At 44.2% G+C, this 288358-nt stretch overlaps 1 protein-coding gene across 1 annotated transcript; it reads right to left on the minus strand.

Annotated features, from left to right (window-relative positions):
- Positions 1-20665: 20665 nt before the first annotated feature.
- Positions 20666-133850, minus strand: LOC138657822 (protein FAM240B-like). Its single transcript, XM_069745462.1, has 3 exons — positions 133734-133850; positions 36418-36566; positions 20666-21080 (listed from the first exon to the last, which is right to left on the minus strand). The coding sequence occupies exons 2-3, from the start codon at positions 36561-36563 to the stop codon at positions 20957-20959; spliced, it is 270 nt and encodes an 89-aa protein (XP_069601563.1). The 5' UTR covers positions 36564-36566; positions 133734-133850; the 3' UTR covers positions 20666-20956.
- Between the last annotated feature and the right edge of the window lie 154508 nt (positions 133851-288358).

The raw sequence follows: 288358 nt of genomic DNA on the forward strand, positions 1-288358 counted from the left end.
TGAATATGAGTATATCCCACTGCTAACTCAACAATAACCCTACAATCCTTGCTGCCAACAATAATCCTGTTTTTAACCAAATAAATACAGGCCGATTGGACGTCATTCTTCTTTTGAGGTTCACACCATCAGGGTGTTCCATTCCCTCTCTCTCCCCTTTCCCTCAGAGTAGCAGTCATATAACATCCTCAGGCTCATCCACCCACTTTGTTGACCACTTTTATGCATTGCTGTCACATTTCATGTCCTCAGAATTGCCAAATCTTTTCCTGGAAGGCTTCAACAATCTCCTACCTAGATAACTCACCTCAACCTAAGGTATTCCCAGCCTATAGCTGAGGGACACTTACTATTTAAGGCTTCTCTCCCAATATGGAGGTGCCTGGGCTACATTGTTAGTTTGCCTTGCATGCTTGCCAGTTGTCAGTTCCCCAGGTCTGCCCTTCTGCTAGTCTACCCTGTTCCCATCTGTCCATACCTGTCTGTGCCCTTCTGCTCGCACTTGACTCTTCTGACCATCAGCCGGTCCAGATAGCACCTGCCAGTGCCCACCTGTCTAACACCTAGTCCAACCTGCACCTGCCAATGCTTTTCTGTTCCTCAGCCAATCCTATCTGCACCTATGGCTCCAGTGTCCCTACAGTGCCTGCCTGAATTCTGAATCCCTCATTCGGGCCGTAACAGCCTACCTGCTGTAAGGGGTCATCTGCCACCTTCTTTAGGTCAGCCCTGGAGTAGTACCTGGTGCCCCCCCTAGTCCCTCCATGCAGGGCCGGCTCCAGGTTTTCGAGGGCCCCGGGCGAAAGAATCTCAGTGGCCCCCCCCCCCCTTTAACACATACCCCGATTTATGATGCACAGATACGGCAGAGAAATGTATAGTACAATGCCAGATTTCACTTCTTACATGAGTGACAGCTATTGTAGATTCTGCAGTGTATATATACAGGAGGAAAGGTGCTGTGCAGTGTATATATACAGGAAAGGTGCTGTGCAGTGTATATATACAGGAGGAAAGGTGCTGTGCAGTGTATATATACAGGAGAGGTGCTGTGCAGTGTATATATACAGGAGAGGTGCTTTTCTGTTTTGAGTTTTTCTATGAAACAAAGACTTTTCTACATAAACAACGTTGTTTGGTTTTGCGGCCCCAACAGATCTGTGCTACAAAGTAACATCGCTCGGGCTCGGGCATTAATGAGGGACCTGATGCTGAATCCTTTCCACAAACCCTAATGACCCAATTAGTGCCCCGTCATTAGAAGCTCATTAAACGCCTCCCTGTCCTGAGTAGTCATGTACAGTATGGGGGGATCCTGCAGCCCACCCCCTGACTGCTCCATACCATACACTGCCCTCTGTCACGCTCACTATTATCCTGTGCATTTCTCCGTCATCGTTACCCCATGTTACACTTGTCACCCCCCACTACAGAATAGCAGGGCAGCCAATGTCACAGGTCACCCCCTCCCGGACCCTAATGGCAGCAGGAAATGTCTTCTCCTCTTTTGGGTTGGAACCTGATTTAATCAAGGAATAATGTGGATTTGTTGCCGGTGGCTGCAGGGGAAGGATTAAGTGATGCCATGTCCTTGGTGGGAGCAGTGGCAGCTGCTGGGACCTGGACAGAGACAACCAATGTTGCTGTGACTGCACAGTGTGATGTGGAGGAGAGAAGCTGAGACTCCGGAGCAGAAATCACCTACATGCCAGCACTGGGCAGAGTCCCTCCAGTCACCAGCCTGGGGCCACGGGGCCCCAACGTACAGCCCACAGCTCAGTTTTATCCATGGCAGCAGCTCCCCTTCCTCCTGGTATCTGGTTAACCCCATTTATGCGGCTCGGATTGTTATCTTTAAGGTTCAGCAATAACCTTCATACAGATGGGAAGGGGTTAAGCTTCTTCCTACCCCATGGGTGCAGGTTTGGTGCAGCATGCATGTATTCTGGGAGAGCTGGACGGCTGCAGGTTGCAGGCTGCACCCCACCAGCTTCTCCTCCAGACATCACCCACATTTTTAGGCAGCGGAGACAGCAGCAGACTGAGCCATAAGACCAACTGCAACCACTGCTGGATACCATAGCACTCACTCAGGCACTGGTAGGACGGAGCTCCTCCGGAATCTGCCTGATAAACTTCAGCACTGTCTGCAGCCAGCCAGGGGCTGAGAGCAGAGAATGTGCTCTCTCCACCCACAAACAGTCACACTGGCTGCCTTCTCTTAACCCCTATGTGTGCCTGCCTGGCTGCACTGACATAGTGAGAAGATGCTTGTGTCAGAGCTGGCACATAGGGATTAAGAGAACGCAGCCAGCAGTGACTTTGTGGGCGGAGAGAGCATGTTCTCCTGCTCTGCTCTCCCAGCTGTATCTATGACAGCTTGAGTGGGCCCCCCTCTCTCCCCAGGGCCCCGGCATTTGCCCAGTGTGCCGGGTGCTGACGCCAGCCCTGCCTCCATGGGTCGCAGTTTTCGCCAGCTGCCACTTATCTGAGTTGGGATTTGGCAGGCCACCTATTTAAGCCCCTCCAGGTTTTCCGAGAGATATGGCACAGTGGGTCCGCCACCTTGCCTGTCACAGTCTACATCGGCTGGGTTGGCTGTAGTGGAAGAGATGTCGGTCCCAGCTTTTCTAGTTCAACTCTATTGCAATTGATGCCACTTTGTTAGTGTCTGTCACAAATTTTTGAAAACGTGTAGACTCCTGGTTGGGTCTCCTTCATGTGTGTTGCCTGTAGCAGCAGGCCTCAGAGACCGTCAGGCCTCCACTTCCTTGGAGTCATCCAACAGTGTTACTATCCTTACATTTTTCTGACAATACTAGTCTATCAAACTTGATATTGATATTTCTGCCACCTGAGTGTGGCTGAGCACGTAAGCAGGTTGTGCTGTTGCAGGTGGTATCAGGGCTCCCAGCAGGAGGCCTACACCGATCTCTCACCCACCTCGTCTAACTTTAATGTTCATTTGAAAGCTGTAAGACTATGTGCACACGCTGTGGATTTTGCTGCTGATCCACAGCGGATTGGCTGCTGCGGATTTGCAGCAGTTTTCCATGAGTTTACAGTACCATCTAAACCTATGGAAAACAAAATCTGCAGTGCACATGCTGTGGGAAAAATGAGCGGAAAAGCTGAATTGTTTATTCCGCAGCATGTCAGCTCTTTGTGCGGATTCCGCAGTGGTTTACACCTGCTCCTCAATAGGAATCCGCAGGTGTAAAACCGCAGGTGGAATTGCAGTAAATTCGCAGTGTGGATTTCCTGTGGATTTACCGAAATCAGTGCAGAAAAATCCACACACCTTTCCACAACGTGTGCACATACCCTAAATGCTGGCCCAGACCCTTATACCTCATGCATGGCTGATTGCCATTTGTAGTGTGGGTGAATTGAGGCCACTTTTCTGGTGTCTGTCAGTCATTTGATGTTTTTTGGCAGCTTTTGTGGCCGTTTGAAGGTGTTGTGCATGGGTTTCTTTTTTCCTCCCATTGACTGTAATGGCATTCGGTTATGTTCAGCGAATATTCGATGAATAAATTGGTGATTGTTGCGAATTCGGTGATCGTATTCCGTATCGAACATTGAAATATTCACTCATTTCTATTCACAATCTTATAAGCATTTACTTCTATTCTCCCAGCCAAATATCCTTCTCCCGTCCCGTGAACTCAATGAATTCAGAGGAATAGTCCGTCCTCAAATATATTGGGACATTATATCTTTAATGCGACACAGCCACTGCAGTCGCGGTGATCGCATTAAGGTATCTGCCAAATCTTACAACAGGGCAACTGGAGCCTCAACTATGATGGTTGAACAGCCAATCACAGCATTTCCATTGGCTGGAGACTAGCAACCACGGTGTCACCTGGTCCAACCAGGCAGAATCTTTTGCATGGTTTTGAGCAACAATGTAGTAATTACAGGACATGTCCCAGAGAGTGTCGAGATCTGTGGAGTGTATTACTCAGGTGACAAGCAGTGCTACAGAGCTCAAGTAAAGGTATTACCATGGCAATGACCATGTTCCAATATGTGTCAGGCTGCGGCCTGAATGAGTCTGTGGAGCGTATTAACCCAGTCTCTTAGACTTGCTTAAAATGTACAGAAACTCTCCTATACTAACCACCATTTTTTTGTAATGACCCAAATTTAGAAAATGTAAGGGAAGCGACAGTTAAATAAAGATACACAAGTTTCATTTAAGAACCTGGAAAAGTCAGTAATGGTCTTCGTCCAGCACCGGACAATGTAAAGTGCTAATGAATATGCATGCCCTATTAAACTAACAATTTGTGACCAAACATATATGCTGACAAGGGACAACTGAACGCTGCACCGGGACAATGAACTGGACGTGGTTGCTAACTGTTGTGTCTGTGCAACTACAGGTTGTGGACAGGAGGCCTCAGCGCCTCCTTCCTGGACAGCATATTGGGAAGGACGTAACACAGGGGAAGGGCCAGTGATTTCACCGTCAGATTTTGAAACCAGGCATTCCGCCCACTTACTGGGGTGTTGCGTATATGAGCAGTATATAGTGTATACTAACAGAGTTATTATGTTGAATTTCCCTTTATAAAGGGATGTGTGGGTAAGATTTTCGAACTAGCAGCATATATATACAGCATGTTTCATTACTCATATTATTATTCTGTGTAAGGCTGAAACCTGAAGAATTGTGTGGAGCATATTAATGCATTGATGTTCCAAAATGTCCAAGTGCAGACCCAAAAGTACACATCAGGCTACCAGATGCACGCTTAAAGAGACAAAATAAAAAAATTATAATAATAGGATATATAGAGCTTGAGAGTAGAACTATGACCACTGCACAATGTACAAAGGTTTCCAAAAATTACCCTAAGGGGTGTCTATCAGACCAGCTGAAAAATGCCATAATGGGGACATCACAATAATCTTAGCAGTTATTACAAGAGGTAAAGATAGGGAGTACAAGTTTCACAATTGCACAATGTGCAATGTTTTAAAAAAATAACCAAGGGGTCTCTATCAGATCAGATGAAAGACTCCCTGATGGGGACATCACAATGCACTTTGCAGTTATAGAGGTAGAGATAGGGAGTACAAGTTTCACCATTGCTCAATGTGCACAGTTTCCAAAAATTTACCCCACGGGGTCTGTATCATACATGCTGAAAGAGGCCATGATTGGGACCTTATAATACCTATTGTAGTTATTACAAGAGGTATAGTTTGGGAGTACAAGTTTCACCATTGCACAATGTGCAATGGTTTCCAAAAATTAACTAAGGGGTCTCTATCAGATCAGCTGAAGGACTCCATGATGGGTACATCACAATACACTTTGCAGTTATTACAAGAGGAAGAGGTAGGGACTACAAGTTTCACCATTGCACAATGTCCAAAGGTTTCAAAAATTACAAAACAATACACATTTGAGGTATACATAGATTACCATTAAGTATTTGTTGCAGAAGCAGAAGGAGGAGGTGATTTTCTGAACAAAATGGATTTGGACGGTAAGGGATGGACATTAAGACTACTTGCAAAAAAACATTTGGGTTGCATTTACCTTACGCTGCTGTCATCCGTAGGGCTTACAAAATGTGAGGAATTTCAGCCCTTGTTAAATTTTAGAAGAGTCAGCCTATCTGCATTTTCCTTTGACAGCTGCGTGCACCTATCCATTATGATTTCACCAGTTGAACTAAAAACCCACTCAGACAGCACACTTGTGGCAAAGTATGGCAGCACCATCAAGGCGTACAAGGAGAGGTCGGGCCAAGTGTGCAGCTTAGACAACCAATAGTTAGAGTGCACTGAAAAATCAGTTCGCTGGTATGGTCACTTATGTAACCCTTCACCATCTTGGTCAACTTCTCCCTCCTGGTCTTAGTTACACCCTCTGTTAGCCATTGCTGATGTGACAGTTTCATGAAAATGTCCCAGTTGGTGAACATTTCCCCCCCTGAGTTGCACCTGGTGTGCTTGGCCATCCCCTGTAATCCTTGTGTGTGAAAAGAGCCAGTACCTCTGCCAGCAGTGTTGTATGAGGGTAATCTTTTTAGCAAGTCTTCCACAACGGCCATCTGGCATGCATGTATTGAAAATGGCACGTTTGCCTCCGACATGAGAGAAGCAAATTTCTCCTTGTACCATGGGTGAAGAAAGGTGCACAGCTACTATTTCATGTTGGACAAAATGTGATTCACGTAGGAGTCTTGGGAAAGGCATCTGGACATGAACTCTGCCATGTGTAGCAGACTACAAAGAGTCAAATGTTCAGATTCCTCATCAGGGAGAACACTAACCATCCTCTCCTCCTCACAATGTATAGCCTCCTCCTCCTCTTCAGGCCATTCATGCTAGATAGGCATGAAGCTGGGATTGGGAGTCCCCTCTGTAGCACAGAGCAAAACTGCTGTTCCTCCTCCTCCTCCTCCTGTTCCACGTCATCATCCAATGTGGCCTGAGAATATTGTGTGAGGCTGAGCTGTGTGATATCAGCCACTGTAAAATCTTGCTCCATAGCCACCAGTTAGGCATGCAAAGTTTCCATTTTTGGAATTCTGCAGCAAATGTTTTAATAGACAGAGCAGTGGAATTGTCACGCTTATAATAGTGTCATCAGTGCTTACCATCTTGGTGTAGTACTCAAAATTTTGAAGAACCTCACATATCTCAGCAATCCACACCCACTCACCAGTTGTTATGTGTGGGGGCTAAGTGTTACTCTGATGGACATTGAGAAGCTGGAATTCAGACACTGCCCTCTGCTAATAATAGCCTAATGGAGATGCACTAATAATGCACTAATAGAAATGGGCAAACCCAAACAGTAAAGGTCAGCATCCGTACCAAACACCTACTGTTCGGGCACGGACACCGAACTCAGGCTTCACCATGAAATCCATGTTAGGCCAGTGCCACATTTGCAACTGCAATGCGAGAAACTCAAGAAGAAGAAGAGCAAGTCTATCATCTCAATACCCGGCAGTGCCGGATATTGAGTGAGAGACTCACGCAAGTTTCTTGCATTGCAGTTACAAGTATGACACCGGCCTTACTGTTCGGGTTCGACTGCCAGAATGCCGGGTGTTTGTTGCGCTGTTATGAGCATTACAGTGAGGCAAATATTGCTTCTGATAGGCGGTGAAACCATCCCTGCAGGTTAGAGAGCGTGAGCGCTCAGCTGTGATCGGAGGTAAAAAGTTTACCTCTGGTCACTGGTGTCAGCTGATGGGACAACTGCTCCCATCATCTGACACCTGCTGCTGCTAATAACAGCGAGAGCAGGAGCAGCAGATGGGAGTATTCATCAGCAGCTTCCGTGCTGTGAATAAATAATTTAAAGAAAAACCCAGCATGGGTTCCCCTGTGATTTTGATAACCAGCCAGGCATAACTCACAGCTGGGGGCTGCTGCCCTCAGCTGTCAGCTTCAGCAAGGCTAGTTATCAAGAATAGAGGGGTCCCCAAGCCAAATTTTTTAATTAATTAAAAAAATAATTAAAAAAACTGGTGGGGTCCCCCCATTTTTGACACCCAGCCTTGCTAAAGCAGACAGCTGGTGGCTGGTATTCTCAGGCTGGTAATGGGCCATGGATATTGCCCCCAGCCTAAAAATAGCAGCCTGCTGCTGCCCAGAGAAGACACAGAGAAAACTCTCACGGTGCTAGCGAGGATGTCACCGAATACTCGTATCAGATGCTCCTGCTCTTGCTGTTGCATGTGGGCAGGTCACAAATCAGTCGGTGACTAGGCAAATTAAAGTGCTGCTGCAGCTAAGCTGGACCGACGAAAGCCTGAGAAATGTACGCTGACACACTGTACCTTGGCAAGTAGGTCAGGCAAGTCAGGTTTTTAAAAAAAAAAAAACGCTGTACAACTAAGTTCAGCATGTGGGCATGCATGGAACGTGTACTAGCTTACCGAGCTTTAACGCCGCTACCAAGTTACGCAAATTAGCGCACACAACCAGACCTGGTTGGAGGTTTAGCGAGGAGAGCCACTGATCTGTCTGGTCTTTTATCCCTTTCAACAGCTCGACTGCATTTTGAGCTTTATCACCTAAACAGATGAGCTTTAGCTAATCATGCTGCTGCTTTTCTAAGGCAATGCTGCAGACTTCCCAGCTGGGGAGTGATGGGGAGGCTAGTTCCGCTGAGGAGTAGGAGGAGGAGGAGGTAGAAAGACAGGAACTGGAAAACAAGAAGACAGAAACCCTAATGGAAGTTGGGCCCGCTATTCTTGGTGTGGGTAAGATGTGTGATGTCCCAGCGTCTGACTCTGTCCCAGACTCCACCAGGTTAACCCAGTGTGCTGTCAGGGAAATGTAGCGTCCTTGTGCATAAGAACTTGTCAATGTCTCTGTAGTTAGGTGGACCTTCCTTGTGACTGCATTGGCCAGAGCATGGCTGATATTGTGTAGCACGTGCATATGTAAAGTGGGACGGCACACCGAAAAAATAGTGGAGGCTGGGAATCGAGTATCATGGAGCTGCCACCGCCAAGAGGTCATGGAAAGATTCAGTTCCAACAATTGAAAACACCAACATTTCCAGAGCTAGCAGTCTGGCAATGTGGGTGGTTAGCGTTTGGGCCTGTGGATATTTCTGCTTTCTGTTGAACGTCTATGGCAGGCACAATTGAACTCTACGCTGGGACAAAAAACTGGATGTGGTTTCTGACTGTTGTGTTTGTGCAACTGCAGGTTGTGGGCAGGAGGCATCACCATCTGCTTCATAGACAGCAGATTGGAAAGGTGGTAACACGGGGAAGTGGCAGTGGTTGCACCCTGAGACACAGATTTTGTACCTATGCCCACCTACTATAGTGCTTGACTGCCGGGTGCTTTTGCATGCTGATGGTGCGCATGTTGGCAGTGTTCTTGCCTCTTCTTAGCTTGGTTTGGCAGATTCTGCAAATTACAGTTGGTTTGTCTGAAGGAATTTCAGTAAAAAACTGCCATACAGAGGAACAATGCACCCTTGGCCTGTTATCTAGTAGGGGGGCTCTGTGGAACAGTTGACAGAGTTCTCCCTCTGGTCAAATCACTACCATTAATTGCCTGTTTTCATGTTGTGGATCCATCCCACTCTGCAGTGCTGTGCTCGCTAGGTGTGCCACTGTGCCAGGTTGGATCAGTGGCCTTATCATTGACCATGTCATCTTCCAATTCATCAATCTGATCCTTCTTCATGATTATCATCCACCTCTTCAGACATGAATTGACCTTTCCCAAACGTGGCTTTCTCCTGGCAGTGGGTGCTCAAATGTTTGGTCATCACTGCACTCCACCTCCTCATGACCCTCTGTAATAGTGCACGTTGAGAGGCCTGACAAATTACAAGGGAACATAAACAGTTCCTCAAAATGGCAAGGCGTTGGGGTCATATGTCTCCTAGGACTCTTGCTGGTGATTAGAAGGACTGAGGATTCAAAGGCTCTGCCTCTTGGCTACTGAGACTGGGCATCTTGAAGACTTTATGATGCTGCTTGTCAACACACTGGAGCCTTTGTCTGCCATCAAACCCACAAGATCCTCGCACTCGTCTTGGTTTGTCAGTTTTGTAGCACAGTGACCAAATTTTGACATGTAGCTAGAACACTTCCTGATCTGTAACACGGCCTTGGCGGGCACCACCATATCCATGTCCCTTAACGTCACCCTTTCTCATATTGAATGCGTTATGTTTATGGAAAAATTCCTGGCTTTATTTTTCACAAGTACCCTAACAGAGGTGTTATGTTTAAATTCACTGTATCTAGTAATGTGTGTACATTTTTTTAATATATCAGCTTTATTACACATGGCAACAGCAGACTCATGAAAATGAGAGATAAATAGTCATGTTTCACGTATCTCAGAAGGCTTTCCACCAGTTGCATAACTGCTATATTAAGATACGCTATTTATTAAACCAATAGAAATTTATTGTTATTTTTAGATAGCCTTGCTGACACACTGCAACAGCGGACTAATGAAAATTATTGCAACTGCTAAATTGGGACATTTGTTTATCTCTGCCCAGATTGCGCCACTCTCACAATTGCTAGATAAAGATACGCTATTTATTAAACCAATAAATTTTTTTTATATCACCATGTTGATACACTGCAACAGCGAACTAATGAAAATTATTGCCACTACTAATTTGTGGCGTTTGCTTATCTCTGCACATATTGCACCAGTCGCACAACTGCTAGATACAAATACGCTATTTATTTTACCAATAGAAACTTTTGGGGATTTTTTTAGATCGCCTCTATGAGACATGCCAGAAGCAGACTCAGGAAAGTTACTAGTAAACAGTGACGTATCCGTAGCTCAACAGGTTTTGCACCACTCGCACAACTGCTAGATATATATTAGCTATTTAAGCAATAGACGAGGAATTTTATTTAGTAGTTAACTTTTAAAATGGATGTTACTATACATGTATGCTGGCACTGAGGAATATTATTCAGCTAAAAAAAATGTATAGTCTGTGTAACGTGGCTAAAGGTTGGATAGTCGACGGGAGGTATGTATCACAGAGAAGGCTTGTCACTGTGATGTGACCCGGAGTGTTTTCTGTAATGCACATAAAGCAATAAGAAATTGTTTAGGATATTTGGGTCCGGGTTACGGGTAGCTATGAGAGATGGGAGGGTCTGGCTACCCATATACCTCACCCCTGGGTAAGGGGCATAACCGTGCCTATCTATGTTTGTTTCAGGACCTGTGGTGATGTCAGAACCACATGTCTAATCATGTGATGGGTTCCTGGGTGTGGTTACACCTATGTAAAGAGGTGTGTGTAGCACATGGAGAGAGTGTTTGGAAGTCTGTCAGAGTGGACAGACTTCCATGTGTCCTGGCTGGACACTGCAGAGTGGCCTGTGTGTTGGACGGTTCCACATGGGGACAGACGTCCTGAACAGCACACAGAGACCATATTTAGGCTGGAGAGCCTACGTGCTGGACATAGCACAGTCTGTGTGCCCACAGATCTGAGAGAGCGGAGCTCTACTATGGACACTGAGGATTCAACTGTCTGATGCAAGACTGTTTACCTGTTGTTCCTGTTGCTATGTGGTTTATGGAGTGAATAAACCTACATGAACGCTGAAGAGAATGTGCCTCCTGTTTCCTCCTATGCACCTGAGCGAGTACAAACCTTACATCTGCTACACAGGACAATTATGTAGCTCCAAAAATATTGATTTTGTTTATGCTGTTACTACCTAATCTTATTTGCCTCTAAAAAGAGCTGATTTGCATATTATGGTAGTGGATGAATCCCTCCCTATTTCCCCCTAATTCCACAGTCTGCTCCTAATACTAAACTATCTAAACTATACAACACAATGGAAAATAGCAGAGATCTGTGCATGTACTTGCAATGACGATAGCACCCAGGAGCTTGCCCTTACTCTCCCTCCCATTAAATCTTTCAATACGCTATCTCCACCTAACAAATAACTAATCTTCACAATGTTAAGCTCTTAAAAGAGCTTTTTGGAATGAATAACTCTCCCTATACTCTTCTATCACTCTCCCTACACAAACACTACGCTCTCCCTACGCTTTTCGGGCTGCAATGTGCTTAAGATGGCTCTGGCAGCCATTTAATATCTCCTATGGTGCTGTAAGCACAGCCAATCACAGTAATGCCACACCAAAGATGGCACCTGCATTACTGTGATTGGCAAACCAGTCCAGCATGTTCATTGGCTGAAAATAAAGCACCAAACATGCTGGGCGGGTCACTCGAATATACCGAGGCGAATACCAAATTACTCACCTAGTAACGAATCGCCCGAATAGCGTACTATTCGTGCAAGTAGCGAATAGTGCCGAATGTAATCGCTCATCACTACTTATATTTCTTTTGAAAGAATTTAGCATACTTTATACATTAACAGATAAAAATCTGATACTCACAATATCCATAACAGTAATAACCAAAATAATTAGGAGACTTGCCTTTTTATCACATTTAATATAATACAGAAAAATCTGGGATTTGCATGAATACGTGTTTTGAAGCTTTCTACATTTATAAGTTAAATTTGTTGCATTACATTATGATATAACAGAACAATACATTTATAATTTGCAGATTTCTTGTACTAATGATTAGATCCCAACACTCACAAATACTGCATAACTGCAGCAAAATATACCTTTATGTGTACATTATCATTCAAAAATTGGAAAATTGTTCAGTGCCTGTTCTGGTTTATTCTTATATATCTTATAATTTACCAGAAAAAGGCTTCTTTTTACAAAAAAAAATTGCATTGTTCCTGCAAAACTAGGACTTTCTGTAAATGTAATTGTATTTGGTATATATATTATACAGCCTTGTCTGAAATCCTATCAACCTTTTATCAATCAGCTTTTGCTGTGGGTGCATGATGTGTCTCCCTAGGCTGAAATTTGTAGTATTTCACAACTTATGGTCTTAATGAATAGTAGCCCAGTATAATTACACACTATTATCCAAAGACATACTGATAGGGAATTTAGATTGTGAGCCCCATCGGGGACAGCGTGTGGAATATGTTAGCGCTATAAAAAAATAAAGATTATTATTAATAAAGATTATTATTATTAAACTAACTCGATGGTGGCCCGATTCTATAACGCATCGGGTATTCTAGAATATGTATGTTTGTATGTACGTCGTGCTGTGAGTGGGGGTTAAATTCCACGCCAATATAGCTGATTGCTGATTTCTCAGCACAACCATGAAGTATATAGCAGCCAGGTAGTATATAGCACAGCCCGTAGTATATAGCACAGCCACGTAGTATATAGCAGCCAAGTAGTATATAGCACAGCCACATAGTATATAGCACATCCACGTAGTATATAACACAGCCCACATACTATATAATACAGACAGCCACGTAGTATATAGCAGAGCCGCGTAGTATATAGCACAGCCATGTAGTATATAGCACAGCCACGTAGTATATAGCAGCCACATAGTATGTAGCAGCCACATAGTATATTGCAGCCATGTAGTATATAGCACAGCCACGTGGTATATAGCAGCCACGTAGTATATAGCAGCCATGTAGTATATAACACAGCTCACGCAGTAAATAACACAGCCCATGCAGTATATAACACTGCCCACATAGTATATATCACTCACGCAGTATATAACACAGCTCATGTAGTATACAGCAGTGTGGGCACCATATCTCTGTTAAAAAAATAATTAAAATAAAAAATAGTTATATACTCACCCTCCAGCATCCACCGAAGTTGTCCCGATGTGTGCGAGGCTGCCACCAGCTTCCATTCCCAGAGATGCATTTTGAAATTACCCTGATGACTTAGCACTCTCGCGAGACCGCTAAGTCATCTGGGTAATTTCGCAATGCATCTCTGGGAACGGATGCTGGCGGCAGCCTCGCCACTCGCGCGCATCGGTGGATGGCGGAAGGTGAGAATTGCACCATTTTTTTTAAAATTATTTTTAATATTATATCTTTTTACTATTGATGCTGCATAGGCAGCCTCAATAGTAAAAAGTTCATCACAAAGTGTTAATAGCAGCGTTAACAGACTGCGTTACACCGTGTAACGCAATCGGTTTTATGGACTGCTAAAACGCTATGTGGGCGGTGGGCGCTGACTGGGAGGGGCGTATGGAGGGGGCACTGACTGCAGAGGAGTAGGGAGCGGCCATTTCGCGGCCGGACTGTGCCCGTCACTGATTGGTCGCGGCCGGCTGGCCGCGACCAATCTGCAACTTGGGATTTCCGTGACAGACAGACAAACAGACGGAAGTGCCCCTTAGATGATTGTATATATAGATATAACACACAAAGCCTTTGAAGCAATGCCAGTAATGAGCTACTAATATGCGCAAAACAACTAATATCCCTTATCTGCATTTCAGTATTAAAACCGGGGCATTCAAACCTCACCATGGGACTGCCTTAAAGTGCATGGTTTAATAGATGTCTACCTCTTTAAAGGATTAATTTGGAGGATTGTTCCAGCTGAAATAGGACTGTTGTCAAGTATGCATTTTTCACATATACAGCAATATATACCTGTTAACTGTAGCTATTACTTTTCTTGATTTTCCCAACAAACACATCCATGTTACAACAGCAATCTACTAATACATTTATTTCCGAATGGGAGAGTAAATCTGATGTTATTTTGTAAGACTACGAGGCAAGCAACTACTGTATCATGATGCTTTACAAAGTCAATATAAACTGTGTACTTTTAAAAGCCACATTTCAACATCCATTTGTTCAGCTTTTTCCAACCTAACATAAAAACATACTGATATATACACATCACAAGAAAAACTGAAATCAGTTGGTCTACGGTTTCCATTCTACGTTCCTTTTTATTGATGTATAGCTACAACCATGAGAAAAACTAAGTACACAAACTTTGAATTCTATTGTTTTATAGACAGTTCCTGCAAATTTATTTGCCGGTCCTATTCCAGTGGCTGCGACCATGGTCTGCAGCGGTGGCATGGGGGCAGGAAAGCCAAGTTAGAGAAGCAGTTGTTGCTGCCTAATAATTTTCAAAGTAGTATAAGGCCATTTTTAAACAATTTAAATTCCGTCATTCTACAATGAGCAATATACTGGTAAACAATCAAGACAGCTAACAATCTCTCTGGAAATGGATATCCCAGCAAATTCATCCTAAGGTCAAACTTTGCAATGCTTTAAAGAAATTGAAAAAGAGCTACAGTTCAGACACTAAAGGCTTAAGTTTACTGTACAAATGAATAAGACTGACAAATTATGACTTGTTTGGAAAGTTTACAAGAGAAAGCCTGTCTTTTTCTAAAAAGAGCATATCAGCATGGAAAAAGACTTCTGCAACAGTGCCCTTTGGACAAGCAAGAACAAAGTGGAGATGTTTGGTTACAATGTCCTTTGCTTATACCAATTATCAAGCATCTAGGTGGAGGGAAGATGATTTGGGCTTGTTTTGCAGCCACATGTGAGGCCACCTATCCTAAAATTAAAGCTCTGCTGAAACCTGGTCATGTAAGAGAACAATGGTTCCAAGCACACCAAGAATCTACATCAGAATGGCCAAAAAAAAATGAAGTTAAGGTGTTGCATTGGCCCAGATCTCAAATACTAAGGTAGAGTTTAAGAATGCTGAGCATAAACGTATGTTCAGAAACCTAAATTAATGTACCCAATACTGTAAAGAAGAGAGTGTCAAAATTTCTCCAGAACAATGTGAGAGACTGATAAAGTCACATAGAAAACTAGTACTTTAAAGGTACCTTCACACTGAGCGACGCTGCAGCGATCCAGACAACGATCCCGATCGCTGCAGCGTCGCTGTTTGGTCGCTGGAGAGCTGTCACACAGACAGCTCTCCAGCGACCAACGATGCCGGTCCCCTGGTAACCAGGGTAAACATCGGGTTACTAAGCGCAGGGCTGCGCTTAGTAACCCGATGTTTACCCTGGTTACCAGCGTAAAAGTAAAAAAAAACAAACACTACATACTAACCTTCCGCTGTCTGTTCCCCGGCGCTGTGCTTCTCTGCACTGTGTAAGCACAACCGAACCACCAAACCACCACAAGATAGGAAATCACCAGAGATTACCACAACACTAGGATCAATAACATGCCTTTATTAAATATTTTGGCAATACATATATCAAAGAATACGTTTTTAAAAAAAAATTTATATACAACTATATATATAAAAAAATATAGATAACAAAACCGCAGGAATAATAATATATGGTACCCAGGGATCCCCAAATATACAGGTAGCAGCCCCCTAAGGGAAATAATGCCTTAACTCGCTGTGTTTCACAAAAGATCTTTAAAAGGATATACCCAAGATTATATATCCTGGGATTATATATATTACAAAAGTGTGAAGAAAAAAAGTGTAAAAAAGTGTAACCAGACACATCAAAAACTATATATATGGTTTTAAAAAACAGTGCCAAAACCACATAGAAAATATCAAATCCTCAATAGACAACTGTGGTGCTATAAAAATTAATACAAAAATGTAAAAAAATATATATAAAAAATATAAAACATATATATAACAACAGAGTGATAGCAGCGTACTTTATACAAAGTGTCTAAGTGCATAAAGTGATAATAGCACAGCGAGGTAGATTGGGGTTATATTAGCTTACTGAATACAAAGTGTCCTGAGTGCATAAAGTGATGATATCATAGCAACGTAGATAAGGGTTGTATCCCTGCATATATATGTGCCCAATAGCAGTGGTGAACCGTAGGTTAATAACCAGAGTTCACCATATATATATATGCCTATTTGTTTAGTTAGTGGCTAGATAGTAAAACCATTACCGCAAAATAAACTTTCCATAGGCCAGCTAATTAATAATTGGGCAGACAGAGCATTACCGCAAATGAGCTATAGACTACCTGTGCGCAGGTCCCGGACCCAGCCCCCCACTACAGGTAGTCTATAGCTGTTTTATATTTTTTATATATATTTTTTTACATTTTTGTATTAATTTTTATAGCACCACAGTTGTCTATTGAGGATTTGATATTTTCTATGTGGTTTTGGCACTGTTTTTTAAAACCATATATATAGTTTTTGATGTGTCTGGTTACACTTTTTTACACTTTTTTTCTTCACACTTTTGTAATATATATAATCCCAGGATATATAATCTTGGGTATATCCTTTTAAAGATCTTTTGTGAAACACAGCGAGTAAAGGCATTATTTCCCTTAGGGGGCTGCTACCTGTATATTTGGGGATCCATGGGTACCATATATTATTATTCCTGCGGTTTTGTTATCTATATTTTTTTATATATGTAGTTGTATATAAATTTAAAAAAAAAAACCTATTCTTTGATATATGTATTGCCAATATATTTAATAAAGGCATGTTATTGATCCTAGTGTTGTGGTAATCTCTGGTGATTTCCTATCTTGTGGTGGTTTGGTGGTTCGGTTCCCCTTTATCAGTGGTTTACACTGAAGCTCTCACAGTGCACCTTGACCATATAAGACACATTACGTTATATTTTCTCCTATCTAGGTTTGATCTATGGTTTTTATAGGTGCCTATTGTGTGTTTCTTAACTGTGTAAGCACAGCGGCCGGAAAGCAAAGCGGTGACGTCACCCCTGTGCTCTGCTTTCTGGCTGGCCGGCGCTCACAGTGCAGAGAAGCACAGCGCCGGAGGACAGACAGTGGAAGGTAAGTATGTAGTGTTTTTTTTTTTTACTTTTACGCTGGTAACCAGGGTAAACATCGGGTTACTAAGCGCGGCCCTGTGCTTAGTAACCCGATGTTTACCCTGGTTACCAGTGAAGACATCGCTGAATCGGCGTCACACACACCGATTCAGCGATGTCTACGGGAGATCCAACGACGAAATAAAGTTCTGGCCTTTTAGCTCCGACCAACGATGGCACAGCAGGATCCTGATCGCTGCTGCCTGTCAAACTGAACGATATCGCTAGCCAGGACACTGCAACGTCACGGATTGCTAGCGATATCGTTCAGTGTGAAGGTACCTTTAGTTATTGTTGCTAACGGTGGTTTAACAAGCTATTGATTCAAGTGATAAGTCATGTGTCGCTCATCTCAGGGTGTATTTACCCAAAGTTAAGACTTTCTACTATTCAGTTGTTTTTTGTTTGTTTCATCCTGATATGCAGATCCACAGAATTCAAAGAGAGTTCACTTAGATTTTATCATGACTGTTTTTAGTCGCTTTTTTTTTGCATTTTATCGCGGTAAAAACGCTATAAAAACTCATTAAAAATGCATACATTATGCATCCTATCATTTAGAATGCATGCTGCATGTTTTGTGCACATGATGCGTTTTTTTCGGCGAAAAAAACGCATTGCGGTAAAAAAAAGCAGCATGTTCATTAATTTTGCGGATTTTCTGCATTTTTCCCACTATTCTATGCATTTGGGAAAAAACACATAAATAACGCACCAAAAACGCATCAAAAACGCATCATAAACGCGTGAAAAATGCGGCAAAATTGCGGTAAAAACGCATGCAGATTTCTGGCAGAAATGTCCATTTTTTTGTCAGGAAAATTTCTGCAAGAAATCCTGACGTGTGCACATACCCTACATGTGAAAGTGTCCTATCAATGTACCAAACCAAATTAGATGCATTAATCTAAATATACCATTAAAAAGGACTGATCAGCCCTCTTAAAACATCTGCTTTAGCAAACACTTGCATTTCCCCAAATAAAACATCCTTGAACACCTTTTCTTTAAGGCTGGAGTTTAGTTTCCTTCCTTTTACATTACCCAGTAAATGTCGAAATGAATTGGCAAATTGACTTTTCAATTCTCCTGGTCAAAAGGATGTGTCTGACACTGACCCTGGCAGGACTAAATAGACAGTATGAGAACTAAGTAGAAATGAGCCGAACTATTGAAATATGAATTCTCCGCCTTCGTCAAATTTTCCCACAAAATTTGATTTGTGCAGGTTTCTACACTGGAAAGCTTGTAATAACTCATAAAAGACATGGGGGAAGAGATAACCTCTCTTACCATAAGATCTAAAAGATCTAACACTTTAAAAGTGATAGAGAACCCACATGACCATAAGATCTTACGCACTACGGAAGAGAGAGAGGCTCTAGCGATGTGTCTGCCTTACAAACTGTGCTCGGCTAGGAACTGCTGATCTGTGATGTCCCAGGTGCTGACCACCATTGTACAATGCAGAATAATCCATAAGAGGTCATAGCTGTGGGGCATTTTGGGGAAGCCCATGCTGTGATGCAAAGTGACATTTGCCTGCTTCCGCAGTGTGAGAAATATTTTTTTTTTTACAAACTACAAATCGAATCTTAAAATTTGTTTAAACTGCAAATTTCAGAAAATTAGACTCAAATTCAATTCTCCGCAAATTGTTCCACTCATCTCTAGAACTAAGTATACATTAGGCTGGTTTCACATTTGCGTTTTTTGCCACTGCGTTTTAGCGCAAAAAAACGCATGCGATTTTTTTCCTATATTTAACATTAAAAACGCATGCGTTTTTTTGTATGCGTTTTGCCGCGTTTGACGACACATGCGTCGTTTCTATGCTTGCGTTTTGTTGCGGAAATGCAACATGTAGTAATTTCTAGAGGCGTTTTTTTGCCGCAAAAAACCGTATTGCTGTCTATGTAAACGCATGCGTTTTTAAGCACATGCGTTTCAATAGAAAAAAAAAAGTCTACACACTTATAAGCCACCCCCCACCATCAAGGTGATAAAGGGATCCAAAGCCTAACCCTAACCCTAGGGATCCAAACCCTAACCCTAGGGATCCAAACCCTAACCCTAACCCTAACCCTAGGGATCCAAACCCTAACCCTAACCCTAGGGATCCAAACCCTAACCCTAACCTTAGGGACCCAAACCCTAACTGTAACCCTAGGGATCCAAACCCTAACCCTAACCCTAGGGATCCAAACCCTAACCCTAGGGATCCAAACCCTAACCCTAACCCTAGGGATCCAAACCCTAACCCTAACCCTAACCCTAGGGATCCAAACCCTAACCCTAACCCTAGGGATCCAAACCCTAACCCTAACCCTAACCCTAGGGATCCAAACCCTAACCCTAACCCTAACCCTAGGGATCCAAACCGTAACCGTAACCCTAACCCTAGCTATTTCTATTCATAGTGGGTTTTCTAGTTGATTTTTATGATTGGCAGCTGTCACACACTTCTCATCATGCGTTTCAAAAACGCAAATGCAGGAAAAAGTGCATGTAAACGCGTTAAAACGCTGCGTTTTTTACCACATGCAAAAACGCATGCGTCTAAAAAACATAGCGTTTGAACGCGTTTACATGCGTTTTTTTCACCACCTGCATTTGTGTTTTAAACGCTGCGTTTTTAAACGCAAATGTGAAACTAGCCTTATTCTAATAGAAGTAACTGTGAAAATCATCATGTGAAATATAAGGAAAACATTTATCAGCCCTTTAAAATGTATTGCTTCTGCAAATATTAAAGTATAATGACTATTAATTTAAGATAAAGTATTCCTAAGTAGGAAAACAATACAAACAAACATAATATCCTAGAAGGCTTCACGTTCACATATTCCAAGCATGTGTAATTTTTAATTTTTGCTGGACAATCCACACACCACCAAAGGGAGCAACATGCTTACATTTTGATACAAATCCCATTGCATACCATAACATCTATATTGAGATTCCGAAAGCTGATTGCACCCTACGTTGCATGCAGCATAGTAAATTTTCTGCAAATCGGGATGGTAGTGATCACATTTATCATTAATTCTATTGTTTTGTTTTAATGTAATATATTAATCTCAGTAAACCCCTGATCTTTTCATAGGGATTGCGGTCTTATTTTCATGTAGTTTATGTATATTGATTTACTTTGTGTAGAGCGTTTTAACAATAGAAAGGTATGTGTTACAGGGCATGCTGTGCCTGTTTGTAGTTCAGTATAATAATACCCCCGTAGCATTTCTGTGCCAGAGGCAACGGCATTACAAAGATAGAACAAAGAGTAGCAGGGCACACGGGCACAACAGGACCCAAGGCATCACTCATCATTTCTCACACCTGGAAGCAAAACTAATTCATAGCTGAAAATTCATCTATCGCGCATGCAAGGGTTACTTAATTTGGTTGTTAATGACAAAAGGACATTGCACACCTAATAAATATGCATGTTGAAGGAGCTTTGGTTTATAATTTATTCAGTCCTATAAACTGGGTCTATTTGCAATAGACTTCTATGTGAAATATCTGATTAATTCTGATAATAACAATGTCAAAATAATTTTAAAAAGTTAACTTTTCTATATTTAGATACTATGCTCAAGGCCGTTTTACACCGTCAGCATTTGTGATATCAGCATATCAATTATCCAAGTCTGGATGTGATTTGTCAGCGCCGCTTGAAAAATACATTTTGTGGCGACTTATTAGAATTTGTCTTCGATGAGTTTAAGCTGCTGTATTTGCCTTATCACCAGGGTCATTGCCATAAAATTGCTTCTTCTGTTCTTCTTGAAGAGACTGTAACATATTAAGTCTGAACTCCAACCTCTGTCTCCATTCTTCTCGTAATCTGAAATAAACCAAGACGTAAATCATTTGCATTGCAACATTGTACTTTGAAGGTTTCAGAATTGGTTACTGATGTTTTAAGACACTTTACTTGAATTAATTGTATAAGGCTACTTTCACACTGGCGTTTTTTGCCAGACGTCGCAATGCGTCGTTTATGGCAAAAAACGCATCCTGCAAAGTAGTTTGCAGGATGCGTTTTTGCCCCATAGATTAACATTAGCGACGCATTGCGACGCTTTGCCACACGTCGCAACTGTCGTGCGACAGTTGCGCCGTGTTGTGGCGGACCGCAGGGAGCAAAAAATGTTACATGTAACGTTTTTTGCTCCTGACGGACCACTTTTTCCGACCGCGCATGCGCGGCCGGAACTCCGCCCCCACCTCCCCGCACCTCACAATGGGGCAGCGGATGCGCCGGAGAAATGCATCCGCTGCACCCATTGTGCAGTGCATCAAACGCTAGCGTCGGAATCTCTGCCCGACGCATTGCGACGGGGAGATTCCGATGCTAGTGTGAAAGTAGCCTAAGCCAATATAAAGAAACTTAGTAATATATCTGGTCAGAGAAAGATGATTTTTTTAGCCACTTAGTCACTTTTTTTTTGCTCGCCCAGCCTCCTGAATGCATCATTCGCTCAAAAACCTGAGGGAATGTCCAGTCTTAAACTAGAATTTTGCAGTCACTATTTGTGATGGTAGACTTGTGAATCCTCACATGCCATGCACTGGATGCTGTGTGGATAAACTGGTGCTGGCACTGGAAACAATGGGCATGTTACTGGAAGTAGTCAATATTCATACTACCACCCACATTCTGACTAGACTGTGTCCACTGTAATACACTTGCATTGAGAGAGACCATGCCCATCTAGTCGGAATGTGGCACATCGCATTCTTAACGATCACATAACCGTCATTCCTGGCAACGGAGAATTCTCACAGGATTCAGATTCACAAGTCTGCAGAATTATAGTATAAGACAAGACAACTCCTTAAAGGCAAGATGGACTGCTAGTTGACTGAGGCAATGGCCAGTTAGAGTCTATGAGTAATAGAGTGAGAGAGAGAGAAGCAGAGATCTATGCTGCTGCTTTCTGGTGTTTACCCCACCCCAGAGCTGGATTCAAAGCTACCCTGCTCATTATTGGTGATATTGCTTCTGAGCTTGTAATACAAAAATGTAGGTGAGCATGAATCCTTCATGTCTTTGAGATCTGTGTATGGGAGACATCATGGAAGCCAGTCTCCATGGACTGACTGGTGGAAAATGCAGGATACAAGGTATATAATGGATTGTAGTGTATTCGTTTTACACACACACATGCCATCTAACTCCAAAAAGCCACCTGAATTAACATATACACAAATTGTAAATATGAAAAAAATACTGTAGCAAGATTACCTCTCAGTAGGCTGGATTAAAAAAAACAAAAAAACCTTTTTCTTAGATTTTAGATTAGCAGGTTTTAGTAGACAAATTTGCTCACCACAAACTAATAACCTTAAAAATATTATCTTTAATAAAGTCATTTAAAACAAACAAAATTCAGACTAACGCATAAAATGCCAAACCAGGCAAACGAGTTACTGACCAATCTGATAAAAAAAACTAGGGTAAACCACCAAAGGTGTGTCTAAGTCACCCTAAAGCACCCTGATCCACCCCTGCCTTGCTGCCGAGGTTAGTAGAGAAAGGTAGGAGACAAAAGTGCAAATAGTGTCTTATCCCCAGGATTGTTTCCAATTATTTGTAAGAGAACTGCTCACCTGGTGGTGCTGAGTAAAAGCGTGTAGATGTCAGCTGCTGCAGATCCACAGGTCGATGCTGCGACCTTTCAGAACCGTTATCTACTATGTAATTGTCTAAAGGTCACTTCCGTTTTTCTGTCTGTCACAGATATTCATTGGTCGCGGCCTCTGTCTGTCATGGAAATCCAAGTCGCTGATTGGTCGTGGCAAAACACCCACGACCATTGCCATGACCAATCAGCGACGGGCACAGTCCGGCGGCAACATGGCCGCTCCTTCCTCCACGCAGTCAGCCCTCACACAGGGTTAATGCCAGCGTTACCGGACCGTGGTGTAACGCACTCTGGTAACGCAGCTATTAACCCTGTGTGACCAACTTTTTACTATTGATGCTGCATATGTCCTCGGCAGTGCAAGCGGCAAGTTCCGGTGCCAAGCATGCTATGCGAGAAGGACCTGCCATGACGTCACGGTCATGTGACCGCAACGTCATCACAGGTCCTGCACTCATACCAACCCTTGGACTGGAAGCTGCCGCATGCACCATACACAGGCGCCAGGACTGCCTTTGAAAGGTGAGTATATGTTTATTTTTTATTTTACGTCACTGGGCAATATACTACGTTACTGGGCAATATACTGCATGACTGTGCAATATACTATGTGGCTGACCAATATACTACATACTACGTGGCTGGGCAATATACCACGTGGCAGGGCAATATACTACGTACATGACTGTGCTATATACTACATGCTAAGTGACTGGGCAATATATTACATGGCTGGGCAATATACTACATATTACGTGGCTGGGCAATATACTACGTGACTGGGCAATATACTATGTGGCTGGGCAATATACTACATACTACATGGCTGGGCAATATACTACATCACTGGGCAATATACTACGTTACTGGGCAATATACTACGTGGCTGGGCAATATACTACGTGACTGGGAAATATACTACGTGGCTGGGCAATATACTACGTGGCTGGGCAATATACTACGTGGCTGTGCTATATACTACGTGGAAATGCATATTCTAGAATACCCGATGCGTTAGAATCGGGCCACCATCTAGTAATAGATAAATGTGGATGAAATCCCCACTGCTGTGACAAATGATGGATCCAGATATAGTAATAAAATACTCTGGTGGTTTATGCAACGCGTTTCAAAGCTCAAGGCTTCTTCTTCAGGAAATTACCACAGAAAGATACCATACCATTCTGGATCCATCATTTGTCACAGCAGCTCGGATTTCATCCACATTTATCTATTATAACTGTTGCTGCAGATTTTGGCATCCTGACTTAAATGCAAATTGGTGCCCCGCTCAATGATGGCTAGCCCTGATCACTTTCCTAGGATTCCCTATCTCCCACCAAAAATACCAATCAACAAGCCATTCAAATGGATAACAAAACCACAAATCCTTTAAATTTCGATCGGGAAAGGTGGTGGACAACTCCTTTAAAGAAGCACTTTGAAGAATTTGCTAAACCTATCTAAGTACATGTGTTGTGCAGTGTAAGTGAAATAAAATACTTACAGATTGTCGACTTCCCCGATTTCCAGCGCTGCTCTAATCCTTTTCTTGCTCATATTATTGAAATTCTGAATCACTGGCTCACCCTGAGGTCTATGTTAGACTCGGAAGTGGCTTTTACTAGGGTTGAGCGAAACAGGTCGGCCAGATTCAGAAGTCGCCGACTTTTGGCAAAGTCGGGTTTCATGAAACCCGACCCCTTTGTGGGGTCGGCCATGAGGTCGGCGATCTTCTGAATCTGGAATCGGAATTCCGATACCGAGTTCCGATATGTTTAAGATATCGGGAATCGGTATCGGAATTCATATTTAAGTGTAAAATAAAGAATAAAAAAAAAAAAATATTGATATACTCACCCTCGGACGCGCCCTGGTTCTCACCGGCAGCCTTCCTTCCTAAGAATGAGCGCCTGAAGGGCCTTCGATGACATTGCGGCTTGTGATTGGTCGCGTGAGCGGTCACATGGGCGGTCTCGCGACCAATCACAAGCCGCGACGTCATCTACGGTCCTTCAGGCGCTAATTCTTTGTAAGGAAGCGTCCGAGGGCGCATCCGAGGGTGAGTATATTCCTAATAGGTATATACTCACCCTCGGACGCGCCCTGGTTCTAACCCGCAGCCTTCCTTCCTAAGAATCAGCGCCTGAAGGACCTCAGATGACATCGCGGCTTGTGATTGGTTGCGTGACGCCCATGTGACGGCTCACGCGACCAATCACAAGCCGCGACGTCATCGAAGGTCCTTCAGGCGCTCATTCTTAGGAAGGAAGTCTGCCGGTGAGAACCAGGGCGCGTCCGAGGGTAAGTTTATCAATATTTTTTATTTTGATTCTTTATTTTCCTCTCCTTCAGACCCTGGGAACCATTAGAAACCCAATGCACTGCATTGGGTTTCGTGTTTCGGCCAACCCCGACCCTGAATTTTCTATAGGATCGGCCGATTTCACTCGACCCGACTTTTGAAAAAGTCGGGTTTCGTGAAACCCGACCCGATCCTATAAAAAGAAAAGTCGCTCAACCCTAGCTTTTACAATATAGGTCTCTGGAACATCAGAACAAGTCTCCACAGACTTACAATGCTCAAATGTAAATTCTGGGTGAACCAGCGAGTTAGAATTTCAATCAGGTGCGTAATAAGAGAGGATTCGAGCTGCACTGGAAATCAGAGAAAATGGCAATCGATAAGTATTTTATTCCACTTACACTACACAGCACAGCACATGTATTTATGTAGAAAGGTTTAGCAAATTAACATTTTTTGGATTGCTTCTTTAACTGCAACTTTAATAGCTGCTCTTTCTTATATACTGTATGCTGTATTTATTTGTAGCATCTACCAGATTAGTACTCTTCAGGTGACAGCATGACATTGAATTACTGTGGACACAACAAAGCTTCGAGAGAATGGCTGAAATGACTCGCTGCATGAGTCTGGTTGATTGAAAAGAAATTCTTGTCATCAAGCTTTGCATTTAAATAAATTAGGTAACAGGATCCTATGTGTGAAAGTTGGCTGTAGCTTGAAGTGTATCATAACACTAATGCATATTGCCTATTACAAGAGGAGCTGTCAGCAGAATCATCCGTATGTGAAGCTTGCAAAAGGCTCGCACAAATGGATATCATGTATCATCAGCTAACTATGTTTCCCTTGTTTGCTAACGATGGTAAGATGTGAAAACACAAGAGGTCAAAATTGTGACCAAGTGATCACAAGTCACAACCATGAGTCAACCAGTCACATTAGTACAGGCGTAAGATGTATATTCTGTACGCAAGGCATTTACACTTACATATTTTATGTATCCTTCAAGTAAAACTCCTTTTCATTTTTCTTTATCAACCACAAACCGTCTACCATCATGTGTGGCCTCCAGTGCCGCTATAAATAATATCACACATGTGTACTATATAAAACCGTACCGACAGATGCTTTTCTTTCACGCATGGTAGAGTTGTTCTGATAGAAATGTGCTATATTTAGGGGATAAAAACATAGAAAGATGCAATGTAATGAGGGACGTGAGAATGCCTTACTTAAAAGAACACTGACTAATATATAGAAGGTAAATGGAGGAATCAAAATGGTAGAGTCCTTCATTGGGGATACAGTCATCCTACAAATGTTTATTAGTTATCCATTAGATCAAATTTAAGACCCAAGTTACATTCTTTATGGTTATACCCCTTAGCTTGAGGAGAGATTATTATTATTTATATAGCACCATTAATTCCAAAATTATAGATATCGTTTTCAGTAAACAAATTTACAATATGACTGGCACAGAAGGGGAGCGTACCCTGTCCTTGAGGAATAGCATTCTATGGGATAATGGGGAATAGACAGAAGGTTGGAGGTGAGGCAGCTCTGGTGGTAGTGAGGCGGCAGCTCTGGTGGTGGTGAGGCAGCAGCTCCGGTGCTGGTGCGGTGGCAGCTCAGGTGGTGGTGAGGCGGCGGAATGGTTATTGCGGGTTTTAGGCTGTCCTGAAGAGATGGGTTTTCAGGTTCCATCTGAAGGATCCGAGGGTGGTGGATAATCGGATGTGTTGAGGCGTGGAATTCCAGAGGATGGGGAATATTCGGGAGAAATCTTGGAGGTTGTGTGAGGAACGAATAAGTGTGGAGCTTGATAATATCACTTTTATAATATGTGAACATTACTGTTAAATTAATTTTAGAGAATTATTTTATGAGAATCAAACAGAACCCAGGGCAACCATATTTAGGTTCTGGCATCTGCCATTTTGGAACTTAAAGGGGTTCTCTTTTTTGGATAATCTCTCCTTGATAGAATGGTTTCCCCCTACTGTGACCCCCCAGAGATTGGCTATAATCTATAGGGAAGTCTGGCAACAAGTGTTTCATTTCCAGACAGCTCCACCAAAGGGAAAAGTAAGCATTAAAAAAGTTTTCTAAATTGAAAAACTTCTTTAATGTGATGAAGACATAATGAAACAATGCAGGGTCCTCATTTATAAGACAAACCAGAAATATGATAAAGAGAGTGTTTATTACTCTACAATTTGCATACTTAATTTTCCAGAGGAGCATTGTATTGCCTATAAGCCTCCTCACCCCAGCCCAGTGGTCCCCAACTCCAGGCCTCGAGGGCCGCCAACAGTGCAGGTTTTCAGGATTTCCTTAGTATTGCACAGGGGTTGGAATCATCACCTGTGCAGATGATCACATTACCACCGATGCAATACTAAAGAAATCCTGAAAACCTGCACTGTTGGCGGCCCTCGAGGCCTGGAGTTGGGGACCCCTGCCCCAGCCTGTCAAGTATGCCACTCTCTATAAGGAGAAATATTAACCCTTAGATCCCAGTCCCAAATCAGATCTCATGCTTTGCACTGAGGAGAGAACCACCCCCTTCCCCCCGAAACATGTGTCTGCATATTAAGATTCTGGCTCAAAAAGAGTCTAACTCTGTACGTAGTCCCTTTCTCATGTACAGCATCATGGAATTAATGGTGATATATAAATAATAATACTAAAAAGGAGTTGATATTGGCTTTATAAATGCTACTAGTTGGCACTAGAGGTTAAGTTCAATTCCTCTCTGAAGAGACAGTTGGACGTCATCCTTCTGTAGGGAATGTGTAAAAAATAATTTTCCTATGGTGGCCTTGCAGGAAATGTGAACTGATTCCTGGAGGTCCCAGCAATGTAACACTATGGGATCAGTTCTTTGAGGACCCTTCAAACAAACATAATTTGCAAATGTGGAAAAATCCTTTATTAAATTCACGAGAATCTCTCAAGATATAGTTAAACAGTGTGAAGAATCAAACAGAATGGAATTAAAGAGGATCTGTTACCAGGTTATAAGTGGCTAGTTTCTTCTCTTAGTTTATTCCGGCTACTCCTGAGTATGCCTTTTTGTTGTGTTATTTTTAAAAATGTACCATATCAGTCCAAAGATATGGGCCTTTTTATTTAGTGCTAATTTTTATGGTATCTATTAAAGGGGCAGAGCTTGCAGGAAAACAATACAGGGCAGCCAAACAAGACACGCCCCAGAGAATCCTGTATACCACACTCCCTTGGAAAAGTCAGTAAGGCTGTGTGCACATGGCGCATTTTTGATGCATTTTTGTGGCGTTTTTTCCATGCGGAAATGGGCCAAAACCGCTATGGAATCCTTATGCAAACTAATTCAATGACAATCCTGAAGTGTTGTGCACATGATCAAAACATTTCCATTGAGCATTTGCTGTGTGTTTCTTTTCTGCAGCATGTCAATTCTTTGTGCGTTTCTGCAGCGTTTTTCACCCATAGACTTCAATTAAGTCAGTCAAATTAGCAGCAAAACGCAGGTATAAAAATGTTTGCGGATTGCTGAGTTTTGTCTGCAATTTTACCTATGACTTCCTATGGTGTTTCACATGCTGCCGTGAGAGTTCACCGGAGTTCCTCAGCTGATCAGCTCCAATGCTTTCACTTACAGCACAGCTGCGTGAGAACATTCTCACGGCAGCTCAGTGATACACTGCGGGAGCCATTACCTCCTATCAGTGTATCGCCGGCTGTCTTTTAGAGCAGTCACATCAGTGACTGCTCACAAAGTTATCAGGATCATTGTGGGACATTATGGATTATTATCTTCTCTGCGGACAGGTGAGGAATATTGTGGTTCATTATTTTATTTTTGTGGCTGAAGATATTGGTGTTAGTGGATTTGGTGTTCGGTGAGCATGGTTTAATTAAGATTCAATAAAGGAGTCTGTGTCATTATTTAAAGGGAACCTGTCACCTCCAAAATCGAAGGTGAGTTAAGCCCACCGGCATCAGGGGCTTATCTACAGCATTCTGCAATGCTGTAGATAAGCCCCAGATGTATCCTGAAAGATGAAAGATGAGAAAAAGAGGTTAGATTATACTCACCCAGGGGCGGTCTCGGTTCTGTTCTGGTCCGATGGGCATCGCGGTCCTGTCCAGGGCCTCCCATCTTCTTACGATGACGTCCTCTTCTTGTCTTGTCTTGTCTCCTCTTCATGCTGTGGCTCCAACGCAGGCATACATTGTCTGCCCTGTTGAGGGCAGAGCAATGTACTGCAGTGCGCAGGCACCGGGCGTCTCTGACCTTTCCTGGCACCTGCGCACTACAGTACTTTGCTCTGCCCTCAACAGGGCAGACAAAGTACGCCTGCGCCAGAACCGCAGCCTGAAGACAAGAAGAGGACATCATCGTAAGAAGATGGGAGGCCCCGGACCAGACCGCAAAGCCCATCGGACTAGAACAGAATCGGGACCGCCAATGGGTGAGTATAATCTAACCTCTTTTTCTCATCTTTCAGGATGCATTGGGGGCTTATCTACAGCATAAAAGAATGCTGTAGATAAGCCCCTGATTCCGGTGGACTTAGCTCACCTTCGATTTTGGGAGTGACAGGTTCCCTTTAAAATAAAGGACTTTATTCTGGGTGTGTGTTGTTTATACAATATCACTATAGAATTAGTAATGGATAGATGTCTTATAGACGCATCACCACTACTAACCTATCACCTGACAATACAATGGTGACAACAACCCCACAAATATGAACTCTACTTGCCACCGCTACAGGGCAAGTGGGAAGAGTGAGGCTAAGCACCAGATTTGGTGCATCTTATAGATGCCCCTTTCTGGGGCAGCTGAGAGCTGATGTTTTTAGTCTGAGATGGGCCAATCTCGATGGCCCCTTCCTAGGCTATTTATATATTTATATCAGCTTGCAGCTGTCCGTCTAGCCTTTGCTGGTTAAATTTTATAGGGGGACCTTATGTCAATTTTTTCCGGGGTCCCCCTGTAAACTAGCCAGTAAAGGCTAAGTCAGCAGCTGTGAGCTGATATTAATAGCCTGGGAACCTTGGCTATTAGCTCCTTTCCAGAATATTAAAATCAGCCCTCAGCCATCTGCTTTCCATCTTCTGCAGTTGCTGTTTGGTTACAACCTATGTATATTCTTTCTGTTAACACTCCTACATGGGCTGATGACAAAATGTGTGTTTGTGTTTACTTATCAGCTGAGTAATGAGGGTGTCGGGATGACACCTTCTCATTACTAAGCCTAGGGCTTGGTGTCAATGACAGCTTCTGACAACAAGCCCTAATCCCATTGCCCTGATGCCACTAGTTCAGCATAAAAAAGATGGTGTTGAACCAAGAAATTGCGTCACAAAAGTTTTTTTAAATATCTTTATTCTTTTCCTGCCAAAAGATGCAGAAACCTTGCAGAAATTTCTGCAAGCAAATACTCAACATGCGCACATAGCCTAATAATTAGCACTAAATAAAAAGGCTGATATTTTTCAAACTATATGGCACATTAAAAAAAAAAATCGGAATACTCAACGGAAGACCAAGAATAAAATAAAAGCAGAAAGTGGTTACCCTTCACCTGGCAATAGGTATTCATTAAAAAGGGTTTTCCAGTTTCTGAAAACTAATATCCCCATCTTTACTCATCTTCCCCAGGTCCATCACTGAGTTGTGTGCAGTGCTGACATCAAGCCAACAGTGCTGCAGTGGCTTGTGGCTGCAGGGCTGTTGATGTGACATCTATGCTGCAGAAAATAACAGATGTTTGGGCAGCAGCTGAGAAACAGTGTTGGACCCAGGGAGGGTGAGTAAGGAACTTTGTTATTTAAAGCTAACTGAATCTGGAGGGTTTTCTGAAAATGACAAGCCCTTTCAATAGACTAGCATGTGTAAGATATTATTTCTTGCAAAAGCATGTATGTGAAACACAAGGACATAAACCTTTGCTAATTTCAAGGGATAACTTTGTAACTCATTTTTGCATTAATATAAAAATATGAACCGAATTTGAAAGTAAAAATGTTCCTGAGCTGAGCAGGCACTTTTACTTCTATTTGTCATAAATGTATCATAATAATTTTGATTTGTCAGATGGAGCACATTTAATTGCCATCATCAATATGTATGTAGGAAAAAATGTCTTTCAGCCTTGAAGACGGGGCAGAAGGTTCACTCATCAGTCAAGGAAATCAATTTTCTTTATCAATGTTATTTCATTTCATAAATCTTGTCGTCTGGGCAATTTCTGTTTGGCTGACGTGGTTGGAGCACATACCTTCAGGGGGTATGCATCTGAACATTTTTTAACTGCAACATAAGCTCATTTTCAATATCTTGCAAAGCAATCTTATTTTGTGACATAGCTAGCAATAAACTTAAGCATAATTTTTACTGATGGTTAATAGTAAATAAAATATATTCATGTTTATAAGAATCTTAGCTAAAACATAAAATTACATTTAAAACTCATCACAATAGTTTACATAGAAATACCAAATACTACACAACCCAAATGAAATAAACCATTTCTCAAATGCACCCCAAAAAGGATTAATAATGTATCCTGATTAGTGTTGAGCGAATATACTCGTTACTCGAGATTTCTCGAGCACGCTCGGGGGTCCTTCGAGTATTTTGTAGTGCTCGGAGATTTAGTTTTCCTTGCAGCAGCTGAATGATTTACATCTGTTAGACAGCTTGATTACATGTGGGGATTCCCTAGCAACCAGGCAACCCCCACATGTACTTATGCTGGCTAACAGATGTAAATCATTCAGCTGCGGCGATGAAAACTAAATCTCTGAGCGCTAAAAAATACTCAAAGGACCCCCGAGCGTGCTCGAGAAATCTCGAGTAACGAGTATATTCGCTCATCACGAATCCTGACTCTTGGGTGGCACTTATTTGCTGGCAGTGTTATGCCAAATAAGCTTTAAATGTTTCCTGTCATTAGGTGGCTTTTCAGAACAAGCTGTCATGCACATAAAGGATAATAACATTTCTGGAAATTACTTGAATTTTATCCTGAATATTCACCAGTTTTCAGAGGTCTCTGAGCTAGTGGGTGGAGACAAGTGGCTTAGCTATTAAGTCTCCCCTGTACTGTACACAGAGATATAAGATATTCCAGCTCTTATGTGTCTATGCAGCACATGTTCCAAAGAAACTGCTCGGAGGACATTATATAGCAGTACTGAGCTGCATAGCTGTGAAGCCAGCATATGTGTAAAATAAAAGCTTACTAGGAAGCAGTAGCACATGTCTTTGCTTTTCTCACTGTACTACCCTCTTCTTTCCTCTCTATATAGACTTTAATAGGCAGCTGTGATCCTTCAGTGAGTTTGCAGTCATTTGTTTAATTGGCAGATTGAATTTAGATGTATTTTCATAGAATCATAGAATGTTAGAGTTGGAAGGGACTTCCAGGGTCATCGTGTCCATTCACTAAATCATCCCAGACAGATGTCTGTCCAGCCTGTGTTTGAAGACTTGCATTGAAGGCGAACTCACCACCTCTCGTGGCAGCCTGTTCCACTCATTGACCACCCTCCCTGTTAAAAAGATTTTTCTACTATCTCTTCTGTATCTTCTCCCTTCCAGTTTAATTCCTTTGCTACTCGTGATTCCATTTGTGAATAAAGATGTTCCCTCTACAATGTGATATCCTTTCAGATATTTGTAGACAGCTATTAAGTCTCCTCTTAACCTTCTTTTTTGCAAGCTAAACATTCCAAGATCCTTTAACTGTTCCTCATAGGACATTGTTTGCAAACCACTCACCATCCTGGTAGCTCTTCTCCGAACCTGCTTAAGTGAGGGGGGTGCATTATACTCTGAGGGGGCTGCATTATACTTTGTGAGGGGGGGCTGCATTATACTCTGAGAGGGGGCTACATTATACTCTATGAGGAGTGCTGCAATATACTCTGAGGGGGCTGCATTATGCTCTGAGGGGACTACATTATACTCTGAGGGGTTGCATTATACTCTGTGAGGGGCCTGCATTATACTCTGTGAGGGGGCTTCATTATACTCTATGAAGGGTGCTGTATTATACTATATGTGTTATATGGCACCTGCATTATACTGTATTGAGGACTGTCCCTATCATTCTCCCTCAGCTGGTGTAAAGAGGCCGGGAAACAAGCGTCGAACGATTCCAATATTGTCGATCATGCTCGTTTAGCGGCCTGAATTCAGCGGATATAAATACAACAGAAATGTTTCTGTCTGATGGTGTAATATGTGAGCATTTGGGGCCCCACTTTGTCTAAAACTGGCCCTGAGCAGAGGATGATAATTACTGTATTTTCTGGTGTATAAGATTATACGCCCAGTCATCTTATACAGTGTGTGGAACCATCCAGGATCACTCCGTGCACCCGTACCCGGCGTATAAGACGACCCCCGACTTTTGGGACAATTTTTAGGGATTAAAAAGTCATCTTATGCGCCGGAAAATACGGTACTTCACGTGATCTAAACTCTATGCTTCCCTTAACACTCCCTAGAACTTTATTTGCCTTTTTTGCTGCTGCATCTCACTGGTTACTCATGTGCAGTTTGAGATCTACTAGTATACCCAGTATAATAGTATATAATTTTAACTGAATGACGGATTCTTATATATAGTTTCTTATATTTCATACTTAACCCTTTTCTGACCTCGGATGGGATAGTACATCCGAAGTCAGATCTCCTGCTTTGATGCGGGCTCTGGCGGTGAGCCCGCATCAAAGCCGGGACATGGCAGCTGTTTTGAACAGCTGACATGTGCCCGTAATAGGCGCGAGCAGAATCGCGATCTGCCTGCGCCTATTAACTAGTTAAATGCCACTGTCAAACGCAGACATTTAACTACCGCATCCGGCCGGGCGGCCGGAAATGATGGCATCGCCGACCCCCGTCACATGATCGGAGGTCGGCGATGCTTCTCCATTGTAACCATAGAGGTCCTTGAGACCTCTATGGTTACTGATCGCCGGTAGCTGTGAGCGCCACCCTGTGGTCGGCGCTCACAGCACACCTGATTTTCTGCTACATAGCAGCGAACAGCAGATCGCTGCTATGTAGCAGAGGCGATCGTGCTGTGCCTGCTTTTAGCCTCCCATGGAGGCTATTGAAGCATGACAAAAGTAAAAAAAAAAGTTAAAAAAAATGTGAAAAAAATAAAAGTTTATATCACCCCCCTTTCGCCCCAATCAAAACAAATCAATAAAAAAAAAAATCAAATCTACACATATTTGGTATCGCCGCGTTCAGAATCGCCTGATCTATCAATTTAAAAAAAGTGTTAACCTGATCGCTAAACAGCGTAGCGAGAAAAAAATTTGAAACGCCAGAATTACGTTTTTTTGGTCACCACGACATTGCATTAAAGTGCAATAACGGGCGATCAAAAGAACGTATCTGCACCAAAATGCTATCATTAAAAACGTCAACTGGGCACGCAAAAAATAAGCCCTCAACCGACCCCAGATCATGAAAAATGTAGACGCTACGAGTATCGGAAAATGGCGCAATTTTTTTTTTTTTTAGCAAAGTTTGGAATTTTTTTTCACCACTTAGATAAAAAATAACCTAGTCATGTTAGGTGTCTATGAACTCGTACTGACCTGGAAAATCATAATGTCAGGTCAGTTTTAGCATTTGGTGAACCTAGCAAAAAATCCAAGCAAAAAACTAGTGTGGGATTGCACTTTTTTGCAATTATACCGCACTTGGAATTTTTTTTCCTGTTTTCTAGTACACGATATGCTAAAAACAATGATGTCGTTCAAAAGTACAACTCGTCCCGCAAAAAATAAGCCTTCACATGGCCAAATTGACGGAAAAATAAAAAAGTTATGGCTCTGGGAAGGACAGGAGCGAAAAACGAACACGGAAAAACGAAAAATCCCAAGGTCATGAAGGGGTTAAGAACTTTCCAGTTGCAATATCAGCAAATCATCATCTATAGCCAAGGACTATTTGCACAGCACCTTTTTAAATGCCACAGTCTCCTGAATAAAATATGAAAAGCTTATAACAATGTTACACAAGCACCTGGAGGTGTGGTACCAGCATTGATGGAACCTCACCCGTGTGGGAGGTATTAGCTTTTCCCATTTTACTTGAGGGAATCAGGTATTTAAGAGATTGTCTGTGGACAACCCCCTTAATCAAAAACCCTCAAAATTCATTTTCTTGCCTCTTCATATGTTAGTAACTGTTTCTATCACCTATTTCATGCCTCACTGAGTGAAGAAGTCTCAGAATAGCTGTTTTTTGGAACTTCTAAAGGGAATCTGTTACCAAGTTTTTGCCACCTTATCTGAGAGCAACATAATGTAGAAACAGAGACCCTGATTTCAGGGATGTATCACTTACTGAGCTGCTTAGTGTAGTTTTGATAAAGTCACTATTTTATCATCAGGAAATTATCACTAGAGAAATAGTAAGCCAGCTGCCATGTAGTCCTCTATATTTATGAGCTGTGTATAACCCTGCCCCCACCAATGATTGGCAGCTTTCTGTGTACACTGTACATGGGTAGACAGCTGCCAATCAGTGATGTGGGCAGGGTTGTGAGCTCAGCATTCAGAGAACTGCTAGATCTGCAGCAAATAAGACAGTGATTTTAGCAAAATGACAGCAAGCGGCCTAGTAAGTGACACATTGCTGGAATCAAGGTGTCTGACCCTACATGATTCCTCTTTGAGATTGGGTAGTAAAAACCTGGTGACAATGTTTAGCTCAAGCAGAAAACACAGAAATACTGTACATCTCATTGGGAAATATTTTGTAAAAATAACGGAGACTGTGACTGAAGTCATCCGCAGGCCACTGGGCTGATCGTAGCAGTTCCAAGTAATGAGCTGACTTGGAGTGGAAGGGAGGCAGCACTGTTAAACTGCTCTATAGAAATAAATGGGCTGGTGAGAAGTGGCTGGGATCTTAAGAGCTTGTTCCTCAGACATCAACTTTGAATGTTCCTACTGCACATGTTTGGCCACCATGTGGTGGTCTGTCTCCTTAGCAATGAGCTTTAACTACTTAAGACAAAAGCTCTCCTAGCAGGAGAATAACAGCAGATAGAAAAAGTAAGTGTATTGCAAACTTGTTTTCCTATTAACTAGCAATACCAATATAGTAACATGAGAATAACCCTTTAAGATGACTAAATTGATTTTATTAGAATAGGCAATCATAAGCATAATGAAATAAAATATTAATGAACTCTTACTTGGAAAGTGCACTCTTATGTCTTCTTGCATCCTCAACTTGATGCTCCACTGTCTGTTTTTCAATTTTCTTCTCCCAGAGGTTTTTCAAACCATCAGTGTCATGGGCCAAAATCTGTCTGCGTCTTGAAATAGTTTTTGAATCCATTTTCTAAAATGAAAAACAATTGATGTAATTTTCTAGTCCAGAATCACTATATATTATAAATCCAGTATCATACAGTATCAGATAATTTTCTGCTATGGCTCACACATGGTAGACATGCTGTAGAATTTTATGTGACTATTAGGCTATGTGCACACGTTGCGGATTAGCCTTAGGAATTTCTGGTGCGGATTCTGCCTCTTCTGGCAGAAAACGCACCTGCAGATTTGTTGCGTTTTTTGGGCGGTTCCGCAGCATTTTTTGTGCATTTTTGCTGCGGTTTTCTTGCGGATTTTCTGCAGTTTTTACCCCTGCGGTTTTCTATAATGGAATGGGTACAAAAATGCTGCAGATTCACAAAAAAGAAGTGACATACTACTTCTTTTAAACCGCAGCCTTTTCGCAGCGGATTTTCCGCAAAGTGTGCACAGCATTTTTTTTCTCATTGATTTACATTGTACTGTAAATCAATTGCGAATCTGCAGCGTTTCTGCACCTCATAAAACACTGCGGATCCGCAGAGAATCCGCAACGTGTGCACATAGCCTTATACTAAATACACCTAAGGTTATATGGGGTATAATCTGTGTACATAAAAATTTTACTTTTTCCCACAAAAATAGTGCTTTAGCGCCAAATTTTTCATTTTCACAAAGGGAAACAGGTGAAAATGGAGCATAGAATTTATTGTTCAGCTTCTCTTCAGTACACCTATATCCCATATGTTTTGAAAGATTACTGTTTGGGTACATGGCAGGACTCGGCAGAGAAGAAGCATTTGAAGTGCAAAATTGGCTGGAATAAATAGTGGACACCATGTTGACTTTCCAGAGCCCTTGATGTGTTCATAAACAATAGAAACTCCTCACAAGTGACCCCATTTGAAACTTTACTTTCCAACTTCCACCGTCATTGGAAAAATTACTATTTTTTCACTAAAATGTGGCTTTGGCCAAAAGTTTTAAATTTTCAAGAGTAACAATTGGAGAAAATGGACCTTTCAATTTGTTATGCAATTTCTCCTCAGTACATCAATACCCCATATATGGGGGAATACTACTTTGAGGCACAGTGCAAAGCTCAGAAGGGAAGAGGCACCATATTGAAGTTCAGATTTTGCTGGAATCCTTTGAGGGTGCCATGTCACATTGGCAGAGTCGCTGAGGTACCAGAAAACCAGTCCCTCCATAAGTGACCCCATTTTACAAAATACATTTCTCAAATAAGTCTAAGGGTGCAGTGATCACATTGGCAAGATGTGTTTCACAGAATTCTATTCTATTGGGCAGTGAAGAAAAAATATTTACAATTTAACCACAAAAATTAAGTTTTAGCCCCAGATTATACATTTTCACACAGGGAAATGAGTAAAAATGACATTAAAATTTTGTCACACAACTTCTTCTGAATGTGGAAATACCCAATATGTGGCTGTACAGTACTGCTTAACCACTTGGCGAGTCTCGGGTGGGAAGGAACACTATTTGACTCTTGGAGAACAAATTATCATAGAATAGCTTGTAAACCCCATATACAAAGCCCCTAAGTGCCAGAAGAGCAGAGTCCCCCCCTTAAGTGAGCCCATTTTCAAAATGTAGTGACGATTTTGACTCCATGGTGTTTTCAGGAAACAAGCAGCAGTGAATGTTGCAGAGTGAAAATTGCAAATCTGCCATTGTGGTGCTCATATTTTGTAGCGCCCAAACATTGAAGCACTCACCATATTATTCCCAGCTTGAGCTTCTGGAGACACACACCCTGTAAACTAAGCGAGCTCTCATAGCTACACAAATGCCAAATATGTGGATGCTAAATGTGGTATAGGGACAATGGGGCTCAGAAGGGAAGGGGGTATTTGGATTTGGGAGTGCAGAATTATCTAGATATATTTTAGGATGGCAAAGAGCCATAATGCTTTTCCAGAGCCTTTGTGCTACCAGTAATGTGGAAGTCCCCTGTATTTTCATTGACAGATGATGTACCTGAGGGGAGTTTTTTTTTTTATTGAGTTGAAGCTTTTATTGGGAACATTTTTCAGAACATTTGGGATCTCATTTATCTTGCGCTCTATGCTGAGCACTTACAGCACATCGGGGTTTCCATGTAAATCTCCACACGACGTGATTCAGATGAAACCCCCAAGGGATCCATTTACTATAGTGATGCAGCAGAGTTATTCTGGACTCCGACTGGCCTCTGATCAGTGGTGTAATTCTTTCAGGGGTGCACAAACCACGCTTTTATGCATGCTTGAAAAGATGGACACCACAGGATCACAGACTAAACAGCGTCCACATTTTCTCCATTTGCCTCATTATAGGGAATCTTCCATCTGGGGTTCTGTCTGAATTCATATTTCAGAGATTTACACAGAATCACCATTGTAAGCGCTCAGTGCAGGAGCACGATAAATGTCAGCCGAGCCTTACTGCGATCTTTGGGAGGCAGAATGAACAAATCAACAGCAGGTGAAGAATTAGTTTTATTTTCTTTTTATGCCATTTCTCATGCAGTATAAGTGATTAGACAACTTTATTCTTCAGCTGGGTGCAATTACGGTAATACCGGATTTTTATAATTTTTTTTTATGTTTGGCTGCTGTAACACAAAAAATAGCTTCTTTTTGGTTTTTGCATCGCCATACTTTAGGAGCTGTAATTTTTCTATACTTCTTCTGACAGAGTCATGTTATGGCTTCTTTTTTAAAGAATGCATTGATCTTTTTATTGGTACCATTTTGGGGCACAAAAGCATTTTTTGATCGCTTTCTATTATGATTATGATTTTTATGATTACAGTGATGCCCCATTTATAATTTTTTTTATTTTTTGCCACTTTTACACAATAAAAATAATTTTTATAGAAAATAGAATTGCTTTTGCATCTCTGTATTCTGAGAGCTATAGCTTTTTTATTTCTCCACTGATGAGCTGTATGGTTACTTATTTTTTGCGGGACAAGATAACCTTTTGCAGCTATACAATTTTTATTTCCATTCGACTATTTGATCTTTTGTTTTTTTTACGCCATTCACTGAAGGGGTTAACCTTCTTGACAGTTTTATAGGTTCTGTTTTTTCTGACGTAGTGATACCAAATAACCTACATTTGCAGTTTCCAATACTGCCATAACTGGCCCCATTTTGACACACTTGAAATGCCTGCAAATGCTCCTCAGAAAATCATAAGCTGTTAAAGGGGTTGTCTACTAATTGGACAATCCCTTCTTAAATGCTATAGTTTTCTATGTGAAATAAAAACTTTATATTCAATTTCCACACTGGCACAGTTTCAGTAATGTCAATGCTGGGGCTCCTGGCACTCGAGTGACATTATTATGCAATATCAGAGGCTGGGGGTTATAAGTTTTTTTTTTAAATTTTACATGGGGACTACAACGTTTAAAAAGGGGTTGTCCAAGTAGTGGACAACTCTTGTAATATCCTTCCTGTGTGTTGAAACAGAACTAGAAACTGGAGACTTGTAGGAACCAGGTGAGTATTGGATTGGAAGCTGGGTGGATTGGTGGGAGAGGATCTTGTTCTGTTAAATTTTTTATTTAAACCGATTAAAATAATTTTTATCCACTAGACATATCCTTTAAACTCATGTAAAAAAAAGAGAGAGTTCCTTTGGGTCTCTTGTGCTGTACCAAGTTCCTTTAATTTATTTCCAGCTCCAGTGATCCAGTCCCTTTACATTTTGAGCCAATGCTACAGGCGGGTGTCAGTTTTGCCTGTAGCATTTAGAAGGTATAACTAGCAGCTCAGATTGCAGCCATTATGATGAACTTGGTCTTTTTTTTATTGTAACTGAGTGCTCAGAATATTACAAGAGGATATTTATGGAGTCGTTGCAAAATTTTCGGTATGTTTGAGAGGAGCACGTAAAACAGTAACAAGGTACTGCATGTGTAAAGTTTCGCAGAAGACCCAGTAAAAACTTTAACTAGCTGATGGAGCTAAATTTACAAGCTAGAGGTAGTAAAATAAAATGCAGCATTTTTTTTTAACTAGCCTAGGGAAGATGTATTTCAAGGGTGTCACATTAAGGTCAGGGTGTCTTGTAACTGTCAAAAAAGGCATGTAGAATTACAGCATTTTCTATTGCTAATCTTTGAAAAGTGCATGTTTACTTTCCTGGACTGACCTTTAAAAATGCAGAAGGGTCTAATTAAAAAGAGTCGTTGTAGCTGTACATAACTTAATTGGACTAACTGGATGATTAATCTGTTTTATATGATGAAGCTCATGGTGACCTGCAGGAAAATGTCATTGTTAATAATTGTGATAGTTTACACTTAATTATTAGCTGTTGTAATTCTGTACAGATTATGAGTAGACATAAACTATTGCCAATCCCATGGAAATAATGAGATCTTGCTACATGTAACCTCCTCCCTGCTATTCACTGTCGAAAACAAACATGAAAATCAATTGTTTTAGGGATAACAATGAATTTGTAAAGTATTTCTCAGAGAGAAAATATTTACTAAAGTTCCAGACAAATGTTTTGCGCACCTTATATGATGATATATATGTTAATAATGATATGTCCTACATCCCTTCCATTAATGCTCAGCTCATCTTTGGCAATCCCAAAACCAATGGATTAAGAGGAGGAGATGCCACGTAATGCATCGCTTACCATCCACTGGAACACACACTTTTTCTGGCCCTTATCTACAAGGCATACCGCTGTATGGCTGCCAAAGAAAGGGAGTCGAGTAGCCCGTCCACTAACAGATGTTGTCAGTGATCATTGAATAGGACGAGATGGTGTTTGTTCAGTTGAGCTTTCATTAACATTAACACCTAAAGGTACCGTCACACTGAACGATATCGTTAGCGATCCATGACGTTGCAGCATCCTGGCTAGCGATATCGTTCAGTTTGACAGGCAGCAGCGATCATGATCCTGCTGTGCCATCGTTGGTCGGTGCAGAAAGTCCAGAACTTTATTTCGTCGCTGGACTCCCGCAGACATCGCTGAATCGGTGTGTGTGACGCCGATTCAGTGATGTCTTCACTGGTAACCAGGGTAAACATCGGGTTATTAAGCGCAGGGCCGCGCTTAGTAACCTGATGTTTACCCTGGTTACCAGCGTAAATGTAAAAAAAAAAAACCACTACATACTTACATTCCGGTGTCGGTCCCCCGGCGCTGTGCTTCTCTGCACTGTGTAAGCGCTGGCCGGAAAGCACAGCGGTGACGTCACTGCTGTGCTTTCCGGCCGGCGCTTAGTGCAGAGAAGCACAGCGCCGGAGAGGACAGACGCCGGAATGTAAGTATGTACTTTTTTTTTTTTTACGTTTACGCTGGTAACCAGGGTAAACATCGGGTTACTAAGCGCAGCCCTTCGCTTAGTAACCCGATGTTTACCCTGGTTACCAGGGGACCGGCATCGTTGGTCGCTGGAGAGCTGTCTGTGTGACAGCTCTCCAGCGACAACACAGCGACGCTGCAGCGATCAGGATCGTTGTCTAGATCGCTGCAGCATCGCCTAATGTGACAGTACCTTAACCCACGTACACCAAGTCTATTCCCCCTTCCACCACAACCTCGCTTTTTCCCAACTCGCATTGTAAGTAGCCATCCCCTCTTTCCGGAGACTGCCACAGAGTTTTGCACAATCTGCTTTGATGCTGGAAGATTGATTTCACACAGGAGAGAATCCTATCTATTAAAATATTGTAAACAAAACGTAGAAAAAAGCTGACCGCACCACCAAAATTGCACGCTGTGAACACTCCAGCTAATCGGCTCCAGCTGGCCCGCTGGTCTCGGGTGCTTGAACCAGTGAAGAAATGCTAGTGACAATCAGACTAAGAAAGAAAAGTGGCAGCACTCACCAATCTTCAGTGCAGATACCCGTTGAAGCGTCAGACCGGCGCGAAACGGCCGTCGTTCAAGCTATCACATTCCTCTGTACATACACCCCTGTGCCGTGAAGATTTATGTAATAAAGAAATACCTGCACTGAAGATTGGTGAGTGCTGCCGCTTTTCTTTCTTGGTCTGATTCTATCTATTAAAATGACAAGTTCACTTTCAGAACCAGCACTAGCACAGGAGCGGCCTCTCTGCACTGTGTCACTAAGCAAATGCCGCAGCAAAACAAGATGTCCGCTTTTTATAAGACCAGGGACATGTGACTTTGGCAGCCATTCACAGAAGACCTTGTGGCATGACGTTGTGGATGGTTTCTGTGCCCTGATTGGCTGCTGGAATCAACAAAAATAAAGTTAAGGGAAAATTCGCATGTATTCTAACCTCTCCACCATCAAACACATCCCTCCGTCTCCTCTGCTCATCATACAGAACCACTATCCTAGCCAAAGTCATAACAAAAGCATTAGTGGAAGCGCTATGGTTTACAAAACTGTGACCATATTTTGCCGACTGAGTAAAAATGGTGAGGTGAGGATGTTATCTTTAGTAGCCATTCAAATCCATTTGTGTCAACCTCTGTGCATGTTATCAGGCCAAAATCACCAGGGTATGTGAACTTTTGATCAGGGTCATTTGGATGTTTTGGGTTGTCATTATGATTTAAAAAGAGAAAGCACAGTAGTATGACAATAAATGGCTTCACCCAACCACTAACCATGAGTGGAGAAAAAGTTTTGGTGTTATCATTCATATGCTCTGAAAAAAGGCCAAGAAAGTTTTGAGCACAACTGTATAATTAGTGTGCACAGACCTATAGGAAGTAAAATTGTGTGCACTCGGAGGTATATTTAAATAGTGTATGTGCTAAATAAAGACATTTCAACAGAGATGACAGTGAGATCTTAAGTCCATATTTAACAACACCTGGAATGTATCTGGAATGTATCAAGTTAGATAAATTTGACCACTTTGTATGGGGTTTACAGTACATGACCTCATCATTTTTTGGACCGAGAATGCACAAGCTATCCCAGACAATTTCTTCAAATTCTGGACAGTCCTGGTAAATTTGGCAACTATGCTAGCCTAGTTCATTTTAAATACCAATTTTCAGCCAAGCTATATATGTCAACCATTTAAAGCAGATACTCCACATGAATTTTAGAATTAATCATAGTTACAATGTATAATACTTAGAGGTAAGCAAAAAGATTTCCACTACTCTGATCCGGCATACACTTCTATCATGGTCATAAAGCCGTGGAGGTCTAGAGGTTTGCAAAAGGCACCCAGGATGCCTGATGTGACAGCCAAGGAGTAACAAAGTGGACTTGGACCAGGGTATTAATATTGCATGTGTTTGAATGCAGTGAGTATTCTCTCTTACTTATAATTGATAGCAATACAATTATCTTTAAAGAATTAATTAAAACCCTTAGAACAGCTAAAGTACATACAGCTCTGGCAAAAATTGAGAGACCACCACATCAAAACCCTGTCATGGGCAGCCCAATCTCCAGACCTGAACCCCACTGAGAACCTCTGGGGTGTAATCAAGAGGATGATGGATAGTCACAAGCCATCAAACAAAGAAGAACTGTTAAATTTGTGCGCCAGGAGCAGTGTGAAAGACTGGTGGAAAGCATGCCAAGACGCATGAAAGCTGTGATTAAAAATCATGGTTATTCCACAAAATATTGATTTCTGATCTCTTCCTGAATGATTATGAACTTATTGTTTTTGCATTATTTGAGGTCTGAAAGCACTGCTTTTTTTATTTTTGACAATTTTGCTTTGACGGAAAAAAAATACAAAATTTATTGCTTGGAAATTCGGAGACATGTTGTCAGAAGTTTATAGAATAAAAGAACAATTTACATTTTACTCAAAAATATACCTAGAAAGAGAATAATCAGACAAACTGAACATTTTGCAGTGGTCTCTTAATTTTTGCCAGAGCTGTATGTTACTAGAACCAATGCATCTGTATTCTCAAATCAAACAACCACTTGTAATCTTTTCAGTCTTTAGGAAAATGAACTGGATACATTTCATATTTTTATCCGTCATTTGTCACTGAGTCATTGAGTAAGCATGAAATCCATTTGACATTCTGACAAGCTGTGAATGATGTACCGTATCAGAGTTAATTCACAGTACCGGGTGTTAACATGAAGTGTTTGGATATCCTGTAGATGATTGTATAAGATCATTTGCATGGCTCTGATTGATCAGCATGTTTATGGGACATCTTGAAAAGATCATATGCTGATCAATCAAACATCAGATTTCATGATGAATGATACATTCTTAAATTATACAAAATGGTGCAACACTACCGGCCTTTTGTCAGACATTTATAGAAAAATGGAGATAAAAAGTCTCTTAGCACTAGGACTACTGGTATAGTCATTTTGACTACTTGCACTTTTTATTTCTCTTCTGTGACTACATTTTTCGGAATTCCGGCTTGAGACTCGTTGATTTTTCCTCAAATAGGATGTGAAAAAAGATTTTGTGACAATAAATAATTTTGGTGAAAAAATTGTGCGTTTTTTTCAAAATTTACCTTTAACTACTAAAGGTAGTCATTTTGACTACCTACTATATTTTGCTGTCCTTTTGTCACTAAATGTTGCTGTAAAGTTTTGTGCATAATTTTTTCACTGTATCTTATTTACCCTGATGTTTATATAGATGTAATTCAATTCAGATGTCAAATTTTCACATTTTCCTTGCGTTACCTGGTTCTATTACTGTGTAATGCTGAAAGTCCAGTCAAAAATGAACGAACATTACATTTGTATAGTGGTAGCGAACAGAACAGCAGGGATATATTACTGGTGATTCTCATTGTATGCTGTGTTATATGAATATATACTGTATATATGTCCAGTACTGCTATTTTCTGTTGTAGTTTTACAATGATCCTAGCAATATAACTTGTAAAGGACCCCCTCTAAACTCTAAAAATAAACAAAAACAAGTCAGTAGTCAGAATGACTACATTCAGTAGTTCTAGTCGGGGTCACGAGTCCAGTAGTCCTAGTGTTAAAGTGTTGTTAACGTATAATTTATTATAACACAATATATGAAGAAAGTGGCAAAAATATATTGACACAGATACAACATAAATATAGCATTAAAAATTATAATAATAACACAATAAAATAATATAACCTATATCTGGTCCAAAGGAAAAAATAATAATAAAAATGGTGACTATATAAAAACATATTAAAAAATATGTATATACAGCTCTGGCAAAAATTAAGAGACCACTGCAAAATGTTCAGTTTGTCTGATTTTTCTCTTTATAGGTATATTTTTAAGTGAAATTTAAATAGTTCTGTTATTCTATAAACTACCGACATGTCTCCGAAGTTACAAGCAATAAAGCAATGAATTTTGTATTTATTTTCTGAAAATGAAAAATGGTCAGAAAAACAAAAAAATGCATTGCTTGCAGACCTCAAATAATGCAAAGAAAACCAAGTTCATAATTTAATCATTTAGAAACAGCAATACTAATGTTTTAACTCTGGAAGAGTTCAGAAATCAATATTTTGTGGAATAACCATGATTTTTAATCACAGCTTTCATGCATCTTGGCATGCTTTCCATCAGTCTTTCACACTGCTCCTGGCGCACAAATTTAACAGTTCTTCTTTGTTTGATGGCTTGTGACTATCCATCTTCCTCTTGATTACATTCCAGAGGTTTTCAGTGGGGTTCAGGTCTGGAGATTGTGCTGCCCATGACAGGGATTTGATGTGGTGGTCCTTCATCCACACCTTGATTGACCTAGCTGTGTGGCAAGGCTCATTGTCCTGCTGGAAAAAAACAGTCCTCAGAGTTGGGAACATGTCCTGAGCAGAAGGAATCAACTGTTTTTCCAGGATAATCTTGTATGCGGCTTGATTCGTAAGTCCTTCGCAAAGATTAATCTGCCCAATTCCAGTCTTGCTGAAGCATCCCCAGATTATCATCGATTCTCCACCAAATTTCACAGTGGGTGCAAGACACTGTGGCTTGTATGCCTCTCCAGGTCTACATCTACTGATTAGATGACCAGGTGTTGGGTAAAGCTGAAAATTAGACTCATCAGAGAAGATTACCTTACTCCAGTCCTGTATGGTCCAATGCTTATGGTCTTTTGGCAAACTTCAACCTGGCTCTCCATTGCTGCTCATTAATGAAAGGCTTTTTTCTAGCTTTACATGACTTGAGTCCTGCCTCTAGGAACCTGTTACGAACTCTTCTTGCTGTGCACTTCACCTCAGCTGCCATTTACCATTCCTTTTGTAGGTCAATTGATGTCATCCTGCGGTTGCTGAGTGACATTCAAATAAGATGACTGTCATCCCGGTCAATAGAGAGTCATTTTTGCCCTCTGTGTGTCTGTAGCTTTGTTGTCCCCAATGTCTTGCTACTTGATCTTGTTGTAATGGACAGCCATTTTAGAAATTTTAAGGATGGAGGCAACATTACGCTCACTGTGTCCCTCTGCTAGTAAGGCCAAATTGATCCCTTCTTTTTCTCACTCAAGAGTTTTCTTTTCAACTCCTTTGGCATGGTTAAAAGTTATTTTTTCATTCCTATTACTTTTGGGATATTACTAGCACTTGTTTGGCCATCCAGCTTGTCCTGTTGCAGAGGATTGTGAACACCACAGCAGAGTTTTTTATACTTTGCTTCATTAAATAAGATTTGGTTCAGGTGTTCTCCTAATCAGAAGCACATTAAGTAGAATGAGGTGTACTCTGGTTGGAATTCAATTGACACTTGAATGGAATGGCTGTCAGACGTGTAGAGAAGATGATTTTTATAAAACTTTGCAGTGGTCTCTCAATTTTTGCCAGAGCTGTATAACTTTTTGGGGAGCCCTTGAAAATAAATGGTTTGATATTGCAGCCAATTAATCACAATTTGATTCAAGAAAAGCATGCATAAATATTGTTAAATGCTATTGCCATAGTAGATACTGTATCACAGTAGTGGAGTGAAGTATAGATTCTGAATGATTACTTTACAGTAAGTAAACATTATTATTGCTACAATCCGCGTAATGCAATAGTGTGATAAATTGTAGAATATGGTTTCCATGTGGATCATTTTGTGCAACCCTTGTTCACGGTCCAGGTCAGTGATCTTTGGCCCTGGACAGGAGGTACGCAAGTTTCCTGAGCTTCCAGGTTCCTCATCGTGGTATTTGATTTGCCGGCCTGAGGTGATGTCATCTGTCTGGTGTGTGGCAGACAAGTGATGTCTCTACAGCCTTGTTAATATAAGCAAACCCTGGTATCCCGAAGAGTAAGGTAATTCTGTTAACAGCAAGAGAGCACTGACCTGGACCGCGGACAGGGGGTTGTGGGAAGCAATCCGCTCATCTTTACATGGAATGATGGAAAAATCAATTGTAATATAACATGAAATCCACCGCACTCCCTATGTGGAATATCTTAGAACAGAAATGTAATTTTTTGAAATTTGCTAATTTATTCAAACAAAGAAATAACATCGGATCAAAACACAAGGCAATTGATACAAATTGTGTATGCGACTCAGAATGGTGACGTTTCGACCCTCCCGGGTCTTACTCTAGGGTCGCACTAAATCCAGGTTTAAGTAGAAAATAATAGAAAGGGCGTTGTCCCTGTGGTATCCAGGGGCAGGTATTACTTCCTAATGAATGTAGCCTAGTGAATGGTATGTCTTTAGGTGCAACCTTAAAGAAAAAAGACAGCGGCACGACAGCGTCTTGTTGATAAACTGATGGTGAATACGGCCCACAAGATAAATTGTTTATGGATATAGCCTTAATATGAAATACTAACGGCGCATCTGCGTCTTGTTGGTGGTGGGACCATAAAGATAGCCTAGAGAGGGATCCGTATATGGAAATAGCCTTAGTTGTGAAAAACGGCAGTGCGTCTGCGTCTTGTAGGTGTTTGGGTAGGAAATACGGCCAAAAGGGAAATCCGTTATAGGGTAAAGCCTTAATGGGGAAAAACAGCGGCGCACCTGCGTCTTGCTGATGAGAAAGGCGTGAAGCCCTGGGAGGAGAGAGCGGCGCTCCTACGTCCTGTGTACAAAAAAAAGAAAGGTCTGGCCCTCTAGCCCCGACCAACGACATCACAGCAGGATTCTGATCGCTGCTGCATGTCAAACTAAACGATATCGCTAGCGAGGACGCTGCAACGTCACGGATTGCTAGCGATATCGTTTAGTGTGAAGGTACCTTTAAGGGAAACATTTCTTCTTGTGGAGAGTGCAAAGCTGGTGTAATGCGACTTATAGGCCATGCAATGCTTCTCTGAGAATTTAAATATGTAAATAGCTTCTTGAATTGGTGGCACAAGCCCTCCTCCTCTCTGAAGAAGCTATTTGTATGTTCAAACATGCTGGGCTCGAATAATAGAGGGTAGCTATAATTGAAACTTACTAGAAAACATTTCTTTTATTCTTTTATGCTCATGAAATCTTATCTATGTCTGGAGAGTAAAACTGGGAAAAAGAAAAGAATAACAAATTCCCTTTAAATTAATATCAAGCGTCAACAACTTTTTAGCTAAGCAAGTTTTAGAAATGTCACTTGTACGACACTTTAGAGACGCCGAATAATACTAATCATCTATCTAACTTTGGTAATGTCAGCATTTATGTCTCATGGCTCTTTGCAGCTAATTCATATTTCCTTACAGTAATCATACACTACGCAGCTAACTTTAATAGTAACTCTGATAATATAAATCACGGAATGTAAGTAGGAAATTCCTAATCATGGATGGTCTATCTGCATACTTGCTCCAGTTTTGAGGTCTCTGAAAACAGAAATATAATAGCGGAGTATAAAGATTACATTGTGTGATTTAATTTGCTTTCCTGACTCTACGATATAAAAGTCTGTGTACTGCAAAACAAAAGGGCTGTGAAATTGATTGGGTATCCGTCAGAGCTGTGAATATAAAGCAATATGCCCTTTCTCCTAACAGCCTCTACTGCAACATTACCCAGTACTAATAGGGCCGCCAGTGCTTTTAATGACCTGGCAAGCAAACGCTGAGCCAAGGTTGTTGAGAATGTTTCCATAAAAGATCACATCCTCGAGCCTAACTGCATGCAACCTACAATGTAGAGTATAGAATATAACGTCTGGAAATGTGCCTTCTGTGACATGGTAGCTGGGGAGTCGTGCATCCTCAGCTCATTAAATGGTCCCATGTAAATCATTTCCATGCTTGTCGCCAGTTGTCTGGTCAGTTAACTGTAAATATACAGGACATTTTTATAGTCGCTGACTTGGCCTAAACAAGAACGATTCTAGCATTTACTCCTATTTTGTTTTATTCCTTAAGTAATGATTTTTTTCTTTACTTCTTGCACTCAAGTCCTTCAAGCTGAAATATTAACATTAAATAAGACCCACATATTCTTGATGAGAGTGCAATCTGTGTGTAAATTAATATGTCTTGTTTAATGCTACTTTATTCAGTTTTTGATTTATTTCTGTAATACTTGCCTTTCATAAGGTTATGGTCATTTAGATTGTTTCTATAAAAACTAATAAAATAAACACGCGTTCTTAAATTCGTTACATCCAGCTTCAATAGTGGATATAGTACATCATTTTGGACATGATGTATATGTTTTACAATTGATCATCCGATAGAATATAAATATTGTATCCTAATGCAAAATAAAATAATGGCCAGTCACAGTCTAAAAAATCAGTATACAGCAAATCAAGTAATTTACTGGAGATATCCCAGGACTTATTTTCCTTATGGGGTAAGCACTTATCAGTATGTAATTGCTAACTACCCGAATGTGCTGCCCTGCAAAGATCTTTCCTAGATCAGAATAGTCATGTACTGCTCCTGCTGGCGACATGGGGCGTCACTGCCAATGTCATGTTAAAGGGACACTGTCACCTGAATTTGGAGGGAACAATCTTCAGCCATGGATGCGGGGTTTTTGTGTTTTTGATTCACCCTTTCCTTACCCGCTGGCTGCATGCTGGCTGCAATATTGGATTGAAGTTCATTCTCTGTCCTCCGTAGTACATGCCTGCGGAAGGCAAGATTACCTTGTGCTGGCATGTACTACGGAGGACAGAGAATGAACTTCAATCCAATATTGCAGCCAGCATGCAGCCAGCGGGTAAGGAAATGGTGAATCAAACACCCCAAAACCCCGCCTCCATGGCTGAAGATTGTTCCCTCCAAATTCAGGTGACAGTGTCCCTTTAAATGACAGCCTGCTCAGCCTATCACAGCAGGGAGCTGGCTGTCAATCAATAAGACTTCCTTGTGGGAAAAAATATATATAGAAAAAAAACAAAGTCCCAGAATATCCCCTTTACGTCGAGTGATCTGCAAGGTCAAGTTCAAATGTGGAAAACTGGAAACTTATGTTAGTTAAATTTTTTTCATTCCAACTAACTTACTGTAGAAAAATGAAAATTTTAGGACATGGTGGAGCTTTAGGGATGCTAACTCTCATTGCTGACACAACGCCACTGTACATATGGAGTCCTACTAGCACTAGTTCTCTACTGGTAGTAAATTAGCGTTTTATGCTTTTGTTTTTTGCCTCATTGCATTCCAGTAGTCATATTTCCATTTTATTTGTCTAAGTAGCAGTACAAAAACCTATTTTTTGCAGGATGCGTTTATTGTTTATTTGTCCATTGAACCATTTTGCAGTATACATAACTTATTACCTAACTTTTATTAACTTTTTATGAGAAAAAAATATTAATTCTGCTCATTTTAACCCCATTCTGACATGTAGCGTAATAATTGGACGCATCCTGGGGACTCTGCAGTGTGCTTTAAGGTAACCATTTTTTGGAGAGTCTTATTTAGAGACTGTATTTGGGCAGCATACATTTATACATATATTATCATCTGGTATTGTATCATCCAGCGATTGTGCTGGTTTTTCTCCATCCCTCTCCACAGTATGCATTTGCACTTTAATAGTACTACCTTACCTATGCCACCTTTTGTATGCACTTTTATTGCACTTTTTCTGGAATGGCAGCATATTTGATAGTTTCTCTGGTCAATTAATTGTTGCACATGTTCACTGCCGTTTCCTATTTTATGTATTCATGTATTTATTCTATGCTACTCAATACTCTGCAGTTTGTCAGTCCCTTTGGTGTGCCTCTCTAGTTCTGGTATTGTCCCCACCTATTTTTTCCTCCTTTTTATTATTTTGACATTTATCATGTAGCGTATTAGTATGCCCATGTCGGACTCCGCCTGTTTGGTGCGGGCTCCGGCGCTGAGACCGCACCTTTCCGGGCACATGATAGCTGATATACAGTATATAGTTGACATGTGCCCCCAATAGCCGTGGGTGGAATCGTGATCCACCCATGGTTGTTAATTAGTTAAATGAGGCTGTCAATCCCTGACAATGGAGTTTAGTTTGCACTTACAGGAAATACCGCCCATTGTTGACTCCATCACATAATTGTGGGTTAGTATGACATCCAGAGGTCTGCAGCAGACCTCAATGGTTGTCATTGCCAGATTGCTATGAGCGTCACCCTTTTGTCGGCACTTATAGCAAGATAGGATTTCTGTTACACACAGGCAATCTGATCATCAAAGGCGATTAAAGTACTGCAGCTTCTAGTCCCCCATAGAGACTACTGAAGCATGCAAAAAGTAAAAAAAAGTCATTAAAAAATAAAAAATATAAAAGTTCAAATCACCCCCCTTTTTGCCCTATTCAAAATAAAACAATAAAAAAATCAAATATACACATATTTGGTATAGCTGAGTTTAGAATCACCCGATCTATTGATATAGAAAAGAATTAACCTGATTGCTAAACAGAGTAATGAGAAAAAAAATAAAAATTCCTGAATTACGATTTTTTTTGGTCGCCGCTACATCTCAATAGAATGCAACAAGAGATGATCAAAAGATCGTATCTGCACCAAAATCATATCAATTAAAACGTCAGCTTGGCATACAAACAATAAGCCCTCACCCATCCCGAGATCACAAAAAATGGAGACACTACAGGTCTTGAAAAATGGAACTTTTTTAACAAAATTTGGATTTTTTTTCACCACGTAAATAAAAAAGAACATATACATGTTTGATGTCTCAATGAGCTGGAGAATCATAATGGCAGGTCAGATTTAGCATTTAGTGAACATGGTAAAAAAAATTAAGTGTGGAATTGCACTTTTTTTCGCAATTTCACCGCACTTGGAATTTTTTTCATGTTTTCCAGTACATGATATGTGAAAACCAATGGTGTCGTTCAAAAGTACAACTTGTCCCGCAAAAAACAAGCCGTCACATTGCCATATTGACCGAAAAATATAAAGTTATGGCTCTGGGAGGAAAAGGAGCAAAAAATAGAAATTCAAAAACTAAAATACCCCTGGTCGTTAAGGGGTTAATTGGTGTTTTAAATTTTATGTTAGTCACGTCCTGCACGAATTTTCACCTGTGGGTCAGTTCAATTATATAGTTATCTCATATTAGTTTTGTACAATAAATATGCTGTTTAGAAAAAAATAATTTGCTTTGTGCAGCCATGCATAAGGATATACATGTCATAGAGCAACAATGGGCTAAAGGGTTGAACAACCTTTACAAGTTGGCACTAACTAAATAGTTTTCTTTCTATTCAGGAGAGCCTAATTTTGCATGTTTTTCTCATGGAGCATTGCTAATAAAACTCTATGGGCATCAGGTCTCCTTATAGAGGTTGTCCTAACCTATGATATTGTTCAATAGCAGATAAGTGGGGTTCCGACATCCGGCACTCTTACAGTTCACCCACCCAAATCTGTTCTCCACATATGGCACCCTCACAGTTCAAAGGAGCCAATAAAGTCATTTCTTCAACCGTTGAACATACCGCCTGTTCAACCGATGCTGCTGCACTGGGGCCCGGAGACTCCAGGGGGCCCCTGCAGGGCGGCTAATAATGAGGGCAATCTGGCCAGTTTATCCGGCTCCGAGGCTCCAGGGGCCCCTGGCCAGATTGCCCTCATGTGCAGAGGGCAGGGATTGGGTTGACGGAGAGATGGGGTGATGGGGCAGAAGGCAATGATTGGGTTGATTGACAGGGCAATGATGGGGGTGATGGGGCAGAAGGCAATGATTGGGTTGATTGAGAGGGCAATGATGGGGTGATGGGGCAGAAGGAAATGATTGGGTTGACAGAGAGGGCAATGATAGGGGTGGTGGTGGAAAAAGCAATCATGGAGTGGTGGAAAGGGCAATAATGGGGGTGTTGGGGAAGGAGGAAATGATGGATGTGGTGAATGGGCAATGATGGGGATGGTGGGGGAGGAGGAAATGATGGAAGTTGTGAAATGGTAATGATGGGGGTGGTAAGGGAGAAGACAATAATGATGGCAGTGGAAAGGACAATGATGAGGTGGTAGGGAGGAGGCAGTGATAAAGGTGGTGGAATGGGTAATGATGGTGGTGGTGGGGGAAAAGACAATGATGGTGGTGGTGGAAAAGGCAATGATGGAGATGGTAGGGAGAAGTAAATGTTGGAGGTCGTCGAATGGGTAATGATGGGGGTGGTGGGGAGAAGGCAATGATGATGGCAGTGGAAAGGACAATGATGGGGGTGGTGGCGGAGGAAGAAATGATGGTGGTGGTGGAATGGGCAATAATGGGGTGGTGGGGAGAAAGAAATGATGGAGGTGGTGAAGAGGGCAATCATGGGAGTGGGTGAGAGGGCAATAATGAGATGCAGGGGAGGAGGACGGAAAACGTTATTATCGATTATTATGTCTAACACAGTCCCTTAGTATTAAGTGTACTCACTTATTATGTATAGCACAGTCCGTTAGTGTATAGTGTACTCACTTATTATGTATAACACCATCCTTAGTTACATAGTTTCCTCTTTTGTTATGCATAACACCATCCCTTATTACGTACCATCCCCTCTAGTTATATATGGTGCCGTCCCTTATTATATAGCTTCCTCTGCTGTTATGTACAGCACTGTCTCTTACATAGTGTATTCTTGTTATTTTATTATTTACAGCACCCTCTTTTATTACATTGTCCCCTCTCTTGTTAGATATAAAATGACTACTGATGGAGGAGCCAGTGACCAGACTACCAGTCCATCAGCTCCTCTTTTAGAAAAGAAGCTTTTCCATGCTCCATCAGCCATCATTGAATTATACAACTAACAAGACAGGACAGTATGTAATAAAAAACTGGGCTCTATAAAATCCAATATGTAAGGGATGGTACTGTACATAACAAGAGAGGGCACTGTATAATAAGGGATGGCAATATACATAATCAACGAGACTATGCAATATATACAAGTATGTGCGTGTGGCTATATATATATATATACAGTATATGTAGCTTTGTCGCCTTAAAAGGAGGGGGGCCCAGACACATTTCCTGCACAGGGGCCCAAGTTGTCTGTGTCTTAATATATTACAAAATCCTGTACAAAGTCATAAAGAAATTGAATTCTTCACTGCTGCCCTTCTATATTAACTATATGGCAAAGGGAAGGGACAAATTCCGGGTGAACAATGTATATTGGAGAACTGCTGATAATTCAATTCCCTAATTCATAAAAGTGTTTCCAAATTCAGATCTTCACTTTAATAGGTTCCAAAAAAAAAAAACTGAGAGCAGATACTGCTGTCTACCATGGATACAGTATAGGGTTAAATACCTAACAACCATCCAGTCCCATTATGTAATCTTTGGCTTCATTCTCTCTTGGGTGGTAATGAGCAGGAATTCCAGACTCTGGTCCTTGGTGGTTTGAATTATGTGATACCCTTACAGTAGTCCAAAGTGTTAATTACCAGCTCAGGGATATTTCTAGACTCGGGAGTAAGATTTAACATCTGATCCATTTGCATCTGCCACTGGGAAGCTATAATTCTTATAAAACTAGCAGCCACTAATGAATACAATACATATTTTTACCAAGATTTATCACTCAGCAATTCTGCACTGAGCAAATCTTTTTTACTGGATCATCTATATAAACATGCATGTCCTGACCTTTCATTATTTTATAGCGAGCATTTAGAAATCTACTAATAGTAATAAATATGCAGAATTCCATTTAGACATAGTGTTTAGCACACACAGCTGGAAGGAAAATCAGGGAAAAGGAGGTTTTATATTGCTGCAGATTCCAGATTTCGTTGAAACCCCCCCCCCCCAAAAAAAAAACAACAAAACAGCAGTTAGACATTGTGGGAGAACGGACTGTCTTTCTTGTGCTGCAATTATTGTCTTCATCATCGCAACACAGAGGATTATAGGAAAGAACCGAAGCAGAACATAACTAAGAGGCATACCGCACAACTTTTGAAGACCAGACAGAGGGGCAAATGTTGGGGCACGCAGAGCACTCTGCAGCAAATTATGGCAACGTTCCTAATGCCTATCTATCATTTCTTTCTACCTTGACAAGAAGAGGGGCGGTGGCAATGAGGAACATTCAGCAGATGCCCGAGACTGCAGGATGTAGACCCAAATCTAGGCCTGTCCTCTGTATCCAGGACATTTGGGACTAAAGATGAGCGGTGGATTCACAGGACTCCAGAGCAGTGTCTAGATCAAGGCTATCTGGAGGCTGGATGGGAGGCCACAAATATTTTACCTTCTTTTGATTAGCCAGAGCTGGTGGGAGGTCATCTGTGTGTCCTGCCCATCTCTAGTTGGGACTTTTGGAATTATTTATTGTTCCTTCATTCACAGTCAGAGCAGCCAGAACTTTGTCATCTTTATGTAGCTTCACTATATGATATCGGGCTTTTTGTCTGTAAAGCCGTGTTTTCTGCAAATGTTTGCACAAAATACACAATAACAATCTTTTCTTTTTATTTTGCTGCAATTTAATGCCTTTACCCCTTATTTGATGTATTTTTAGTGCAGATGTGAAGCCGCGTTTTTGATGTGTATTTTATAGTACAGAAAAACTTTGATTCTCCACATAAAATAGTATCTGCAGTTTCTTACAAAGGCAAGATAGAAAAAAAAAGCACCAAAACCGCACAGTTCAGCGACGTCTTTCAGAGGGCAGCAGAAAATACACAGCATTTACACTATATGTGAACATGGTCTCAATGTCCAATCAAAGTGGATGGGATTCCATGAACTCTTCGACCTCATTGCATCTAAAGATGCTGTTGAAATCTTGATTGTTGCATTTTTCTTCTCTATAGGCTTCTAAAAAAACACATGCAAAATAAACGCTGTTGCTTCTTTAAGATCTGAATCAGAGTTTTCTGTACTATTGAAAAAGCATTAAAAAGTCTGCTTCACATCTGCACCAAAAACACATCAATTAAGTGGGAAAACGCAGAAAAGAAACGCAGAAAATACACAATAATCAGAGAAGATTGTTATTGCATTATGTGGTGTGCGGATACCTGCAGGAAAAAAGCATTAGAAAGAAAGTAGCATTTATGCTACATTTGAACATGGCTTCGGTATTACATTTTTATTAGATTTTTTTATGGGTTTAATAGCAAAAATTTATCACTGATGCCACTTTTTATATGACATTTAGCTATCCACATAAATATTCAGATCGCTGTGTTGTGCGGGTTGTTAAGATTACAGGGAAAAGCTTTAAACATTACATTATTTTTTTCATTATCAAATGTTTTTATTATCTTTAACCCCTTACCAACATCAGGTGCACATTTACGCCTATGTCAGACTCCCTCCCTTTGATGTGGGCTCCGCCGGTGAACCCACATCTTTCCAAGGACATGTTAGTTGTTTTGAGCAGCTGACATGTGCCCGCAATAGCTGCGAGTGGAATCGAGATCCACCTACAACTATTAATAAGTTAATTGCCGCTGTCAAACTCTGAAAACGGCATTTAAATTACGTTTCCGGCAATCGCGCCGGAAATACGCACACCGGTGACCCATTACATGATCATGTGTCACCGGTGTGTTGGCATGACAACCTTAGGTCTCCTGGAGACCTGTATAGTTGTCAGTGCCGAATTGCTATGAGCACCACCCAGTGGTCGGCTCTCATAGCAAGTGAGCAATTCTGCTACATACAGGCAATCTGAACATCGCCTCTATGTATCAGAGCCGATCGGGTTGTGGCAGCTTCTAGTCTCCTATGGAGACTATTGAAGCATGCCAAAAGTAAAAAAAAATGTTTTTAAAAATATTTAAAAAAAAATAAAAGTTCAAATCACTCCCCTTTCACTCCATTCAAAATAAAACAATAAAAATAAAATCAAACATACACATATTTATATATCACTATCAAACATACACTATATACAGTGGGGCAAAAAAGTATTTAGTCAGTCAGCAATAGTGCAAGTTCCACCACTTAAAAAGATGAGAGGCGTCTGTAATTTACATCATAGGTAGACCTCAACTATGGGAGACAAACTGAGAAAAAAAAATCCAGAAAATCACATTGTCTGTTTTTTTATCATTTTTTTTGCATATTATGGTGGAAAATAAGTATTTGGTCAGAAACAAACAATCAAGATTTCTGGCTCTCACAGACCTATAACTTCTTCTTTAAGAGTCTCCTCTTTCCTCCACTCATTACCTGTAGTAATGGCACCTGTTTAAACTTGTTATCAGTATAAAAAGACACCTGTGCACACCCTCAAACAGTCTGACTCCAAACTCCACTATGGTGAAGACCAAAGAGCTGTCAAAGGACACCAGAAACAAAATTGTAGCCCTGCACCAGGCTGGGAAGACTGAATCTGCAATAGCCAACCAGCTTGGAGTGAAGAAATCAACAGTGGGAGCAATAATTAGAAAATGGAAGACATACAAGACCACTGATAATCTCCCTCGATCTGGGGCTCCACGCAAAATCCCACCCCGTGGGGTCAGAATGATCACAAGAACGGTGAGCAAAAATCCCAGAACCGCGCGGGGGGACCTAGTGAATGAACTGCAGATAGCTGGGACCAATGTAACAAGGCCTACCATAAGTAACACACTACGCCACCATGGACTCAGATCCTGCAGTGCCAGACGTGTCCCACTGCTTAAGCCAGTACATGTCCGAGCCCATCTGAAGTTTGCTAGAGAGCATTTGGATGATCCAGAGGAGTTTTGGGAGAATGTCCTATGGTCTGATGAAACCAAACTGGAACTGTTTGGTAGAAACACAACTTGTCGTGTTTGGAGGAAAAAGAATACTGAGTTGCATCCATCAAACACCATACCTACTGTAAAGCATGGTGGTGGAAACATCATGCTTTGGGGCTGTTTCTCTGCAAAGGGGCCAGGACGACTGATCCGGGTACATGAAAGAATGAATGGGGCCATGTATCGTGAGATTTTGAGTGCAAACCTCCTTCCATCAGCAAGGGCATTGAAGATGAAACGTGGCTGGGTCTTTCAACATGACAATGATCCAAAGCACACCGCCAGGGCAACAAAGGAGTGGCTTCGTAAGAAGCATTTCAAGGTCCTGGAGTGGCCTAGCCAGTCTCCAGATCTCAACCCTATAGAAAACCTTTGGAGGGAGTTGAAAGTCCGTGTTGCCAAGCGAAAAGCCAAAAACATCACTGCTCTAGAGGAGATCTGCATGGAGGAATGGGCCAACATACCAACAACAGTGTGTGGCAACCTTGTGAAGACTTACAGAAAACGTTTGACCTCTGTCATTGCCAACAAAGGATATATTACAAAGTATTGAGATGAAATTTTGTTTCTGACCAAATACTTATTTTCCACCATAATATGCAAATAAAATGTTAAAAAAACAGACAATGTGATTTTCTGGATTTTTTTTTCTCAGTTTGTCTCCGATAGTTGAGGTCTACCTATGATGTAAATTACAGACGCCTCTCATCTTTTTAAGTGGTGGAACTTGCACTATTGCTGACTGACTAAATACTTTTTTGCCCCACTGTATATATATATATAAAGTGTATGGCAATTATGAACAATAATGCACATCCACTATATGAGCTATTCATGAGACAGAAGAGCACCTTCAGTAACCGGCTAATACTTCTGAGGTGTAAGAAGGAAAAATATAGGAAATCGTTTGTGCCAACTGCCATGGGAATGTACAACAATAACATTAGGGTTAAACCACCACGGTGAATGTCTACTTATTTCTCTACATTTCAGTTCATTTGTTGTGTATGTCCTATTCTAATGTATAATGTTCTTCTGTCAACAAACTGTCATGTCAACTATGTAATTCCTTTATGATTTTTATGATTTAAGTCGTGCTGCTGTGATACCATAATTTCCCACGGGATCAATAAAGTGTATCGTATCGTATCGTATCGTATTTGGTATCGCCGCTTTCAGAATCGCCCGATCTATCAATAATAAAAAGGATTAACCTGATTGCTAAACGGCGTAGCGAAAAAAAAAGTCAAAATGCCAGAATCACGTTTTTTTGGCTACCGCACATTGAATTAAAATGCAATAACGGGTGATCAAAAGATCTTACCTTAACCAAAATGGTATCATTAAAAACATCAGCTTGGCGCGCAAAAGAAAAGCCCTCACCCAGCCCCAGATCATGAAAAATGGACACTCTATGAGTATCGGAAAAAAGTGCAATTTTTTTTTCTTAACAAAGTTTGGAATTTTTTTCACCACTTAGGTAAAAAAGAACCTAGATATATTTGGTGTCTATGAACTGTAATCACCTGGAGAATCATAATGGCAGGTCAGATTTAGCATTTAGTGAGCCTAGTAAAAAAAAAAATACAAATGTGGGATTGCACTTATTTTTCCAATTTCACCCCACTTGGAATTTTTTCCCATCTTTTGGTGCATGACATGGTAAAATAAATGGTGTCATTCAAAAGTACAACTCGTCCCGCAAAAAATAAGTCCTCACATGGCCATATTGTTGGAAAAATAAAAAAGTTATGGCTCTTGGAACAAGAGGAGCGAAAAACGAAATGCAAAACCAAAAATAGCTCCAGGGGTTAAGGGGTTAAGTAGTTTTTTAAAATGACGAAATCTCTTTTATTCTCCCTCTAGAATACAAATACATAGAAATACACTTCTGTGCACAATTTATCAGTGCACTCTGCATGTGGAGTGTTGTGAGTTCTGTTTTTGGGCTCCCTCTGGTGGTTACTGATGGTACTGGGTGATTTGTGTTCTGCTGTCTCTGGTGTCCACCTGTTCTATTAGCATTTGGGAGTTTCCTATTTAACCGGGCTTTCTTGTCATTTCCCCGCCGGCTATCAAGGTTATCAGAGTGTTTTGTTACCTCAGCTTCTGGCTTCAGTAATCTTCAGGACAAGCTAAGTTTTTGATTTTCTTGTTCCACGTTTTGCTTTATTTTTGTCTAGTCCAGCTTGCATATAATTGTTTCTTTGCTGCTGGTTGCTCTGGTGGGCTGTAATTGCTCCTCATGTTCCATGAGTTGGAACATGAGTTCAAGTAATTACAGGATGGTTTTTTGAAGGGTTTTTTGCTGACCGCGCAGTTTACTTTTGTATCCTCTGCTATCTAGTTTTAGCGGGCCTCATTTTGCTGAATCTGTTTTCATACTGTGTATGTGCCTTCCTCTCATTTCACCGTCATTATATGTGGGGGGCTGCTATTTCTGTGGGGTATTTCTCTGGAGGCAAGAGAGGTCTGTGTTTCTTCTAATAGGGGAAGTTAGATCTTCGGCTGGTGCGAGACGTCTAGGACCAACGTAGGCACGTTCCCCGGCTATTGTTATTTGTGTGTTCAGGTTTAGGGTCGCGGTCAGCTCAGGTTCCATCACCCTAGAGCTCGTTGGTGCTTGTCCTTTTGTGATTCCCTGCCATTGGAATCATGACAGTATAGCCGGCCCAAAATGTTTGGGCTGAAGTAGGAGGAAAAGTAGTCTGAGGAAGTTTTTTTTTTTTTTTCTCTCCTCTGAGGTTGCTGCCTAGCCTTAATTGCAGCCTGGCTGATTTTTTTTTTTCCTCCTCTTAATCCTTGAATGGCTCTGACCTTAGCTGTTTATCATGGACGTCCAGAGTTTAGCTTCCAGCTTGAATAATCTTGCTGCTAAGGTTCAAAATATACAAGATTTTGTTGTACATGCTCCTATGTCTGAACCTAGAATTCCTATTCCAGAGTTCTTTGCTGGAGATAGATCTAGTTTTCTGAATTTTAGAAACAATTGCAAGCTGTTCCTTTCTTTGAAATCTCACTCTTCTGGAGACCCTGCTCAGCAGGTTAAGATTATTATATCTTTCCTGCGGGGTGACCCTCAAAATTGGGCATTTGCATTGGCACCAGGGGATCCTGTGTTGCTTAATGTGGATGCGTTTTTTCTGGCATTGGGTTTGCTCTATGAGGAACCTAACCAGGAGATTCAGGCTGAAAAAGCTTTATTAGCTCTCTCTCAGGGGCAAGATGAAGCAGAAATATATTGTCAAAAATTTCGGAAATGGTCAGTGCTTACTCAGTGGAATGAGTGCGCCCTGGCTGCAAAGTTCAGAGATGGCCTTTCTGAGGCCATTAAAGATGTTATGGTGGGGTTCCCTGCGCCTACGGGTCTGAATGAGTCTATGACTATGGCTATTCAGATTGATCGGCGTTTGCGGGAGCGCAAACCTGTGCACCATTTGGCGGTGTCTTCTGAACAGGCACTTGAGACAATGCAATGTGATAGAGTTCAGTCTAGAAGTGAACGGCAAAACTATAGGCGGAAAAATGGGTTGTGTTTTATTGTGGTGATTCAGCTCATGTTATATCAGCATGCTCTAAACGCACAAAAAAGGTTGATAAGTCTGTTGCCATTAGTACGTTACAGTCTAAGTTCATTCTGTCTGTGACTCTGATTTGCTCATTATCATCCATTTCCGTCGATGCCTATGTAGATTCAGGCGCTGCCCTGAGTCTTATGGATTGGTCATTTGCCAAGCGATGTGGGTTTAGTCTTGAGCCTCTGGAAGTCCCTATTCCTTTGAAGGGAATTGACTCTACACCTTTGGCTATGAATAAACCTCAGTACTGGACACAAGTGACCATGCGTATGACTCCCGTTCATCAGGAGGTGATTCGCTTCCTGGTATTGTATAATTTACATGATGTTCTAGTACTTGGTCTGCCATGGTTACAAATTCATAATCCAGTCCTTAACTGGAAAACAATGTCTGTGTTAAGCTGGGGATGTCAGGGGGTTCATGATGATGCACCTCCGATTTCTATCGCTTCATCTACTCCTTCTGAGGTTCCTGTATTTTTGTCTGATTATCGGGATGTTTTTGAGGAGCCTAAGCTCAGTTCGCTTCCTCCTCACAGGAATTGCGATTGTGCTATAGATTTAATTCCTGGTAGTAAATTTCCTAAAGGTCGTTTGTTCAATCTGTCAGTGCCAGAGCATACTGCTATGCGGGATTATGTTAAGAAGTCCTTGGAAAAGGGACATATCCGTCCATCTTCGTCCCCTTTGGGAGCAGGTTTTTTTTTCGTGGCCAAAAAAGATGGGTCCTTGAGGCCTTGTATAGATTATCGTCTTTTGAATAAGATTACCGTAAAATATCAGTATCCTTTGCCTTTGTTGACTGATTTGTTTGCTCGCATTAAGGGGGCTAAATGGTTCACTAAGATTGATCTTCGGGGTGCGTATAATCTTATACGAATAAAGCAAGGTGATGAGTGGAAAACCGCATTTAATACGCCTGAGGGCCATTTTGAGTATTTGGTAATGCCTTTCGGACTTTCTAATGCTCCTTCAGTCTTTCAGTCCTTTATGCACAATATTTTCCGTGAATATCTGGATAAATTTATGATTGTGTATTTGGATGATATTTTGGTTTTTTCTGATGACTGGGAGTCTCATGTTCAGCAGGTCAGGAAGGTGTTTCAGGTCCTGCGGGCTAATTCCTTGTTTGAAAAGGGCTCAAAGTGTCTCTTTGGAGTCCAGAAGATTTCTTTCTTGGGGTATATTTTTTCCCCTTCTACTATTGAGATGGATCCCGTCAAGGTTCGGGCTATTTGTGACTGGACGCAGCCTGCATCTCTTAAGAGTCTGCAGAAGTTCTTGGGCTTTGCTAATTTCTATCATCGTTTTATAACTAATTTTTCTAGTGTTGTTAAGCCTTTGACGGATTTGACTAAGAAGGGTGCTGATGTTGCTGATTGGTCTCCTGCGGCTGTGGAGGCCTTTCAGGAACTTAAACGCCGGTTTTCTTCTGCTCCTGTGTTGCGTCAGCCTGATGTTTCGCTTCCTTTCCAGGTTGAGGTTGATGCTTCCGAGATTGGAGCGGGGACGGTTTTGTCGCAGAGAGGCTCCGATTGCTCGGTGATGAAGCCATGTGCGTTCTTTTCTAGGAAGTTTTCGCCCGCTGAGCGGAATTATGATGTGGGTAATCGGGAACTTTTGGCCATGAAGTGGGCATTTGAGGAGTGGCGTCATTGGCTGGAGGGTGCTAGACATCGTGTTGTGGTCTTGACTGATCACAAAAATCTGATTTACCTTGAGTCTGCCAGGCGTCTGAATCCTAGACAGGCTCGTTGGTCACTGTTTTTCTCTCGTTTCAATTTTGTGGTTTCATACCTGCCAGGTTCAAAGAATGTGAAGGCGGATGCTCTTTCTAGGAGTTTTGTGCCTGACTCCCCTGGAAATTCTGAGCCCACTGGTATCCTTAGGGATGGGGTGATTTTGTCGGCCGTCTTCCCAGACTTGCGACGTGCTTTGCAGGAGTTTCTGGCGGGTAAACCTGATCGTTGTCCGCCTGAGAGACTGTTTGTTCCGGATAGTTGGACCAGTAGAGTCATCTCCGAGGTCCATTCTTCTGCGTTGGCAGGTCATCCTGGAATATTTGGTACTAGAGACTTGGTGGCCAGGTCTTTTTGGTGGCCTTCCTTGTCGAGGGATGTGCGTTCTTTTGTGCAGTCTTGTGAGGTTTGTGCTCGGGCTAAGCCTTGCTGTTCTCGAGCCAGTGGATTGTTGTCACCTTTGCCTATCCCGAAGAGGCCTTGGACGCACATTTCCATGGACTTTATTTCGGATCTCCCTGTCTCTCAAAAAATGTCCGTCATCTGGGTTGTGTGTGACCGCTTTTCTAAAATGGTTCATCTTGTACCCTTGCCTAAGTTGCCTTCCTCCTCTGAGTTGGTCCCTCTGTTTTTCCAGAACGTGGTTCGTTTGCATGGGATTCCGGAGAACATCGTTTCTGACAGGGGATCCCAGTTTGTGTCTAGATTTTGGCGGATGTTCTGTGCTAAGATGGGCATTGATTTGTCCTTTTCGTCTGCATTCCACCCTCAGACGAATGGCCAGACGGAGCGAACTAATCAGACCTTGGAAACTTATTTGAGGTGTTTTGTTTCTGCTGATCAGGATGACTGGGTTACCTTTTTGCCGCTGGCCGAGTTTGCCCTTAATAATCGGGCTAGTTCTGCTACCTTGGTTTCTCCTTTCTTTTGTAATTCGGGGTTTCATCCTCGTTTTTCCTCTGGTCAGGTGGAGCCTTCTGATTGTCCTGGAGTGGACATGGTGGTGGATGGGTTGCATCGGATTTGGAGTCATGTGGTGGACAATTTGAAGTTGTCCCAGGAGAAGGCTCAGCAGTTTGCTAATCGCCGTCGCCGCGTGGGTCCTCGACTTCGTGTTGGGGACTTGGTGTGGTTGTCTTCTCGTTTTGTTCCTATGAAGGTCTCTTCTCCTAAGTTCAAGCCTCGGTTCATCGGTCCTTATAGGATCTTGGAAATTCTTAACCCTGTGTCGTTTCGTTTGGATCTCCCGGCATCGTTTGCTATTCATAATGTGTTCCATCGGTCGTTGTTGCGGAGGTATGAGGTACCTGTTGTTCCTTCGCTTGAGCCTCCTGCTCCGGTGCTGGTGGAGGGAGAATTGGAGTATGTTGTGGAGAAGATCTTGGATTCTCGTGTTTCAAGACGGAAACTCCAATATTTGGTCAAGTGGAAGGGTTATGGTCAGGAGGATAATTCTTGGGTGGTTGCCTCTGATGTTCATGCTGATGATTTGGTCCGCGCTTTTCATAGGGCTCATCCTGGTCGCCCTGGTGGTTCTCGTGAGGGTTCGGTGCCCCCTCCTCAAAGGGGGGGTACTGTTGTGAGTTCTGTTTTTGGGCTCCCTCTGGTGGTTACTGATGGTACTGGGTGATTTGTGTTCTGCTGTCTCTGGTGTCCACCTGTTCTATTAGCATTTGGGAGTTTCCTATTTAACCGGGCTTTCTTGTCATTTCCCCGCCGGCTATCAAGGTTATCAGAGTGTTTTGTTACCTCAGCTTCTGGCTTCAGTAATCTTCAGGACAAGCTAAGTTTTTGATTTTCTTGTTCCACGTTTTGCTTTATTTTTGTCTAGTCCAGCTTGCATATAATTGTTTCTTTGCTGCTGGTTGCTCTGGTGGGCTGTAATTGCTCCTCATGTTCCATGAGTTGGAACATGAGTTCAAGTAATTACAGGATGGTTTTTTGAAGGGTTTTTTGCTGACCGCGCAGTTTACTTTTGTATCCTCTGCTATCTAGTTTTAGCGGGCCTCATTTTGCTGAATCTGTTTTCATACTGTGTATGTGCCTTCCTCTCATTTCACCGTCATTATATGTGGGGGGCTGCTATTTCTGTGGGGTATTTCTCTGGAGGCAAGAGAGGTCTGTGTTTCTTCTAATAGGGGAAGTTAGATCTTCGGCTGGTGCGAGACGTCTAGGACCAACGTAGGCACGTTCCCCGGCTATTGTTATTTGTGTGTTCAGGTTTAGGGTCGCGGTCAGCTCAGGTTCCATCACCCTAGAGCTCGTTGGTGCTTGTCCTTTTGTGATTCCCTGCCATTGGAATCATGACAGTGGAGTCAGAGCCTGCAATACAGATCAAGTACACAGAATTCTCTTTGTTACATCACCAAAGGCTTTAGCGCAATTCGCAATTGCTTTAGCTCCTGCCTGTAATGTTGAAGGTTGTGGGTTCAAATACCAGGGATACTCACAATATGTAAAAAATGCCATTTTTGAAGTTGCTTATTAACCCCTTTGAGACGAAGACTGTTTTCACCTAAATGACAGGGCCAATTTTTACAGTTCTGACCACTGTCACTTTATGAGGTTATATCTCTGGAACTCTTCAACTGATCCGGTGATTCTGAGATTGTTTTCTCATGACATATTGACTTTATCATAGTGGTAAAATTTCTTCGATATGACTTGCATTTATTTGTGAAAAAACGGAAATTTTGCAAAAATTTTGAAACTTTTGGTTTTTATACCCTTAAATCAGAGAGTCATACACACAAAATAGTTAGTAACATTTCCCAAATGTCTGCTTTACATCAGCACAATTTTGGAAACTATTTTTTTTGTTAGGAAGTTATAAGGGTTAAAAGTTGACCAGCGATTTCTAATTTTTACAACATAATTTGCAAAACCATTTTTTTAGGGACCACCTCACACTTGAAGTGACTTTGAGGGGCCTATATGACAGAAAATGCCCAAAAGTGACACCACTCTAAAAATGGCACCCCTCAAGGTACTCAAAATCCCATTCAAGAAGTTTATTAACCATTCAAGTGCTTCACAGGAATTTTTGGAATGTTTAAAAAAATGAACATTTAACTTTTTTCACAAAAAAATTATTGAGATCCCATTTGTTTTATTTTATCAAGGGTAACAGGAGAAATTGGACACCAAAAGTTGTTGTGCATATGTGTCACGTAAACCACTGTTTGGGCGCATGGCAGAGGCCAGCAGGGAAGGAACGTTGTTTGACTTTTCAATGGAAAATTGGCTGGAATTGAGATCGGATGCCATGTTGCGTTTGGAGAGCCCCTGATGTGCCTAAACAGTGGAAAAACCCCTTAAGTGACACCATTTTGGAAAGTAGACTCATTAAGGAACTTATCTAGATGTGTGGTGAGCACTTTGAACCCCAAGTGCTTCACAGAAGTTTTATAATGTAGAGCCGTAAAAATAAAAAATCATATTAATTTTCACAAAAAATGATATTTTTGCCCCAATTTTTTATTTTCCCAAGGGTAACAGGAGACATTTGACCCCAAATAGTTGTTGTGCAATTTGTCCTGAGTATGGTGATACCCCATATGTGGGTTTAAACCACTGTTGGGTGCATGGAAGAGCTCAGAAGGGAATGCAAAAATGGCTGAAATTGAGATCAGGCGCCATGTCACGTTTGGAGAGCCCCTGATAAGCCTAAACAGTTGAAACTCCCCAATTCTAACTCCAACCCTAAACCCACCACATCTCTATCCCTAACCCCAACCCTGCCCCTAATCCCAATCCTAACCCTAATTTCAACCATAATCCTAATCCCAACCCTAACCCTAATCCCAATCCTAACTTTAGCCCCAACCCTAACCCCAACATTAGCCCCAACTCTAACCCTAATTTTAGCCCTAACCCTAACTTTAGCCCCAACCCTAACCGTAACCCTAATGGGAAAATGGAAATAAATAATTTTTTGTAATTTTACTATGTTTCCCTAACTAAGGGGGTGATAATGGGGGTTTGATTTACTTTTTTTAGCTGGTTTTATAGTGGATTTTTATGTTTGGCAGCTGTCACACACTAAAAAGATGCTTTTTATTGCAAAAAATAGTTTTTGCATCACCACATTTTGAGAGCTATAATTTTTCCATATTTTGGCCCACTGAGTCATGTGAGGTCTTGTTTTTTGCTGGACGAGTTGACGTTTTTATTGGTATCATTTTTGGTCACATGACATTTTTTGATTGCTTTTTATTCTGATTTTTGGGAGGCAGAATTAGCAAAAGACAGCAATTCCTAAATTTCTTTTGGAGGGGGAGCGTTTACACCGTTCCATGTTTGGTAAACTTGATAAAGCAGTTTTATTCTTCAGGTCAGTATGACTACAGAGATACCTCATTTATATCATTTTTTATGTTTTGGAGCGTTTACACAATAAAAACTATTTTACAGAAAAAATAATTATTTTTACATCGCTTTATTCTGAGAGCTATATATTTATTTTTCTGCTCATGGAGCTGTAGGGCAGCTTTTTTTGCGGGACAAGATGAAGTTTTCAGCGGTATAATTTTTATTTAAATCCGCTTTTTTATCGCATTTTATTGCGCTTTTTTTTCAGTGGTATGATGATAAAGCATTGTTTTATGCCATTTTTATGGTGTTCACTCAAGGGGTTAACTAGTGGGACAGTTTTATAGAGGGGGTCGTTATGGATGCGGCAATACCAAATATGTGTACTTTTTTTTTTTATTTACATAAATAAATGGATTTATTGGAAAAATATATTTTCTTTTTCTATATTTGTGGCTTCTCTTTCACTATGTTCTGTTGAAGGGCATCATTGCCGACTAGGGTTGAGCGACTTTTAGTTTTTTTAGGGTCGAGTCGGGTTTCGCGAAACCCGACTATCTCAAAAGTCGAGTCGAGTGAAATCGGCCGATTATCGCGAAAAGTCGTGGATCGACCGAAACACGAAACCCAATGCAAGTCAATGGGGAAGCATAGTCGGCTGTGAGTGGAGGCCAGGAAAACATGTACAGTGCCCATTTTAATGGCAAAAACATACATTCTTGTTACTGAAGCTTGTCAATCTTAATTTACCTTATAATAATAGTAAGGCATTGGAAATTGGGGGTCATTTGGCTAAAGTTGTGGGGGGTAGGGCTGGTTCAAGTATTTAGTGGGCCCAGGAAATCTGGACCACGTCACGGCAGTGGAGCAGGGAGAGGTAAGTATTTCAACTTTGCTAGTGCTGTGATCCTGAGCAAGCAGGGGGGGGGCCCACTCGTTGGGCATTGGCACTGGCACAGGGCCCCTCAAAGTACGGCGGTGTGTTTGCATGGCGGGGGCGCCTCCCACCGGCAGCTACACTTTTGCGTACTATGAAGGGCCCTGTGCCAGTGACGTCGCCAACGAGTTTCCCCCCCACCTGATGAAGGAACCTGCACTTTCATCTGCACCTTCCTCTTTGTCCCCGTGTAAGGTGGTATGGTATGTGGGAAGGGGAACCTGACTTTCAGCAGGGTCACAATCTTGCTGTGTAGCGTGCACGGGGAATGTTGCGTTATGGGTCAATGTACCAGCAGACTCACCTATCACTGGCTGGGCAATGGGCAGGATGAGGAGGAAACACAGATATAGGCCCAAAGAATAAAGTGGGCTAAATGCAGTTCAAAATTGTTAACAGGACTAACCAGGGGGCATTGCTTTGTTCAGTGGAGTACAACTGTAATGAGAGGCTGACACAGTGAGTAGGCCCAAATCAGTAAGTAGGCTAAATGCAGTTCAAAATTGTTAACAGAAGTAAACAGGCGGCACTGGTTTGTTCAGTGTAGGAGAACATCAAGGAGCGGCAGACACCGTTAATAGGGCCAACAAAACAAGTAGGCCAAATGCAGTGTTATATTAAAAACAATTTAACGAGAGCCTGAAGATAGAAGCTAGGGAAAGGCAACCTGGAGAACACCTTGGAGCGGAAGACACCGTTTGTAGAACCCAGACCCAACTTGTAGGCCTAATGCAGTGTTGTTTCAACAACTACTTAACGAGAGCTTCAAGATAGAAGCTAGGGAGAGGCAACCTGGAGAACATCTTGGAGCGGCAGACACCATCTCTACAACCCAGACCCAAATTGTAGGCCTAATGCAGTGTTGATTCAACAACTACTTAACGAGAGCCAGACGATAGAAGCTAGGGAGAGGCAACCTGGAGAACACCTTGGAGCGGCAGACACCGTCTCTACAACCCATACCCAACTTGTAGGCCTAATGCAGTGTTGTTTCAACAACTACTTAATGAGAGCTTAAAGATAGAAGCTAGGGAGAGGCAACCTGGAGAACATCTTGGAGCGGCAGACACCATCTCTACAACCCAGACCCAACTTGTAGGCCTAATGCAGTGTTGTTTCAACAACTGCTTAATGAGAGCTTCAAGATAGAAGCTAGGGAGAGGCAACCTGGAGAATACCTTGGAGCGGCAGACACCGTCTCTACAACCCAGACCCAACTTGTAGGCCTAATGCAGTGTTGTTTCAACAACTACTTAACGAGAGCCTGAAAATGGAATTTCAGGACAGGAAATCATGAGAACAGCACGGAGTGGCATACACCGTTAGTATGCCCCAACCACACTAGTAGGCCAAATTCAGTGTAATATTAACAACTACTTAACGAGAGCCTGAAAATGGAATTTCAGGACAGGAAACCAGGAGAACAGCAAGGAGCGGCAGACACCGTTAGTAGGCCCCAACCAAACTAATAGGCCAAATGCAGTTGTTCCATTTAACAACTATTTAACAAGAGCCTGAAGATAGAAGCTCAGGAAAGACAACCAGGAGAACACCTTGGAGCGGCAGACACCGTTAGTAGGCCCCAACCAAACTAATAGGCCAAATGCAGTTGTTCCATTTAACAACTATTTAACAAGAGCCTGAAGATAGAAGCTCAGGAAAGACAACCTGGAGAACACCTTGGAGCGGCAGACACCGTCTCTACAACCCATACCCAACTTGTAGGCCTAATGCAGTGTTGTTTCAACAACTACTTAAAGAGAGCTTAAAGATAGAAGCTAGGGAGAGGCAACCTGGAGAACATCTTGGAGCGGCAGACACCATCTCTACAACCCAGACCCAACTTGTAGGCCTAATGCAGTGTTGTTTCAACAACTGCTTAATGAGAGCTTCAAGATAGAAGCTAGGGAGAGGCAACCTGGAGAATACCTTGGAGCGGCAGACACCGTCTCTACAACCCAGACCCAACTTGTAGGCCTAATGCAGTGTTGTTTCAACAACTACTTAACGAGAGCCTGAAAATGGAATTTCAGGACAGGAAATCATGAGAACAGCACGGAGTGGCATACACCGTTAGTATGCCCCAACCACACTAGTAGGCCAAATTCAGTGTAATATTAACAACTACTTAACGAGAGCCTGAAAATGGAATTTCAGGACAGGAAACCAGGAGAACAGCAAGGAGCGGCAGACACCGTTAGTAGGCCCCAACCAAACTAATAGACCAAATGCAGTTGTTCCATTTAACAACTATTTAACAAGAGCCTGAAGATAGAAGCTCAGGAAAGACAACCAGGAGAACACCTTGGAGTGGCAGACACCGTTAGTAGGCCCCAACCAAACTAGTAGCCCCACTGCAGTTGTTCGATTAAAAAACTATTTAACGAGAGCCTGAAGATTGAAGCTCAGGAAAGGCAACCAGGAGAACACCTTGGAGTGGCAGACACTGTTAGTAGGCCCCAACCAAACTAGTAGCCCCACTGCAGTTGTTCGATTAAAAAACTATTTAACGAGAGCCTGAAGATTGAAGCTCAGTAAAGGCAATCAGGAGAACACCTTGGAGTGGAAGACTCAGTTTGTAGACCACAACGAAACTTGTAGCCCAAATGCAGTTTTATAATTTTGACAGGCTGAAAACCAGCCTTTTTTTTTTTAAGAGGAGGACAGCTGTATTAAGTGGAGCAGACAGACACTGCTTGTAGGCCTTACACCACAAAGTAGGCTCACTGCAGGTTGAAAAAAAGTTACATGGGTACACGGTCGGCATTGGTGTGCTCAGCGGAGGACAAATGGAAGGAGGGACTGCAGACACACTTAGTAGGGCTAAAATGAAAAAAAAATAGGCTCAAAGCACCTTCGATTATGTGGCAGGGGTACACAGGCAGCATTGGTGTGGTCAGTGGAGGACGATTGGAAGGAATGTCTGACACAGTTAGTACTCCCAAAAAATGTTAATGTCTTGCAAAACAACAAAACCAAAAAAAATAGGGTGGCATACTTAGGTACAGGGGTGGGCTCCTCTGCTGAGTTTCAGACATAGTAATTTGGCGCTAAGTATTTACTGGTGTCAATATAGGACACTGACCCTGACTATTTTAACTAGCATCATACATGTCAACAAATTGGTATTGTCAGTGCCAGGCATTGAAGGATGTCAGCGCATAGACTAAACATTGTTGGAGCTGTGAGAGATAATTTTTCAAGTGGTAGAGCACTGTTTAAGCTGGGGGGGGGATTCTCTTGTGGCCGGCGGTACAGGCCCAGGGCCCCTCATGTTACAACGGTATGTCTGACGTTGGGTGCGCGCCACCACCGCCAGAGACACTTTATTGTAGTATGAGGGACCCAGTGGCAGTGCCGTCGACCAAAAGCGGGCACACCCACCTCTTCAGACAAACGGCACTCTCACGTGTGCTTGCGCCAAGTGGCGAGACCACGGCCCCGTGGGGGGAGTTAGCCCATTTAGGGAGGTGTAAACATGTCGTATGCTGGACAAACAGCTGCTGCAAATTAAGAGATTGGAACAGTCAGTAAGACCAGTCCACAAGCAAAACCTTTTTATAGGAAAGCTAGGTGTCAGCCGGGAAAGGTGGGGCAAAATAATTAGAAATCCATGAGTGGTTCATTTTAATGAAGGTTAGATCATCAACATTTTGGGTAGCCAGACGAGTCCTTTTTTCGGGCAATATTGAACCAGCAGCACTGAATACTCTTTCTGATAACACACTAGCTGCTGGGCAAGCAAGCTCCTGCAATGCATATTCTGCCAATTCAGGCCAGGTGTCTATTTTGGATGCCCAGTAATCAAATGGGAATGACGGTTAAGGGAGAACATTGATAAGGGATGAAAAATAGTTAGTAACCATACTGGACAAATGTTGTCTCCTGTCACTTTGAATTGATGCTGCAGTACCTGTCCTGTCTGCGGTCATTGCGAAATCACTCCACAACCTGGTCAGAAAACCCCTCTGTCCAAAGCCACTTCTGATTTGTGCACCTCTAACACCTCTGCCCTGTTGCCCCCTGCAGCTCGTGTGAGAACCATCACCGGCGCTGTGTGCTGGGAATGCCTGAATCAAACGGTCTACAAGAGTTGCTTGTTTGGTTGCTAATATTTGTTCGAGGTTCTCATGTGGCATGATATTTTGCAATTTGCCTTTATAGCGAGGATCAAGGAGGCAGGCCAACCAGTAATCGTCATCGGTCATCATTTTAATAATGCGTGGGTCCCTTTTGAGGATACGTAAGGCATAATCCACCATGTGGGCCTAACTTCCAGTTGTCAAATCTGCGTGGTTTTGCTGGGTTGAGGGGCAGTTTCAGGCAAATCTACGTCACTTGTCTCCCTCAAAAAACCTGAACCCGGCCTTGCAACGCCACCAGTTGCTATTGGCCCCGGAGAAGCTTCCTCATTCAAAAAATACTCATCCCCATCATCCTCCTCATCCTCCTCCTCTTGGCCCGCTACCTTGTCCTGTAGACTGCCCTGAGCAGACAATGGCTGACTGTCATCAAGGCTTCCCTCTTCCTCGGCTGCAGATGCCTGCTCCTTTATGTGCGTCAAACTTTGCATCAGCAGACGCATTAGGGGGATGCTCATGCTTATTATGGCGTTGTCTGCACTAACCAGCCATGTGCATTCCTCAAAACACTGAAGGACTTAACACAGGTCTTGTACCTTCGACCACTGCACACCTGACAACTCCATGTCTGCCATCCAACTGCCTGCCCGTGTATGTTTATCCTCCCACAAATACATAACAGCACGCCTCTGTTCGCACAGTCTCTGAAGCATGTGCAGTGTGGAGTTCCACCTTGTTGCAACGTCGATGATTAGGCAATGCTGTGGAAGGTTCAAAGACCGCTGATGGTTCTGCATACGGCTGGAGTGTATGGGTGAACGGTGGATATGCGAGCAAAGTCTGCGCACTTTGAGGAGCAGGTCGGGTAACCCCGGATAACTTTTCAGGAAGCACTGCACAACCAGGTTTAAGGTGTGAGCCAGGCAAGGAATGTGTTTCAGTTGTGAAAGGGCTATGGCAGCCATAAAATTCCTTCCATTATCACTCACTACCTTGCCTGCCTCAAGATGTACACTGCCCAGCCATGACTGCGTTTCTTGCTGCAAGAACTCGGACAGAACTTCCGCGGTGTGTCTGTTGTCGCCCAAACACTTCATTGCCAATACAGCCTGCTGACGCTTGCCACTAGCTGTCCCATAATGGGACACCTCGGGTGCAACAGTGGCAACTGCGGATGGAGTGGTCGTGCGACTGCGGTCTGTGGACGAGTATCACTTCTGCAGGAGGACAAGGAGGAGGAGGAGGGGGGGCAAACGCCTACAGCCAACTGTTTCCTAGACCGTGGGCTAGGCAGAACTGTCCCAATATTGCTGTTCCCTGTGGACCCTGCATCCACCACATTAACCCAGTGTGCTGTGATGGACACGTAACATCCCTGGCCATGCCTACTGGTCCATGCATCTGTTGTCAGGTGCACCTTTGTATTCAGAGATTGCCTGAGTGCATGGATGATGTGGTCTTTTACATGCTGGTGGAGGGCTGGGATGGCTTTTCTCAAAAAGAAGTGTCGACTGGGTAGCTCGTAGCGTGGTACAGCATAGTCCATCAGGGCTTTAAAAGCTTCGCTTTCAACTAACCGGTAGGGCATCATCTCTAGCGACATTAGTCTAGCAATGTGGGCGTTCAAACCCTGTGTACGCGGATGCGAGGATGAGTACTTCCTTTTCCTAACGAGAGTCTCATGTAAGGTGAGCTGGACTGGAGAGCTGCAGATCGTGGAACTAGCGGGGGTGCCGGTGGACATGGCAGACTGAGAGAGGGTTGGAGATGGTATTCTTGCTGGTGCCCTACATGCAGTATTTCCTACCACAAACCTGGTGATTCCCTGACTGCTTTGGCCTGGCGACGAAACCTGCACATTTACTGCAGGTGGTGCGGGAAATGGTGGGCTTACAGTGAGGGAAGGGATGTAGCGTTGCTGACTAGCTTCATTGGCCGAGGGTGCTACAACCTTAAGGGACGTTTGGTAGTTAGTCCAGGCTTGCAAATGCATGGTGGTTAAATGTCTACGCATGCAACTTGTATTTAGACTTTTAAGATTCTGACCTCTGCTTAAGATAGTTGAACATTTTTGACAGATGACTTTGCGCTGATCATTTGGATGTTGTTTAAAAAAATGCCAGACTGCACTCTTTCTACTATCGGATACCTTTTCAGGCATTGCAGACTGAGCTTCTTTAACCGGATGGCCACGCTGTCCTACAACTGGTTTTGGTTTTGCCACGCGTTTTTGGCCAGATACGGGCCTGGCAGATGGAACCTATTGCGAGGTTGATGCCTGCTGCGGCTCCTCCTCTTCCACTTCAGAGCTATTGCCGCCTGCACCCTGTTCCCCCAATGGCTGCCAATCGGGGTCAACAACTGGGTCATCTATGACCTCCTCTTCTATCTCGTGTGCAACTTCGTCTGTGTCACCGTGTAAGCCAGTGGTATAGCGTTCGTGACGGGGCACCATAGTCTCATCAGGGTCTGATTCTGGATCAGTACACTGCGAGGACAATGTTCTGGTCTGAGTCAAAGGAACAGCATAGTAATCTGGCTGTGGCTGTACATCTGTGCACTCCTGTTGTGAATTCTGTGGCTGAATTCACTCCTGTGGTCACAAGTGGTACTGCAGCTTCTGAGCTTCCTCCCTCAGGTGTTCTGGTGAGCTCGTTAACTGCTTCATTACTTAACTCCGCCTGATGCTGCTATCCTTGCTCCTTGTCAATGTTTCAGTGTTGGATCTGAGCTTCTCCTGATTGTTCCTGTGACCTGCTGCTCTGTATAGCTAAGTGCTTTTTGCTTTTTTGTTGCTTTTTTTCTGTCCAGCTTGTTTTTTGTTTTGCTGGAAGCTCTGAGACGCAAAGGGTGTACCGCCGTGCCGTTAGTTCGGCACGGTGGGTTTTTTTTGCCCCCTTTGCGTGGTTTTGCTTTAGGGTTTTTTGTAGACTGCAAAGTTCGCTTTACTGTCCTCGCTCTGTCCTAGAATATCGGGCCCCACTTTGCTGAATCTATTTCATCCCTACGTTTTGTCTTTTCATCTTACTCACAGTCATTATATGTGGGGGGCTGCCTTTTCCTTTGGGGAATTTCTCTGGGGCAAGTCAGGCCTATTTTTCTATCTTCAGGCTAGCTAGTTTCTTAGGCTGTGCCGAGTTGCCTAGGTAGTTGTTAGGCGCAATCCACAGCCGCTTTTAGTTGTGTTTAGGATAGGATCAGGTGTGCAGTCTACAGAGTTTCCACGTCTCAGAGCTCGTTCTTGTATTTTTGGGTATTTGTCAGATCACTGTGTACGCTCTGATCGCTAAGCACACTGTGTTTCTGGATTGCCTTCATAACACCTGTCATTAGCAAACATAACAGTACAAGGAGCCAAACTAATGATTCTCAATAGAGGGAAAGAAAAAGTTCTGACTTTTTTTTTTTTTTTTTTTCTTTCTGCTCTGTCTTCACTTTTTTTTTTCCCCTAGACATTTGGGTGATTCTGGACACAGGTGTGGACATGGATATTCAGGGTCTGTGCTCTTCAATGGATAATCTCGTTATAAATGTACAAAAAATTCAAGATACTATTGATCAGAAATCTATGTTAGAACCAAGAATTCCTATTCCTGATTTGTTTTTTGGAGATAGAACTAAGTTTCTAAGTTTCAAAAATAATTGTAAGCTATTTCTGGCCTTGAAACCTCATTCTTCTGGTAATCCTATTCAACAGGTTTTGATTATTATTTCTTTTTTGCGCGGCGACCCTCAAGACTGGGCATTTTCTCTTGCGCCAGGAGACCCTGCATTGAGTAGTATCGATGCGTTTTTCCTGGCGCTCGGATTGCTGTACGATGAGCCTAATTCAGTGGATCAGGCTGAGAAAAATTTGCTGGCTTTGTGCCAGGGTCAGGATGATATAGAAGTATATTGTCAGAAATTTAGGAAATGGTCAGTACTCACTCAGTGGAATGAATCTGCGCTGGCAGCTTTGTTCAGAAAGGGTCTCTCTGAGGCTCTTAAGGATGTCATGGTGGGATTTCCTATGCCTGCTGGTTTGAATGAGTCTTTGTCTTTGGCCATTCAGATCGGTCGACGCTTGCGCGAGCGTAAATCTGTGCACCATTTAGCGGTACTGCCTGAGGTTAAACCTGAGCCTATGCAGTGCGATAGGACTATGACTAGAGTTGAACGGCAGGAATACAGACGTCTGAATGGTCTGTGTTTCTACTGTGGTGATTCAACTCATGCTATTTCTGATTGTCCTAAGCGCACTAAGCGGTCCGCTAGGTCTGCCGTCATTGGTACTGTACAGTCCAAATTCCTTCTGTCCATTACCTTGATATGCTCTTTGTCGTCGTTTTCTGTTATGGCGTTTGTGGATTCGGGCGCTGCCCTGAATCTGATGGATTTGGATTATGCTAAACGTTGTGGGTTTTTCTTGGAGCCTTTGCGGTGTCCTATTCCATTGAGAGGAATTGATGCTACACCTTTGACCAAGAATAAACCTCAATACTGGGCCCAGCTGACCATGTGCATGGCTCCTGCACATCAGGAAGTTATTCGCTTTCTGGTGTTGCATAATCTGCATGATGTGGTCGTGTTGGGGTTGCCATGGCTACAAACCCATAATCCAGTATTGGATTGGAATTCCATGTCGGTATCCAGCTGGGGTTGTCAGGGGGTACATGGTGATGTTCCATTTTTGTCGATTTCGTCATCCACCCCTTCTGAGGTCCCAGAGTTCTTGTCTGATTATCAGGATGTATTTGAAGAGCCCAAGTCCGATGCTCTACCTCCGCATAGGGATTGTGATTGTGCTATCAATTTGATTCCTGGTAGTAAATTCCCTAAAGGTCGATTATTTAATTTATCCGTGCCCGAACACGCCGCTATGCGCAGTTATGTGAAGGAATCCCTGGAGAAGGAACATATTCGCCCATCGTCATCACCACTGGGAGCAGGGTTCTTCTTTGTAGCCAAGAAGGATGGTTCGCTGAGACCGTGTATTGATTACCGCCTTCTTAATAAGATCACTGTTAAATTTCAGTATCCCTTGCCATTGTTATCTGACTTGTTTGCTCGGATTAAGGGGGCTAGTTGGTTCACTAAGATAGATCTTCGTGGTGCGTATAATCTGGTGAGAATCAGGCAAGGAGATGAATGGAAAACTGCATTCAATACGCCCGAGGGTCATTTTGAGTATCTAGTGATGCCGTTCGGACTTGCCAATGCTCCATCTGTGTTTCAGTCTTTTATGCATGACATCTTCCGTGAGTATCTGGATAAATTCCTGATTGTTTACTTGGATGACATTTTGATCTTTTCAGATGATTGGGAGTCTCATGTGAAGCAGGTCAGAATGGTTTTTCAGGTCCTGCGTGCTAACTCTTTGTTTGTGAAGGGATCAAAGTGTCTCTTCGGTGTGCAGAAAGTTTCCCTTGTCGAGGGATGTGCGTTCTTTTGTGCAGTCTTGTGAGGTTTGTGCTCGGGCTAAGCCTTGCTGTTCTCGAGCCAGTGGATTGTTGTCACCTTTGCCTATCCCGAAGAGGCCTTGGACGCACATTTCCATGGACTTTATTTCGGATCTCCCTGTCTCTCAAAAAATGTCCGTCATCTGGGTTGTGTGTGACCGCTTTTCTAAAATGGTTCATCTTGTACCCTTGCCTAAGTTGCCTTCCTCCTCTGAGTTGGTCCCTCTGTTTTTCCAGAACGTGGTTCGTTTGCATGGGATTCCGGAGAACATCGTTTCTGACAGGGGATCCCAGTTTGTGTCTAGATTTTGGCGGATGTTCTGTGCTAAGATGGGCATTGATTTGTCCTTTTCGTCTGCATTCCACCCTCAGACGAATGGCCAGACGGAGCGAACTAATCAGACCTTGGAAACTTATTTGAGGTGTTTTGTTTCTGCTGATCAGGATGACTGGGTTACCTTTTTGCCGCTGGCCGAGTTTGCCCTTAATAATCGGGCTAGTTCTGCTACCTTGGTTTCTCCTTTCTTTTGTAATTCGGGGTTTCATCCTCGTTTTTCCTCTGGTCAGGTGGAGCCTTCTGATTGTCCTGGAGTGGACATGGTGGTGGATGGGTTGCATCGGATTTGGAGTCATGTGGTGGACAATTTGAAGTTGTCCCAGGAGAAGGCTCAGCAGTTTGCTAATCGCCGTCGCCGCGTGGGTCCTCGACTTCGTGTTGGGGACTTGGTGTGGTTGTCTTCTCGTTTTGTTCCTATGAAGGTCTCTTCTCCTAAGTTCAAGCCTCGGTTCATCGGTCCTTATAGGATCTTGGAAATTCTTAACCCTGTGTCGTTTCGTTTGGATCTCCCGGCATCGTTTGCTATTCATAATGTGTTCCATCGGTCGTTGTTGCGGAGGTATGAGGTACCTGTTGTTCCTTCGCTTGAGCCTCCTGCTCCGGTGCTGGTGGAGGGAGAATTGGAGTATGTTGTGGAGAAGATCTTGGATTCTCGTGTTTCCAGACGGAAACTCCAATATTTGGTCAAGTGGAAGGGTTATGGTCAGGAGGATAATTCTTGGGTGGTTGCCTCTGATGTTCATGCTGATGATTTGGTCCGCGCTTTTCATAGGGCTCATCCTGGTCGCCCTGGTGGTTCTCGTGAGGGTTCGGTGACCCCTCCTCAAAGGGGGGGTACTGTTGTGAGTTCTGTTTTTGGGCTCCCTCTGGTGGTTACTGATGGTACTGGGTGATTTGTGTTCTGCTGTCTCTGGTGTCCACCTGTTCTATTAGCATTTGGGAGTTTCCTATTTAACCGGGCTTTCTTGTCATTTCCCCGCCGGCTATCAAGGTTATCAGAGTGTTTTGTTACCTCAGCTTCTGGCTTCAGTAATCTTCAGGACAAGCTAAGTTTTTGATTTTCTTGTTCCACGTTTTGCTTTATTTTTGTCTAGTCCAGCTTGCATATAATTGTTTCTTTGCTGCTGGTTGCTCTGGTGGGCTGTAATTGCTCCTCATGTTCCATGAGTTGGAACATGAGTTCAAGTAATTACAGGATGGTTTTTTGAAGGGTTTTTTGCTGACCGCGCAGTTTACTTTTGTATCCTCTGCTATCTAGTTTTAGCGGGCCTCATTTTGCTGAATCTGTTTTCATACTGTGTATGTGCCTTCCTCTCATTTCACCGTCATTATATGTGGGGGGCTGCTATTTCTGTGGGGTATTTCTCTGGAGGCAAGAGAGGTCTGTGTTTCTTCTAATAGGGGAAGTTAGATCTTCGGCTGGTGCGAGACGTCTAGGACCAACGTAGGCACGTTCCCCGGCTATTGTTATTTGTGTGTTCAGGTTTAGGGTCGCGGTCAGCTCAGGTTCCATCACCCTAGAGCTCGTTGGTGCTTGTCCTTTTGTGATTCCCTGCCATTGGAATCATGACAGTGGAGTCAGAGCCTGCAATACAGATCAAGTACACAGAATTCTCTTTGTTACATCACCAAAGGCTTTAGCGCAATTCGCAATTGCTTTAGCTCCTGCCTGTAATGTTGAAGGTTGTGGGTTCAAATACCAGGGATACTCACAATATGTAAAAAATGCCATTTTTGTAGTTGCTTATTAACCCCTTTGAGACGAAGACTGTTTTCACCTAAATGACAGGGCCAATTTTTACAGTTCTGACCACTGTCACTTTATGAGGTTATATCTCTGGAACTCTTCAACTGATCCGGTGATTCTGAGATTGTTTTCTCATGACATATTGACTTTATCATAGTGGTAAAATTTCTTCGATATGACTTGCATTTATTTGTGAAAAAACGGAAATTTTGCAAAAATTTTGAAACTTTTGGTTTTTATACCCTTAAATCAGAGAGTCATACACACAAAATAGTTAGTAACATTTCCCAAATGTCTGCTTTACATCAGCACAATTTTGGAAACTATTTTTTTTGTTAGGAAGTTATAAGGGTTAAAAGTTGACCAGCGATTTCTAATTTTTACAACATAATTTGCAAAACCATTTTTTTAGGGACCACCTCACACTTGAAGTGACTTTGAGGGGCCTATATGACAGAAAATGCCCAAAAGTGACACCACTCTAAAAATGGCACCCCTCAAGGTACTCAAAATCCCATTCAAGAAGTTTATTAACCATTCAAGTGCTTCACAGGAATTTTTGGAATGTTTAAAAAAATGAACATTTAACTTTTTTCACAAAAAAATTATTGAGATCCCATTTGTTTTATTTTATCAAGGGTAACAGGAGAAATTGGACACCAAAAGTTGTTGTGCATATGTGTCACGTAAACCACTGTTTGGGCGCACGGCAGAGGCCAGCAGGGAAGGAACGTTGTTTGACTTTTCAATGGAAAATTGGCTGGAATTGAGATCGGATGCCATGTTGCGTTTGGAGAGCCCCTGATGTGCCTAAACAGTGGAAAAACCCCTTAAGTGACACCATTTTGGAAAGTAGACTCATTAAGGAACTTATCTAGATGTGTGGTGAGCACTTTGAACCCCAAGTGCTTCACAGAAGTTTTATAATGTAGAGCCGTAAAAATAAAAAATCATATTAATTTTCACAAAAAATTATATTTTTGCCCCAATTTTTTATTTTCCCAAGGGTAACAGGAGACATTTGACCCCAAATAGTTGTTGTGCAATTTGTCCTGAGTATGGTGATACCCCATATGTGGGTTTAAACCACTGTTTGGGTGCATGGAAGAGCTCAGAAGGGAATGCAAAAATGGCTGAAATTGAGATCAGGCGCCATGTCACGTTTGGAGAGCCCCTGATAAGCCTAAACAGTTGAAACTCCCCAATTCTAACTCCAACCCTAAACCCACCACATCTCTATCCCTAACCCCAACCCTGCCCCTAATCCCAATCCTAACCCTAATTTGAACCATAATCCTAATCCCAACCCTAACCCTAATCCCAATCCTAACTTTAGCCCCAACCCTAACCCCAACATTAGCCCCAACTCTAACCCTAATTTTAGCCCTAACCCTAACTTTAGCCCCAACCCTAACCGTAACCCTAATGGGAAAATGGAAATAAATAATTTTTTGTAATTTTACTATGTTTCCCTAACTAAGGGGGTGATAATGGGGGTTTGATTTACTTTTTTTAGCTGGTTTTATAGTGGATTTTTATGTTTGGCAGCTGTCACACACTAAAAAGATGCTTTTTATTGCAAAAAATAGTTTTTGCATCACCACATTTTGAGAGCTATAATTTTTCCATATTTTGGCCCACTGAGTCATGTGAGGTCTTGTTTTTTGCTGGACGAGTTGACGTTTTTATTGGTATCATTTTTGGTCACATGACATTTTTTGATTGCTTTTTATTCTGATTTTTGGGAGGCAGAATTAGCAAAAGACAGCAATTCCTAAATTTCTTTTGGAGGGGGAGCGTTTACACCGTTCCATGTTTGGTAAACTTGATAAAGCAGTTTTATTCTTCAGGTCAGTATGACTACAGAGATACCTCATTTATATCATTTTTTATGTTTTGGAGCGTTTACACAATAAAAACTATTTTACAGAAAAAATAATTATTTTTACATCGCTTTATTCTGAGAGCTATATATTTATTTTTCTGCTCATGGAGCTGTAGGGCAGCTTTTTTTGCGGGACAAGATGAAGTTTTCAGCGGTATAATTTTTATTTAAATCCGCTTTTTTATCGCATTTTATTGCGCTTTTTTTTCAGTGGTATGATGATAAAGCATTGTTTTATGCCATTTTTATGGTGTTCACTCAAGGGGTTAACTAGTGGGACAGTTTTATAGAGGGGGTCGTTATGGATGCGGCAATACCAAATATGTGTACTTTTTTTTTTATTTACATAAATAAATGGATTTATTGGAAAAATATATTTTCTTTTTCTATATTTGTGGCTTCTCTTTCACTATGTTCTGTTGAAGGGCATCATTGCCGACTAGGGTTCAGCGACTTTTAGTTTTTTTAGGGTCGAGTCGGGTTTCGCGAAACCCGACTATCTCAAAAGTCGAGTCGAGTGAAATCGGCCGATTATCGCGAAAAGTCGTGGATCGACCGAAACACGAAACCCAATGCAAGTCAATGGGGAAGCATAGTCGGCTGTGAGTGGAGGCCAGGAAAACATGTACAGTGCCCATTTTAATGGCAAAAACATACATTCTTGTTACTGAAGCTTGTCAATCTTAATTTACCTTATAATAATAGTAAGGCATTGGAAATTGGGGGTCATTTGGCTAAAGTTGTGGGGGGTAGGGCTGGTTCAAGTATTTAGTGGGCCCAGGAAATCTGGACCACGTCACGGCAGTGGAGCAGGGAGAGGTAAGTATTTCAACTTTGCTAGTGCTGTGATCCTGAGCAAGCAGGGGGGGGGCCCACTCGTTGGGCATTGGCACTGGCACAGGGCCCCTCAAAGTACGGCGGTGTGTTTGCATGGCGGGGGCGCCTCCCACCGGCAGCTACACTTTTGCGTACTATGAAGGGCCCTGTGCCAGTGACGTCGCCAACGAGTTTCCCCCCCACCTGATGAAGGAACCTGCACTTTCATCTGCACCTTCCTCTTTGTCCCCGTGTAAGGTGGTATGGTATGTGGGAAGGGGAACCTGACTTTCAGCAGGGTCACAATCTTGCTGTGTAGCGTGCACGGGGAATGTTGCGTTATGGGTCAATGTACCAGCAGACTCACCTATCACTGGCTGGGCAATGGGCAGGATGAGGAGGAAACACAGATATAGGCCCAAAGAATAAAGTGGGCTAAATGCAGTTCAAAATTGTTAACAGGACTAACCAGGGGGCATTGCTTTGTTCAGTGGAGTACAACTGTAATGAGAGGCTGACACAGTGAGTAGGCCCAAATCAGTAAGTAGGCTAAATGCAGTTCAAAATTGTTAACAGAAGTAAACAGGCGGCACTGGTTTGTTCAGTGTAGGAGAACATCAAGGAGCGGCAGACACCGTTAATAGGGCCAACAAAACAAGTAGGCCAAATGCAGTGTTATATTAAAAACAATTTAACGAGAGCCTGAAGATAGAAGCTAGGGAAAGGCAACCTGGAGAACACCTTGGAGCGGAAGACACCGTTTGTAGAACCCAGACCCAACTTGTAGGCCTAATGCAGTGTTGTTTCAACAACTACTTAACGAGAGCTTCAAGATAGAAGCTAGGGAGAGGCAACCTGGAGAACATCTTGGAGCGGCAGACACCATCTCTACAACCCAGACCCAAATTGTAGGCCTAATGCAGTGTTGATTCAACAACTACTTAACGAGAGCCAGACGATAGAAGCTAGGGAGAGGCAACCTGGAGAACACCTTGGAGCGGCAGACACCGTCTCTACAACCCATACCCAACTTGTAGGCCTAATGCAGTGTTGTTTCAACAACTACTTAAAGAGAGCTTAAAGATAGAAGCTAGGGAGAGGCAACCTGGAGAACATCTTGGAGCGGCAGACACCATCTCTACAACCCAGACCCAACTTGTAGGCCTAATGCAGTGTTGTTTCAACAACTGCTTAATGAGAGCTTCAAGATAGAAGCTAGGGAGAGGCAACCTGGAGAATACCTTGGAGCGGCAGACACCGTCTCTACAACCCAGACCCAACTTGTAGGCCTAATGCAGTGTTGTTTCAACAACTACTTAACGAGAGCCTGAAAATGGAATTTCAGGACAGGAAATCATGAGAACAGCACGGAGTGGCATACACCGTTAGTATGCCCCAACCACACTAGTAGGCCAAATTCAGTGTAATATTAACAACTACTTAACGAGAGCCTGAAAATGGAATTTCAGGACAGGAAACCAGGAGAACAGCAAGGAGCGGCAGACACCGTTAGTAGGCCCCAACCAAACTAATAGGCCAAATGCAGTTGTTCCATTTAACAACTATTTAACAAGAGCCTGAAGATAGAAGCTCAGGAAAGACAACCAGGAGAACACCTTGGAGCGGCAGACACCGTTAGTAGGCCCCAACCAAACTAATAGGCCAAATGCAGTTGTTCCATTTAACAACTATTTAACAAGAGCCTGAAGATAGAAGCTCAGGAAAGACAACCTGGAGAACACCTTGGAGCGGCAGACACCGTCTCTACAACCCATACCCAACTTGTAGGCCTAATGCAGTGTTGTTTCAACAACTACTTAAAGAGAGCTTAAAGATAGAAGCTAGGGAGAGGCAACCTGGAGAACATCTTGGAGCGGCAGACACCATCTCTACAACCCAGACCCAACTTGTAGGCCTAATGCAGTGTTGTTTCAACAACTGCTTAATGAGAGCTTCAAGATAGAAGCTAGGGAGAGGCAACCTGGAGAATACCTTGGAGCGGCAGACACCGTCTCTACAACCCAGACCCAACTTGTAGGCCTAATGCAGTGTTGTTTCAACAACTACTTAACGAGAGCCTGAAAATGGAATTTCAGGACAGGAAATCATGAGAACAGCACGGAGTGGCATACACCGTTAGTATGCCCCAACCACACTAGTAGGCCAAATTCAGTGTAATATTAACAACTACTTAACGAGAGCCTGAAAATGGAATTTCAGGACAGGAAACCAGGAGAACAGCAAGGAGCGGCAGACACCGTTAGTAGGCCCCAACCAAACTAATAGACCAAATGCAGTTGTTCCATTTAACAACTATTTAACAAGAGCCTGAAGATAGAAGCTCAGGAAAGACAACCAGGAGAACACCTTGGAGCGGCAGACACCGTTAGTAGGCCCCAACCAAACTAGTAGCCCCACTGCAGTTGTTCGATTAAAAAACTATTTAACGAGAGCCTGAAGATTGAAGCTCAGTAAAGGCAATCAGGAGAACACCTTGGAGTGGAAGACTCAGTTTGTAGACCACAACGAAACTTGTAGCCCAAATGCAGTTTTATAATTTTGACAGGCTGAAAACCAGCCTTTTTTTTTTTAAGAGGAGGACAGCTGTATTAAGTGGAGCAGACAGACACTGCTTGTAGGCCTTACACCACAAAGTAGGCTCACTGCAGGTTGAAAAAAAGTTACATGGGTACACGGTCGGCATTGGTGTGCTCAGCGGAGGACAAATGGAAGGAGGGACTGCAGACACACTTAGTAGGGCTAAAATGAAAAAAAAATAGGCTCAAAGCACCTTCGATTATGTGGCAGGGGTACACAGGCAGCATTGGTGTGGTCAGTGGAGGACGATTGGAAGGAATGTCTGACACAGTTAGTACTCCCAAAAAATGTTAATGTCTTGCAAAACAACAAAACCAAAAAAAATAGGGTGGCATACTTAGGTACAGGGGTGGGCTCCTCTGCTGAGTTTCAGACATAGTAATTTGGCGCTAAGTATTTACTGGTGTCAATATAGGACACTGACCCTGACTATTTTAACTAGCATCATACATGTCAACAAATTGGTATTGTCAGTGCCAGGCATTGAAGGATGTCAGCACATAGACTAAACATTGTTGGAGCTGTGAGAGATAATTTTTCAAGTGGTAGAGCACTGTTTAAGCTGGGGGGGGGATTCTCTTGTGGCCGGCGGTACAGGCCCAGGGCCCCTCATGTTACAACGGTATGTCTGACGTTGGGTGCGCGCCACCACCGCCAGAGACACTTTATTGTAGTATGAGGGACCCAGTGGCAGTGCCGTCGACCAAAAGCGGGCACACCCACCTCTTCAGACAAACGGCACTCTCACGTGTGCTTGCGCCAAGTGGCGAGACCACGGCCCCGTGGGGGGAGTTAGCCCATTTAGGGAGGTGTAAACATGTCGTATGCTGGACAAACAGCTGCTGCAAATTAAGAGATTGGAACAGTCAGTAAGACCAGTCCACAAGCAAGACCTTTTTATAGGAAAGCTAGGTGTCAGCCGGGAAAGGTGGGGCAAAATAATTAGAAATCCATGAGTGGTTCATTTTAATGAAGGTTAGATCATCAACATTTTGGGTAGCCAGACGAGTCCTTTTTTCGGGCAATATTGAACCAGCAGCACTGAATACTCTTTCTGATAACACACTAGCTGCTGGGCAAGCAAGCTCCTGCAATGCATATTCTGCCAATTCAGGCCAGGTGTCTATTTTGGATGCCCAGTAATCAAATGGGAATGACGGTTAAGGGAGAACATTGATAAGGGATGAAAAATAGTTAGTAACCATACTGGACAAATGTTGTCTCCTGTCACTTTGAATTGATGCTGCAGTACCTGTCCTGTCTGCGGTCATTGCGAAATCACTCCACAACCTGGTCAGAAAACCCCTCTGTCCAAAGCCACTTCTGATTTGTGCACCTCTAACACCTCTGCCCTGTTGCCCCCTGCAGCTCGTGTGAGAACCATCACCGGCGCTGTGTGCTGGGAATGCCTGAATCAAACGGTCTACAAGAGTTGCTTGTTTGGTTGCTAATATTTGTTCGAGGTTCTCATGTGGCATGATATTTTGCAATTTGCCTTTATAGCGAGGATCAAGGAGGCAGGCCAACCAGTAATCGTCATCGGTCATCATTTTAATAATGCGTGGGTCCCTTTTGAGGATACGTAAGGCATAATCCACCATGTGGGCCTAACTTCCAGTTGTCAAATCTGCGTGGCTTTGCTGGGTTGAGGGGCAGTTTCAGGCAAATCTACGTCACTTGTCTCCCTCAAAAAACCTGAACCCGGCCTTGCAACGCCACCAGTTGCTATTGGCCCCGGAGAAGCTTCCTCATTCAAAAAATACTCATCCCCATCATCCTCCTCATCCTCCTCCTCTTGGCCCGCTACCTTGTCCTGTAGACTGCCCTGAGCAGACAATGGCTGACTGTCATCAAGGCTTCCCTCTTCCTCGGCTGCAGATGCCTGCTCCTTTATGTGCGTCAAACTTTGCATCAGCAGACGCATTAGGGGGATGCTCATGCTTATTATGGCGTTGTCTGCACTAACCAGCCATGTGCATTCCTCAAAACACTGAAGGACTTAACACAGGTCTTGTACCTTCGACCACTGCACACCTGACAACTCCATGTCTGCCATCCAACTGCCTGCCCGTGTATGTTTATCCTCCCACAAATACATAACAGCACGCCTCTGTTCGTACAGTCTCTGAAGCATGTGCAGTGTGGAGTTCCACCTTGTTGCAACGTCGATGATTAGGCAATGCTGTGGAAGGTTCAAAGACCGCTGATGGTTCTGCATACGGCTGGAGTGTATGGGTGAACGGTGGATATGCGAGCAAAGTCTGCGCACTTTGAGGAGCAGGTCGGGTAACCCCGGATAACTTTTCAGGAAGCACTGCACAACCAGGTTTAAGGTGTGAGCCAGGCAAGGAATGTGTTTCAGTTGTGAAAGGGCTATGGCAGCCATAAAATTCCTTCCATTATCACTCACTACCTTGCCTGCCTCAAGATGTACACTGCCCAGCCATGACTGCGTTTCTTGCTGCAAGAACTCGGACAGAACTTCCGCGGTGTGTCTGTTGTCGCCCAAACACTTCATTGCCAATACAGCCTGCTGACGCTTGCCACTAGCTGTCCCATAATGGGACACCTCGGGTGCAACAGTGGCAACTGCGGATGGAGTGGTCGTGCGACTGCGGTCTGTGGACGAGTTCTCACTTCTGCAGGAGGACAAGGAGGAGGAGGAGGGGGGGCAAACGCCTACAGCCAACTGTTTCCTAGACCGTGGGCTAGGCAGAACTGTCCCAATATTGCTGTTCCCTGTGGACCCTGCATCCACCACATTAACCCAGTGTGCTGTGATGGACACGTAACATCCCTGGCCATGCCTACTGGTCCATGCATCTGTTGTCAGGTGCACCTTTGTATTCAGAGATTGCCTGAGTGCATGGATGATGTGGTCTTTTACATGCTGGTGGAGGGCTGGGATGGCTTTTCTCAAAAAGAAGTGTCGACTGGGTAGCTCGTAGCGTGGTACAGCATAGTCCATCAGGGCTTTAAAAGCTTCGCTTTCAACTAACCGGTAGGGCATCATCTCTAGCGACATTAGTCTAGCAATGTGGGCGTTCAAACCCTGTGTACGCGGATGCGAGGATGAGTACTTCCTTTTCCTAACGAGAGTCTCATGTAAGGTGAGCTGGACTGGAGAGCTGCAGATCGTGGAACTAGCGGGGGTGCCGGTGGACATGGCAGACTGAGAGAGGGTTGGAGATGGTATTCTTGCTGGTGCCCTACATGCAGTATTTCCTACCACGAACCTGGTGATTCCCTGACTGCTTTGGCCTGGCGACGAAACCTGCACATTTACTGCAAGTGGTGCGGGAAATGGTGGGCTTACAGTGAGGGAAGGGATGTAGCGTTGCTGACTAGCTTCATTGGCCGAGGGTGCTACAACCTTAAGGGACGTTTGGTAGTTAGTCCAGGCTTGCAAATGCATGGTGGTTAAATGTCTACGCATGCAACTTGTATTTAGACTTTTAAGATTCTGACCTCTGCTTAAGATAGTTGAACATTTTTGACAGATGACTTTGCGCTGATCATTTGGATGTTGTTTAAAAAAATGCCAGACTGCACTCTTTCTACTATCGGATACCTTTTCAGGCATTGCAGACTGAGCTTCTTTAACCGGATGGCCACGCTGTCCTACAACTGGTTTTGGTTTTGCCACGCGTTTTTGGCCAGATACGGGCCTGGCAGATGGAACCTATTGCGAGGTTGATGCCTGCTGCGGCTCCTCCTCTTCCGCTTCAGAGCTATTGCCGCCTGCACCCTGTTCCCCCAATGGCTGCCAATCGGGGTCAACAACTGGGTCATCTATGACCTCCTCTTCTATCTCGTGTGCAACTTCGTCTGTGTCACCGTGTAAGCCGGTGGTATAGCGTTCGTGACGGGGCACCATAGTCTCATCAGGGTCTGATTCTGGATCAGTACACTGCGAGGACAATGTTCTGGTCTGAGTCAAAGGAACAGCATAGTAATCTGGCTGTGGCTGTACATCTGTGCACTCCTGTTGTGAATTCTGTGACTGAATTCACTCCTGTGGTCACAAGTGGTACTGCAGCTTCTGAGCTTCCTCCCTCAGGTGTTCTGGTGAGCTCGTTAACTGCTTCATTACTTAACTCCGCCTGATGCTGCTATCCTTGCTCCTTGTCAATGTTTCAGTGTTGGATCTGAGCTTCTCCTGATTGTTCCTGTGACCTGCTGCTCTGTATAGCTAAGTGCTTTTTGCTTTTTTGTTGCTTTTTTTCTGTCCAGCTTGTTTTTTGTTTTGCTGGAAGCTCTGAGACGCAAAGGGTGTACCGCCGTGCCGTTAGTTCGGCACGGTGGGTTTTTTTTGCCCCCTTTGCGTGGTTTTGCTTTAGGGTTTTTTGTAGACTGCAAAGTTCGCTTTACTGTCCTCGCTCTGTCCTAGAATATCGGGCCCCACTTTGCTGAATCTATTTCATCCCTACGTTTTGTCTTTTCATCTTACTCACAGTCATTATATGTGGGGGGCTGCCTTTTCCTTTGGGGAATTTCTCTGGGGCAAGTCAGGCCTATTTTTCTATCTTCAGGCTAGCTAGTTTCTTAGGCTGTGCCGAGTTGCCTAGGTAGTTGTTAGGCGCAATCCACAGCCGCTTTTAGTTGTGTTTAGGATAGGATCAGGTGTGCAGTCTACAGAGTTTCCACGTCTCAGAGCTCGTTCTTGTATTTTTGGGTATTTGTCAGATCACTGTGTACGCTCTGATCGCTAAGCACACTGTGTTTCTGGATTGCCTTCATAACACCTGTCATTAGCAAACATAACAGTACAAGGAGCCAAACTAATGATTCTCAATAGAGGGAAAGAAAAAGTTCTGACTTTTTTTTTTTTTTTTTTTCTTTCTGCTCTGTCTTCACTTTTTTTTTTCCCCTAGACATTTGGGTGATTCTGGACACAGGTGTGGACATGGATATTCAGGGTCTGTGCTCTTCAATGGATAATCTCGTTATAAATGTACAAAAAATTCAAGATACTATTGATCAGAAATCTATGTTAGAACCAAGAATTCCTATTCCTGATTTGTTTTTTGGAGATAGAACTAAGTTTCTAAGTTTCAAAAATAATTGTAAGCTATTTCTGGCCTTGAAACCTCATTCTTCTGGTAATCCTATTCAACAGGTTTTGATTATTATTTCTTTTTTGCGCGGCGACCCTCAAGACTGGGCATTTTCTCTTGCGCCAGGAGACCCTGCATTGAGTAGTATCGATGCGTTTTTCCTGGCGCTCGGATTGCTGTACGATGAGCCTAATTCAGTGGATCAGGCTGAGAAAAATTTGCTGGCTTTGTGCCAGGGTCAGGATGATATAGAAGTATATTGTCAGAAATTTAGGAAATGGTCAGTACTCACTCAGTGGAATGAATCTGCGCTGGCAGCTTTGTTCAGAAAGGGTCTCTCTGAGGCTCTTAAGGATGTCATGGTGGGATTTCCTATGCCTGCTGGTTTGAATGAGTCTTTGTCTTTGGCCATTCAGATCGGTCGACGCTTGCGCGAGCGTAAATCTGTGCACCATTTAGCGGTACTGCCTGAGGTTAAACCTGAGCCTATGCAGTGCGATAGGACTATGACTAGAGTTGAACGGCAGGAATACAGACGTCTGAATGGTCTGTGTTTCTACTGTGGTGATTCCACTCATGCTATTTCTGATTGTCCTAAGCGCACTAAGCGGTCCGCTAGGTCTGCCGTCATTGGTACTGTACAGTCCAAATTCCTTCTGTCCATTACCTTGATATGCTCTTTGTCGTCGTTTTCTGTTATGGCGTTTGTGGATTCGGGCGCTGCCCTGAATCTGATGGATTTGGATTATGCTAAACGTTGTGGGTTTTTCTTGGAGCCTTTGCGGTGTCCTATTCCATTGAGAGGAATTGATGCTACACCTTTGACCAAGAATAAACCTCAATACTGGGCCCAGCTGACCATGTGCATGGCTCCTGCACATCAGGAAGTTATTCGCTTTCTGGTGTTGCATAATCTGCATGATGTGGTCGTGTTGGGGTTGCCATGGCTACAAACCCATAATCCAGTATTGGATTGGAATTCCATGTCGGTATCCAGCTGGGGTTGTCAGGGGGTACATGGTGATGTTCCATTTTTGTCGATTTCGTCATCCACCCCTTCTGAGGTCCCAGAGTTCTTGTCTGATTATCAGGATGTATTTGAAGAGCCCAAGTCCGATGCTCTACCTCCGCATAGGGATTGTGATTGTGCTATCAATTTGATTCCTGGTAGTAAATTCCCTAAAGGTCGATTATTTAATTTATCCGTGCCCGAACACGCCGCTATGCGCAGTTATGTGAAGGAATCCCTGGAGAAGGAACATATTCGCCCATCGTCATCACCACTGGGAGCAGGGTTCTTCTTTGTAGCCAAGAAGGATGGTTCGCTGAGACCGTGTATTGATTACCGCCTTCTTAATAAGATCACTGTTAAATTTCAGTATCCCTTGCCATTGTTATCTGACTTGTTTGCTCGGATTAAGGGGGCTAGTTGGTTCACTAAGATAGATCTTCGTGGTGCGTATAATCTGGTGAGAATCAGGCAAGGAGATGAATGGAAAACTGCATTCAATACGCCCGAGGGTCATTTTGAGTATCTAGTGATGCCGTTCGGACTTGCCAATGCTCCATCTGTGTTTCAGTCTTTTATGCATGACATCTTCCGTGAGTATCTGGATAAATTCCTGATTGTTTACTTGGATGACATTTTGATCTTTTCAGATGATTGGGAGTCTCATGTGAAGCAGGTCAGAATGGTTTTTCAGGTCCTGCGTGCTAACTCTTTGTTTGTGAAGGGATCAAAGTGTCTCTTCGGTGTGCAGAAAGTTTCATTTTTGGGGTTCATCTTTACCCCTTCTACTATCGAGATGGATCCAGTTAAGGTCCAAGCCATCCAGGATTGGATTCAGCCGACATCTCTGAAAAGTCTGCAAAAGTTCCTGGGCTTTGCTAATTTTTATCGTCGCTTCATCTGTAATTTTTCTAGCATTGCCAAACCATTGACCGATTTGACCAAGAAGGGTGCTGATTTGGTTAATTGGTCTTCTGCTGCTGTGGAAGCTTTTCAGGAGTTGAAGCGTCGTTTTTGTTCTGCCCCTGTGTTGTGTCAGCCAGATGTTTCTCTTCCGTTCCAGGTCGAGGTTGATGCTTCTGAGATTGGAGCAGGGGCGGTTTTGTCACAGAGAGGTTCTGATTGCTCAGTGATGAAACCATGTGCTTTCTTTTCCAGGAAGTTTTCGCCCGCTGAGCGTAATTATGATGTGGGCAATCGAGAGTTGCTGGCCATGAAGTGGGCATTCGAGGAGTGGCGTCATTGGCTTGAAGGAGCTAAGCATCGCGTGGTGGTATTGACTGATCATAAGAACTTGACTTATCTCGAGTCTGCCAAGCGCTTGAATCCTAGACAGGCCCGTTGGTCGTTATTTTTTGCCCGCTTCGACTTTGTGATTTCGTACCTTCCGGGCTCTAAAAATGTGAAGGCGGATGCTCTGTCTAGGAGTTTTGTGCCCGACTCTCCGGGTTTATCTGAGCCAGCGGGTATCCTCAAGGAAGGAGTCATTGTGTCTGCCATCTCCCCTGATTTGCGGCGGGTGCTGCAAAAATTTCAGGCGAATAAACCTGATCGTTGTCCAGCAGAGAAACTGTTCGTCCCTGATAGGTGGACTAATAAACTTATCTCTGAACTTCATTGTTCGGTGTTGGCTGGTCATCCTGGAATCTTTGGTACCAGAGAGTTAGTGGCTAGATCCTTCTGGTGGCCATCTCTGTCACGGGATGTACGTACTTTTGTGCAGTCCTGTGGGATTTGTGCTAGGGCTAAGCCCTGCTGTTCTCGTGCCAGTGGGTTGCTTTTGCCCTTGCCGGTCCCAAAGAGGCCTTGGACACATATTTCGATGGATTTCATTTCTGACCTTCCCGTTTCACAAAAGATGTCAGTCATTTGGGTGGTCTGTGATCGCTTTTCTAAAATGGTCCATCTGGTGCCCTTGGCTAAATTGCCTTCCTCCTCTGATTTGGTACCTTTGTTCTTTCAGCATGTGGTTCGGTTGCATGGCATTCCTGAGAATATTGTTTCTGACAGAGGTTCCCAGTTTGTTTCAAGGTTTTGGCGAGCCTTTTGTGGTAGGATGGGCATTGACCTATCCTTTTCCTCGGCTTTCCATCCTCAGACTAATGGCCAGACCGAACGAACCAATCAGACCTTGGAAACATATCTGAGATGCTTTGTTTCTGCAGACCAGGATGATTGGGTGTCCTTTTTGCCGTTGGCTGAGTTCGCCCTTAATAATCGGGTCAGCTCGGCTACCTTGGTTTCTCCATTTTTTTGCAATTCTGGGTTCCATCCTCGTTTCTCTTCAGGACAGGTTGAGTCTTCGGACTGTCCTGGTGTGGATTCTGTGGTGGATAGGTTGCAGCAGATCTGGACTCAGGTAGTGGACAATTTGATCTTGTCCCAGGAGAAAGCTCAACTTTTCGCTAATCGCAGACGCCGTGTGGGTCCCCGACTTCGTGTTGGGGATCTGGTTTGGTTATCTTCTCGTCATATTCCTATGAAGGTTTCCTCTCCTAAATTTAAACCTCGTTTTATTGGTCCGTATAGGATTTCTGAGGTTCTCAATCCTGTGTCTTTTCGTTTGACCCTCCCAGACTCCTTTTCCATACATAATGTATTCCATAGGTCGTTGTTGCGGAGATACGTGGCACCTATGGTTCCATCTGTTGAGCCTCCTGCCCCGGTTTTGGTGGAGGGGGAATTGGAGTATATTGTGGAGAAGATTTTGGATTCTCGTGTTTCTAGACGGAAACTCCAGTATCTGGTTAAATGGAAGGGTTATGCTCAGGAAGATAATTCCTGGGTTTTTGCCTCTGATGTTCATGCTTCCGATCTTGTTCGTGCCTTTCATGCGGCTCATCCTGGTCGGCCTGGGGGCTCTGGTGAGGGTTCGGTGACGCCTCCTCAAGGGGGGGGTACTGTTGTGAATTCTGTGGCTGAATTCACTCCTGTGGTCACAAGTGGTACTGCAGCTTCTGAGCTTCCTCCCTCAGGTGTTCTGGTGAGCTCGTTAACTGCTTCATTACTTAACTCCGCCTGATGCTGCTATCCTTGCTCCTTGTCAATGTTTCAGTGTTGGATCTGAGCTTCTCCTGATTGTTCCTGTGACCTGCTGCTCTGTATAGCTAAGTGCTTTTTGCTTTTTTGTTGCTTTTTTTCTGTCCAGCTTGTTTTTTGTTTTGCTGGAAGCTCTGAGACGCAAAGGGTGTACCGCCGTGCCGTTAGTTCGGCACGGTGGGTTTTTTTTTGCCCCCTTTGCGTGGTTTTGCTTTAGGGTTTTTTGTAGACTGCAAAGTTCGCTTTACTGTCCTCGCTCTGTCCTAGAATATCGGGCCCCACTTTGCTGAATCTATTTCATCCCTACGTTTTGTCTTTTCATCTTACTCACAGTCATTATATGTGGGGGGCTGCCTTTTCCTTTGGGGAATTTCTCTGGGGCAAGTCAGGCCTATTTTTCTATCTTCAGGCTAGCTAGTTTCTTAGGCTGTGCCGAGTTGCCTAGGTAGTTGTTAGGCGCAATCCACAGCCGCTTTTAGTTGTGTTTAGGATAGGATCAGGTGTGCAGTCTACAGAGTTTCCACGTCTCAGAGCTCGTTCTTGTATTTTTGGGTATTTGTCAGATCACTGTGTGCGCTCTGATCGCTAAGCACACTGTGTTTCTGGATTGCCTTCATAACACCTGTCATTAGCAAACATAACACACTCCATGTCCGATTCAACTTGTAATGGGCATGGCCTGTTAACTTTTTCACTTTCTAACCCAGGAACGGTATGTGTAAAGAGCTCCATGGAGTAACCCGTTGTGTTGCCTGACACATCCTTCTCTGTTGTTCTTGGTGAAAACAACAAGGAAGCGACTTGTCCCTGACCGTGAACATCCACTAACGACGTGCTGCTTTTACATTTAGCAGTTTCAGAAGAGGAGGCGAAAGAGCTAGAGGCTGAGTCAGCAAGGAAAGCCAAAACTTGTTCTTGCTGCTCTGGCTTTAAAAGTGGTTTTCCTACTCCCAGAAAAGGGAGCGTTCGGGGCCTTGTGTAGCCAGACGACGAACCTGGCTCAATAACTCGAGACTTAGGTGCTATATTGCTTTTCCTACGACCACCTAATGCTCCATCACCACTACCATCATTACCAGCTGGCAATGACCGCCCACGGCCACGACCTCTTCCACCAGACTTCCTCATTGTTTGAAAAACATAACCAAACTAACGGTATTTGTTACTGTAAAACCAGTTACAAGGTGAACTCAAACTTCTGTTGGATTTATATATCCCTTTATAGGTGTGTGAGACTGCAGGGAAAATCAGGCCCAATGTATAACAGTACACAGCTTCTGTGGCAGACAGATATGCCACTAACAGGACTGACGCAGATGCAGACACTACCAATAAAAATCACCCCCTTTTTATTTTTTCTGGGAGAATATTGAAGAAATGTGGCCCACTCTGTTGTGAATTCTGTGGCCAAGCTCCCTCCTGTGGTCGTGAGTGGTACTTCGGCTGGTTCTGTCTATGAGCTTCCTTTGGTGGATGAGAGTGGTACTGCGGCTTCTGAGTTTCCTTCCTCAGGTGATGAGGTTAAGTCGTTAGGTGCTGCTCTATTTAACTCCACCTGGTGCTTTGATCCTGGCCTCCAGTTAATGTTCTAGTATTGGTCTTGCTTCCTCCTGGATCGTTCCTGTGGCCTGTCTATCCTGCATAACATAGGTTTTTGTGTTGACCGCAAAGCTATCTTTGCTATCCTCGGTCTATTCAGTAAGTCGGGCCTCACTTTGCTAAATCTATTTCATCTCTGTGTTTGTATTTCATCTTTACTCACAGTCATTATATGTGGGGGGCTGCCTTTTCCTTTGGGGAATTTCTCTGAGGCAAGGTAGGCTTATTTTTCTATCTTCAATGCTAGTTAGTTTCTCAGGCTGTGCCGAGTTGCATAGGGAGCGTTAGGCGCAATCCACGGCTACCTCTAGTGTGGTGTGATAGGATTAGGGATTGCGGTCAGCAGAGTTTCCACGTCTCAGAGCTCGTCCTATGTTTTTGGTAAATGTCAGGTCACTTTGTATGCTCTGAACTTCAAGGACCATTGTGGTTCTGAATTACCTGTTCAGAACACCACTCTTATACAGTATATGTTCTGTGGCATAAAATGAAAGACAGATGCCACACTCACGACTGGCACTGAGGCAAAATTGCCAATCTTAATCTCCCACTATTTTTTTTTTATTTATAGGAGAATTGGCAAGAAATCAGGCCCACTGTTAGACTGTATGTTTTCTGTGGCACAAAATTAGAGACAGATGTCACACACAGCACTGGCACTGAGGCAGAAATGCCAATCTTAATCTCCCACTATTTTTTTTTCTGGGTGAATTTAAAAAAAATCTGGCCAGTATTACACACTAGGTTTTCTGTGGCACAAAATTAAAGACAGATGTCACACACAGCACTGGCACTGAGGCAGAAATGCCAATCTTAATCTCCCACTATTTTTTTTTTCCTGGGAGAATTGTCAAAAAATCTGGCACCATGTTACACACTAGGTTTAATGTGGCACAAAATGAGAGACAGATGGCACACACTGGACTGGCACTGAGGCAGAAATGCCAATCTTAATCTCCCACTATTTTTTTTTCTGGGAGAATTTAAAAAAAAATCTGGCCCAGTATTACACACTAGGTTTTCTGTGGCACAAAATTAAAGACAGATGCCACACACACGACTGGCACTGAGGCAGAATTGCCAATCTTAATCTCCCACTATTTTTTTTTATTTATGGGAGAATTGGCAAGAAATCAGGCCCACTGTTAGACTGTATGTTTTCTGTGCCAGAAAATGAGACACAGATGCCACACACAGGACTGCCACTGATGCAGATTTGCCAATTTTAATCTGCACCTTTTTTTTTCTTCAGGGAGACTAGTGAATAAATCTGGGCCACTGTATTAGAGTATATTTTCTGTGGCAGAAAGTGGCTTGAAGAGATATAATGAAAAAAAAAAAAAAGGGACTGTCCTACAATTACTATCTCCCTGCAGTAATCTCAGCAAAGTAAGGCAGGCAGCAATAACAAGGAGTGGACTGCTGCACAAAAAAGTCAAAAGTGTAGACAAACAAACAAGATAGCTGTGCAGAAAGGAAGGAGCAACAGGATTTGTGCTTTGAAAAAAGCAGTTGGTTTGCACAGCGGCTATCAGGGAGCCTTCTAGGGCAGCCCAATGAGCTACAGCGCTGAGGAAAAAAAAATGTAGCCTCCACTGTCCCTGCAAACAAAAGGTGGTGTTGGACAGTGGAAATCGCTACAGCACAAGTGGTTTGGGGGTTAATGGACCCTGCCTAACGCTATCCCTGCTTCTGGTAAAGCGGCAGCAACCTCTCCCTATGCTCAGATCAGCAGCAGTAAGATGGCGGTCGGCGGGAACGCCCTTTTATAGCCCCTGTGACGCCGCAGAAAGCAAGCCAATCACTGCAATGCCCTTCTCTAAGATGGTGGGGACTGAGACCTATGTTATCACGCTACCCACACTCTGCGTCCACCTTCATTGGCTGAGAAATAGTGCTTTTCGCGTCATTGAAACGCGACTTTGGCGCGAACGTCGCGTACCGCGTGGCCGACCCCACACAGGGATTGGGTCGGGTTTCATGAAACCCGACTTTGCCAAAAGTCGGTGACTTATGAAAATGACCGATACATAGTAACATAGTAACATAGTAACATAGTTAGTAAGGCCGAAAAAAGACATTTGTCCATCCAGTTCAGCCTATATTCCATCATAATAAATACCCAGATCTACGTCCTTCTACAGAACCTAATAATTGTATGATACAATATTGTTCTGCTCCAGGAAGACATCCAGGCCTCTCTTGAACCCCTCGACTGAGTTCGCCATCACCACCTCCTCAGGCAAGCAATTCCAGATTCTCACTGCCCTAACAGTAAAGAATCCTCTTCTATGTTGGTGGAAAAACCTTCTCTCTTCCAGACGCAAAGAATGCCCCCTTGTGCCCGTCACCTTCCTTGGTATAAACAGATCCTCAGCGAGATATTTGTATTGTCCCCTTATATACTTATACATGGTTATTAGATCGCCCCTCAGTCGTCTTTTTTCTAGACTAAATAATCCTAATTTCGCTAATCTATCTGGGTATTGTAGTTCTCCCATCCCCTTTATTAATTTTGTTGCCCTCCTTTGTACTCTCTCTAGTTCCATTATATCCTTCCTGAGCACCGGTGCCCAAAACTGGACACAGTACTCCATGTGCGGTCTAACTAGGGATTTGTACAGAGGCAGTATAATGCTCTCATCATGTGTATCCAGACCTCTTTTAATGCACCCCATGATCCTGTTTGCCTTGGCAGCTGCTGCCTGGCACTGGCTGCTCCAGGTAAGTTTATCCAGGTAAGATACGTTTCGCTCAACCCTATTGCCGACATCATGCTGATGGACAGACAGCTCACTGCTGCCTAACAGCAGGGTGCTGGCTGTTAAAAGCCAGCTGTCAATCAGCATGATGTCTGAAGTCAAGCCCTGTTGACAGAGCAGCCTTGAAGAAGAGCTGCTCTGTTGATATGGAGCAGCTGAATTGCTGGCATGAGCGGTGGGTGACCGCTCTGGGTCGGCACCTTTTAGAACACGTAGGTAATTACCTTTGTTATCAACCAAGTGCCTGTTAGATTTTAGGCCCATATTAAAAAAAAATAAACCCCTTTAACATCACCATCTATTGTGTGCTAAAGAGAGTCCTGCAACATGTCTGCAGTTGGAAATGTAAAAAGGTGACCGATTGCAACGCACAGAAGGTATGAGGGGGAACAGACAATTTAATACATATGAGAAAAGAAAAAAGGAAATCCACCGGCACGTCCAACAGGAGAATAAAATTTACTATTTGTTAGAAAAAACTTTAAAACATAATAAAAAATGAAACCTCACCAGAAACACGTCAGGTTTCTGTATACAACACCCTTATTCATAGGACAACTGAGATAACATGTAACAAAACAAATTTTATACTCAGCTTGCAGTGAATGAGCAAAAACAATAGGTGGAGCTCAAATCAATGCTGCAGAGGAAGTTGTAAACAATACAGGTGTCAACCATAAGACAATGAATGTGGTGCAATAGTTAACTCATAAACATGCACAAAAAAAATTTTAAATTTTTTTTGCAACATTTTTTTCACAAACAATTCAAATAATGCCACCATATGACTACAACCAAATAATCCTTGAAACAAATTAAATTACCGTACAAGAATACTTCACAAAATACCAACCCCTGCACATATCAGAATATTCTTTTTGAAACATAATTACTAATAGATGAAAAATAAATCATTTTTAAAATTCATACCTCGGGGATATTTGGTATCCAAGGTCAATATCCAGTGGGCTTCACTTATAGCTAATTGTTTCTGCCAATTACCCCCTCCGATGGAATGATCAACGTTTTCAATCCCCAAAAAAAGACAAACAAGACAAATCCCCTCTGTGCAATGTGCTGAAATGTTTGGCTGCCCCAGAGTAACCAGAATTGCCACTGCTAATATTACCAATATGTTCAGCTATTCTCTTTTTTGAGTTTACGTGTAGTATAGCCTACATATTGTAGATTGCAGGTTTTGCAATATATGCAGTAAATCACGTGACTGGTCTCACAATTTATAAATGTTTTAATGGGATATGATGCCCTCAGAAGAACTGAAAGTGCATTTCTTATTATCCACATACTGACACACATTGCATCTGCTTAAAGCACATTTATAAAAGCCCGTGACTGAAAGCCAAGATGAAGGAGATTCCGTGTTATGTACCAAACTAGGCAATAGCATATCGCCACCTGGCAACCACCATCTAAAATCGTACGAAGGCGATCATCTTGATTTACCACTGGTAGATATTTCTGAATAATGCCCTTGATGATAGGAAACTGATTGCTAAAGGCAGTGGAAAAAATAATATTAGAGGGAAAAACTGACTTTGGTGTTTTCCCTATGCCATACAAAAAATTATCACGTGGAGTATTGTGCACTTCCTCAAATGCTCGGTTGACCCTGGATCTATTATATCCTCTGTGTTTCAATCCATTTTGGTAACAATACTTTCCCTGACAAAAAAAATCCTCATTAGAACAAATCCTTCTGGCTCTGATAAATTCCCCTTTGGGGATAGAAAAATAGGGAAAGAGGAAAAAAATGGGAAGAAAATAAGTCAGCTCACCAATCCCTCAACAGTGCAATGATGTCCATGCACGGAGCCGCCTTGGTCAAGGGCGTAGTCCAGAGCCAGCAATGAAAAAGAAAAAATAATCTCCAGCATGGATCTTCTAAAAAGTCTATTTATTGAAAACACTTTAAAATGCAAACATTTGCAAAAAAAAAAAAAAGATGGGGGTCCCAGGTGGTCAACGCCGACGCGTTTCGACCATCAGGTCTTAGTCATGGCCCTTTGGGGATAGCATTCGTCACGTGTCTAGGGTGTGAACTAGAGGCTAGAAGGATAGCATTACCAGCAGTATCTTTCCTATATAGGGATGACTCCACCCTATTGGTAATAGGGTTACCATGTAACACAATATCCAAAAAAGGAATATCAATAGTTAAATTGCTGCATGTGAACCGAACATTGCAATTGTTGGTATTCAAATACAAAACAAAATCAGATTATGTGGAAGCATTTAAGAGTGGTGTTATTGGTCAATAGTTTACACATTGCACTAATATGGCGGTGGATTCACGTATGGCCAAACAGGCTGCAATGTTTGATGGTATGGATAGTTCTTGCAGCCCACATTCAGACACTAAGGATTCTTTTTAACAAATTGGAGAAATTATCTAAGCAAGAATTACGGATATGGTGGGATCATAATACCATCAAAAAATATATTGAGAAGAATATGATCCCTAGGGGACTACGTATAAAAAAATCTCCTACATATATTTTTTCAGATCAATTCTTGACTGAATGGAATGCTATACTTTCTGAATATTCTTTGAAACTAATGGGTCTAATTACTTCCCATGAAGAAACTAGACTACAAACTGTTAGGGGTCGAGTTCCCGCTTCTGCACAGGGGGAATCTCGAGCCACCTCCGCTGCAGTCTCCCATTCTTGTCCAGCCGCAGTGGAGTCTGCTCAGCAAGGACGTCGGTCCCAGCGTCTTGCTCATTCTCACTCTGTTCTGAGAGTTACTGCTGCTTCTCCAGTCTCTGCTATTAAAGTCTGTGCTGGTCAGCAGCGAGCGGACTTCTCTGGGACTAAGTCCTTGTCTGCACGTACTGAGCATGCCCAGCGTAAGGTCTCCCGTTGGAGATCGAGGGTCATGTGCTCAGGCTCTGCAGCACATTCCATTGGTCCTCTAGGCAGGTCCTAGAAGGGCAAAAGTGCTGTGGCCACTTCCTGTGCTGCTGCTATATAAACTGCGCATGACCGCACGGCCATGCGCTAGTATTGTCAAACAATTGCTAATGTGTGTATGTTGTGAGTGCAAGTCGTCCTTGGATACCCCTACCCTATAGTATGACTGTTCGCGGAAGGTGTATGGCTGCTACCTAGCGCCCGACTTATCCTACAGCACTAGTCACACATTATAGCGTCCAGTTGCTGTGACCGCCAGTACGGCGCCGTGCACTTCCTCTGTGCTTTCCTTACCCAAGCCTGGGTGGTTAGTGGCGTTCGTCAGTGCGGCACTGCATGCTCTTCTGTTTCATTTCACACCCAGTTGCGGTGTTGCGCCAGCGAGGGTCTAATCGGACTTCAATCCCAGTTGGGGTTGAGTTCGCTGACTACTTGCTCGTGCTTTAGGTGCGGTACCGCGGTCCTGTGCCTTAACAGGATTGCTTCTTTCATGCTGGGTGAGGTTAACCCATGTGTGTATACTCTAGTGTACCACCATATAGTCTGCTAATTGCTAGCAGCAGGTTTTCACCTGCACGGTGGACCCCGGACTGCGAACGCATCTATACCATCTGTCTTCGTGCGTTCCGCCAGTCCTAACACAAACCTTGAAACTGGATATAGACTCTATCAATGTTGAGCTCAATAAAGTCTCAGAAACCGCAGAATATCATCAGTTAAAGGAAAAGATGTCTGACAATCTTAATATCTTGAAAGATAACATTATTAAAATAAAACAATCCAAGTTTAACAGGGATATATCAGATTATAGTAATGATAAGGTCTATACATGGAATAAAGATCCCTCCAAGAGGCCATTTAGGTCTATTTTTAAAAAACGTTTTGATCATAATTCACACCAGGAGCCAAATGGGAGGTCCGTTTCTTTTTTATCGTCGGACTTCAGTTCATGTGATAGTGGTTCATGTATTAGACATGAGCGTGGCTATCACGCCGCAGGAGGAGGGGAGGTAGGAGAGCTAAGAGCAGAATATTGGAGACAATACCCCATGAGGGAGCAGAAACGCTGACATTATCGCCAGATAAAAATCTTCAGAGCGTTATTGTTTTATCTCTGGCTGTTTTGTCATCTGCACAAATTGATGTTCTAGCCAAAGGATTACACTTTGTTCCCTCACAAAACTTCAACTTACTACAGACTATTAGGGATGTCAATCATTTCACACGTTTGCTTACGGTTAAGAGACTTTTTTTGATGAGCAACATTATTTTTCACCTTCTAGTGAGACTGATACTGTTCATGAACAAACTCATGATGCACCTTTTACAGTTGCTGAACAAGTTGCTTTATTAACCTTGTCTTCATTACAGGACATTGAGCAGTCTTCTGATAAACCAGCAGATAAAGATATTCGTGTTACTTCTTCTAATCCATCATATTATCCTGTACAATCAAGGGTTCCCTCCTTGGATCTTTTTCAGTCTTTGGTTGAGAGAGATCTTAGGAAGTTACATGCTGATTAGTGTTGAGCCACCTCCCTAGTGTTCAGGTTCGGTTTGTCGAACAGGGACGTGTTCGACGAAATGTTCGTCGAATGTTCGACGAACACCGTCGAACCCCATTGAAACCAATGGCAGGCAAACACAAACACATACAAACACATGAAAAACACATAGAAAACACCTTAAAAGGTGTCCAAAAGACAAACTGCTCAGAAGACACAACAAACACATGGAAAAGTCACAACTACATATAGTCATGCGAAAAGAAAAGAGGTGGAGGAGTAAAAGGAGGAGGAGACACAGATATAGACATGTCATGCCCTTCTAAAATCAAGAAAGGCTGGAGTAAAAATGTAAACTCACTCTACCAACACCCAGACGTCTTGACAAAAAAAATAAAAAAAGAAATATCTTTAGGTAGAATGGCGGTGGGTCCATTCAGAACACTTTCCTTAGAAGACTCCCGTTGGGAGTTGTGCCAAAAAATGAACCCAATACATTCAGACTAATCCACCATTTGTCATATCCAAGGGGCAGGTCAGTAAATGAGAACATCGACGCGGAACCAAATACAGTACTATTTACTGTAGCTCCTTTGACAAGACAATTAGGCGGGTCAAGAAGTTGGTAAGGGGCACCCTAATGGCCAAAACAGACATTGAGGGGGCACTCCGATTACTACCTGTGCCTCCGAATAGTGTCCTCCCATTGGGCTGCTTCTGTGAAGGAGCATACTACATAGATCGCTGTTTGCCCATGGGTGCTCCATATCCTGCTCACTATTTGAGGCGTTTAGTTGCTTCCTTGAATGTGTCGTCATGGACGTTTGTAAGGCGGCACATATTATCCATTAGCTCGACGACTTCTTATGCCTGGGCCCAAAAGATTCGCCACATTGTGAAAACACGCGGTAGTCCACCTGTGAGAAGGAGAGAGCTGGAGGGAGAGTGGACACCCCAGAGCCGAGGGGTTAGATGGAGAAAGAAAGAAGGCGTGTAGCTTGCTTCATGGGTGGGGTACTCTGCTGAGTAGCAGAAATTGCTACTAGGCCCAAAAGGATTTCCTGGGCCAAATGCCGTTAAAAAATAGTACTTAACTAAACAGGCGGTGTAGCTTGCTTCATGGGTGGGGTACGCTGCTGAGTTGCCCCAAATTCTATTAGGCCCAAAAGGATTTCCTGGGCTAGATGCCATTAAAAAATAGTACTTAGGTAAACAGGCGGTGTAGCTTGCTTCATGGGTGAAGTACGCTGCTGAGTAGCACCAAATTCTACTAGGCCCAAAAGGATTTCCTGTGCCAGATGCCATTAAAAATAGTACCTACATAAACAGGCGGTGGGTGGCTGGGCTACTCTGCTGACGTGCAGACACTGCTCCTAGGCCCAAAACTAATAACTGGATTAGATGCAGTGAAAATTGAGATACACAGCCGGTGTAGTTAGATTCACAGGCGGGCTACTCTGCTGATGTGCAGACACTGCTCCTAGGCCCTAAACTATTAACTGGATTAGATGCAGTGAAAATAGAGATACACAGGTGGTGTAGTTAGTTTCACAGGCGGGCTACTCTGCTGACATGCAGACACTGCTCCTAGGCCCAAAACTATTAACTGGATTTTATGCAGTGAAAATAGAGATACACAGGCGGTGTAGTTAGATTCACAGGCGGGCTACTCAGATGACTATCAGACAATGCTACTAGCCCAAAAGGATTGGCTGAGCTAGATTACACCAAATGCTGTGGCAAACACTTGCACAGCACTGGCACAGACCTGCCTGGCAAACAGTGCTATGAACTGCTGTAACCTACCCTGAAAAGGGCTGATATTACAACTAGTCCCGACTCCTCCCGACTCCCTAAACCTATCTCTCTGACAATTCGCTCCAAAAAACACTCTTAGTCTGTATAGCGCCCACAGCAGCAGTGGTGCCATCTAACACTAAGCTGCAGCAGTGAGGAAATGGTGGTGACGGGGCAAATGGCTGGTTCTTATAGGGCAAGGAGGACATGTGATATACACAGCCAATGACACATGCCCTTGCCTGTGTGCATCACATGCACATTGCTGTGTGTGTGCGCACTGCTGATAGGCTGAGAGACTGCACCGCCCCACTGTAAGTGCGGGAAAGAAAAAAAAATGGAGTTATTTCAGCACAGATCCATCCCCTGCCCCCCCGCCCATTAAACACTGAAACAGTCTATTTACAATGATAAACAGTTTTAATATGCAATTCAAGCTAGGCTTTTGGTGAACGAACAGTTATCGAACAGAAACTCGAACAGCCGAATTTTAAGCAAATTGTTCGGGTTCAATGAACGACTCAAACACCACCCAAAACATAAAAACTGCTTTTTGGAAGGAGTATGTCCCATTACATCTGGTGCAGAAGTAACGCAGCATTTCAGAAAATGAACATCATACCAACAGTAAAATATGGTGGTGGTATTGTGATGGTCTGGGACTTTTTGCTGCTTCAGGACCTGGAAGACTTTCTATGGTAAATGGAACCATGAATTCTGCTGTATACTGAAAAATCCTGAAGGAGAATGTGCGTCCATCTGTTCATGACCTAAAGCTGAAGAACACTTGGGTTATGCAGCAGGACAATGATTCAAAACACACCAGCAAGCCCATCTCTGAATGGCTTAAGAAAATGTAGACTTTTGAGTGTCCTAGTCAAAGTCCTGACCTTAATCCGATTGAGATGCTGTGGCATTACCTTAAAAAGGCGGTTCATGCTCAGAAACCTTCCTATGGCTGAATTACAACTATTCTGCAAAGATGAGTGAGCTGTGTCACATGTAGTCCCTTAAAACAATAGCTTTATTATAAATATCATAAAAATACCAAATCCCGGTGAAACACAAAAAATATGAAAAAAAGATCTAATTGTGCACCTATCCTGACAAATAGCCCTACACTTAGCTGCTATCCCTTCCTAACAGTGGAGGTTGGCACCCTGATAGAACGATTTGGCGCCCCCACTCGGTGGCGGCTGACCCCGACTCACTCTGTTAAATTTCTAAATTTGTAGGGCTATTTGTCAGTCGATAATTTTCCCTAAATTTTCATATTTATTCTTTTGACGTAAAGATGAGTGAGCCACAATTCCTTCAGAGAATTGTTAAAGATTCATTGCCAGTTATTGCTTGATTGCACTTGTTGCTGCTAAGGGTGGCCCAACCAGTTATTAGGTTTAGGGGGCAATCATTGTTTCACACAGGTCCCTGTAGGTTTGGATTTCTTTTTCCCTACATAATAAAGACCTACATTTAAAAACTGCATTTTGTGTTTCCTTGTTTATCTTTGTCTAATATTTAAATTTGTTTGGTGATCTTAAATATTTAAATGTGACAAACACGCTAAATAATAAAAAATCAGCAAGGGGGCAAACACTCTTTCACACAACTGCACACTCCAACATATATCAGATAGGCAAAAGGTATCAAATTGGTGAGCCTAGCTGCTGGTACGCACCCTAGAAAGAATGTAGAATGTATGAAAGAAGGCAGGTCTTAAAAAAAGCAAATTAAATTTTGAAAATCTGAGTACATCTGCCAAAAGAAAAAATATCTAATGAGCCAAATTCAATGTTATTCTATTTGCTCATTTTTTTCTCATCTTTGTAGAGTTTTGTCCATTTTTTGCTTGTTATATATATATATATATATATATATATATATATATATACTAGATGGTGGCCCGATTCTAACGCATCGGGTATTCTAGAATATGCATGTCCACGTAGTATATTGCCCAGCCACGCAGTATATTGCCCAGCCACGTAGTATATTGCCCAGCCACGTAGTATATTGCACAGCCTACGTAGTATATTGCCCAGCCACGTAGTATATTACACAGCCTACGTAGTATATTGCCCAGCCACGTAGTATATTGCACAGCCTACGTAGTATATTGCCCAGCCACGTAGTATATTACACAGTCACGTAGTATATTGCCCAACCACGTAGTATATTGCCCAGCCACGTAGTATATTGCCCAGTGACGTAGTATATTGCCCAGCCACGTAGTATATTGCCCAACCATGTAGTATATTGCCCAGCCACATAGTATATTGCACAGTCATGTAGTATATTGCCCAGCCATATAGTATATTGCCCAACCACGTAGTATATTGCCCAGTGACGTAGTATATTGCCCAGTGACGTAGTATATTGCCTAGTGACGTAGTATATTGCGCAGCCACGTAGTATATTGCCCAGTGACGTAGTATATTGCCCAGTGACGTAGTATATTGCCTAGTGACATAGTATATTGCGCAGCCACGTAGTATATTGCCCAGTGACGTAGTATATTGCCCAGTGACTTAGTATACAGCACAGAATCATGTATTATATTGCCCAGTTACGTAGTATATTGCACAGCGATGTAGTATACAGCACAGAGCCACGTAGTATATTGCACAGCGCTGTAGTATACAGCACAGAGCCATGTAGTATATTGGCCAGCCACATAGTATATTGCCCAGTGACGTAGTTTACAGCACAGAGCCACGTGGTATATTGTACAGCGAAGTAGTATACAGCACAGAGCCACGTAGTATATTGCTCAGCTACGTAGTATATTGACCAGCCAGGTTTGTCACAGTTTAAAAAATAAAAAAAAAACATATACTCACCTTTCCGAGGGCCCCTTGTAGTCCACGGCAGCTTCCGGTCCCAGGGTTGGTATGAGCGCAGGACCTGTGATGACGTCGCAGTCACATGACCATGACATCATGGCAGGTCTTTCTAGCGCAGGCGCGCAGGGCCTGTGATGACGTCGCGGTCACATGACGTGACATCATGGCAGGTCCTTCTCCCATACCATCTTTGCCACCGAAACCTGCAACGGAAGATGGCGGCTGGTGCGAGCGACTATGGAGGGTGAGTATAGCAGGTTTTTTTTTAAATAATTTTTAACATTACATTTTTTACTATTGATGCTGCATAGGCAGCGTCAATAGTAAAAAGTTGGGGACACACAGGGTTAATAGCGGCAAAAACGGAGTGTGTTACCCACGACATAACGCGGTCCGTTACCGTCGGCATTAACCCTGTGTTAGCGGTGACCAGAGATGAGTATGCGGGCGACAGGCACTGACTGCGGGGAGTAAGGAGCGGCCATTTTCTTCCGGACTGTGCCCGTCGCTGATTGGTCGTGGCAGCCATGACAGGCAGCTGGCGAGACCAATCAGCGAATGAATAACCGTGACAGACAGACAGACAGACGGAAGTGACCCTTTGACAATTATATAGTAGTTATATATATCTTAAATGTTCACCTTTTTTTGAAGTGTATTTTATGTGTACTTGCTATTTTTAATGTTCACCATTGTGGTTGAAGTTTAGGATGTCGTACTGTTTCTGCTTTATTCATCATTTGCACCTTTTCAAAGACTTAAATAAATTGTGCATGCTGGCTCAGCTCAGTGTCTCATGGTGAACTCCTTTCACCTCACTGACATCACCACGAGCGTGAGAAAGTTCACATACTCACGGCGCTGTCAAAAAGGTCCTGGGAGTTCCGAGCCAATGAACTCAGTTCAACTCACTAATGTAAGTATAAGCAATAACTAGGCCTAGAATACTAGTACCTCCAAAATAAGTTAGACCCTGCAAACAACAGAAGCATATGCCAATTTAAAAAAAACAAAACACATTATTATTATTATTTATTCATATAGCACCATTGAATCCACTTAGTTAAATTCTATTAAACATTAGTAATACAACACACATTAAAACATGGAGATACAGATACAGATGTCCAGGTTTTTCTAAGGATTTGACAACTTTTTAATTAAATAACCACTAGCCAATTTATTTTCCTTAGAATATCCTGACCATATTTGATCTATGTGTAATATGCAACTTATCTATTAACCTTTGGATCTACTTCTAATTCATACACTTATTTTTGATTATATAGCAATACTCTGTGTGTTTTGTACCTGTATCTCTATATTTTAATGTGTATTGTATTGTATTACTAATGTTTAATAAAATTTAATTAAGTGTTTTTTTGAAAATTGGCTTCCGGTGTTGTAGGGTCTCACAAAGTGCGAGCGCTCTTAGAACTGTTCACAACGCGCTCGCGCTGACGTCAGCGAGTTGAACTGAGTTCATTAGCTGTAAACTTGCAGGACCTTTCTGGCGGCATCACAAGCATGAAAACTTTCTCACTCTTGCGGTGACATCAATGAGGTAAATGGAGTTCACCACAAGACAGCTCAGCATGCACAGCTCGGTGTCTCTACTGAATGGCAAGCTGTGTAGTCACATCATGCGACAATGCTGCCTGCCATCTAGATGTAGCAGAGCTAGACTCGTTGAGGGACAAATGGATTATTATCTTCTCAGCGGACAGGTGAGGAATATGGTTGTTTATTATTTAATTCTGTTACAGGGGACATTGTCTTCAGTGGACTTGGTGATGATGTGAGTATGGTTTAATTTAGATTCATTAAATGAGTCTGTATCATTATTTCAATTAAAGGACTTTTTTCTGTGTGTGTGTTTTTTTTATATAAAATCACTATGTGGTTAGTAATTGAGGCAGCTTATAGGCACCTTTCCATTATTAACCTCTGGGCTTGAAGTCACCTGACAATACAAAGGTGACATCAACACCCAACTATCACTCTACTTGCCACCATACTAGGGCAAGAGCAAGACTAAGTGCCAGATTTGGTGCATCTTACAGATTCTCCATTTCTGGGGTGGCTCAGAGCTGGTCTTTTTAGTCTGGAAAGGGTCCAAGATTCATGGCCTCTTCCTAGGCTATTAATTTCAGCCAACAGCTGTCTGCCTAGCCTTTGCTGGCTAATATAATATAAGGTGACATACGTAATTTATTGTGGGGTACCCCATTTTAATAACCAGGAAGAGCTAAGTATACAGCTGTGAGTTGATATTAATAGCCTGGAAAGCTCCATGGGTGTTACCCACTTCCCAGGCTATAAACATCTTCCCCCAGCTGTCCACTTTTCCTTTGCTGGTTAATAAAATGTCAGGGGATTCCATGCCGTTTTTTTTTTAGAAAATAATTTAGTATGTAAAAAAATACATTTTCAGTAAGTTGTAGAAGCACTTTACTATTTATATGTGTGACTGACATCTTTTTATCTATCTATTCGATATGTATATACATATTCTATCTATTCTATTTTGTCAGGTCAAGCTGTGATATTACTGTACATAACAGGAAAAAAATAACAGCTGCACTCAAAAGGATTTTTTGTTTTTGCAAAACAGTGCTCAAATTTATTTGCAGCACACCATAGAGAAGGATAAGTAACACGAAAATGCGATAACGTTTCGACCCTGATCTGGGTCTTTATCAAACCTGACTTGTGCAATAGAGAAAAACGGTCAAGAGGCTGCAGCAGAGGCATAGAAATTTGATCCAGATCAGGGTCGAAACGTTACCGCATTTTCATATTACTTATCCTTCTCTGTGGTGTACTGCAAATAAATTTGAGCACTGTTTTGCAAAAACCAAGAATCCTTTTGAGTGCGGCTGTTACTTTTTTCCTGTTATATTATCTGGACTTTGTCCAGGGTCAGCCTGCACCTAATATCCAAACAGAGTGCGCATCATTAATTTTTTCATTTTACTGGACATGGCAGAGGAACTGCTGACCATCAGTGTGTAAAAATCGGATGGCACTCGCATGGTCCGAGTGCTGTGCAATTTTTTTCTTGCACCCATTGACTTGTATTGGCAAGTCTCGACCGAGTTATAAGGACAATCGCAACATGCTGCGATTTTTTTCTCAGTCCGATTTCAGCTGAGAAATAAAACACAGATGAGCTGTAAATCATAGTACAGCATTGGTCAGAGTACAATCCTATTTTTTATCGGATTGCACTTATCCGTTTTCCTCGCAGATGTGTATGAGCCCTCAGTGTTCATCTCACAAATATCCATAAATTAAAAACTCTGTTCGATATCTCAGTAAATATTTCAATATATTTTATGGAAATTAATGTGACAGGATGACAGTATCTGGACTCTGCGCAGATTGGTCACTGATGGCATTTTCTAGCTCTGTACCAGCGACGTCTATCCTGAGATAACCCTTTTAAAGCAATCTTGTTTTTACATGCTTTTTATGCTAGAGTTAATGGTAATAAGAAGAACCTGCACATTTACACGGAATGGTTTAATTGTGTTCTAATCACCTTCTTAAACTTATGTAAGGAAGTAACATTTCTGAGGTCTATTAAGCTCAGATCACACATCACACAGTGTCTGGATAAATAGCACAGTCTATAGATAATGAAGTTAAGGCTATAGATTAGTTGTACTTCTATAGCTTTCATTTTAATAAGTCTGGTACAAAAAGGTACAGAAGCCATAGTGTAAAGCTGGAGAAAATGTTATACATAAATTAACAAAGACTATAAAGCATGCACAGGTTTATATGTCCTCTTCAATGTTTACCAGGCACAGCACCCTACTTTTAGCAGCAGCTGTGCCTGGTATTACAGTTCAGTCCCAATTACTTGAATGGGATTAATCAGCAATGTAATACCGGGCATAACTGCTACTAAAAGAGCTGTGCTTAGCAAACAAAGGGGCGATTGCTGGGGTGGCACACAACCTTCAAACAGCTGATTGGCAAGTATGTTCAGAGCTGGACCCCAACCAATTTGATAGGTCATATTCAAAGGTCATTTTAACACCTTTAAATGTTTTTTTCACAGCATTGCAATGTCAGGTTTCTCACTTGGTTTATAAGATTTATGAAAGGATGTGACAAAGGAAAAGCAGGACCCCTTGCTATGAGCCCCTATTACCCTCAATTGGTACGTCCTCAATTGTGGTATTAAATGGCACCCACTGAAGTCAACAGCAGGTCTTCTGCATCATAATATATAGACAACCAGAGCCCTCTTGAGAAATTCCAGAAATGGATAATAAGGGGTATCCAAAGCAGGAATCTCCCCTATATTACATCCACATGCCCTAATAAACAAATAAACAATTTTAGGATGTAAGCAGATTACTTGGACACAGACAATGAATATGCAGTGATAGTTAACCGACACTATTTGTCTAATGCAAAAACTAAATCTAGTTATAGTCAGGGCCAGCGTTTGGCACAGGCAGACTCCTGGGACCCTCACCTACAAAGGGGGCCCCCTGCGTCTGCAGCCCCTGTATGAAGTACCCAGAGGGTGTTTAGCAGTGAAGAATGCTGTGCATTGCTCTGTAGTCCCAGAGCGTCTCTCCCAAACCCCCCTTGAGACCCCCCTCAGTGCAGTGATTTACTCACTGTGGTCCCTGAGCTCTCTGCTGATTGCTGTAGGATCGGGTTTCACAGTCACATACAGCAGCCATCAGCATGGGTTCTGACCACAGTCACTAAATCACTGCTTTTAATCTGACAGGGCGACCTCCTTTCACTACTGTCTGGATGACACAAGACAGGAATATTGTCTGCTGAATCAGGGCATTTGTTATATAGAAATGAATAAATTCCCACGTGAAATAATAAGGGTAAACCATACACATATATAGTACAGGTGTGCATAGGAATCAGCGTTTTTGGTGCATTTTTTTTGCAGCCAAAAACTGCTCTCTTGGCAGTAAAAACACTGCTTTCAAAGCACCCATTTTTTAGGGTATGTGCAGAGGATCCGGAAATGGCAGCCCTTTGGACGCAGTGGACATGTGCTGCGTCCAAAGTGCTGCCATCTTTTGAACACAGGTGATTCCGCGGTTTATACCTTGTGGGAATAAAAGGACTAGAAATAGGAAAAACCCAATGTGGCTAAACAAAGAAGTAAGACAGGCAATTAACAGTAAAAAGAAAGCATTTGCACTACTAAAGCAGGATGGCACCATTGAAGCTCTAAAAAACTATAGGGAGAAAAATACTTTATCTAAAAAACTAATTAAAGCTGCCAAAAAGGAAACAGAGAAGCACATTGCTAAGGAGAGTAAAACTAATCCCAAACTGTTCTTCAACTATATCAATAGTAAAAGAATAAAAACTGAAAATGTAGGCCCCTTAAAAAATAGTGAGGAAAGAATGGTTGTAGATGACGAGGAAAAAGCTAACATATTAAACACCTTCTTCTCCACGGTATTCACGGTGGAAAATGAAATGCTAGGTGAAATCCCAAGAAACAATGAAAACCCTATATTAAGGGTCACCAATCTAACCCAAGAAGAGGTGCGAAACCGGCTAAATAAGATTAAAATAGATAAATCTCCGGGTCCGGATGGCATACACCCACGAGTACTAAGAGAACTAAGTAATGTAATAGATAAACCATTATTTCTTATTTTTAGTGACTCTATAGCGACAGGGTCTGTTCCGCAGGACTGGCGCATAGCAAATGTGGTGCCAATATTCAAAAAGGGCTCTAAAAGTGAACCTGGAAATTATAGGCCAGTAAGTCTAACCTCTATTGTTGGTAAAATATTTGAAGGGTTTCTGAGGGATGTTATTCTGGATTATCTCAATGAGAATAACTGTTTAACTCCATATCAGCATGGGTTTATGAGAAATCGCTCCTGTCAAACCAATCTAATCAGTTTTTATGAAGAGGTAAGCTATAGACTGGACCACGGTGAGTCATTGGACGTGGTATATCTCGATTTTTCCAAAGCGTTTGATACCGTGCCGCACAAGAGGTTGGTACACAAAATGAGAATGCTTGGTCTGGGGGAAAATGTGTGTAAATGGGTTAGTAACTGGCTTAGTGATAGAAAGCAGAGGGTGGTTATAAATGGTATAGTCTCTAACTGGGTCGCTGTGACCAGTGGGGTACCGCAGGGGTCAGTATTGGGACCTGTTCTCTTCAACATATTCATTAATGATCTGGTAGAAGGTTTACACAGTAAAATATCAATATTTGCAGATGATACAAAACTATGTAAAGCAGTTAATACAAGAGAAGATAGTATTCTGCTACAGATGGATCTGGATAAGTTGGAAACTTGGGCTGAAAGGTGGCAGATGAGGTTTAACAATGATAAATGTAAGGTTATACACATGGGAAGAGGGAATCAATATCACCATTACACACTGAACGGGAAACCACTGGGTAAATCTGACAGGGAGAAGGACTTGGGGATCCTAGTTAATGATAAACTTACCTGGAGCAGCCAGTGCCAGGCAGCAGCTGCCAAGGCAAACAGGATCATGGGGTGCATTAAAAGAGGTCTGGATACACATGATGAGAGCATTATACTGCCTCTGTACAAATCCCTAGTTAGACCGCACATGGAGTACTGTGTCCAGTTTTGGGCACCAGTGCTCAGGAAGGATATAATGGAACTAGAGAGAGTACAAAGGAGGGCAACAAAATTAATAAAGGGGATGGGAGAACTACAATACCCAGATAGATTAGCGAAATTAGGATTATTTAGTCTAGAAAAAAGACGACTGAGGGGCGATCTAATAACCATGTATAAGTATATAAGGGGACAATACAAATATCTCGCTGAGGATCTGTTTATACCAAGGAAGGTGACGGGCACAAGGGGGCATTCTTTGCGTCTGGAGGAGAGAAGGTTTTTCCACCAACATAGAAGAGGATTCTTTACTGTTAGGGCAGTGAGAATCTGGAATTGCTTGCCTGAGGAGGTGGTGATGGCGAACTCAGTCGAGGGGTTCAAGAGAGGCCTGGATGTCTTCCTGGAGCAGAACAATATTGTATCATACAATTATTAGGTTCTGTAGAAGGACGTAGATCTGGATATTTATTATGATGGAATATAGGCTGAACTGGATGGACAAATGTCTTTTTTCGGCCTTACTAACTATGTTACTATGTTACTATGTTACTATGTTACTATGTGTTCATTGAACCGTGTGGAATCACCGCATCCTATACATTGCACGGGTGAGATTTCTCTTGTGGAGACTCGCGTCTACCCCAGATAAATTGGCATGCTGGGGTCTGGAGAGACTCGCCGCATGTCCGTCTCCGCAGGTGAGGTGCGGGTGTCAGTGCATGCATAGTAGAGATGGAATTTCTTGAATACCCATCCACTATATTGTAACATCTGGCCGCTGTGGGTTGGACGCTGCAAAAGTACACAGCAGCCGATCCGCAGCGTTTACTGATTGTGAGCACACACCCTTAGAGCTTTTGCTGATTGTTTTTTACAGTATGCATTTTGTCTACAGTACATTTACTATATAATTGTTTAAGGGTCACTTCCGTCTTTCTGTCTTTCCTTCTTTCTGTCACGGTTATTCATTGGTCGCGGCCTCTGTCTGTCATGGAAATCCAAGTCGCTGATTGGTCGCGGCAAAACAGCCACGACCAATCAGCGACGGACACAGTCCGGAAGAAAATGACCGCTCCTTACTCCTCGCAGTCAGTGCCTGGCGCCCGCACACTCCCCTCCAGTCACCACTCACACAGGGTTAATACCGGCGGTAACGGATCGCATTATGCCGTGGGTAACGCACTCCGTAACCGCTGCTATTAACCCTGTGTAAACAACTTTTTTACTATTGATGCTGCCTATGCAGCATCAATAGTAAAAAGAATGTAATGTTAAAAATAATAAAAAAACAAAAAACCTGCTATTCTCACCCTCCGTAGTCCGCCGAGCCGCACACGCCTGCCGACATCTTCTGTTCCTAGTGATGCGTTGCGAAATTACCCAGAAGACTTAGCGGTCTCGCGAGACCGGTAAGTCATCTGGGTAATTTCACAATGCATCCTTGGAACGGAAGATGGCGGCAGCCGCGCTGGTTTCACCGGAGCTTCGCTGGATCCCAGGGGTGAGTATATAACTATTTTTTATTTTAATTATTTTTTTAACAGGGATATGGTGCCCACACTGCTGTATACTACGTGGGCTGTGTTACATACCGCGTGGCTGCTATATACTACATAGGCAGTGTTATATACTATGTGGGCTGTGTGATATACTCCGTGGGCTGTGCTATATACTGCGTGGGCTGTGTTATATACTACGTGGCCACTGTTACAGTTAGGGCCAGAAATATTTGGACAGTGACACAAGTTTTGTTATTTTAGCTGTTTACAAAAACATGTTCAGAAATACAATTATATATATAATATGGGCTGAAAGTGCACACTCCCAGCTGCAATATGATAGTTTCCACATCCAAATCGGAGAAAGGGTTTAGGAATCATAGCTCTGTAATGCATAGCGTCCTCTTTTTCAAGGGACCAAAAGTAATTGGACAATGGACTCTAAGGGCTGCAATTAACTCTGAAGGCGTCTCCCTCGTTAACCTGTAATCAATGAAGTAGTTAAAAGGTCAGGGGTGGATTCCAGGTGTGTGGTTTTGCATTTGGAAGCTGTTGCTGTGAGCAGACAACATGCGGTCAAAGGAACTCTCAATTGAGGTGAAGCAGAACATCCTGAGGCTGAAAAAAAAAGAAAAAATCCATCAGAGAGATAGCAGACATGCTTGGAGTAGCAAAATCAACAGTTGGGTACATTCTGAGAAAAAAGGAATTGACTGGTGAGCTTGGGAACTCAAAAAGGCCTGGGCGTCCACGGATGACAACAGTGGTGGATGATCGCCGCATACTTAATTTGGTGAAGAAGAACCCGTTCACAACATCAACTGAAGTCCAGAACACTCTCAGTGAAGTAGGTGTATCTGTCTCTAAGTCAACAGTAAAGAGAAAACTCCATGACAGTAAATACAAAGGGTTCACATCTAGATGCAAACCATTCATCAATAACAAAAATAGACAGGCCAGAGTTAAATTTGCAGAAAAACACCTCAAGAAGCCAGCTCAGTTCTGGAAAAGTATTCTATGGACAGATGAGACAAAGATCAACCTGTACCAGAATGATGGGAAGAAAAAAGTTTGGAGAAGAAAGGGAACGGCACATGATCCAAGGCACACCACATCCTCTGTAAAACATGGTGGAGGCAACGTGATGGCATGGGCATGCATGGCTTTCAATGGCACTGGGTCACTTGTGTTTATTGATGACATAAGAGCAGACAAGAGTAGCCGGATGAATTCTGAAGTGTACCGGGATATACTTTCAGCCCAGATTCAGCCAAATGCTGCAAAGTTGATTGGACGGCGCTTCATAGTACAGATGGACAATGACCCCAAGCATACAGCCAAAGCTACCCAGGAGTTCATGCCAAAAAGTGGAACATTCTGCAATGGCCAAGTAAATCTCCATATCTAAACCCAATTGAGCATGCATTTCACTTGCTCAAATCCAGACTTAAGACGGAAAGACCCACAAACAAGCAAGACCTGAAGGCTGCGGCTGTAAAGGCCTGGCAAAGCATTAAGAAGGAGGAAACCCAGCGTTTGGTGATGTCCATGGGTTCCAGACTTAAGGCAGTGATTGCCTCCAAAGGATTTGCAACAAAATATTGAAAATAAAAATATTTTGTTTGGGTTATGTTTATTTGTCCAATTACTTTTGACCTCCTAAAATGTGGAGTGTTTGTAAAGAAATGTGTACAATTCCTACATTTTCTATCAGATATTTTTGTTCAACCCTTCAAATTAAACGTTACAATCTGCACTTGAATTCTGTTGTAGAGGTTTCATTTCAAATCCAATGTGGTGGCATGCAGAGCCCAACTCGCGAAAATTGTGTCACTGTCCAAATATTTCTGGCCCTAACTGTATATACTGTGTGGGCAGTGTTATACAGTATACTACGTGGCTGCTATATACTGCATGGGCAGTGTTATATACTACGTGGCTGCTATATACTGCGTGGGCTGTGCTATATATTACGTGGCCAGTGTTATATACTGTGTGGCCTGTGTTATATACTACTATACTACGTCACCTGTGTTATATACTGCGTGGCTGCTATATACTGCGTGGGCTGTGTTATATAGTACGTGGCTGTGTTATATACTGCGTGGCCACTGTTATATATTGCGTGGCCTGTATTAATGCATTGGGTATTCTACAATATGTATGTATATAGCAGCTACATAGTATATAGCACAGGCCACGTAGTATTTGCCTGCTATATACTACATGGCTCCTATATACTGCGTGGCCTGTGCAATATACTATGTGGCTGCTATATACATACATACATAAATACATATTCTAGAATACCCGATGCATTAGAATCGGGCCACCATCTAGTCTACTATGTAATTGTCTAAGGCCGGCGTCACACTAGCGAGTTTTACGGACGTATGAGCGCATAAAATACGTCCGTAAAACACGCATTACACACGGCCCAATTATTCTCTATGCCCCTGCTCCTATCTGCCGTATTTTACTGATCTGTATTATACGGCTTTCTACGGCCATAGAAAATCGCAGTATGCTGCGTTTGTCACCGTATTGCGCAAAAAAAAATCGCCATTGAAAGTCTATGGAAGCCAGAAAAATACGGATTACACACGGACCAGCAGTGTGACTTGCGAGAAATACGCAGCAGTGTTAGAGAGAAAAGCCGGTAATTCAGTGCGGTGCACAGTAAAATCGCACTGACAGCTTAGAGTAGAATAGGTAGAATAAATGTGTACACATAGAATAGGTATATATATATATATATATATATATATATATATCAGTGAGACACATATATGTATATATATTATTATTTCATACAGCGCTAGATAGCTTTAAAGCCGGTAATTCAATTGCCGGCTTTTGCTATCTTCTTCCTAAACCCGACATGATATGAGACATGGTGTACATACAGTAAACCATCTCATATCCCCATTTGTTTTGCATATTCCACACTACTAATGTTAGTAGTGTGTATATGCAAAATTTGGCCGTTCTAGCTATTAAATTAAAGGGTTAAATGGCGGAAAAAATTGGCGTGGGCTCCCGCGCAATTTTCTCCGCCAGAGTAGTAAAGCCAGTGACTGAGGGCAGATATTAATAGCCTAGAGAGGGTCCATGGTTATTGGCCCCCCCCCTGGCTAAAAACATCTGCCCCCAGCCACCCCAGTAAAGGCACATCTGGAAGATGCGCCTATTCTGGCACTTGGCCACTCTCTTCCCATTCCCGTGTAGCGGTGGGATATGGGGTAATGAAGGGTTAATGCCACCTTGCTATTGTAAGGTGATATTAAGCCAAATTAATAATGGAGAGGCATCAATTATGACACCTATCCATTATTAATCCAATAATAGTAAAGGGTTAAAAAAAACACAAACACATTATTAAAAAGTATTTTAATGAAATAAACACAAAGGTTGTTGTAATATTTTATTCTACGCTCAATCCATCTGAAGACCCTCGCTCTGTAACAAAGAAAAAATAATAAACCAACAATATACATACCTTCTGAAGATCTGTAACGTCCCACGATGTAAATCCATCTGAAGGGGTTAAAATATTTTACAGCCAGGAGCTCTGCTAATGCAGCGGTGCTCGTGGCTGCAAAACCCCGGGGAATTAAGGTAAAGTAGGTCAATGACCTATATTTACCTTCATTCGCGGTGAGGTGCCCTCTGCTGGTTGTCCCTCGAGCGTGGGAACTTTCCTAGAAAGCTCCCAGGCTCGAGTTCATATGAGGACAACCAGCAGAGGGCGCCTCACCGCAAATGAAGGTAAATATAGGTCATGTAATATAACCTAAATGTTTGTGTGATTTTATAATGTTAGCATTTGGGGCCCCACTTTAAATTTTTGCCTAGGGCCCCACTTTGTCTAAAACCGGCCCTGGTTGTAGTTATATATGAATAAGCAAGTACAGAAGATATGGAAGGTAAATACAACAAGAGTAACACAGTAGGTTATGACTTTTACTACATTAAATGCAATACCTTATTCAACACTCTAATTATATACACTATCCTTAACATCTAGCAGTTGAAAGCTTAATAGGGCCTGTATATCTCAGCTTAACAGATGTCACTTCCAGTGCAAGGCCCATCACCGTCATACACTCTTGTAGACACCTCTGATTGTTACACTTGCCCTAACAGGGGTCACCGGTAATTCTTGTTAGGCTGAAAGTCCCAATATATGAGTCGCTTGATACCCAGTGTGTACATCACACTGACCGCCTTCATTCCTTGAAGCACAGCCCTCACTCTTTACCATAAGTATTCGCTGGATGTAATGGCCTGATATACCCAGGACCTTTCCTCAGCACAAAAGACTTTCTGTCCTATCCAAGGATTAGAGTCCCACTTTCGATACTTGACTGGTGGAGAACGGACATTGGATCTTGACTGGCGAAGTCTGGATGTCTGGTCTCGACTGGCAACGTGTGGACTTCAGTGCTTGACCAATGAAGTCTTGCCTGCTTTGGTATCCAGTCTCTTGTAGGTAACTCTACTCCGGGGATTTCACAAGCTGTTTGCATGGATAATGCTTCTCCCTCTCCTCACATCTTGGCGCTAAATGAGTTCCCGCTTTGACATCCCAGCCTTTTTTATTTAGCAACTGCACTACAGCTGTCATCTGACTCCGGTCCCCTTCAAACTCTTTCCTCCGGGATTATTCTTCCCATCTCCGTTCCCTTCTGTTTAGCTCAACCAGTGGGTGGTGGCATTTGGTTGTGAGTGCTGTGGAGCATTGGCTAATTTCATATTCCCCTCTCCACTCCCTTACAATGACATAGCAATTTTGTTTGTTTTTCCTCCACTTCTTCCAAGAGACATCACTTTTTTTGTGGGACTTTAGAATGACACTATTCACTGTACATAGTGTACTGGAAAAAAGGAAAAAAAATTCCAAGTGCCTTGAAATCATAAAAAAGTGCAATTCCACAATAGTTTTTATGTTTTCTTTATTTACCATATTCACTGTATCGTAAAACTAACCTGTCAGTATGATTATCCAGGTCAGTACACATATGCAAAAGACAAACATGAATAGTTTTTTTCTTTAATTTAAGTGGTGACAATGAATTTGGAAAATTGTTAAAAATATATATATATTTTTTTCATTTTTTGGTATCTGTGGCTCATTTTTTGTGCCCTGACCTGATGTTTTCACTAATGCAAGTTTGGGGTAGGTACAGTGTTTTGATCGCCTCTTATTTCATTTTATTGCAATGTTGTGGTGGCTAATCGGAGCTTAGCTCTTGCCAGTGCTGTTAGACGCAAAGGCACCTACTTGTATATACCGTAATATAGCTGAGAATCTCTGCAATCCGGTACATCTATGTTATTTTTGGTTAAGGAGTCAAATGTGTTATTATCAATGTGTTCTAGTATGATAGCTATTACTATAATGACTATATAACAATTGTAATCTAAGAAAAATATTAAAATACGTTGCTGAAATGTAAAATAAAACAATGAATTTTAACCATGTAGGTTATGTAAATTTTTACAGATGCTCTATATACCCCAAAGTATTGATAAAGATGGCTTATGCATTTACACTGATCTTATACTGTATAATACTTTGGGTCTGATTCATTAAGACTGGCATTGCACACACTGCTCTTAATGAAGGGCTCGCCGGAGTATGATGCACCAAATTCATTAAGCCTGAAGAGTAACTGAATTTGGCGCATCCTCACTGTGACATGTGCTTCCGTGTGCATAGCCAGAAATTGTACTACAGTCAGTTTTATTGAACTTGATGGATGGGCGACGCCACGCCCCATCCCACCACAGTTCCTCCTCAGACCATTTTGACAGCTGGCTAAATCTGGCATGGAAATGCAAAATACCGCAAAAATTTCAAGACAAGTGTTTTTTTTTTTTACACCAGAAAGCATTTTGAAGAAATAGACCCTATGTTAATTTTTGCCATTCTTGCTTGGTAAAATTTGCAGTTTGTGGGTGCAGCAGAAAATGGCACCGATGTGTCTTTTGTGTAAATGTTGTACAATATTCTAACTGCAAAAGATTCCCAGGCAGCTAATGTCAGGTCAGACATGGCAGACAACGCAAAAGGTTTTTCTGCGGGATGATATGTCACTCGCTGACATTGTAAGTTGACATTTTACTTATTTTTCAGTTTCAATATTATCTATACCACAAACCTGTCACACTTGTAGGAACATTGATTGAATAAGCTGTTACGAACTTTATTGCAGCACTCTACAGTACGCTTAATACCGGAATATTTCTGGGTGACTGTACAGTGACATATAGATCTTGTGCCAAACGTATACGTGAACCAGTTCTGTGCACCAATTGCACAACACCATATGAAAAATGACAAAGTGCCCAATTTTTGTGACATGATTTATTAATATATATGGAAGAATTTTGTTTTTCTTTTTCTAATTTTATTTTTAAATGTTTTCTTCTTCTGCCCTTAACTTAACCCATTGAGTTGATCACTAAAACAAAAGCCCTGATTCATTAAGACCAACATTTTGTATGCCAATCTTAGTGAAGGGAGCAGTGGAATACGATATGATAAATTCATTAAGAGGTGTACATTTTTTAATGAATTTAGTGCATCTTACAAATTCTGACTAGTGTAAAAAAAATCAAAAAATGCCAAAATTTGTGGCGTTTCAAGCAATTCTACACCAGAATTGTGTTGAAAACTGTCTGCTACTCGAATGCCACATGAACACATTGAATATTTTGTGAGTTTTTTACTTCAGTATTTGTAAGCCAAAACCAGGAGGGGGTGAAAAATGCAGAAGTGGTGCTTGTTTCTGCTATACTTTTTGTCTGATTGCTCTGCTCCTGATTTTGGCTTACAAATACTGGAGGTAAAAAACTCACAAAATACTCAATGCATACATGTAAAGCAGGTGACCGGATGCAACACAGAAATTGACACCAGGCAGGAACAGCCAATGAACTATTTACAGTATTTCCTCCGATATGGTGGGAACTTGCAGTAGTTATGGAACATTAGGGAAGTCTCTAAGGGATTATGCTTGTGTCCTTCTAACAGGGGTGATACACCTGTTCCCGTGGAAGCTGCTGTGTTGGCTTCTCCTGAACAATTGCACTAGTGGGGGTTGCTTGTTCTTCTCTCTAGGCCTCAAGTCCTCCTGACAAAGTCTACCAAAGCACATTGGGCCTCCATCACGTGACCCCACCCTGTATGCTATGCTAGCCCAGGCCAACTCCTGTGCCATACATGAGTTCTGGAAGAGACAGCCTGGCTCACTTGCGTTGTCTGTTCACCAACGCTTACGTTCTCTCTTGGGCGACAGCTCTTCACAGATCTTTGGTGCTTGACCATCATTGGATGTCTCTCATGTCCGAAGGGATGAGGGCTGGGCTTCAGTACCCAGCTGGTGTCATCTGAGTTCTGGGTCATGACTGGCGCAGGTCTGAAAGTAGGGTCTTGAGTGGCATAGTCGGAACTCCGGTTCTGGTCTGGCGTCGCTCATGTCTTGTCTGTGACCCACTGGCATACACGCCTTACTGTGGTCTGTCACCACGGTGGCAGCATCTTCCCCTGTGCACGTCTGGTCCTCTTTGCTTCCTAGCGCACAGATTTTTCATATATTCATGAATCTCATCATCACTGGCATCTGACTAGGTGTTAAATCCAAACTCATTCTCCCTGCAACTCATTCTATTCCAGTTGCTATGCATGGTCCCTTTTGGATGCTAGGTGGCAGTCTTCTCTCACCAATGAAGCACAGCGCTAAGGTTTTTTAGGATTATTGACAACTTCTCTTACATGCATGTAGCCTACGACAGATAGATTGGTTCTAAACTCAATTCTCAAAAAAGGAATATCACCATCTCCATTTAAGAACAAACTTACAGGCTCAGCTATTTGGGCCAAAACCCCAGTGCAGCACAGTGGCTCAGTGTTTAGCACTGTTGCTTTGCAGCGCTGTGGTCCTTGGTTCAAATCCCACAAAGGACAATATTTGCAAGCAGTTTGTATGTTCTTCCTGTGATTGTGTGGGTTTCCTCTGGGTGCTCTGGTTTCTTTCCAAACTCCAAAAAGATGCTGATAAGGAATTCAGATTGTGGACAGTGATGATAATGTCTGTAAAGTACACTGTAATATGATGGTGCTATAAAAGCAAAGAATAATAATAATTTATAACATATACAAGTTGATTGTTGCTTAGCCAACTAAAACTGAATTTGGAAGAACAATTGCTAATAAGAACATTTTGCCCCATACAGCTTCCTGTTCTTGTCACCACAACCCCCTTTTACAGGGGGCAATATGCTGCTGACAATGATTTTTATGCCAGCATGAAAGATTTGATCACCCAGCTAAAGAGCATTTTCCACGTTGATCAGGTAATTGGCGGCATATTTAGCCACCAGTGATTTATATTGCTCCTCCTGCACAGTACTTCACCACAGCCCTCATATGTATTCTTAAAGGCAATCTGCTGGATGCAGGTCTAGTGTAGGCTGAAACTTCAGGTTTTTACTTTGTATTGCAAAATAAATGAAGTTCCACTTTCAAGATATATAAGAGAGCTGATTTTTCAATATTTGATTTTTACACTAGCTTTGGAATCAGGAATGAGCAATGTTATGAACACAGATAATAGATTCATCAAAATGGGTCTTGATTGAAGAGTCATTAAACTTTTTTTTTTATCTTTAATTGAGAATGTCATTAAAATATATTTTGTAATAGCGTACCCTATTTTGCAACCTTCATGGAGAAAATAGTGCTAAGTGTGCTTTGGCAAGTGCATTGATCCGTACTCTATATCTGGTGTATGGATAGGCTAAATATGAGTGCAGTGTGTTGGCAAGAATAAACCAAAGAGCTAGCACTCGACAAGTAGGTGGAGTTTGATGGTGCAAGTGAACGGGATCCGGAGACCCCCCAAATACTAGAAGAAAGTCAAAACACTGCACTCATCCAGTTCAGGTTTGCTAAAGTGAGTATATTTATTGGAGATGTGGAGGCAGAGACGAAACAGTAAGGCAACAAATTTAACGTTTCGGCCACTCAGTGGCCTTGATCACAAATGGTACCTTAGTAACTGTTCGTGATGTGTCATGTGAAAATAGGGATTTTAATATATTCAAAGGTAGAGGTAGTCCAGTTATCCCCCAGATAATGGATATACTGTCTTAGTTTTCATAAGTAACTGTCAAGGACAGTCTACCAGTGGTTTTGAGACATCTGTCAAGGGTTAAATTGGCTTAATTATTCCTATCTTTTATACGGTCCTGTGAACCCGGAAGTCCCAAATGGAGAAAGGTAATGAATGCAAGAATTTCAGCGCCGTGTCTGTCACCTTGGTATAAGGTACATATGCCTGGTAAGGAACAAATTGGTGGCGCAGTGGGAGCGCTACCACTCCCGCTCTCCCCGCCAAGACACTGGCTATGTCGGCGCTCCCCTCTGGACCACCAATGCGGACTCCATGAGCCCTGATCGTGCTCCCACTGTGCCACCAATTTGTTCCTTACCAGGCATATGTACCTTATACCAAGGTGACAGACACGGCGCTGAAATTCTTGCATTCATTACCTTTCCCCTTTTGGGACTTCCGGGTTCACAGGACCGTATGAAAGATAGGAATAATTAAGCCAATTTAACCCTTGACAGATGTCTCAAAACCACTGGTAGACTGTCCTTGACAGTTACTTATGAAAACTAAGACAGTATATCCATTATCTGGGGGATAACTGGACTACCTCTACCTTTGAATATATTAAAATCCCTATTTTCACATGACGCATCATGAACAGTTACTAAGGCACCATTTGTGATCAAGGCCACTGAGTGGCCGAAACGTTAAATTTGTTGCCTTACTGTTTCGTCTCTGCCTCCACATCTCCAATAAATATACTCACTTTAGCAAATCAGAACTGGATGAGTGCAGTGTTTTGACTTTCTTCTAGTGTGTTGGCAAGAGGCAGAGTCTTCATAGTGAGTGTGTAGTAGAGAAAAACTTACTACCTGGATGACATTGTGATCTTCAGCCTGGATTGGGGGAGCCATCTGAGCAAAGAGCAGGTGGTAGTGGATGCTCTATGGAAGGCGGGAGTTTCTATAAACCCGAAAAAATGTGCCTTGGGAATGGAGGAAGTGAGATACTTGGGCTGTGTTGTAGGCAGGGGCAATGTAAAGCCCCAGATAAATAATGCTGAGGAGATCCAGGGCTGGCCACAACCCCTATCAAAGAAGCAAGTCAGGGCATTCCTGGGGATTGTTGGATATTACCGTTGGTTTACTCCAAACTTCGCCATCGTATCTGCCTCTCTGACAGACCTCCTGAAAGGGACAAAGTCAGCTATGGCTAAGTGGTCTCCAGAAGCTGAGACAGCCTTCCAGGAACTGAAGCTGGCCCTGTACAAACAGTCAGTGCTGGTTGCACTGGATTTCTTCAAGGAGTTTGTGATCCAAATGGATGTGTCGGATGTCAGGCTGAGCGCTGTCTTATCTCAAGAGGTGAACAGGGAAGAGCACCTCATCATGTATCTTAGCCAGAAGTTTTCATCGAGTGAGAAAAACTATTCCATAGTGGAGAAGGAATGTTTAGCCATCAAGTGGGCATTGGACTCTCTAAGGTACTACTTCTTGGGCAGGAAGTTCAGACTGGTGTCAGACCATGCCCTTCTGAAGTGGACAAGGGACTAAAAAGGCCCTAAAAAGGGAACAATGCCCGATTGGCCAGGTGGTTCCTAGCACTTCAGGATTTTAACTTCCATGTGGAATATAGGTCATGGAAAATGTATGAAAATGCTGACGCTCTGTCGAGAGTCCACTGTTTATTGGCAGAAGGTGACAAGCCCCCCGACTTTGGGCAGAGGGAGAGGGTATGTAAGTTGGCTGCCAGACAAGTCCTTGAGGGGAGATATGTGTCACCACGGCTGTGATGATTTGAGCTCGGAAGTATGCTCCAGTACCTATAGTGCTGAGAGAGTTATTTGGGCCATTCCAGGGCTGAGTTTTATGAGTGGTCATAAGAGATGGGTATGAATGACCGCACACATATCCCAACCCCAGGGGTGTGGTTTGGCAGAGAAAATGGAGGCCGAGTCTCTCATTCAGTGTCTGTGGCTGGAGGTGAGGAGACCTCCAGTGTGTGTTGTGAAGGACCCTGACCTGAACGGGCAGGCCTGCAGGGCTATATGGACTATTTTCCTGCAGTTCGAGTTTACCTTCAGTGTGTTGCTAAAGGCACTGACCTGAGTGTGTGGACCTGCAATACCACATGGACTATTTGTTTTCAGTTTTGTTTTCACTTTGTGCCAGAAAAGGGTCTGTTTTGTTTTGTCTCCCGGAGCAATTTATGAAGTGAAATAAACTTGCCTGGACTATTGCATGAAAACCGGCTCCTGTGCCTACCTCCATAGCTGCTGAGCGAGAACATATCCCTACAGGATTCACATGCCTACAGTTCTATAGAGTGACTCCAGACTTGTACTACAAGCCTGGACAATCCCTTTTACCCTATTACAGAATGTATTCAAATGACATTTCAAGCTTAAAATTGTTCACTTCTGTCCATTGTACGTCCTGGAAACAGCTAACTGGAAGGGGCGACAAGCATGGCATGAAAAAAAGCCAAGCATTCTGTTTTCTCCCCCCATCTTCACACAGTGATAGACGGCTTTTCTAGTATGAGCATACCGAGCAAGCTGTCAGTCGTTCTGTGTGTGAGGGGGAAGCAGGACTCACAGACTTTCTCTATGAGCTCTCACAGTTTTGAAACAGAATTTTTCCTCTTTAGCTCAGTATCTCCCTTATTTGCTGTTGTGGACAGAGATACATTAGCATAGGAGACGGGACCCAGATGCTTAATTTGTGGCTCCAAAGATACCAAATTCATATCATGATATTAGCTAATGAATTTGCTTATTATCTCAGGTTTGAGGTAGTAAACTAGTGCTTTGCATGTTATCTCAAAATTACAAAAAGTATCAAATCAAAAAGTGTTTTAGCCCTAAATAAAAATCTGTTAAATTCAGAAAGTAAACTTTTTACAACTTTTGAAATTTGACTTTGCTTATTTCTACCAAATATTCATTTTGTGTCAAAAAATGTGGGCAAATCTCAATACTGAGATCAAATCTAATTGCTCATAAAATGCATGTGCGAAGGGGGAGGGAGGGAACCCTGCTGACCATAAAAGCTTACAGAACCTGGTAATCATAAGAGTTTACATGCTACAGAAGAGACAGAAAGGACCTTGCATAAAGGCTTATACTCTATAGGAGAAAGAAAGAGAGAACCTCGCTGACCGTAAGGGCTTACACGCTACAAGAAAGAGAGAAAGAACCTCAATGACTAGCTTAATATATACTTACCTTGTAATGTCTTCACATCCTGTTCCGTCCAGATGTATCAGGATCCTAGATTTCCAAGCAGCAGAAGTTCACTGACCGTCATATTGGGACACCCAAGTGATGGGTGTCTCAATATGGAAACTGCTGGTGGCACCAGTCTCTTGCATGGTACCACCAGCGGAACACCGTCACACCACACCCACATGGCTTTAAGTCTCCTCATCTCGGCATGCTTAGCATGTCAATCTCCGCAAGGAGAAATTATACTTCTTGGATAACACACACACACACACACTGTATATGCCATACGCACCACACACACACACACACACACACACAAACACACACTGTATATGCCGTACACACCACACACACACACACACACACACTGTATACGCCATATGCACCACGCACACACAAACACTGTATATGCCATATGCACCACACACACACACACACACACTGTCTATGCCGTACGCACAACACACTGTATACACCATATACACCACACACACAGTATATGCCATACGCAGCCTCTTGCGCGGTGCCATCAGCGGAACACAGTCGCGATTATGCCGCACCATAATCACCCAAATGTTTCACCAACTGCCGCCATCTTTGTACAGGAGTTTCTTCTTTTTATACCCAAGTGATGGGTGTCTCAATATGGAAACTGCTGGTGGCACCAGTCTCTTGCATGGTACCACCAGCGGAACACCGTCACACCACACCCACATGGCTTTAAGTCTCCTCATCTCGGCATGCTTAGCATGTCAATCTCCGCAAGGAGAAATTATACTTCTTGGATAACACACACACACTGTATATGCCATACGCACCACACACACACACAAACACACACTGTATATGCCGTACACACCACACACACACACACTGTATACGCCATATGCACCACGCACACACAAGCACTGTATATGCCATATGCACCACACACACACACACACACACACACAAACACACTGTCTATGCCGTACGCACAACACACTGTATACACCATATACACCACACACACAGTATATGCCATACGCAGCCTCTTGCGCGGTGCCATCAGCGGAACACAGTCGCGATTATGCCGCACCATCATCACCCAAATGTTTCACCAACTGCCGCCATCTTTGTACAGGAGTAGCGCATGCACAGTTTAAATGTGACCGCCGCTATCTGTCTGCATAAAGATGGCGGCGGTCTGATTTACTGCGCCTGCACAAATTCCGCGCAGGCACAGTGAATCATTCAGCTGATCCCGGTGGCAAATGCATGACGTCTCTACAGGCAGAGGAAGCCGGTCACATTAAAGGGGTTTGCCCATGAATGGAAGTACATTTTAAAAATTGTCTATGTCTGACCGTTTACAAGAGCACATGGGGTACACAGGTCAAAGAAGAGATGACATGAGAGGAGAAGACAGCAGATGGGGAGAGAGAAAGCGTACTGGGGGGAAAGATACAGAGCACAGGGGTGAGACAGCTCATACGCGACAGCACATGAGGGGAGAACACAGCACAGGAAGGAGAGAGACAGGAGACAATGGGGATAGCACATGAGGTAGACAGGTCAAAGAAGAGAGCACCGAAGGGAGAAGTCAGCAGGTGGGGAAAGAGAGAGTGGATAGGTGAATGAGCACATGGGGGGAGGGATTCTCAACGCTGCAAAGCCTGCCCCCATCGTGACATTACCGCCCTCCCGATGCTATTGCAATAGCATGGGCCTCCATCTAGTAATAGATAACACTCTACTGTAGAGAGGACCCTGCTGATAATAAGAGTTTATACTCTACATGTGAGAGAAAGAGATGACCCCACTGACCATAAGGAGAGTGAGAAAAAGAACCTTGCTGATAGTAAAAGCTTACACTCTACAGGGGAGAGAAAGAGAAAGGTGACTCCAATGACCATAAGAGCTTACACTTTACAGGACAGTGAGAGAGAAGACCCCATTTACCACAAGAGATAACACTCTACAGGAGAGTGAGAGAGAGGACCCCACTGACCACAGGAGACAACACTCTACAGGAGAGTGAGAGAGAGGACCCCACACACCACAAGAGATAACACTCTTACAGTAGAAAGAGCGAGAGAGAGGACCCCACTGACCACAAGAGATAACACTCTACAGGAGAGTGAGAGAGAGGACCCTACACACCACAAGAGATAACACTCTACAGGAGAGTGAGAGAGAGGACCCTACACACCACAAGAGATAACACTCTACAGGAAAGTGAGAGAGAGGACCCCACAGACCACAGGAGACAACACTCTACAGGAAAGTGAGAGAGAGGACCCCACTGACCACAGGAGACAACACTCTAAAGGTACCTTCACACTGATCAACTTTCCAACGATCACGACCAGCGATACGACCTGGCCGTGATCATTGGAAAGTCCTTGTGTGGTCGCTGGGGAGCTGTCACACAGACAGCTCTCCAGCGACCAACGATGCCGAAGTCCCTGGGTAACCAGGGTAAACATCGGGTTACTAAGCGCAGGGCTGCGCTTAGTAACCCGATGTTTACCCTGGTTACCATTGTAAAAGTAAAAAAAAAACACTACATACTTACATTCCGATGTCTGTCACGTCCCTCGCCTTCAGCTTCCCTGCACTGACTGTGTGAGCGCCGGCCGTAAAGCAGAGCACAGCAGTGACGTCACAGCGGCCCTGCGCTTAGTAACCCGATGTTTACCCTTGTTACCCGGGGACTCATCGCTGGATCGGCATCACACATGCCGATTCAGCGATGTCAGCGGGTGATCCAGCAACGAAATAAAGTTCTGGCCTTCTAGCTCCGACCAGCGATGTCACAGCAGTATCCTGATCGCTGCTGCGTGTCAAACACAATGAGATCGTTATCCAGGACGCTGCAACGTCACGTATCGCTATCGTTATCGTTCAAAAGTTGCTCAGTGTGACGGTACCTTTACAGTAGAAAGAGCGAGAGAGTGGACCCCACTGACCACAATAGACAACACTCTACAGGAGAGTGAGAGAGAGGACCCTACACACCACAAGAGATAACACTCTACAGGAGAGTGAGAGAGAGGACCCTACACACCACAAGAGATAACACTCTACAGGAGAGTGAGAGAGAGGACCCCACTGACCACAGGAGACAACACTCTACAGGAAAGTGAGAGAGAGGACCCTACACACCACAAGAGATAACACTCTTACAGTAGAAAGAGCGAGAGAGGGGAAACCAATGACCACAATAGACAACACTCTACAGGAGAGTAAGAGAGAGGACCCTACACACCACAAGAGATAACACTCTTACAGTAGAAAGAGCGAGAGAGAGGACCCCACTGACCACAGGAGACAACACTCTACAGGAAAGTGAGAAAGAGGACCCTACACACCACAAGAGATAACACTCTTACAGTAGAAAGAGCGAGAGAGGGGACCCCATTGACCACAATAGACAACACTCTACAGGAGAGTGAGAGAGAGGACCCTACACACCACAAGAGATAACACTCTTACAGTAGAAAGAGCGAGAGAGTGGACCCCACTGATCACAAAAGATAACACTCTACAGGAGAGTGAGAGAGAGGACCCTACACACCACAAGAGATAACATCTACAGGAGAGTGAGAGAGAGGACCACACTGACTACAATAGATAACACTCTTACAGTAGAAAGAGCGAGAGAGGACCCTGATGATAATAAGAGAATACATTCTACAGGTGAGAGAGAGAACCACACTGACCATAAGGAAAGTGAGAGAGAGAAAGAACCTTGCTGACCGCAAGAGCTTACACTTTATAGAGGAGAGAAAGAGAGAGAGGAGCCCACTGACCATAAGAACTTGCACTCTACAGAAGAGAGGGGACTTTGCTGGTTATAACAGTTTACACTTGCCAAAGAAGAGAGAGAGACTTGCCTAGTGACTCTGAAGATGGAAAACAACTCTGCCATACAAACTGTGCTCGGCTGGGAGCCGCTGATCTGTGATGGCCCCAATACTGACCATCATTGTACAAGGTATAATGAACTGCTAGATGTCACAGCGGCAGGGCTTTATGTAGAAGATCATGCAGCAACCAACAATGACATTGGTCCGATGCTTCAGCAGTGTGAGAAATGGTAGTTTTGCACTGAATCGCAAAGTGTTCAAATTCGTGTGAAACTGCAAATTTCAGGAAAATCTAGATCCTCCATGGATCGATCAGCTCATCTCTAATAATAAACACTATCATATACTTATGATACTCATGCTTAATAAAAAGTTTTAGAAAATTAACGAAGTCTAAGAACATTCTATGATAATTAACTATGTCTTTACGCAACAGCTATATTAAGACAACCATGTAAAATAGCGTCACGTTCATTAATTTAATTGCCACTTCATTTGTCCTCATCGAAGTATTGGACGCTACCTAATTAAAGCAACATGTAAACATAAAGATCATAGGAGACTGCATGACGGATGTTGGCTGAGAAGGTAAATTACATCTTAAGTAATTATAGGTTTATTGCTTTTACAGTAGAAAGTGCAGTATAGAAGTACAAGACATTTATTATAATATGGAGAGAATGTCATTTCATGGAGAAGGGGTGAACAACAACATGTGCACCAATATATCAATATTAATATACACTAGATACAGAAACGATAGACTGAAAGGGTAAGAGAAAATAAATAATAGTTATAATCTTGTAACTAATGCATTGTTCTTACTGTTGTGCTGATTGTCCTGTGGACGGACTCTGAAATAGATGTGGATGGATGTGAGCCCGCGCCTCCTGTGTCCTAGCTATATGTCTTAGCAGGGATCATGTGGGGAGTGAACTCATGTGTCACCTCTGTCGGCACTGCTTGAGTGACAGACACTATTTTAAAAGGCACAGACAAGTCCAATTTCATTGAGGACAGGAGCAGCTAGCACCTCCTATGGCTGTTACAGGACTGGCAGCATTTTTGAACGGAGAGTTAAGTGGCTGTACAAGATGACAAACTGCACAGTCATTTGCTCTTATATGAAGGACGTAAATCACCCAGTGATTAAGCTGCTACTGATACAGTATCTAAGTCAATATTTTTTATTACGCCGGGATCACACACAGCGAGATACGGCTGAGTCTCGCTGGTTAAAACCAAGCTGTGGCACCGACACTCCAGAGTGGAGCATGCGGCCGCACAGCAATACATGGAGCTGCACGCTCCACCACGGAGTACCGGTGCCAGAGCTTGGTTTTAACCAGCGAGACTCGGCCGAATCTCGCTGTAGTGTGACTCCAGCTTTAAAGTGAATATTAGGAAAAAGAATAGATATACCCGTAGAATGTAAGTCTGCAAGGACAGGGTCCTCTCCCCTCTGTACCAGTCTGTCATCATAAATTTGTGTACTGTAAAGGTACCTTCACACTAAACAACTTCACAACGATAACGATAGCGATCCGTGACGTTGCAGCGTCCTCGCTAGCGATATCGTTCAGTTTGACATGCAGCAGCGATCAGGATCCTGCTGTGATGTCGTTGGTTGGAGCTAGAAGTCCAGAACTTTATTTCGTCGCTGGACTGCCTGCAGACATCGCTGAATCGGCGTGTGTGACACCGATTCAGCGATGTCTTCACTGGTAACCAGGGTAAACATCGGGTTACTAAGCGCAGGGCCGCGCTTAGTAACCCGATGTTTACCCTGGTTACCATTGTAAAAGTAAAAAAAAAAACACTACATACTTACTTTCCGCTCTCTGTCCCCGGCGCTCTGCTTCTCTGCACTCCTCCTGCATCCTGTGTCAGCGCCGGTCAGCCGGAAAGCAGAGCGGTGACGTCACCGCTCTGCTTTCCGGCCGCTGTGCTCACAGTCAGTGCGGGAAGCAGAGCGCCGGGGACAGACAGCTGAAGGTAAGTATGTAGTGTTTACTTTTTTTACTTTTACGATGGTAACCAGGGTAAACATCGGATTACTAAGCGCGGCCCTGCGCTTAGTAACCCGATGTTTACCCTGGTTACCGGGGACCTCGGCATCGTTGGTCGCTGGAGAGCTGTCTGTGTGACAGCTCTCCAGCGACCAAACAGCGACGCTGCAGCGATCGACATCGTTGTCGGTATCGCTGCAGCGTCGCTTAGTGTGAAGGTACCTTAAATCATATCTATGACCAGGGTCGGACTGGGGTGTCTGGGGCCCACCAGGGGAATTGATTCTAGTGGCCCACCTTACAACTATATGCAAATATCTGTCATTATAGCTGAGCATCACCTGTAAACCACAGGCAGCTGTTGCACATACGTACACTGTGTGCCCCCATAACTGGGATGTATAATCACGATAGTTTACATTAATGGTTAAAACAATTTATCACTTATCACCCATCCATGGGCTCCACAGGATAGGTGATCGCTTAGGTCCGACCATAAGAAACTGCACCGGTCGGAAGAATGGGGAAGTTTTATCCCTGACAGGACACCTTTATGCCTATTTTAAAATGCAGCGGCAGGTAACATAGTAACATAACATAGTTAGTAAGGCCGAAAAAAGACATTTGTCCATCCAGTTCAGCCTATATTCCATCATAATAAATCCCCAGATCTACGTCCTTCTACAGAACCTAATTGTATGATACAATATTGTTCTGCTCCAGGAAGACATCCAGGCCTCTCTTGAACCCCTCGACTGAGTTCGCCATCACCACCTCCTCAGGCAAGCAATTCCAGATTCTCACTGCCCTAACAGTAAAGAATCCTCTTCTATGTTGGTGGAAAAACCTTATAGTAACATATAGGTGGGATGTCTGATCACAGTTCCATTCATTCTCTTTGGGGCTTCCAGAAAAAAACAAGTGCAGCCGCTGAGGGAATCAATGGATCAGTGATCTAGTCAGACATGCCACTCCTATCTAATGGGGATAAAAAGTTCCACATTTTGCTGCATGGGTCCAAGCAGTCAGACCCACACCAATCAATACCTTATCACTTATCCTGTGGAGAGGTGATTACTTTTTTCCACAGGAAACCCCCTGTAAGTGCATCTCCGATGCTGTATACAAAGCATTAAAACTCTAATGGAAATAAAGAATCTTCTCCTAATTAATATCAGAGAGAACAAATGACCATACACAACACAATCCACTATACCAAGACCAATATTACCACATGCAGGGAAGAAATATCACTACACCATGACCAGACCACATAGTGACCGAATAATACTACATACAAGGGACAAATACCACCACACCATGACCAGATCACATATTACCACCGAATAATATGACATATTAGGGCAGCACAGTTCAGAGGTTAGCACTGCAGCATTGCAGCGCTGGGGTCCTGGGTCCAAATCCCACCAAGGACATCATCTGCAATGTATTTTCTCTCCGTGATTGCGTGGGTTTCCTCCAGGTACTCTGGTTTCTTCCCACATTTACAAAGACATACTGTTAGGGAATCTAGATTGTGAACCGCATCGGGGACAGTGGCAATAATGTCTTTAAAGCACTGTGAAATTAATAGCGCTATATAAATGAGTAAAAATAAATAAAAATAAATATTACCAGCATATAGGGACCAAATGATACCACAAATAAGGAGAAATACTGCCGCACCGTGACCAGACCACAAATTACCAACGCATAGTGTCCGAATACTACAATATTGATTATGAAAGCAAACCACAATACTAACAACACTGTTATTACCACCAGTGACAATATACACAGTGCCTCTGTATATATTGTCAGTGTACAGGTAATACAGTGATCACAGGTGACATTATACACAGGAGATCTGTATATAGTGTCAGTGTACAGGTAATACAGTGACCACCAGTGACATTATACACAGGAGCTCTGTATATGGTGTATCGTGTACAGGTAATATAGGGATCACCGGTGGCATTATACACAGGAGCTCTGTATATAGTGTCAGTGTACACATAATACAGTGATCACCAGTGATATTATACACAGGAACTATGTATATAGTGTCAGTGTACACATAATACAGTGATCAACAGTGACATTATACAATGAAGCTCTGTACACAGTATACAGTATATAGTGTAAGTGTACAAGCAACACACTGACTCACCGGTGACATCTGTAGTTGAAGTCTTTTTTCTTCATCCAGTGCAGACCGCCATTACTTCTTCCAGCAAAGACTCATCTCTGCATAAAATAACACTATTAGCTATAGCTGATTGCTTCCACAGGACATTACCCACTATTTTCCTCCACTTCTATACTATGTCAGATGAAGAAAAAAAGACATAGTGCCACACTGCACAGTAGCAAGACCCCCTTTTGTTCTCCTCTTGGAAGACAGTAAGCTCAAAAGTAAATTACAGCAGTAATAATGTCCCCTGATTGGCCCCTACAGTAATTATGTCCCCACTTGCCACCATAAACCAATAATGTATGTTCCTCATCCTGACCTCAATACAGTAATTATGTCACCCTTTTATTTAATAGGGTGCCAGATCCTTGGCCCCTTTATTTAATTTCTCCATCTTGGACCCCAATGTCCACCTTAATAAGGTCCCTATCCTGTGCCCCTTCAAGTAATAATGTCCTCATCCTGGGCACCTTTATTTAATGTACCCTCCCTGGGCCCCTATGTCCGTCCCTATGGCCACTACCTTGCCCAACTACAGAGGGGGATTCTTCTTGCGCTCCCCGGCATCCTCTTGTGGCTTCATATTCGTTGTGGTTGTTACAATGGCTGCCGACTGCAGCTGTGACAGGGCGCTCTGCTCTGTGACAGGCCGCAAGCTGACGTCACATAGCAGTAACATTGAAAGGCCGCCGGCCTATCAAAGGCTGCAGGAGTCATTTAACAAAACTGCTATGTGACATCAACACATGGCCTGTAACAGAGCAGAGCGCCCTGTCACATCTGCAGCCGGCATTCATCTTGATGTGCATTGTTGCCAGGGTCAGCTCCAGGTTTTCATGGGCCTTGGGCAAAAGAGTATCAGTGGGCCCCTTTAACACATGCTACGATTCCTGATGTACAGATAAAAAAACGTATATAGTACAATATATAGGCACCACACAGTGCGCCATACAGTATTATGGTCAACACATAGTGCTTCATACAGTATTACGCGCACCTCAGAGTCCTCCATACAGTATTATGGGCAACCACATAGTGTGCCATACAGTATTATGAGCAACCACATATTCCTCCGTACAGCATTATTGGCCACATATAATGCTCCTCCATACAGTATTATTGGCCCCATATAATGCTCCTCCATACAGTATTATGGGCACCTCATACTCCTCCATACAGTATTATGGAAAACCACATAGTCCACCATACAGTATTACTTGGCCCGTATAACGCTCCTCCATACAGTATTATTGGCCCCATATAATGCTCCTCCATACAGTATTATTGGCCCCATATAATGCTCCTCCATACAGTATTATGGGCACCTCATAGTCCTCCATACAGTATTATGACCAACCACATAGTCCACCATACAGTATTACTGCCCCATATAATGCTCCTCCATACAGTATTATGGGCACCTCATAGTCCTCTGTTATGAAAGGCAATTCAGTATCACAATGGACATGGAGGTCAGAGCACATACAGTGATCTGACAATAACCCAAAATAATAGAACGAGCTCTGAGACGTGGGAACTCTGCAGACCGCAATCCCTAATCCTCTCCAAACAACACTAGAGGCACCCGTGGATTGCGCCTAACTCTGCCTATGCAACTCGGCACAGCCTGAGAAACTAACTAGCCTGAAGATAGAAAATAAGCCTACCTTGCCTCAGAGAAATACCCCAAAGGAAAAGGCAGCCCCCCACATATAATGACTGTGAGTTAAGATGAAAAGACAAACGTAGGGATGAAATAGATTCAGCAAAGTGAGGCCCGACTTTCTTAACAGAGCGAGGATAGGAAAGATAACTTTGCGGTCTACACAAAACCCTAAAGAAAACCACGCAAAGGGGGCAAAAAGACCCTCCGTACCAAACTAACGGCACGGAGGTACACCCTTTGCGTCCCAGAGCTACCAGCAAAACAATTAGACAAGCTGGACAGAAAAAATAGCAAACAAATAGCAAAGAAGAACTTAGCTATGCAGAGCAGCAGGCCACAGGAATGATCCAGGGAAAAACAAGTCCAACACTGGAACATTGACAGGAAGCATGGATCAAAGCATTAGGTGGAGTTAAGTAGAGAAGCACCTAACGACCTCACCAGATCACCTGAGGGAGGAAACTCAGAAGCCGCAGTACCACTTTCCTCCACAAACGGAAGCTCCCAGAGAGAATCAGCCGAAGTACCATTTGTGACCACAGGAGGGAGCTCTGCCACAGAATTCACAACAGTCCTCCATACAGTATTTTGACCAAACACATAGTCCACCATACAGTATTACTGCCCCATATAATGCTCCTCCATACAGTATTATTGGCCCCATATAATGCTCCTCCATACAGTATTATTGGCCCCATATAATGCTCCTCCATACAGTATTATGGGCACCTCATAGTCCTCCATACAGTATTATGACCAACCACATAGTCCACCATACAGTATTACTGCCCCATATAATGCTCCTCCATACAGTATTATTGGCCCCATATAATGCTCCTTCATACAGTAATATGGGCATCTCATAGTCCTCCATACAGTATTATAGGCCAACCACATAGTCCCCCATAAAGTATTATGGCCCCTATAAAATGCTCCTCCATACAGCACATCATGGGCCCCCTGCTCCTACATACAGTATTGTGGGCCCCATGTTCCTCCACAGAATATTATGGGACCCCGCTCCTCCATACAGTATTATGCATCCCTGCTCCTCCATGCAGTATTATGGGACCCCGTTCCTCCACACAGTATTATGCCTCTCCAGCTCCTCCATACAGTATTATGGGACCCGCTCTTCCATACAGTATTATGCATCCCCGCTCCTCCATACATTACTATGCAACCCCGTTCGTACAGTAATATGGGCATCTCATAGTCCTCCATACAGTATTATAGGCCAACCACATAGTCCCCCATAAAGTATTATGGCCCCTATAAAATGCTCCTCCATACAGCACATCATGGGCCCCCTGCTCCTACATACAGTATTGTGGGCCCCATGTTCCTCCGCAGAATATTATGGGACCCCGCTCCTCCATACAGTATTATGCATCCCTGCTCCTCCATACACTATTATGGGACCCTGCTCCTCCATACAGTATTATGGGCCCCCCTGCTCCTTCACACAGAATTATGCCCCTCCGCTCCTCCATACAGTATAATGGGAGCCCACTCCTCCACACAGTATTATGCCCCTCTGATCCTCCATACAGTATTATGCCCCCCACTCCTGCACATAGTATTATGCCCCCCGCTCCTCCATACAGTATTATGGCCCCCCTGCTCCTTCACACGGTATTATGCCCCTTCGCTCATCCATACAGTAACATGGGAGCCCGCTCCCCCACACAGTATCATGAGACCCCGCTCCCCCATACAGTATTATGCCCCCATGCTCCTCCACACAGTATCATGGGCCCCCCGCTCCTCCACACAGTATTATGGGACGCCGCTCCTCCCCACAGTATTAGGCCCCCTGCTCTCAACACAGTGTTATGACCCCCAGCTCCTCCACACAGTATTATGGGCCCTCGCTCCTCCACACAGTATTATGCCCCCCAGCTCCTAAACACAGTATTGTGCCCCCCAGCTCCTCCACACAGTATTATAGGCCCCCCTCCTCTACACAGTATTATGGGCCCCTGCGCCTCCACACAGTATTATGGGACACCGCTCCTCCATAAAGTATTATGCCCTGCTCCTCCATACAGTATTATGGGTCCCCCGCTCCTCCACACAGTATTATGGGTCCCCCGCTCCTCCACACAGTATTATGGGCCCCCGCTCCTCCACACAGTATTACGCCCCCAGCTCCTCCACACAGTATTATGCCCCCAGCTCCTCCATACAGTATTATGGGCCCCCCGCTCCTCCACACACTATTATGCCCCCCAACTCCTCCACACAGTATTATGCCCCTTGCGCAGTATTATGCCCCTGCACAGTATTAGGCCCCCCACAGTATTATGCCCCCCTGCACAGTATTATGCCTCCCCCCGCTCCTCGATACATTACTATGGGCCTTATACATAAAGAAAAAAAAAGTAAAATCCTCACCTCTCCCATTCCCACCGCAGGTCCCGTACACTCAGTGTGTCTCCGGCTCTGCAATGCTCAGGACAGAGAGGCTGAGAGCGCTTTGATGATGTCATCGCACCCTCTGCCCTGAGATGTCGCAGAGTCAGAGGGCGCTGAAGACACTGCCGCCCGGAACGAGGAGAGGTGAGTATTAGAAGGGGCCCGATGCCAGCGCTGGCACCGGGGGGGGCCCGATGCCAGCACTGGCACCGGACTCCCCCAACTCACAGACCCCATACTCAATGTTCCACCCCCGTTTGCCCAGGGCCCCCCAGCTCTTACCTTGGTTCGCCAGGTGGTGTCGCCGGCCCTGGTCATGGCGGCGGTCGGCGCCGCCTGAAGATTTAAAAGGCCTGTGTACTTTATTTCCTTCCTCCTCTTCCTGTCTGGGGCGGGGCCCACCTGGCATTTTACCGGTGTCCCGGTGGGCCAGTCCGACTCTTTCTATAACCCTGTATGTAACCCCTTTCTCATGTACAGCACCATGGAATTAATAGTGCTATGTAAATAACTAATAATAATAATAATTTTGTATAAATGTCTTGGCAGGATCGTATAACTAGAATCCATCCATTTCCAAGTAGAAGTAGTCCGATAAAGGTAGAGATTCCTCTGAGGCAATTCCTCCAACTGTGCCGATACTTAAGAAAAATTACTAATGTTATATATGAGTACTGACAAGCGACCAAAATGTGCCATCTGGAAGAGAAGAATGGTGCATGAGAATAGAGTAAGGGTTCTGGTGTTTGAGGCACAGAAAGTGTACGTGCATAAAGAGTTTTATGAGGTTTTTCTTTAGCTGGTCCACTTCCGAAAATGCCTGCAAAAATCACCTCAAAAATACTCGAAAGGCACTTCCCACTCCTATCTTTGTCCATCTTTGTACATATGTTCAGTGTTTTGAATATTTTTGTTAAATTTCTGATCTTGAAAAAAAGTGCCTGGTGGAAAATAAAAGGAAGTGACTCGAAGTGATTCCTAAGCTCTGTTCAATCAAAAGGTTGCACAAACCACTTATTGACAAGAAATCTTAAAAAAACTCTTCAGAAACCCTGTAGGTAATGACCTTAATAACCAGGCCAAATTTTTGAAATCTGACCAGTGTCACTTTATGTGGTAATAACTCTGGAACAATTCAACGCATCCCACTGATTGTTTTCTCGTGACATATTGTGCTTCATAATACTTGTAACATTTGTTTGACATGTCTTGCAATTGTTTGTGAAAATATCAGAAATTTGCTGAAAATTTTGCAATTTTCTAATTTTAATTCTTATGCTGTTAAATCAAAAATTTAGGTCACACAAAATAGTTAATAAATAACATTTCTCACATATCTACTTTACAAAACCATTTTTTTAGGGACCACATCACATTTAAAGTGACTTTAGGGGGCCTATATGACATAAAATACCCAAAAGTGACACCATTCTAAAAACTGATGTGCATAAACAGTGAAAACTCCCCACAAGTAATTCCATTTTGGAAGCTAGACCCCCTTAAGGAATGTATCTAGATGTGAGTTGAGCACTTTGAAATCCCAGTTACTTCACAGAAATTTATAATGGAGAGGTGTCAAAATAAGAAATAACTTTTTATGCACAAAAAAATGTTTTTAGCCCCAATTCTTTTATTCTCACAATGGTAGCAGGAGAAAATGGAACCCGAGTACGCTAATACCCCATATGTGGGGGAATACTACTATTTGGGTGCACGGCAGGTTTCGGAAGGAAAGGAGCACTGTTTGACTTTTTGAACTCAAAAATGGCAGGAATTGAAAGGAAATGCCATGTCGCATTTGGAGAGCCCCTGTTGTGGGGGAAAACTACTGATTGGGGGCATGGCAGGGCTCAGAAAATAAGTGATTCTTTGAGCGCATACTTTGATGGAATGGTCTGTGAGCGTCATGTCGCCTTTGGAGAGCCCCTGAAAATCCTAAACAGTGAAAATCACATTTTACAAACTACACCCCTCAAGGATTTTATCCAGGGGTATAGTGAGCCATTGGAACTAACAGGTAGTACACAGCATTTGATAACATTAGGTTGTCATATTGAAAAAGTTCTTTTTTTCTACGAAAATGTCATTTTTGCCCCAAATTTGTAATTTTCACAATGGATAATATGAGAAAACGGACCCTGTAATTTGTTGTGCAATTTGTTCCGCATGAGGCTATACCTCATATGTGGTCAAAAGCTTCTGGTTGGACACATGGCAAGGCTAGGAAAGGAAAGAGTGCTATTTGCCTGGGATAGCTCTTGAATGCCATGTCACATTTGAAGAGCCCCTGACATGTGAAAACAGCAGAAACCCCCCACACGTGACTCCATTTTGAAAACTAAGCCCTCAAGGAATTCACGTAGGGGTGTAGTAAGTATTTTGAACCTATAGGTGCCTCACAGAATTTTATAACATTGAGACATGGAAATATGAAATTTTAGTGTTAAAAATGTAATTTTTATTTTTGCCGCAAATTTGTCATGTACAGTACACAAGGGTTAATAGGTGAAGCCAGACCCTACAATTTATTGTGCAATTTCTCTCAAACGTGGTGCTGCCCCATATGTTGGCATAAATTACTGTTAGGCCACAGGTCTGAGAAGGAAGGAGCGCTATTTGGCTTTTGGAGCACAGATTTTGCTAGAATAGCAGAATAACCTCAAAACTGACCCTATTGTAGAAACCTCTCAATGAATTCATCTACAGCTGCAATGAATAGTAAAATCCATGCCATGCTTTTTTTCTGGAGAATTGCAAATCTGCCAGTCTAGTACCTATACATTGTGTCCCCATAAAGCGCAGAGCCCCCATATATTGCAGCACTCAAAACATTGTGCCCAGCTTGTGCTTCTAGCGATACACACCTGTAAATTAAGTGCCATCTCTTCATTACAATAATACCAAACATCTGGCCACTTACAGTGGCTTAGGCACAGTGGGGCTCAGAAGGAGAGGGGCATTTGGATTTGGGTGCACGGAATTCACTACATTTTATTTGAAGGGGGGCCATGTTGCTTTTCCAGAGTCTTTGTTCTACTAATAACGTTGGAACCCCCTTTAGTTTCAGTGACAGATGAAGGACCTGAGTGGGGGATGGTTTTGTGTAGGATAAATTAGGGTTTTATTAGTAACATTTTGGGCTACATTATATTTTTTGATCGCTTCCAGTAAATGGCTGGTATCATATTCTTGTGTTCTACGCTAAGCACTTACCTCGGGCTTTCCATGTAAATCCCACAAAAATGCAATTCAGATGAAACCCCCAGCAGAACCACCCACCATGAGGCAAATGGGGACACTTTGTACTCCATCTGTTGTCTGCTCCAGTGGTAGCCATATTTTTAGACATGCTCAAATCTTTGGTCGCCCACGATTGTGCACTAAAAAGACACCTAAAATGATGGGACACCACTGTAACACAGACCAGTCCAAAGTGGCTCCATCTGCCTCATAAGTGAGTGGTTCCATCAAGGTTTTTGTCTGAATCACGGTTTTGGAAAATTTACATGGAAAGCGCTCAGCGGAGAGCGCAAGATAAATGTGAGTCGAGCCTTTTACCGATTTGTGGGAGGTAGAATGTAGAATGAACAAATAGACAGCAGTACAAGAATAGTTCTTATATTTATTTTTGCGCGGTTCCCTGTGCACTATAAGTGATTAGGTAAATTTATTATTTGGGACGGTCAGAATAAAGCGACACCAGATTTACATCGTTTTTTTTTTTAGGCTTTGCTGTCATACAGTAAAAATGTTTTTTTTATAAAATTAGTTTTTTTTTTGTTTGAATAGTCTGAGGGCTGCAACTTTTTATTTTTTGGTGAACAGAGTTGTATGAACGCTTATTTTTTGCTGGATGAGCTACAGATTTTTTTGGTAACATTTTGGGGTACATAATATTTTTGATAGCTTTTTATTCAGATTTTAAGACTCAGAATGAACAAAAACAGCAATTCAGTTATTGCTTTTATTTTTAATGCGCTGTTCGCCGTGCTGTAAAAGTGATAAGACCCTATTTGGGTCGGTGCAATTACAGCGATACCAGATTTATATTGATTTTTTAAGCTTTGCTCTTTTTACAGACTATAATTTAGGCTGCCGTCACACCATCAGTAATTGGTCAGTATTAGTATTTGTAAGCCAAAACCAGGAGTGGAAAAATTAGAGGAAAAGTATAATAGAAACATATGCACCACTTCTGTATTTATCGCCCACTCCTGGTTTTGGCTTACAAATACTGATGTAAAATACAGACCAAATACTGCTAGTGTGACGGCAGCCTAAGGGCTCATACTCACTTGCGAGAAACTTGGATGAGTCTCGCACGGCAATGCCAGGCACTGCACCTGGCACAGAGAAGCGGAGCATACGGCTCCATGTATTCCTATGCGGCAGCACACTCCGATCTGAGTGCTGGCAGCAGCGCCGAGTGTTAACATGCGAGACTCATCCGAGTTTCGCACAAGTGAGTATGAGCCCTAAAAGCAATATTTTACAAAAATTAATTTGTATTACATTGTCATATTCTGAGAGCTGTACAATTTTTATTTTTTTGCCAAATGAGCCATATTAGGGCTTCTTTTTGAGGGACAGTTTGGCGTTTTCATTTATACCATTTTTTTTACATATGACTTTTTGATCGCATTTTATTCACTTTTTTGTGAGTCAGTATGATGAAATTTTTGGTGTGTTTTTATTTTTTTGTTTTGTGTTAAAGCCAAATAGAGTAAATAATGTGCCAATATTAAAGAGCAGGTAGTTCAGGAAGCGGCGACACCAATTACTGTATGTGTGCTTTTTTTGCTTATTTTTTTAAAATCACAAACTCTGCGTTTTGAGTGGTGAAAAGGATTTGCGTGCACTTTTATGTGTTTTTTTAAACTTTTTTACGTTTTATTGTACTTTTTTTCACTTTTTTACTTTGTCTTACTGTGTGACATGTATTATTTTTATTTTGATCCCTTATCTCATACACTGTAGTACTCATGTACAGTCATGGCCAAAAGTTTTGAGAATGAGACAAATATTAATTTTTCCAAAGTCTACTGCTTCATTTTTTCTAATGGCAATTTGCATATACTCCTGAATGTCAGAGTGATCAGCTTAACAGCAATTACTGTACTTGCAAAGTCAATATTTGCCCAGAAAATGAACTTTAACCCCCAAAACACATTTCAACATCATTGCAGACCTGCCTTAAAAGGAGCAGCTAACATCGTTTTAGTGATTGATCCATTAACACAGGTGTGGGTGTTGATGAGGACAGGCCTGGCGATCAATCAGTCATGATTAAGTAACAATGACATCACTGGACACTTTAAAAGGAGGCTGGTGCTTGGTATCATTGTTTCTCTTCAGTTAACCATGGTTATCTCTAAAAAAATACGTGCAGCCATCATTGCACTGCACAAAAATGGCCTAACAGGGAAGAGTATCGCAGCTACAAAGATTGCACCTCAGCCAACAATCTATCGCATCATCAAGAACTTCAAGGAGAGAGCTTCCATTGTTGTCAAAAAGGCTCCAGAGCGCCCAAGAAAGACCAGCAAGCGCCAGGACCGTATCTTAAAACTGTTTCAGCTGCGAGATCGGACTACCAGCAGTGCCGAGCTTGCTCAGGAATGGCAGCAGGCTGGTGTGAGTGCTTCTGCACGCACTGTGAGGCGGAGACTCTTTGAGCAAGGCTTGGTTTCAAGGAGGGCAGCAAAGAAGCCACTTCTTTCCAGAAAAAACATCAGGGACCGACTGATATTCTGCAAAAGGTACAGGGAGTGGACTGCTGAGGACTGGGGCAAAGTCATTTTCTCTGATGAATCCCCTTTTCGATTGTTTGGGACATCTGGAAAACAGCTTATTCGGAGAAGAAGAGGTGAGCGCTCCCACCAGTCTTGTCTCATGCCAACTGTAAAGCATCCTGAAACCATTCATGTGTGGGGTTGCTTCTCAGCCAAGGGAATCTGCTCACTCACAGTCTTGCCTAAAAACACAGCCATGAATAAAGAATGGTACCAGAATGTCCTCCAAGAGCAACTTCTCCCAACCGTCCAAGAGCAGTTTGGCGCCCAACAATGCCTTTTCCAGCATGATGGAGCACCTTGCCATAAAGCAAAGGTGATAACTAAATGGCTCATGGAACAAAACATAAGAGATTTTGGGTCCATGGCCTGCAAACTCCCCAGATCTTAATCCCATTGAGAACTTGTGCTCAATCATCAAGAGACGGGTGGACAAACAAAAACCAACAAATTCTGGCAAAATGCAAGCATTGATTATGCAAGAATGGACTGCTATCAGTCAGGATTTGGTCCAGAAGTTGATTGAGAGCATGCCAGGGAGAATTGCAGAGGTCTTGAAGAAGAAGGGTCAACACTGCAAATATTGACTTGCTGCATTAACTCATTCTAACTGTCAATATAACCTATTGGTACTCATAATACGATTGCAATTATATTTCTGTATGTGATATAAACATCAGACAAACACTAATAATAACCAGAGGGCAGCAGATCATGTGAAAATATAATTTTGGTGTCATTCTCAAAACTTCTGGCCATGACTGTACAGTGTTTGAGACTGTCAGTGTCTCAGTGACACAGCCTGTGAGACCCAGCTTATAACTGGATTTCACAGGCTACTGTACCATAGGGTCATCACATGACCTCAAGGTACATTGGTATCCAACAGGACCAGGGATTCTCATCACGTGGGTCTGATGGTTACTAAGGGGGCCTTGAGACCAACTTGCAACAAATTAAATAATAATAATAATAATTTTTATTTATGTAGCGCCAACATATTCCGCAGCGCTTTACAAATTATATCATGATTGACAGCAGTATTTCTGGGTTTAATCGGCCATGATCAGTCGCAAAACTGGCCAGATCCGATACAGCTGACACCTGTGGGAATCACCACCGCTCGGTGGTGCTATTCCTTTATTCCCCATCTACGTTTTATAACAGCAATGAGGGAATAAGTACCCTTAATGACTGCCATTTAAATGCATATCGGCGCTCATTAATGGGTTAAACTCAGGCAAACCCAATGTGCTTTACAAGCAGGAGAAACATCAGGAAACTTTTTTTTTCTGAGGCTTTTTTTGTGTCATTTCCTGAGCGTTCTTTTCAGACAATGTTTTTCATGCATCTTTTTTGGGAGGGTTTTCCCATGGTATTTGAGAAGTCTTTTTAACTGTAAGGGTACCGTCACACTATACGATTTACCAACGATCACGACCAGCGATACGACCTGGCCGTGATCGTTGGTAAGTCGTAGTGTGGTCGCTGGAGAGCTGTCACACAGACAGCTCTCCAGCAACCAACGATGCCGAGGTCCCCGGGTAACCAGGGTAAACATCGGGTTACTAAGCGCAGGACCGCGCTTAGTAACCCGATGTTTACCCTGGTTACCAGCGTAAAAAAAAACCAAACAGTACATACTTACATTCCGGTGTCTGTCCCTTGCCGTCTGCTTCCCGCACTCACTGACTGCCGGCCGTAAAGTGAAAGCACAGCGGTGATGTCACCGCTGTGCTCTGCTTTCCCTTTACGGCCGGCAGTCAGTGAGTGCGGGAAGCAGAGGGCAAGGGACCTGATGGACATCGGAATCTAAGTATGTAGTGTTTGTTTTTTTTTACATTTACGCTGGTAACCAGGGTAAGCATCGGGTTACTAAGCGCGGTCCTGCGCTTAGTAACCCGATGTTTACCCTGGTTACAAGCGAACGCATCACTAGATCGGTGTCACACACACCGATCTAGCGATGACAGCGGGAGATCCAGCGATGAAAGAATGTTCCAAACGATCTGCTACGACGTACGATTCTCAGCAGGATCCCTGATCGCTGCTGCGTGTCAGACACAGCGATATCGTAACGATATCGCTGGAACGTCACGAATTGTACCGTCATAGCGATCAAAATGGCACTGTGAGACGGTACCCTAAGTTTCCAGTTGCTTTTTTTTTTTTACTCCATTAAAAATGGAAAAATTACGGTTAACGGATAACCAGATATCAGTTCTTCAGCCAAATGATAGGAAGCTACAAAAAAAAATCCGGTTTTCTCACTGGCATATTTTGAGCTTTCCCATTGTCTTTTATTGTAAAGTGTAGAGCATATTCCGAGCTGAAACCACCAATGCCAAAAGATTAGACCCGTCACTTCTTTTAATCATTTGGCCTTTTTAGAAACCTAGAGAAAGCAACCACAGCCAATATAGAACAGTCATAAGGATAAAAATGCCTTTATTATATATACACTTGGCAAAAAAATAAAAATTACAGATAAAAAACACTTGTGTGCACAATGGGATAATTTTTATATACTAAAATCAGTATCAACAATGGTACAAGCTGACCCCAATATTATATTTTATTTTTTATTTCTCAATAACAGGTTCAAGTATCACCCCAAGATGACATATATTATTAGCTGGATTTATATGCAACCAAATAGACCATTCTGCATATATTCCAAATAGACTTATATGTGCAAAATTATAGCAAATAAAAACTTATATGTGCAATATAGCAATATAAAGTGCAAAAAAAAAAGGGAGAGGGAAGGGTTAAATATAACCATATAGTGTACTGGATGTGTCAATATACACACCTAGATGCAACACGTGCACACTTATAGCAAAAACCAACTTATTAGTGCAAAAAAAGGGGGTTTAATGTAACCGTGAAATATACTGGATTATACCAAAAAGTGCTGTGTGCAATTAATAATATGTGAAAACTATAAAAACCACAAAGCGCAAAAAAACATGCAGGTTACACTATTATGGATGGATGGCAATACACATATATGTGCCAATAATAATATTCAGATCCATCCAATTATATGCCAATAGTAATTAATCAGACCTAGCACTATAATGGCCAAATAAAAACCAGCTAAATCCACACCATATAGTCACTCACTAGTCCTAAATACTCTCTTAATAAAAGAGACCAGAGGACCGGATACTAATCCTGTCCATATGGTGCAATGCAGGGGGATGTACTCTATCCAAAATGTACCTGTGAAAGTGGGGTCAGCCGAATCCCAAAGAAACGCACCCCGACGCGCATTTCGGATTACTCTCCTTCGTCAGGGGGTGACCACTCTCTTCAATGTGCGGCCTTTTATGCGCCTCCAAATCCGAGCGCTGCGGCCCGGATGTAGTTGGCGCATGCGTAGTTACACCGATCAGGAACTCCTGCCGTCCGCGTCATGCCGCCGGACGTACGGGATCAGAGTACCCGACGTCACCCAGCAACAGGAACGCTAAACAGCGGAGCTACATCCCGGCAAACAGGCATGCGCTCCACCAGGAACTGAGTCTCAGGCAGGTGGGCGTATCAGATAAAAATATATATACCGCAATGTCCAGCATTATGTGAGACTTAGAATATCTATTGCACCACAAAAATATATAAATAAATGCGTGCATGAATGTGTAAAGAAAAGGGTGAAAATCAATAATAAAAAAGAAGAAATAAAGAAGAAAATATATGAAAAAATATTCTGGAACCCATGGACATCACCAAACGCTGGGTTTCTTCCTTCTTAATGCTTTGCCAGGCCTTTACAGCCGCAGCCTTCAGGTCTTGCTTGTTTGTGGGTCTTTCCGTCTTAAGTCTGGATTTGAGCAAGTGAAATGCATGCTCAATTGGGTTTAGATCTGGAGATTGACTTGGCCATTGCAGAATGTTCCACTTTTTGGCACTCATGAACTCCTGGGTAGCTTTGGCTGTATGCTTGGGGTCATTGTCCATCTGTACTATGAAGCGCCGTCCAATCAACTTTGCAGCATTTGGCTGAATCTGGGCTGAAAGTATATCCCGGTACACTTCAGAATTCATCTGGCTACTCTTGTCTGCTCTTATGTCATCAATAAACACAAGTGACCCAGTGCCATTGAAAGCCATGCATGCCCATGCCATCACGTTGCCTCCACCATGTTTTACAGAGGATGTGGTGTGCCTTGGATCATGTGCCGTTCCCTTTCTTCTCCAAACTTTTTTCTTCCCATCATTCTGGTACAGGTTGATCTTTGTCTCATCTGTCCATAGAATACTTTTCCAGAACTGAGCTGGCTTCTTGAGGTGTTTTTCTGCAAATTTAACTCTGGCCTGTCTATTTTTGGTATTGATGAATGGTTTGCATCTAGATGTGAACCCTTTGTATTTACTGTCATGGAGTCTTCTCTTTACTGTTGACTTAGAGACAGATACACCTACTTCACTGAGAGTGTTCTGGACTTCAGTTGATGTTGTGAACGGGTTCTTCTTCACCAAATTAAGTATGCGGCGATCATCCACCACTGTTGTCATCCGTGGACGCCCAGGCCTTTTTGAGTTCCCAAGCTCACCAGTCAATTCCTTTTTTCTCAGAATGTACCCAACTGTTGATTTTGCTACTCCAAGCATGTCTGCTATCTCTCTGATGGATTTTTTCTTTTTTTTCAGCCTCAGGATGTTCTGCTTCACCTCAATTGAGAGTTCCTTTGACCGCATGTTGTCTGCTCACAGCAACAGCTTCCAAATGCAAAACCACACACCTGGAATCCACCCCTGACCTTTTAACTACTTCATTGATTACAGGTTAACGAGGGAGACGCCTTCAGAGTTAATTGCAGCCCTTAGAGTCCATTGTCCAATTACTTTTGGTCCCTTGAAAAAGAGGACGCTATGCATTACAGAGCTATGATTCCTAAACCCTTTCTCCGATTTGGATGTGGAAACTATCATATTGCAGCTGGGAGTGTGCACTTTCAGCCCATATTATATATATAATTGTATTTCTGAACATGTTTTTGTAAACAGCTAAAATAACAAAACTTGTGTCACTGTCCAAATATTTCTGGCCCTAACTGTATGTGACGTTCCTTTGTATAGCAATATATCCAGCCATATGTCTGATGCACATACCCCGTTCCACATATATTATCAAAAATCCTGTATTATTTCTTATTATTATTGTATATGATATTTTACACAGGACATTTTACTAAGATCTGGAAACGTATCAAGCTTGAGACGTTTCCAGATCTTAGTAAAATGTCCTGTGTAAAATATCATATACAATTATGTATAAATACAGATGTGTAAAATGGACAAATGTGTGATACGCTATATAATATGTTATTTTGCATTGACACATGTATGCATTATGGTATATGTGACGTTCCTTTGTATAGCAATATATCCAGCCATATGTCTGATGCACATACCCCGTTCCACATATATTATCAAAAATCCTGTATTATTTCTTTCACCACATATTTTTAAATAGCAGGTTGCATTTATATATACAAATCTTACATGGGTGATACACAGAGGGACGGAGTATCATCTCTTGTGGCTATGTGCCTGATCTGTCCTAGTTATTATTTTTTCATATATTTTCTTCTTTATTTCTTCTTTTTTATTATTGATTTTCACCCTTTTCTTTACACATTCATGCCTGCATTTATTTATATATTTTTGTGGTGCAATAGATATTCTAAGTCTCACATAATGCTGGACATTGCGGTATATATATTTTTATCTGATACGCCCACCTGTCTGAGACTCAGTTCCTGGTGGAGCGCATGCCTGTTTGCCGGGATGTAGCTCCGCTGTTTAGCGTTCCTGTTGCTGGGTGACGTCGGGTACTCTGATCCCGTACGTCCGGCGGCATGACGCGGACGGCAGGAGTTCCTGATCGGTGTAACTACGCATGCGCCAACTACATCCGGGCCACAGCGCTCGGATTTGGAGGCGCATAAAAGGCCGCACATTGGAGAGAGTGGTCACCCCCTGACGAAGGAGAGTAATCCGAAACGCGCGTCGGGGTGCGTTTCTTTGGGATTCGGCTGACCCCACTTTCACAGGTACATTTTGGATAGAGTACATCCCCCTGCATTGCACCATATGGACAGGATTAGTATCCGGTCCTCTGGTCTCTTTTATTAAGAGAGTATTTAGGACTAGTGAGTGACTATATGGTGTGGATTTAGCTGGTTTTTATTTGGCCATTATAGTGATAGGTCTGATTAATTACTATTGGCATATAATTGGATGGATCTGAATATTATTATTGGCACATATATGTGTATTGCCATCCATCCATAATAGTGTAACCTGCATGTTTTTTTGCGCTTTGTGGTTTTTATAGTTTTCACATATTATTAATTGCACACAGCACTTTTTGGTATAATCCAGTATATTTCAGGGTTATATTAAACCCCCTTTTTTTGCACTAATAAGTTGGTTTTTGCTATAAGTGTGCACGTGTTGCATCTAGGTGTGTATATTGACACATCCAGTACACTATATGGTTATATTTAACCCTTCCCTCTCCCTTTTTTTTTTTGCACTTTATATTGCTATATTGCACATATAAGTTTTTATTTGCTATAATTTTGCACATATAAGTCTGTATTTGGAATATATGCAGAATGGTCTATTTGGTTGCATATAAATCCAGCTAATAATATATGTCATCTTGGGGTGATACTTGAACCTGTTATTGAGAAATAAAAAATAAAATATAATATTGGGGTCAGCTTGTACCATTGTTGATACTGATTTTAGTATATAAAAATTATCCCATTGTGCACACAAGTGTTTTTTATCTGTAATTTTTATTTTTTTGCCAAGTGTATATATAATAAAGGCATTTTTATCCTTATTCCTGCTTGTGAGATCTTCTTTGACTGTTCTATATTGGCTGTGGTTGCTTTCTCTTGGTACGGTGGTGGTTTCCACAATCTCTCCACAGGACACTAGTTGCTGGCACGTGTAATTAAGATTTTATTATTTTTATCGATGTTATTATTTGGCATATAGCAATTAGTGTACCTGTGGTTGTTACTTAATCTTTTTAGAAACCTGAAGTGGTTAAAAGACGTTTAACCCCTTAATCCCATATGACGTACTATCCCGTCAAGGTGACTTGGGACTTAATTCCCAGTGACGGGATTGTGCGTCATATGCGGTGGGAGCGCAGCCGATCACCGCCGGATGTCAGTTGACTATCGCAGCTGACATCTGGCACTATATGCCAGGAGCGGCCCTTGCACATTAACCCCGGCACACTGCGATCAAACATGATCGCAGTGTTCCGGCGGTATAGGGAAGCATCACGCAGGGATTATTTTTTATTTTCACGGCTCTGCGTTATAAACTGTAGTGAAGCACTTGGGGGTTCAAAGTTCTCACAACACATCTAGATAAGTTCCTTGGAGGGTCTAGGTTACAATATGGGGTCACTTGTGGGGGGGTTTCTACTGTTTAGGTACATTAGGGGCTCTGAAAATGCAATGCGATGCCTGCAGACCAATCCATCTAAGTCTACATTCCAAACGGCGCTCCTTCCCTTCCGAGCTATACCATGCGCCCAAACGGTGGTTCTCCCCCACATATGGGATAGCGGCGTACTCAGGACAAATGGGACAACAACTTTTGGGGTCCAATTTCTCCTGTTACCCTTGGGAAAATACAAAACTGAGGGCTAAAAAATAATTTTTGTGGAAAAAAAGAATTTTTATTTTCATGGCCCTGCGTTATAAACTGTAGTGAAACACTTGGGGGTTCACATCTCTCACATCACATCTAGATAAGTTCCTTAGGGGGTCTACTTTCCAAAATGGTGTCACTTGTGGGGGGTTTCAATGTTTAGGCACATCAGTGGCTCTCCAAACGCAACATGGCGTCCCATCTCAATTCCAGTCAATTTTGCATTGAAAAGTCAAACAGAGCTCCTTCCCTTCCGAGCTCTGCCATGCTCCCAAACAGTGGTTTACACCCACATGTGGGATATCGGCATACTCAGGACAAATTGTAAAACAACATTTGAGGTCCATTTTCTCCTGTTACCCTTAAAATAAAACACATTGGAGCTGAAATAAAGTTTTTGTGAAAAAAGTTAAATGTTCATTTCTTTTAAGCATTCCAAAAATTCCTGTGAAACACCTGAAGGGTTAATAAACTTCTTGAATGTGGTTTCGAGCACATTGAGGGGTGCAGTTTTTAGAATGGTGTCACACTTGGTTATTTTCTATCATATAGACCCCTCAAAATGACTTCAAATGCGATGTGCTCCCTTAAAAAAATTGTGGTGTAAAAATGAGAAATTGCTGGTCAAATTTTAACCCTTATAACTCCCTAACAAAAAAAAATTTTGGTTTCAAAATTGTGCTGATGTAAAGTAGACATGTGGGAAATGTTACTTATTAAGTATTTTGTGTGACATATCTCTGTGATTTAAGGGCATAAAAATTCAAATAGTTGGAAAATTGGGAAATTTTCAAAATTTTCACCAAATTTAAGTTTTTTCACAAATAATTGCAGGTAATATCTAAGAAATTTTACCAAATGCATGAAGAACAATATGTCTCGAGAAAACATTGTCAGAATCATGAGGATCCATTGAAGCATTCCAGAGTTATAACCTCCTAAAGGGACAGTGGTCAGAATTGTAAAAATTGGTCTGGTCATTAACGTGCAAACCACCCTTGGGGCTTAAGGGGTTAAAGACTGAACACAGCAAGTCATTTTTACATATAAATACATATGTTCATTATTTAGAGTGTTTTCTGATTCTATGGGAATCCATGAGAAAAAGTCAGGGTGTGCACATAGCCCAAATACTTCAAAAGAAGTGTTTTCTGAAGCAGTCTGTATTAGAAAACTAATGCTACTTTTAGTGAAAAAAGGCTCAGTGTGTGGAGTGCCCCCATGGGGCCGTGGGGAACTCGGTACCGGGTTCGGTCGGCTCAAAAGGGGATGTCATGGCGGTGACCCGATCCATGGCCCTGGGACATCCGTATAAAAGGAAAATGTCTTTAAAGGGATAAAGTTTATGTTCGTGACGCCACCTGTGATATTCGGTCAGGGTGACCGACGCTGCTTTAAGGGGTCCACTGGGGTGATGTTATGGCAGCTAGATGGTATACCTTCCCACAGGTGAAGTATGTCCCCAGGGCTTCCCAGTGTATAGGTGGTGGTATGATGATAGGCGCAGAGAAGAACAAGGACACAAGGTTGCAGTCTCTTTACCTTTACTGAAGACTTCAGCATCCACAGTCCAGGGCACCAGATCACAGGGCAGGCAGAGTCCGGCCGGTTTGGAGGCAAGTCCAGAGTTCCCATGTCCAGGTGGAAATCAGTAGCCTTCCCTTGCGCTGCGGTGGTGTAGTCCCTTTCTGCCTATGGCTTCACATAAGGGTCTCACAGATATGGTGTCTTTTTCTCTGTCCCCCATATAGGATAGGACAAACCCGTATCACTGATGGCTTGAGGCTGTTTATAGGGACTCTAGCATGCCCCGGCCTCCGAGGGTTGCCACCGTGCCTCCCGGGTATAGGCCGGACAGGTAACTTGCAATTAGCTGTCCTGCTGGTCTCTGGAGCAAATCATAAATGCCCTTACTCCCTCGGTGTTCCGGCTACCGGGATTCTGCACCTCAGAAGGAGGCAGCCTGTGCAGGGCTGGTCCCCTTCTGATATCCTCTCCTTTGCTCTGACTTCCTTCACGCTCACTGCAATACAGTTCTGCCTTCTGAATGTCCCATTCTGGGAGCTGCAGCTCTGAGGGCATTCACAGCTCCTTTAACCTTCCATCCTCCTCAGACTCTGGTCTGGAAAGTTCTACCTCTCCTTACAGACTACCAGTTATATATATATTAGTGACCTAATAAATAGGAGCAGAAGCTCCCCCTGGTGGTCTGGAGTGTGAAATGTATTGCATGTTTGTGGTACCTGGATGCAGTAATTCTTCTTTGCCTCCAAACGCAGCATCACTCTCCCCGAGAGGAAAGAGACACTACTGCGACGACCAGGACCCTGGGGCACCGCATGTGCACATACACTTATTGACTCAGTTTTGCTGGCAAGATTAGGCTCTGTGCACATGGAGTTTTTTTGAAGAATTTTTGGAGCACAAACTCTCCAAATTCTTGGAGTTTCTGGTTTGAAACCTCAACAAAAAGACTCCATTTGCACATTACTTTTGCCAACTGGCGTTTTTTTCTCATGGCGATTCAGTATGAAAAAAAAATCACTTCATGATGCGATTGGAAGCATATATCAGATGGTGGGAACCTATAGAAGTCTATGAGTGCATGCAAAACATCAGACTGCACTCGAATGGAATGTCATCCGAGTGCAGACTGATATACGTACAGTGGAGAAGATGGAGAAATTAAGTTCTTCATCTAATCAACACCTGTGATCTGATTCTCTCATGCAAGAGAATTGGATCACAGTAAAATGACATTAGGATCATGGCCGCAGCCGAGTTTTATTTGCATATGGCATTTGCATTTGTCTGTGGCTCAGTTTCATAGGAGAATGTTATTTTTTCTATGTAAATTATTATTGCAGAAAATGAAGACACGACAATTTTTTTTAAATTCATTATTTTTTCCACTACTTATTTAACCCCTTACTGCCATCGGACGTACTATTACACCAATGGTAGTATCCCCCACTATAATGTGAGCTCTGGCTGTGAACCCACCTCAAAGCCAGGACATGCTAGGTGTTTTGAACCGCCTGTGGCTATTAACTAGTTACTGTAAATGCCACTATCAAAATGACAGCGGCATTAAACAAGCGCTTCCAGCCATCGGGGAGAAATGCGCACACCGGTGACCTGCGTCACTTGATCACGGGTCACTGGTGTGTCGACATGACAACCAGAGGTCTCCTTGACACCTCTATGGTTGTTGATGCTGGATTGCTGTGAGCCACCCTGTGGTCGGCGCTCATAGTAAGGCCGGGGTCACACTAGCGAGTTTTACGGATGTATGAGCGCAGAAAATACGTCCAGAAATACGCATTGCACACGGCCCAATGATTCTCTATTGGGCAGATCCTATCTGCCGTATATTACGCATCCGTAATATATGGCATGTTAAAGGCGTAGAAAATCGCAGCATGCTGCGTTTGCCAGCGTATTGCGCAAAAAATACGCCAATGAAAGTCTATGAGGGCGAGAAAATTACGGACTACACATGGACCAACAGTGTGACTTGCGAGAATTACGCAGCGGTGTTCTATAGAAAAACCAGCAATTCAGCACGGTGTACAGTAAAATCACACTGACAGAATAGAATAGAATAAAATAGGTAGAATAAATGTGTACACATAGAATAGGTATATGTATACAGTATATATACATATATATATCAGTGAGACACATATATATATATATATATATATATATATATATACACACACACACATATATTTATATTTAGTTCAGCGCTAGATAGCAGAAAAGCCGGTAATTCAATTGCCGGCTTTTCCTATCTCCTTCACAAACCCGACAGGATATGAGACATGGTTTACATACAGTAAACCATCTCATATCCCTTATTTTATTACATATTCCTCTTTAGTAATGTAAGAAGTGTCTTTGTGTCAAATTTGGGGTCTCTAGCTATTAACTTAAAGGGTTAAATCCCGGGAAAAAATTGGCATGGGCTCCCGTGCAATTTTCTCCGCTAGAGTGGGAAAGCCAGTGACTGAGGGCAGATATTAATAGCCTAGAGAAGGACCATGGTTATTGGCCCCCCTGGCTAAAAACATCTGCCCCCAGCCACCCTAGAAAAGGCACATCTGTAAGATGCGCCTATTCTGGCACTTGGCCACTCTCTTCCCACTCCTGTGTTGTGGTGGGATATGGGGTAATAAAGGGTTAATGTCACCTTGCTATTGTAAGGTGACATTAAACCAGGTTAATAATGGAGAGGCGTCAATTGTGACACCTATCCATTATTAATCCAATAATACGAAATGGTTAATAAAACACACACACATTATTAGAAAGTATTTTAATGAAATAAAGACACAGGGTGTTTTAATATTTTATTATACTCTTAATCCACCTGAAGACCCTTGTCACCTGAAACAAAGTTAAAAAAACAAACAACAATATTCCATACCTTCCGTCATTACAGTCTTGTCTCACGCTGTAAATCCATCTGAAGAGGTTAAATCATTTTACACCCAGGAGCTCTGCTAATGCAGCTGTGCTTCTGACTGTAAAACTTGGTGAATGAATGGAATGCAGGGGAATGTACTGCAGTTACCTCGAGTCGCGGTGATGCGCCCTCTGCTGGATGAACTCATATGAACTCAAGCCTGGGAACTTTTCAGAATATTTTCCCATGAGTTCATCCAGCAGAGGGCGCATCACCACAACTCGAGGTAACTACAGTACATTCCCCTGCATTCCATTCATTTCACCAAGTGTAATATGCTGTTACAAATACTGTGATGTACTGTGTAAGCAAAGGGCATTTCTTTGGATATCTCATGAATCCAAATACACTTTTCCATTATTAATTAAAAATAACAAGCACAGTTATGTGGCACCCCAGGAGTTGGGGTACCACAATGGTACTGCCTTCCTCTCGGGGAGGGTGATGCCATGCCTGGAAACGAGGAGGATCCCTTTGACAAGTAACCTGTACATGCAACATGTTCTGACTCCAGGCCAGAAAGGGGAGCTCTAGACCCGGGTTCAGGGGAGCTTCCCTATATATATATATATATATATATATACTAGATTGTGGCCCGATTCTAACGCATCGGGTATTCTAGAATATGCATGTCCCCGTAGTATATGGACAATGATGATTCCAGAATTCGCGGCAGACTGTGCCCGTCGCTGATTGGTCGAGGCAACCTTTATGACATCATCGTCGCCATGGCAACCATTATGACATCTACATCGATACTGTGCCCGTCGCTGATTGGTCGAGGCGAATTCGTGGCAGACTGTGCCCGCTGCTGATTGGTCGAGGCAACCTTTATGACATCATCGTCGCCATGCTGTGCCCGTCGCTGATTGGTCGAGGCCTGGCGGCCTCGACCAATCAGAGACGCGGGATTTCCAGGACAGACAGACAGAAAGACAGACAGACAGACAGACAGACAGACGGAAAAACCCTTAGACAATGATATATATAGATATATATATATATATATATACATATATATACACATATATATATATATATATATATATATATATTCTAGCTTTAAGGAGGAGTTAGGGAGTTCAGTTTGGAGTTTCAGTGAGACAGAGAAGGAAGAAGGAGCACAGGAGGAGTGAGGAGCTGGAGGAGGGTGGCGACAGGGCTCCCTCCACGCTGAAACGCAGGAACAGGACACTGGCAGTAGGAGACTGTGTGGGACTGTATGCCCCACAGCAGAAACCGGAGGGCAGGAGATTGAAAGTAACTTGCCCACATCTACACCCCGAGGTACAGAAACATACAGAGCCCAGAGTCACCGTGAATAGAGACCCCTATAAAATGGCTTACTTTGCCTACCATGCAGGAACGGTCTCAGGACAGAGAGTGAGAGAGGACCTTGAAAGAAGCCATAGACAGCGCGTAGTGGGAGGCTCCCAATCTGACCTGGCAAAGAGAATTCAACTCATTTTCAGGTTGCCTGGACTCCACCATCACCTGTTGCTCTTACTCTGGACTGTGGCTGCAAACCACCAGTAAAACAAGTAAAGAGACTGCAACCTTGTGTCCTCTGATTATTCCTGGCATCACACTATCTTTGCCAAATACACCAGGAGCCCTATGGACTCAACTTCACCTGTGGGAAGCCATACCATCCGTGCTGCAGTGCCATCACTCCCCAGAGGACCCCTTTAAGCAGCCTCGGTCACCCCTGACCGAATACCACAGGTGGCGTCATGAACATTCTTATTTCTAATAACCCCTTTAAAGACCTTCCCTTTAATTTGGACTCCCAGGGCCATGGACTGGGTCACTGCCACCATGACCACCCCTTTAATGATGACCGGACCCAGTACCGAGCACCCCTAGGCCTGGTGGCTGCTCCAACTTGGCATCACGAACAGGATACATGCCCCAGCATCGTCGGGTACTGTGTGCCATAGACTACGTTAAGCTTGTGTTTAAGCCACCATTGCCACGCTGCGTGGAGCGTGAGGAGAAGAAGGGGGTGCGCCTTCATGGGCGGAGCCTGGAAAAAGAGCGCGGAAGAAAGCGGCGCTCCATGCTGAGGGATACGTGAGCGAAGAAGCAGGAAGACCCGGATGGAGAACCAGAAGGAGCACTGTACTGAGTGCCGATGGAACCCCTGCAGACTCTGGTGACAGGACATCAGGCCTTCTTGAGGTTAGCACGGGGGAAGGGATATGTCCAACCCGAGAGGAGATCCAGCGGCTGCCGCAGCCGCAGGCCCCATGATGCCACCAAGCCCCGCGGTGGCCGCAGCCCCTATAAACCGACTGGACCCCGCTGCAGCTGCGGCCCCCATAATGCCATTTTCCATGCCCTATATACCGGGAGCGGCCTGGCTGCTGCAATATTCAGGGGAGTCCTACATGCTTAGTGACCTTAAAGAAAGACTCTGCAGCCAAATTGAAGTATACCCCCTGACGGAACATCAAAAGGTCAGCATTCTAACTGGTCAATTAATTGGAGCAGCGCAAAGGGAAATAAAATCCTGGCTGGATATAGAAAAAAGAACTGTGGAGCAGATATTAGCGAAATTGAAAAACACTTTTGACACCCGCACTGCATAGGATAGGATAGCATACGGGACTATGCCCTTAATCTCCAGGAGGTACTGCAGGCCATAAAGCAGGTTGACCTGAACAGCATGCAGGATGGGGACAAATTATTAAAGGAGCAGTTTATGGAGGGACTCCTATCTGGCACCCACAGGAGACAGCTGCACATCCTGGCCTTGCAAAATCCTGACCTGGAGTTTGCACATTTTAAACACAGGGCCATCCTGGTACTACATGAACCACTTCCCAGCAGCACAGCGCCCCCTAGGCACCCAGCAATTACGTACCACCAGGAAGTGGCATCCTTTCAACAGGCCCCCGTTGAGGCTGATGCGCAGACCCTGGATGATGACCCCTTTGCAGGATTGCGCCACCAGGTCCCGGAACTGACCAAAAGCGTAGCTGCACTAGCCAAAACCGTGCAGTCCCTGCAGGAGTCTCCGAAGTAAAAGATCCAGCTGGCTTCCAGTCCAGATGACATTCCCTGGCAATGACAGAAGAGGATCCCACCGATCAGAGAAAGAGATAACGACCGCTATCCATCAGGACGGATGACCCATTTGTCGCCAGTGCAACCAGGTGGGACACATTTCAAGGTTCTGCCATTTAAACGAGTGACCCCCTGGGGCAGGAGGCCTACCCCCAGGAGTAGGATGACCAAGCCCACAAGGCTGGCGAGCCAAGTACGTTGGAGGACGACCAGTCCTTCCAATTGTGATTGATGGCATCCCTATTAAAGCTTTGCTGGACACCAGTTCTTAGGTGACGACTATGCTATCTATACTTTACAAAAGGTACTGGGCTGAAGGGCTGACTCTGATATTACCTGTGGCCCAGATAGTGACCTGACAATAGTAGCCAGCAATGGTCAGCCTTGGCCACAAGTGGGGTATAAGGTGGGGTGGGTAGAATTGAAGGCCCAAGGACTGGTGATTGTCAATATTGACCTGTGAGAATGTAATCCAATGATGACTTTAGATCAGGGGTGGGCAATTAATTTTGCCATGGGGCCGCATGAGAAATTTGGATGGTTTAGAGGGCCGGACTAATATAATATGGGGGCACAAGTGACAAATCAGGACAGTATGGGGGAACAAGTGACAAATCAAGACAGTATGGGGGCACAAGTGACAAATCAGGACAGTATGATGGGGGCACATGTGACAAATCAGGACAGTATGGGAGCACAAGTGACAAATCAGGACAGTATGGGGCCCATACTGTCCTGATTTGTCACTTGTGCCCCCATAGTGACAAATCAGGACAGTATGGGGCCCATACTGTCCTGATTTGTCACATGTGCCCCCATCATACTGTCCTTACTCCTGATAATTGTGCCCCAAAGCCCCATACTGTCCTGTTTGTGCTGCCCCCATCCGCATTCCCCCCAGGGCTGGCCGCTGCTCCCTCCCCCTCCTATCATGCATGCAGGCAGACAGGCAGGTGCCAGGCAGCTCCATCACCCGGTCCCCGCAGCATGGAGCACTTACCACCGACCACCGGTGACCTCAGTACAGCCGCAGTGCCACACAGAACACCGGCGTCCGGCGGAACGGAGCAGCGCCGCAGCCTGTGTCACGCTGAGTGACGTCACCCGCTGCTGGCGCTTCCCTGATGCGGAAGTGCCAGCGGCGGTCAGCGCCTCTCAGCGGACAGGGGCATTGAATGCAGGGCGCAGAGGCGCAGGCGCTGGAGTGGCTGAAGGGAAGGGGAACCAGCGACGCGCAGCAGCTGCACTGTCTCTGGCAGCTGGCCGAGCGGTGCCGGGATCGGCGGGCCGTTCACAATCGTCAGGCGGGCCGGATGTGGCCCGCGGGCCGCATCTTGCCCAGGTCTGCTTTAGATACTAATGTCATAGAAAACTGTCTTGCCAGGTTATTGTCTTGCTACTGCTGGTTCCAGTGAGCAGAGTGTCCTGCAAAATAGAAATCAGAGCCCTGAGACAACAGATAGAACTGTCTGGTGGAGAACTTGGCAGCATCACAGTGAGTGATCCGATCCCCATTGCAATACCCCCACGAGTGAATTGTTAATCTGGTGTCGGGCAGCAATAGACCTCAGAGGTAAAGACTACCAGGCCATGGAAGAACCTGAGTATTCAGATAGTAGGCCCTCCATCCTGAAAGCCAGAGGAGTGGTTGATGTCCACAAGGGGAGGGTACCAGTACGCATCCTTAATTGTGGGGAGAAAGAGGTTCATTTACCCAGATGTGCCACACTTGCTAAACTGTTCACTGTTAGTGACAATGCAATACAAGCAACAGAACCCTTCGTCCCATCCGACCAGGTGGAGGACAATGGCTCTGCAGGACAGTTGGAGGATTGATGCCAGAAGTTACACGTAGGTTTGATTCAACCCTTTCACACCAAAAGCATGGGGCTTACCGGGTGGTCCATGAGTATGAGCGGGTATTCAGCAAACACCCACTAGACTTTGGGGTTCAACATCATATCCGCACTGGAGACCATCTGCCCATTAAAGAGAGGTACCGGCCTGTACCTCCAGCTCACTACCAATGTGCCAAGAGAATGTTATGGGAGATGAAGGAGGCTGGGGTAATCAGAGACAGTTGTAACCCCTGGGCAGCCCCATTAGTCCTCATTAGAAAGAAAGATGGTACAATGAGGATGATGGAGGGCTGTCTTGTTCACAAGAACTTTGAAACTATTCTGTTGTACCTGGATGATGTCATCATCTTCTCCAAGACCTATGAAGACCACTTGAAGCAACTGGCCGAGGTGTTTGAAGCTCTCTCTAACTTTGGTCTGAAAGTAAAGCCATCCAAGTGCCACCTATTGAAGTCCAAAGTGCAGTGCCTGGGCCATGTGGTAAGTGCCGAAGGTGTGGCACCAGACCCTGACCAAAGTCACAGTGATCAGGGACTGGCCAAAACCCAGCAACATTCATGAAGTATGGCAGTTCCTCGGGTTGGTAGGCTACTGCCGAAGATTCATCAAGGATTTCACTAAGATAGCTGCACTCTTACAAGACCTGTTAGTGGGCCAATCCAAGAAGACCAAGAACAAGGGTCCTCCGTTTGAATGGAATGACAGGCTGGAAGGATCCTTCAAATGGTTGAAGTTGGCTCTCAAGGGAGATGAGGTACTGGCCTACCCTGACTATGACCAACCTTTTGTACTCTACAGAGACGCCAGCAACGTGGGATTGGGAGCAGTGCTGTCCCAGGTACAAAAAGGCAGAGAAAGGGTGATTTCCTATGTCAGCAGGAAGCTTCGTCCCACCAAAAGGAACCCCGACAACTACAGTTCCTTTAAGGTGGAGTTACTCGCCATAGTCTGGGCGATAACAGAGCGATTCAAGCACTACCTGGATTCTGCAAAGTTCACAGTTTACACGGAAAACAATCCGCTGACTTACCTGGAGATGGCAAAACTAGGTGCATTGGAGCAGTGATGGATGGCTTGGTTGTCCAACTACAAGTTTACCATCAAGTACCGAGCGGGGAACAAGAATGCAAATTCCGATGCCACAGCCCAGGATGCAACATTTACCAGAAGTGGGAGAAGATCCAGAAGCACTCGAAGAGATTGAGTCACCTGCCTTTCACCACCCCGAGGTAACCAAGTACTCCCATTATGTGAAGAACAAGCAGAATGACAGGCAAGAAGCCACACTGACAGAAGCAGGAGAGAAATTATAACCAGCATGCCCCTGCAATTCCCTTGTCACCAGGATCTAAAGAGTAAAAGTAGAATGCACACACTTGAAGAACAGTGGGAGGCAGAACCATACACCATCTTACCGACAAAATTGATAACACCAAGGTGTGTCTCATAAGCAAAGATGGAGGAGAAACCTCAACAGCAGTATCAAGAGATCATCTGAAGGTATGCCCTGACCAACTGAGAGACAAGAAGAAAGACCAAAAAGCCCTCAACCCACAGAAAAGGAGGAAGAGAGAATCTATACCGCTCTTGGAGATTTTCCCCAGTCATGGACTCAAGTAAATCAGGCCATAGTGGTGCCCGCTTTGACATTTCCCCAGTTCGAAATACCAGAAGATGATGTGACTGGAAATCAATCTGAACCAGAAGAGACTCTACACCAGCGGGCTCAAGCAGCAGATGTCACACCAGCAGAGGAGCAAGAGAATCATGCCCACAGTGAGCAGAAGTACTGTGGTCGGCGCTCATCGCAATGCAAGAATTCTACTACATAAGAGCTATTGAAGTATGGCAAAAGTAAAAAAAAATATTTTTTAAAAATATGAAAAAAAATAAAAGTTTAAATCACCCCTCTTTCACCCCATTGAAAATAAAACAATAAAAAAAATCAAGTATACACATATTTGGTATCGCCGCGTTCAGAATCGCCAGATCTATCAATAAAAAAAGGATTAAACTGATTGCTAAACGGCGTAGCATGAAAAAAAATTGAAATGCCAGAATTATGTTTTTTGGTTGCTGCGACATTGCATTGAAATGCAATAACGGGCGATTAAAAGACCTTACCTGTAGAAATCTGGTATCATTAAAAATGTCAGCTCAGCACACAAAAAATAAGCCCTCACCTGACCCCAGGTCATTAAAAATGGAGGCGCTACGTTATCGTTTTTTTTTACAAAGTTTGGAATTTTTTTCACCACTTAGATAAAAAATAACCTAGACATGTTTGGTGTCTTTGTACTTGTAATGACCTGGAGCTAAAACCAATGATGTCATTCAAAAGTACAACTCGTCCCGCAAAAAATAAGCCATCACATGGCCATATCGGCGGAAAAATTTAAAAAAGTTATGGCTCTGGGAAGGAGGGGAGCGAAAAACGAAAACGAAAAAACGATAATACCCCTGGTCATGAAGGGGTTAAAACTGATGTAATCCGCACATGACTAGATCAATAAAATTTTATTAAAGCAGTTCACCAGGAAGTATCAAAAACAGGACATATCAAAAAGAGGCAAAAACTCGATAAAAACGCATACAAAAAATGCAGTGAAAAACGCAATTTAAAAAACACTTAATTTAAATGCCACCAATTTTATGCAGTGTTTTTTCCTGCAGAAGTAGTGCAGAAATGTCTGCACCTGGTTACGATGCTTATTGTCCTGTGGCCCAAGCACCCTATGAACCCTCAGAGGTCATGCTGGCTCAAGGAACTAAATATCTTCTCCGAAAGCTGTAACATATCATCGATGAGGAACACTGGTTGTGATTGTCCGCAGAGTAAACTTCGTGCTGTATTTTGCAGCGACTGACGCTACTTACAATTCTACGGGTGAGTGGGAGAAGCAGACTGATAGAAATATCATTTCATTCTCTCCAGCATTTGCTGTGGCAGGACATAGTGAACTGCTGAAAGAGCTGATGAAGCCGGCCAGGTGAAAATGCTTCTCCAAGTTGTTTTCTGAATGCAGCCTATTACATGAATTTTTTCGCTCACCGTCAATGTCAAAGTTGGCAGAAAAATCAAAATTTCATTTCAAGCTTTTTTTTTTGTGTTGCATTATGATTTCCAGAAGAAACAATATAGCCAGTAACGTAATTGCTCAAAAATACCGAGCGCATTATTTGTCTGGTAAAATGAGCTAAACCGTTAACTATTATGCTGGAAAGAAAAGTGGAATAAAGCCCAACAGCACTGGTTACAGGACATTTATGCTTCTAAACAAGCTCCATGCCCTATAGCTATTGGGAGCGCAGAGGCAGCAGTCACATCACATCTGGTGATTCAGGGGGGCAAGGGGTCCAAAAAGAACACAGTACAATATTATGCAATATAGAGGACAGAGTCGCTGTCACCAGATATCACAATAAAAACTGCATGCATCATTATTGATTTTTTTTTAACCTAATGAGGCTGGTGTACTTACTTTGAAAACTCAATGCTAGAATAGCTGTATAATTCCTAGTAAAAGTTTCCCTGACTAATATTAACAAGAAAATTTCATATGGCTGGAGTAATAAAATGTTTACTTTGACATGAGTATTATACTTTGATTTTCAAAGTAAGTACACCATCCTCCTCAGGTCTAAGCGATCTATTTCCTACCATATGCAGTTTGTGTTTTAAAATCTGGTGACAGGTACAGTTTAGGCGTGTGGCTCCAATCACTTTTATAATCTGACATGGCAGCACGCACTGCATTCCTGTGAAGGTCAACAGTGGACGATATTGGACACATGCTCAACACTGACACCAATGAAACCTGTGTGACCTTTGCTAATTACAACAGCCCCAGTCGGCCCCTCTACGGCTGCCTGGTCAGAGCTCCTTTTTAATGCTCTTTTTATTAGTAGGATATATTTCTATATTGCATTCCGTTTTATTTTTCACAAGCGCCATGTAGATAATGTAGTTTTTCATGTTATTTTTATACATGCTGAATATATAATCTCTGCAACAAGACCATTTGTCTTCGTTATCGTTTCCCGTTTTCATGTGACATTTCTGTTCATCTTTATGATATCATCATTTTATATTGTGCCGAAGACATTTATTACGCTTTCATTTAGAAATGAGGGTTATCTAGTATATAATGTCATCTTAAAGCCTGCCTCCAATTTTAAAAGAAAAACCATCATCATGCAGGGCAGTAAAATCATTTTTCTCAATCTCTCTATGAGGCTAAGTTCCCACAATCAATATTTGATGTTACAAATGTTCTAATTTTCTGCACTAATGAGGTAAATTGGGTTACTTGAGTTTTGTTTGTTTTTTTTTATTTCACTTTTTAGAAGTTAGCCCACTGACATTTGAATAACCCCCCAATTCAGATTAAGAGACCCAAACAAATTTTCAATACCAAAAATATCATCACAAATATCATGTGCTGTTATCACACATAGCTACGCAGCTAAATATTGCTGGAACGTCATATATGAAGGATGCCACCGAATATTAGACTGTAATCGCAATGAATATATCTTAATGAGGATAATCCTTCAGCAGACCTCTTGAATACAGCGCTCATAAATGATCATAATGAGAAATCATTTATAGCTCCAGGAAGTAGGAGTCATACTAAAATCAAGCCGTTCATGTGTACTACTTATAGACGAATTAAGAGCTTGTCACTTTGTTTTCTACAATTTCATAGATGGATTTCTTGTCTTTAAAGGGCCATATGAATTAGTTGCCATGGTCATGATAACGTTAATCACATAACTTGTCATAAAATGTAGTTGTGTAATACTGATAATAGTAACAATAATGTTAATAATGCAATAGTAGAGCATTAGATGCTTCAATATCAGATATAAAGAGGACAATAACATTACTGTACTAATAGTTTCCCTATGGCATAGTGTGTTTTCTGTGATGCATCGACCCCTGCTGGCTAGTTGATTGACTGTGTGCAAGTGTTTCTGTTTTTAACATTGGTGGCTCGGGACTTTAATAAATTGCGTAGTGCACAGATTTGGTGAGAAACTGAGTTGTCAGAGGTGAAGCTTGCAAATCATACCTTATCCACTGAGTAATAAATACAATAATCGATAAGCACACAAAATAAGTGGCATATTCCCTTCTCCGCTAGTATGACACTTATCCACTGAGTATAGAGTTACAGAGTTCTCATGTACTGACCAATGCATGAAATTCCACGTCAAAAGTCCAGGACAGTAGTAGCTAAATGTTTAATTATTTAGTAATTATTGTTATTCACTATTTATTTCTTTAGTAAACATTTAGTGCACTACTGCTAAAATCTGTATGATAATTAATACACTGTTTGTTCAGAGGTGCACTATAAAATTAAAGGGGTTTTCCAGGCGTGGCAAAATATCTCTAGTCACTATGTGACTACAGATTGGCAAATCCTGACAGCATGCATTGCATTTGCATGCTAACTAGACTGTCACCTGCTTTTCTCAATGTTTTATTGAAAGAATCTCATCGGCACTTGACAGCCAGTTTACAAATCCCTTCTGGCAATGATGTAACCATCCGTTCGATCAGGCAATTGAGGGGAATACTGATAGTGTGCGTAAGGTCAGTTTCACACGTCCTGATATTTCCTGTTTTCCGGTACCGGAAAAACCGGTACCAGAGATATCCATGTCCGTGTGTGTGTACTGCGTGTGGCACACATGTGGCAACCATGTGCCACCCGTGTGCAACATCAGTACCACCCGGACAGCTGCCGGGGAAGAAGCGCTACAGTAAGCACTGTTCACTGGCGGCTGGTGCTGAAGCCGGCTGTCCTCATTCTCCCCGCTCTGCCGGCGTGCAGAGGAGAATGATGAGCATTATATTAAAGTCTCAACAACAGCAGGTGGTGGCTTTTGGAACTGTTACCCCCATCATCCGACACTTGCTGTCGCTAATAACAGTGACAGTAGGTGTGGATGATTGGGGTGTTCCACAGCCGCCAGCTGCGATCTTTCAGAAATAAATTAATGAAAAACCTGATGCGGTTCCCCATATTTTATTAGCCAACCAGACAAAACTCACAGCTGTGGGCTGCAACCCTCAGCTGTCAGCTTATGCAAGGTTGGTTATCAAGAATAGAGGGGTCCCCAAGCTGTTTTTTTAACAGCGTGGGCTCCCCCCATTTTTCCTATTCTTAAGCTGGTAAGGGGCCATTGATATAGGCCCCTCAGCCTAAAAACAGCAGCTCGCCGCTGCCCAGAAAATGCACATCTATTAAATGCACCTTTTCTGGCACTTTGCCTGGCTCTTCCCACTTGCCCTATAGTGGTGGCATGTGGGGTAATATTTGTGGGCTTGATGTCACCTTTCTGACATCAAGCCCATGACTTAGGCTGGTTTCACACTTGCGTTTTTGTCTGCTGCGTTTTTTTTCAAAAAAACGCATGCGTTTTTTTTCCTATATTTAACATTGAAAACGCATGCGTTTTTTTGTGTATACGCTTGGTCGCGTTTTGCAACGCATGCGTTTTTTTACTGCATGCGTTTTTTTTCTAAAATGCTACTTGTAGTATTTTTAGAAGCGTTTTTTGGACCAAAAAAACCGCATGCGTTTTCATGCGTTTTTTGTGTGTAAAAAAATGCATTGGAGTCAATGGGGACGCATGCGTTTTTTGGTGCATGCATTTTTTGCGTTAAAAAACGCATGCGTTTTTTATTAAAAACACTGAAAACACACTAATATGCCACCACCCAACGTAAAGGTGATAAAGGGATCCTAACCCTACCCCTAACCCTAACCCTACCCCTAACCCTAACGGATCCTAACCCTACCCCTAACCCTAACCCTACCCCTACCCCTAACCCTAAGGGATCCTAACCCTACCCCTAACCCTAACCCTACCCCTAACCCTAACCCTAAGGGATCCTAACCCTACCCCTAACCCTAACCCTACCCCTAACCCCAACCCTACCCCTAACCCTAACCCCTTTATGGTTAGGGGTAGGGTTAGGGTTAGGGGTAGGGTTAGGATCCATTAGGGTTAGGGGTAGGGTTAGGGTTAGGGGTAGGGTTAGGGTTAGGGGTAGGGTTAGGATCCCTTAGGGTTAGGGTTAGGGGTAGGGTTAGGGTTAGGGGTAGGGTTAGGATCCCTTAGGGTTAGGGTTAGGGGTAGGGTTAGGGTTAGGGGTAGGGTTAGGATCCCTTAGGGTTAGGGGTAGGGTTAGGGTTAGGGGTAGGGTTAGGGTTAGGATCCCTTTAGGGTTAGGGTTATGATCCCTACCCCTAACCCTACCCCTACCCCTAACCCTAACTATTTCTGTTTATAGTGGGTTTTTTACTTTTTTTTAATGATTGGCAGCTGTCACACATTTCTCAGCATGCGTTTAAAAAACGCAAACGCATGGAAAAACGCATGTAAACGCGGTAAAACGCCGCGTTTTTTACACCACATGCAAAAACGCATGCGTCAAAAAAACGCAGCGTTTGCATGCGTTTACATGCGTTTTTTACCGCAAAAACGCACCCAAAAAAACGCAAATGTGAAACCAGCCTTAGTAATGGAGAGTCATCTATAAGATACCTCTCTATTACTAATCCTTTAGTTGTAATGTTAAACAAAGACAAGGCCAGAATAAAATCTTTTATTTGAAAAAATTACACAGGCACTTTTAATGTTCTAAATTAAACCATACTTACTGCCATACCTAATTCCCCGATGCCCTTGATCTCCTGTAATAAAAGTAAAATAATAACTCAACAATATACCATACCTGTCCGTCGTTGTGTCCCACACCGTAATCCAAGTCTGGGGGCTAAATAGTTTTCAACCAGGACGGTGCCAAGATGTGACCGTCCCGGCTGAAAACCAATAGTGAATGAGCTGCAGAGAGCACAGCATCATTCACCAGCGGTGACATCATCACCAACTTTTTCCCATGGTCCAAAGGTCAGCTCTGTTCAGGCCGGCCGTGATAATGTCCTATTCACTCAGCTAGAAGAAATCTATTCATGCTGTACATGAAACTCATCCTTATTTTTGTATGCCCTCTTATGTCAGAAGAAGCTGAATGTATCCAATTTCAATATGGTCATCCATCGTCACATCCAAAAATAATAGCTTAAACACCATCATATTTTATTACATAGTATTAAACACATAGTAAACAAATGTTGCTGGGAATTGTTTTACTATGTTTTTAATATTTTATAAAAAAAAATATGGGGTTTTAAACAAAATATATTTTTGGATGTGATGCTCAATAAAATGTGATGCTGAATAAAAAAGAGCTTGTAAACACGGCTCATGTTCTACAGTCTAGCAATAGTACTCAGTCTCTAAAACAAGGATCTGTAAAGAAAAATGTTAATGTTTTAAGAACAGCTTAAAATGTTGCTATTATTTAGTCATATACAGTGCCTTGTGAAAGTATTTGGCTCCCTGGAACTTTTCAAACTTTTCCTACATATCATGCTTCAAACATAAAGATACCAAATGTAAATTTTTGGTGAAGAATCAAAAACAAGTGGAACACAATTGTGAAGTTGAACAAAATTTATTGGTTATTTTATATATTTTTTTGAAATTCAAAAACTGAAAAGTGAGGCCTGCAATATTATTCGGCCTCTTTAACATAATACTTTGTTGTGCCACCTTTTGCTGCGGTTACAGCTGCAAGTAGCTTGGAGTGTGTCTCTATCAGTTTTGTACATCGAGAGACTGAAATTCTTGCCCATTCTTCCTTGGCAAACAGCTCGAGCACAGTGAGGTTTGATGGAGATCGTTTGTGAACAGCCACCATTAGTACATGAAAAACATCACCAAAACTACCATCACTACACAAATGCATCACCAAAACCAACATCAGAACCATCATCAGTACATTACAACAGCAGCAGAACAACCTTCAGTACATGAATACATCACCAGAACCACCATCAGTACATGAATACTAGTGATGAGCGAATGTGCTCGCCACTACTCGGTACTCACCCGAGTATCACCATGCTCTGTGTACTCCGCAAGCACCGAGTATTTCCGGGATTATTCAGTGGAGCTCTGGTCTCCGCCCTGCAAATCTGGCACTCTTTAGAGCGCCAATGACAATGCATGGATTGTCAGCCATGCACTGTAATGTCGCAGCCATCTTTGTTGTGGTATTACATTGATTGGCTGGCCGCACAGAGTCATCAGGTCTATAAGAGACCTGGTGCCACCCTGCTCACCACATTCTGCTCCGGACTTAGCTAGTGTAGGGAAAGCTGCTGCTGAGATAGGGTCGGAATCATCCTTTTAATAGTTGGTGTAGGTCTGTAACTGTTCAGTCAACAACTCCTGAAAAATCAACAGTCCTTTTTAGCGCTAATTCGGGGGTCCAGAGATTGCAGCGCTAGGTAGGCAGAGGAGTCTATTTGCTCATATCTTCGCAGGCATACGTTTCATAGTTCTGTCTACTAGCCTTATTCTACTCTTTTTTTTCAAAAATTCTCCAAAAAACAAAAAAAATGTATACAGTCTGTTATGTCAGGCTGAGGCCTGGTGCATCTGTGGTGGAAAAATCATAGCTTCGCAGGCATACACAGCATAGTTCTGTGTGTTAGCCTTGTTCTACTCATTTTTTTTTTCCAAATTTCACATACAGCAGAAAAAATAATTATACAGTCTGTTACCTGTGGCTGCGGCCTGTTGTATATGTGGTGGAAAAATCGTAGCTTTGAAGGCATACTGATTGAATATAATTTTGCTCCAAATAAATACATTTGTGTTGAGCTTTTGAAATAGTTCAGAAGTCCATTTAAAATGGGCAAGGTAAGGGGCAAGGTTCAGGGAAGTGGAAGTGATGCTGATGGTACATGCAGAGGACGAGGCCATGGCCAAGCTGAAAATGGGCCACAACAAAGACCCACATCTTCTCGCTCGACCTTCCTGTTACAGTTGCTAGGGGACCGCAGCACACCACTAGTGAAGCCAGAGCAGTGTGAAACGGTTGTTGCTTGAATAGCGGATAATGCTTCCAGTCGCTTAGCCACCACCACCATCAAGTCTTCCATATGGTCAAGTCTGAGTAGCCGTGAGTGTGGCCTGGATATTCCTCACCCTGATCCTCCTTCCTCCCACCATGCCGAGTGCCCTGAGACGACTGATCCCACACTTGGACACTCCGAAGAGCTGTTCAGTTTTCCCTTTCAAGATTCTGGACTCTCGGCTGGTCAATTTTTTTTATTTTTTTTAGCAAAGTTTGAAATTTTTTTTCACCACTTAGATAAAAAATAACCTAGACATGTTTGGAGTCTATGAACCTGGATAATCAAAATGACAGGTCAATTTTAGCATTTAGTGAACCGAGAAAACAGGCAAACAAAAAACAAGAGTCGGGTTTCCCTTTTTTTGCAATTTCACCGCACTTGGAATTTTTTTCCCATTTTCTAGTACATGACTTGCTAAAACCAATGATGTCATTCAAAAGTACAACTCATCTTGCAAAAAATAAGCCCTCACATGACCATATGGCTCTGGGAAGGAGAGGTGCGAAAAACAAAAACGAAAAAAAAAAATACCCAGGGTCATGAATGGGTTAAACACTTTGCCGATAACCCCAAACACACCATTTGCAGCACCCGCCATGCCCGCATCAGCAGGGGTAGCAAAACTACCAGCCTGACCACCACCAGCATGATCAGCAGGGCCGGCATCAGCACCCGGCGTACCCGGGCAAGTGCTGGGGCCCTGGCGATACAAGGGGGCCCATTCAAGGCCGGCGTTAGGGGCAGGCAGCTGCCAGGGCCCCCAGGGGCCCTCAGCTAGCGGCACATCACGGAGCTGACTCGGCAGGGGAGGGGGAGCAGCCGGGGGCTGTCTAATTATACTCACCTACCTCTGGCAGCTGCCGCGGTCCCTGCAGGTCCCCGGCTCCCCAGCTTCTTCCTGTACTGAGCGGTCACATGGTACCGCTCATTACAGTAATGAATATGCGGCTCCACCTCCCATAACGGTGGAGACGCATACTCATTACTGTAATGAGTGGTAACGGTGACCGCTCAATACAGGAAGAAGCTGCCGGCACCGGGAAGCAAGGACTGCACAGCGCCAGGAGCAGGTGAGTATAACGGGGAGGGGAGCGCTGCGCGATATTCACCTGCTCCCCATTCCGGGCACCGCTCTGTCTTCAGCGTCTTCTGCAGTGACGCTCAGGTCAGAGGGCGCGGTGGTTAGTGCGCCCCCTCTGCCTGAGTGTCAGTGCAGAAGACGCTGAAGAAGATGGAGCGGCGGCTAGAACGAGGACAGGTGAATATTGAAAGTGCCAGGGGCCTGAGCGATGGAGAGGTGAGTATGTGATTTTTTTTCATCGCAGCAACAGCAGATGGGGCAAGTGTCTGTATGGAGCATCTTATGGGGCCATAATTAACGCTTGTGCAGCACTCTATGGGGCAAGTGTCTGTATGGAGCATCTTATGGGGCCATAACGTTTGTGCAGCACTATATGGGGCAAATGTCTGTATGGGGCCATAACATTTGTGCAGCACTATATGGGGCAAGTGTCTCTATATACTACATGGCTGTTCTATATACTACGTGGGCTGTGATATATACTAGATGGCTGTTCTATAAACTACGTGGGCCGTGTTATATACTATGTGGCTGTGCTATATACTATATGGGCTGTGCTATATACTACGTGGCTGTGTTATATGCTACGTGGGCTGTTATATACTACATGGCTGTGTTATATGCTACGTGGCTGTGCTATATACTATGTGGGCTGTGTTATATTCTACATGGCTGTGTTTATATGCTATGTGGCTGTGCTATATACTACGTGGGCTGTTATATACTACATGGCTGTGTTATATGCTACGTGCCTGTGCTATATACTACGTGGGCTGTGTTATATACTACATGGCTGTGTTTATATGCGATCATGAATCATGGTATGTGTTAAAAGAGGGGCCCACTCTGACACTTTCGGCCGGGGCCCTCAAAAACCTGGAGCCGACCCTGAGCGCAAGTGCCGATGTTTGCATCGCGCTACCGCAGATAGAGCATCTGCTAGCTCTATCTGCACTAGCAGTGATGGACCCGGAAACACTGCAGCCCGCGTCTCCGGGTCCGTCACTCAATGACGGCACATTACTAGCGTACGCCCATTGTGGGCTCCAGTACAACTCCCCCTGTCCCAGGTCGGAGTGGCACAGGTTTTCATGATGCATATGGTGCGTCAAAGGTCGGGAAAGGGTTAATTGTGAGCAGAGAGATTTTCAGAATGCTGATAATTGGGATGGTGATGCTAATTATGGCACTATTGCCACTCACCATCTTGGTGGAGTCCACAAAGTTTTGTAGGATGGTGCATGCTGTGTGTCTGACATAAATGTCCACTCCTGAGGTCTTACAGTGCCTACAAGTAGTATTCAACCCCCTGCAGATTTAGCAGTTTTAATAAGATGCAAATAAGTTAGAGCCTTCAAACTTCAAACAAGAGCAGGATTTATTAACAGATGCATAAATCTTACAAACCAAAAAGTTTTGTTGCTCGGTTAAATTTTTATAAATTTTAAATATAAAAGTGTGGGTCAATTATTATTCAACCCCTAGGTTTAATATTTTGTGGAATAACCTTTGTTTGCAATTACAGCTAATAATCGTCTTTTATAAGACCTGATCAGGCCAGCACAGGTCTCAGGAGTTATCTTGGCCCACTCCTCCATGCAGATCTTCTCCAAGTTATCTAGGTTCTTTGGGTGTCTCATGTGGACTTTAATCTTGAGCTCCTTCCACAAGTTTTCAATTGGGTTAAGGTCAGGAGACTGACTAGGCCACTGCAACACCTTGATTTTTTCCCTCTTGAACCAGGCCTTGGTTTTCTTGGCTGTGTGCTTTGGGTCGTTGTCTTGTTGGAAGATGAAATGACGACCCATCTTAAGATCCTTGATGAGGAGCGGAGGTTCTTGGCCAAAATCTCCAGGTAGGCCGTGCTATCCATCTTCCCATGGATGCGGACCAGATGGCCAGGCCCCTTGGCTGAGAAACAGCCCCACAGCATGATGCTGCCACCACCATGCTTGACTGTAGGGATGGTATTCTTGGGGTCGTATGCAGTGCCATCTGTTATGAACAGGTAATTCAGAACCACAATGGACCTTGAAGTTCAGAGCACACAAAGTGACCTGACATTGACCAAAAACATAGGACGAGCTCTGAGACGTGGAAACTCTGCTGACCGCAATCCCTAATCCTATCACACCACACTAGAGGTAGCCGTGGATTGCGCCTAACGCTCCCTATGCAACTCGGCACAGCCTGAGAAACTAACTAGCCCTGAAGATAGAAAAATAAGCCTACCTTGCCTCAGAGAAATTCCCCAAAGGAAAAGGCAGCCCCCCACATATAATGACTGTGAGTAAAGATGAAATACAAACACAGAGATGAAATAGATTTAGCAAAGTGAGGCCCGACTTACTGAATAGACCGAGGATAGGAAAGATAGCTTTGCGGTCAACACAAAAACCTACAAACAACCACGCAGAGGGGCAAAAAGACCCTCCGCACCGACTAACGGTACGGAGGTGCTCCCTCTGCGTCTCAGAGCTTCCAGCAAGCAAGAAAAACCAAAATAGCAAGCTGGACAGAAAAAATAGCAAACAAAAGTAACACAAGCAGAACTTAGCTTATGCAGGATAGACAGGCCACAGGAACGATCCAGGAGGAAGCAAGACCAATACTAGAACATTGACTGGAGGCCAGGATCAAAGCACAAGGTGGAGTTAAATAGAGCAGCACCTAACGACTTAACCTCTCACCTGAGGAAGGAAACTCAGAAGCCGCAGTACCACTCTCATCCACCAAAGGAAGCTCATAGACAGAACCAGCCGAAGTACCACTCACGACCACAGGAGGGAGCTTGGCCACAGAATTCACAACAGTACCCCCCCCCTTGAGGAGGGGTCACCGAACCCTCACCAGAGCCCCCAGGCCGACCAGGATGAGCCACATGAAAGGCACGAACCAGATCGGCAGCATGGACATCAGAGGCAAAGACCCAGGAATTATCTTCCTGACCATAACCTTTCCACTTAACCAGATACTGGAGTTTCCGTCTCGAAACACGAGAATCCAAAATCTTCTCCACTATATACTCCAATTCCCCTTCAGCCAAAACCAGAGCAGGAGGATCAATAGATGGAACCACAGGTGCCACCTATCTGCGCAACAATGACCTATGGAACACGTTATGGATGGAAAAAGAAGCCGGAAGAGTCAAACGAAAAGACACAGGATTAAGAACCTCAGAAATCCTATATGGACCAATGAAACGAGGCTTAAATTTAGGAGAGGAAACCTTCATAGGAATATAACGAGATGACAACCAAACCAAATCCCCAATATGAAGTCGGGGACCCACACAGCGCCTGCGGTTAGCGAAACGTTGAGCCTTCTCCTGGGACAAAGTCAAATTGTCCACTACAGGAGTCCAAATCTGCTGCAACCTATCCACCACAGTATCCACACCAGGACAGTCCGAAGACTCAACCTGCCCTGAAGAGAAACGAGGGTGGAACCCAGAATTGCAGAAAAACGCCGAAACCAAAGTAGCCGAGCTGGCCCGATTATTAAGGGCGAACTCGGCCAAAGGCAAAAAGGACACCCAATCATCCTGATCAGCAGAAACAAAACATCTCAGATATGTTTCCAAGGTCTGATTGGTTTGTTCAGTCTGGCCATTTGTCTGAGGATGGAAAGCTGAGGAAAAAGACAAATCAATGCCCATCCTAGCACAAAAGGCTTGCCAAAACCTCGAAACAAACTGGGAACCTCTGTCAGAAACGATGTTCTCTGGAATGCCATGTAAACGAACCACATGCTGGAAAAACAATGGCACCAAATCAGAGGAGGAAGGCAATTTAGACAAGGGCACCAAATGGACCATCTTAGAGAAGCGATCATAAACCACCCAAATGTCCGACATTCTTTGAGAGACGGGGAGATCCGAAATAAAATCCATAGAGATATGTGTCCAAGGCCTCTTCGGGACCGGCAAGGGCAAAAGCAACCCACTGGCACGAGAACAGCAGGGCTTAGCCCGAGCACAAATCCCACAGGACTGCACAAAAGAACGCACATCCCGCGACAGAGACGGCCACCAAAAGGATCTAGCCACCAAATCTCTGGTACCAAAGATTCCAGGATGACCAGCCAACACCGAACAATGAACCTCAGAGATAACTTTATTCGTCCACCTATCAGGGACAAACAGTTTCTCCGCTGGGCAACGGTCAGGTCTATCAGCCTGAAATTTTTGCAGCACCCGCCGCAAATCAGGGGAGATGGCAGACAAAATTACCCCCTCTTTGAGAATACCCGCCGGCTCAGGCAAACCCGAAGAATCGGGCACAAAACTCCTAGACAGGGCATCCGCCTTCACATTTTTAGAGCCCGGAAGGTACGAAACCACAAAGTCAAAACGGGAGAAAAACAGCGACCAACGAGCCTGTCTAGGATTCAACCGTTTGGCAGGCTCGAGATAAGTCAAGTTTTTGTGATCAGTCAAGACCACCACGCGATGCTTAGCTCCTTCAAGCCAATGACGCCACTCCTCGAATGCCCACTTCATGGCTAGCAACTCTCGATTGCCAACATCATAATTTCGCTCAGCAGGCGAAAATTTCCTGGAAAAGAAGGCGCATGGTGTCATCACCGAGCAATCAGAACTTGTCTGCGACAAAACAGCCCCTGCTCCAATTTCAGAAGCATCAACCTCGACCTGGAACGGAAGCGAAACATCTGGTTGGCACAACACAGGGGCAGAAGAAATTTCGACTGTACCGTACCAATCGTGGTGGACCTAGCGAACCGCTTAGTGCGCTTAGGACAATCGGAGATAGCATGAGTGGAATCACCACAGTAGAAACACAGCCCATTCTGACGTCTGTGTTCCTGCCTTTCAGCTCTGGTCAAAGTCCTATCGCACTGCATAGGCTCAGGTTTATGCTCAGATAATACCGCCAAATGGTGCACAGATTTACGCTCACGCAAGCGTCGACCGATCTGAATGGCCAAAGACAGACTCATTTAGACCAGCAGGCATAGGAAATCCCACCATGACATCCTTAAGGGCTTCAGAGAGACCCTATCTGAAAATAGCTGCCAGCGCACATTCATTCCATTGAGTGAGCACGGACCACTTTCTAAACTTCTGACAATAAATCTCTATCTCATCCTGACCCTGACACAGAGCAAGCAAATTTTTCTCTGCCTGATCCACTGAATTAGGTTCGTCGTACAGCAATCCGAGCGCCAGAAAAAACGCATCAATATTACATAATGCAGGATCTCCTGGCGCAAGGGAAAATGCCCAGTCTTGAGGGTCGCCACGTAATAAAGAAATAATGATCTTAACTTGTTGAACTTGGTCACCAGAGGAGCGGGGTTTCAAAGCCAGAAATAGTTTACAATTATTTTTAAAATTCAAAAACTTAGCTCTATCTCCAGAAAATAACTCAGGAATAGGAATTTTAGGTTCTAACATAGGATTCTGAACCACTAAATCTTGAATGTTCTGTACTCTTATAGTGAGATTATCCATCAAAGAGTACAGACCCTGAATGTCCATGTCCACACCTGTGTTCTGAACCACCCTGATGTAAAGGGGAAAAGAAAGACAGAACACAGTGCAAAGAAAAAAAAATGGTCTCAGAACTTCTCTTTTCCCTCTATTGAGAAGCATTAGTACTTTGGGCCTCCAGTACTGTTATGAACAGGTAATTCAGAACCACAATGGACCTTGAAGTTCAGAGCACACAAAGTGATCTGACATTGACCAAAAACATAGGACGAGCTCTGAGACGTGGAAACTCTGCTGACCGCAATCCCTAATCCTATCACACCACACTAGAGGTAGCCGTGGATTGCGCCTAACGCTCCCTGTCATGATTCCAATGGCAGGGAATCACAAAAGGACAAGCACCAACGAGCTCTAGGGTGATGGAACCTGAGCTGACCGCGACCCTAAACCTGAACACACAAATAACAATAGCCGGGGAACGTGCCTACGTTGATCCTAGACGTCTCGCACCAGCCGAAGATCTAACTTCCCCCTATTAGAAGAAACACAGACCTCTCTTGCCTCCAGAGAAATACCCCACAGAAATAGCAGCCCCCCACATATAATGACGGTGAAATGAGAGGAAGGCACATACACAGTATGAAAACAGATTCAGCAAAATGAAGCCCGCTAAAACTAGATAGCAGAGGATACAAAAGTAAACTGCGCGGTCAGCAAAAAACCCTTCAAAAAACCATCCTGTAATTACTTGAACTCATGTTCCAACTCATGGAACATGAGGAGCAATTACAGCCCACTAAAGCAACCAGCAGCAAAGAGACAATTATATGCAAGCTGGACAAGACAAAAATAAAGCAAAACGTGGAACAAGAAAATCAAAACTTAGCTTGTCCTGAAGATTACTGAAGCCAGAAGCTGAGGTAACAAAACACTCTGATAACCTTGATAGCCGGCGGGGAAATGACAAGAAAGCCCGGTTAAATAGGAAACTCCCAAATCCTAATAGAACAGGTGGACACCAGAGACAGCAGAACACAAATCACCCAGTACCATCAGTAACCACCAGAGGGAGCCCAAAAACAGAACTCACAACAGCTCCCTATGCAACTCGGCACAGCCTGAGAAACTAACTAGCCCTGAAGATAGAAAAATAAGCCTACCTTGCCTCAGAGAAATTCCCCAAAGGAAAAGGCAGCCCCCCACATATAATGACTGTGAGTAAAGATGAAATACAAACACAGAGATGAAATAGATTTAGCAAAGTGAGGCCCGACTTACTGAATAGACCGAGGATAGGAAAGATAGCTTTGCGGTCAACACAAAAACCTACAAACAACCACGCAGAGGGGCAAAAAGACCCTCCGCACCGACTAACGGTACGGAGGTGCTCCCTCTGCGTCTCAGAGCTTCCAGCAAGCAAGAAAAACCAAAATAGCAAGCTGGACAGAAAAAATAGCAAACAAAAGTAACACAAGCAGAACTTAGCTTATGCAGGATAGACAGGCCACAGGAACGATCCAGGAGGAAGCAAGACCAATACTAGAACATTGACTGGAGGCCAGGATCAAAGCACCAGGTGGAGTTAAATAGAGCAGCACCTACCGATTTAACCTCATCACCTGAGGAAGGAAACTCAGAAGCCGCAGTACCACTCTCATCCACCAAAGGAAGCTCATAGACAGCACCAGCCGAAGTACCACTCACGACCACAGGACCACCACTCACGACCACAGAATTCACAACAGCCATCCAGTCTCCAAACGTCACGTGTGTGGTTGGCACCAAAGATCTCGATCTTGGTCTCATCAGACCAGAGAACCTTGAACCAGTCAGTCTCAGAGTCCTCCAAGTGATCATGAGCAAACTGTAGACGAGCCTTGACATGACGCTTTGAAAGTAAAGGAACCTTACGGGCTCGTCTGGAACGGAGACCATTGCGGTGGAGTACGTTACTTATGGTATTGACTGAAACCAATGTCCCCACTGCCATGAGATCTTCCCGGAGCTCCTTCCTTGTTGTCCTTGCGTTAGCCTTGACTCTTCGGACAAGCCTGGCCTTGGCACGGGAGGAAACTTTCAAAGGCTGTCCAGGCCGTGGAAGGCTAACAGTAGTTCCATAAGCCTTCCACTTCCGGATGATGCTCCCAACAGTGGAGACAGGTAGGCCCAACTCCTTGGAAAGGGTTTTGTACCCCTTGCCAGCCTTGTGACCCTCCACGATCTTGTCTCTGATGGCCTTGGAATGCTCATTTGTCTTTCCCATGTTGACCATGTATGAGTGCTGTTCACAAGTTTGGGGAGGGTCTTAAATAGTCAGAAAAGGCTGGAAAAAGAGATAATTAATCCAAACATGTGAAGCTCATTGTTTTTTGTGCCTGAACTACTTCTTAATACTTTAGGGGAACCAAACAGAATTCTGGTGGGTTGAGGGGTTGAATAATAAATGACCCTCTGAAAAGACTTTTCACAATTTAAAAAAAAAATAAACAAAGAAATAACATTCTTTTTTGCTGCAGTGCATTTCACACTTCCAGGCTGATCTACAGTCCAAATGTCACAATGCCAAGTTAATTCCAAATGTGTAAACCTGCTAAATCTGCAGGGGGTTGAATACTACTTGTAGGCACTGTATGTGTGGAGTCTGAACTGAATATCGACAGCCTTGATGATGTTGGTAGTCAACAACTGCCCTCTTCTGCTTACAAATCCTTTCCAACATATGCAATGTAGAGTACCAAAGTGTGGGGACATCACACACCAGTCGGTGAGCCGGAAGCTGCAAACTCTGCTAAAGCACAGCAAAGGTGGCTGAAACTGTAGCTGACTTTCTATAATGGGCAGACAGATGCGTACTTTCACTAGCAGACCAGGCAGCTCGGGGTAGCTTTTCAGAAAACGCTGAACCACGAGGTTAAGCACATGGGCCACACAAGGTACGTGTGTGAGCACACAAGGTACGTGTGTGAGCTCACCTTGCCTCAGAGCCACCACCAGGTAACATAGCCATTGTCACACACACACGCGACCATGCCTGGCTGTAGGTTCAGCGGTGTCAGCCAAATATCTGACTGCTCTTTCAGCGCTGTCCACAACTCTTCTGCATTGTGCGGTTTGTCACCTATGCAGATTAGCTTGAGCAAAGCCTGTTGCCGCTTGGCGGAGGCAGTGCTGCAGTGCTTCCAGTTTCTGATTGATGTGTTGATTTCAGAGATGGAGGATGAAGAGGAGGAGGTGCAGGAGCTGTAGACTGTGGGGGCAACCCTGATTGATGTAGGGTCAGCAATCCTCAGCGTGGGGAAGATGTATTCCATCCCAAGGTCCGACTGGGTCGCTGCTTCCACTATGTTAACCCAGTGTGCCGTCAGTGAGATGTATCGCCCTTGGCAACAAGCACTTGTCCACGTGTCCAATATTATGTGGACTTTCCCAGTAACAGCATTGTTGAGGGCACAGGTAATGTTGTGGGACACATGCTGGTGTAATGCCGGTATGGCACACCGGGAGAAATAGTGGCGACTGGGGACCGAGTACCTTGGGACAGCCACCGCCATGAGATTGCGGAAAGTTTCTGTCTCAGTGAGCCTAAAGGACAAAATTTCTTCAAGTGCAAGCAGGAGAGAAGTGTTAGAATTTAGTACTGTGGCCTGTGGGGCATTGGCTGGGTATTTCCGCTTGCGTTTCAATGACTGAGGTACAGACAACTGAAGGCTGTGCTGGTACAAGGATGTGGATGGGCTTGATGATGGTGCTGCTTGACTGTGGGTAACAACAGGTGCAGGGCTAGAGGGATCATCACATGCCCGGTGGACTGGGGATTGGCTTCTATGCAAAACAGTCAAAGAAACAGTCGTGTCACCTGCAGACAGTGTTCCTGGGGGTCGGCACACAAAGTCGGGTACTTTGCTGCCATGTGCCTGATCATCAGGTTTTTGAGGGCCCCGGGCGAAAGAGTCTCAGTGGGCCCCCCTTTAACACATACCATGATTCATGATCGCATATAAACACAGCCATGTAGTATATAACACAGCCCACGTAGTATATAGCACAGCCACGTAGCATATAACACAGCCATGTAGTATATAACAGCCCACGTAGTATATAGCACAGCCACGTAGCATATAAACACAGCCATGTAGTATATAACACAGCCCACATAGTATATAACACAGCCATGTAGTATATAACAGCCCACATAGCATATAACACAGCCACGTAGTATATAGCACAGCCACATAGTATATAACACGGCCCACGTAGTTTATAGAACAGCCATCTAGTATATAGCACAGCCCACGTAGCATATAACAGCCCACGTAGCATATAACACGGCCCACGTAGTATATAGAACAGCCATGTAGTATATAGAGACACTTGCCCCATATAGTGCTGCACAAACATTATGGCCCCATACAGACATTGCCCCATATAGTGCTGCACAAACATTATGGCCCCATACAGACACTTGCCCCACATTTTGCTGCACAAACGTTATGGCCCCATAAGATGCTCCATACAGACACTTGCCCCATTGTTGTGAATTCTGTGGCTGAATTCACGCCTGTGGTCACAAGTGGTACTGCAGCTTCTGAGCTTCCTCCCTCAGGTGTTCTGGTGAGCTCGTTAACTGCTTCATTACTTAACTCCGCCTGATGCTGCTATCCTTGCTCCTTGTCAATGTTTCAGTGTTGGATCTGAGCTTCTCCTGATTGTTCCTGTGACCTGCTGCTCTGTATAGCTAAGTGCTTTTTGCTTTTTTGTTGCTTTTTTTCTGTCCAGCTTGTCTTTTGTTTTGCTGGAAGCTCTGAGACGCAAAGGGTGTACCGCCGTGCCGTTAGTTCGGCACGGTGGGTTTTTTTTGCCCCCTTTGCGTGGTTTTGCTTTAGGGTTTTTTGTAGACTGCAAAGTTCACTTTACTGTCCTCGCTCTGTCCTAGAATATCGGGTCCCACTTTGCTGAATCTATTTCATCCCTACGTTTTGTCTTTTCATCTTACTCACAGTCATTATATGTGGGGGGCTGCCTTTTCCTTTGGGGAATTTCTCTGGGGCAAGTCAGGCCTATTTTTCTATCTTCAGGCTAGCTAGTTTCTTAGGCTGTGCCGAGTTGCCTAGGTAGTTGTTAGGCGCAATCCACAGCCGCTTTTAGTTGTGTTTAGGATAGGATCAGGTGTGCAGTCTACAGAGTTTCCACGTCTCAGAGCTCGTTCTTGTATTTTTGGGTATTTGTCAGATCACTGTGTGCGCTCTGATCGCTAAGCACACTGTGTTTCTGGATTGCCTTCATAACACCTGTCATTAGCAAACATAACAGTACAAGGAGCCAAACTAATGATTCTCAATAGAGGGAAAGAAAAAGTTCTGACATCATTTTTTTTTTTTTCTGCTCTGTGTTCACTTTTTTTTTCCCCCTAGACATTTGGGTGATTCTGGACACAGGTGTGGACATGGATATTCAGGATCTGTGCTCTTCAATGGATAATCTTGTTATAAATGTACAAAAAATTCAAGATACTATTGATCAGAAATCTATGTTAGAACCAAGAATTCCTATTCCTGATTTGTTTTTTGGAGATAGAACTAAGTTTCCAAGTTTCAAAAATAATTGTAAGCTATTTCTGGCCTTGAAACCTCATTCTTCTGGTAATCCTATTCAACAGGTTTTGATTATTATTTCTTTTTTGCGCGGCGACCCTCAAGACTGGGCATTTTCTCTTGCGCCAGGAGACCCTGCATTGAGTAGTGTCGATGCGTTTTTCCTGGCGCTCGGATTGCTGTACGATGAGCCTAATTCAGTGGATCAGGCTGAGAAAAATTTGCTGGCTTTGTGCCAGGGTCAGGATGATATAGAAGTATATTGTCAGAAATTTAGGAAATGGTCAGTACTCACTCAGTGGAATGAATCTGCGCTGGCAGCTTTGTTCAGAAAGGGTCTCTCTGAGGCTCTTAAGGATGTCATGGTGGGATTTCCTATGCCTGCTGGTTTGAATGAGTCTTTGTCTTTGGCCATTCAGATCGGTCGACGCTTGCGCGAGCGTAAATCTGTGCACCATTTGGCGGTATGAGCCTATGCAGTGCGATAGGACTATGACTAGAGTTGAACGGCAGGAATACAGACGTCTGAATGGTCTGTGTTTCTACTGTGGTGATTCCACTCATGCTATTTCTGATTGTCCTAAGCGCACTAAGCAGTCCGCTAGGTCTGCCGTCATTGGTACTGTACAGTCCAAATTCCTTCTGTCCATTACCTTGATATGCTCTTTGTCGTCGTTTTCTGTCATGGCGTTTGTGGATTCGGGCGCTGCCCTGAATCTGATGGATTTGGATTATGCTAAACGTTGTGGGTTTTTCTTGGAGCCTTTGCGGTGTCCTATTCCATTGAGAGGAATTGATGCTACACCTTTGGCCAAGAATAAACCTCAATACTGGGCCCAGCTGACCATGTGCATGGCTCCTGCAAATCAGGAAGTTATTCGCTTTCTGGTGTTGCATAATCTGCATGATGTGGTCGTGTTGGGGTTGCCATGGCTACAAACCCATAATCCAGTATTGGATTGGAATTCCATGTCGGTATCCAGCTGGGGTTGTCAGGGGGTACATGGTGATGTTCCATTTTTGTCGATTTCGTCATCCACCCCTTCTGAGGTCCCAGAGTTCTTGTCTGATTATCAGGATGTATTTGAAGAGCCCAAGTCCGATGCTCTACCTCCGCATAGGGATTGTGATTGTGCTATCAATTTGATTCCTGGTAGTAAATTCCCTAAAGGTCGATTATTTAATTTATCCGTGCCCGAACACGCCGCTATGCGCAGTTATGTGAAGGAATCCCTGGAGAAGGGACATATTCGCCCATCGTCATCACCACTGGGAGCAGGGTTCTTCTTTGTAGCCAAGAAGGATGGTTCGCTGAGACCGTGTATTGATTACCGCCTTCTTAATAAGATCACTGTTAAATTTCAGTATCCCTTGCCATTGTTATCTGACTTGTTTGCTCGGATTAAGGGGGCTAGTTGGTTCACTAAGATAGATCTTCGTGGTGCGTATAATCTGGTGAGAATCAGGCAAGGAGATGAATGGAAAACTGCATTCAATACGCCCGAGGGTCATTTTGAGTATCTAATGATGCCGTTCGGACTTGCCAATGCTCCATCTGTGTTTCAGTCTTTTATGCATGACATCTTCCGTGAGTATCTGGATAAATTCCTGATTGTTTACTTGGATGACATTTTGATCTTCTCAGATGATTGGGAGTCTCATGTGAAGCAGGTCAGAATGGTTTTTCAGGTCCTGCGTGCTAACTCTTTGTTTGTGAAGGGATCAAAGTGTCTCTTCGGTGTGCAGAAAGTTTCATTTTTGGGGTTCATCTTTACCCCTGCTACTATCGAGATGGATCCGGTTAAGGTCCAAGCCATCCAGGATTGGATTCAGCCGACATCTCTGAAAAGTCTGCAAAAGTTCCTGGGCTTTGCTAATTTTTATCGTCGCTTCATCTGTAATTTTTCTAGCATTGCCAAACCATTGACCGATTTGACCAAGAAGGGTGCTGATTTGGTTAATTGGTCTTCTGCTGCTGTGGAAGCTTTTCAGGAGTTGAAGCGTCGTTTTTGTTCTGCCCCTGTGTTGTGTCAGCCAGATGTTTCTCTTCCGTTCCAGGTCGAGGTTGATGCTTCTGAGATTGGAGCAGGGGCGGTTTTGTCACAGAGAGGTTCTGATTGCTCAGTGATGAAACCATGTGCTTTCTTTTCCAGGAAGTTTTCGCCCGCTGAGCGTAATTATGATGTGGGCAATCGAGAGTTGCTGGCCATGAAGTGGGCATTCGAGGAGTGGCGTCATTGGCTTGAAGGAGCTAAGCATCGCGTGGTGGTATTGACTGATCATAAGAACTTGACTTATCTCGAGTCTGCCAAGCGCTTGAATCCTAGACAGGCCCGTTGGTCGTTATTTTTTGCCCGCTTCGACTTTGTGATTTCGTACCTTCCGGGCTCTAAAAATGTGAAGGCGGATGCTCTGTCTAGGAGTTTTGTGCCCGACTCTCCGGGTTTATCTGAGCCACCGGGTATCCTCAAGGAAGGAGTCATTGTGTCTGCCATCTCCCCTGATTTGCGGCGGGTGCTGCAAAAATTTCAGGCGAATAAACCTGATCGTTGTCCAGCAGAGAAACTGTTCGTCCCTGATAGGTGGACTAATAAACTTATCTCTGAGCTTCATTGTTCGGTGTTGGCTGGTCATCCTGGAATCTTTGGTACCAGAGAGTTAGTGGCTAGATCCTTCTGGTGGCCATCTCTGTCACGGGATGTACGTACTTTTGTGCAGTCCTGTGGGATTTGTGCTAGGGCTAAGCCCTGCTGTTCTCGTGCCAGTGGGTTGCTTTTGCCCTTGCCGGTCCCAAAGAGGCCTTGGACACATATTTCGATGGATTTCATTTCTGACCTTCCCGTTTCTCAAAAGATGTTAGTCATTTGGGTGGTCTGTGATCGCTTTTCTAAAATGGTCCATCTGGTGCCCTTGGCTAAATTGCCTTCCTCCTCTGATTTGGTACCTTTGTTCTTTCAGCATGTGGTTCGGTTGCATGGCATTCCTGAGAATATTGTTTCTGACAGAGGTTCCCAGTTTGTTTCAAGGTTTTGGCGAGCCTTTTGTGGTAGGATGGGCATTGACCTATCCTTTTCCTCGGCTTTCCATCCTCAGACTAATGGCCAGACCGAACGAACCAATCAGACCTTGGAAACATATCTGAGATGTTTTGTTTCTGCAGACCAGGATGATTGGGTGTCCTTTTTGCCGTTGGCTGAGTTCGCCCTTAATAATCGGGCCAGCTCGGCTACCTTGGTTTCTCCATTTTTTTGCAATTCTGGGTTCCATCCTCGTTTCTCTTCAGGACAGGTTGAGTCTTCGGACTGTCCTGGTGTGGATTCTGTGGTGGATAGGTTGCAGCAGATCTGGACTCAGGTAGTGGACAATTTGATCTTGTCCCAGGAGAAAGCTCAACTTTTCGCTAATCGCAGACGCCGTGTGGGTCCCCGACTTCGTGTTGGGGATCTGGTTTGGTTATCTTCTCGTCATATTCCTATGAAGGTTTCCTCTCCTAAATTTAAACCTCGTTTTATTGGTCCGTATAGGATTTCTGAGGTTCTCAATCCTGTGTCTTTTCGTTTGACCCTCCCAGACTCCTTTTCCATACATAATGTATTCCATAGGTCGTTGTTGCGGAGATACGTGGCACCTATGGTTCCATCTGTTGAGCCTCCTGCCCCGGTTTTGGTGGAGGGGGAATTGGAGTATATTGTGGAGAAGATTTTGGATTCTCGTGTTTCTAGACGGAAACTCCGGTATCTGGTTAAATGGAAGGGTTATGCTCAGGAAGATAATTCCTGGGTTTTTGCCTCTGATGTTCATGCTTCCGATCTTGTTCGTGCCTTTCATGCGGCTCATCCTGGTCGGCCTGGGGGCTCTGGTGAGGGTTCGGTGACCCCTCCTCAAGGGGGGGTACTGTTGTGAATTCTGTGGCTGAATTCACTCCTGTGGTCACAAGTGGTACTGCAGCTTCTGAGCTTCCTCCCTCAGGTGTTCTGGTGAACTCGTTAACTGCTTCATTACTTAACTCCGCCTGATGCTGCTATCCTTGCTCCTTGTCAATGTTTCAGTGTTGGATCTGAGCTTCTCCTGATTGTTCCTGTGACCTGCTGCTCTGTATAGCTAAGTGCTTTTTGCTTTTTTGTTGCTTTTTTTCTGTCCAGCTTGTCTTTTGTTTTGCTGGAAGCTCTGAGACGCAAAGGGTGTACCGCCGTGCCGTTAGTTCGGCACGGTGGGTTTTTTTTGCCCCCTTTGCGTGGTTTTGCTTTAGGGTTTTTTGTAGACTGCAAAGTTCGCTTTACTGTCCTCGCTCTGTCCTAGAATATCGGGTCCCACTTTGCTGAATCTATTTCATCCCTACGTTTTGTCTTTTCATCTTACTCACAGTCATTATATGTGGGGGGCTGCCTTTTCCTTTGGGGAATTTCTCTGGGGCAAGTCAGGCCTATTTTTCTATCTTCAGGCTAGCTAGTTTCTTAGGCTGTGCCGAGTTGCCTAGGTAGTTGTTAGGCGCAATCCACAGCCGCTTTTAGTTGTGTTTAGGATAGGATCAGGTGTGCAGTCTACAGAGTTTCCACGTCTCAGAGCTCGTTCTTGTATTTTTGGGTATTTGTCAGATCACTGTGTGCGCTCTGATCGCTAAGCACACTGTGTTTCTGGATTGCCTTCATAACACCTGTCATTAGCAAACATAACACCCCATATAGTGCTGCACAAGCGTTGATTATGGCCCCATAAGATGCTCCATACAGACACTTGCCCCATTTGCTGTTGCTGCGATAAAAAAAAAAAAAATCGCCTACTCATCTCTCCGTCGCTCAGGCCCCCGGCACTTTCAATATTCACCTGTCCTCGTTCCAGCCGCCTCTCCATCTTCTTCAGCATCTTCTGCACTGACACTCAGGCAGAGGGCACGCACTAACCACGTCACCGCGCCCTCTGACCTGAGCATCACTGCAGAAGACGCTGAAGACAGAGCGGTGCCCGGAACGGGGAGCAGGTGAATATCACGCAGTGCAGCGCTCCCCTCCCCGTTATACTCACCTGCTCCTGGCGCTGTGCAGTCCTTGCTTCCCGGCGGCGGCAGCTTCTTCCTGTATTGAGCGGTCACCGTTACCACTGATTACAGTAATGAATATGCGTCTCCACCCTTATGGGAGGTGTAGCCGCATATTCATTACTGTAATGAGCGGTACCATGTGACCGCTCAGTACAGGAAGAAGCTGGGGAGCTGGGGACCTGCAGGGACCGCGGCAGCCGCCAGGAGTAGGTGAGTATAATTAGACAGCCCCCGGCTGCTCCCCCTCCCCTGTCGAGTCAGCTCCGTGATGTGCCGCTAGCTGAGGGCCCCTGGGGGTCCTGGCAGCTGCCTGCCCCTAACGCCAGCCTTGAATGGGCCCCCCTGTATCGCCAGGGTCCCAGCACTTGCCCGGGTACGCCGGGTGCTGACGCCGGCCCTGGTTAGGGTTGTGATTAGGGTTATGGCTAGAGTTGGGATTAGGGTTAGGGGTGTGTTGGGGTTAGTGTTGGAGTTAGAATTGAGGGGTTTCCACTGTTACAGCACATCAGGGGTGTTCAAACGCAACATGGCGCCACCATTGATTCCAGTCAATCTTGCATTCAAAAAGTCAAATGGTGCTCCCTCCCTTCCGAGCCCCGACATGCGCCCAAACAGTGGTTTACCCCCACATATGGGGTATCAGTGTACTCAGGACAAACTCGGCAACAACTCTTGGGGTCCAATTTCTCCTGTTACCCTGGTGAAAATAAAAAATTGCTTGCTAAAACATCATTTTTGAGGAAAGAAACATGATTTTTTATTTTCACTGCTCTGCTTTGTAAATTTCTGTCAAGCACTTGGGAGTTCAAAGTGCTCACCACATATCTAGATAAGTTCCTTGGGGGTCTAGTTTCCAAAGTGGGGTCACTTGTGGGGGGTTTCTACTGTTTAGGCACATCAGGGGCTCTGCAAACGCAATGTGATGCCCGAAGACCATTTCATCAAAGTCTGCATTTCAAAAGTCACTACTTCCCTTCCGAGCCCCGACGTGTGCCAAAACAGTGGTTTACCCCCTCATATGGGGAATCATTTTACTCAGGACAAACTGGGCAACAGCAATTGGGGTCCAATTTCTCCTGTTACCCTTGTAAAAATAAAAAATTGTGGGCTGAAAAAAAATTTTGGAGGAAAGAAAAATGATTTTTTATTTTCACGGCTCTGCGTTATAAACTTTTGTGAAGCACTTGAGGGGTTAAAGTGGTCACCGCACATCTAGATTAGTTCCTTGGGAGGTCTAGTTTCCAAAATGGGGTCACATGTGGGGAAGCTCCAATGTTTAGGCACTCTCCAAACGCGACATGGTGTCCGCTAACGATTGGAGCTAATTTTTCATTCAAAAAGTAAAATGGCGCTCCTTCCCTTTCGAGCCCTGCCGTGTGCCCAAACAGTGGTTTACCACCACATGTGAGGTATCAGTGTACTCAGGAGAAATTGCCCAATAACTTTTAGGATCCATTTTATCTTGTTGCCCATGTGGAAATGAACAAATTGAGGCTAAAAAAATTTTTTTGTGAAAAAAAAGGACTTTTTCATTTTTACGGATCAATTTGTGAAGCACTTTGGGGTAGATAAGTTCCGTGGGGGGTCTAGTTTCCAAAATGGGGTCACTTGTGGTGAAGCTCCAATGTTTAGGTACACAGGGGCTCTCCAAACGCGACATGGTGTCCGCTAACAATTGGAGCTAATTTTTCATTCAAAAAGTCAAATGGCGCTCCTTCCCTTCCGAGCCCTGCCGTGCACCCAAACAGTGGTTCCCCCCACATATGGGGTATCGGCATACTCAGGACAAATTGTACAATAACTTTTGGTGTCCAGTTTCTTTTTTAACCCTTGGGAAAATAAAAAAAATTGTTGCTAAAACATCATTTTTGTGACTAAAAAGTTAAATGTTAATTTTTTCCTTCCAAGTTGCTTCTGCTGCTGTGAAGCACCTGAAGGGTTAATAAACTTCTTGAATGTGATTTTGTGTACCTTGAGGGGTGCAGTTTTTAGAATGGTGTCACTTTTGGGTATTTTCAGCCATGTAGACCCCTCAAACTGACTTCAAATGTGAGGTGGTCCCTAAAAAAAATAGTTTTGTAAATTTCATTGTAAAATGAGAAATTGCTTGTCAAATTTTAACCCTTATAACTTCATAGCAAAACAAAAAAAATTGTTTCCAAAATTAAGCTGATGTAAAGTAGACATGTGGGTAATGTTATTTATTAACTATTTTGTGTCACATAACTCTCTTGTTTAACAGAATAAAAATTCAAAATTTGAAGATTGCGAAATTTTCTAAATTTTAGCCAAATTTCCATTTTTTCACAAATAAACGCAATAGTTATCGACCTAAATTTACCACTAACGTGAAGCCCAATATGTCACGAAAAAACAATCTCAGAACCGCTAGGATTCGTTGAAGCGTTCCTGAGTTATTACCTCATAAAGGGACACTGGTCAGAATTACAAAAAACGGCCAGGTCATTAAGGTCAAAATAGGCAGGGTCATGAAGGGGTTAAAGAGGATGCATTTCAAGCAGAGCACAAGGGCATGGAGCAAGGAACCATACAGTGGGATTACACTCAGCCCAACTTCATGTCTTCCCAACATGGATTGGTAGGCAATGAGGAGGAGGAGGAAGAACAGTAGCTTCTTTCATGCACTATAGATGGTACTACAAGCACATCTGTCATACCGTCTGTTCAGCGGGGATGGCCTGAGGACAGGGAGGAGGAGGATGAGGATGAGGAGGAGGAAGACAGCATGGTTAGTCATCCTGTTGGTGAGTACACGGAAGTCTTGCGCTGCTTTTCATGTGACTCTCGCATTATAAAATTTTTTGGTGACACTCGTAACTGGTTGGTGACACTTCTAGATCCACGCTACAAGAAGAACTTTCAATCTCTTCTGCCAGAGGCAGAGAGGTGTACTAAAATGTTGCAGTACCAGAGGGCCCTTGTAGCGGAGTTACTTAGAAAATTCTCTTGCGAGAACGCTGGCAGCAGACGTCAGAGTCTGTTGTACAACTAAGGTGTCCAAGCGAGAGAGACAGAAGTACAATCCAGCTCAAGCAGGGGAACAATGGCAAAGTTCCTGGGAAAGTTTTCTCAGACTCTCCCATTATGCCGGCACAGAGGCAAGGGGGGCTTTCACAAGAGGTGCAATGTTTGGGACGATGCTGGGGGAGTACCTTGCAGATTGTACAAACATCCTCCATGATTCCTCTGTGCCTTTTAATTATTGGGCATCCAAGCTGGACCCGTGGCATGAACTGGCTCTCTAAACCTTGGAGGTCATGGCCTGCCCTGCTGCTAACGTTTTATAAGAGCGGGTTTTTAGTGCCGCTGGTGGAATTATAACAGATAAGTGCATCCGCCTGTCAACTGAAAATACTGACTGGCTGACTCATAAAAATGAACAAGGGGTGGATTGGGCAAGACTTCTATACACCACTAAGTGAAAACAGCAAAACATAACCTCTAATACATTGTCTTTTTTGTGGAGGTGTATTGTCATGCATCTTTCCCCAACCACACATGAGTATCCACTTCCTGATTTGTTCTGTTTGGTGTTATCCTTCTCCTTATCCTCATCCTCATCATCCACAACCAGTACAACACCAGGGTGAACGCATTCCGTGATGCAAGAGTAACTCAATTTTTGTGAAAGGGTGTTTTTCTGATGCACGTTACTAATTAGAAACCAAATTAAACTCCCCCAGGGGGAACTGTCATCAAAATGAGATGTACGTATATTTTTCCCATTTATTCTTATATATTCCAGTTTTAATATTTCTGGACCATCCTTTTATGACCTAATGTATATCTCTACAATATGAAAATATTGAAATACTATTATATTTAATTTTTTTTTATATCCCTGTCTCTGAGCTACTGCTAGGGTCAAACATACAGTATCTCGTTGGACACAATCTGGCATCATATATATGAACCTGTGGTTGCCACTCCCTTTCGTCATTTACTTTCATCGGTGGATTAGCATCCTTTATTTTTTTGTTTGATTTCAGAATGATTTATCTTTATGTCTCCTCATTCGCCACCACTAGATCACAAGGCTTATCGTGTTCTGTGCTGCTATAGGCAGTCCAAATTTTGGCAAGGGTGTCTATGATGCCCATAGTATATTTTTTTTAAATGTATCCCCCTTGGGGAAATGTTTGTCAGCTCATGCACTGTGTGTATGGGCTTTACAAGTCTAGGAGACACACTCCTTTACATTGGACTAGTTTAAAATGAGGCCTTCAGCAATGTCTCCTCATTCTCCACCACTAGATCCCACGCTTAACGTGTTCTGTGCTGTTATAGGCAGTCCAATTTTTGGCAAGGGTGTCTATGATGCCCATATTATATTTTTTTTAAATGTATCCCCCTTGGGGAAATGTTTGTCAGCCCATGCACTGCGTTAATGGGCATTACAAGTCTAGGACACACACTCCTTTACATTGGGCTAGTTTTTAATGAGGCTATCAGCAATGTCTCCTCATTCTCCACCACTAGATCACCACGCTTAATGTGTTCTGTGCTGCTGTAGGGAGACCAATTTTTGGCAAGGGTGTCTATGATGCCCATAGTATATTTTTAAAAAATGTATCCCCCTTGGGGAAATGTTTGTCAGCCATGCACTGTATGTATGGGCATTACAAGCCTAGGAGACACACTTCTTTACATTGGGCTAGTTTTTAATGAGGCTATCAGCAATGTCTCCTCATTCTCCACCACTAGATCACCACGCTTAACGTGTTCTGTGCTGTTATAGGCAGTCCAATTTTTGGCAAGGGTGTCTATGATGCCCATAGTATATTTTTAAAAAATGTATCCCCCTTTGGGAAATGTTTTCAGCCCATGCACTGCGCTAAAAGGCATTACAAGTCTAGGACACACACTCCTTTACATTGGGCTAGTTTTTAATGAGGCCTTCAGCAATGGCTCCTCATTCTCCACTACTAGATCACCACGATTAACGTATTCTGTGCTGCTATAGGCAGTCAAATTTTTGTCAAGGGTGTCTATGATGCCCATAGTATATTTTTTAAAAATGTATCCCCCTTGGGGAAATGTTTGTCAGCCCATGCACTGTGTGTATGGGCATTACAAGTCTAGGAGACACACTCCTTTACATTGGGCCTAGTTTTTAATGAGGCCTTCCTCCACATCTCATCTTTTTCTGTAACTAGAACACCACGGTGAACTTGTATGCTGCTGCAGCCATTCTATTTTTGTGCAAGGGTGTTTTCATGATGCCCGTTACCAATTTGAAACCAAAACAAATGTTTGTCCCCAGGGGGAAATGTCGTAAAAATTAGATGTTTGTATATTCTTCCCATTTATTTGTATATTTCCCATTTTTCATATCTCTGAACGATCCTCTAATGAGATACTGTATACCTTTACAACAGAAAAATATTGAAATACTATTATATTATATTTGTATTTATATCCCTATCTTTAAACTGTTGCTAGGGACAAACATATCTTGTTGGACACATTCTGTCTTTAAATCTATGAACCTGTGTTCGCCCCTCCCTTTTGTTATTTTCTTTCAGAGGTGGATTCATTTTTTTTTTTTAATTTGTTTGATTTCAGTATTATATATCATTATGTCTCCTCATTCTTCGCCACTAGATCACAAGGGATAACGTGTTCCGTGCTGCTACAGCCAGTCCAATTTTTGGAAGGGTGTCTATGATGCCCATAAAATATTTTTCAAAAATGTATCCCCCATGGGAAAATGTTTGTCAGCCCATGCACTTAGTGTATGGGCATTAGAAGTGTAGGAGACCCGCTCCTTTACATTGGGCCTACTTTTTAATGAGGCCTTCATCATTATCTCATCATTCTCTGCCACTAGATCACCAGGGTTAATGTGTTCCATGCTGCTACAGCCAGTCCAATTTCTGGCAAGGGTGTCTATGATGCCCATAACAATTTTTTTTTTTTTAAATGTACGTCCCATGGGGAAATGTTTGTCAGCCCATTCACTTAGTGTATGGGCATTACAAGTGTAGGAGACCCGCTCCCTTACATTGGGCCTGCTTTTTAATTAGGCCTTCATCAACTTCTCATCATTCTCCGCCACTAGATCAACAGGGTTAACGTGTTCCATGCTGCTACAGCCAGTCCAATTTTTGGCAAGGGTGTCTATGATGCCCATAAAATATTTTTCAAAAATGTAACCCCTTTGGGAAATGTTTTTCAGCCCATGCACTTAGTGTATGAGCATTACAAGTCTAGGAGACCCGCACCTTAAATCTGGGCTTAGTTTTTAAGAATGCCTTCCTCAAGATATCATCATTCGCCGCCACTAGATCACCATGGTTAACGGGTTTTGTGCTGCTACAGCCAGTCCAATTTTTGGAAAGGGTGTCTATGATGCCCATAAAAGATTTTTAAAAAATGTACCCCCCATGGGGAAATGTTTGGACAATTTTAGTACTCCAAATAATTTGTTTTAGTGTCATAGCCTACTTATGGACACATTTTTGGTGGGCCAAAAAAAAACAAGAACACATTATGATCACTCTGTTATCTCTGTCAGACGCACGGTGTATGTGTGTTGTCCAAATCCTTCCTTTGCAGGCACACATTGCATTTTTTGGTCTGCTAGACTGCTACCCTTGGTGTATACAGTATTTTGTGGTTTTTAAAAAATACATCTCACATATTGAAACAGTCTGTTATCTCAGTCGCATGTCAGGTTTATGCGTGGTCTTTAAATCTTGGCTTTTGCACTTAGTGTATGGGCAGTACGAGTCCAGGAGACACGCTCCTTGGTAATGGAACAGTTTTGTTTAGGAGGCCCTCCTCCATGTTTCTTCCAAGGGGCGATTGGGGTGCATGCAAATTTGGGTAAAGGCGTCCCTTGCATTGAATGCATAAGGAACCTGTATGGCAGGACCAAATGAAGACTGTGAAGTGGGTTTTCCTGTGGTCATCCAGTACCTGGGTTCAAAGGCTTATTGGGGTGTATATGACTTAATAGCAGGGCAAACCTTGCATTCAATGCAACATTTTTCCAAGTGAATGCATTTGTATTGGTTGAAAGCAATGTTAAAGTTGAAAAACGCATAAAAATGCTGCATGTGAACATAACCCAAGTGGTGGAGGAACATTTTGGTCTGGGGTAAATTATTTTGCCTTATATACAAGTCATTAGCCTGGAAAGGATGTACCTTAACATATTTCCCAGCAAAATCCATTTTGGTTTAGTTTTGTGTGGTCTTTAAATCTTGGCTTTTGCACCTAGTGTATGGGCAGTACGAGTCCAGGAGACACGTTCCTTGGTAATGGGACAGTTTTGTTTAGGAGGCCCTCCTCCATGTTTCTTCCAAGGAGGGATTGGGGTGCCTGCAAATTTGGGTAAAGGCTCCCCTTGCATTGAATGCAACATTTATATGTTTTTGGGTGCACCTGTAAAAATGGCGTGAAACTCTGACAATATTGCTTACAGCTGTGACCTAGGAGTCTGAAATGCTTCCAGGGGCGATCCCCATGATGTTCCTGTGTCATTTGAGCAGTGTTTCCATAATTTTCAGACATTTTTAGACCTTAAAAGGACCCGGGGGGGGGGGGGGGTGGCGGTAAAAATACTCGGGTTTCCCATAGACTTACATTGGGCTCTTTGCTCGGGTTGAGGACCCAAGTATTCCAGTTTGCTCGACCCAAGCAACGAGCACCCGAGTATTTTAGTGCTTGCTCATCACTAATGAATACATCATCAGCACCAAACTTACAACAGCAATCAATTGCAATGTCAGGTAAGTTCCCACAATGTATATTGTTATTACATGAAGCTAAGACTCTTAGAATGTCCTTTAAAATGTTGTAACATAATGCAAGGATGCTTCATTATGAATTTCTAGAGATTATTGGAGAATATGCAAGAAAGGTGTAATTGCAGTGACCAGTAGATGAAGCCAGACATCTCTGTAGTACCCAGTGCTAAACCTAAGAGCTTTCTTATTAAGAATAGTGAGTGAAGATTATGTAAGGTGTGCAGGGCAAAGTATGAATCCTGGTTAAAGAGAACCTGTCACCCCCCCAGGCGTTTGTAACTAAAAGAGCCACCTTGTGCAGCACTAATGCTGCATTCTGACAAGGTGGCTCTTTTAGTTATTGGTGCTGTAACTTCAGAAATAATCCATTTTATAATTTGTCTCAAATACCTTGAATCAGTCTTCCCCCCTGCTGCAAACGCAGCACCGCCGTCACTCATGTCCTCTTGGCGCCAGGCGCCGTCTCCTCAGCGCTGTTTTCAAATGAGCCGGCGCCTGTGCTTTTTTCTCATGCCTTGGGCATACACAGTGAGCGCTGCCCGTCCTCTGTCCTCATTTGCAGTCTAGCGGACTGCGACTGTGCAGCCGCCCTGCCCGACATCCTGCCCTGCAGTGTCTTCTGATTTATTCTCACTGCGGGGCTGGGATTCCTGGGCATGCGCAGTGCATATCTAAGCCTCTCACACATTTCCCTCCGCCTTCTACAGAGTGTTCAGCGTCAGCCTTCAGGATTTGGCATGGTTCCAGGCGATTCCAAGGATGAAGGATCAGCTGACACTGAACACTCTGTAGAAGGCGGAGGGAGTCCATGTTTATTTTGTTAAACGCTGCCAAGGTTTATGCTGTCTTATAATAAACCAACTAGTCATTTACCCAAGAAGCGTTCCTGTGCGTTTCAAATGCGGGTATCAATCGAGGAACAGGCATAGCAGCAAGGAGGCTCATGTCAATCATCTGGTTCAGGTCCAACAACAGAAATAGCTGGCAACAGCAGCAGCTGGTGCAACAGGAAACTAACAAACTATTGGCATAGCAATTTCAACAGTAGCACCAACAGCAGCGAAAGCAACAGGAGGCGCAAACGCGGCAGTTGGAACTCTTCATAGAGGCCATTCATTGGAGGCGGCAGTCCCTTCACCCATTCCAGGTGATAACTCGTACGTCCAGAAAGCGTTAAGATGAGCCATGCAAAAGATGACCCCAGGGGATGATGTGGAAGCTTTTCTGACTATTTTCAAGAGGGTGGCTGAACGGGACAAGCTTCCACCAGAGCAGTGGGTGGAGGTGCTGGCTTCCTGTTTGTAGAGCAAACCCCAGAAGGCATTTTAGGACTTAGTAATCCAGGATGCCAAAGAATACACCAAATCAAAGACTGGAAACATGGCATGCCTGGGAGTTACTATAGTTGGTTAGAGCTCAGTGAGTCCACCGCTGGATGTATGCTGGTGAAAATCCCCTTCGCTCACAGATGTTCTAGTCTAAAAGTGGTTGCAACCAGAGACTTCCACTCTTGCCCAGATTGTCAAGTATGTGGTAATGGACAGTTTCATCCACTCCCTTCCCAGGCCAATACAGAACTAGGCTTCCCATGGCAAAGCTCAAAATGCAGACAACCTGGTTAACCTAAGTGGAGAGATACCAGGTTGTTGAGAAATTCCTTGTGAAATCAGACATCGCCTCTTCCCATACTGGGATACCCAAAGGGGGGTGGGTTCACCACGGAGGGCATCTAGACATACAAATGAGGGGTCTTCCTAATCCTGCTGAGGGGTCCCCTAATGCTGTCTCTAAGGATTGAACAAAATGTAGGGAGAACAGAGTATGCAAGTTATATAAATAAATGGTTTCCCCAGTGCATACATGGACATGTGCAGGACTAACTGCATGATTCAATGAGAAAAAAGCTAAGCACCAAAAAAACAGTTTTTATAGTCCAAGTGGGTGAATAAAAATGTATCTTTATTAAAAACCAAACAGATAAAAAGGCATAGTGAGAAACAGTCACACAACAGAGCAGCACATGAACAGGGGCAGTTAACAGCACGGGGAGTTAGTCTTGTAAATAAATATCAGAACAATTCCACCAATAATAGCATAGGTCAAACTGGGTCAATATGCATCACAACCAGCAAAGGGGCTACCATATATAACATGTTAAGGGGCTACCGTATATAGCATGCTAGCGCTAACTCAGCACTACAAAAATGATCAATAGGGAAACATACCATAACAGGTGAACATACCATCAATACAAGGACTACCCTGAGGCCAGAGTAACCATGGGAACAGACTATGGTACTCATGGTAGTCCCATGAGGTTGGGGTCATAAAAGACAAAACATCCAGTCATACTGGGGTGGGATTTTTCATTATTTTGGAACTTGTATCAAAAGGGGGCTTTACGGAGTGTCTCGGACAGAAGCCAGATCCCTCGGGAAGAGACTCCATCAAAATCAAAGATGGAAAAGTTTCCCCTACATGTTATCGCTGGAGAATGGAATGAGACAGTGACAGAGGAGCCGAACTTCCCTTAGTTAGAGGTGCCTGAAGAGAATTTTGGGACTGCTCAAGTTAGGGACCTTACCTTAAAGGGGAATTTGATAATGTTACCATATGTAATGGGGTTGCTCAAGAGCCAGGGGCTGACACTAGGTCCCCACACTCAGTGAATGGTGATTTAGTGTATCGGGTGACCAAACTGAGGAGAGGTGAGGCAGTGGAAAAGCTGTTGGTTCCAGGACCCTACTGGCGGAGGGTTTTAGACATAGCCCATTCGTATGTTTTGGGGGACATCTGGGGGTAGAGAACACTCAGAAGAGAGTAATGCGGAGATTCTATTGGCAGGGATGTTATCGGGAGATCCTAAATTATTGTAGATCTTCCTGCCACACCTGCCAGATAACTGCTCCCTCTTCTCACTTCCAAAGTTCCTTAGTCCCATTACGTGTGATAGAGGTCCCATTTGAGAGGATTTCCATGGGCCTAGTAGGTCCTTTGTTAAATCTGCACGGGGGCATCAGTACATCCTAGTGGTCATGGACTATGCAACCCAATACCCTGAAGTGGTGCCACTAAGGAACTCTTTAGCCAAGAGTATCGCCCGGGAGCTTGTCCATATCTTTGCTAGGATGGGCCTGAAAAAGGTAATTTTGATGGGCCAGGGAACCTCCCTTCATGAGCTGTCTAGTCCTCCAGATTTCTCAGCTGCAAACCTCAGTTTACTATCCACAGACCATTGGCCTGGTAGATCTCTTCAATAAGACCTAAATGTCATGCTCAAGAAGGTCACTGAGAAGGATGGTCGAAAATTTCAAGATGCGACCATCTAGGCTGAAAACTACTGATGACTGAACTGCTGCGAGTGCAACCTCAGTGACTAGCGGTGACATCATCAAGGTTACCTCCGGTCACAGAGCCTGCATCTCCAGCAGGGCTGAACTGCCATGACCTCAGCACCATGAGAAAAAGTCAGTAATGAGGTCACCGCAGCAGCTTATTTCTCAGTGAATCTCAGCCTGGATGGTCACATCTTGGCACCACCTAGGTTGAAAACTGTTTATCCCCAGACATGAATTACGGCATGAGACAGAACGACCGACAGGTATGGTATATTGTTATTTTTATATTTTACTTTTATTACAGGGGAACGAGGGCTTCAGGCGTAATTTCAGCATAACTGTGTTATTTTTAAATAAAATGGAAAATTGTGTTTAGTCTTATTTCTAATAATGGACTTTATTGTGACTGTGTCTTTAGCTGCCATATAACTATAGGTTAAGTAATGGATAGATGTCTAACAGATGCCTCTCCATTAGAGTTGAGCGACCTTGACCTTTTTAGAGTCGAGCCGGGTTTCGCGAAACCCGACTATCTCAAAAGTCGGGTCGAGTGAAATCAGCCGATTATGACGTAAAGTCGGGATCGACCGAAACACGAAACCCAATGCAAGTCAATGGGGCAGCATAGTCGGCAGTGAGTGGGGGCCAGGAAAACACCTAGAGTGCCCATTTTAATGTCAAAACCATCCATTCTTCTTAATGAAGCTTGTCAAGCGTAATTTACCTTATAATAATTGGAAGGCATTTGAAATTGGGGGTCATTTGGCTAAAGTTGTGGTGGGTAGGGCTGGTTCAAGTAATTAGTGGGCCCAGGAAATCTGGACCACGTCACGGCAGTGGAGCAGGGAGAGGTAAGTATTTCAACTTTGCAAGTGCTGTGAACCTGAGCAAGCAGGGGGGGCCCACTCGTTGGCATTGGCACTGGCACAGGGCCCCTCAAAGTACAGCGGTGTGTTTGCACGGCGGGGGCGCCTCCCACCGGCAGCAACACTTTTGCGTACTATGAGAGGCCCTGTGCCAGTGACGTCGCCAACTAGTATTCCTCCCCCCACCTGATGAAGGAACCTGCACTTTCATCTGCACCTTCCTCTTTGTCCCCGTGTAAGGTGGTATGGTATGCGGGAAGAGCAACCTGACTTTCAGCAGGGTCACAATGTTGTTGTGTAGCGTGCACGGGGAATGTTGCATTATGGGTCAATGTACCAGCAGACTCATCTATCACTGGCTGGGCAATGGGCAGGATGAGGAGGAAACACAGATATAGGCCCAAAGAATAAAGTTGGCTAAATGCAGTTCAAAATTGGTAACACAGGAATAACCAGGGGGCATTGCAGTGGAGGACAACTGGAATGAGAGGCTGACACAGAGAGTAGGCCCAAATCAGTAAGTAGTCGAAATGCAGTTCAAAATTGGCAACCGTAGTAAACAGGCGGCACAGCTTTGTTCAGTGGAGGAGAACAGCAAGGAGTGTCAGACACCGATAGTAGGCCCCAACCCAACTAGTAGGCCAAATGCAGTCTAACATTAACAACTACTTAACGAGCGCCTGAAAACGGAATTTCAGGACAGGAAACCAGGAGAACAGCAAGGAGTGGCAGACACCGATAGTAGGCCCCAAACCAACTAGTACGCCAAATGCAGTTGTTCCGTTTAACCACAATTTAATGAGAGCCTGAAGATAGAAGTTCAGGAAAGGCAACCTGGAGAACACCTTGGAGTGGAACACACCATCTCTCTACACCCCATACCCAATTTGTAGGCCTAATGCAGTGTAGTTTCCAAGAACTACTAAACGAGAGCCGGAAGATCGAAGCTCAGGAAAGGCAACCTGGAGAACACCTTGGAGTGGAACACACCATCTCTCTACACCCCATACCCAATTTGTAGGCCTAATGCAGTGTAGTTTCCAACAACTACTAAACGAGAGCCGGAAGATCGAAGCTCAGGAAAGGCAACCTGGAGAACACCTTGGAGTGGAACACACCATCTCTCTACACCCCATACCCAATTTGTAGGCCTAATGCAGCGTAGTTTCCAACAACTACTAAACGAGAGCCGGAAGATCGAAGCTCAGGAAAGGCAACCTGGAGAACACCTTGGAGTGGAACACACCATCTCTCTACACCCCATACCCAATTTGTAGGCCTAATGCAGCGTAGTTTCCAACAACTACTAAACGAGAGCCGGAAGATCGAAGCTCAGGAAAGGCAACCTGGAGAACACCTTGGAGTGGAACACACCATCTCTCTCCACCCCATACCCAATTTGTAGGCCTAATGCAGTGTAGTTTCCAAGAACTACTAAACGAGAGCCGGAAGATCGAAGCTCAGGAAAGGCAACCTGGAGAACACCTTGGAGTGGAACACACCATCTCTCTACACCCCATACCCAATTTGTAGGCCTAATGCAGCGTAGTTTCCAACAACTACTAAACGAGAGCATGAAGATCGAAGCATTGGCGAGGAAACCTGGGGTACACCTTGGAGTGGAACACACCATCTCTCTACACCCCATACCCAATTTGTAGGCCTAATGCAGCGTAGTTTCCAACAACTACTAAACGAGAGCCGGAAGATCGAAGCTCAGGAAAGGCAACCTGGAGAACACCTTGGAGTGGAACACACCATCTCTCTACACCCCATACCCAATTTGTAGGCCTAATGCAGTGTAGTTTCCAACAACTACTAAACGAGAGCCGGAAGATCGAAGCTCAGGAAAGGCAACCTGGGGAACACCTTGGAGTGTAACACACCATCTCTCTCCACCCGATACCCATTTTGTAGGCCTAATGCAGTGTAGTTTTCTACAACTACTAAACGAGAGTCGGAAGATCGAAGCAATGGCAAGGAAACCTGGGGAACACCTTGGAGTGTAACACACCATCTCTCTCCACCCCATACCCAATTTGTAGGCCTAATGCAGCCTACTTTCCGACAACTACTAAACGAGAGCATGAAGATCGAAGCTCAGGAAAGGCAACCTGGAGAACACCTTGGAGTGGAACACACCATCTCTCTACACCCCATACCCAATTTGTAGGCCTAATGCAGTGTAGTTTCCAAGAACTACTAAACGAGAGCCGGAAGATCGAAGCTCAGGAAAGGCAACCTGGAGAACACCTTGGAGTGGAACACACCATCTCTCTACACCCCATACCCAATTTGTAGGCCTAATGCAGCGTAGTTTCCAACAACTACTAAACGAGAGCCGGAAGATCGAAGCTCAGGAAAGGCAACCTGGAGAACACCTTGGAGTGGAACACACCATCTCTCTACACCCCATACCCAATTTGTAGGCTGTTGTGAATTCTGTGGCTGAATTCACTCCTGTGGTCACAAGTGGTACTGCAGCTTCTGAGCTTCCTCCCTCAGGTGTTCTGGTGAGCTCGTTAACTGTTTCATTACTTAACTCCGCCTGATGCTGCTATCCTTGCTCCTTGTCAATGTTTCAGTGTTGGATCTGAGCTTCTCCTGATTGTTCCTGTGACCTGCTGCTCTGTATAGCTAAGTGCTTTTTGCTTTTTTGTTGCTTTTTTTCTGTCCAGCTTGTCTTTTGTTTTGCTGGAAGCTCTGAGACGCAAAGGGTGTACCGCGCCGTTAGTTCGGCACGGTGGGTTTTTTTTGCCCCCTTTGCGTGGTTTTGCTTTAGGGTTTTTTGTAGACTGCAAAGTTCGCTTTACTGTCCTCGCTCTGTCCTAGAATATCGGGCCCCACTTTGCTGAATCTATTTCATCCCTACGTTTTGTCTTTTCATCTTACTCACAGTCATTATATGTGGGGGGCTGCCTTTTCCTTTGGGGAATTTCTCTGGGGCAAGTCAGGCCTATTTTTCTATCTTCAGGCTAGCTAGTTTCTTAGGCTGTGCCGAGTTGCCTAGGTAGTTGTTAGGCGCAATCCACAGCCGCTTTTAGTTGTGTTTAGGATAGGATCAGGTGTGCAGTCTACAGAGTTTCCACGTCTCAGAGCTCGTTCTTGTATTTTTGGGTATTTGTCAGATCTCTGTGTGCGCTCTGATCGCTAAGCACACTGTGTTTCTGGATTGCCTTCATAACACCTGTCATTAGCAAACATAACAGTACAAGGAGCCAAACTAATGATTCTCAATAGAGGGAAAGAAAAAGTTCTGACATTTTTTTTTTTTTTTTTTTCTGCTCTGTGTTCACTTTTTTTTTTTCCCCTAGACATTTGGGTGATTCTGGACACAGGTGTGGACATGGATATTCAGGGTCTGTGCTCTTCAATGGATAATCTCGTTATAAATGTACAAAAAATTCAAGATACTATTGATCAGAAATCTATGTTAGAACCAAGAATTCCTATTCCTGATTTGTTTTTTGGAGATAGAACTAAGTTTCTAAGTTTCAAAAATAATTGTAAGCTATTTCTGGCCTTGAAACCTCATTCTTCTGGTAATCCTATTCAACAGGTTTTGATTATTATTTCTTTTTTGCGCGGCGACCCTCAAGAGTGGGCATTCGAGGAGTGGCGTCATTGGCTTGAAGGAGCTAAGCATCCCGTGGTGGTATTGACTGATCATAGGAACTTGACTTATCTCGAGTCTGCCGGGCGCTTGTGTCCTAGACAGGCCCGTTGGTTGTTATTTTTTGCCCACTTCGACTTTGTGATTTCGTACCTTCCGGGCTCTAAAAATGTGAAGGCGGATGCTCTGTCTAGGAGTTTTGTGCCCGACTCTCCGGGTTTATCTGAGCCAGCGGGTATCCTCAAGGAAGGAGTCATTGTGTCTGCCATCTCCCCTGATTTGCGGCGGGTGCTGCAAAAATTTCAGGCGAATAAACCTGATCGTTGTCCAGCAGAGAAACTGTTCGTCCCTGATAGGTGGACTAATAAACTTATCTCTGAACTTCATTGTTCGGTGTTGGCTGGTCATCCTGGAATCTTTGGTACCAGAGAGTTAGTGGCTAGATCCTTCTGGTGGCCATCTCTGTCACGGGATGTACGTACTTTTGTGCAGTCCTGTGGGATTTGTGCTAGGGCTAAGCCCTGCTGTTCTCGTGCCAGTGGGTTGCTTTTGCCCTTGCCGGTCCCAAAGAGGCCTTGGACACATATTTCGATGGATTTCATTTCTGACCTTCCCGTTTCTCAAAAGATGTCAGTCATTTGGGTGGTCTGTGATCGCTTTTCTAAAATGGTCCATCTGGTGCCCTTGGCTAAATTGCCTTCCTCCTCTGATTTGGTACCTTTGTTCTTTCAGCATGTGGTTCGGTTGCATGGCATTCCTGAGAATATTGTTTCTGACAGAGGTTCCCAGTTTGTTTCAAGGTTTTGGCAAGCCTTTTGTGGTAGGATGGGCATTGACCTATCCTTTTCCTCGGCTTTCCATCCTCAGACTAATGGCCAGACCGAACGAACCAATCAGACCTTGGAAACATATCTGAGATGTTTTGTTTCTGCAGACCAGGATGATTGGGTGTCCTTTTTGCCGTTGGCTGAGTTCGCCCTTAATAATCGGGCCAGCTCGGCTACCTTGGTTTCTCCATTTTTTTGCAATTCTGGGTTCCATCCTCGTTTCTCTTCAGGACAGGTTGAGTCTTCGGACTGTCCTGGTGTGGATTCTGTGGTGGATAGGTTGCAGCAGATCTGGACTCAGGTAGTGGACAATTTGATCTTGTCCCAGGAGAAAACTCAACTTTTCGCTAATCGCAGACGCCGTGTGGGTCCCCGACTTCGTGTTGGGGATCTGGTTTGGTTATCTTCTCGTCATATTCCTATGAAGGTTTCCTCTCCTAAATTTAAACCTCGTTTTATTGGTCCGTATAGGATTTCTGAGGTTCTCAATCCTGTGTCTTTTCGTTTGACCCTCCCAGACTCCTTTTCCATACATAATGTATTCCATAGGTCGTTGTTGCGGAGATACGTGGCACCTATGGTTCCATCTGTTGAGCCTCCTGCCCCGGTTTTGGTGGAGGGGGAATTGGAGTATATTGTGGAGAAGATTTTGGATTCTCGTGTTTCTAGACGGAAACTCCAGTATCTGGTTAAATGGAAGGGTTATGCTCAGGAAGATAATTCCTGGGTTTTTGCCTCTGATGTTCATGCTTCCGATCTTGTTCGTGCCTTTCATGCGGCTCATCCTGGTCGGCCTGGGGGCTCTGGTGAGGGTTCGGTGACCCCTCCTCAAGGGGGGGGGTACTGTTGTGAATTCTGTGGCTGAATTCACTCCTGTGGTCACAAGTGGTACTGCAGCTTCTGAGCTTCCTCCCTCAGGTGTTCTGGTGAGCTCGTTAACTGCTTCATTACTTAACTCCGCCTGATGCTGCTATCCTTGCTCCTTGTCAATGTTTCAGTGTTGGATCTGAGCTTCTCCTGATTGTTCCTGTGACCTGCTGCTCTGTATAGCTAAGTGCTTTTTGCTTTTTTGTTGCTTTTTTTCTGTCCAGCTTGTCTTTTGTTTTGCTGGAAGCTCTGAGACGCAAAGGGTTTTTTTTGCCCCCTTTGCGTGGTTTTGCTTTAGGGTTTTTTGTAGACTGCAAAGTTCGCTTTACTGTCCTCGCTCTGTCCTAGAATATCGGGTCCCACTTTGCTGAATCTATTTCATCCCTACGTTTTGTCTTTTCATCTTACTCACAGTCATTATATGTGGGGGGCTGCCTTTTCCTTTGGGGAATTTCTCTGGGGCAAGTCAGGCCTATTTTTCTATCTTCAGGCTAGCTAGTTTCTTAGGCTGTGCCGAGTTGCCTAGGTAGTTGTTAGGCGCAATCCACAGCCGCTTTCAGTTGTGTTTAGGATAGGATCAGGTGTGCAGTCTACAGAGTTTCCACGTCTCAGAGCTCGTTCTTGTATTTTTGGGTATTTGTCAGATCTCTGTGTGCGCTCTGATCGCTAAGCACACTGTGTTTCTGGATTGCCTTCATAACACCTGTCATTAGCAAACATAACAGTAGGCCTAATGCAGTGTAGTTTCCAAGAACTACTAAACGAGAGCCGGAAGATCGAAGCTCAGGAAAGGCAACCTGGAGAACACCTTGGAGTGGAACACACCATCTCTCTACACCCCATACCCAATTTGTAGGCCTAATGCAGTGTAGTTTCCAAGAACTACTAAACGAGAGCCGGAAGATCGAAGCTCAGGAAAGGCAACCTGGAGAACACCTTGGAGTGGAACACACCATCTCTCTACACCCCATACCCAATTTGTAGGCCTAATGCAGCGTAGTTTCCAACAACTACTAAACGAGAGCCAGAAGATCGAAGCTCGGGAAAGGCAACCTGGAGAACACCTTGGAGTGGAACACACCATCTCTCTACACCCCATACCCAATTTGTAGGCCTAATGCAGTGTAGTTTCCAAGAACTACTAAACGAGAGCCGGAAGATCGAAGCTCAGAAAGGCAACCTGGAGAACACCTTGGAGTGGAACACACCATCTCTCTACACCCCATACCCAATTTGTAGGCCTAATGCAGCGTAGTTTCCAACAACTACTAAACGAGAGCCGGAAGATCGAAGCATTGGCGAGGAAACCTGGGGAACACCTTGGAGTGGAACACACCATCTCTCTACACCCCATACCCAATTTGTAGGCCTAATGCAGCGTAGTTTCCAACAACTACTAAACGAGAGCCGGAAGATCGAAGCTCAGGAAAGGCAACCTGGAGAACACCTTGGAGTGGAACACACCATCTCTCTACACCCCATACCCAATTTGTAGGCCTAATGCAGTGTAGTTTCCAAGAACTACTAAACGAGAGCCGGAAGATCGAAGCTCAGGAAAGGCAACCTGGAGAACACCTTGGAGTGGAACACACCATCTCTCTACACCCCATACCCAATTTGTAGGCCTAATGCAGTGTAGTTTCCAACAACTACTAAACAAGAGCCGGAAGATCGAAGCTCAGGAAAGGCAACCTGGAGAACACCTTGGAGTGGAACACACCATCTCTCTACACCCCATACCCAATTTGTAGGCCTAATGCAGCGTAGTTTCCAACAACTACTAAACGAGAGCATGAAGATCGAAGCATTGGCGAGGAAACCTGGGCAACACCTTGGAGTGGAACACACCATCTCTCTACACCCCATACCCAATTTGTAGGCCTAATGCAGCGTAGTTTCCAACAACTACTAAACGAGAGCCGGAAGATCGAAGCTCAGGAAAGGCAACCTGGAGAACACCTTGGAGGGGAACACACCATCTCTCTACACCCCATACCCAATTTGTAGGCCTAATGCAGTGTAGTTTCCAACAACTACTAAACGAGAGCCGGAAGATCGAAGCTCAGGAAAGGCAACCTGGGGAACACCTTGGAATGTAACACACCATCTCTCTCCACCCGATACCCATTTTGTAGGCCTAATGCAGTGTAGTTTTCTACAACTACTAAACGAGAGTCGGAAGACCAAAGCAATGGCAAGGAAGCCTGGGGAACACCTTGGAGTGTAACACACCATCTCTCTCCACCCCATACCCAATTTGTAGGCCTAATGCAGTGTAGTTTCCAAGAACTACTAAACGAGAGCCGGAAGATCAAAGCTCAGGAAAGGCAACCTGGAGAACACCTTATGGTGGAACACACCATCTCTCTACACCCCATACCCAATTTGTAGGCCTAATGCAGTGTAGTTTCCAAGAACTACTAAACGAGAGCCGGAAGATCGAAGCTCAGGAAAGGCAACCTGGAGAACACCTTGGAGTGGAACACACCATCTCTCTACACCCCATACCCAATTTGTAGGCCTAATGCAGTGTAGTTTCCAAGAACTACTAAACGAGAGCCGGAAGATCGAAGCTCAGGAAAGGCAACCTGGAGAACACCTTATGGTGGAACACACCATCTCTCTACACCCCATACCCAATTTGTAGGCCTAATGCAGTGTAGTTTCCAAGAACTACTAAACGAGAGCCGGAAGATCGAAGCTCAGGAAAGGCAACCTGGAGAACACCTTGGAGTGGAACACACCATCTCTCTACACCACATACCCAATTTGTAGGCCTACTGCAGTGTAGTTTCCAACAACTACTAAACGAGAGCCGGAAGATCGAAGCTCAGGAAAGGCAACCTGGAGAACACCTTGGAGTGGAACACACCATCTCTCTACACCCCATACCCAATTTGTAGGCCTAATGCAGTGTAGTTTCCAAGAACTACTAAACGAGAGCCGGAAGATCGAAGCTCAGGAAAGGCAACCTGGAGAACACCTTGGAGTGGAACACACCATCTCTCTACACCCCATACCCAATTTGTAGGCCTAATGCAGCGTAGTTTCCAACAACTACTAAACGAGAGCCGGAAGATCGAAGCTCAGGAAAGGCAACCTGGAGAACACCTTGGAGTGGAACACACCATCTCTCTACACCCCATACCCAATTTGTAGGCCTAATGCAGCGTAGTTTCCAACAACTACTAAACGAGAGCATGAAGATCGAAGCATTGGCGAGGAAACCTGGGGAACACCTTGGAGTGGAACACACCATCTCTCTACACCCCATACCCAATTTGTAGGCCTAATGCAGCGTACTTTCCAACAACTACTAAACGAGAGCCGGAAGATCGAAGCTCAGGAAAGGCAACCTGGAGAACACCTTGGAGTGGAACACACCATCTCTCTACACCCCATACCCAATTTGTAGGCCTAATGCAGTGTAGTTTCCAACAACTACTAAACGAGAGCCGGAAGATCGAAGCTCAGGAAAGGCAACCTGGGGAACACCTTGGAGTGAAACACACCATCTCTCTCCACCCGATACCCATTTTGTAGGCCTAATGCAGTGTAGTTTTCTACAACTACTAAACGAGAGTCGGAAGACCGAAGCAATGGCAAGGAAACCTGGGGAACACCTTGGAGTGTAACACACCATCTCTCTCCACCCCATACCCAATTTGTAGGCCTAATGCAGCGTAGTTTCCAACAACTACTAAACGAGAGCATGAAGATCGAAGCATTGGCGAGGAAACCTGGGTAACACCTTGGAGTGGAACACACCATCTCTCTACACCCCATACCCAATTTGTAGGCCTAATGCAGCGTAGTTTCCAACAACTACTAAACGAGAGCTGGAAGATCGAAGCTCAGGAAAGGCAACCTGGGGAACACCTTGGAGTGGAACACACCATCTCTCTACACCCGATACCCATTTTGTAGGCCTAATGCAGTGTAGTTTTCTACAACTACTAAACAAGAGTCGGAAGACCGAAGCAATGGCAAGGAAACCTGGGGAACACCTTGGAGTGTAACACACCATCTCTCTCCACCCCATACCCAATTTGTAGGCCTAATGCAGCCTACTTTCCGACAACTACTAAACGAGAGCATGAAGATCGAAGCTCAGGAAAGGCAACCTGGAGAACACCTTGGAGTGGAACACACCATCTCTCTATACCCCATACCCAATTTGTAGGCCTAATGCAGTGTAGTTTACAAGAACTACTAAACGAGAGCCGGAAGATCGGAGCTCAGGAAAGGCAACCTGGAGAACACCTTGGAGTGGAACACACCATCTCTCTACACCCCATACCCAATTTGTAGGCCTAATGCAGCGTAGTTTCCAACAACTACTAAACGAGAGCATGAAGATCGAAGCATTGGCGAGGAAACCTGGGGAACACCTTGGAGTGGAACACACCATCTCTCTACACCCCATACCCAATTTGTAGGCCTAATGCAGCGTAGTTTCCAACAACTACTAAACGAAAGCCGGAAGATCGAAGCTCAGGAAAGGCAACCTGGAGAACACCTTGGAGTGGAACACACCATCTCTCTACACCCCATACCCAATTTGTAGGCCTAATGCAGTGTAGTTTCCAAGAACTACTAAACGAGAGCCGGAAGATCGAAGCTCAGGAAAGGCAACCTGGAGAACACCTTGGAGTGGAACACACCATCTCTCTCCACCCCATACCCAATTTGTAGGCCTAATGCAGCCTACTTTCCGACAACTACTAAACGAGAGCATGAAGATCGAAGCTCAGGAAAGGCAACCTGGAGAACACCTTGGAGTGGAACACACCATCTCTCTACACCCCATACCCAATTTGTAGGCCTAATGCAGTGTAGATTCCAAGAACTACTAAACGAGAGCCGGAAGATCGGAGCTCAGGAAAGGCAACCTCGAGAACACCTTGGAGTGGAACACACCATCTCTCTACACGCCATACCCAATTTGTAGGCCTAATGCAGCGAAGTTTCCAACAACTACTAAACGAGAGCCGGAAGATCGAAGCTCAGGAAAGGCAACCTGGAGAACACCTTGGAGTGGAACACACCATCTCTCTACACCCCATACCCAATTTGTAGGCCTAATGCAGCGTAGTTTCCAACAACTACTAAACGAGAGCATGAAGATCGAAGCATTGGCGAGGAAACCTGGGGAACACCTTGGAGTGGAACACACCATCTCTCTACACCCCATACCCAATTTGTAGGCCTAATGCAGCGTAGTTTCCAACAACTACTAAACGAGAGCCGGAAGATCGAAGCTCAGGAAAGGCAACCTGGAGAACACCTTGGAGTGGAACACACCATCTCTCTACACCCCATACCCAATTTGTAGGCCTAATGCAGTGTAGTTTCCAAGAACTACTAAACGAGAGCCGGAAGATCGAAGCTCAGGAAAGGCAACCTGGAGAACACCTTGGAGTGGAACACACCATCTCTCTACACCCCATACCCAATTTGTAGGCCTAATGCAGCGTAGTTTCCAACAACTACTAAACGAGAGCCGGAAGATCGAAGCTCAGGAAAGGCAACCTGGAGAACACCTTGGAGTGGAACACACCATCTCTCTACACCCCATACCCAATTTGTAGGCCTAATGCAGTGTAGTTTCCAAGAACTACTAAACGAGAGCCGGAAGATCGAAGCTCAGGAAAGGCAACCTGGAGAACACCTTGGAGTGGAACACACCATCTCTCTACACCCCATACCCAATTTGTAGGCCTAATGCAGTGTAGTTTCCAAGAACTACTAAACGAGAGCCGGAAGATCGAAGCTCAGGAAAGGCAACCTGGAGAACACCTTGGAGTGGAACACACCATCTCTCTACACCCCATACCCAATTTGTAGGCCTAATGCAGCGTAGTTTCCAACAACTACTAAACGAGAGCCGGAAGATCGAAGCTCAGGAAAGGCAACCTGGAGAACACCTTGGAGTGGAACACACCATCTCTCTACACCCCATACCCAATTTGTAGGCCTAATGCAGTGTAGTTTCCAAGAACTACTAAACGAGAGCCGGAAGATCGAAGCTCAGGAAAGGCAACCTGGAGAACACCTTGGAGTGGAACACACCATCTCTCTACACCCCATACCCAATTTGTAGGCCTAATGCAGCGTAGTTTCCAACAACTACTAAACGAGAGCCGGAAGATCGAAGCTCAGGAAAGGCAACCTGGAGAACACCTTGGAGTGGAACACACCATCTCTCTACACCCTATACCCAATTTGTAGGCCTAATGCAGTGTAGTTTCCAACAACTACTAAACGAGAGCCGGAAGATCGAAGCTCAGGAAAGGCAACCTGGGGAACACCTTGGAGTGCAACACACCATCTCTCTCCACCCGATACCCATTTTGTAGGCCTAATGCAGTGTAGTTTTCTACAACTACTAAACGAGAGTCGGAAGACCGAAGCAATGGCAAGGAAACCTGGGGAACACCTTGGAGTGTAACACACAATCTCTCTCCACCCCATACCCAATTTGTAGGCCTAATGCAGCCTACTTTCCGACAACTACTAAACGAGAGCATGAAGATCGAAGCTCAGGAAAGGCATCCTGGGGAACACCTTGGAGTGTAACAAACCCCCTCTCTACACCACGGAAGGGCTGATTCTTAGGAAGGAAGGCTGTCGGAAAGAAGCAGGGCGCGTCCGAGGGTGATTATATTCTTATTAGGTATATACTCACCCTCGGACGCGCCCTGCTTCTTTATTTGTAATGAATGTTTATTTGCAATGTGGTTTTGACTTGGCAATAATATAAAGAAGACGCGACAGGACAACACTCGGTGGATGCCATATCTGTGTTTTAAATTGAAAAAAACTTTCAGTTAACTACTTGCAGGAGAAAGTTATTGTAGCTGGTGGCCATTTTTAGTACTGTACCAGATTTTTGTTGTATGTGTTTGTTTTTAATGTTAAAATGTCTGCATTTGATATCTCTCCAGTATTTTCTTTTTTATAAGCAAAATACTTATTTTTATATTTTCTGATGTTGGTTCAAGGGGTACACGGGCAGCAGTAGACAGGTCAGTGGAGGCCTAGTGGAAGGAGGGACCGCAGACAGGCTTCGAAGCCCTAACATAATAAATTGGGCTGGCTGTAGGCAATTTAAAATTGGTTCCAGGGGAACACGGGCAGCAGTAGACAGGTCAGTGGAGGCCTAGTGGAAGGAGGGACCGCAGACAGGCTTCGAAGCCCTAACATAATAAATTGGGCTGGCTGTAGGCAATTTAAAATTGGTTCCAGGGGAACACGGGCAGCAGCAGACAGGTCAGTGGAGGCCTAGTGGAAGGAGGGACCGCAGACAGGCTTCGAAGCCCTAACATAATAAATTGGGCTGGCTGTAGGCAATTTAAAATTGGTTCCAGGGGAACAAGGGCAGCAGTAGACAGGTCAGTGGAGGCCTAGTGGAAGGAGGGACCGCAGACAGGCTTCGAAGGCCTAACATAATAAATTGGGCTGGCTGTAGGCAATTTAAAATTGGTTCCAGGGGAACACGGGCAGCAGTAGACAGGTCAGTGGAGGCCTAGTGGAAGGAGGGACTGCAGACAGGCTTCGAAGCCCTAACATAATAAATTGGGCTGGCTGTAGGCAATTTAAAATTGGTTCCAGGGGAACACGGGCAGCAGTAGACAGGTCAGTGGAGGCCTAGTGGAAGGAGGGACCGCAGACAGGCTTCGAAGCCCTAACATAATAAATTGGGCTGGCTGTAGGCAATTTAAAATTGGTTCCAGGGGAACACGGGCAGCAGTAGACAGGTCAGTGGAGGCCTAGTGGAAGGAGGGACCGCAGACAGGCTTCGAAGCCCTAACATAATAAATTGGGCTGGCTGTAGGCAATTTAAAATTGGTTCCAGGGGAACACGGGCAGCAGTAGACAGGTCAGTGGAGGCCTAGTGGAAGGAGGGACCGCAGACAGGCTTCGAAGCCCTAACATAATAAATTGGGCTGGCTGTAGGCAATTTAAAATTGGTTCCAGGGGAACACGGGCAGCAGTAGACAGGTCAGTGGAGGCCTAGTGGAAGGAGGGACCGCAGACAGGCTTCGAAGCCCTAACATAATAAATTGGGCTGGCTGTAGGCAATTTAAAATTGGTTCCAGGGGAACACGGGCAGCAGTAGACAGGTCAGTGGAGGCCTAGTGGAAGGAGGGACCGCAGACAGGCTTCGAAGGCCTAACAAAAGAAAAATGTCAATACAATGGTATTGACAGTGCCAGGCATTGAAGGATGTCAGCGCATAGACTAAACATTGGTGGAGCTGTGAGAGAAAATTTTGCAAGTCGTAGAGCACTGTTTGACCTGGGGGGGGCTGTCTTGTGGCCGGCGGTACAGGCCCAGGGCCCCTCATATTACAACGGTGTGTCTGACGTTGGGTGCGCACCACCACCGCCAGACACTTTATTGTACTATGAGGGACCTAGTGGCAGTGCCGTCGACCAAAAGCGGGCACACCCACCTCTTCAGACAAACAGTACTCTCACGGGTGCTGGCGCCAAGTGGCGATACCACGGCCCCGTGTGGGGACTTTGGCCATTTAGGGAGGTGTTAACATGTCGGATGCTGGACAATCAGGTGCTGCAAATTACGAGATTGGAAAAGTCATTCAGAATAGTCCACAGGCAAGACCTTTACATAGGAAAGCTAGGTGTCAGCCGGGCAAGGTGGGGCAAAAGATTTCGAAATCCAGTTGTGGTTCATTTTAATGAAGGTTAGATCATCTACATTTTGGGTAGCCAGACGAGTCCTTTTTTCTGTTAGTATTGAACCTGCAGCACCGAATACTCTTTCTGATAGGACACTAGCTGCCGGGCAAGCAAGCTCCTGCAATGCATATTCTGCCAATTCTGGCCAGGTGTCTAATTTTGATGCCCAGTAATCAAATGGGAATGACGGTTGAGGGAGAACATCGATAAGGGATGAAAAATAGTTTGTAACCATACTGGACAAATGTTGTCTCCTGTCACTTTGAATTGATGCTGCAGTACCTGTCCTGTCTGCGGTCATAGCAAAATCACTCCACAACCTGGTCAGAAAACCCCTCTGGCCAACGCCACTTCTGATTTCTGCCCCTCTAACTCCTCTGGTCTGCTGGCCCCTGCAGCTCGTGTGAGAACGATCACGGGCGCTGTGTGCAGGGAATGCCAGAAGCAAACGGTCAACAAGAGTTGATTGTTTGGTTGCTAATATTAGTTCCAAGTTCTCATGTGGCATTATATTTTGCAATTTGCCTTTATAGCGAGGATCAAGGAGGCAGGCCAACCAGTAATCGTCATCGTTCATCATTTTAGTTATGCGTGTGTCCCTTTTGAGGATACGTAAGGCATAATCCGCCATGTGGGCCACAGTTCCAGTTCTCAAATCTCCGGTTGTGCTTGGTTGAGGGGCAGTTTCAGGCAAATCCACGTCACTTGTGTCCCTCCAAAAACCAGAACCCGGCCTTGCCGCGCCACCAATTTCCAGTGGCCCCGGAAAAGCTTCCTCATTACAAATATAATCATCCCCATCATCCTCCTCGTCCTCCTCCTCCTCTTCGCCCGCTAACTCGTCCTGTACACTGCCCTGGCCAGACAATGGCTGACTGTCATCAAGGCTTTCCTCTTCCTCAGCTGCAGACGCCTGATCCTTTATGTGCGTCAAACTTTGCATCAGCAGACGCATTAGGGGGATGCTCATGCTTATTATGGCGTTGTCTGCACTAACCAGCCGTGTGCATTCCTCAAAACACTGAAGGACTTGACACATGTCTTGAATCTTCGACCACTGCACACCTGACAACTCCATGTCTGCCATCCTACTGCCTGCCCGTGTATGTGTATCCTCCCACAAAAACATAACAGCCCGCCTCTGTTCGCACAGTCTCTGAAGCATGTGCAGTGTTGAGTTCCACCTTGTTGCAACGTCTATGATTAGGCGATGCTGGGGAAGGTTCAAAGAACGCTGATAGGTCTGCATACGGCTGGAGTGTACGGGCGAACGGCGGATATGTGAGCAAAGTCCACGCACTTTGAGGAGCAGGTCGGATAACCCCGGATAACTTTTCAGGAAGCACTGCACCACCAGGTTTAAGGTGTGAGCCAGGCAAGGAATGTGTTTCAGTTGGGAAAGGGAGATGGCAGCCATGAAATTCCTTCCGTTATCACTCACTACCTTGCCTGCCTCAAGATCTACAGTGCCCAGCCACGACTGCGTTTCTTTCTGCAAGAACTCGGACAGAACTTCCGCGGTGTGTCTGTTGTCGCCCAAACACTTCATAGCCAATACAGCCTGCTGACGTTTGCCAGTAGCTGCCCCATAATGGGAGACCTGGTGTGCAACAGTGGCAGCTGCGGATGGAGTGGTTGTGCGACTGCGGTCTGTGGACGAGCTCTCGCTTCTGCAGGAGGACGAAGAGGAGGAGGAGGGGGTGCGAACGGCTACAGCCAACTGTTTCCTAGACCGTGGGCTAGGCAGAACTGTCCCAAACTTGCTGTCCCCTGTGGACCCTGCATCCACCACATTTACCCAGTGTGCCGTGATGGACACGTAACGTCCCTGGCCATGCCTACTGGTCCATGCATCTGTTGTCAGGTGCACCTTTGTGCTCACAGATTGCCTGAGTGCATGGACGATGCGCTCTTTAACATGCTGGTGGAGGGCTGGGATGGCTTTTCTGGAAAAAAAGTGTCGACTGGGTAGCTCGTAGCGTGGTACAGTGTAGTCCATCAGGGCTTTGAAAGCTTCGCTTTCAACTAACCGGTAGGGCATCATCTCTAACGAGATTAGTCTAGCTATGTGGGCGTTCAAACCCTGTGTACGCGGATGCGAGGCTAAGTACTTCCTTTTTCTAACCATAGTCTCATGTAGGGTGAGCTGGACTGGAGAGCTGGAGATCGTGGAACTAGCGGGGGTGCCGGTGGACATGGCAGACTGAGAGACGGTGGGAGATGGTATTGTTGCCGCCGGTGTCCTAGATGCAGTGTTTCCTACTACGAAACTGGGGATTCCCTGACCCTGACTGCTTTGGCCTGGCAAAGAAACCTGCACAGATACTGCAGGTGGTGCGGAAAATGGTGGCCCTACACTGCCGGAAGGGATGTTGCGTTGCTGACTAGCTTCATTGGCCGAGGGTGCTACAACCTTAAGGGACGTTTGGTAGTTAGTCCAGGCTTGCAAATGCATGGTGGTTAAATGTCTATGCATGCAACTTGTATTGAGACTTTTCAGATTCTGTCCTCTGCTTAAGGTAGTTGAACATTTTTGACAGATGACTTTGCGCTGATCAATTGGATGTTGTTTAAAAAAATGCCAGACTGCACTCTTTCTAGCATCGGATACCTTTTCAGGCATTGCAGACTGAGCTTTAACCGGATGGCCACGCTGTCCTCCAACAGGTTTTGGCTTTGCCACGCGTTTTGGGCAAGATACGGGCCCGGCAGCTGGAACCTGTTGCGATGTTGATGCCTGCTGCGGCCCCTCCTCCTCCGCTTCAGAACTGCTGCCGCCTGCACCCTGTTCCCCCAATGGCTGCCAACCGGGGTCAAGAACTGGGTCATCTATTACCTCTTCTTGTAGCTCGTGTGCAACTTCGTCTGTGTCACCGTGTCGGTCGGTGGTATAGCGTTCGTGATGGGGCAACATAGTCTCATCAGGGTCTGATTCTTGATCATTACCCTGAGAGGGCAATGTTGTGGTCTGAGTCAAAGGACCAGCATAGTAGTCTGGCTGTGGCTGTGCATCAGTGCACTCCATGTCAGATTCAACTTGTAATGGGCATGGACTGTTAACTGCTTCACTTTCTAAGCCAGGGACGGTATGTGTAAAGAGCTCCATGGAGTAACCCGTTGTGTCGCCTGCTGCATTCTTCTCTGTTGTTGTTTTTGCTGAAGAGGACAAGGAAGCGACTTGTCCCTGACCGTGAACATCCACTAACGACGCGCTGCTTTGACATTTACCAGTTTCACGAGAGGAGGCAAAAGAGCTAGAGGCTGAGTCAGCAAGATAAGCCAAAACTTGCTCTTGCTGCTCCGGCTTTAAAAGCGGTTTTCCTACTCCCAGAAAAGGGAGCGTTCGAGGCCTTGTGTAGCCAGACGACGAACCTGGCTCCACAGCTCCAGACTTAGGTGCAATATTTTTTTTCCCACGACCAGCTGATGCTCCACCACTACCACTACCCTCATTACCAGCTGACAATGAACGCCCCCGGCCACGACCTCTTCCACCAGACTTCCTCATTGTTTTAAAAACGTAAACAAACTAACGGTATTTGTTGCTGTCACACAAATTACACGGTGAGCTATAACTTCAGAATGATTTAGCTACCCCTTTACAGGTGAGTGAGACCACAACGAAAATCAGGCACAATGTTACACACTCTGTTGTTGGTGGCAACAAATGAGAGAGATGCCACACACGCAGGACTGTCACTGAAGCACAAATGTAAATATTAATCTCCCACTGATTTGATTTTTTTTTTTTTTTCAGGGAGACTTTAGGAAAAAAAAATAATAGAATAAAATGATTTTTTCAGGAAGAATTTAGAAACCAAATACAATAAAATGATTTTTTCAGGGAGAATTTAGAAAACAAATAAAACAAAAAAAGGCTTTCTATGGCCCACTGAGTGAGAGATGACGCACACAGGAGTCAGGAGTGGCACACAAGCCCAGAGGCCAATATTTATCTCCCACTGATTGATGTAGTGATTTTTTCAGGTAGATTTTGGAACCCAAATCAAGCTAAAAAAATAATAGGCTTTCTATGGCCCACAATTGGAGAGAGAGAGAGAGATGGCACACCCAGGAGTCAAGACTGGCACACAAGCAGAAAGGGCAATATTAATCTCCCACTGATTTGTTTTTTTTTTTTTTTCAGGGAGACTTTAGGAAAAAAAAATAATAGAATAAAATGATTTTTTCAGGAAGAATTTAGAAACCAAATAAAATAAAATGATTTTTTCAGGGAGAATTTAGAAAACAAATAAAACAAAAAACGGCTTTCTATGGCCCACTGAGTGAGAGATGACGCACACAGGAGTCAGGAGTGGCACACAAGCCCAGAGGCCAATATTTATCTCCCACTGATTGATGTAGTGATTTTTTCAGGTAGATTTTTGAACCCAAATCAAGCTAAAAAAATAATAGGCTTTCTATGGCCCACAATTGGAGAGAGAGAGAGAGAGATGGCACACCCAGGAGTCAAGACTGGCACACAAGCAGAAAGGCCAATATTAATCTCCCACTGATTTGTTTTTGTTTTTTTTTCAGGGAGACTTTAGGAAAAAAAAATAATAGAATAAAATGATTTTTTCAGGAAGAATTTAGAAACCAAATACAATAAAATGATTTTTTCAGGGAGAATTTAGAAAACAAATAAAACAAAAAAAGGCTTTCTATGGCCCACTGAGTGAGAGATGACGCACACAGGAGTCAGGAGTGGCACACAAGCCCAGAGGCCAATATTTATCTCCCACTGATTGATGTAGTGATTTTTTCAGGTAGATTTTGGAACCCAAATCAAGCTAAAAAAATAATAGGCTTTCTATGGCCCACAATTGGAGAGAGAGAGAGAGATGGCACACCCAGGAGTCAAGACTGGCACACAAGCAGAAAGGGCAATATTAATCTCCCACTGATTTGTTTTTTTTTTTTTTTCAGGGAGACTTTAGGAAAAAAAAATAATAGAATAAAATGATTTTTTCAGGAAGAATTTAGAAACCAAATAAAATAAAATGATTTTTTCAGGGAGAATTTAGAAAACAAATAAAACAAAAAACGGCTTTCTATGGCCCACTGAGTGAGAGATGACGCACACAGGAGTCAGGAGTGGCACACAAGCCCAGAGGCCAATATTTATCTCCCACTGATTGATGTAGTGATTTTTTCAGGTAGATTTTTGAACCCAAATCAAGCTAAAAAAATAATAGGCTTTCTATGGCCCACAATTGGAGAGAGAGAGAGAGAGATGGCACACCCAGGAGTCAAGACTGGCACACAAGCAGAAAGGCCAATATTAATCTCCCACTGATTTGTTTTTGTTTTTTTTTTCAGGGAGACTTTAGGAAAAAAAAATAATAGAATAAAATGATTTTTTCAGGGAGTACTTAGAAAACAAATAAAATAAAATGATTTTTTTCAGGGAGAACTTAGAAAACAAATAAAACAAAAAAAGGCTTTCTATGGCCCACTGAGTGAGAGATGATGCACACAGGAGTCAGGAGTGGCACACAAGCCCAGGGGCCAATATTTATCTCCCACTTTTTTGTTTTTGTTCCAGGGAAAATTTATAAACCCAATAAAAAAAAATAATAAATAGGCTTTCTATGGCCCACTATCTGAGAGAGAGAGAGAGAGATGGCACGCTTAGGACTGGCACACAAGCCCAAAGGCCAATATTAATCTCCCTTTTTTTTTCAGGGAGAATTTATAAAACCAAAAAAAAATAAATAAATAGGCTTTCTATGGCCCACTATTTGTGAGAGAGATGGCACGCTCAGGACTGGCACACAAGCCCAGAGGCCAATATTAATCTCCCACTTTTTTTTTTTTTGTTCCAGGGAAAATTTATAAACCCAATAAAAAAAATAATAAATAGGCTTTCTATGGCCCACTATCTGAGAGAGAGAGAGAGAGATGGCACGCTTAGGACTGGCACACAAGCCCAAAGGCCAATATTAATCTCCCACTGATTGATTTATTGATTTTTTCAGGTAGAATTTAGAACCCAAATAAAGCAAAAAAAAAAAAAAATGGGCTTTCTATGGCCCACTGAGTGAGTGATGATGCACACAGGAGTCAGGAGTGGCACACAAGCCCTGAGGCCAATATTTTTCTCCCACTGATTGATGTAGTGATTTTTTCAGGTAGATTTTAGAACCCAAATCAAGCAAAAAAATAAATAGGCTTTCTATGGCCCACTATTTGTGAGAGAGATGGCACGCTCAGGACTGGCACACAAGCCCAGAGGCCAATATTAATCTCCCACTTTTTTTTTTTTTGTTCCAGGGAAAATTTATAAACCCAATAAAAAAAATAATAAATAGGCTTTCTATGGCCCACTATCTGAGAGAGAGAGATGGTACGCTTAGGACTGGCACACAAGCCCAAAGGCCAATATTAATCTCCCACTGATTGATTTATTGATTTTTTCAGGTTGAATTTAGAACCCAAATAAAGCAAAAAAAAAAAATGGGCTTTCTATGGCCCACTGAGTGAGTGATGATGCACACAGGAGTCAGGAGTGGCACACAAGCCCTGAGGCCAATATTTTTCTCCCACTGATTGATGTAGTGATTTTTTCAGGTAGATTTTAGAACCAAAATCAAGCAAAAAAATAAATAGGCTTTCTATGGCCCACTGACTGAGAGATGGCACACACAGGAGTCAAGAGTGGCACACAAGCCCTGAGGCCAATATTTTTCTCCCACTGATTGATGTAGTGATTTTTTCAGGTACATTTTATAACCCAAATCAAGCAAAAAAATAAATAGGCTTTCTATGGCCCACTGAGTGAGAGATGGCACACACAGGGATGGCACTCTAGCAGAAATGTCAATCTTAATCTCCCACAAAAAAAAAAAAAACAGGGAGTGTCCTTCAATTACTATCTCCCTGCAGTAATCTCAGCCAGGTATGGCAGGCAGCAATAAGGAGTGGACTGATGCACAAATTAAATAAAAAGTGTGGACAAACAAACAAGATAGCTGTGCAGAAAGGAAGGAACAAGAGGATTTGTGCTTTGAAAAAAGCAGTTGGTTTGCACAGCGGCGTACACACAGCAATGCAGCTATCAGGGAGCCTTCTAGGGCAGCCCAATGAGCTACAGCGCTGAGGGGAAAAAAAAAAATGTAGCTTCCACTGTCCCTGCACACCGAAGGTGGTGTTGGGCAGTGGAAATCGCTACAGCACAAGCGGTTTGGTGGTTAATGGACCCTGCCTAACGCTATCCCTGCTTCTGACGAAGCGGCAGCAACCTCTCCCTAAGCTCAGATCAGCAGCAGTAACATGGCGGTCGGCGGGAACGCCCCTTTATAGCCCCTGTGACGCCGCAGACAGCAAGCCAATCACTGCAATGCCCTTCTCTAAGATGGTGGGGACCAGGACCTATGTCATCACGCTGCCCACACTCTGCGTTTACCTTCATTGGCTGAGAAATGGCGCTTTTCGCGTCATTGAAACGCGACTTTGGCGCGAAAGTCGCGTACCGCATGGCCGACCCCGCACAGGGGTTGGATCGGGTTTCATGAAACCCGACTTTGCCAAAAGTCGGTGACTTTTGAAAATGAATGACCCGTTTCGCTCAACCCTACTCTCCATTAGTAATCCGTGGACTTGTACCTAAAAATAAAAAAGTGACATCAATCCCACAAATATGAACCCTACTTTCCACTGCTACAGAGCAAGTGCAAAGAGCCAGGCAAAGCTCCATCTAATAGATGTGTCTTTTCTGGGCAGCTATCGGCTGCTATTTTTAGGCTGGGGGGAGCCAATATCCATGGCCCCAAACTAGCCTGAGAATACCAGCACCCAGGTGTCTGCTTTAGCAAGGCTGGTTGTCAAAAATGGGGGTAATCCCACATTGTTTTTTTAAATTATTTATTTAAATAATTAAAAATACGGCGTGGGGACCCCTCTATTCTTGATATCCAACCTTAGTGAAGTTGACAGCTGAGGGTTGCAGCCCCAGCTGCGAGTTTTGAGTGGCTGATTATCAAAAATACAGGGGAACCCAGGCAGGTTTTTTTTTTAATTATTTATTTGCATTGCAGGAGCGGCTGATGAATACTCCCATCTGCCACTCCTGTTCTCACTGTTATTAGCGGCAGCAGGTGTCAGCTGATATGAGCTGTAGTCCCATCAGCTGACACCAGTGACCGCAGGTAAACTTTATACCTCTGATCACAGCTGAGTGCCCATGCTGTCTTCTGACAGCGTGGGAACCATGGTTCTTTGACCGGCGGGGATAATTTCACTGCCAATCCGAAGCTCTTTGCGTGTTTCTCATGCAGTTAAATTGGCGAATATTGCAATTTCAGCGATCTTGAGCTGAACCGAACATTGAAATATTCACTCATTTCTACTACTGACCAGAGGTGCTGCCTTGCAACCAGCCTGGAATCTTGGGGCCTGTCTCATTACAACACAGCACGCTGAGATGCCAATCCCAATATGGTGGCTCCCATAACTGTGATTGTCTTATAACAATTCATGTAATTATAGTCATTGTTCTTCCAAAGGTAATTTTTTTTCATGTATACAGTCTCCCTACTATAGCACACTATAGTATGTGTGAAGGTGATAGGTTCTCTTTAACGGCTGTTTTGGATAACCACTTTTCGGTCATATGCTAATTATGATTATTACTGGCTTAGAGGACCACAGATGCCACGTGTATTCTTTCGCTATAGTGTATTGTCATATCTCAATATCTCAACTAGTTTTGCTTGTCATTGATTTTGCTCCTATTATGGGTCAAGGAGTATAATTTGTCTGTTCTTTCCGCTCTTTGCTGAGTAAAAGGCTAAAAAGTCTGCAATTACTGATCAAAGAAAATGGTGCTACAAACAGGAGGATCACTCAATGTTTCATTTAGCACTTGAGTATTTGAATTGATTAGTTATAAACTGCATGTAGGAGTTGTGTCAAGGTCAACGCGGATGTGCTAAATGTCCTACACCATGTTTTCTTGTCATATGATTCTATGTCTAAAGGTACCTTCACACTAAACGATATCGCTAGCGATCCGTGACGTTGCAGCGTCCTGGCTAGCGATATCGTTCAGTTTGACACGCAGCAGCGATCAGAATCCTGCTGTGATGTCATTGGTTGGGGCTAGAGGCCAGAACTTTATTTGGTCACTGGCTCTCCCGCTGACATCGCTGAATCGGCGTGTGTGACACCGATTCAGCGATGTCTTCGCTGGTAACCAGGGTAAACATCGAGTTACTAAGCGCAGGGCCGCGCTTAGTAACCTGATGTTCACCCTGGTTACCATCCTAAAAGTAAAAAAAACCAAACACTTCATACTTACCTTCCGCTGTCTGTCCTCCGGCGCTGTGCTTTCCTGCACTCACTGTGAGCACAGCGGCCGGAAAGCAGAGTGGTGACGTCACCGCTCTGCTTTCCGGCCGCTGTGCTCACAGCCAGTACAGAGAAGCACAGCGCCGGGGTCAGACAGCAGAAGGTAAGTATGTAGTGTTTGACATCATCGCCGACCCCCGTCACATGATCGGGGGTCGGCGATGCGTCTCCATTGTAACCATAGAGGTCCTTGAGACCTCTATGGTTACTGAACGCCGGTGGCTGTGAGCGCCACCCTGTGGTCGGCGCTCACAGCACACCTCCATTTCTGCTACATAGCAGCGATCAGCAGATCGCTGCTATGTAGCAGAGGCGATCGGGTTGTGCCTGCTTCTAGCCTCCCATGGAGGCTATTGAAGCATGGCAAAAGTGAAAAAAAAGTTGAAAAAAATGTTAAAAAAATAAAAAAAAATATAAAAAGTTTAAATCACCCCCCTTTTGCCCCAATCAAAATAAATCAATAAAAAAAAATCTAAAATCTACACATTTGGTATCGCCGCGCTCAGAATCGCCCGATCTATCAACTAAAAAAAAGCATTAACCTGATCGCTAAACAGCTTAGTGGGAAAAAAATTCAAAACGCCAGAATTACGTTTTTTTGGTCGCCGCGACATTGCATTAAAATGCAATAACGGGCGATCAAAAGAACATATCTGCACCGAAATGCTATCATTAAAAACGTCATCTCGGCATGCAAAAAATAAGCCCTCAACCGACCCCAGATCACGAAAAATGGAGACGCTACGGGTATCGGAAAATGGCGCATTTTTTTTTTTTTTTTTTTTTTTTAAGCAAAGTTTGGAATTTTTTTTCACCACTTAGATAAAAAATAACCTAGTCACATTAGATGTTTGTGAACTCGTACTGACCTGGAGAATCATAATGGCAGGTCAGTTTTAGCATTTAGTAAACCTAGCAAAAAAGCCAAACAAAAAACAAGTGTGGGATTGCACTTTTTTTGTAATTTCACCGCACTTGGAATTTTTTTCCCGTTTTCTAGTACACAACATGCTAAAACCAATGATGTCGTTCAAAAGTACAACTCGTCCCGCAAAAAATAAGCCCTCACATGGCCAAATTGACGGAAAAATAAAAAAGTTATGGCTCTGGGAAGGAGGGGAGTGAAAAACGAACACGGAAAAATTAAAAATCCCAAGGTCATGAAGGGGTTAAAGGGGATTTAATATATATATTTATTAAGAAAACGTAGGATTTGCAAAATGCCATCATGTCTACTCATAAGCTTTTAAGTGTTGTGCCCTTACTTTCTAAATGCACCATATTTATCACTTTGTGTTTAATAGGAATCACAGAAAGGGGCAGAGTCACACCTGTAAGAGCGCTCCAGCTAATCACCGCAATGTTAATCACCAGGTGATAAAATCTTCAGTATAAGTAGATAATGTCACACAGCTTGACATGCAGCACATCCTTCAATTCGGTGTTTTAACCCCTACCTCATGCTGTTCTCAGATTCAGCATGGGACTGGAGCACCTTGGGCCCACCAGAGAAAATCATTCTTCGGGCCCACTATGTAGCTACATAGAAATAAATACAAGACCACAGATTGTGTGGTAAAACGCGTTAATATCAGGATATAATGTAAGGTAGTACACATCCTAATTATGTAGCAGGGGTTGGAGTAGCCCCCTCATAGAATATAATGCAGCCCTCATATAGGATCATGCAGCCCCCTCATAGAATATAATGCAGCCCCATAATAGAATATAATGTAGCCCCCCTCATAACCCTCTCCACCAACTTCATCATTGTTCTACCCCTCCATCCATCATTGTCCTTATCACCACCTCCATCATTGCCTTCTCACCCACCACCCCCATCATTGCACTTTCCACCACATCTATGATTGTTTTCTCCACCACTGCCCACATCATTGCCCATTCCACCACCTCCATCATTTCCTCCTGCCCAACCACCCCATTGTCCTTTCCACCACCAGCATCATTGCCTTCTCCCCCACCACCCCTATCATTGCTTTCTCCCCCACCACTTCAATCATTGCCCTCTCCATGTCCTCCATCATTGTCTTCTCCCCACCACCCCATCATTGCCCTTTCCACTACCTCTATCATTGCTTTCTCCCCAACACCCCTATCATTGCACTTTCCACCATCTCCATCATTGCCTCCTCCCCCACCACCCCATTGTCCTTTCAATCACCCACATCATTGCCCTCTACACCACCTACACACCTATCTGCATGTTCCCCTGCAGATACACACACACCTCTCTGCATGTTCCCTCACAGACCCACAAAGCACCACTCACCTCTCTGTCCATTCCCTAGCAGCATGTTCGTCGCCAGAATCTTCCTCTCCAGCACAGCTGCATGCTGAATGATGATGTCATCCAGCTGAACTGCTGAATCAGACAGGAAGCGTCGGGCTGAAAGCAGGATGGATACCTGCAGCCCGCTGCCATTTTCTCCTGTAGGCAGCAGAGCAGCAGGTATCTTTCCCTGCTCACAACACAAGAGGGCAATCTGGCCAGGTGCCCAGGAGCCTCAGTGCTGGATAAACAGGTCATATTGCCCTCAGTGTTAGCTGCCTATGGGGCCTCTCCACCTCCGGTGCAGCCTCACCAGCTTTACATGACGCATGTCAGCCACAGCCTGCAGCTAACACTGACAGCTATTACAGTGAAAATAATATTCACCCCTCTCCACACCCATGGGGGCATGGGGAAGAGCGAATATTCATTTCTCTTTAGCAGCGGGGACAGACTTCTGCCTCCTGTCTCCCGCTGTTGCTATGCTGACACTGGGTGGGCCCCCGATTGACAGGCCCCATAGCATGCTGTGCTGCTATTAGCAACACGCCACTGGCTGGGGGCCCCTGGAGCAGGCCCTAGGCAGCTACCGGCCCTGTATGCCAACAGGTGTCAGTGCCTGGACCCACCACATAATGCTCCCAGTTCTCCAGTGGGCTAGTCCGACCCTGCTCAGATTCCATAGCAAAAACCTGCTGACAGATATAATTTAAATACTCAAACATATACCATCAGAAATATCACCAATATACAATATTACAACATAGAAAATACAATACAAGCCGGACCTATTTATTCTCAGCAACACATCAGAGAGAGTTCTAGTGCTTTGTTTTATTATTGAGTACAATAAAGCCTAAAAATGATCAACGTAAATCACAACTAATATCCCATGGAGGTCTGGCGTTGGAAAGATGCTCAAAATCAAAGTGGAAAATGAAGTTACAGGCTGATCCAACTTCAGTGGAAATGCCTCAAGGCATGGAAATGATGCTCAGTAGTGTGTGTGGCCTCCTCGTGCCTGTATGATCTCCCTACAACACCTGGGTATGCTCCTGATGAGGCAGCGGATGGTCTCCTGAGGGATCTACTCCCCCGACCTGGACTAAAGCATCCGCCAACTCCTGGACAGTTTGTGGTGCAACGTGACGTTGGTGGATGGTGCGAGACATGATGTACCAGATGTGTTCAATCGGATTCAGGTCTGGGGAACGGGCGGGCCAGTCCATAGCTTTAATGCCTTCATCTTGCAGGAACTGCTGACACACTCCAGCCACATGAGGTCCAGCATTGTCCTGCATTAACAGGAACCCAGGGCCAACCGCACCAGCATATGGTCTCATAAGGGATCTGAGTATTTCATCTCAGTACCTAATGGCAGTCAGGGTACCTCTGGCGAACACATGGAGTGCTGTGCGGCCCTCCAAAGAAATGCCACTCCACACCATTACTGACCCACTGCCAAACCGGTCATGTGGTCACGTCTGTCACATGTGCTCAGTGTGAACCTGCTTTAATTTGTGAAGAGCACAGGGCGCTAGTGACGAATTTGCCAATCCTGGTGTTCTGTGGCAAATGCCAAGCATCATGCAAGGTGTTGGGCTGTGATGACAACCCCCATCTTTGGACGTCGGGCACTCAGACCATCCTTATGGAGTCGGTTTCTAACAGTTTGTGCAGAAACATGCACATTTGTGGCCTGCTGGAGGTCATTTTGCAGGGCTCTGGCAGTGCTCCTCCTGTTCCTCCTTGCATAAAGGCTGGGGCAGCGGTCCTGCTGCTGGGTTTTTGCCCTCCTACGGCCCCTTCCACATCGCCTGGTGTACTGGCCTGTCTCCTGGTAGCGCCTCCAGCCACTGGAAACTACGCTAACAGACACAGCAAACCTTCTTGCCACAGCTTGCTTTGATGTGCCACCCCGGATGAGCTGCTCTATCTCAGCCACTTGTGTGGGTTGTAGAGTCCTTCTCATGCTACCATGAGTGTGAAAGTACAACTAACATGCAGGTGACCAAAACATCAGCCAGAAAGCATTGGTACTGAGATGTGGTCTGTGGTCTCCACCTGAAGAACCGCTCCTTTATACAGTGTGTCTTGATAATTGCCAATAATTTCCATCTGTTGTCTATTCCATTTGCACAACAGCATGTGAAATTGATTGTCAAACAGTGTTGCTTCCTAAGTGGACAGTTTGATTTCACAGAAGTTTGATTTACTTGGAGTTATGTTCTGTTGTTTTAGTGTTCCCTTTATTTTTTTTGAGCAGTGTATATTCTGAGCAGAAAGTTTTGGCGTTCATAGGGCATAACATGTAACTATTGGGTAGGATATTTGCCATCTTGCCACCACTGATGTGCATGGTTCAGTCCTGGTATACATGAATTCAATCCAGAGAAAAGATACAGCCGATAATGATTAAAAGGGCCTTTATTTTAGACAGATACTATATTAAAAGTCCATGACTGTAGAATATTCATGTTTCAAACATGTTCTTAGTCGTAGCTCCAATTAAGAACATAACTGTGTTCAAAATTCATCAGTCATTATTCTACTGCCTGCCATGGATCAATATTGTGCTTTTAAGAATTTTGTTGCTGGATTGTACTTTATCTTTCTAGCTGTAACTATGGGCTCTACTTCCCAATGACCAGCTTCATATACAGTGCCTTGCAAAAGTATTTGGCTCTCTGGAACTTTTCAACCTTTACCCACATATCATGCTTCAAACATAAAGATACCAAATGTAAATTTTTGGTGAAGAATCAACAACAAGTGGAACACAATTGTGAAGTTGAATTAAGTTTATTAGTTATTTTAAATTTTTGTGGAAATTCAAAAACTGAAAAGTGGGGCGTGCAATATTATTCGGCCCCTTTACTTTCAGAGCAGCAAAAACACTCCAAAAGTTCATTGTGGATCTCTGAAATGATCCAATGTTGTCCTAAATGCCTAATGATGATAAAAATAATCCACCTGTGTGTAATCAAGTCTCTGTATAAATGCACCTGCTCTTTGATAGTCTCAGGGTTCTGTATGAAGCACAGAGAGCATCACGAAGACCAAGGAACAGTGGGGTCCGTGATACTGTTGTGGAGAAATTTAAAGCTGGATTTGGATACAAAATGATTTCCAAAACTTTAAACATCCCAAGGAGCACTGTGAAAGCCATCATATTGAAATGGAAGGAGTATCATACCACTGCAAATCTACCAAGACTAAGGCCTTCCCTCTAAACTTTCATCTCAAACAAGGAGAAGACTGATCAGAGATGCAGCCAAGAGGCCCATGATCACTCTGGATGAACTGAAGAGATCGACAGCTGAGGTGGGACAGTCTGTCCATAGGACAACAATCAGTTGTACACTGCACAAATCTGGCCTTTATGGAAGAGTGGCAAGAAGAAAGCCATTTCTCAAAGATATCCATAACAAGTGTTGTTTAAAGTTTGCAACAAGCCACCTGGGAGACACAGCAAACATGTGGAAGAAGGTGCTCTGGTCAGATGAAATTAAAATCGAACTTTTTGGCAACAATGCCAAAGGATATGTGTGGCGTAAAGGCAACACAGCTCACCACCCTGAACACACCATCCCCACTGTCAAACATGGTGGTGGCAGCATCATGGTTTGGGCCTGCTTTTCTTCAGCAGGGACAGGGAAGATGGTTAAAATTGATGGGAAGATGGATGGAGCTAAATACAGGACCAGTCTTGAAGAAAACCTGTTGGAGTCTGCAAAAGACCAGAGTCTGGGACAGAGATTTGCCTTACAACAAGTTAGTAATCACTAATTGCATTTTATGTTTAAATGGCCCTCTTACTTGAGTCCTATATCAGCTACTATAGTTGCACCCTGGTAATAAGACTTACTCAAGAGGTTTTAACCTCTTGAATAAGTTTTATGCACCCCTTTCTATCATACACAATCATTACTACTACTTATGTTTATATAGGACCTTTTCATTTGTTCAGCCCCATAACAATTTCTGCTATAGGTCTGTTATGCTATTAATTATTTTCCCTTGGAAAGGTTTGGCTTCCTACAGTTTTCTGCAAGTTTTGTTTTTACAGTCTTGAAAAATTCAATAACTGAAAGAAATTGCTATCCACAACGTCATGTTCACTTCGTATGCTCACTTCTGTCATTTACTGAAAGAATCTTACTTTATTATGCACTGAAATATTATATTTCCCTTTCCCCAAGACTTAATGCTTACCTATTTATGTAGGTTATTGCTTGCATTGTATACATTTAAGCAGATCTGTACATCTCCATTAAGTGTGTGTCACGTGTCAGAGCTGCAAAGTAAAACTTGGCTCTTTCTATTGTTTTTCAAAAGTAATGTTATTTTATCATTGAACTCTTAACACAAGATGACTTGTACAGTTTGTGTAGGAGTAAAACAGAAAAGATGTAGGTTACAAGTGTCTACAGGAGAACATCAGATTATTTCACTTGTTGAATGTTCATGTAAGAAAAGGAATGAAATATCGAAAAAGCAATCAAAGCTATTTAGTAAATAGGACACATTAAAACATCCCTTTCACTAGCTCTTCAGCTGCAGAGCCTTCCTTTTGTCTACCAGACTCATTAGCATTCCTCCCTCTCAACATTCAAGGCATATTTTTATCATTTTAGTGAGCACATTTGTTAAGCTTTATGCAAACGCATCTGCTTTGTGCTTCTATGTATTCCACTTTTTTAACCTTTCTTCATCAGAATTATAAAGACCATACCACTGGCCATGATTCCTCCAGTAGCCTTTGGGTAGTTTGCTTCGAATGTATACATTGACTTGTTAATAAGAATGAGCGAACCCACTGATGTTCGGGTTCATTGGGTTCGACCGAACTATAGGCCAAAGTTCGGTTCTGGTACCAGAACTCTACCTGAACCTGAATGCCATAGGAGTCAAAGGGGACCCGCACTTTCCTGCTGTAATTTTCTCTCTCTCTCAACACTGCAGTGGACGTCTGGGAGAAGTCTGTGTTTGGAGTACAGCATCGGCACCGGACACTAGGTGTCCGGTTAAAAACCCCGAACTATATAGTTCAGGTTCACTCATCGATACTTGTTAACATTGTAAAGAGACACCACAGTGATATTATGTGTGGACTAATGTTTTTTATGCATACACAAACAGCTGGTAGTCAAAACTTTCCATGATTTTTATAGTTGGGCCCTTTGAGGAGCATATTTTATATGAGATCATCAGACTATCAAAACTGAAAAAAAAACCAAGCAAACCGCATGTCCACTACAATCCAGAGGGTTTTGTTGTGGGTGTGTATTCTATGGTGTGGGTTTATCAAAACTTATATTTAATACATCAGTCTTCAACCAATAGAAATATTCAGAATATTTTCGCAGGCTCAAGTTCATATGAGGACATCCAGCAGAGGGCACATCACCACAACTCGAGGTAACTACAGGTCATTCACCTACATTCTATTCATTCACTGAGTTTTTATAGGCAGGAGCGTCTGCATTAGCAGGCTTCTGCTTGTAAAATTAGTTAACCCTTTCTGATGGATTTACAGCGTGGGACGACGTGGGAATATTGTTGTTTGTTTTGTTTACATTTGTTTCAGGTGACAAGGGTCTTCAGGTGGATTACCAGTATAATAAAATATTACAACAACCTGTGTTTTTATTTCATTAAAATACTTTGTAATAATGTGTGTGTGTTTTTTTTAACCATTTCATACTATTGGATTAATAATGGATAGGTGTCATAATTGACGCCTCTCCATTATTAATCTGGCTTAATGTCACCTTACAATAGCAAGGTGACATTAACCCTTCATTACCCCATATCCCACCGCTACACGGGAATGGGAAGAGCGTGGCCAAGTGCCAGAATAGGCGCATCTTCCAGATGTGCCTTTACTGGGGTGGCTGGGGGCAGATGCTTTTAGCCAGGGGGGGGAAATAACCATGGACCCTCTCCAGGCTGTTAATATCTGCCCTCAGTCACTGGCTTTACCACTCTGGCGGAGAAAATTGCGCGGGAGCCCATGCCAATTTTTTTCTGTGATTTAACCCTTTAATTTAATAGCTAGAGTGCCCAAATTTTGCACATACACACTACTAACATTAGTAGTGTGGAATATGCAAAAAAAAGGGGATATGAGATGTTTACTGTATGTAAACCATGTCTCATCTCATGTCGGGTTTGAGAAGGAGATAGGAAAAGCTGGCAATTGAATTACCGGCTTTTCTCCTATCTAGCGCTGTATGAAATTATATATATATATATATATATATATATATATATATATATATATATATATATATACACACACACACACATATACAGTGGGGCAAAAAAGTATTTATTTAGTCAGTCAGCAATAGTGCAAGTTCCACCACTTAAAAGGATGAGAGGCGTCTGTAATGTACTTCATAGGTAGACCTCAACTATGGGAGACAAACTGAGAAAAAAAAATCCAGAAAATCACATTGTCTGTTTTTTTAACATTTTATTTGCATATTATGGTGTAAAATAAGTATTTGGTCAGAAACAAAATTTCATCTCAATACTTTGTAATATATCCTTTGTTGGCAATGACAGGTCAAACGTTTTCTGTAAGTCTTCACAAGGTTGCCACACACTGTTGGTATGTTGGCCCATTCCTCCATGCAGATCTCCTCTGGAGCAGTGATGTTTTTGGCTTTTCGCTTGGCAACACGGACTTTCAACTCCCTCCAAAGGTTTTCTATAGGGTTGAGATCTGTTGTGAATTCTGTGGCAGAGCTCCCTCCTGTGGTCACAAGTGGTACTTCGGCTGATTCTCTCTGTGAGCTTCTGTTGGTGGAGGGAAGTGGTACTGCGGCTTCTGAGTTTCCTCCCTCAGGTGATCTGGTGAGGTCGTTAGGTGCTTCTCTACTTAACTCCACCTAATGCTTTGATCCTGGCTTCCTGTCAATGTTCCAGTGTTGGACTTGCTTTTCCCTGGATCATTCCTGTGGCCTGCTGCTCTGCATAGCTAAGTTCTTCTTTGCTATTTGTTTGCTATTTTTTCTGTCCAGCTTGTCTAATCTGTTGCTGGAAGCTCTGGGACGCAAAGGGTGTACCTCCGTGCCGTTAGTTCGGTACAGAGGGTCTTTTTGCCCCCTTTGCGTGGTTTTCTTTAGGGTTTTGTGTAGACCGCAAAGTTACCTTTTCTATTCTCGATCTGTTAAGAAAGTCGGGCCTCACTTTGCTGAATCTATTTCATCTCTACGTTTGTCTTTTCATCTTAACTCACAGTCATTATGTGTGGGGGGCTGCTTTTTCCTTTGGGGTATTTCTCTGAGGCAAGGTAGGCTTTTTTTCTATCTTCAGGCTAGTTAGTTTCTCAGGCTGTGCCGAGTTGCCTAGGCAGAGTTAGGCGCAATCCACGGCTGCCTCTAGTGTTGTTTGGAGAGGATTAGGGATTGCGGTCTGCAGAGTTCCCACGTCTCAGAGCTCGTTCTATGATTTTGGGTTATTGTCAGATCACTGTATGTGCTCTGACCACTATGTCCATTGTAGTACTGAATTGCCTTTCATAACAGAGATCTGGAGACTGGCTAGGCCACTCCAGGACCTTGAAATGCTTCTTACGAAGCCACTCCTTCGTTGCCCTGGCGGTGTGCTTTGGATCATTGTCACGTTGAAAGACCCAGCCACGTTTCATCTTCAATGCCCTTGCTGATGGAAGGAGGTTTGCACTCAAAATCTCACGATACATGGCCTCATTCAGTCTTTCATATACCCAGATCAGTCATCCTGGCCCCTTTGCAGAGAAACCGCCCCAAAACATGATGTTTCCACCACCATGCTTTACAGTAGGTATGGTGTTTGATGGATGCAACTCAGTATTTTTCCTCCAAACACGACAAGTTGTGTTTCTACCAAACAGTTCCAGTTTGGTTTCATCAGACCATAGGACATTCTCCCAAAACTCCTCTGGATCAACCAAATGCTCTCTAGCAAACTTCAGACGGGCCCGGACATGTACTGGCTTAAGCAGTGGGACACGTCTGGCACTGCAGGATCTGAGTCCATGGTGGCGTAGTGTGTTACTTATGGTAGGCCTTGTTACATTGGTCCCAGCTCTCTGCAGTTCATTCACTAGGTCCCCCCGCGTGGTTCTGGGATTTTTGCTCACCGTTCTTGTGATCATTCTGACCCCACGGGGTGGGATTTTGCGTGGAGCCCAAGATCGAAGGAGATTATCAGTGGTCTTTTATGTCTTCCATTTTCTAATTATTGCTCCCACTGTTGATTTCTTCACTCCAAGCTGGTTGGCTATTGCAGATTCAGTCTTCCCAGCCTGGTGCAGGGCTACAATTTTGTTTCTGGTGTCTTTGACAGCTCTTTGGTCTTCACCATAGTGGAGTTTGGAGTCAGACTGTTTGAGGGTGTGCACAGGTGTCTTTTTATACTGATAACAAGTTTAAACAGGTGCCTGTTATGACCTGGTGGTTAGGAGCACCCGGAATGACCTGATAATTAAGCCTCATACAGGACGAGCTCTGGGATGTGGGAGCTCTGCTGACCGCAAGCCCTAATCCTATCACACACACTAGAAATAGCCGTGGAGCGCTCCTGACCAGACCTAGGCGCCTCGTCACAGTTAAAGAACTATCTAGCCCTAGAGATAGAAAATTGTTGTGAATTCTGTGGCTGAATTCACTCCTGTGGTCACAAGTGGTACTGCAGCTTCTGAGCTTCCTCCCTCAGGTGTTCTGGTGAGCTCGTTAACTGCTTCATTACTTAACTCCGCCTGATGCTGCTATCCTTGCTCGTTGTCTATGTTTCAGTGTTGGATCTGAGCTTCTCCTGATTGTTCCTGTGACCTGCTGCTCTGTATAGCTAAGTGCTTTTTGCTTTTTTGTTGCTTTTTTTTCTGTCCAGCTTGTCTTTGTTTTGCTGGAAGCTCTGAGACGCAAAGGGTGTACCGCCGTGCCGTTAGTTCGGCACGGTGGGTTTTTTTTGCCCCCTTTGCGTGGTTTTGCTTTAGGGTTCTTTGTAGACTGCAAAGTTCGCTTTACTGTCCTCGCTCTGTCCTAGAATATCGGGCCCCACTTTGCTGAATCTATTTCATCCCTACGTTTTGTCTTTTCATCTTACTCACAGTCATTATATGTGGGGGGCTGCCTTTTCCTTTGGGGAATTTCTCTGGGGCAAGTCAGGCCTATTTTTCTATCTTCAGGCTAGCTAGTTTCTTAGGCTGTGCCGAGTTGCCTAGGTAGTTGTTGGGCGCAATCCACAGCCGCTTTTAGTTGTGTTTAGGATAGGATCAGGTGTGCAGTCTACAGAGTTTCCACGTCTCAGAGCTCGTTCTTGTATTTTTGGGTATTTGTCAGATCACTGTGTGCGCTCTGATCGCTAAGCACACTGTGTTTCTGGATTGCCTTCATAACACCTGTCATTAGCAAACATAACAGAAAATAAAGCCTACCTTGCCTCAGAGAAATTCCCCAAAGGTAAAGGAAGCCCCCCACATATATTGACTGTGAGTAAAGATGAAAGTCACAAACCCAGAAATGAAACAAGTTTCAGCAAAGGGAGGCCAGACTTACTAAATAGACAGAGGATAGGAAAGGTAACTTTGCAATCAGCACAAAAACCTACAAAAGACCACGCAGAGTGTGCAAAAAAGACCTCCGCACCGACTCACGGTGCAGAGGAGCCACTCTGCATCCCAAAGCTTCCAGCTAGCAAGACAAAATCATGAAAACCAGCTGGACAAGAAAACAGAGAACAAAATAAGACAAAAAGGAACTTAGCTTCTGCAGGAGAAGGCAGGTCACCAGAGAGATCCAGGAGCGAACTGAACGAATGCAAAAACATTGACAGCTGGCATGGAGTAACGATCTGAGAGGAGTTAAATAGAGCAGCCAACCAAAGGATAAACCACGTCACCTGTGTACGGAACCTCAGAAGCAGCAGCTCCACTCATAGCCACCAGAGGGAGCCCATAGACAGAACTTGCCGAAGTACCATTCACGACCACAGGAGGGAGTTCGACAACAGAATTCACAACAGTACCCCCCCCCTTGAGGAGGGGTCACCGAACCCTCACCAGAGCCCCCAGGCCGATCAGGATGAGCCAAATGAAAGGCACGAACCAGATCGGCAGCATGAACATGAGAGGCAAAAACCCAGGAATTATCTTCCTGACCATAACCCTTCCACTTGACCAGGTACTGGAGTTTCCGTCTCGAAACACGAGAATCCAATATCTTCTCCACCACATACTCCAACTCCCCCTCGACCATCACCGGGGCAGGAGGATCAACTGAGGGAACCATAGGCGCCACGTATCTCCGCAACAACGACCTATGGAACACATTATGGATGGCAAAAGAAGCTGGAAGGTCCAAACAAAATGACACAGGATTAAGAACTTCAGAAATCTTGTATGGCCCAATGAAACGAGGCTTAAACTTAGGAGAGGAAACCTTCATAGGAACGTGACGAGATGACAACCAAACCAAATCCCCAACACGAAGTCGGAGACCAACACAACTCCGGCGGTTAGCGAAACGTTGAGCCTTCTCCTGGGACAATGTCAAATTGTCCACCACATGAGTCCAAATCTGCTGCAACCTGTCCACCACCGCATCCACACCAGGACAGTCCGAAGGCTTAACCTGCCCTGAAGAGAAACGAGGATGGAAACCAGAATTACAGAAAAAAGGAGAAACTAAAGTAGCCGAGCTGGCCCGATTATTAAGGGCGAACTCAGCCAAAGGCAAGAAGAACACCCAATCATCCTGATCAGCAGAAAAAAAGCAACTCAGATATGTCTCCAAAGTCTGATTAGTTCGTTCGGTTTGGCCATTAGTCTGAGGATGGAAAGCCGAAGAAAAAGACAAGTTAATGCCCATCTTAGCGCAAAAGGACCGCCAAAACCTCGAAACAAACTGGGAACCTCTGTCCGAGACGATGTTCTCTGGAATGCCATGCAAATGAACCACCTGCTGGAAAAACAATGGCACCAAAACAGAGGAGGAAGGCCATTTAGACAAGGGTACCAAATGGACCATCTTAGAGAAGCGATCACAAACCACCCAAATGACCGACATCTTTTGAGAAACAGGGAGATCAGAAATAAAATCCATGCAAATATGCGTCCAGGGCCTCTTCGGGATCGGCAAGGGCAAAAGCAACTCACTGGCACGAGAACTGCAGGGTTAAGCCCGAGCACAAGTCCCACAGGACTGCACAAAAGAACGCACATCCCGTGACAAAGAAGGCCACCAAAAGGATCTAGCCACCAAATCTCTGGTACCAAAGATTCCAGGATGACCAGCCAAAACTGAACAATGAATCTCAGAGATAACTCTACTAGTCCATCTATCAGGGACAAAAAGTTTCTCTGTAGGACAATGGTCAGGTCTATCAGCCTGAAACTTTTGCAGCACACGCCGCAAATCAGGGGAAATGGCAGACAAAATTACCCCTTCTTTAAGAATACTCGCCGGCTCCGGAACACCCGGAGAGTCAGGCACAAAACTCCTTGACAGGGTGTCAGCCTTCACATTCTTAGATCCCGGAAGGTATGAAACCACAAAATCAAAACGGGAGAAAAAGAGCGACCATCGAGCCTGTCTAGGATTCAACCGTTTGGCAGACTCGAGATAAGTCAAATTATTGTGATCCGTCAAGACCACCACACGATGTTTAGCTCCTTCAAGCCAATGTCGCCACTCTTCGAATGCCCACTTCATGGCCAACAACTCCCGATTGCCCACATCATAATTGCGCTCAGCAGGCGAGAATTTTCTAGAAAAGAAGGCACAGGGTTTCATCACCGAGCCATCAGAACTTCTTTGCGACAAAACAGCCCCTGCTCCAATTTCAGAAGCATCAACCTCAACCTGAAAAGGGACCGAAACATCTGGCTGGCACAACACAGGGGCAGAAGCAAAACGACGCTTCAACTCCTGAAAAGCCTCTACAGCCGCAGAGGACCAATTGACCACATCAGCACCTTTCTTGGTCAAATCAGTCAATGGTTTAGCAATACTGGAAAAATTAGCGATGAAGCGACGATAAAAATTAGCAAAGCCCAGGAACTTCTGTAAGCTCTTCACAGATGTCGGCTGAGTCCAATCGTAAATGGCCTGGACTTTAACAGGGTCCATCTCGATAGTAGAAGGGGAAAAAATGAAACCCAAAAACGAAACCTTCTGAACTCCAAAGAGACACTTTGACCCCTTCACAAACAAGGAATTCGCACGAAGGACCTGGAACACCATTCTGACCTGCTTCACATGAGACTCCCAATCATCTGAAAAGACCAAAATGTCATCCAAATATACAATCATGAATCTATCCAGGTACTCTCGGTAGATGTCATGCATAAAGGACTGAAACACAGATGGAGCATTAGAAAGCCCGAATGGCATAACCAGGTACTCAAAATGGCCCTCGGGCGTATTAAATGCCGTTTTCCATTCATCACCCTGTTTAATTCGCACAAGATTATACGCACCACGAAGATCTATCTTGGTGAACCCATTAGCCCCCTTAATCCGAGCAAATAAATCAGACAGCAGCGGCAAAGGATACTGAAATTTGACTGTGATCTTATTAAGAAGGCGGTAATCAATAAAAGGTCTCAAAGAACCATCCTTCTTGGCCACAAAAAAAGAACCCTGCTCCCAATGGTGACGACGACGGACGAATATGACCCTTCTCCAAGGATTCCTTTATATAACTCCGCATAGCGGCGTGCTCTGGCACAGATAAATTAAACAGACGGCCCTTAGGAAACTTACTACCAGGAATCAAATTGATAGCACAGTCGCAATCCCTATGAGGAGGTAGGGCACCAGATTTGGGCTCTTCAAATACATCCCGGTAATCTGATAAAAACTCAGGGACTTCAGAAGGAGTGGATGACGAAATTGACAGCAATGGAACATCACCATGTACCCCCTGACAACCCCAGCCGGACACAGATATAGATTTCCAATCCAACACTGGATTATGGACCTGTAGCCATGGCAACCCCAAAACGACCACATCATGCAGATTATGCAACACCAAAAAGCGAATATCCTCCTGATGTGCAGAGGAGCCATGCACATGGTCAATTGAGTCCAGTACTGAGGCTTATTCTTGGCCAAAGGCGTAGCATCAATTCCTCTCAATGGAATAGGATACTGCAAGGGCTCCAAGGAAAAACCACAGCGCCTGGCAAACTCCAAGTCCATCAAATTCAGGGCAGCGCCTGAATCCACAAATGCCATAACAAAATAGGACGACAGAGAGCAAATCAGAGTAACGGACAAAAGAAATTTAGACTGTACCGTACCAATGGTGGCAGACCTAGCGAACCGCTTAGTGCGCTTAGGACAATCGGAGATAGCATGAGTGGAATCACCACAGTAAAAACACAGCCCATTCCGACGTCTGTGTTCTTGCCGTTCAGCTCTGGTCAAAGTCCTATCACACTGCATAGGCTCAGGCCTAGGCTCAGAGAATACCGCCTTATGGTGCACAGCTTTGCGCTCACGCATGCGCCGATCGATCTGAATGGCCAAAGACATAGACTCATTCAGACCAGCAGGCGTGGGAAATCCCACCATGACATCCTTAAGGGCTTCAGAAAGACCTTTTCTGAAAATTGCCGCCAGGGCACACTCATTCCACTGAGTAAGCACAGACCACTTTCTAAACTTCTGACAGTACACCTCCGCTTCATCCTGACCCTGACACAAAGCCAGCAAGATTTTCTCTGCCTGATCCACTGAATTTGGTTCATCGTAAAGCAATCCAAGCGTCAGAAAAAACGCATCAACATCACGCAATGCAGGATCTCCTGGCGCAAGGGAAAATGCCCAGTCTTGAGGGTCACCACGTAACAAAGAAATAATGATTTTTACCTGTTGAACGGGGTCACCAGAGGAGCGGGGTTTCAAAGCTAGAAACAGTTTACAATTATTTTTGAAATTCAAGAACCTAGATCTATCCCCAGAGAACAAGTCAGGAATAGGAATTCTAGGCTCTAACATAGGATTCTGAACCACAAAATCTTGAATGTCTTGTACCCTTGCAGTGAGATGATCCACACAAGAGGACAAACCTTGAATGTCCATATCTACACCTGTATACTGAACCACCCAAAGGTCTAGGGGAAAAGAAAGACAAAACACAGTGCAAAGAAAAAAAAATGGTCTCAGAAGTTCTTTTATCCCTCTATTGCGATGCATTAATACTTTGGGCCAGCTGTACTGTTATGACCTGGTGGTTAGGAGCACCCGGACCTGATAGTTAAACCTCATACAGGACGAGCTCTGGGATGTGGGAGCTCTGCTGACCGCAAGCCCTAATCCTATCACACACACTAGAAATAGCCGTGGAGAGCTCCTGACCAGACCTAGGCGCCTCGTCACAGCCAAAAAACTATCCAGCCCTAGAGATAGAAAATAAAGCCTACCTTGCCTCAGAGAAATTCCCAAAAGGTAAAGGAAGCCCCCCACATATATTGACTGTGAGTAAAGATGAAAGTCACAAATGCAGAAATGAAACAGGTTTCAGCAAAGGGAGGCCAGACTTACTAAATAGACAGAGGATAGGAAAGGTAACTTTGCGATCAGCACAAAAACCTACAAAAGACCACACAGAGTGTGCAAAAAAGACCTCCGCACCGACTCACGGTGCAGAGGAGCCACTCTGCATCCCAGAGCTTCCAGCTAGCAAGACAAAATCATGAAAACCAGCTGGACAAGGAAACAGAGAACAAAATAAGACAAAAAGGAACTTAGCTTCTGCAGGAGAAGGCAGGTCACCAGAGAGATCCAGGAGCGAACTGAACGAATGCAAAAACATTGACAGCTGGCATGGAGTAACGATCTGAGAGGAGTTAAATAGAGCAGCCAACCAAAGGATAAACCACGTCACCTGTGTAAGGAACCTCAGAAGCAGCAGCTTCACTCATAGCCACCAGAGGGAGCCCATAGACAAAACTCGCCGAAGTACCATTCACGACCACAGGAGGGAGTTCGACAACAGAATTCACAACAGGTGCCATTACTACAGGTAATGAGTGGAGGAAAGAGGAGAGCTATTCTAACCTGTCAGTGGGATTTTACTGTACACCGCACTGAATTGCCGGCTTTTTATAGAACACCGCTGCGTATTTCTCTCAAGTCACACTGCTGGTCCATGTGTAATCCATAATTTTCTCACCCCCATAGACCTTCATTGGTGATTTTTTTTGCGCAATACGGTGACAAACGCAACATGCTGCGATTTTCTACGGTCGTAGACAACCGTAAAATACGGCAGATAGGAGCTGGGCCATATAGAATCATTGTACCGTATGCAATCCGTATTTTCTGCACCTCTCATACGTCCGTAAAACGCTCTAATGTGACGCCGTCCTAAGAGTCCGTTTCTTTTTTCCCCTTTCTGGGATTGCCGGGTTCTGGTAAGCCTCGATGGGCTCATATGTCGTGGCATGGCCATGGTTGATGAACCGTCAGGGTCCGGCTGCACTGTGCCAGAGTCCATACTGCTTGTAGAGCGTGCAGCCATGCCAGAGTCCATAGTGCTTGTAGAGCGTGCAGCCATGCCAGAGACCATAGCGCTCGTAGAGCATGCAGCCATGCCAGAGTCCATAGCGCTCGTAGAGCGGAAGGCCATGCCAGAGTCCAAAGCGCTCGTAGAGCGGAAGGCCATGCCAGAGTCCTGCTGCATCGTGGTGGAGATGGCATGGAAGGCCATGCCAGGGTCCTGCTGCTGCATCATGGTGGAGACGGTACAGAAGGCCATGCCAGGGTCCTGCTGCATCGTGGTGGAGGCGGTGCGGAAGGCCATGCCAGGGTCCTGCTGCTGCATCATGGTGGAGGTGGTACGGAAGGCCATGCCAGGGTCCTACTGCTGCATCGTGGTGGAGGCGGTACGGAAGGCCATGCCAGGGTCCTGCTGCTGCATCGTGGTGGAGGCGGTACGGAAGGCCATGCCAGGGTCCTGCTGCTGCATCGTGGTGTCAGTAGAGGAGGTCCAAGCAGGAGGAGCGGTTGTCATGGTGGTGGCGGTGGGCTGTCCTACAGCACTCGGCATGGTGGTAGTGCTGTACTGGTGTCCGGCATTGCTATAAATAGAGGTGGCCGTGCAGTGGTATGCAGCAGAGGTCAGCATTGAGGTTAATCGTGACAGTGAGGGCACAGGTGGATATGCCAACACTGTCTGCTGAAAGTACCGACTCTGCTGCATAGCCTGCACATAAGCAGCATTGCAGGCCTGCATGACACTAAGCTGGAGATCAGGAGTAAGGTGTTCCGACATGCCCTGCTCAATTTGGTTAAAGAAATGATGTGCTGGCTTCTGGAGGTCGGCTTTTACTTGGTCAAGGCTTTTGGTGACCTCCTGGATACGTGTATTCATGTGGCTAAGGGAAATATCCATTTGGTCACCCAAAGCCTTGAGTCCTTCGTGAAAAACCGAGCTCAAGTGCAAAAACTCGGGCATGAGGGACCTGTCCGATGCCCTCTGCCGCTGCCGGGAGGAGCCCCCCCCAAAAAAAAGGGGGCAGAGGACTGGGAAAGGTGAACACCTGATGGACCAGCTTCTTGGTCTCCAGGTAGTGTGGCAGGCCCACTTGCTGCAGCGCTGCCGGATGTCTGGGATGGATCCGTGGCTGTCTAATGAAGGACCGCCCCAGAACCTGGGCCAACAGTACTGCTCCATGTGCTGTGAAAAAAAGGAAAAAAACATTAATACCAAAAATTAACCAGACGCCAACTCCTGTAGAATAGAAACATACAGATTATGGCAATACAACACAACCAAATGCACGAGATAAATACTTACGTTCTCTGGGCAAGGACCGGTCTTAAAAATGCCAGAACGTGATGGTATTTGTACTTTCGGATCCTTGCTCCTGAACCACTGGGAACACGGCTCTCTTGACGCAGGTCCCTGTTGAAGCGGTCCTTCATCAAACGCCAACGTGTTTTGACTTTCTGCACTGTTGAAAAACAAAAACTTATGGTTACACAATGTACTTTGGCCGTGCTCACACAACTGTGTGTGATGAGAGAGACTCCTGAGAGTTTCTCTCATCATACACAGTTGTGTGAGCACGGCCAAGGTCACTGCTGCTTCACACTGCATTGCAATACTTACAAAATGCACTTCGGACCCGAGTAGGGGCGTTGTCCCAGCCATCCCACATCGCTGTGGCCACCTCATTCCATAGGCGCCGGATCGTCACATTGTCCGAGTGCTGGGGAACCCGGGTGTCCCACAACGGGACTCGCTCCTGGACAAGGGAGATGAGAAGGTCATTTTCTATTAGGTCTTCATCCTGTTCTGGAACCTAAAAAATAAATAAAGACTTTAATGTTGGATACATTAACATAAGGAAAAGAAAGAAAACAGAGGATGAGAAATGGCATGAATAAGGAAAGTCAAGATACAAAAGGAGTGCAGAAGACAAATGAAAAGAAAGAGTAAAGCAAAGAAAGGAAGATTCAAGAATACTAAAGTGAGGAAACAGTAAACAGTCAGCCTTGTACACGCTGCCACCTTGCCACCCAACTGTGAGTCCGCTGCTCCTGCCCAGCCTCTGCCGCAGTAGAAGAGGAACTCTAAAAAAAGGAAAAAAAAAAATTGTCATGTGTTGATTAGGGTTGAGCGACTTTTACTTTTATAGGATCGGGTCGGGTTTCACGAAACCCGACTTTTTCAAAAGTTGGGTCGAGTGAAATCGGCCGATCCTATAAAAAAGTCGGAGTCGGGGTCGGCCGAAACTCGAAACCCAATGCAGTGCATTGGGTTTCCAATGGTTCCCAGGGTCTGAAGGAGAGGAACCTCTCCTTCAGGCCCTGCGATCCATATTTAAGTGTAAAATAAAGAATTAAAATAAAAAATATCGCTATACTCACCCTCGGACGCGCCCTGGTACTGACCGGGAACCTTCCTTCCTTCGAATCAGCGCTTGCAGGACCTTGCGGTGACGTCGCGGCTTGTGATTGGTCGCGCGACCAATCACAAGCCGCGACGTCACCGCAAGGTCCTGCAAGCGCTGATTCTTAGGAAGGAAGGCTGCCGGAAAGAAGCAGGGCGCGTCCGAGGGTGAGTATATACCTATTAGAGGGTAAGTATAGCGATATTTTTTATTTTAATTCTTTATTTTACACTTAAATATGGATTCCGATACCGATTTCCGATATTGCAAACATATCGGAACTCGGGATCGGAATTCCGATACCAGATTCAGAAGATCACCGACTTCATGGCCGACCCCACACAGGGGTCGGGTCGGGTGTCATGAAACCCGACTTTGCCAAAAGTCGGCGACTTCTGAAAATGGCCGACCCGTTTCGCTCAACCCTAGTGTTGATGTTACAGTGAATATTTACCAATCTGAGGAGGTGAATACTCACTTCACTGACATGTTCGGCTTCAGAAGGCCCAGGACGTTGCTCCTCATCAGAAGAAGACGACGACATTCTGATGCATGCAGAAAGAAAGAAATGGAAGATATTAGGAAATGTAGAGACGGAAAATAGAAAATACAGGCATTGGCTAGGATATACTCACATTGTTCAGAGTCTTTTTTCCTCCTTTTTGCTTTTCTCTGTGTGGTCTGCTTCCCAGTCTGCTGTGTAGTGACCTGCAACTGTCCACTCCCTCCCTTTATCATTTAATATGTGGGGGGTGGATAATTAGTGTCTAGACATGTTTTTCTCTGGTTCAACACATGCATTCACAAAAGCAAGCAAACGCATGTGCTTGCGGCAACATGCGTTCACATAGACAGCAATGAGGGGTTTTTTTTTGCGCATTTGTGCCGCTAACAACCATATACGTTCCTAGGCGGCTATTTGACGCCTACAAAATTACTACTTGTAGCGTTCACCGCGCCAAACCGCAGACGACGAAACGACACATGCATTGTCAAACGCGGCATAACGCAATCAAACAACGCAATCAAACGCAGACACTTGCGTTTATAATGCTAAATATAGGAAAACACAACATATGCGGATTATTGCGGATGAAACGCTGCGGACACAACCGCAAATGTGAAACCGGCCTTAGCCAAAAAAAATTGTGCCACAAGCTAAATGTCAAATAAATCAAAGCAGGGTAAAGACATGGAGACAAAATAAATGCTGCTGTGATAGTGCTGTAATTTGTGTGATGTTAAGGTGGAGGAAGAGGAGAGGCCACTTGATGCAGCACTTGCATGTGCTCCAATGGATGGCTCTTTCTCGTCCTCGTCTACGAGGCATTCTTCTGTGCCACAGCCAAACAAAGGGAGTTGACTAGCCCATCTAGTAACAGAAGTCATTAGACACAGGATTCTATCTAGCGGAACTAGCTGACAATAAACCGCCTAGCTATCTATCTGACTACTTGCAGCAGCATTCTCTCTGCGCTGTTACACTGACAAAATGGCACAAAAACAACATGTCTGATTTTTATATGTAGCGGGACATGTGACTGGCAGTCAGTGACAGAAGGCCTTGTGTCTGGACATTGTGGATGGCTTCTGCACCCTAATTGGCAAACAATCTACAAACATTTAGTTAATTAAAAAAGTACAGTTCACTGCTATTCTGACCCTTTCCCACCCAATCATTATATAGCACTAGGGTTGAGCGAAACAGGTCGTTCATTTTCAAAAGTCGCCGACTTTTGGCAAAGTCGGGTTTCATGAAACCCGACCCGACCCCTGTGTGGGGTCGGCCATGCGGTACGCGACTTTCGCGCCAAAGTCACGTTTCAATGACGCGAAAAGCGCCATTTCTCAGCCAATGAAGGTGAACGCAGAGTGTGGGCAGCGTGATGACATAGGTCCTGGTACCCACCATCTTAGAGAAGGGCATTGCAGTTATTGGCTTGCTGTCTGCGGCGTCACAGGGGCTATAAAGAGGCGTTCCCGCCGACCGCCATCTTACTGCTGCTGATCTGAGCTTAGGGAGAGGTTGCTGCCGCTTCGTCAGAAGCAGGGATAGCGTTAGGCAGGGTCCATTAACCACAAAACTGCTTGTGCTGTAGCGATTTCCACTGTCCAACACCACCTTCGGTTTGCAGGGACAGTGGAGGCTGTATTTTTTTTTTTTTCTCAGCGCTGTAGCTCATTGGGCTGCCCTAGAAGGCTCCCTGATAGCTGCATTGCTGTGTGTACGCCGCTGTGCAAACCAACTGCTTTTTTCAAAGCACAAATCCTCTTGTTCCTTCCTTTCTGCACAGCTATCTTTTTTGTTTGTCCACACTTTTTATTTCATGTGTGCATCAGTCCACTCCTTATTGCTGCCTGCCATACCTGGCTGAGATTACTGCAGGGAGATAGTAATTGTAGGACAGTCCCTGTTTTTTTTTTTTTGTGGGAGATTAAGATTGGCAATTTGGCATTTCTGCTAGAGTGCCATCCCTGTGTGTGCCATCTCTCTCACATAGTGGGCCATAGAAAGCCTTTTCATTTTTCATTTTTTTTTTTTGTGTGGGAGATTAAGATTGGCAATTTGGCATTTCTGCTAGAGTGCCATCCCTGTGTGTGCCATCTCTCTCACATAGTGGGCCATAGAAAGCCTTTTCATTTTTCTGTTTTTTGGGTTTCTAAATACTCCCAGAAAAAATAAAAAAAATCAGTGGGAGATTAATATTGCCCTTTCTGCTTGTGTGCCACTCCTGACTCCTGGGTGTGCCATCTATCTCTCTCAACTAGTGGGCCATAGAAAGCCTATTTTTTTTTTATTGTGTTTCTAAATTCTCCCTGAAAAAATCAAAAAGAAATCAGTGGGAGATTAATATTGCCCTTTCTGCTTGTGTGCCACTCCTGACTCCTGGGTGTGCCATCTCTCTCTCTCAAATAGTGGGCACTGGGCCATAGAAAGGCTATTTTTTTTTTATTTTATTGTGTTTCTAAATTCTCCCTGAAAAAAATCAAAAAGAAATCAGAGGGAGATTAATATTGCCCTTTCTGCTTGTGTGTCACTCCTGACTCCTGGGTGTGCCATCTCTCTCTCTCAAATAGTGGGCACTGGGCCATAGAAAGCCTATTTTTTTTATTGTGTTTCTAAATTCTCCCTGAAAAAATCAAAAAGAATATCAGTGGGAGATTAATATTGCCCTTTCTGCTTGTGTGCCACTCCTGACTCCTGGGTGTGCCATCTCTCTCTCTCAAATAGTGGGCACTGGGCCATAGAAAGCCTATTTTTTTTTTTATTTTATTGTGTTTCTAAATTCTCCCTGAAAAAATCAAAAAGAAATCAGTGGGAGATTAATATTGCCCTTTCTGCTTGTGTGTCACTCCTGACTCCTGGGTGTGCCATCTCTCTCTCTCAAATAGTGGGCACTGGGCCATAGAAAGGCTATTTTTATTTTTTTTGGTTTCTAAATTCTCCCTGAAAAAATCATTTTATTTTATTTTGTTTCCAAATTCTCCCTGAAAAAATCAAAAAGAAATCAGTGGGAGATTAATATTGCCCTTTCTGCTTGTGTGCCACTCCTGACTCCTGGGTGTGCCATCTCTCTCTTTCAAATAGTGGGCGCTGGGCCATAGAAAGGCTATTTTTTTTTTATTTTATTGTGTTTCTAAATTCTCCCTGAAAAAATCAAAAAGAAATCAGTGGGAGATTAATATTGCCCTTTCTGCTTGTGTGTCACTCCTGACTCCTGGGTGTGCCATCTCCCTGCACAGGGGGAATCTCGATCCATCTCCGCTGCAGTCTCCCATTCTTATCCAGCCGCAGTGGAGTCTGCTCAGCAGGGATGTCGGTCCCAGCGTCTTGCTCACTCTCACTCTGTACAGAGAGTTACTGCTGCTTCTTCAGCTTCTGCCTTTAAAGCCAGTGCTGGTCAGCAGCGAGCGGACTTCTCTGGGACTAAGTCCTTGTCTGCACACACTGAGCATGCCCAGGGCAAGATCTCCCGTTGGAGATCGAGGGTCATGTGCTCAGGCTCTGCAGCACATTCCATTGGTCCTCTTGGCAGGTCTTGGAAGGGCAAAGTTTCTGTGGCCACTTCCTGTGCTGCAACTATATAAACTGCGCATGACCGCACGGCCATGCGCTAGTGTACAATGGTTAATGTGTGTATGTTGTGAGTGCAAGTCGTCCTTGGATACCCCTACCCTATTGAATGTCTGTTCGCGGAAGGTGTATGGTTGCTATCTAGCGCCCGACTTAGCCTACAGCACGAATCACACATTACAGCGTCCAGTTGCTGTGACCGCCAGTACGGCGCCGTGCACTTCCTCTGTGCTTTCCTTACCCAAGCCTGGGTGGTTAGTGGCGTTCGTCAGTGCGGCACCGCATGCACTCTTGTGCCTTAAAATTGTTATTTAGTTTCCTTACACACCCAGTTGCGGTGTTGTGCCAGCAAGGGTCTAATCGGACTTCAATCCCAGTTGGGGTTGAGTTCGCTGACTGCTTGCTCGCGCTCTATGTGCGGTACCGCGGTCCTGTGACACAACAGGATCGCTCCCTTCACGCTGGGTGAAGTTTGACCCACGTGTATATACTTATGAGTACCGCCATATAGTCCGTCATTACTTGGCAGCAGATTCCATCTCTGCACGGTGGACCCGGGGCTGCGAACGCACCATACTCTATCTGCCTTATTATTTGGTGCGTTCCGCTAGCCCTAACATTACACTAGCACCAGGGTCTGGCTAGTAATGACGGACAAACAGCAATCCTTGCGGTATATCCAGCAGCTGGAGGGTAGGTTGGCGGCTCTTGAGAGCGCAACCTCAGCTGTGGATGTTACCGCAGTTGCTGTACAGGCTGCTAGCGTGGCTGCAGCAACTCTGTCCATTGCCACCCCTGCTCCGACATTTTCTCGCCTCCCGCTGCCAGAAAAATTTTCTGGTGATAGCAAATTTTGTAGGGGATTTGTGAGTCAGTGCTCTATTCACCTCGAGCTCCTGGCTGCACGTTTTTCCACAGAGCGGGCTAAGGTGGGATTTATAGTGTCTCTCTTGTCGGACAGGGCGTTGGAATGGGCTACGCCGCTGTGGGAGCGTGGCGATCATGTGGTGCAGAGTGCTCCGCTGTTTCTGAGCACTCTGAAACAGGTCTTTTTAGAACCTCAAGTCACCCATGATACTGCGCTCCAACTGCTGGCATTAACTCAGGGTGAGTCCTTGGTCAGTCATTTTGCCATCCAATTCCGCACTTTAGCTTCTGAGCTGGATTGGTCGGATAAAGCTCTTATCCCCATATTTTGGAGGGGCCTGGCTGACCATGTTAAGGACGCTCTGGCCACTAGGGAGATTCCTGCCACACTGGAGGAGTTAATAACAGTCTCCACTCGAATTGACCTCCGTTTTAACGAGCGGAGGTTAGAGCGAGCCCAGTGTAGGCAGAGGTTTCGGCTAGCTCCTACCTTCGCCAAACCTCTGGAATCTCCGGTTCTGGTTCCTGAGTCATATGAGGCCAAGGAAGTGTGACAAGCGGGATCTAAGTCCCGGACCGCTGGTGCTCTCAAGGTCTGTCATGTATGCCAGCAGTCGGGACATCTAGCCACCAGATGTTCTCAGCGGTCAAGGAAACGTCAGCGTCTAGTGGTAGTAGGTGGAGGTGCACTAGACACGGCGACGTTTGCCTCTAAATTGTCCTTTAAGGGGACAATTACTACAGGCTCATTCTCCCACTCGGTAGAGCTCTGCGTGGATTCTGGGGCGGAGGGCAATTTTATGTCTTCTGCCTTCGCCCAACGTCACGCAATACCCCTGGTTATGCTAGCTCAACCAGTAACGGTACGAGTGGTGAATGGGTCAACACTGCCCTCACAGATAACACACCAGACCATCCCTTTTACTCTGTCCATGTCGCCATCTCATCAGGAGATAATTTCTCTGCTCGTCATTCCTGAGGGAATTGATGAGGTCCTGTTGGGAATACCTTGGCTACGGTATCACTCTCCTCATATCGAGTGGTCCTCTGGCAGAATCCTGGGATGGGGCGAATCTTGTGGGGGTAGGTGTCAGAGGGAGTGCGTTCAGGTTGCTACTACTGAGGTACCCGCAGATCTTTCCTCTCTCCCCAAGCAGTATTGGTCTTATGCAGACGTGTTCTCCAAAAAGGCGGCGGAGATCCTTCCGCCCCATCGCCCCTATGACTGTCCTATTGATCTCTTGCCTGGTGCTGAGCCTCCCCGGGGTCGAGTCTATCCGCTATCTCTCCCGGAGACGGAGGCAATGTCACAGTACATCCAGGAAAATCTGGCAAGAGGATTCATTAGGAAGTCAGTGTCACCTGCTGGGGCAGGGTTCTTCTTCGTGCAGAAGAAGAATGGGGAACTACGTCCATGCATAGACTAAAGGGGTCTTAACGCCATCACCGTTAAAAATAAATACCCTTTGCCCTTGATATCTGAGCTCTTCGATAGGCTTCGGGGAGCAAGGGTATTTACTAAACTAGATCTGCGGGGTGCTTACAACCTGATTCGCATCCGTGAGGGGGATGAATGGAAGACGGCTTTTAACACCAGGGATGGGCACTATGAATATCTGGTGATGCCCTTCGGGCTCTGTAATGCCCCAGCCGTTTTCCAAGACTTTGTGAACGATATCTTCCGGGATATGCTTTCCACCTCGGTCGTAGTCTATCTGGATGATATTCTCATCTACTCTCCAGATATTGACTCCCACCGGAGAGATGTTTGCAAAGTCTTCGACCTCCTACGGGCAAACTCCCTCTATGCCAAGTTGGAGAAGTGTATGTTTGAGCAGGAGCCCTTACCTTTCCTAGGCTACATCATCTCTGCCCAGGGATTGGCTATGGATCCTGCCAAACTACAGGCTGTGATGGACTGGCAGGAACCCCATTCTCTTAAAGCGGTGCAGCGCTTTATGGGGTTCATTAATTATTATCGCCAGTTCATTCCGCACTTCTCAACTTTGGTAGCTCTCTTGGTTGCCCTCACCAAGAAGGGGGCGAATCCCAAATTGTGGTCTGAGGAGGTCTCCAAGGCCTTTAACTCTATAAAGTCACACTTCGCTAGCGCTCCCATCCTACATCGCCCCGATGTTGATAAGCCATTTATCATGGAGGTGGATGCCTCTTCTGTTGGTGCTGGAGCAGTCCTCTTCCAAAAGGATGCTCAACGTCGGAAGCATCCTTGCTTCTTTTTCTCCAAGACCTTCTCACCAGCAGAGAGGAATTATTCCATCGGGGACAGGGAGTTGCTAGCCATGAAGTTGGCTTTCTCGGAGTGGAGACATCTCTTGGAGGGAGCACGTTTTCCCTTCCAAGTCTTCACAGACCATAAAAATTTGGTGTACCTGCAGACAGCCCAGCGGTTGAATTCTTGCCAGGCCAGATGGTCCTTATTCTTCTCCCGATTTCATTTCACCCTCCATTTTCTTTCCGGGGAGAAGAACATTCGGGCCGACGCTCTCTCTCGCTCCGTTGTGTCATCTGCGGAGGAGGAGGAGCCTCGGCTTATTGTCCCCACCGAGAGCTTGAGAACTGTGGCCCCGGTTTCGCTAGAGTCTGTGCCCCCGGGCAAGACTTTTGTTCCATCCAATTTGCGACCGGAGGTTCTCTCTTGGGCACACTCGTCCAGGGTGGGTGGACATTTTGGTACCAAAAGGACATCTGAGTTACTGGCGAGGACGTACTGGTGGCCGCATATGGCTCGTGATGTCGCAGAGTATGTTCGGGCGTGTGTCTCTTGCACCAAGAACAAGACTCCTCGGCAACGGCCAGCTGGTTTGCTTTATCCTCTGCCGGTGGCGGACAGGCCCTGGGAGATGGTCGGGATGGACTTTGTGGTGGGCTTACCCAAGTCTCGTAACTGCACCATTATCTGGGTGATCACCGACCATTTTTCCAAAATGGTGCACTTGGTGCCTCTTCCACGGCTACCTTCTGCACGGGCGTTGGCTGTTTTGTTCGTCAAGCATATCTTTCGCCTACACGGTATGCCAGACAAAATTGTTAGTGACCGGGGTCCCCAGTTTGCGTCTCGATTCTGGAGAGAGCTTTGTCGTCTACTCAGTATTGAGTTGAATCTCTCTTTGGCATATCATCCCGAGACGAATGGGTTGGTAGAGAGGGCCAACCAGACCTTGGTCACATATTTACGACATTTTGTTTCTGCCAGGCAGGATGACTGGGCATCCTTGCTACCGTGGGCAGAGTTTGCACTTAACAATGCCGTAGCCGACTCCACCGGTCAGACTCCATTCCTCCTAAATTACGGCCAGCATCCGCGTGTTCCTGTGCCCATGCCTGTGTCTTCTGCTGACTCCAGGGTGGCAGACTGGGCTGTGGAGGCACGGGACATTTGGGACCGCACTCAGGATGCCATTCGGGCCTCCAAGGAGAGAATGAGGTCCTCCGCCGATGTTCATCGGCGCCCCGCTCCGACCTTTGCTCCTGGCGACTTGGTGTGGCTCTCCGCCCGTAACATCAGGCTGCGAGTTGAGTCCACTAAGTTTGCTCCTCGCTACTTGGGTCCCTTCAAGGTTCTCGAACAGGTTAATCCTGTGGTCTACCGTTTGGCTCTTCCTCCATGTTTGGGTATCACCGACACCTTTCATGTGTCCCTCTTGAAACCCGTATACATGTCCCGGTTTTCCTTGTCATCTGCCGGGACATCGGGTTCGTCCACGGACGATTACGAGGTGAACGCTATTTTGGGGTGCAAGGTGGTACGCGGCAAAAAGTTCTATCTGGTGGATTGGAAGGGTTATGGCCCAGAGGACAGGTCATGAGAGCCTGCTGAAAACATTCGGGCCCCACAGCTCATTGCTGCCTTCGAGTGTAGCGAGGCCCAAGGAGGGGGGGGCCCTAGGAGGGGGGGTAATGTTAGGTCTCGAGTTCCCGCTTCTGCACAGGGGGAATCTCGAGCCATCTCCGCTGCGGTCTCCCATTCTCATCCAGCCGCAGTGGAGTCTGCTCAGCAGGGACGTCGGTCCCAGCGTCTTGCTCACTCTCACTCTGTACAGAGAGTTACTGCTGCTTCTTCAGCTTCTGCCTTTAAAGCCAGTGCTGGTCAGCAGCGAGCGGACTTCTCTGGGACTAAGTCCTTGTCTGCACACACTGAGCATGCCCAGGGCAAGATCTCTCGTTGGAGATCGAGGGTCATGTGCTCAGGCTCTGCAGCACTTTCCATTGGTCCTCTTGGCAGGTCTTGGAAGGGCAAAGTTTCTGTGACCACTTCCTGTGCTGCAACTATATAAACTGCGCATGACCGCACGGCCATGCGCTAGTGTACAATGGTTAATGTGTGTATGTTGTGAGTGCAAGTCGTCCTTGGATACCCCTACCCTATTGAATGTCTGTTCGCGGAAGGTGTATGGTTGCTATCTAGCGCCCGACTTAGCCTACAGCACGAATCACACATTACAGCGTCCAGTTGCTGTGACCGCCAGTACGGCGCTGTGCACTTCCTCTGTGCTTTCCTTACCCAAGCCTGGGTGGTTAGTGGCGTTCGTCAGTGCGGCACCGCATGCACTCTTGTGCCTTAAAATTGTTATTTAGTTTCCTTACACACCCAGTTGCGGTGTTGTGCCAGCAAGGGTCTAATCGGACTTCAATCCCAGTTGGGGTTGAGTTCGCTGACTGCTTGCTCGCGCTCTATGTGCGGTACCGCGGTCCTGTGACGCAACAGGATCGCTCCCTTCACGCTGGGTGAAGTTTAACCCACGTGTATATACTTATGAGTACCGCCATATAGTCCGTCATTACTTGGCAGCAGATTCCATCTCTGCACGGTGGACCCCGGGCTGCGAACGCACCATACACTATCTGTCTTATTATTTGGTGCGTTCCGCTAGCCCTAACACTCTCTCTCTCAAATAGTGGGCACTGGGCCATAGAAAGGCTATTTTTATTTTTTTTGGTTTCTAAATTCTCCCTGAAAAAATCATTTTATTTTATTTTGTTTCCAAATTCTTCCTGAATAAATCATTTTATTTTAGTTTGTTTCTAAAGTTTTCTTAAAAAAAACAAACAAAAAAAAAATACAGTGGGAGATTAATATTGACATTTGTGCTTGAGCGACAGTCCTGCGTGTGTGGCATCTCTCTGATTTGGTGCCACAGAAAACAGAGTGTGTAACATTGTGCCTGATTTTCCTTGCGGTCTCAACCAATTGTAAAGGGATATCTAAATCATACTGAAGTTATAGCTCACCGTGTAAGTTGTTTTACAGGAACAAATACCGTTACTTTGGTTAAGTTTTTAAAACAATGAGGAAGTCTGGTGGAAGAGGTCGTGGCCGTGGGCGTTCATTGTCAGCTGGTAATGATGGTAGTGGTAGTGGAGCATCAGGTGGTCGTGGGAAAAAAAATATTGCACCTAAGTCTGGAGCTGTGGAGCCAGGTTCGTCGTCTGGCTACAGAAGGCCTCGAACGCTCCCTTTTCTGGCAGTAAGAAAACCGCTTTTAAAGCCAGAGCAGCAAGAGCAAGTTTTGGCTTACCTTGCAGACTCAGCCTCTAGCTCTTTTGCCTCCTCTCGTGAAACTGGTAAATGTCAAAGCAGCGCGTCGTTAGTGGATGTTCACGGTCAGGGACAAGTCGCTTCCTTGTCCTCGTCAGCAAAAACAACAACAAGAGAGAAGGATGCAGCAGGCGACACAACGGGTTACTCCATGGAGCTCTTTACACATACCGTCCCTGGCTTAGAAAGTGAAGCAGTTAACAGTCCATGCCCATTACAAGTAGATTCTGACATGGAGTGCACTGATGCACAGCCACAGTCAGACTACTATGCTGGTCCTTTGACTCAGACCACAACATTGCCCTCTCAGGGTACTGATCCAGAATAAGACCCTGATGAGACTATGTTGCCCCGTCACGAACGCTATACCACCGACCTACACGGTGACACAGACGAAGTTGCACACGAGCTAGAAGAGGAGGTTATAGATGACCCAGTTGTTGACCCCGATTGGCAGCCCTTGGGGGAACAGGGTGCAGGCGGCAGTAGTTCTGAAGCGGAGGAGGAGGGGCCGCAGCATGCATCAACATCGCAACAGGTTCCATCTGCCGGGCCCGTATCTGGCCCAAAACGCGTTGCAAAGCAAAAAACTGTTGGAGGACAGCGTGTCCATCCGGTTAAAGCTCAGTCTGCAATTCCTGAAAAGGGATCCGATGCTAGGAAGAGTGCAGTCTGGCATTTTTTTAATCAACATCCAATTGATCAGTGCAAAGTCATCTGTCAAAAATGTTCAACTAGTTTAAGCAGAGGTCAGAATCTGAAAAGTCTCAATACAAGTTGCATGCATAGACATTTAACCACCATGCATTTGCAAGCCTGGACTAACTACCAAACGTCCCTTAAGGTTGTAGCACACTCGGCCAATGAAGCTACTCAGCAACGCAACATCCCTTCCGTCACTGTAAGGCCACCATTTTCTGCACCTCCGGCAGTATCTGTGCAGGTTTCTTTGTCATCCCAAAGCAGTCAGGGTCAGGGAATCACCAGTTTCGTAGGAGGAAATACTGCATCTAGGGCACCGGCGGAAACAATACCGTCTCCAACCGTCTCTCAGTCTGCCATGTCCACCGGCACACCCGCTAGTTCCACGATCTCCAGCTCTCCAGTCCAGCTCACCCTACATGAGACTCTGATTAGAAAAAGGAAGTACTTATCCTCGCATCCGCGTACACAGGGTTTGAACGCCCACATAGCTAGACTAATCTCGTTAGAGATGATGCCCTACCGGTTAGTTGAAAGCGAAGCTTTCAAAGCCCTGATGGAGTATGCTGAACCACGCTACGAGCTACCCAGTCGACACTTTTTTTCCAGAAAAGCCATCCCAGCCCTGCACCAGCATGTTAAACAGCGCATCGTCCATGCACTCAGGCAATCTGTGAGTACAAAGGTGCACCTGACTACAGATGCATGGACCAGTAGGCATGGCCAGGGACGTTACGTGTCCATCACGGCACACTGGGTGAATGTGGTGGATGCAGGGTCCACAGGGGACATCAATTTCGGGACAGTTGTGCCTAGCCCACGTTCTAGGAAACAGTTGGCTGTAGGCGTTCTCACCCCCTCCTCCTCCTCCTCGTCCTCCTGCAGAAGCGAGAGCTCTTCCACAGACCGCAGTCGTGAAACCACTCCATCGTCAGCTGTCACTGTTGCACACCAGTTGTCCCATTATGGGGCAGCTACTGGCAAGCGTCAGCAGGCTGTATTGGCTATGAAGTGTTTGGGCGACAACAGACACACCGCGGAAGTTCTGTCCGAGTTCTTGCAGCAAGAAACGCAGTCGTGGCTGGGCACAGTAGATCTTGAGGCAGGCAAGGTAGTGAGTAATAATGTAAGGAATTTCATGGCTGCCATCTCCCTTTCCCAACTGAAACACATTCCTTGCCTGGCTCACACCTTAAACCTGGTGGTGCAGTGCTTATTGAAAACTTATCCAGGTTTCTCCGACCTGCTTCTCAAAGTGCGTGGACTTTGCTCACATATCCGCCGTTCGCCTGTACACTCCAGCCGTATGCAGACCTATCAGCGGTCTTTGAACCTTCCCCAGCATCGCCTAATCATAGACGTTGCAACAAGGTGGAACTCAACACTGCACATGCTTCAGAGACTGTGCGAACAGAGGCGGGCTGTTATGTTTTTGTGGGAGGATACACATACACGGGCAGGCAGTAGGATGGCAGACATGGAGTTGTCAGGTGTGCAGTGGTCGAAGATACAAGACATGTGTCAAGTCCTTCAGTGTTTTTTTTTACAAAAATGATGAACGATGACGATTACTGGTTGGCCTGCCTCCTTGATCCTCGCTATAAAGGCAAATTGCAAAATATTATGCCACATGAGAACTTGGAACTAATATTAGCAACAAAACAATCAACTCTTGTTGACCGTTTGCTTCAGGCATTCCCAGCACACAGCGCCCGTGATCGTTCTCACATGAGCTCCAGGGGGCAGCAGACCAGGAGTGCTAGGGGTGCACACATCAGAAGTGGCGTTGGACAGAGGGGTTTTCTGACCAGGTTGTGGAGTGATTTTGCTATGACCGCAGACAGGACAGGTACTGCTGCATCAATTCAAAGTGACAGGAGACAACATTTGTCCAGTATGGTTACAAACTATTTTTCATCCCTTATCGATGTTCTCCCTCAACCGTCATTCCCATTTGATTACTGGGTATCCAAATTAGACACCTGGCCAGAATTGGTTGAATATGCATTGCAGGAGCTTGCTTGCCCGGCAGCTAGTGTCCTATCTGAAAGAGTATTCCGTGCTGCTGGTTCAATATTAACCGAAAAAAGGACTCGTCTGGCTACACAAAATGTTGATGATCTAACATTCATTAAAATGAACCACAACTGGATTTCTAATTCTTTTGCCCCACCTTGCCCGGGCGACACCTAGCTTTCCTATGAAAAGCTCTTGCCTGTGGACTACTGTGAATTACTTATCAATTGTCTTAATTTGCAGCAGCTGATTGTCCAGCATACGACACGTTTACACCTACCTAAATGGCCAAACTCCCCACATGGGGCCGTGGTATCGCGACTTGGCGCAAGCACCCGTGAGAGTGCTCTTTGTCTGAAGAGGTGGGTGTGCCCGCTTTTGGTCGACAGCACTGTCACTGGGTCCCTCATAGTACAATAAACTGTCTCTGGCGGTGGTGGTGCGCACCCAACGTCAGACACACTGTTGTAACATGAGGGGCCCTGGGCCTGTACCGCCGGCCACAAGAGAGTTCACCCACCCCCAGGTCAAACATTGCTCTACCACTTCCACAATTATCTCTCACACTTCCACCAATGTTTAGACTATGCGCTGATATCCTTCCATTCCTGCCACTGACAATACCATTGTGTTGACATGTATGATGGTACTTAACATAGTCAGGGGCAGTGTCCTCTATTTACCCAAGTAAATACTTGGCGCCAAATTAGTAGGTCAGAAACTACGCAGACGATCCCACCCCTGTACCTAAAGATTGCACCCTTTTGTGTTTTCGTTGGGTTTTAATGTGAGACATTCACATTTATGTATTGTTTTGGACTACTAACTGGCAGACACTCATTACAATCAGCCTCCGCTGACCTGGCCACTGCTGCCCGTGTTCCCCTGGAACCAATTTAAAATTGCCTACAGCCAGCCCAATGTTATTATGTTAGGCCTTCGAAGCCTGTCTGCGCTCCGTTCTTTCCACTAGGCCTCCACTGACCATGTCACTGCTGCCCGTGTACCCCTGGAACCAATTTCGAATTGCCTACAGCCAGCCCAATGTTATTATGTTAGGCTTTTGATGCCTGTCTGCGGTCCCTCCTTCCACTAGGCCTCCACTGACCAGACCACTGCTGCCCGTGTACCCCTGGAACCAATTTCGAATTGCCTACAGCAAGCCCAATTTTGTTATGTTAGGCCTTTGATGCCTGTCTGCGGTCCCTTCTTCCACTAGGCCTCCACTGACCAGACCACTGCTACCCGTGTACCCCTGGAACCAATTTAAAATTGCCTACAGCAAGCCAAATTTTGTTATGTTAGGCCTTCGAAGCCTGTCTGTGGTCCGTTCTTTCTACTACTACTACACTGACCAGGCCACTGCTGCCCGTGTACCCCTGGAACCAATTTAAAATTGCCTACAGCAAGCCCAATTTAGTTATGTTAGGCCTTTGATGCCTGTCTGCGGTCCCTTCTTCCACTAGGCCTCCACTGACCAGACCACTGCTACCCGTGTACCCCTGGAACCAATTTGAAATTGCCTACAGCAAGCCCAATTTTGTTATGTTAGGCCTTCGAAGCCTGTCTGCGGTCCGTTGTTTCCACTAGGCCTCCACTGACCATGCCACTGCTGCCCGTGTACCCCTGGAACCAATTTCAAATTGCCTACAGCCAGCCCAATGTTATTATGTTAGGCCTTTGATGCCTGTCTGCGGTCCCTCCTTCCACTAGGCCTCCACTGACCATGCCACTGCTGCCCGTGTACCCCTGGAACCAATTTCGAATTGCCTACAGCCAGCCCAATGTTATTATGTTAGGCCTTTGATGCCTGTCTGCGGTCCCTTCTTCCACTAGGCCTCCACTGACCAGACCACTGCTGCCCGTGTACCCCTGGAACCAATTTAAAATTGCCTACAGCAAGCCCAATTTTGTTATGTTAGGCCTTTGATGCCTGTCTGCGGTCCCTTCTTCCACTAGGCCTCCACTGACCAGACCACTGCTGCCCGTGTACCCCTGGAACCAATTTAAAATTGCCTACAGCAAGCCCAATTTTGTTATGTTAGGCCTTCGAAGCCTGTCTGCGGTCCGTTCTTTCCACTAGGCCTCCACTGACCATGCCACTGCTGCCCGTGTACCCCTGGAACCAATTTCAAATTGCCTACAGCCAGCCCAATGTTATTATGTTAGGCCTTTGATGCCTGTCTGCGGTCCCTCTTTCCACTAGGCCTCCACTGACCATGCCACTGCTGCCCGTGTACCCCTGGAACCAATTTCGAATTGCCTACAGCCAGCCCAATGTTATTATGTTAGGCCTTTGATGCCTGTCTGCGGTCCCTTCTTCCACTAGGCCTGCACTGACCAGACCACTGCTGCCCGTGTACCCCTGGAACCAATTTAAAATTGCCTACAGCAAGCCCAATTTTGTTATGTTAGGCCTTTGATGCCTGTCTGCGGTCCCTTCTTCCACTAGGCCTCCACTGACCAGACCACTGCTGCCCGTGTACCCCTGGAACCAATTTAAAATTGCCTACAGCAAGCCCAATTTTGTTATGTTAGGCCTTCGAAGCCTGTCTGCAGTACCTCCTTACACTTGTCCTCCACTGACCAGACCACTGCTGCTCGTGTACCCCTGGAACCAATTTTAAATTGCCTACAGCCCAATTTTATTATGTTAGGCCTTCGAAGCCTGTCTGCGGTACCTCCTTACACTTGTCCTCCACTGACCAGGCCAATGCTGGCCGTGTACCCCTGGAACCCAGCTGAAAGTGCATGGAGCCTACTTTTTTTCTTTGTTTTATATTTTTAAAAAAAAGATGAACTACTCTGTACCACGGTTCAAGCTACCCAGTCGACACTTCATTTGCGAGAAAAGCCATTCCAGCCCTCCACCGGCATCAAAAAGTCTGCATTGTCATAGCACTCAGGCAATAAAACAGTAGAAAGGTGCACCTGACAAGAGACACATGGACCAGTAGGCATTTCCACAAAAAGTTACGTGTCCATTACGGCGCACTGGGTTAATGTGTTGGATGCATGGTCCACAGGGGACAGCCTACAAAATCTATCTGCAGTCCCTAATTCAAATTGTCCTCCGCTGACCAGAGCACTGCTGCCCGTGTACCCCTGGAACCTATTTTTAATTGCATAGAGCATCCTTTTTTTAATAGTAGGCGTACAAAGTATGTCTATGGTCCATAATTTTAATAGTCCTCCACTGAACAGACCAATGCTGCCTGTGTACCCCTGTAACCTTTTTTTAACTGCATTGAGCCACATTTTTGGGTTAGGCCTAATAACTGTGTCTGTCTGCGCCACTCAATACAGCTGTCCTCCTTTGAAAAAATCTGAGCGTCAATAGTCTGGTTTTCAGCCTCTAGGAATTGGAAAACTGCATTGGGGCTACTACTTCGGTAGGGCCTACTAACGGTCTCTGCTGCTCCAAGGTGTTCTCCAGGTTTCCTCTCCATTGATTCAATCTTCATGCTCGTGTTTAGTAGTTGTTGAAACTACACTGCATTAGGCCTACATATTGGGTATGGGGTGTAGAGACGGTGTGTGACACTCCAAGGTGTTCCCTAGGTTTCCTCGCCATTGCTTCAATCTTCTGACTCTCGTTTAGTAGTTGTAGAAAACTACACTGCATTAGGCCTACATATTGGGTATGGGGTGTAGAGACGGTGTGTTCCACTCCAAGGTGTTCCCCAGGTTTCCTCGCCATTGCTTCAATCTTCTGACTCTCGTTTAGTAGTTGTAGAAAACTACACTGCATTAGGCCTACAAATTGGGTATGGGGTGTAGAGACGGTGTGTTCCACTCCCAGGTGTTTCCCAGGTTTTGTCTCCATTGCTTCGATCTTCTGGCTCTTCTGAAGTAGTTGTTGAAAACCACACTGCATTAGGCCTACTAGTTGGGTTGGGGCCTTCTATCTGTGTCTGCCGCTCCTTGCTGTTCTCCTACTGTGAACAAAGCTGTGCCGATGGTTTACTACTGTTGCCAATTTTGAACTGCATTTAGAATACTTACTGATTTGGGCCTACTCTCTGTGTCAGCCTCTCATTCCAGTTGTCCTCCACTGAACAAAACAATGCCCCCTGTGTAGTCCTGTTACCAATTTTGCACTGCATTTAGCCCACTTTATTCTTTGTGCCCATATCTGTTTCCCCCTCATCCTGCCCATTGCCCAGCCAGTGATAGATGAGTCTGCTGGTACATTGACCCATAACGCAACATTCCCCGTGCACGCTACACTGCAAGATTGTAACCCTGTTGAAAATCAGGTCCCCCTTCCCGCATACCATACCACCTTACACGGGGACAAATAGGAAGGTGCAGATGAAGGTGCAGGTTCATTCATCAGGTGGGGGGAGGAATACTCGTTGGCGACGTCACTGGCACAGGGCCCCTCATATTACGCAAAAGTGTTGCTGCCGGTGGGAGGCGCCCCCGCCGTGCAAACACACCAATGTACTTTGAGGGGCCCTGTGCCAGTGCCAATGCCAACGAGTGGGCCCCCCTGCTTGCTCAGGATCACAGCACTTGCAAAGTTGAAATACCTACCTCTCCCTGCTCCACTGCCGTGACGTGGTCCAGATGTCCTGGGCCCACTAATTACTTGAACAAGCCCTACCCCCCACAACTTTAGCCAAATGACCCCCAATTTCAAATGCCTTACAATTATTATAAGCTAAATTACGATTGACAAGCTTCAGTAGCAAGAATGGATGTTTTTGCCAATACAATGGGCTCTGTACATGTTTTCCTGGCCTCTACTCACTGCCGACTATGCTCCCCCATTGACTTGCATTGGGTTTCGTGTTTCGATCGATCCCCGACTTTTCGTGATAATCGGCCGATTCCACTCGACTCGACTTTTGAGATAGTCGGGTTTCGCGAAACCCGGCTCGACTCTAAAAAGGTCAAGGTCGCTCAACTCTATATAGCACCACTATCTTAGCAAAAGTACTAACAAAAGCATTAGTGGAATATCAATCATTTACCGAACATTTGCCAAATTTTAAGGAAAATGCTTGGGAATCCAAACTTGAAATCCGAATGTACAACATTTGTGCCAAATTTGAGATTGGCAAAAGTTTTCACCCATCTCCATAAATGATAGTGGGCATTCGTTCTATCCATGAAAAACATGGCTAGAATCAGTACGTGACCAACGAACGTCTGAATGAGACCTTAGGGTGCATGATATGATGAAGGGAAGATGGCAATTAAAAGATAGCACGCATCCTCTTTTATTACATCGTATGCCAGTAATATCAATATTATGGAATATATAAGGACAAATATTACAAAATGATGGGTAAATGTGTTAATTTAATTTGAAACAATCCTATTTCAATAAGTCGTTTTTTTCCCCTTAGAAGAGCATGTGTATAATATTTCCCCTTCTCAAATTTTTAAGCTTAAATGGTTTGCCGTTAAAGTATAAGGATATACATTTTTATGAAAGATCTCCATACCTGTTCATGGGCTTGCATAGCAGCTCAGTCCTATTCACTTGAATACGAATGAGCGGCAATACCAGATGTGGCTACTTGGAAGAGGGAGAAGTGTGTTTTTTGGGGTGGGGTTGCCATATCCTATACATTTCACACATTCCACAATATCCGAATTTCGTTGGCGATTTAATCGTAGAAATGCTGCAAATTTTAAGCTAGTTTTACTTTTTTTCTTTGGTCGGATAATCCGCTGTGTATCCTTCCTAGTGCACATTTTCCAAGTCCCAAGTAGCTCGCCACTCAAGTAGAATGTGTATTTTTACCAATCTGGACAAAAGAAGTTAGAATGCATGTTAAAACATCAACATTGTTATTTTATAAGTTTGCATTTGGAAAAAAATATATGAAAAATATAAAAACACAACAAACATTTACCCAAAGTGATGCTAAAAACTATTCAACTGGCATGGTTTGTCATGGTGCCAGGAGGTGTTACCTTTAGTAGGACTAAATCCTAAAGTTATTACTCATTTAGCTCTGCCTTTACATGAACAGAATATTCTGTCTGATAAAAACCTGAGCTTGCCTTTCTATTACACTTAGAAATATTCACATTGACACATCGAGAAGGTAATAGATCAACAAAAAACTAATTCCTACTGTTCTAGAGCCTGCTTCCAGATACCAAAGAGAAAGGCTCTGCAGGCTATTTGTTGAGTTCTCCAGTATGTGTAGAAGAACTGATTAGTCTTCCTGCAGTCAAGGGAACCAATTATATTTCCATTGCGACTTTCAAATGTTCATTTCAGTTTTATGTAAATTCTGTACAGCTTTTCTTTTGAAATGAGGAAAGTCTTTAAAAGTGCAGGATCATATCTTAAACTGTACACAGCACAAAAATCATCAGGGTCAATCCAAATACAGTTAAACCCCTATGATGCAATGTTGACCCCACAGAGTTCATGGCAGCAAGATCTGGCTCTGAAAAGGAAAAATAATAAAAATAAGTTAAGTTGCAAAGACCATGTATGCATACCAGTAGAAAACAAACAGTCTGCTTTTGCACATTTACATGGCTCAGAAGAGAATAAAAGAATTCAACTACCAAAAACAAGATAATACCCCTGTATTCCTCTGCTGGGATGAATAGTGGTTATTAGGGTTGAGCGAAACGGATCGGTCATTTTTATAAGTCGCCGACTTTTGGCAAAGTCGGGTTTGGATCCCTGTGTGGGGTTGGCCACTCGGTACGCGACTTTCGCGCCAAAGTCGCATTTCAATGATGCGAAAAGCGCCATTTCTCAGCCAATGAAGGTGGACGCAGAGTGTGGGCAGCGTGATGACATAGGTCTCAGTCCCCACCATCTTAGAGAAGGGGATTACAGTGATTGGCTTGCTTTCTGCGGCGTCACAGGGGCTATAAAGGGGTGTGCACGCCGACCGCCATCTTACTGCTGCTGATCTGGGCATAGGGAGAGATTGCTGCTGCTTCGTCAGAAGCAGGGATAGCGTTAGGCAGGGTACATTAACCCCCAAACCGCTTGTGCTGTAGCGATTTCCACTGTCCAACACCACCTTTTGTTTGCAGGGACAGTGGAGGCTACATTTTTTTTCCTCAGCGCTGTAGCTCATTGGGCTGCTCTAGAAGGTTCCCTGATACCTGCATTGCTGTTTGTACGCCGCTATGCAAACCAACTGCTTTTTTCAAAGCACAAATCCTGTTGCTCCTTCCTTTCTGCACAGCTATCTTGTTTGATTGTCCACACTTGACTTTTTTGTGCAGCAGTCCACTCCTTGTTATTGCTGCCTGCCATACTTTGCTGAGATTACTGCAGGGAGATAGTAATTGAAGGACAGTCCCTTTTTTTTTTTTTCGTTATATCTCTTCAAGCCACTTTCTGCCACAGAAAATATACTCTAATACAGTGGGCCTGATTTATTCACTAGTCTCCCTGAAGGAAAAAAAAAAAAAAAAAAGGGTGCAGATTAAAATTGGCAAATCTGCATCAGTGGCAGTCCTGTGTGTGGCATCTGTGTCTCATTTTCTGGCACAGAAAACATACAGTCTAACAGTGGGCCTGATTTCTTGCCAATTCTCCCATAAATAAAAAAAAAAAAAATAGTGGGAGATTAAGATTGCCAATTCTGCCTCAGTGCTTGTCCTGTGTGTGCCATCTGTCTCTAATTTTGTGCCACATTAAACCTAGTGTGTAACACTGGGCCAGATTTTTTGACAATTCTCCCCAAAAAAAAAAAAAAAAAAAAGTGGGAGATGAAGATTGGCAATTCTGCCTCAGTGCCAGTGCTGTGTGTGGCATCTGTCTCTCATTTTGTAGTCTGATAGAAGAAAGTAGAGCGCACTCACCGGAGTAAAAAGCATCAATCTTTTATTCGGACATACAAAAAATCCAGCAGGGATAACAGTGGAGACAGACGGACGACGGCCGTTTCGTGCGTAACTAGCACTTCAACGGGTCCTGACATTAACAGGAAACCGGGAGGATTCTTTAACCTGTGCAGTGCTCAATGCTCCTCCCAGACCTGTAACGTCATAACAGGTGCAATACCTATATTTTCGAAAAATTGTGAACATTCAAGACATATACATTTAAAAACAATACTTATAAACACCTCTATTAACTGGAACTTTAAAACCTTATATTTTACGTTCAAAGGAATACCGACATGTCTAGCTTTTCATTGAGACCGAGAGGTCCCAATGCGCCTGCGAGCATTATCCACCTCGCCTCTCTCTGCAACAGGAGGCGATGTAGATTTCCCCCTTTCCTAGGTAGGGAGACCTTTTCTAATCCTGCGAATCGCAGACCTTGGATGTCACTGCCGTGCTGCTCTCTTACACGATTTATCAATCTGGGGACACCTTTTCCAGTACGAACAGAGGTAAGATGTTCCCTCACTCTCATAAAAAGGGGCCGAATCGTCTTACCAATATAGAACAAGCCACATGGGCAAAAAAATCGCATGCACTACGTGGGTTGTTCTACATGAAATAAAATCACGTACTTTATGATGGATTGGGCCGATTTTAATATTATTCCCTGTAAGGTGGTATATGCAAAAATTACAGTGGCCGCATTTAAAATTCCCTTTTGGGACACTATCACTAAGCCAATTCTCATGATCAGATGTAACCCGATTTCATACTAAACAATCTCTGATATTTTTGCTCCTACGGCACGCAAATAATGGACTCAAGAATCAATAGCCATGAAGCAGGGTTCAAAAAACAATCAGACGAACTCTATGGTAGATTTGAAAAACGCGGTTACCCCCAATCTATTCTTGACCAGGCTTTAAAAAGGGCAGTTGAAACTAATGTTCATAATGCGCCCTCTAGGAAAAAGATGGAAGATTAAAAATTTGTGTTTTCATTCAAGCTTGGCCCCATGGATTCTCAAATTAGGTCGGCCATTAGAAATAATTGGCAAATCTTAGGACAGGATAGTGATCTAAGAGATATGGTAGAGAAAGGTCCAATATTTGCGTGCCGTAGGAGCAAAAATATCAGAGATTGTTTAGTACGAAATCGGGTTACATCTGATCGTGAGAATTGGCTTAGTGATAGTGTCCCAAAAGGGAATTTTAAATGCGGCCACTGTAATTTTTGAATATACCACCTTACAGGGAATAATATTAAAATCGTCCCGATCCATCATAAAGTACGTGATTTTATTTCATGTAGAACAACCCACATAGTGTATGCGATTTTTTGCCCATGTGGCTTGTTCTATATTGGTAAGACGATTCGGCCCCTTTTTATGAGAGTGAGGGAACATCTTACCTCTGTTCGTACTGGAAAAGGTGTCCCCAGATTGATAAATCATGTAAGAGAGCAGCACGGCAGTGACATCCAAGGTCTGCGATTCGCAGGATTAGAAAAGGTCTCCCTACCTAGGAAAGGGGGAAATCTACATCGCCTCCTGTTGCAGAGAGAGGCGAGGTGGATAATGCGCCCAGGCGCATTGGGACCTCTCGGTCTCAATGAAAAGCTAGACATGTCGGTATTCCTTTGAACGTAAAATATAAGGTTTTAAAGTTCCTGTTAATAGAGGTGTTTATAAGTATTGTTTTTTAATGTATATGTCTTGAATGTTCACAATTTTTCGAAAATATAGGTATTGCACCTGTTATGACGTTACAGGTCTGGGAGGAGCATTGAGCACTGCACAGGTTAAAGAATCCTCCCGGTTTCCTGTTAATGTCAGGACCCGTTGAAGTGCTAGTTACGCACGAAACGGCCGTCGTCCGTCTGTCTCCACTGTTCTCCCTGCTGGATTTTTTGTATGTCCGAATAAAAGATTGATGCTTTTTACTCCGGTGAGTGCGCTCTACTTTCTTCTATCAGTTTTATGGACTTGTATTTTTTGAGCTGCACCCGAAGGATTTATGGGGCTATAGTAATACGGCTTAGTGTGGATTGGAAAGGGTTAGAGGTATTTGGATTTGACGTATAACAGCTGTGCGGTAGTGCTTTCCTTCTCTTTTTTTTGTGTCTCATTTTGTGCCACAGAAAACATACAGTCTAACAGTGGGCCTGATTTCTTGCCAATTCTCCAATAAATAAAAAAAAAAAAAAAAAGTGGGAGATTAAAGGGAACCTGTCACCTGAATTTGGCGGAACAGGTTTTGGGTCATATGGGCGGAGATTTTGTGTGTTTGATTCACCCTTTCCTTACCGCTGGCTGCATGCTGGCCGAAATATTGACACACCCACAGAAGCAGGACGACCTGACACCACAACAATAGGAGCCCTTAAAGGGACCACACTTCTTTTTTTTCACACTATCTAGAAAACGCAGTTTGAGAAAGACCCGAGGCAGGGTCGAAACGTTACTACTTTGTTTATACTCCCTGCTGTGTGTGTGTGTATATATATATATATATATGAAAATTTTGTCTCAACACATGTGAATAAATACATCACATTTTTGCAAATATATACCATAATAGTGCGGCTGATTTTTCTATATTGGCCGAAATATTGGATTTAAGTTCATTCTCTGTCCTCCGTAGTACACGCCTGCGCAAGGCAAGATTGCCTTGCGCAGGCGTATACTATGGAGGACAGAGAATGAACTTCAATCCAATATTGCGGCCAGCATGCAGCCAGCTGGTAAGGAAAGGGTGAATCAAACACTCGAAAACTCTGCCCATATGACCCAAAAACCAGTCCTGCCAAATTCAGGTGACAGGTTCCCTTTAAGATTGGCAATTCTGCCTCAGTGCCAGTCGTGTGTGTGGCATCTGTATTTCATTTTATGCCACAGAACATATACTGTATAAGAGTAGGCCACATTTCTTCAATATTCTCCCAGAAAAAATAAAAAGGGGGAGATTTTTATTGGTAGTGTCTGCATCTGCATCAGTCCTGTTAGTGGCATATCTGTCTGCCACTGAAGCTGTGTACTGTTATACATTGGGCCTGATTTTCCCTGCAGTCTCACCCACCTATAAAGGGATATATAAATCCAACAGAAGTTTGAGTTCACCTTGTAACTGGTTTTACAGTAACAAATACCGTTAGTTTGGTTACGTTTTTCAAACAATGAGGAAGTCTGGTGGAAGAGGTCGTGGCCGTGGGCGGTCATTGCCAGCTGGTAATGATGGTAGTGGTGGTGGAGCATCAGGTGGTCGTGGGAAAAGCAATATAGCACCTAAGTCTCGAGTTGTTGAGCCAGGTTCGTCATCTGGCTACACAAGGCCTCAAACGCTCCCTTTTCTGGGAATAGGAAAACCGCTTTTAAAGTCGGAGCAGCAAGAACAAGTTTTGGCTTTCCTTGCTGACTCAGCCTCTAGCTCTTTCGCCTCCTCTTCTGAAACTGCTAAATGTAAAAGTAGTGAGTCGTTAGTGGATGTTCACGGTCAGGGACAAGTCGCTTTCTTGTCTTCTTCACCAAGAACAGAGAAGGATGCATCAGGCGACAACGGGTTACCCCATGGAACTCTTTACACATACCGTTCCTGGGTTAGAAAGTGAAATAGTTAACAGGCCATGCCCATTACAAGTTGAAACAGACATGGAGTGCACAGATGCACAGCCACAGCCAGATTACTATGCTGTTCCTTTGACTCAGACCAGAACATTGCCCTCGCAGGGTACTGATCCAGAATCAGACCCTTATGAGACTATGGTACCCCGTCACGAACGCTATACCACCGGCTTACACGGTGACACAGACGAAGTTGCACACGAGATAGAAGAGGAGGTCATAGATGACCCAGTTGTTGACCCCGATTGGCAGCCCTTGGGGGAACAGGGTGCAGGCGGCAGTAGCTCTGAAGTGGAGGAGGAGGAGCCGCAGCAGGCATCAACATCGCAACAGGTTCCATCTGCCAGGCCCGTATCTGGCCAAAACACGTGGCAAAGCCAAAACCAGTTGGAGGACAGCGTGGCCATCTGGTTAAAGAAGCTCAGTCTGCAATGCCTGAAAAGGTATCCGATAGTAGAAAGAGTGCAGTCTGGCATTTTTTTAAACAACATCCAAATGATCAGCGCAAAGTCATCTGTCAAAAATGTTCAACTACCTTAAGCAGAGGTCAGAATCTGAAAAGTCTAAAAACAAGTTGCATGCATTGACATTTAACCACCATGCATTTGCAAGCCTGGACTAACTACCAAACGTCCCTTAAGGTTGTAGCACCCTCGGCCAATGAAGCTAGTCAGCAACGCTACATCCCTTCCCTCACTGTAAGCCCACCATTTTCCGCACCACCTGCAGTAAATGTGCAGGTTTCGTCGCCAGGCCAAAGCAGTCAGGGAATCACCAGGTTCGTGGTAGGAAACACTGCATGTAGGGCACCAGCAAGAATACCATCTCCAACCCTCTCTCAGTCTGCCATGTCCACCGGCACCCCCGCTAGTTCCACGATCTGCAGCTCTCCAGTCCAGCTCACCCTACATCAGACTCTCATTAGGAAAAGGAAGTACTCATCCTCGCATCCGCGTATACAGGGTTTGAACGCCCACATTGCTAGACTAATCTCGTTAGAGATGATGCCCTACCGGTTAGTTGAAAGCAAAGCTTTCAAAGCCCTGATGGACTACGCTGTACCATGCTACGAGCTACCCAGTCGACACTTCTTTTCGAGGAAAGCCATCCCAGCCCTCCACCAGCATGTAAAAGACTGCATCGTCCATGCACTCAGGCAATCTGTGAGTACAAAGGTGCACCTGACAACAGATGCATGGACGAGTAGGCATGGCCAGGGACGTTACGTGTCCATCACGGCACACTGGGTTAATGTGGTGGATGCAGGGTCCACAGGGGACAGCAATATTGGGACAGTTCTGCCTAGCCCACGGTCTAGGAAACAGTTGGCTGTAGGCGTTCGCCCCCCCTCCTCCTCGTCCTCCTGCAGAAGCGAGAGATTGTCCACAGACCGCAGTCGCACGAGCACTCCATCCGCAGCTGCCACTGTTGCACACGAGGTATCCCATTATGGGACAGCTAATGGCAAGCGTCAGCAGGCTGTATTGGCAATGAAGTGTTTGGGCGACAACAGACACACCGCGGAAGTTCTGTCGGAGTTCTTGCAGCAAGAAACTCAGCCATGGCTGGGCAGTGTACATCTTGAGGCAGGCAAGGCAGTGAGTGATAACGGAAGGAATTTTATGGCTGCCATAGCCCTTTCACAACTGAAACACATTCCTTGCCTGGCTCACACCTTAAACCTGGTGGTGCAGTGCTTCCTGAAAAGTTATCCGGGGTTACCCGACCTGCTCCTCAAAGTGCGCAGACTTTGCTCGCATATCCGCCATTCGCCCATACACTCCAGCCGTATGCAGAACCATCAGCAGTTTTTGAACCTTCCCCAGCATTGCCTAATCATCGACGTTGCAACAAGGTGGAACTCCAGACTGCACATGCTTCAGAGACTGTGCGAACAGAGGCATGCTGTTATGTATTTGTGGGAGGATACATATACATGGGCAGGCAGTTGGATGGCAGATATGGAGTTGTCAGGTGTGCAGTGGTCGAAGGTACAAGACCTGTGTCAAGTCCTTCAGTGTTTTGAGGAATGCACACGGCTGGTTAGTGCAGACAACGCCATAATAAGCATGAGCATCCCCCTAATGCGTCTGCTGATGCAAAGTTTGACACACATAAAAAATCAGGCGTCTGCAGCAGAGGAAGAGGGAAGCCTTGATGACAGTCAGCCATTGTCTGGTCAGGGCAGTCTACAGGACGAGGTAGCGGGCGAAGAGGAGGAGGACGAGGAGGATGATGGGGATGAGTATTTTTTGAATGAGGAAGCTTCTCCGGGGCCAATAGAAACTGGTGGGGTTGCAAGGCCGGGCTCAGGTTTCTTGAGGGAGACAAGTGACGTAGATTTGCCTGAAACTGCCCCTCAACCCAGCACAACCACAGATTTGACAACTGGAACTTTGGCCCACATGGCGGATTATGCCTTACATATCCTCAAAAGGGACCCACGCATTATTAAAATGATGACCGATGACGATTACTGGTTGGCCTGTCTCCTTGATCCTCGCTATAAAGGCAAATAGCAAAATATCATGCCACATGACATCCTCGAACAAATATTAGCAACCAAACAAGCAACTCTTGTAGACCGTTTGATTCAGGCATTCCCAGCACACAGCGCCGGTGATGGTTCTCACACGAGGTGCAGGGGGCAACAGGGCAGAGGTGTTGGAGGTGCACAAATCAGAAGTGGCGTTGGACAGAGGGGTTTTCTGACCAGGTTGTGGAGTGATTTTGCTATGACCGCAGACAGGACAGGTACTGCAGCATAAATTCAAAGTGACAGGAGACAACATTTGTCCAGTATGGTTACTAACTATTTTTCATCCCTTATCGATGTTCACCCTCAACCGTCATTCCCATTTGATTACTGGGCATCCAAAATAGACACCTGGCCTGAATTGGCAGAATATGCATTGCAGGAGCTTGCTTGCCCAGCAGCTAGTGTGCTATCAGAAAGAGTATTCAGTGCTGCTGGTTCAATATTGACCGAAAAAAGGACTCTTCTGGCTACCCAAAATGTTGATGATCTAACCTTCATTAAAATGAACCACTCATGGATTTCTAATTATTTTGCCCCACCTTTCCCGGCTGACACCTAGCTTTCCTATAAAAAGGTCTTGCTTGTGGACTGGTCTTACTGACTGTTCCAATCTCTTAATCTGCAGCAGCTGTTTGTCCAGCATAAGACATGTTTACACCTCCCTAAATGGGCTAACTCCCCCCATGGGGCCGTGGTCTCGTCACTTGGCGCAAGCACCTGTGAGAGTGCCATTTGTCTGAAGAGGTGGGTGTGCCCGCTTTTGGTCGACGGCACTGCCACTGCGTCCCTCATAGTACAATAAAGTGTCTCTGGCGGTGGTGGCGCGCACCCAACGTCAGACACACAGTTGTAACATGAGGGGCCCTGGGCCTGTACCGCCGGCAGCAAGAGAGTCCCCCCCCCCCAGCTCAAACAGTGCTCTACCACTTGCAAAATTATCTCTCATGTTTAGTCTATGCGCTGACATCCTTCAATGCCTGGCACCGACAATACCAATTTTTTGACATGTATGATGCTAGTTAAAATAGTCAGGGTCAGTATCCTATATTGACACCAATAAATACTTAGCGCCAAATTACTATGTCTGAAACTCAGCAGAGGAGCCCACCCCTGTACCTAAGTATGCCACCCCTTTTTTTTTTTTATTTTGTTGTTTTGCGAGACATTAACATCTATTTTTTTTCGGGGGGGGAGTGGGAGGAGTACTAACTAAATGAGATATCGCTGTAATCGTACTGACCCGAAGAATAAAACTGCTTTATCAATTTTACCAAACGTAGAACGGTATAAACGCCTCCCCCAAAAGAAATTCATGAATAGCTGGTTTTTGGTCATTCTGCCTCACACAAAAAAAAAAAAAAATCGGAATAAAAAGCGATCAAAAACTGTCACATGTCCGAAAATGTTACCAATAAAAACGTCAACTCGTCCCGCAAAAAACAAAGACCTCACATGACTCTGGACCAAAATATGGAAAAATTATAGGTCTCAAAATGTGGAGACGCAAAAACTTTTTTGCTATAAAAAGCGTCTTTTAGTGTGTGACGGCTGCCAATCATAAAAATCCGATATAAAAAACGCTATAAAAGTAAATCAAACCCCCCTTCATCACCCCCTTAGTTAGGCTAGGTTCACATTGCGTTAATGGGTTAACGCTAACGGACAGCGTTGCATGGCGAAAATGTCGCAATTAACGCCGTATAACGGGTCCGTTAGCACACCCATTGACAGCAATGTGATTTTCAGGTGTAGCGCATTGCTAGAGCGTGCCATTTTCGGCTCGCGCTAGCAAGGTGCCGTTCTTTTGTGGCGCGCCTCGGACACTGCTTGCAGCATCCGCGGCGCGCCCGAGGTTCGATCCCCGATCTTCCAGAGCGGGGACGTTAAGGCGACCACTAAACGTGACACCTAAAAAGACATTGCGTTAGCGCAATCCGCTAGTGCTAGCGCTAAACGGATTGCCCTAATGCAATGTGAACCTAGCCTTAAAGAAAAAAAAAAAAAAAAAGTTTATTTCCATTTTCCCCATTAGGGTTAGGGCTAGGGCTAGGGCTAGGGCTAGGGCTAGGGTTACATTTACGGTTGGGATTAGGGTTTGGATTAGAAATAGGGGTGTGTCAGGGTTAGGTGTGTGGTTAGGGTTACAGTTGGGATTAGGGTTAGGGGTGCGTTTGGATTAGGGTTTCAGGTAGAATTCGTGAGTTTCCACTGTTCAGGCACATCAGGGGCTCTCCAAACGCGACATGGCGTCCGATCTCAATTCCAGCCAATTCTGCATTGAAAATGTAAAACAGTGCTCCTTCCCTTCCGAGCTCTCCCATGCGCCCAAACAGGGGTTTACCCCAACATTTGGGGTATCAGCGTACTTGAGACAAATTGGACAACAACTTTTTGGGTCCAAGTTCTCTTGTTATCCTTGGGAAAATAAAAATTTGGGGGGCTAAAAATCATTTTTGTGGGAAAAAAAGGATTTTTTTATTTTCACGGCTCTGCGTTATAAACTGTAGTGAAACACTTGGGGGCTCAAAGTTCTCACAACACATCTAGATAAGTTCCTTGGGAGGTCTAGTTTCTAACATGGGGTCACTTGTGGGGGGTTTGTACTGTTTAGGTACATCAGGGGCTCTGCAAATGCAACGTGACGCCCGCAGACCAATCCATTTAAGTCTGCATTCCAAATGGCGCTCCTTCCCTTCCGAGCTCTACCATGCACCCAAACAGTGGCTCCCCCCCACATATTGGGTATCAGCGTGCTCAGGACAAATTGGACAACAACTTTTGGGGTCCAATTTATTCTGTTACCCTTGTGAAAATACAAAACTGGGGGCTAAAAAATAATTTTTGCGAAAAAAAAAATTATTTTCACGACTCTGCGTTATAAACTGTAGCGAAACACTTGGGGGTTCAAAGCTCTCAAAACACATCTAGATAAGTTCCTTATGGGGTCTAGTTTCCAAAATGGTGTCACTTGTGGGGGTTTTTAATGTTTAGGCACATCAGGGGCTCTCCAAACCAACATGGCATCCCATCTTAATTCCAGTCAATTTTGCATTGAAAAGTCAAATGGCGCTCCTTCCCTTCCGAGCTTTGCTATGCGCCCAAAAAGTGGTTTACCCCCACATATGGGGTATTGTCGCACTCAGGACAAATTGCACAACAACTTTTGTGGTCTAATTTCTTCTCTTACCCTTGGGAAAATAAAAAATTGGGGGCAAAAATATCATTTTTGTGAAAAAAAATGATTTTTTATTTTTACGGCTCTGCATTATAAACTTCTGTGAAGCACTTGTTAGGTCAAAGTGCTCACCACACATCTAGATAAGTTCCTCAGGGTGTCTACTTTCCAAAATGGTGTCACTTGTGGGGGGTTTCAATGTTTGGGCACATGAGGGGCTCTTCAAACGCAACATGGCGTCCCATCTCAATTCCTGTCAATTTTGCATTGAAAAGTCAAATGGCACTCCTTTCCTTCCGAGCTCTGCCATGCGCCCAAACAGTGGTATACCCCCACATATTGGGTATCAGCATACTCAGGACAGATTGTACAACAACTTTTGGCATCCATTTTATCCTGTTACCCTTGGTAAAATAAAACAAATTGGAGCTGAAATAAATTGTGTGTGAAAAAAAGTTAAATATTCATTTTTATTTAAACATTCCCAAAATTCCTCTGAAACTCCTGAAGGGTTAATAAACTTCTTGAATGTGGTTTTGAGCACCTTGAGGGGTGCAGTTTTTAGAATGGTGTCACACTTGGGTATTTTCTATCATATAGACCCCTCAAAATCACTTCAAATGAGATGTGGTCCCTAAAAAAAAAAATGGTGTTGTAAAAATGAGAAATTGCTGGTCAACTTTTAACCCTTAACTCCTTAACAAAAAAAAATGTAATGCTGATGTAAAGTAGACATGTGGGAAATGTTACTTATTAAGTATTTTGCATGACATATCTCTGTGATTTAATGGCTTAAAAATTTAAAGTTGGAAAATTGCAAAATTTTCAAAATTTGTCAAATTTCCGTTTTTTTCACAAATAAACGCAAGTTATATCGAATAAATTTTACCACTACCATGAAGTACAATATGTCATGAGAAAACAATGTCAGAATCGCCAAGATCCGTTAAAGCGTTCCAGATTTATAACCTCATAAAGGGACAGTGATCAGAATTGTAAAAATTGGCCCGGTCATTAGCGTGCAAACCACCCTCGGGGCTTATGGGGTTAAGTAGTTGTTGAAACAACACTGCATTAGGCCTACAAGTTGGGTCTGGGTTCTAAAAACGGTGTCTTCCGCTCCAAGGTGTTCTCCAGGTTGCCTTTCCCTAGCTTCTATCTTCAGGCTCTCGTTAAATTGTTTTTAATGTAACACTGCATTTGGCCTACTTGTTTTGTTGGCCCTGCTAACGGTGTCTGCCGCTCCTTGATGTTCTCCTCCACTGAACAAAGCAATGCCCCCTGGTTAGTCCTGTTACCAATTTTGAACTGCATTTAGCCCACTTTATTCTTTGGGCCTATATCTGTGTTTCCTCCTCATCCTGCCCATTGCCCAGCCAGTGATAGATGAGTCTGCTGGTACATTGACCCATAACGCTACATTCCCCGTGCACGCTACACAGCAAGAATGTGACCCTGCTGAAAGTCAGGTTCCCCTTCCCGCGTACCATACCACCTTACACGGGGACAAAGAGGAAGGTGCAGATGAAAGTGCAGGTTCCTTCATCAGGTGGGGGGGAATACTCGTTGGCGACGTCACTGGCACATGGCCCCTCATAGTACGCAAAAGTGTCGCTGCCGGTGGGAGGCGCCCCCCGCCGTGCAAACACACCGCCGTACTTTAAGGGGCCCTGTGCCAGTGCCAATGCCAATGAGTGGGGCCCCCCTGCTTGCTCAGGATCACAGCACTTGCAAAGTTGAAATACTTACCTCTCCCTGCTCCACTGCCGTGACGTGGTCCAGATTTCCTGGGCCCACTAATTACTTGAACCAGACCTACCCCCACAGCTTTAGCCAAATGACCCCCAATTTCCAATGTCTTACTACTATTATAAGGTAAATTAAGATTGACAAGCTTCAGTAGCAAGAATGGATGTTTTTGCCATTAAAATGGGCACTGTACGTGTTTTCCTGGCCTCCACTCACTGCCGACTATGCTTCCCCATTGACTTGCATTGGGTTTCGTGTTTTGGTCGATCCCCAACTTTTTGCGATAATCGGCCGATTTCACTCAACTCGACTTGAGATAGTCGGGTTTCGCGAAACCCGACTCGACCCTAAAAAACTAAAAAAGTCGCTCAACCCTAGTGGTTATGCCCTACTGTTATGAAACTGATTCTTTAGTGTTTTTGCAGGACCTCATCTATACAAATGCAAATATACTGTACAGGAGGAAGGTCAAAGCAAACATGCAGTTTAGAATTAACATTAATTGCCTACAGTATTAAGTGGCTCATACAAGGAAAAAAAAACATGGAATCTTTTAAGCTTCATTAATTATGTATATTTCATGATTTTTTTAAATTATAAAATTGCATCTATGAACTAGAATTCTATTTTTCAAATCATGAAAGTCTGCAAAGATACAACAAGTCCTATCCATTCCTTTCCAATCGGGATTTTTCAGCCAAGCACTTCCCATAGATATGACCAATCATTTTTGGGGTGAGCTGAAAGCCCACAAATTTTTCTACATGTGAATACATTTCTTCTGGAGTTTATAGAAAGGTCTACCAATACACTAATGGTTTGTTCAGATGGGTGTATGATAACTTGGGCCAGTCACATCTGAAAATTGTGGACTTGACCAAGCAAGTTTGTCGCTCTGTGTATTGGACAAGTGGAGCTGCCTGCCATTTACATGCACTAATCTCAATAAATCAGACCAGAGTAGTTTATGCTGCTATTTTTTGTGATGTGAAGAATCGGTCTTGTGCACTCACACATGGACTACAATGGGTTCATGTGCTCTCTGTGGTGCTTATCTGAATGAGCCCTAAAATTTACAGGCCCCTTGTCAAATCATTAGTATTCTCTATAAACCGCCTCCTACCTGCTATAATCCCCAGTGCCTCTTTTGATTTGTAGGCCCAATACAGCATCAGAAGATAAGCCGGAAATGCGAGCAGGTAGGAGTTGGCTTACAGGGCTCCTGTCTGGCAGCCACAGAATACTGTTGTGGCCACTGGATCTGGAAACTGCAATTCGATTAGCTCTAATAATACATTTAACCCCTTAATGACCGCCAATACGTCTTTTAACTGACCTGACATATAAGAGAATAGCCTCCCCATACAGATGACAATCCAGCATCTGTTGGTTGTACACTATAGCTGACAACTTGCTGTATCAGCCACGATCAGTATTTGCACCTTCTAAATCTGTTTAACCCCTTAGATGCTGCTGTCAATAGTGACTATATCATTATAAAGGGTTAACAGAGTGTGGGGGCTTCTTCTTTATCCCAATTGGTGCCCTCAGATCATGATTTTGTTGTCCTGATGTTTGCGATGGCAATTCATGACCAAATAGTGGCCTTAGAGTCTGACGGCTGTAGTAATCTGTTTAGAAGTTAGCAACATTTAGGTGGTAAAAATACACATTTTCATTTCTGTCATGCCACTTTGCATTAATTCCTGTAAAGCACCTGAAGAGTTAATAAACTACCTGACAGCAGTTTTCAATATGTTTAGGGGTGCTGTTTTTAAAATGGTATCACGTTTGGGGGTTTCCCAATATATGGGACCCCTAAAGTCACTTCAAACATGGATAAGTCCCTAAAAAAATAAATGTGGTAAATTTCTTTGAAAAAATGAAAAATTGCTGCTACATTTTTAAACCTCCTAAAATGCTAACAAAATAAAATAACATTTTACAAATGGTGCTGATGTAAAGCAGACATGAGGGAAATGTTATTTATTAATGGTTTGCTGTTGTATGACTATCTGGATTAAAGGGATAATCATTCAAATTTAGAAAATTGCTAATTTTTTAACATTTTTCTCAAATTTTTTATATTTTTTATAAATAAACACAAAAAACATTGAACTAAATTTACCATTATCATAAAGTATAATGTGTCACGAAAAAACAATCTCAAAATCACTGGGATTTGTTGAAGCGTTGCAGAGTTATTACCACATAAAGTGACACTGGTCAGATTTCAAAAATTTGGCTCGGTCACTAAGGGGTTAATTATGTGAGAATTATTTACCAGTTGGATTAAAATATCTCCTTATTTTATTTATGAACACTATTAAGAGTTTTTACTTACCACATTCTGCTGAAGGGTTCAAGCAGTGAAGTTCTCCCAAGAAACATCTACATAAAGAACAACCTTGGACTACCCATTCTCCATTGAGGATACCACCATGACAATCTCTTTAAAAATAAACATTTTAGCTCACTTTTTTGTTATTGTAGTGATGATCAACATTACCAACATCTCAGTTTAGAATAGAGACTTTAAATACCTGTTAGAAGCTAGAAGCTAGAAGATCGTTGGGTACAGCCGGGACCAGCTGCTTCGAAAGCATCACCAAACCAGGGATTCAAGCTTCAGGAGGCTAATTTGCATATTCCAGGTGCCTTCTGGGAGAAGCGAAGTCTCCCTAAGCTAGAAGATCGTTGGGTACAGCCGGGACCAGCTGCTTCGAAAGCATCACCAAACCAGGGATTCAAGCTTCAGGAGGCTAATTTGCATATTCCAGGTGCCTTCTGGGAGAAGCGAAGTCTCCCTAAGCTAGAAGATCGTTGGGTACAGCCGGGACCAGCTGCTTCGAAAGCATCACCAAACCAGGGATTCAAGCTTCAGGAGGCTAATTTGCATATTCCAGGTGCCTTCTGGGAGAAGCGAAGTCTCCCTAAGCTAGAAGATCGTTGGGTACAGCCGGGACCAGCTGCTTCGAAAGCATCACCAAACCAGGGATTCAAGCTTCAGGAGGCTAATTTGCATATTCCAGGTGCCTTCTGGGAGAAGCGAAGTCTCCCTAAGCTAGAAGATCGTTGGGTACAGCCGGGACCAGCTGCTTCGAAAGCATCACCAAACCAGGGATTCAAGCTTCAGGAGGCTAATTTGCATATTCCAGGTGCCTTCTGGGAGAAGCGAAGTCTCCCTAAGCTAGAAGATCGTTGGGTACAGCCGGGACCAGCTGCTTCGAAAGCATCACCAAACCGAATTTTTGCCTGTAGGACATTATTGCAAGAGAGCTTGGCTGAGTAGATTACACAAGAAGGAAAACACACAGCAAGTCAGCAGGATCTAGGAGCAACATGGCAGATGTGACAACCTACATGGTGAGCTGCAGCATGTGCTACATGTTCACAGATCGACCAGAAGAAGAATCCAATTTCACCTGTCAGAAGTGTAGACTAGTGGCCCTTTTAGAAGAAAAGGTGCGGGGTCTGGAAGAAAGAATAGCAACTTTGAAACTCATCAAAGAGAATGAAGACTTTCTAGACAGAACAGAAGCATCTCTACTGGTCACAGAAGGTGCAAAAAGTGTCAGAGAACCTCCAAAAGCAGATGAGTGGAAGCATGTGACCAAAAGAAGCAAGAAGACCATGGAGAAATCACCAACCACACAACTGAAGAACCGATATCAAATCTTTGTAGAGGATGAAGATGGCACACCTAAGAATGAAGCAATACCAGCAAGCAAAAAAGAAAAGGGCACACAGCAACAAGTGACAGCAAAAAGTACAGCCAAGAAGCAACGAAGAGTGGTGGTGGTGGGAGACTCACTACTGAGAGGCACAGAAGCAGCCATCTGCAGACCAGACATAACTGCAAGAGAAGTATGCTGCCTTCCAGGTGCGATGATCAAGGATGTGACCGATAGGATACCAAAGCTCTTCAGCTCCAAGGACGTCCACCCATTTCTTCTGATACATGTTGGCACCAATGACACGGCAAGGAAGGACCTACCGACAATCTGCAAGGACTTTGAAGAGTTGGGGAAGAAAGTAAAGGAACTGGATGCACAGGTAGTTTTTTCTTCTATCCTTCCAGTAGACGGGCATGGCACCAGGAGATGGAACAGGATCCTTGATGCAAACAACTGGCTAAGACGATGGTGCAGACAACAAGGATTTGGATTCCTGGACCACGGTGTGAATTACTGGTATGATGGACTCCTCGCCAGAGACGGACTACACCTCAACAAACCTGGGAAACACACATTCGCCAGAAGACTCGCTACACTCATCAGGAGGGCGTTAAACTAGAAGAAGAGGGGACGGGAAGAAAAACATTAGACTCGAACAAAGACGACCCAGGAAAACATACTCAGAAGGGAGGTAAGAACATTTCTAAAACAATCCACAGTGAGGAGATTGGAACAAAACAAAATCCTCTGAACTGCATGCTCGCAAACGCCAGAAGCCTGACAAACAAGATGGAAGAACTAGAAGCAGAAATATCTACAGGTAACTTTGACATAGTGGGAATAACCGAGACATGGTTAGATGAAAGCTATGACTGGGCAGTTAACTTACAGGGTTACAGTCTGTTTAGAAAGGATCGTAAAAATCGGAGAGGAGGAGGGGTTTGTCTCTATGTAAAGTCTTGTCTAAAGTCCACTTTAAGGGAGGATATTAGCGAAGGGAATGAGGATGTCGAGTCCATATGGGTTGAAATTCATGGAGGGAAAAATGGTAACAAAATTCTCATTGGGGTCTGTTACAAACCCCCAAATATAACAGAAAGCATGGAAAGTCTACTTCTAAAGCAGATAGATGAAGCTGCAACCCATAATGAGGTCCTGGTTATGGGGGACTTTAACTACCCGGATATTAACTGGGAAACAGAAACCTGTGAAACCCATAAAGGCAACAGGTTTCTGCTAATAACCAAGAAAAATTATCTTTCACAATTGGTGCAGAATCCAACCAGAGGAGCAGCACTTTTAGACCTAATACTATCTAATAGACCTGACAGAATAACAAATCTGCAGGTGGTTGGGCATTTAGGAAATAGCGACCACAATATTGTGCAGTTTCACCTGTCTTTCACTAGGGGGACTTGTCAGGGAGTCACAAAAACATTGAACTTTAGGAAGGCAAAGTTTGAACAGCTTAGAGATGCCCTTAATCTGGTAGACTGGGACAATATCCTCAGAAATGAGAATACAGATAATAAATGGGAAATGTTTAAGAACATCCTAAATAGGCAGTGTAAGCGGTTTATACCTTGTGGGAATAAAAGGACTAGAAATAGGAAAAACCCAATGTGGCTAAACAAAGAAGTAAGACAGGCAATTAACAGTAAAAAGAAAGCATTTGCACTACTAAAGCAGGATGGCACCATTGAAGCTCTAAAAAACTATAGGGAGAAAAATACTTTATCTAAAAAACTAATTAAAGCTGCCAAAAAGGAAACAGAGAAGCACATTGCTAAGGAGAGTAAAACTAATCCCAAACTGTTCTTCAACTATATCAATAGTAAAAGAATAAAAACTGAAAATGTAGGCCCCTTAAAAAATAGTGAGGAAAGAATGGTTGTAGATGACGAGGAAAAAGCTAACATATTAAACACCTTCTTCTCCACGGTATTCACGGTGGAAAATGAAATGCTAGGTGAAATCCCAAGAAACAATGAAAACCCTATATTAAGGGTCACCAATCTAACCCAAGAAGAGGTGCGAAACCGGCTAAATAAGATTAAAATAGATAAATCTCCGGGTCCGGATGGCATACACCCACGAGTACTAAGAGAACTAAGTAATGTAATAGATAAACCATTATTTCTTATTTTTAGTGACTCTATAGCGACAGGGTCTGTTCCGCAGGACTGGCGCATAGCAAATGTGGTGCCAATATTCAAAAAGGGCTCTAAAAGTGAACCTGGAAATTATAGGCCAGTAAGTCTAACCTCTATTGTTGGTAAAATATTTGAAGGGTTTCTGAGGGATGTTATTCTGGATTATCTCAATGAGAATAACTGTTTAACTCCATATCAGCATGGGTTTATGAGAAATCGCTCCTGTCAAACCAATCTAATCAGTTTTTATGAAGAGGTAAGCTATAGGCTGGACCACGGTGAGTCATTGGACGTGGTATATCTCGATTTTTCCAAAGCGTTTGATACCGTGCCGCACAAGAGGTTGGTACACAAAATGAGAATGCTTGGTCTGGGGGAAAATGTGTGTAAATGGGTTAGTAACTGGCTTAGTGATAGAAAGCAGAGGGTGGTTATAAATGGTATAGTCTCTAACTGGGTCGCTGTGACCAGTGGGGTACCACAGGGGTCAGTATTGGGACCTGTTCTCTTCAACATATTCATTAATGATCTGGTAGAAGGTTTACACAGTAAAATATCGATATTTGCAGATGATACAAAACTATGTAAAGCAGTTAATACAAGAGAAGATAGTATTCTGCTACAGATGGATCTGGATAAGTTGGAAACTTGGGCTGAAAGGTGGCAGATGAGGTTTAACAATGATAAATGTAAGGTTATACACATGGGAAGAGGGAATCAATATCACCATTACACACTGAACGGGAAACCACTGGGTAAATCTGACAGGGAGAAGGACTTGGGGATCCTAGTTAATGATAAACTTACCTGGAGCAGCCAGTGCCAGGCAGCAGCTGCCAAGGCAAACAGGATCATGGGGTGCATTAAAAGAGGTCTGGATACACATGATGAGAGCATTTTACTGCCTCTGTACAAATCCCTAGTTAGACCGCACATGGAGTACTGTGTCCAGTTTTGGGCACCGGTGCTCAGGAAGGATATAATGGAACTAGAGAGAGTACAAAGGAGGGCAACAAAATTAATAAAGGGGATGGGAGAACTACAATACCCAGATAGATTAGCGAAATTAGGATTATTTAGTCTAGAAAAAAGACGACTGAGGGGCGATCTAATAACCATGTATAAGTATATAAGGGGACAATACAAATATCTCGCTGAGGATCTGTTTATACCAAGGAAGGTGACGGGCACAAGAGGGCATTCTTTGCGTCTGGAGGAGAGAAGGTTTTTCCACCAACATAGAAGAGGATTCTTTACTGTTAGGGCAGTGAGAATCTGGAATTGCTTGCCTGAGGAGGTGGTGATGGCGAACTCAGTCGAGGGGTTCAAGAGAGGCCTGGATGTCTTCCTGGAGCAGAACAATATTGTATCATACAATTATTAGGTTCTGTAGAAGGAAGTAGATCTGGGTATTTATTATAATGGAATATAGGCTGAACTGGATGGACAAATGTCTTTTTTCGGCCTTACTAACTATGTTACTATGTTACTATGTTAGTATTAGGGCAATGCCAGGCTAGTGCTTCATTGGGTCAAATGAGATTTAAAGGGGCTGTTCATTACTTGGACATCCCCTTTTGAATTCCTTTGCTTGGCCCCAGCATAATAGCACTTATATACATCACAGATGAAGTTCCAGCTTTCTCAGCACTTGCCCTTCCTGGGATCCCGACCAGTATGGGCTTCATTCTCCCCTCCTACGGACGTAATTGACATGGGAGAAATTAAGAGGACAGCAGCAGCTCTCACTTGCTCCGGATGTCTTGATTTGTCCGAAGGAGGTCAAAGTTAAGCAGCACTGGTTGTGTCACGTGATCCTTGTGGCCAATGTCATGCAATCCCTGGGAGAGCCAGTGCTGACACCTCTGTTATTTTACTGTGGCAAACATAGGGATTCTGAAGGGGGTTGTCTGAGTAGTGAACGTCCACTTTAACAATTTATATAAAAATGTACTGATGTGTCAGAGGTCATAAACAATCTGGTTTTTATGAATGATTAATTTTTAAAAACTGGATCTCAAAAAATGTATATGGACTAGAGATTCTGTTTGAATTTGTCTAACAACATTTACAATGAAGACATCTGAACCATTTGATGACAACTTATGAAAATAACTGATAACTTCAAATCTATCCTTCCACAATTACATTTTTTCAGATGCTAAGTCTAAACACAGCTACTTACTGAGGCCACTTTTCATATTCACAGTGACGTCCACGGTACTTCTTAGGACAGATGCAAAGTGTCCCCAGAAAACAAGTTCCTCCATTATAACAACACTTCTTGTTTAATTTGTTACCTATTGGGAGAAATGTAATAAGAGCAAAAATTAGAAAGTGGTTTCCCTTTGGAAATGTATTAATCATATTGTATGCATACCCTTAAACACAATAAATAAAGCAAAGCAAAACTTGAAGCCGCCTACCGCCAAACAAATATGTAGGTACACTTACCTTCAATAGTGCCTTTGAAGGCTATTTTATTCATGTCTGTGCCTGGACTTTCTGGGGTTGCACTGCTCATCGGCTGGTTTATATAAGAGCTAAGGTTTGACTGTGTGGAATTCAATTGATTGCAAAATAAACCTTCACATGATTTACCTGTGAGGAGGAGGAGGGGGGGGGGAATATGGGATTCATTTGGTACTAACCTTATTAATCCATTTTAACTTCTAGAAGTAGACTAAACATGACAGTTTGTGCGATATGTTGAATCTAAAAACACGGGTATTACATACCTGGTAATGTGTTTTTTCATGAGACATGACAGCACCACGAGAGGGGATCCGCCCATCAAGGACAGGAAACCTTCAAGATAAAAGGGGCGGCTCCTCTCTCCACATCAGTTGTTTTACAGAGTACGAGAGGAACTCCGCTGGTTAGTGTACACACAAATAATACATCCTATGCGGTCCTATTCACCGATACCCCAGGGAGTGTATAATACAAATAATGCTAATAATGCACCCAACTAGTGATGTGATCAAAAGGGTGGGAATATAAGGGTGCCGTCATGTCTCATGAAAAAACACATTACCAGGTATGTAATACCCGTGTTTTTCCATCACACATGATGGCACCACGAGAGAGTTACAGAGATTTGTATTCTCTTCTGGGAGGGATCACTGCTTGTAACACTCTTCTCCCAAATGTGAGATCAGAGGTAGCAGATAGGTCTAGCCTATAATGTTTAAAAAATGTAGACGGAGAGGACCAAGTGGCCGCCTTACAGATTTGGTCGATGGTAGCATCTGCTCTCTCCGCCCACAACGTCGCCATGGGCCTCGTGGAGTGAGCTTTCAGACCCTGTGGAACAACCCTGCCTGCACTACTATATGCTAGAATAATAGCCTCTCTCACCCATCTAGCTATAGTCTGTTTTGAGGCTTTAAGGCCCTTCCTTGACCCCTGGAATGAAACAAATAAAGCCCTCTTCTTCCTCCAGGATTTAGTCACCTCTAGATACTGTAGGATACATCTCCTAACTTCTAGGCAATGGAGTCTCTCCTCTTTTTTGTTACTAGGATTGGGACAAAAAGAGGGTAGGGTTATATCCTGCGCTCTATGGAATCTTGATACCACTTTGGGGAGATATGCCGGATCTAATTTTAAATACAACCCTAT

The sequence above is a fragment of the Ranitomeya imitator genome, chromosome 1, assembly GCF_032444005.1.
Source record: "Ranitomeya imitator isolate aRanImi1 chromosome 1, aRanImi1.pri, whole genome shotgun sequence".
In the NCBI taxonomy this organism is placed as follows: domain Eukaryota; kingdom Metazoa; phylum Chordata; class Amphibia; order Anura; family Dendrobatidae; genus Ranitomeya; species Ranitomeya imitator.

Excerpts from the sequence above, each read along its gene's own strand:
- LOC138657822 (XM_069745462.1), bottom strand. The coding sequence starts at position 36,563 with ATGGATTCAAAAACTATTTCAAGACGCAGACAGATTTTGGCCCATGAC. Across the intron at positions 21,081-36,417 it reads CATAAGAGTGCACTTTCCAA|ATTACGAGAAGAATGGAGAC; the intron begins GTAAGAGTTCAT and ends GGTTTATTTCAG.